This window comes from Siphateles boraxobius, unplaced genomic scaffold, assembly GCF_051911475.1.
Source record: "Siphateles boraxobius isolate OS27281-9 unplaced genomic scaffold, OSU_SipBor_1 22, whole genome shotgun sequence".
Taxonomy (NCBI): domain Eukaryota; kingdom Metazoa; phylum Chordata; class Actinopteri; order Cypriniformes; family Leuciscidae; genus Siphateles; species Siphateles boraxobius.
The window spans coordinates 38,951,879-39,240,236 of record NW_027508833.1 but is presented as its reverse complement, the minus strand read 5'-3'; the positions used below and the strand labels follow the sequence as shown (position 1 = coordinate 39,240,236).

The 288,358-nt window shown below is 38.5% G+C and overlaps 7 protein-coding genes across 9 annotated transcripts in view; 2 read left to right on the top strand and 5 right to left on the bottom strand.

Annotated features, from left to right (window-relative positions):
* The window catches only part of dglucy (D-glutamate cyclase), a 38,315-nt gene extending 35,154 nt beyond the window's left edge, over window positions 1–3,161 (top strand). For all 3 annotated transcript variants that reach the window (XM_077240136.1, XM_077240135.1, XM_077240134.1), the window contains exon 13: window positions 1,225–3,161. In XM_077240136.1, the coding sequence (XP_077096251.1) occupies window positions 1,225–1,368 (144 nt within the window). In that variant the 3' untranslated portion in view covers window positions 1,369–3,161. The remainder of the gene's footprint in view (window positions 1–1,224) is intronic.
* gpr68 (G protein-coupled receptor 68) lies at window positions 2,798–10,467 on the bottom strand. The gene is made up of 2 exons (XM_077240149.1): window positions 10,186–10,467; window positions 2,798–6,528 (listed from the first exon to the last, which is right to left on the bottom strand). Exon 2 carries the CDS (start codon window positions 6,521–6,523, stop codon window positions 5,414–5,416), a length of 1,110 nt encoding a protein of 369 aa, XP_077096264.1. The 5' UTR covers window positions 6,524–6,528; window positions 10,186–10,467; the 3' UTR covers window positions 2,798–5,413.
* Window positions 10,468–12,170: 1,703 nt separating this feature from the next.
* On the bottom strand, window positions 12,171–86,896 carry ccdc88c (coiled-coil domain containing 88C). The gene is made up of 30 exons (XM_077240126.1): window positions 86,436–86,896; window positions 84,675–84,775; window positions 78,441–78,549; window positions 58,606–58,675; window positions 54,512–54,570; window positions 51,833–51,916; window positions 51,611–51,751; window positions 51,293–51,480; window positions 51,007–51,088; window positions 50,306–50,464; window positions 49,809–49,955; window positions 48,512–48,656; window positions 47,152–47,333; window positions 46,939–47,076; window positions 45,769–46,839; window positions 44,666–44,793; window positions 41,595–41,736; window positions 41,288–41,473; window positions 41,036–41,197; window positions 38,628–38,905; window positions 32,992–33,135; window positions 32,069–32,255; window positions 31,742–31,887; window positions 30,270–30,359; window positions 29,890–30,176; window positions 23,753–23,959; window positions 20,323–20,397; window positions 20,168–20,236; window positions 18,033–18,280; window positions 12,171–14,401 (listed from the first exon to the last, which is right to left on the bottom strand). The coding sequence occupies exons 1-30, from the start codon at window positions 86,514–86,516 to the stop codon at window positions 13,535–13,537; spliced, it is 5,973 nt and encodes a 1,990-aa protein (XP_077096241.1). The 5' UTR covers window positions 86,517–86,896; the 3' UTR covers window positions 12,171–13,534.
* Window positions 86,897–90,752: 3,856 nt separating this feature from the next.
* On the bottom strand, window positions 90,753–122,590 carry sptb (spectrin, beta, erythrocytic). The gene is made up of 37 exons (XM_077240125.1): window positions 122,352–122,590; window positions 116,290–116,528; window positions 106,402–106,553; window positions 106,138–106,311; window positions 105,411–105,517; window positions 105,244–105,324; window positions 104,742–104,857; window positions 104,537–104,649; window positions 104,262–104,449; window positions 104,055–104,172; window positions 103,524–103,682; window positions 103,068–103,370; window positions 102,795–102,945; window positions 101,806–102,676; window positions 101,556–101,693; window positions 100,708–101,467; window positions 100,299–100,501; window positions 99,508–99,598; window positions 99,250–99,396; window positions 98,648–98,917; window positions 98,287–98,511; window positions 98,104–98,193; window positions 97,644–97,928; window positions 97,325–97,455; window positions 96,921–97,125; window positions 96,557–96,780; window positions 96,197–96,347; window positions 95,810–96,054; window positions 95,584–95,722; window positions 95,422–95,506; window positions 95,140–95,336; window positions 94,902–94,975; window positions 94,762–94,825; window positions 93,486–93,742; window positions 92,886–93,059; window positions 92,715–92,757; window positions 90,753–92,600 (listed from the first exon to the last, which is right to left on the bottom strand). The coding sequence occupies exons 2-37, from the start codon at window positions 116,444–116,446 to the stop codon at window positions 92,415–92,417; spliced, it is 7,074 nt and encodes a 2,357-aa protein (XP_077096240.1). The 5' UTR covers window positions 116,447–116,528; window positions 122,352–122,590; the 3' UTR covers window positions 90,753–92,414.
* A 2,501-nt stretch (window positions 122,591–125,091) lies between these two features.
* stard9 (StAR-related lipid transfer (START) domain containing 9) lies at window positions 125,092–196,026 on the bottom strand. Its single transcript, XM_077240121.1, has 32 exons — window positions 195,725–196,026; window positions 191,347–191,416; window positions 182,741–182,869; window positions 166,684–166,800; window positions 165,492–165,524; window positions 164,714–164,772; window positions 164,476–164,588; window positions 161,102–161,244; window positions 160,084–160,151; window positions 157,856–157,953; window positions 157,578–157,778; window positions 156,519–156,616; window positions 156,348–156,425; window positions 155,876–155,953; window positions 153,956–154,135; window positions 152,514–152,568; window positions 151,196–151,321; window positions 151,030–151,112; window positions 149,644–149,705; window positions 149,171–149,343; window positions 147,618–148,089; window positions 138,965–146,017; window positions 137,760–137,960; window positions 137,503–137,686; window positions 136,463–136,603; window positions 136,287–136,380; window positions 136,046–136,212; window positions 135,359–135,423; window positions 134,063–134,265; window positions 129,551–129,630; window positions 129,311–129,469; window positions 125,092–126,427 (listed from the first exon to the last, which is right to left on the bottom strand). The coding sequence occupies exons 1-32, from the start codon at window positions 195,769–195,771 to the stop codon at window positions 126,326–126,328; spliced, it is 10,932 nt and encodes a 3,643-aa protein (XP_077096236.1). The 5' UTR covers window positions 195,772–196,026; the 3' UTR covers window positions 125,092–126,325.
* Window positions 196,027–196,984: 958 nt separating this feature from the next.
* Window positions 196,985–221,079, bottom strand: cdan1 (codanin 1). Its single transcript, XM_077240120.1, has 28 exons — window positions 220,951–221,079; window positions 219,474–220,114; window positions 218,307–218,489; window positions 218,033–218,223; window positions 214,401–214,520; window positions 210,904–210,982; window positions 210,706–210,826; window positions 209,748–209,857; window positions 209,550–209,639; window positions 209,328–209,403; window positions 206,577–206,782; window positions 205,799–205,931; window positions 205,571–205,714; window positions 205,324–205,490; window positions 205,164–205,245; window positions 203,914–204,003; window positions 203,732–203,786; window positions 201,116–201,249; window positions 200,920–201,023; window positions 200,666–200,815; window positions 200,522–200,585; window positions 200,241–200,319; window positions 199,633–199,841; window positions 198,851–198,958; window positions 198,659–198,722; window positions 198,401–198,561; window positions 197,733–197,840; window positions 196,985–197,616 (listed from the first exon to the last, which is right to left on the bottom strand). The coding sequence occupies exons 1-28, from the start codon at window positions 221,026–221,028 to the stop codon at window positions 197,521–197,523; spliced, it is 3,843 nt and encodes a 1,280-aa protein (XP_077096235.1). The 5' UTR covers window positions 221,029–221,079; the 3' UTR covers window positions 196,985–197,520.
* Window positions 221,080–224,835: 3,756 nt separating this feature from the next.
* On the top strand, window positions 224,836–271,947 carry rps6ka5 (ribosomal protein S6 kinase, polypeptide 5). The gene is made up of 17 exons (XM_077240122.1): window positions 224,836–225,159; window positions 230,219–230,290; window positions 230,379–230,597; window positions 233,586–233,701; window positions 234,266–234,367; window positions 243,908–243,991; window positions 244,963–245,066; window positions 248,877–249,027; window positions 249,163–249,324; window positions 251,634–251,759; window positions 259,624–259,757; window positions 259,867–259,960; window positions 264,045–264,215; window positions 265,219–265,410; window positions 268,028–268,187; window positions 268,957–269,120; window positions 270,489–271,947. The coding sequence occupies exons 1-17, from the start codon at window positions 225,102–225,104 to the stop codon at window positions 270,762–270,764; spliced, it is 2,385 nt and encodes a 794-aa protein (XP_077096237.1). The 5' UTR covers window positions 224,836–225,101; the 3' UTR covers window positions 270,765–271,947.
* Window positions 271,948–288,358: the final 16,411 nt, after the last annotated feature.

Below are 288,358 nucleotides of genomic sequence, written 5' to 3'. Positions count from 1 at the left end.
AAAATTATCCCACCATGCGCTGGTTCTTCCCGGCTTAACCCAAAACCGACGCTCCATGTACGGTCGATACCGCCGCTGCACACGGGAATGGTCACAGATCGCTCGAATAATAGCTTGCCTCCAGCGCGTGTACAGTTATAGCATTGTAAAATGCAGAATTTGCTTGCACTAACGTAACTGGTAGTCCAGGCTGTTGTTGTATGTTTTCTTCCGTTGTATGACACCCAATCAGAGAGCCGAGCGTGAGCCTCTGCGTCATCGTTTCTGAACTCCTGTGTTTTGACCCGTGTTCACTAAAACGCCCTCCGGAGATTCAAAACGCAAAACGGGGTCGGCAGTGTTTCTAAACTTCTACGTTTTAGGTCTTCTTTTTTTCCGTTTTAGTCTGGACGGGAGGTGCAAACGTAGCAGAAGGTCTCCGTTTCTAAACTAAAATGTAGTAGTGTGGATGGGGCCTACCTTAGCGAGCCCCGTACATTGTTCGGTTCCGGTTGCAGAGCCCCCGCTGCAGGGCGAGTCTGGGCGACTATTCTGGTCCAGATATTTTGTTGTATGAATATCTAAACATGCAATAAATAAAAAAAATAAAAAACAGAGCCTCTGTTTTAAACATGTGATTGTGACCCCTACCGTATAACAGTGAAAAACGGGAAATTCCGTCAATGGCGGAAAGCGTTGTTTCATAAATGAAGGAAATTTCTTTCATTGGTGGGAAAGAGTTAAAAACATCTGTTCTCCTCAAAAAGAGTTCAGTTGCAGGACGAGTGTCTGCACTGCAAGGGTTTTTGCATGTCTCACCTTATTATATCACCTCATACTGTTCATTTTTGTATCCCATTTTGTTTTAAATGGAAATCCATTGGTATAAAACTTGCAGGCATGTCGCAGTGCGGCTTCCTGTCAACACTGGCCATTTTTACATTTGCGGTGAACTGCAGACCACTTCAGAACCTCTGCCAATATACTGTATAATTATCACGGCCACAACTCCTAGATCCAGCCCGTTAACCCTGTATTCACATTCCTTCCTGTTAGCCTGAAAATTTTCTGTGTCTATCATGTTGTTTCTTCTTAGTGGCTGCTAGGGATTGACATTTTAATAATACTTTTCCTGTTTTAAAATTCCCACTCCCACATGTAGCTTAAAATAAAAAACCATTACCACTGAATGCATTACTAAAAACTGAACACATGCCTTGACGTGGTTCTTCTATTTGAATACAGGAGGAAGACATGCTCCACATTTTGGTGAAATATGGCGTCCGCAGTGGTAAAACGGCAAACCTGGGACTGGAGGTGGACGGATTGACCTTTCATCCACACCATTCTGACATCATACAGCGTCTTAGACATCTCACTCTTGCCTAATGTCAATGTGTAATCACAGCCACAGGAGTTTAGATACAGATCCGAGGCCAATGTTTTACTATTCTCACGTCACCTTCATTTATATAGCGCTTTTAACAATACAGATTCAGGAATATACAATACAGGAAAATAATGCAGCAAGGTTTGTTTCTAGAAGAAAATACCATCATAGTCCAGCTTAAGTAAATTCAGTGATGATTAATTTTTTGTTGTACAAAAGTTATTAATTTAGTTAATTTATCTATACAGCAGCTCTGGAGAAAACAGTTATGTCATTGTCCAGTTCGGTTCTCATTTAATGCGGTCAATGCAGCCAGATCAATAATATTGTTGAATATTAAATGTCCCCAACTAAGCAAGCCAAAAGCCAAAGGCGACACACATTCTCACAGATGAAAACAAAAATGTGAATGTAATAGAAATAGCTGCCATGGTAACATGTTGTTGTTTCTTTATTTCATGTTTTTGTTGATATTTCACATGTATTATTGCCCTATCCCGATCCACTATCGTAAGCCTATGATAAAATGTTGAGCTGCGGGGTCGGGGTCTATCAGTATTATCAGTATCACTCCCAGATAGCAATCACAGGGAGTAATTAGCGATTTCTCAAACCATTTGATTCATCCAATACGTGCGATTTTATTTTCAAACACAGATGGCGATAGAGAGGCCAAAGTGACATAGTGCAGCTTTAATTAGGCTATTAAATCGAATTAATAGGCATATTTGATTTCATTTATGTGTGGTAATGTGATGGTAGGTATTCAATGCATATACATTGGAATAATAAATGCATATACCTAATAAATAATAAATTATACAATAATATTCAAGTTGTGGTCCAAGGGACTTAAATTTTTTTTTTAAATAAATACCATAGTGTTACACAACTTCTCTCATGCATGGTAGAGTACAGGCAGCTGTTTTAGTTCAGATCCGTGTTACATAACACCTTCAGGTTATTTGGAAATTTGTATATTATCGCAGAACTTTTTAGAGATAAGTGTCTTTCCCTCTTCCAAGGTTCAACCAAAATCAACACTGGAGAAGATCATCCCAAATCCCTTAATCATAAAGTAAAATAAATGGCAGACTTTTCATTAGTCTGGCTCTGAAAATAAAATAAATAGGCCAATCCATCATTTTCTTTAAAGACGGTGCTGGATGCGTTTTTAGTGGGAATATGACTTTATACTAATTAATCACGGCTGTATTTAAGCTTCTGTTTATGCACCTTTGTTTAATGTCATAATTCTGCTTCCAACAAGTAAAATAATCAAAACCAAACAAAGACAGCCAAACAAAGGGCCATAACTAAACAAACAGGACAAGTTTCTGATGAAAGCGTTTCTCTGAACCAAAGAAGAGCCATTTTTAATGGAGCGTTAATTTCTGTCTTCTGTTTGAGTTATTGAGATTGAGATGGTTCATCATCATTTATTCCTTTATTTAGTATTGTTTTTTATACTTAACCATTGAGGAGAAATTACATGGGTACATATACAAAGTCCATATTTTATAAATTTTACTGAGGCTTACATGCCAAACAAAAACAAAATTCATTGATCAGACACCCAAAGAGAACATTTTATCTTCACAAAAGGTAACTAGTCAGATTTTTGTAAGAGTACCCATAATTAAATATATAATCTCTGTACTTTTTATAGCTCTGCAGTACAGCATCATTTCTGTCTCCATGTACTGTGTAACAATACAATCATTGCCAGTGATTTGTGCATCACAAACAATAAACAGAGTATAAAAATCAACAATAAAAATCTCAAATGAAACTGAACAGCAGTCACTTTGTGAAATCATGAAATAACCTTTTTTTGGTTACATACAAACTGCATGCATGCTGAGTATGCATTGTAAACATAGTTTGAATGAGCAGGAATCGGAGAACACTTCCACGTCTGTTGTTTCAGTTCAGGTCACTCACTATTAACTGTGGTCACGTCCATCTTAAAAATGTAAACACTGCACCAAACACTCATCACCGTTATTTAAGTCAGTGGTTTGAGCAAACTAAAGATCTATGATTTCTGGAAGCAACCATCCCTTCTTCCTCACAGTGGGAAGCTGTCCAGATTAAAATGGTCAGTTTTGGGGTGGCTGACCCTTCACACCCGTAAACCTTCTTGTGCTTGTTAACTCTCTGTGTGCTCCATGCCTTACTATTAAATAAAAGCTGAGCAGAAGACTAAGATAAGGCTTCATTGCTTTTCTTTTCTTAAAGGAAAGGTTCAAACCAAAATGAAAATTTTGTCATAATTTACTCACTCTCATGATGTTCTAAACCTGTAAGTCTGTCATTCTATTGTGGAACACAGAATTTCATGACACTCTTTTCCATAATATAAAAGCATGCAGTGACTGTTAAATGGTTAGTTCTCCCAAAAATATAAATTCTGTTATTAATTACTCACCCTCAAATCGTTCCAAACCCGTAAGACTTTCGTTCATCTTCGGAACACAATTCTGTCCCTCCATTGACAGCTACGCAACTACCATGTTGACTCTTCAAAAAGTTCATAAAGAGATCGTAAAAATGCTCCATATGAATTAAGTGGTTTAGTCCAAATTTTGAAGAAACGGAAGCTCAAGCATGTTCGCTTGACGTGCGACAACCAATGAGGTTCATTCTCGTGTGTTTGAGCTTCCGCAAGAACCAATGACCAATGTGTTTTTGGGTGAACTTAACCCTTTAAGCTCCAATAAATCTCTAAAAATATTGCCACATTAGTCCACGAAACTTATATTCCAAGACTTCTGAAGCCTTACCAGCACAATTTTAATCATAATTACTGATACATTTTCTCTCCCTATCTCTCAAATAACAATAATTAAGCATACATTTGCATCAAGGTGCAGATTGGCAAATAAATGCTATTGGTTCTCAAGCCTCGTAACTAAATCTGACACGCAAAGTTGACATGACAAGAGATTTTCAGTGTATAATGACCAGTATACAGCATACTGTAAGTTGACTAGTTTTACAGACCGTTGACCACTTTTAAAGCCCCTTGTCACTGTTCATTTTCACTGTATGGGAAGAGCGGTGTAAACAAAAAACTGAAGAAAAATGTCTTTACAATTCACGGAAGAAAGACAGCTGTACAGGTTTGGGATAGTATTAGGGTGAGCAAATGATGACAAAATATTAATTATTTAAGACGATGAAGGCCTTTTCCTGTCATGCTAACAGTCTAACTATCACTGGGAGCCTCATTAATAAATGTGGGTATGCACAGATTTGATTTTAGAATGTGCGTACGCTAAAATTCACGCCAACGTTCATATTTATAAAAACAGTCTTTGATGTAGAAAAGTGCTAAGCGCTTCATCAGGTCTAAGCAGACGTTTTTTTATGCAGAATTATAAGCAATTCTTGCTGCTCGCATTCTCAAGTAAAGCATTTGGACGTTGATTAATCTTCTATATGTTAATGAAATTACAGGGCTGAGATCTGAAACCATTCAGTCGCGCACAATTTCAAGATAATTTGCAATTCATGGATTTCACATGTAGAAGAGAGACGTACAGACGTTTTTTGTGCTTACGTTCATTCTCTGAATCACATGTATGCATATTTGAGAAATGATCGAAAGATCAAATGTAGGACGGTTTCTATGCAACATTTTATAAATAAGGCCCAGGTACTGAAACCTATGAGGTATGAAAGCAGAAATGGCTTTAGTCTTGGACACAATGTTTAACCGCTACATGCAAATGTAGCTAAAGGGACTTTAAAATATATTAAAATAGTATATTTTTAGATCATTGGATATTGAAACCTCAAATGTCAACCACAGATGATTATCAAGGTAGCAATCCCTGAGAATTACACAACATAACAATAGAATGTTAGCTTACCAAAACCATGAAATATTGCAATATGAATCTAAAAATGCAAAGTTTTAACCAATGTAAAACAATTGTATGTTGACTTTATGTGACTATACATCTAGGATGCTTCCATATGTTTGTCCATCAAAGAGCCTGTAGCTAAACTGTCTGGGTATTGTATAGATAAAAAAGTTCAAACATCAGTTTTGATCTGCTGCGAGAAAGTCACCACTGACGTGCCTGTAACATTATCATGGGTAACTGCCAGCTCAGTGGAGTGCGTGCTGAACCTTCCATGACTTTTTGAGCAGCAGCAGAAGACCCGAGTACAAGCATCCTGAGCCTTCTGGATGCCCTTTTGTGCATTTTCACTGATAAAACAGTAGAGCGCTGGGTCCGCCACGCAGTTAAAGCTAGTAAGCAACAAAGAGAAATGATAGTAATTGAAAATGTTCTCAATGAAAGCGCAGTCCCGCTCAAATACAGTGCGCACCAGCAGGAAGACGTGGTACGGCGAGAAGCACACCAGGAAGATGACGATGGTGCTGGTCACCAGGTACTTGATGCGTGTTTTCTGGGCGGTCTGCGTGCCTGCACTCTTGCCCACTGCTCGGAGGACTCGAAAGTACGACACTGAGAGTATTCCTAACGGGAACAGGAAGCCTATGTAAAAACGGTAGTAGTTTATTGGGTACTCCCATGTCTTCATGGGATAGTGCTCAAAGCACACGGATTGGTTATGGTTGTCCTTGCTGAGCTCCTTATGCCGGAAAAACACCACTCCTACGGCAAGCTCTTTGAGCCAGACCACCGTACTAACCATTGCTGCTGCTCGTACCGTCCTGAAAGCGGAGAAGCGGAAGGGGTAGACCACTGCAAGGTAGCGGTCAATGGAGATGCAACACAGAAAACCAATGCTGACATAGATGTTCTCGTAGAGAAGGAAACCAGACAGCTGACAGAGCCACTCCGAGCCGCTCCAGTCGTCCCCCTGGAAAATATACTGGAGCCAGAGGGGCAAAGAGGCCAGGTACAGCAGATCCGATATGGTCAGGTTTAACAAGTAGACCCCCAGCTCATTGCGGGCTTTTAGTTGCAGCCAGGCATGGTAGAGCGAGTAAGCATTGGCGGGAAGACCAACTAGCAGGACTAGGATGTACGCACCTGAAAACAGGTACTGGTGAATCTCGTGGCTTATAGTGCAGTTGATTTGCTCCTCAGACATGTTCATTTTTCCAACCTCATGTTTCTCAGTGAGTGTAGGACGTTCGTAACCAACAGAGGTCTCCGAAACACATTCCATCAATTCTAAAGGAAGCAAACACAATATTGCCAAATGATTAGTATATCCAAATACCACCACAGGATTCATAAACCTGGACTACAGCTTTCAGAGATTTTGATGTACGTATCGGACACCGTGGGAAAGGAGTGATAATGTTCATAAACGGCAGAAAACTGTGACATAGCATAAGTTGTTACATTACAAAGCCAACATGGCAGATTTAGTATGTCCAGTTTGTATTCCCTTGCAAAGTATACTCCGAGTTCCCTTTATTAAGTATACTTAAGTAAAGTTCAAATATATTTTGAAGTATACTTTGTTTACCATTATTAATGTAGTGGTAGTTTACTTGTACTGGGAGTGTACTATTTCAATACTACTTGGGACTAAATTGGCCCACTTTTTAGTGTATAAAAGTATACTTTCTAAGTACACAACTAGTTTACAACTAAGTTTTTTTGTTTGTATTGCAACTAGAAGGTTGAGATATTAAACAAATGCAGTACATACTCTGACAGTACTAGATTTTAAATGCACTGTGGGTCTTTCACATACATTTCCGTCATAATTCATTTATGATAGTGTGATGCATCACGATGTATTGAATCGTGGCTCAAGTACGGCAGTGTGTATTGTATCGTGATGCAGTTGGTGATAACTAGTCCAAGTATGAGGATGAGGAAACACCCAAGAAAAAATGAATGGTAAAAATCACAACACTTCAAATGACAACTATAGAGTCCTGCAGGAGCCTTAAAACGAAGTGTTTTTATATTTAATGACTAACTTAACTTAATCTCCTGACTAATGCACATTTACAGTCTCCTTGAGTTTATACTCACGCTCTTGCAAACTATTCTAAGTCAAACTTGTAGATTTTAAAGAAAGTAATCGAGGGAACTAGGGTGATGCTTACTTCTGGGTTGGACTAGAAAATTACATTTTCCTTCAGCTCTCTATATGAGTTACCATAAAACTACAACACATTATTACTATTTTTTGGGGGGTCAATTTCAGCTAAAGAAGCACATTTAATGACCATTGTTGTAAGATTTGATTGCTTGCAGTACTTGACATAATTGTCAAAATGATTTGGGTTTCTCTCAATTTAAGCTGACAGAAGTTGTTCTTGCATTCTTAGAAAATAGCAGCCTGAGGATGTTATCAAGATGGCAGCTGAATGACAAATGGTTTGTGTGTGGATCTGTGCGTGGGCTGCGTCCTTCAGACTCTAAACTATTCTAAACATACAGAAAGAGATATTAACTTGAAGGAAGTGTGAAAAGTGCTCTTGAAACTAAACTATTGAATTCAGAAAGAATTCAACTGTACAATGTCTTTTGCACTTGGCTTCGACGTCAGCATAGGTATTTTCTTCATTGATCAGTGTGAAATAATCTGATTTACTCAAATCCATAATGTGAATTGGGATTAAATACAATACATAGCTCTTTTCAAAATGACCGTGACCTGTTACACGAAAAGTCGAGCTGATGAAAGGATATCTGATATATTGGGAGCGAGGCCTTGGCTGTGACTGCTGTGGAACACAACAAATTACAGATAAATGAACCAGCATGAACAACACGTTTCATCACCAATCCATTAAATGCTTAAGAATGTTTCCCTGCATCTGAGTCATACACGACACCTTCAGTAATACTGTGACGCACGACATCTGTGCGAGTACAACATTATTACCCAGAACAGTGTCTCGATATGGGAAAGCTTTTTTTTTTTTTTTAGCAGAATTGTTTTTCTGTTCTTGGAGGTTACTTCGGATTTTGTATTTGATATATCGAGCCAGCTTCAATATCAACCTAAGGGACTTAGAGATTTGACATTTGACAAGTAGGTCTTGCCCAGTGAATGCACAATTACATTCCTCTATTACATTTCAATGAAGTCATATATATGATAATAACAGAAACAAGCATTTCATTTTCCAGCAGTACAAGAGAAGCAACGTTAAAATGGGTGTGTTCTTAGGCACAACACCGTGGTTCAATAGTCCAATAAATGCATTAATCATTACTAATTAGAGCAGACATTTTTTTCAGCCAAACTGTAGTATAATGAAGGTTGCTTTGCAACATAGAAACAGAATTCAATTAAAGTCTGGTCACAGATGTGCATCTATCTCCAGCGGTTTCAAACATGACATCCAATTAGAATTCAATTACCCCATTTTAGGAAACACTTTATTTTGATGGTCCCCTTTATACATTATTTTGACTACAAGTAACATTGAGCCTACATGTCAACTAACTCTCGTTAGAGTATTAGTAGATTGCCTGCTAAATATCTGCTTAATTATGATGGTCCCCAAACAGAAATTGGACTGATGATGAGTAACTTTGCAATGTCAACTTTACTAACACTCTACGAATACTCTAATGAGAGTTAGTTGACATGTAGGTGGAATGTTTGTCAACGGAATGTCTAAAGGGGACCATCAAAATAAAGTGTAAACATATTTTATTAATAAATCCGTACAGGGGACTCCTGGAGCAGCTGCCACATGAAGGTCTTTGAATCAAAAATCCAATTGCACAAATATGGTTTTGTTTTGTTTTTCTTCTTTTTTTAAACAGCTAGTAATTATTTTAAATAAATTTTTAAAAAAAATTAATTGTGCCCTGCAAACTAACATCCAGTATGTTTGTAAGAGGATGTACATTTTCTGCCATTTAAATATGAAACCAAAACAAAACTGAGAACGTTTAGCCTAATTAAGGTTAAATATTAGGGACAGACTGTCTAACATAAACTCAATAATAACCCTATTCCTGCTCAGACTCGGGGAACCGTGTGTTTGAACATCTCTATACTGACACGCTTACTTTTGACATGAAATGTTCAACCTAAAGCCATGTAATCCCACCGGTAGCATTAGTGTCCAATGTCTGCCAAATAAAACGTCATAAGAAACAAACTGCAATATATTTGGTAGGCGAGTAATAGAGTTTATTATTAATGTAGTAAGCCATTGCTCTGTTTGCGCCGTCTCATTGAAACACTTTAGGTAGCCTATGGCTTAGCCTATTCACTTTATAAAATTGCACATTTCAAAGTAGCCTACTGCTTCAACAAAAGAAAAAACAAATATAAAGAAGGCATTTATTCACAATTATCTTACCATTCTGTGAGGAATACAACATTTTCACTTGAAACCTTCACGCGGGTTAAACTTAATGTTCATTTCTCATTCGTAGCGCAGTGTTAGGCTACTATATGTGTTTGAATAATTTCACAAACCTGTTGGTCAGTGATGCATTTGCGATCGTCGCAACATAAACTAGCCTACTTGAGAAACGATCAGGCTGATAGGCTATATATAATTTTCAATTATTGTAAAAAAGCGTTAACAGCTTGTGGAAATCTGTGAAATATAAAACATCAGCATTTATTTGACTAGATTACTAGCCTACGTGATAAATCGCATGATATTCTCAAGCAGAAATACCACAGAGATTATTATTGTTAGGCTATAACTTTATCTTTTTTTTTTTTTTTTTTTGGGGGGGTCTTAAAAGTCAAAGAAATTTTCATTTTTCACCTTTTCCTTTATGGTACCAAAGTGCTCAGTTTTAGCCAAATACAATAATTACCATAGTAGCCAACATAGTATTTTTTCTTAGTGTGAGTGAGCATCAGATAATCAAAGTGTAGGCTATTACCTTCAGATTGCCGCTTTTAAATCCACGCCACTTAATCGAGCCATTTCTGAAGTGTGATGAACATATCCTCACGTTCAACAGCTCCTCAGACTCTGTGATAGAGAGGAGTCTGATGTTATTCGCGTACAAGCAGAAGTGAACATTTTTTGCAGAGATAAGATCACACGCGTGTTCCGAGGTTATCACGTCAGAAAAGGAGAAATACACAAGCGTCAACCATTTTACGCGATGATGCGCGCAATTACTCAGTCAACATTCAAGGGTCTTCCACAGAAACAGGACGTGTCTCATATCGTGAACCTGCCTATACAGAATGCGTGTTTAGGTCATTACCATAGACTGTAAAAAATACACCCAGATGCGTTCCGAGTAGCTGCTGAACAGTTGGCCATTTAAGTTTGATTACACTCAATGGGTTTACACTTTAAGTGCATGGCAACTGTCTTTAATTAAAGAGACACTATTTTTTTAAATTATGAAATTTTCTTAGTTTTCTTGTAAGGTGTTTAAATATTAAATAAAGTGGGCCAGTGGGGTTCAGGTAAAGTGGGTGACCTTTCAGCTTCAGTAATTATACTCAAATTCATTAAACAAATTGACATTCACTGGCTATTTAGTAGGATAGTTCACATGTATAATCTACTTTTTTTTAGAAAGCAGAAATAAGTGTGCTATTAGGAAATTCAAGTCAGAGATTTAAGAAAGGAAAAGAGAACACAAGACAAGCCATTAAGTTCAATCTGTGGAGTGAAGAAAGGATGAGAGAAGCAAGATGTAGAATATAAAGCTTTAAAATATGGGAAGAATTGTAGAGAATACAGACAGTAAAGAAGTTTTACAATATGGATTTGTAACCATTTAAAAAAAATTCCACTTATTAATTTTTTGTTAGCCTATTTGTTGTTGCATATGTTATAGTCCCATTGTTTATGTTGTAAAGTTCAGTTTCATCCATATTCTGATTTTCAGATTTCATCAAATTTAATGTCAACACAACATGTTTCATCAGTTGTTTTGAAATTCACACATTTAGTGAAATCTAAGGTTCCCTCAATGGTATTGTTCACAATGGCAAAGGAAAAGATGGTTGGTTCATTCCTCGAATACGCACACTTTGGTGTCCTATATACCCAGTGGTGGAAATGGCTGAGAGTCACTAAGGGGAACCCTATAGTTGGGGACATTTTATATTTTTAAACCATAGATGCACAAATCCCTTCTAGATTGATGTATAGCGTTTGGAGGTTATTACATGGATAAAAGCTGGAAATTCTCTTAATTTTGAAATGGAACTTCGTTATCCCTCTGAAATGGTCTACGGAAGTGAATTTCAAGATCAACATTTTGCGTGCAATCCTGTTACTGCATGATTTCCTCAATTGCAAACATTTTTTTTTCCATCCCTTATAATTGGAAACGAGGTTTGAACACTTTTTATGTCAGGATATAAAAATTCTCCAATTTTAATTGTATTCATCAACTTTAAACTCTTATATTGAAGTTACTGAAAAAGAGCAAACCAATATTTTGGATGGTAAATGGACTGCATTTATATAGCGCTTTCACAGACCCAATGGCACCAAAGCGCATTACATATTTGCCTCACATTCACCCATTCACTCACTCATTCATACACCGACGGAGGTGTCAGCCATGCAAGGCGCCATCCAGCTCGTCGGGAGCAGCGGGGTTAGGTGTCTTGCTCATGGGCACTTCGACACTTGGTCAGGTGGAACCGGGGATCGAACCACCAACCTTTCAGTTTGTAAACAACCTACATGAGCCACTGCCGCCCCACATTTTGTCTAATTTTGGGAAATAGAAGTTTATCAATAACTACAAACCAACATTTGATCCTGAATTAGATCAAATGACATCTTAAGTTATGCTAATCTGTTGCTAAAATAATTTTTTAATAAACTGATTTAAACATCCTAGAAACTAAAACAGCAAATATACAGTATAATTTACTGAAACTTTAGAGATTGTTTAAAAAAAAAAAAGCTTTATTACAAATAGTTTAGGTTTTGGACAACAGCTTTCTCTACACAGGCTTCTATCATTCACAAAAAATGTTACATTAAGTGTAAAAGGATGTTATGGTATCTACTCACACCATATCTTACAGTTAATGATCTATGTTCATGTGCAGTAGTGTATAAAACAGTTGTATATCTAAAATCATTTAACCAGTAGTCGTGCACACTCAAACAAGAGATTCTTTATATTTACACATCCAGTGTGAATGCTTGCTCCAAATATATTTCTATGAAGATCCACCATCTCTTTCAGTGACCAGCTCTTCCAGAGAAGTTGGAGATGGTGAAATGAGATGGCAGAAAAGCACCACTGACAGGGAAGAAATGGTGACATGATTGAGGGATCCTGGGAATCCATGGGCTTTTTCACCGGCATGCTTCAAGAACATTTTTACAATCAGACTAGTCCATTCTTCCAGTATACAACATCATCAGACTTAACCATCAACCACGCAAAACAAAAAATCTTGGAAAATTAGGCATACACGCACATTAAAACAACCACACAAACAAGTGTCATTTAATTGTCTCAAAGACATTAATAAATAAACCAATTAAAGAACTTCTGGTCATTAGAACAGATGTGCAGTGTTATAAAATGAGTGTGTCGGAAAAACAAAACACCACACTTCAGATTCTCTTTAGTACAACCCTAAATGCTTTCAATGTGTCCAGTACTCTAGATTTCAACTTAAAAACCATTCCCTAAACAGTGTTCCACCTTATGTGCTTTCTTTGTCCTATTGCCTGTCTCTCTCTTTCTGGCTCTGTGTTGTCCTCTTGCCTCTGAACAGAGTCTGAGCCAAACCCAGGTCCTACAGCAAATACATGGTCACCCACAAGAAGCAGAAAAGAGCAGATTGTTTGGTCTGTCAGCAGGGAGCGAGTGAGAGAGAGGCCGCTTCCCGTAACGGGTCCCTGTGAGGCTGTCTTGGTGATGGACCTGCAACTGTCCTGCGCCTCCTAAAGATGGATGGAGTTGCTACTCCGTAATTAAGCTGGGAGTGGCTCCGAGCACACAGCCCAACGTTTTGTTTTCCACATTCAGAATAGAACGAGAACTGGCCTGCCATGGAGCTGCGGAAATCAAAGGCGTTTGATTTGATACGAAGGGGAAAAATACATTCAAGTGCCCCGTACATTAGTTTCCAGGTCAGAGTGAATGTGTGCAAGACTCTCAAATGCACCTGGTGCCTTTGAAGCACCTGGAGAAATGGAGACCGGAAGGACGTGACCAACTGTCTGAGGCTTTTCTTTGTTTACAGTGCAGTTTCATTCGTCAAACATGTTTCTTCACCAAGTCCGAGGCTCTACACACAGCCGTACTCATACCACACAGTCTGAGGGTCATTGTTGGGGTCAGGAGAAGCCGGTTTGCTGATGGCCTCCTCCTTGGCGGCGCAGCTTAAGTCCGCAGTGTCTGTTTTCTTCAGTAGAGGCGACTCTGCCTGCCTTTGTTCCTGGGGTTCCTCTTCCAAATCCTTCAGCCTCAATGCTGACACAGCTCGCACCGGAGTCACCATGGCCACCTCACCACGGTGGGGCGCTGCTCGGGTTTGAGCAGTTGCCCGGCTACTAGCACTCCTAACGTATTCCCGTTCAGCCAGCAGCGATGTAGACAAAGAGTGCATTGGGGGCGGACAAGCCAGGGACAACTCATCTCTCGGTGGAGCAAGAGAGAGGCGACGGGGGTCCACGGACAGGTGCCCTGGATCTCCAGGTAGAGGTGAGGATCCAGCCAGCCTAGCGGACATGGGTCTCTCTCTGGCGACTGCACCAGATTTCCTCAACACCACGTCGGTTTGGCTGGGAGAACTGGCCTCGGTGCGGTAGCTGTCCGGTCCGTTGGAGCGGAGGAGGTCTGCTGAGGCCAGGCTGAAGGTTCGGCTCAGGCCGGCGCGGGGATTGGACTGCTGCACAGGTGAGGGCCGCAGTCCTGCTCCTCGGTTGGGAAGGGTTTGCGACTGAGATGGAGGTTGGGAGGTTTCTGTGAGACGAATGCTTGGTTTGACACTGTGTCCAGGTTTATTGGCCCGGCCATCTAGCTCTGGTGGGGTATTCTTGATAATTGGAGTGACATAATTGGTGGGAGTTTTAGCGCCCTCTCGCAGAGGGACAGGTCGAGTAGATCTGGTGAAAAAATCAGTCATCAGATCCTCTCGACTTCCTGTCTGCACCTAGAAAAAAAAAGACATAATCATCAATTAAAGGTCCGTATTGTCAAAACAGAAATTTCCTGGCTTTTTCATGATAAAGGGGGCTTTAAACTATCTCAGAGTCTGAGCCAAACCCAGAGGGTCTAGGGGCTTTGAAACTATCATATAAGTTTCAAAACAGTCGATCCACAGGCAAATGCACACAGCCTGCATAAAGTAGCTGTGCCTTTTCACGAGCTGTTGTGACTTCCGTATATTTGTGATGTCAGAACTACTCAGTCACTAATGGTGGGTCACTCAGAAAACAACAGGCCAATCAGAAGAGAGGCTCTTAAATATTAAGTAGACAGGCCAAAATCCACCTGTTCTTGGCAGAGCTCCTGAGAAAGGAGGCCCACAGAGAAGGACATGAATAGTTGAAATAAAGTCGTTATTTTTGTTTGTTTTTGCGCACAAAAAGTATTCTCGTCGCTTGATAAACTTAAGATTGAGCCACTGTAGTCACTTGGACTATTTTAACGATGTCTTTAATAACTTTTCGGGGGTTTCAATCCCTCAGAAGCCTATGGAGGAGTGATCCAGCTCTCAGATTTAATCAAAAATATCTTAATTCGTGTTCTGAAGACGAACGAAGGTCTTACGGGGTTGAACAACATGAGGGAGAGTAATTACTGACAGAATTTACATTTTTGAGTGAACTATCCCTTTAAATTAACCTAAATCACCATAAAGCTTTTTGCAAAAAGAAAAAAACTTTGTATCCCATTGTGCCCCAAATTTTCAAGATTACAATGGTAATTACATGCAGGGTTCCCAGAGCTTTTAGATGAGCTTTTACTACAATAAGGCAGCTATATGTTTCCATGTATATTTTAATTTGTGTAAGAACAATATTGACTGCAATATTTATGCTTCTTTATCCATTGTTATACTAAAATAAAATATTAAAATGTTAGGGAAAACTACAAAAAAATTTGTTTAATTAAAATATAACAAATATTTATTATTAAAAAAATACTTTATGATGAAACATTGTTAGATATACATCTATATAAACATAAAAAACAGATTTAGTTTTTACTCTCTCTGTTGAAGGGCTCAACAAGGATTAACTGAATACATTAATTGCTAATTTAATAAAATGATGACTTCAATTAATCTCATGATTTTTGACAAACAATAATTGTGTACACAAAAATAAAAAGTTGTTACAAATATTTAACTAATTTAAATAACACCTAATCCCAGGGCTGCCAACTTCAATGTTCAGCTTGGAGACTTTGTTCATATCATAAGTAACCTGCTGTCTTGTCGTCAGCTTATTGTCTGTTCTGTTTGCGGTTTATTCACTGTGTGAGAAAATAGACGTGTGGCATGAGAGTGTGAGAACAGAGCCAATTGTGTGAGTCTCAAGCTGAATGCGTGAGAGTTGGCAGCCCTGTTGAATCCTAAATGATAAAATTCAACGAGTCTAAGAAATACTATTTTTTGGGGGGGAGGGGGACCCCATCACTGGAAATCATCGTTGATATAATGATATTAATTGTTTATGACCATGGGAATCCTGTTGCATGCATTTCTCAAAATGTGCATGCAGAAAACATATACATATCTGTTATCATAAAGGAATATAATATCAAATATGAATATTATGGCCACTAGCTGAAATGGTTAAGATCCATCACGGTCAACATCTCTATTAAAAACATCTCAAACAACACTCAATATACATTATTTTAATCCACAATTAATAAGCAACAATCCATGGTGCAGATCAACTATCAGGCTTAATTTATTTAGAAGCATAAATGTCTCTACTGACCATGAGTTACATTTAAAAAGATCCCTTTTGCTATTCTCACTGCAGAAATACACACCCACAACTTTCACATTGACTATGGTGTATGATTCACCACACATTATAGAATAATTATCAGGTGATTGTGGGGGATGTGTCACTATTTCCCCACAAGGATCATCTTATACCTGGATTAAAAGGCCAAACCACCAAACAAATACATTTGCTAAGAAGTGTTAAAGGTGCAATGCGTAATATTTCTGAGGATCTATTGACAGAAATACAATATAAAATCAATAACTATGTTTTCAGTGGTGTATAAAGACCTTGCATAATGAACCGTTATGTTTTTATTAGCTTAGAATGAGACATTTATATCTCCATAACCGCGGGCGCCCCCTTCTATGGAGGTCGACGTATTGTGTGGTCATGTTTCTAGCGTAGCCGACAGCGAACACACAGCGCTACAGAGCGCGTTTCCTCACTACCTTGAAAAAGAAGTTTTCAGTGGTGTATAAAGACCTTACTTAATGAACCGTTATATTTGTATTACCTCAGAATGAGCAGTTTCTGTCTACACACACCGCGGTTTCCCTTACATTGAAATGCGCCAAGATGTTTCTACGGTGGCCCTAAATGGACAAACGCGTTTTGTTACTATGTTGCTCTTCGTGCAAGGAAGCAAGCTTAGTTCAGCGAATAAAGAACTCACACAATGAACAAGTAACAATAATATTCGCAATAGCACATTGTTTTACTGAATAATTAAAGGGTTAGTTCACCCAAAAATGAAAATTATGTCATTAATGACTCACCCTCATGTCGCTCCAAGCCCGTAAGACCTCCGTTCATCTACAGAACACAGTTTAAGATATTTTAGATTTAGTCCGAGAGCTTTCTGTTCCTACATTGAAAATGTATGTACGGTATACTGTCCTTGTCCAGAAACGAAGTAAAGACATCATCAAAGTAGTCCATGTGACCTCAGTGGGTTAGTTAGAATGTTTTGAAGCATTGGAAATACATTTTGGTCCAAAAATAAACAAAACTACGACTTTATTCAGCATTGTATTCTCTTCCGGTTCTGTTGTCAATCCGCGTTCACGAGTCCGCAGTGATGCTGATGACGTAAGACGCTGCTGACGTGTATCTGGTGCGTCCGTGTATTCGGGTTCAAATAAATATGGCTGGGCAAAAAAATGCAAGTCTTCCCCTGTGTGGAAATCCTTAGACATGTTTGCGAAGATTGTTTTGTTTCCAGCGTGCGTCTCCCTCAGACTGTAAACGAAGCTCGGGCGCACCAGACACACGTCAGCAGCGTCACTGAACGCGGATCCCGAACAGAACCGGAAGACAATACAATGCTGAATAAAGTCCTAGTTTTTGTTATTTTTAGACCAAAATGTATTTCCGATGCTTCAAAACATTCTAACTAACCCACTGATGTTGCATGGACTACTTTGATGATGTCTTTATTTCCTTTCTGGACAAGGACAGTATACCGTACATAGATTTTCAATGGAGGGACAAAAAGCTCTCGGACTGAATCTAAAATATCTTAAACTGTGTTCTGAAGATGAACGGAGGTCTTACGGGCTTGGAGCGACATGAGGGTGAGTCATTAATGACATCATTTTTGGGTGAACTAACCCTTTAAGTAAACATAATCTCTTAATTTATCCTTGTTTAGAAACCTCATTGCTGAACTGCTACTCTCTGCTGTCTCAGACGATGACATATTTTCCTGTCGGCCACCGTAACTTTTGTTTGTTGCAATTCGTAGCCTCACCACTAGATGCCGCTTAAAATCACACACTGCACCTTTAAAATGTTATTAGTGTTAAAACAACTCACAGTGGGCGGGGACAGGGCATTGCTCTCCTGCAAGAACTGCTCCAGAGTAACCATCTCGCTGCCAGGAGAGGACGGGCGCCGAGAAGTGGGCCGCTGGGAAGAGCGTGACGCAGGTGTGACATCACAGGGAAGGGTGGAGCTACGAGGAATCAGAGACAACTGACTGAGACGTGAACCCTCATAACCCAGTCCAACGACATCATCGCTTGACAGACTGGCAGATCGACCCTGAAGACAGTCCAGAGAACCTGGAGAAAGACAGAAAATTAAAAGATGAACTGTACAATTTAAGAGTGTGAGAGGCCGTAAAAATGTGCACATTAAAATGTAGCTAATGTGGGTCAGTGTGTGTCAATACTATTCTTCACACAGTAAGTATAATTAGTTTCAGCATTTACATGCTTTCATTTTTTTGTGCAATCTGAATCAATATTTTACTGTTTTTGACATTCTTTACGTTGTAGAGCAAAATGACACCTCAAACTGTCTCATCTAGTCACTTATTAGAAACCTACGTTTTCGAAAATAAAGCTTTCAATATAAATAACATCAAAGTGTTTTAGTTAATCATAAAAGCTATTCAGTGCAGTAAATTTACTTAAGTCCTACTTAATTGGGTCAAAATGTACTTTAAAAGCTATTGCATTTAATATAAATTTAAATACATTTTCTTTTAATTGCAATTAACATGCAATTAAGTGCCAGGAAACATAACGTATATTGTCTTAAATATTATTTCCATAATAAGTACTCTTTTTAAAAGTATGGTAAAGTGTACTTCTTTGTCACCAGGGTAATGATGCTTGCTTTATCAAATACCACAAATTAAATAAACAAATCACCAAAAAAAGCACTAAAACACATTGAAAAGCTTCCCTGACCAACTCATTTTTGAGTTCATAAAACAACACATGGCGCTAATAGGCTAGCGCTGATCATTAGGAAGTCTTCTCTCATCAATAATGGCAAAAAATGCAAGATACTTTATTATCAAAAGCACATTATCATTTTTATCTTCTCTTAGCAAGCACCACAAACTACTTTGCCACACCACAGTGATTGAGAGTCTCCAAATGAATACACTGGGTAGCACTTTATTTTAAAGTCCTGTTCCCCATGTACATACTATGTACTTATTATAGTAATTAAAATACTACGTATTAAAATAAAGAGCAACCGTACACTGTGTAAATAAATCATTATAATAGTTCTCTCAAATAGCTGGACATTTGACTAAATGGCAAAATGACTGGTCCAGCGGACTGACGCGTAAAAAGACAAAACTGTTTTTATGGGCTGTTTAGTGATGGGTTAATCTGAAATATACACTGGAGTTTGGGGTAAACAAGATGTTTTTGAAAGAAGTCTCTTATGCTCATCAGGACTGTATTTATTTGATAAAAAAAACTGTTTTTCTAATTTAACAAATTTTAAAATGAAATTTATTTCTGTGATGGCAAAGCTGTATTTTCAGCATCATTACTCCAGTCTTCAGTGTCACATGATCCTTCAGAAATCATTATAATATGCTGATTTGATGCTCAAGAAACATTGTTTATTATTAAACAATTATTATTAATGTTGAAAACGTTGTGCTACTTAATATTCTTGTGGAAATAGTGCTTTTTCATGATTCGTTGATTTATTTGACAAATAGCATTTATTTGAAAAATATATGTAACATGTAACATCCTACCTGAATTAAAGTATTCATTTCTTTAAAAAAAAAATCTTACTGAACCCAAACTTTTGAACGCTAGTGTATTATACCACAATAATACACCAATATATATAAAAATGTAATACATTTAATTAATAAAATAACCATTTGATTAACTTAAATAATTGAATTGTTTATTTATAATTAAATAATGCTTTCTCGACAACAGAGCTGCCTCTGCAAATTAATAATGTCTGGGAGTCGTGCTAATGTTCGTTTCAACCTGAGAGTCTAAGGAACAATTACGGTACCAATAGTTCTTGAAAGAGAGAGTGTGCGTGGGTGGCATTTCCCATAGCAGCTAATGAAGTGACTATGCATGCATATATAACAGACCGCACACACACACACACACACACACACACACACACACACACACACACACACACACACACACACACACACACACACACACCTTTGGAACTGATGGGGGAATTGCTGCTTGAGGTGTTGCGGCTGAATTCGGCAGAACTGGGCCGGTGGCCTGTGGGTACACATCACATACTGAATAAGCACAGGAAGTAAACAGGCTGTACAGGCAACATGTATTGATTTAGTTAATTCTCTTACCTGTGTTTCCATGGACACCGCTGCCAAAGCCAGCATCTGGGGAATGATGGCGCAAGTCTTCCTCCGAGACCAACCCTAAAAGTAAGAGTGTAGCCCAACAATGTGGCAGTGAAAATATTAGTATATGTAGTAGTGGTGTAAAGATAACCTCATGTCACGATTGGATACATATCGCCAGTGTTGGGAAGTAACGCGTTACTAGTAACGCATTACTGTAACGCAGTTACTTTTGACAGTTACTAATACTGTAACTCCGTTACCGTTACCATATGGTGCGTTGTCCGTTACTTTTTTAAATGAATTAATTGTGGCTGAAGTGTAGCCTACAGCCTAACCTGTTTGCAGCAGCGACGCATTGTAGGATTGGTGGTAGGATTGCTTGCCACCCGTCCCTTAAAATACGGAATCGTCCCGTATTTACAAGTAAAATGCGTATCAAATCAATAAGGGAAGCGATTTGTCCCGTATTTTACATAAGGCCCACACATAGTTGGATAAAAACAGAAGGATTTACTATACTAATAGCAAATAGCCTATAAAGAAATCAATTTCATAATAATGTTACATTTTGACCTGTGTTTGACATCTGACCTAATGTTACATAAGCTTAGAAAATGCACATTTATACGGGCTGAATTTATAGGCCTAAAATATTGTTTAGTAATTCTGTGAATTACACTGCGCAAACCAAAGTAGGCTATTACTACCCACCGGATGAAGAAGGGTTGGCTCTCAGTCTCCTCAGAACAAAATATTTATTTTATTTTTAGTGTTCACAATGTTACAGACGTGACTGTTCTCCATACGTGAGCGCTCTGAAAGCGGCACTAAGATATGCTTTAAAACTTTCACAGAGACATCAAACAGAAAGCACAAAACCTTTCTTTAAAGTGAATTGCGTTTTGTATTAATTGTATCTTAATTTTAATCAATGTTTTATCAACCAATTGCCTAGATTTAATAAATAAGAAGTAAATATAGCAGACGATAGTTAATCACGAAACGGAGGCGCCAGCGCGTGAACTGGAGCTCGTCTCATAAATGAACCGAAACTCGGCGTATGAGGTAACCTACTTGCCTCACAGACATGTCTACTTTTAAACAGAACAATTCAAAACGAAAGAATACAGACTACAGACTGCTCTCTGCTTATGCAATCCGTATGAAATGTGCATTTCTCTCTGCCGCGTCTACTGTGAAGATCGCGAGTCAGCATAGCGAGTCACATCAGAAATCCTTGTGATATATTCAGTTTGTGCTGGTCTGACTTAAATAAAATAGTGTTTAAAACTTACTTTCTGTTTAAGTCAGTTTTGTGTTTGTGTAGACCATAACGCATAAAAGAATATTAATGGGAACATTAAAGAATGTTTTTTGTAAAGTAACTAAAAAGTTACTTTTAACAGTAATGCATTATTTTTTGGTGTAAGTAATCAACAAAGTAATTGAGTTACTTTTTGAATGAAGTAACTAGTAACTGTAACTAGTTACTATATCTTAGTAACTAGCACAACACTGCATATCACGATACTGAACTCACGATACGATATTATTGCGATATTCCTAGACATATGATAAAAGGTTAACAAAAAAAAAATGCTACATTTGTGTTACATTATGTGTTTAAATGAATAGTCTTGGATTTGGGCATGGAAACCCAATGAACAGGACAATAAAGACACCAGAATAAAAATAGTCATGATTCTGAAGCTGAAAATACAGAATTATTTTAGACGAATATGCTTGTACTCACTGGCTAGATATATTTAAAATAATCTAGGCCACATTTTACTGGTAACGCAAGACATTTGGTATTATCAGGACCCACAAATATTGCCCCACTGCATTATTATACATTATATTCAACATTATATATAGGAGTTTAATGTAGTAATAATTACACTGAAACTCTGTAAACTAGAATTTCACGCACTGTAATTTTCATTTTGGGTTAACTATACACAATACATATTGTCACTATCCACGAGTATATTGTTACATTTTTGTATTGCGATATATTGTGACACGATATATTGTCACACCCATAATATGTAGCATACATTTTTTAATACATCATTTTTTCCTGCACAATTTAGTTCTCCTTTTAAAGATGCTCTTCTAAGAACAGTGTCATTATTGAACATGATATGCTTCCGGCTACTGCAGTCTTCCTGTGTGCGTTTGTACGAGCATGACTGCTTGTTTACGCAGTGCAGTGGATGTCTGAGAAAGCTTCAAGCGCTTGAAAATAAACATTGGTTTAGAGTGAGCGCTTCGCTATTACGCTGACAGTAAATTGATGAAATGAGCTTCAGGCTTTTTGGCTGGGAGGTGAGAGTCACTGAGAGGGTCAGTGGTGTTTAAAAATGAAGCCCCCATGTGTACATCGTGGCACATTACACAATGTAAACTTGCTAATGGCTAAATAAACAAATGCGGTATGAAAAACAACAAACTCTCTTAACGGAAACTTCAACAACTGAACTTAAATATGGAAAAAAATTGAGAAGCTGACAGAGTAGGTAGAGCCATTAACCGTGAACACCCATCAGTAATTTAGCCTGGAAATCAGTTTAAAAATGTAGGTAGCGTGACGCTGTATGCAATGCATCCATGGTGTGCAACTGGTTACCACAGAAAATTATTTCCACTCATCCTTCAAATTGAAAAATGGATGAAGCATAACTAAAGTAATTACTAAAGCAGACATGCAACCACCTAGAAAAGTAGTTTCATTTCAAAAGGATGATTTGCCGTAGTCAGGACACCCCTATGTTAAATTCCCATAGAGACAGCTGATTTTTATTTTTAAAGGCCAGTTATTTCATAGATCCAGGATAATATGCATCCTGATAAAGTTCCTTCGGCCTTTGGATTTAAAATATCCCACATCATCACATTCCCTTCACCATATCTAGAGATCGCATCACATTCCCTTCACCATATCTAGAGATCGGCATGGTGTTATTTCAGTTAGGCTAATAGCTGGTATGATTTGCATTGAGAGATGATCTTATGGAAAGTTCTCCATGCCAATCTCTAGATATGGTGAAGGGAATGTGATGATGTGGGATACTTTAATCCCAAAGGCCGAAGGAACTTTATCAGGATGCATATTATCCTGGATCCATGAAATAACTGGCCTTTAAAAATACAAATCTGCTGCCTCTATGGGAATTTAACATGGGGTGTCCAGACTTATGCACCCTGTATTTTAAAGAAGAACATTTATTTATTTACGATACATTATTCATTCACAAAGAAAACTGGTGTCCTTAAAGGTTGGAATTTTCCATATTTTTTAAATTCAGGCATTAAGATCAATTTCTATAAGAAGATTTTTTTATTCCTCCTTTTTAGTCAACTTTAGCATGGGTGTGTTCACTTATGCTAGGCACTGTATGTACTAATCTGCATAATTTAGGGTTACCCTTTGGCCTGCGTCCCGGCCGCAAGCTAGAAGAGGACGTGAAGACTGGTGCATTGTGGGAGTTGCGGCTCAGTGGAGTTGAACAGGTGGCTCCTGGCTCCCTGCCCCTCCATCGGACCAGTTCCTCATACCCGTTCATGCCCTCAATACTTCCCCCTACTGAGTGATAGCCCTCTCTGCCTCTGGATCCTCCACTGTCGTTCAACACTTCAAAAGAAAAAAAAATATTCAAGAGAAAAGGTCGGTATCTGTGAGGTATACAGAGTATGTGCAGTGCAAGCGCTGCTGCTGGGCTCCAGTGACGCTGCAGGAAGCTGTAGGAGTCGTCAGGGGCAAAAGCATAAGCATGTGTTAGTAAAATGCACATGAACTCAAAAAACACTCAAACAGAGACTTCCATAGACTTTAAATAAGGTTAAGGGAATGTTCCGGGTTCAAAACAAGTCAAGTTCTCTATCAGTAGCATCTGTGAAATACTGATGGATTCCACAGAAAATAATTTTAGTAAAAACATACCAGTCAGTGTCTGTCTTAAGTGATTAATTATTTGAGCAGTGAAGTTGTCCATTTTTATGTGCAATTATATTCCAAATCCAAACTGGCTTTACATGATCATGTAATAGTTGAAATAATCTACTATATCTTGTTAAAGGTACAATATGCAGGATTTTTCGCCACCAGGGGTCGCTAACCTCTTACAATAACAAAGGCGTATACTGATGACGTATATTCCACATTAAGCTGAATTATGGATCTTGTCGTCAAGCTGATGGATCTTTTATGGATGAGTGAATACATTAATGTTTTTAACATGACTGTGGTGTGAAGCAGGACGCGATTGCAAGACGTATACCAGCGCCACACACACACACACACACGAGTCCAGCGGATATAAAAGAATAAGGACATTTGATTCTACCGAACTACACGCAAGTGCTGGATTAATACGCACACAGGTCAGTTTATTAGACGAATCAAACTTGAGGTAATGCAGCGCTGTTTCACTTGCTCTAACAATTACACTATCACACTAAACAGCATTTGAGTGTGTTGAATGTTGTTAGTTAGGTTGTGTGTTGGCTGTATGAGACTAAGTACGTTAAGCTAGATCAACATTAGAATAACATACAGATCATATTCTAACATTTCATCATGTTGAACTAAATAACATTGATTTACATTGATAACATTTGTTTTATGTACATTTGCTCACCTGTCTAAAAGTACATGCAACACTCGCGTCTCTGTCAAGTCGAAGTTAGTCGCGGACGTGGAGCTCTCAGCATCTCGGAAGATGTTGATCTTCATTTTAGTCCTCTTTTTGTCTCAAAGTCTGCTTGCCATGGTCCAAAATGTTTAAACAAAACAACAACAGCGTGAGCGTCCTGCTAGGCATAACGGGCCAGTTGTCAACGTCTGTTGCCATGGTTACTATGGCAGTGCGAGGTCAAACCTGGCGGAAACCGAGGGTAACGCGGATATGACGTCATTGACTGGCGACTCCTCACCCCGGCTCACACGCCCCGTTTCCTTGGCTAAAATCGCAATTTTCTCACGATTTACAAATTGTTTTAAACATTTGGGATAATGTAAGTAATCAACTAAACAAAATATATATCATTGGCCTAGTGGTTTTTGGATATTATACTGCAAAAATCCTACACATTGTACCTTTAAGTCTTGTGGCTACACAGTATAGCCAGAAGTGCACATTTAAACTTGCATTCTGGTGCGATGTCTTGACCCACAGACTTCCAAGCTAAGTGGATTACTGTAAACATCATTTTTGTTTGCTTTTACACATTGACGAACAAGTCAAATACATTTTTTTTGTGATAAATTGACAGCATGCCACTGTTGCCACAGATGCTGTGGATAGAGCTTTGTATTTAACCCAAAAATTCCTTTAAGCTTCACTGCTGTGTCCAAACTAAAACACCAGCTGGAAAACTCTGGTGCTCCATGAGATTATATTAGAGCCATTGTGCAAATGATCCCTCACATGGTTTTTAAAACGAGGAGACATTAGTTTCCATAACTGCCTAGAACATTATAACAGAAGTTCTACATATTGGCTTTTAATGACAAATGCAAAGAGGAAATGTTGCAAGCAAGACTCAAATATGTTTTATCTGTATGAGCACCATGGCTGTATTTTCCAGACTGCATGTGTTAAGCGATCATTTAAAGTTCCAGGTAATTCTGCATAATGTTTTTGGCCTTTTTATCACTTTAAATTACATAAATGAGACAGGAAATGTGTCATCTATCATCTATATGAACACCATGGCTCAATTGTGTCAAAGTGCATGTGCTAAGCACTAAGCTACAGAGCCAAGTATTTCTAGATCATTTTTTTGCCTTTTTTTTAATCACTTTTAATGTCAAAAATGAGTTTTGAAATATTGCAAGCCAGACTCAAACGTGCATTGTGTGTATGAGCGGCATGGCTCAGTGTAAAAGTGCACGTGCCAACCGATAACTACGGCTGTGGATATTTTTTGCATAATATTTAGATGCAAAAATAGAGACAAAATAAGCACAGAAGCAGAAACCATCCGTTTTACAACTAAAAATAAACACAGAATGGTGTTTGAGGTTAGTGTTTCCTGCTGTACGGTGCACATAACTTATCACACATCTCATCACATTACCTTCAGACTTTCTTATTTGCTTAATACACAAACCATGCAACATGTAAATCTAATTATTTTAATCCTAATGAAGCTGTTGTACAATTAAGATACCTCTTGCTGTCCTAAGAGTGGTGGTTATGGGACATACCGACACATCCCCACCCCCAACAATGGTCTTTATAAGTGATGTGCGCTGAAAAGGCTAAGGTAAAAATCAATGCATCTCATCTGATTTGCATGTCAATCCTCCACACATAAATGGGACCGTCGCATGCACATGTACATGACCTACAGTGGACGTACAAAGGAAGATGCAAAAAAAGGGTGACACACTTGGACACTAGTTGCTGGATATAATCTAAATAATGCAGGCCATTCTTGAGCAAAACTTAAGCAATGCAAGTTCACATGCCACACATCAAAGCACACAGCATAAATCCTCCAATCAGCTAGGAGTATCTGATGAAGCTGTCGCCTCCGTCTACCTTTCATCATCTCTCTGTATGCATGCACTTTATTTGATAACTATTGATTTGCAACTGCGGTCACCTAACCCGCATTATTCAGTGCTAGCACTATCAAACACACATTTCTCACGGCAAGCGCAAAGCGGGCTGCATTTCGCTCCATTTAATTCACATTACTTACTGCAGGGTGGCATTGAGAGTCCCGCAGCCCGGTCCCAGAGCCCCCAGAGCATTTAAATGAGGTGTGGTTAAGGTGTGTGTTGTGCGTATTCATGTGTGTTTCATCGTCTTGATTGAGTACTGTGAGCCTGTGATGGTGAGGGTGATAGGAACATTTAAAAATGCTTATTTATTTAGCGTTTCGGAGGTGTGCATTGGCTGGTTTTAGTGCCTAATGCTTTTTAGCTTGATGCTTTTTTTAAAAAAAGAAAAGAAAAAATTGTGAATAATGGTAGATGGAAAGAGTAATGATGGTGACTGATGTTGATGGAAAGAATAATGAGTTAGAAATGGCCGATATGCGAAAAAGGCTCGCAGGGGGGGCAGGGGACGATGTTATCAGATGAGGACCAGAAGCGTAGGCGTCTGGTAATGGATCGTCGAGATGGCGGCGTCCCCGGAACGCGCATTTTCTCCTGGCTCTTGCTCCTCAGAAAGCGGAAATGCTTCGCTGGAGGGGCTGGAGTGTGTGAGGGTTAATGTACAGACAGATACATAGACAGGGAGAGAGAGAGGGGTCAGTGGAAGAGAAGAAATGATGATTCAGAGATTGAAAAATGGCTACATCTATGATTCATGAAGAATGAAGCCCAGAGGTTTCCTTTGAAGATTATTTTGGCCATGCAATAATATAAATGAAACTTGGGAAAGTATTATTACTTGGAAAGCTGAGAAATGATAGACTGAAAATCGAAATTTACATCAAGGTTGGTTCATTGAGTGGTTGTCAAGAAGAAAAAGAGGTTGTTTAATACCAATAACCCAGAGAAAAAGTCGCATGGCGCCCCCTAGTGGACAACACAGAGAGCACACTAAATGCTGGTTTACTGCAGTTTCAATGAAAGTCTCCCAACTTTTTTTTTGGACAAATTTGAGCTTTTAGTGCAAACCTGAGTATGTTTAGTTTAGTTTTCTGAACTCGTATGGGCGTCAAGACTCCCAAATCGCTTGAAAAGGAGCATCATGAGTATGATTCAATCGACTCTAGTGTTATTCATGATTAATATGAAAGCAATTTTCTAATTTGTAATCGTTTTCACTATTGATGCTGCCACTTGTTCCTTATATTGTATAATTTAAGTCCAAGTAAAAATAGTGCTGGGCAACGATTAATCGCATTCGAAATAAAGGTTTGTTTTTACATAATGTATGTGTGTGTGCTGTGTATAATTATTTTGTATATATAACTACACACATATGCATGTATACATTTAAGAAATATTTGCATGTATATATACACACACATACACACAATTTATACTATACATAAATATACATATTTTATATATAAATAACAGATTTTTCTTAAATGTATACATGCATGTTGTGTATTTATATACAGAATAATTATACGCAGTACACACAGATATATTATGTAAACACAAACTTTTATTTTGGATGTGATTAATCGTTGCCCAGCACAACGATTGTGTATTGTATTGTCTTGCAAAACGGTTTGATTTTCTTTCTTCTGTGGAACATAAAAGAAGATAATATATATTTTTAAACTGTGTAAGTTACAATGACTACATTATTCTACGCACCCTTCAACCATTGAACATTAAAAGGACCTTTAAAAGTGTAAAAGCATCAACAAGTACTTTCAACAGACCATGAATAACCTCAAAAGCGTGAATGTTTACATGGCAAAATCGGACGTTTAAAAATCACTGTGGTAAATCTGTATTATGTAACATATGTTGCCTTAATAATTTTTATTATTTAGCTACTTCAGCATTGCGTGATACTATTTCAAAGTGATTTCAGTCATTTTGACAGATAATAAATTGTGTTTACCTGTGAAAACAAACCTGGAAAGAGACGTGAGGATTTGGGCAGAAAAAAAGAGATTTGTTCATTCCAGTGAATTATTAATAACATATCGAAAATTAAATTGGGAGAACAGACCACAAATGTGCACTATAAGTCGACCTTTTTCATACTATTACAGTGGAATGCAAAAGGAAAAAATAAAATAATCACGAGGACAAGAACGCAGAGCTCTTGCCATAGATATTCTTGTTATAACACGTCACGTTAAAATACCAACGCTAGCAGTTCAAAGCTAGCCTAAAAGCACATCTCTTTGACCTAGCATACACGTAACGCATTATCGACTTCTATAATTCAATATCAGAACACTTCCCTTAAATCCTGATGTACTCGTTACATCATAAGAAGAATGGCATCTACGCAAATTTTAGTGTCTTTGTTTATCCCGAGGTTTTCCCGCAGCCTGCCCGATCCAGGCCGTATCCAAATCTGACGAAGGACCTTCGCCTGGACCCGATGACAATGCAGTGCTGAAGTGCCAACTAGCCTCTCCGTATGGAGGATCCCTATACCACTCTACAGATAAAGCGTTGTGGAATTTTTCAGTTCGCGTACCTACCCAAAGTGATAAAATAAAATAAAATTCTGCATCAAAATTTATAGCCAAGACAAGTAGTTTGTTTAGGCATGGTTTGTAACTGCGCACATATATTCAAACGCACATAACTATAGAATCAATTCTTAATGCGCATGTGAACGCCATCAGCGTCTATCACAGGTTCGCGTTTAAAGTCTGTTTAGAGAGAACGGTGTCGTCTTAGCGGCCCCTAATTTAATAACAAACTATCATTTAGACGGAAGTGAATCAATCAAAACTAACTTTAGCTGGAAAAAACATTATTCAAGAACCACTATAAAACCAAACCAATCTCTGTTACCTTAAATTATATGTTTATCTCTGTAAAGCTGCTTTGAAACAATCTACATTGTTAAACGCGCTATATAAATGAGGATGACTTGACTCTGTGACGGCAGAACTCACCTCGGCCGTTGAGCGCAGGAGAGAGCGTGGGAGACTGTATATGATTCTCCTCCGCGGAGTGACCGTTCGTGGCGTCCACACTGAGACGTGACTGTCGGGGGGGCAGTGGTGGAGGGGGGAGGGGGGGCATGCTCTCAGGACCGTCTGTGGATGTGGGGATCTCGGGGAGAGGGATGTCTGGAGCGCTTCGGATCCTCTCACGGGGACCGTCAGCCCGTTCTCGTGAACTTTCTTTCCTAGGTTTCATGAATTTTGCTATTGCTTTGGCTCCAGCCCAGTGACGGCTCCTGTGTTATGAGAAAAAAAAAGGTTTGTAGTATAATAACTTGATAAATTGCCTTAAGAGTAAAGTCTATTCAGTCTTAATCAGTTGGACTCACTTTTTAGGAGTCGGGTCATAGAACTTATACTGGTCCATGATCTTCTCCTCCAATTTCTCCTTATGTCGTCGTAATGAATTCAGCTTATCACTGCAAGGGGAAACCATGACTATTAAGAAAATGGCATTAAGCTATTTTTACCACAAGTTTCTTGATTAAAATCAATAGCTAGTTTACATGGACCCTTATAATTGGATTGACGGCTCAATCGGACTAAAACACCTTCATGTAAACACCTTAATCGATCTGATTGAGCTCGATCCGATTGGGATTTCGATCGGATTGAAAGGGGCGGTTTATTCCTTTTGTAATCCGATCGAGAGAACATGTAAACACTTGATCGGATTGAAAACCGAAACTGAAAGGATTGCGCATGTGTAATGACGTTGAAATAGCGTAATGACGTATGACGCACTGAACGAGTTGTTCTTCCTGTTGAATAAAGTGTTGTATAAATAAGTGTATAACTCTCATTTCACTGCGTCTGAGAAGTGGAGCAGGACGACGTCCACCAGTGCTTGTTTCAGACTCTCATCCACACACGACTGGTTTTTGGCGCTGGGTTTTACTGCGTGATCAATATAAGCAGCGGCAAAACAGTTTATATGCTCATTGTCTCCAAATCATGACCAGAGACGGATAAATATTAAGTCTGCTGTTTAAAACAAATAAAGAACCAATAGAGGAGAATAGTTATGCGTGAACAGCAGAAAAAATCAATTCCGAATTGAAATTTGTGACGCATAAACGCACACATCAACTCGATTACTTTATTTATCGTTCATGTAAACACCGTGTTCGGATTCATCAATCGGATTGATTTCATTCCGATTGAACCAAAAGGTATCCATGTAAACGTAGCTATTGTTTCTCATTATTTTAAGTACGCCAAATAATAAATATATTTGTTTGAAATCAAAAAATTAATGCAGGGACTTGTCATTTCCAATAATGACATTTTGATTATAAATACAAGGTTAATTTTTTTTTTCATATACAGGTGAAACTCGAAAAATTAGAATATCGTGCAAAAGATATAATTTTGATGATTATTGTTTACAGCTTATGAAATCCCCAAATTCAAAATCTCAGAAAATTTGAATATTACATGACATCAACAAAAAAAGGATTTTAAATACAGAAATGTCAACCCTGTGAAAAGTATAATCATGCACATGTATATAGTTATATAAATATATTAGTTTCACCTTTTACTTTGAATAACTGAAATTCACGAACTTTCGCACGATATTCTAATTTTTCGAGTTTCCCCTGTACATAGATGAATCGTTCACAATAACATCATTACATGCATTTAGAAAATAAATTTTCAACAAGTATGACATAGAAATCAGCACAATGAGCTATTTAAATCAACTAATTTCTATTTTATAGCTTTAACAATGCAAAATCATAATCATTCCTAGTACCCAGGATGGGAATCATTGATGTATGATGGGAAGATGACTCACATGTATTGCTTCTGTTCTTCATGGTAAAGTTCTTTGCTCTCCATGGTTCTCTCCAGTAGGGTCTGGTTTTGTTGGCTAAGCATCTGGATCTGACTGAGAAGATGATGGTTTTCCTCCTCCAAGTTCCCCTTCAAACGGGTTAGCAGCTAAATTAAGAGAGAAAGAAAGATACATTAGCGCTGGAAGCTGAAAAGTAATCAATTTCAAGCCTTGGAATCAATATCTGGCCCGGCTTGTGATGGTACGGTACAGTCTTGGGCTCTCTGCAGAAGCTGCGCGTATAAAGACGCTTCAGTTCTTTCATCCTGTAAGATCTCAAATGCTAACCTCACAATGGTTGTCCAGTTTGGTCATTGAGATGTCCAGGCCCTGGTGCTGTTCCTTCAGTTGGTCATAACGTGCCTGCCAGCGGTTCAGTTCCAGCTGAGACTCATTCAGAGAAGTCTTTAGTTCTTTGGTCTGCAGTTGCAGGCTGTCATACTCCTGCCTCAGCTGTGTGTGATTCTGTGACAGTCTGCAGGGACATCAACAGAGGTATTATTTTATACATTATAATGCATTTTTAAAAAATTATACATATTATATTTCATACATACACATTATAACATATACTAATAATAAATAGGGTTGTAACGATACCCTCATGTCACGATTCGATACATATCGTGATACTGAACTCACAATACGATATTATTGCGATACTATAATAGGCTTGGTGCTGGGAACCAATGCACAGGACAATAGTGACACCAGAATAAAAATATTCATGATTCTGAAGCTGAAAACAGAATTATTTTAGACGAATATGCTTGCACTCTGTCACTGACTCGATATTTTTAAAATAATACAGATCACTGATAACATAATACATTTGGCATTATCAGGACCCATAAATATTCCCACATTGTATTATTATACATTACATTCAACATTATGTAGTACTGACACTAAAACTCTGTAAACTCTGTAATTTTTATTTTGAGTGAAATATCCACGATACATATTGTTGCATTTTTGTATTGCGATATATTGTGACACGATATATTGTTACACCCCTAATAATAAATAATAAAGGTCGCTGTAATATTGTGCATGCATACATTCAAGTTGTTACTACTGCTGAATTTCTGAAGTCTATTCCAGCCAGAAGAGGGCAGTAAATATTTACAATGAATTAGCTCAGCCTGTTGTGTGTTTTTAACTGAAAGCCACCTACTGAGTGTGTTTTGTTGTTAAAAAGTCTCTCTAACCTGTCTACTTCTTCCCTTAAACTGCGGTTCTCCCCCAGGATAAGAGTGTTCTTGTGAATTTCTTCTCCCAGACTCTCTCTATCCCTGTGTTGTGACGCTTCCAGCGCCTCCATAGCGTCCTTCTGCTTCAGGAGAACCATGTACCTGTTCAACACAAACATACAAACAGTGACTTTAACTAAACCATTTCTCTAATACACAATCAAGTCATATGATTCTGGATTAAGTAAATTTGGATTATCACTAATGCAGGTTTTCCCCATGGGTCTTAGTTGCCCATTTTCCACAAATTGGTGTGATTCTTTAGGCTTCTCTTCTCTTCGAGTCAAAATCTATTACTAGAGGGCGTGGCTATCAGCCATACACTGGCATTCAAATCTGCCTCCATTTTGTTAGCAACGCCCAACCTCCAACGATCCAATCAATTCCCGAAGTAGTCCAGTCATTTTAAGCCAAAATGGGGGTCAACCTTGAACAAATTGCAACAGAAGCAAACTCAACTGATTTTGTATCCTCAATATGTCCTGAGTAAGGAAAAAAAAAGGCTCAGAAGAATCCCATTAGGGGAAAGTTTCGAAAAAGACCCAAATATATCCCATTCATACGCCTATTCATTCTTTTTCTCACGTGAAAAGGGTAAAAATTTGAACCTTTAGATATCACCATGAAAATTACTGAGTTGATTACTTGCATCAAGACAAACAAAAAATGTATTACAAGTTTTTTGAAATTGTTTGTTAACATGGACAAACGGTGCATAATATAATTACGTATTAGCTAATTTGCATAATTACCCAAACAGTTCTAAACATTAGGTATAGCCAGGTGAAAATGTCTTGTTGAATGTTGTTGACATATAACAGTAAACTATTTAATATTAAGGTCTGAATGGAACCCATTAAGGCTACCCATGAACATTAATACAGGAAGAAGTACTTTAGAAAGCAGCCGTTATTAATTATAATGGCAGAGATGGGGTTTGGGGCTGGGTCAGTGGGACTGTTTCTGGGGGATGAGTCTGAGGGAAGAACAGGAGACACGGGTAAGGAGAATGCAGAAGACAAAAGGTAGGTGAAATAAAAAGTGTCTGGATCAAAAAATCTAATTACGTACACAATGCACTCAATGCCCAAACCCCATCTCTGCAATAATAATCAAGTACTGTCCTACATTTTTTTCTAATTTCGGAAGCCGTTTCACTCGGATATATGTCACAATAAGGAAAAAAGGACAATCTCAACTTCCAGTCGTTTCATGACGACTTTAAATGATAATAAGCAACTGCTCTCTTCCATGGGGAGTGTCACAACAGACACATAAAGTGCGTTTAAGTCCTCCTGGGAAGTTCGTACGTACGAGCTGGGAAGTCGTGTTTACAATGTGAGGTGCATTCAAGTCAGTTAATTAATTAATTACACGAAAATACAGCAAGGTTTGTTAACTCTGCTTATAGAAAATGAAGAACAAAGAATGCGCATCAGGTGTGTTTTTCTTTTTATGTTTTTAATAAACTTATAAAGCCAATGTAAATGTAAACTGTTAGCATTTTTTGTTGTAATTCATTAACTTGCTGCTTTTAACAAGATTAATGATGATCATGATAAATGACAGTTTCTAGGACAAGTAAACATTGAAATTCAATTAAAATTTACCGTCAACTACAGACGTTGCATCCATTGATTCCGCCGTGTTTCTCACTGACACGCCCCCAACTCGTACAGATCGGGGCTTAAAGAAAATCCCGAGCTCCCCACTGGTATTTACGACATTGTGGTGGCGTTCAAGTGCATTCAACTCGTAATTACGATCTATACGAGATGACTTGAACGCACCGATAAAGTGCTGCCTTGGGAACCAGCCTTGGTGGACAGTATACAAATGGGTGAGGACAGAAATATGCTAATACGGGACAGTCCGTCAGTGGTCGTGGGCGGAGCATTAGCAATATGACATCATATATTGCTCAGAAAATCCAAACAGCTTGATTATTGAGAGTGTTTAGACTCTGAGGATTAAAAAAAATGGATTTTTTTCATTGTATGATGGTTGTGTCCACACACTGCCAAGACATTTATATGCAAACACCATGTAAAAGTGAATTTTGCATCCGATGACCCCTTTAAGGGAGATGCTATATTTATTATTTGTTTTTATTTGATGTCAATAAAAATAAGTTTAACCAGTAGTACAGTCTTTTCAATGTGTTTGTAAGTGTTGTATTCCTTTATGGCATCCATTTAGCCTACGAAACAAAGAAAATGTCTTTCATAAATCAATTCCAGTGGACTAAAAACACATCTGATTGTTAATTCTTTTAACACTTAGACAAACTAGGAGGACCTTAGGACAGCATGACCTACTGAAGAGACTGTACATCTATCACAGACTTGTTTTCATTTGTGTCAGATTGAAGACAGGGTCTAATCTGACTAAGGCCCACACGGTTAGGGTTAGGGCTTCAGAAAGCAAGAGGGTTGTGATGGAAACTGTTAAATTAAAAATGTATTTTTTTTATACATGCATTAATATTTTGTAATTAAATGTATTACAATTAATTCATTTTTAAATCAATTAAAATTAAGTAAATAAAAAAAAATTAAATGAATGTGTACATAAAACCCAACACTTTGATCAAATAAAATAAAAACATTTCTTTTCACGGTGCACACACAAAAAGACATTTATCTTTATACATCCAAAATACATTTATAATTATTATTATTATTATAACTACAACTATTATTATTATTATACTTTGCCGAACTTGTGATAAGCCATGTTTGTAAGTGCCTTGGACTTTTTCATAGTCATGAAGGAATATATTTTGGAGAAATAATGTTTTAAATAATGTCCAAATAATGTGTATGACTATGAGTAACGCATGTTACGTAAACAGATTACCTTGTTCAAGTAACTAGTAAAGTAATACATTACTTTTAAATTTACATCAAAATATGTTACTTTTTCAAGTAATTAACAAGTATTTTTCCCACACCTCAGTCTCCATGCTGAGAAATCAGGAGTAAGTGCAGAGGCGTTGTGTGCGCTGTGTGAACATGATGATAATTGTAGTTTTAGACTAAATGCGAGCGTTTATTTACGCAAAAACTGATTCAGTATTCCTCAAAAATAAATAACAACCGTGAAATGCAAACTCAGATTATGCAAACATGCAATAATTATTATATACAAATATACTTTATGTATTTAAACTCGCTTTATTAAGCGATCTTCCCTGCTGACCTTTGATGATCCAATCAACCATACTAATAAGCAAAAATTACTTTAGATAAACATCACATTTGGGTTTTTTATTTTATTTATTACTGAAGTAAGTGTTGAACTTTCTTCTCGTGCGTCTTATTCTTCTGCAGGGTTTGTTTGAGCTGCGTCCTATACTGTTCAGGTGTGAATTTGCATTTTCTTTTAGTTTCCAATAGTTTTTAGAGAGTAACTGAATATTGTATTGAAATACTTTAAAAAGTAACTTTCCTCAACACTGAATCTTGGGAACCAGCTTCATATGCCAACAGTCCCCCCAAAAAAACCCAGTACTGTTCTAAACTGATGATGCTAGTTTAAATAAATAATAGTAATTAGGAGATTGAGTGTGTGTGTGTGTCAGGTGGCATGTTGGACGTAGATGCTGTGGCCGGTGGACATTACAGCTGATTGGGCCCCTGACAGCCATCTGGTGAACCCCTCAGCTGAGGCCCCCAGAGACACGATACTGCATCATTCATGAGACCGAGCGGTAAAAGAGACAAGGGGAGACTACAAAACTACAGGCAAACAGAACCGTGTTTTTCCTGTCTCTAACAAAGGAAACAACTTTCCACATAGCACCATGGAAAAATGAGTGTGACGTGAGTGGATTAGTGTGTATTGAGCAGGTTGTGTTTGTGCTAATTAAATGTCTAATGTGTGCGTATAAAAATAAATGCTATTTTTCCACTGTGACCCACCTCTAAGAAAAACAATTCAGATTCCCATTGGGGCTGTTTCATTAGCAACAGCATAGACTTTATTGCAGGACAAGTCACGCCTTAAAACCTACAATTGTTATCTAACAAATTTGCGTATAGTAGAAATAAATGCTATTTTTACAAGCACTTCCTTGTTCCTTACTATTAAAGGGACAGTCCACCAACAAATGAAAATTCTGTCATCATTTACTCGCCCTCATGTCGTACCAAACATGTGTAAGTGACTTTCTTCTGCGGGACATAAAACAAGATATTTTAAAGAATGTTGGTAACCAAACAGTTTCAGTTCCCATTGATTTCCATTGTAATTGTTGTCCGTACAGTGAAATGTCAGTGGGAGCTGAAACCATTTGGTTACCAACATTCTTCAAAATATTATGTATTATGTATTATATTATTCGTTTCTTTAAAGCTTTTAAGTTTCGCAGAAGAAAGAGAGTCGCCATTTTGGAACGACATGAGAGTGAGTACATGACAGAATTTTGATTTTATGGTGTACTGTCCCTTTAAGGGCCCTCCATCTCTCAACGTCTCTGTCAGCAGTCCTAATGGTATGGGGTCATTGTGGCGTCTCCACTCAGACCAGACGCAGCTCATTACTCTATTGTTACACAGCCTCCTCAGGCAGACAGAAAGATGCATAAGCTGCCACCTATGGAAAGGGTCAATAACTCAACAAAGGTCACCAACTGTGTTCTTAAAGGGATAGTTCACCCAAAAATGAAGATTCTGTCAGTAATTACTCTCCCTCATGTTGTTCAACCCCGTAAGACCTTCGTTCATCTTTGGAACACGAATTAAGATATTTGTGATTAAATCTGAGAGCTGGATCACTCCTCCATAGGCTTCTAAGGGATTGAAACTTGCAAGCCACGAAAAGTTATTAAAGACATCGTTAAAATAGTCCAAGTGACTACAGTGGCTCAATGTTAAGTTTATCAAGCGACGAAAATAGTTTTTGTGCGCAAAAAACAAACAAAAATAACGACTTTATTTCAACTATTGATTTCCTTCTCTGTGGGCCTCGAGTGAGTTCACTAGTGTAACAGCGCAGCGCTTCTGTGTTGTACGTCACACGCATCACACACGACCAATAGTCATGCCTACGTGTGACGTAGCTCTACGCTATCACACTACGCTAACTGACTCGAGGCCCACAGAGAAGGAAATGAATAGTTGAAATAAAGTCGTTATTTTTGTCTGTTTTTGCGCACAAAAAGTATTCTCGTCGCTTGATAAACTTAAGATTGAGCCACTGTACTCACTTGGACTATTTTAACGATGTTTTTAATAACTTTTCGGGGAACAAGTGTCAATCCCTTAGAAGCCTATGGAGGAGTGATCCAGCTCTCAGATTTAATCAAAAATATCTTAATTCGTGTCCCGAAGATGAACGAAGGTCTTGCGGGGTTGAACAACATGAGGGAGAGTAATTACTGACAGAGTTTCATTTTACAGCTTAATTATTTTTGCAATTCCAATTGATCATGACAATTCTTCGTGTGATATTCTGTATACCACCTAATATTTTTAAGAACTATGCTAGTTTCCCATTGCGCATCTAGACCTAACGCCATCACGTTTGATGAAGAGCTGGACGGTAGATGAATGCATTTCTGAAAGACTGATTGAGTTGTGAAAGGGACTGACTTGCTCTCCAGCGTGCGGTGTTCTTGCTCCAGAGCTCTCAGGCTGCCTTTCAGCGCTGCGTGTTGGGTGATGAACTGCTCGTACTCGGTCGCCTGCCTGTCGTGTACGCTGAGCAGGCGCTCGTGGTCCTGCGTGACTCGGTCACGGGCCGCACACACCTCCTCGCGCTGTTTCTGAAGAGACTCAGCCTCCGACTCCAGAGTTTGCAGCTGGGCCTGTAAAGCTCCATATTGAGTCATGAGAGAGGAGCTCTGGGAGATTAGGGTTGAATTTTCCACCTGAACAGGAGAAGGGAAATAAATAACGGTGAGAATTTGACATCTAAGGATTCAGTTTTGTATATTTTAAGCAGACAGATAGACAGATTTTATTCTTGGCTGAACAAAGCAACTGTCTTTCTTGCCATACGTGTCAGAGAGAAACAGGTGAGCATTCTGTTCTCATTCTGGAAATGTTAATCCTACAGTCTGTTGTATCACACCTGCCATCTCTTTGGTCACAAAATTGCTTTCTCATGTCACTAATGACCCTTACACAACAAAAAAAAAAAAAAAAACAGAAGGTGGCCGGCATCCTCACCTGTTCTTTCTTATGGTATTTGCTGGACCTAGTAAGCATTGGTAATGTCAACCATTTCTATGTGCCTGAAAATGTCAGATATTTTTGGAGATCAAAAAGGAAGGACTGATTAGCTGCACAATTCTTAAAGGGGTCATGACATGAGAAATCAAATTTGCCTTGATCTTTTGACATATAAGAGGTCTTTGTACCATTAGAACATCCTGCAAGTTTCAGATCTTAAAAAGTCCTCCCCGTAATAACGAAAGCATTTATTTAATCAAAATAAAAAAACGACTCATTTGGATATTGTGGGATCTGTGACGTCACACGGGCAAATACTTTTGCGTATACTTTCTGCATATGCCAAATCGAAGAATAGTTATACATCATCGCATCATAGGCCGCGCACAAGCGTTCAGTCACTTAATGGCTGACATTTGCCTACACTGGATGCGAGTGTCGTGTTAAAAGCAAATAAAACCCATTATAATCACTGCCACTGTCTACACTGGATTCAGTATACAGAGGCACGCTCAGTTTCTGTTGCACTTCACACGACAACAGGACAAATAGAAGAGTAAATGGAAAAGTAAAGGAACGTTTACTTTGATGCGTCCTGTATAACAGCTCATGTACTCATTTCTGTAGAGACTTCAGAAGGATACAAGGCGTCAGGAACAAGTGGTTTATTTTAACGTTGTAAGCAAACCAATAGATGTCAAAAATTATGTCCAGTAGTTTTCAACCTGGGGGCCACAAGGGGCGCTACGGGGTCCGCAAAAAAAATTCAATGGAGAAAAAAAAGTGAGAAAAGTAACAATACAAAATTTGACATGGTTACAAAGGTTTATTATCAGCCTTATGTTTTTTATAAGAAAAGAAATGTGAAAATGTAAAAATGTTTTTTATTAAAATATAATTTTCAGTTCAGTAGTGCAGTGGTTCCCAACCTTTTTTTGTCTGACCCCCTTTTGTACCTAGAAAATATTTTAGGGCCCCCTTCACATTTAATGCTATTGTCGCTCTTGTAAGCTTGCAGCAAGGATGACAAAAAGTTTTGTTTTTAAACAAACAGTATGTTTATTACTATAACCAGATATGTTCATGCACATAAATAATATAATATTGAAAATACTATAACGAAAACATCAGTAGGCCATTTGTAATTTAAAAACATAAGCCTAGGAGTAGCCTATTAACTGGTCCTATTTGAAATGCAATAACAAAATTATCAGTATTCACACTGGTGTGTAGGAAAAAATAATTAATATAGGCTATTACAAAATGACTGGTGTCTGGGACCTCGTTGAAAACCCATTTTTTGGTCAGCCAGGGCATCGTGAATAAAATTAGCTAATGTAATATGATCGTTTGGCGCTCTAGCGATTAATAAACATGCGTTTATTAACAGAATAATGCGTCTTGCGGAAGAACATTGTAGCCGGAACTACTTCTCTGTTTATGTCTATGAAGAGTCACTGGGTTACACCGCAGCGGTGCGACCCGAACCAGTGTAAAATAGTCCCAATGTAAACACTTATTACAGGTGTACCATAGTGACTCAGGATAAGACAAAAACACGGTTTGGAAAATAGATTCATGATGTACTCGCTCATTATATAAATTTAGTACATTTTGAACACAAAAAAAGTTACAGACTTTAGTTACGTTGCTTTAATGCTCACTGTTTAACGCTTTTCAAAATATGACGCAACCCCCTCGTTGGGCCGAGACCCCCTATTGGGAACCGATGCAGTTGTGAACACAATTAAGACCTACTGCATTTAAATGTTAGAACAGAAGCCTGACAGTAATGATTAATGTTTAATTTTTGCTGTACACTGTACCTGCAGTTTGGCAGTTTCTTTATGAAGAGAGGTGTTTTGCTCTTGTAAGGACGCTGCCTGTTTCTGCAGAGCTAGTGTTTGTGCGTTGAGCTGTGCATTCTGGGAATCTAACTGCTTCAGCTGCTCCTTCAGAAGATGTTTCTCCGTCTGCAGGGTAGCGTTCTGGGGAGTTCACAAAAGCACGTTACAATACTGAAGGCGATACTGTGTAAGAAGTTGAGCAGCTGGGTTGATATAAATATGTCATCTTACATTCTTCTCAACATCGATTAGTCTGTCTTTCAGCTTGAGGAGTTCAGCTGTGGCCTCCCTCTGTTCAGTCTCCCACTTCTCTTTATCAGGGACCGATCTAGCCTGCCCCAAAGCCTGCTGGGAGATCTCAGAGTGAGCCGCTTCTTCCTCTTGCCGTTGCTTGAGGGCCTCCAGGCTCTTTTTCACCTGGAAAGGAGAGAACAGAAGAGAAAATCAGGCCAACATATCAGAGACTTCCTTTCACCATTTCCCAACTTTCTCTGTTTGGAATTGTACATATTTGTAGATTGAGAAGGCCTGAACATACAGCGGTGAGTTCGGTGCGAAGTTGCTGGTTTAAGCTGCTGCTCTCCTCCAGGCGAGACTCCAGGCTCTGGATCTTCTCTTCTCTCAGCTCTAAAGTTTTCTTCAGTGCCGACTCAATCTTTGTCTCCAGGATCTTATATTTACTGAAGAATGAAAATGAAATGTTGGTATATTAGAATGTTATATCTGTGTTAGCATCAGAATCTGACCAGTCACATAGAATCGCTTAGATCTCATTACATCAGCCTTAGCAATAGGGCTGTCACTTTTGTGAAAAAATCCTGTTCGATTTTTGAGACATATGTGTTCATTGAATCGATTGTAAAATCGATTTTTCCATGTCTAACGACGTTTCCATTTTCAACACCAAATATTGGCAAATCCACGGACAACTAACAGGCATTAGGACGAACGTAAAGAGGGCGCTTGAGACGCGCACAAGTCGGCAATATTTCTGATGATTTATTGGCGTGAAGTTTTTTGCACAATGACAAACAGGAGTGCAGCATTCAAGGATTGAAATTAACACCCGCCAAATTCGGATAAAATGAACCTTGGCGGGTAACGCTGTCATATCACGAGCCAATTTGGCATGTTTCTATGTTTACCCACTTTGCTGGGGAAGTTCGTGTAAGCCAAATCTGCGTGGATTTAGCGCAAATACGCAACTCGTGAGTCCTCGTGATATATTAAATACAGCGTATTGCGCGAATCTGCGCATTTCTGGCTTGCTTGAACACACACGTCACTAAGCAACAAATAACGGCGCCCTTGTTCACTTGCACTGAAGTAATAGCGAATATTAAAAAGCATTTGGTTAACAGAAAAGACATTGTTATTTTCCAACATCCTACATGTTCTGTGTACTGTATTGATCTGTCTATCTAAAAAACATTTTTGGTTAAAAAAAAAGGCAGTTAAAATCGATTCTCTATTTTCGTTTTCGAAACTTGTGTTGGTTGGTCCGATCGATTGTGCAATCGATTTTCGAACGTAAAGTGACAGCCCTACTTAGCAATGAATAGATTCTCTTGGCAAGATACGAAAAATATTTTGTGCAAAAATATTTAATTGTGTTTATTTAGGAAACACAAACTAGCTTTAAATAAGACAAAAAGTCGGTAATTTAAAAAAATAGAAAGTCATTTCTGAATGAGATGAGGTTGAAATGACATTTGTTTGAAATAAACAAAGTGCAGTTTCTTTGTTTGACATAGCTAGTAGAATAATTAACAAGAGAGTACTAAAAAGCTTAAGAGCTAAAATCCACAGGACTGAACGCCTCCCTAGTACACTGTTATTTTAGTATTATTTATATACTTAATAGTATTTATTACAATTGTTACTAGCTTTTACTTTTAGAGTTTGATTTTAAGGATTTTAGTTTTAAGTTTTAGTAATTTTATGAGCTTTTGTAATTTTTATTAGTTTTTTAATATATTCCTATTTAGCTTTTATTTCAGATTTAGTTTTAGTCATATTAGATTTAGTACTATTTCAGTTAGTTGCCAAATCGACATTAGAACATTTCAAATTTTCATTTAAGTTGTCTAATTTTAACCTTTTATGTAAATTTTTATATTTTATTTTAGCTTTACTTCAATTAAAAACAATTTGAACAGTTTTAGTTAACAACAAAACTAGCAAAAGAAACATTTACAAAATATATAACACACACAAAAATATATATTATATATATATATATATATAATAAAATATAACGGGTTCCCAAAAATATGGTAGTAAGTAGGTACACGTACGCGAACACACACACACACACACACACACACACACACACACACACACACACACACACACACACACACACACACACACACACACACACACACACACACCCTCTCTTGGAGGGATTACAAAGCACAGTGGAATGTGACTGTTAGTAGTAAATTTCTTCAAACACGAAGCGATTAGAAACAACTAGCGTTTTATGACACTATTAGCTGGTGAGAAATGTTGCAGTTTCCATTCAGCCACGTTCATTTCTTTTGATCTAACTTATAAATACATGTCAGATGTCACACTCAGCGTAATAATGGGGTTAAAGGTCGGAGAGAGAGAGAATGAGTACAGAAAGTAGAATCATTCACTACTGATCCTTCTACAGGGAACATTCCAGTGAAAACTAATCAACCCGGAGTATATACCAAGAATCAGTTCTGTAATTTCTTCATACTAGGGCTTCAATATGAAAGAAACAATTATAAACACACCACTATACAGCAAAGCTCCTGAAAACAACAACCATGGAAAGACAGTAAAGTTAACATGCACTTTGAATCGGATTACATTTAAGGCAATGAACAGTGTTGGGAAACACTACTTTTAAAAAATAAAATAATTTAGTACCATGTAGCATGCAAGTAGCATGTTAGTTAATTTTGCATTATTTCTTGTATGGTGTAAATTAAAAAAATAATGTGTTACTTGTAAAAAATGTGGGTAACACTATTTCGATAGTCCACTTTAGACATTCTACTAACTATAAGTAACTTTGCAACTACATGTCAACTAACTATCATTAGAGTATTAGTAGACTGTCTAATTAATATCTGCCAACACTTTATTTTGTTGGTCCCCACATAGACATTCTACTGACTATAAGTAACTTGGCAACTACAAGTCAACTTGCTCTCTTAACCCTAAACCTAACAGTCTACTACAGTCTACTAATACTCTAATGATAGTTAGTTGACATGTAGTTGCAAAGTTACTTATAGTTAGTAGAATGTCTAAAGTGACTATCGAAATAAAGTGTAACCAAAATGTGTAGGGCACATTACTTATAACACTTTAACCTCAACACAGGCAGAGAGAGGAAAAAAAAGACAGAGTCAAGACAAGTGGTGATGGTGTGTACAAGAGAGAAAAACAAGCATGTCGCATTGCAAGTCTACAACTTTAGCAGCACCTCACCTGCTACACCTTTCAGAGGGCAGCGTCCACATAAAACAAACAAGACACTTTAAAGCATCTTGCAACACCTTGTAATTACAAACTCTAAACCCGAGAAACGATATGACTGATCATATTCTTATTACTCGTATTACTCACTTGTCTTCACAGCTGTGTTCTTCCTGTAGGAGTCTCTCTCGATTCAAGCCGATCTTCTCCAGCTCGTGACTCAGCTTCTCCAGTTCATTACACTGTTGCTGCACTCTCAACTTCTCATTCACCAGCTCCTGTTTGAAAGAATATGCAAAGCCAACACTGAACTCCAGTGATATCATACAGAGCACCACCGCAGACCCTCATAACTGTGTGTCAAGGTAAATAAGTCTCTTAAAGTCCCTGTAAAGTCAAAATTAGGTATTTGTTCTGAGTTTGTCACACCAGAGAAAAATATGTTATTAGCCACCCAGCCAAATTTGAATGATGAAAAAGCCGGCAAGTACATAAAATAAGCTATTAAAATCATCACTTTGGAAAGGTCACACTGGACGTCGGCAGAAGTACCGCCGCGTTGTTTTAAACATCCAGAATACGCACACGAAAGGACCATTTTAAACAATAAACTGACACAAAGACATAAATATGTCATTCAACATACAGTAAAATTTGAACGATCCTCCTTCTCCACGCTTGTAAACAATGGGGCGGTACTTCCACTTGACCTTTCCAACGTGATGACATAATACCTGGCGCGTCGCAGACCAGCACAAGACGAACAATTGTGGTTAAAAAGTATATCAATTATTATTATTTTTTTAGAAAATGGCCGATCGTTTCGCTAGATAAGAACCTATTCCTCAGCTGGGATCGCGCAGAGCCTTTTGAAGCACTTTTTAAAGCCCTTTGAACCTGCATTGAGTCCATTATTCGAAGAAAAATCCAGAAATGTTTTCCTCAAAAAACTTATTTTCTCTTCCACTGAGCAAAGAAAGACATGGATATCTTGGATGGCATTGGGGTCAGTAAGTTATCAGGAAATTTTGAGGTGAACTGAGTCAAAATATAGAAGAAATGTCTTTACTTCGGTTACATTTTACGTGATGGTTACTTGGAAGTCATTAAATTTAACAATTTTATGAAAAGGGTATCAATGTTTTTCAAAACCTCATGAAACCAACATGAATACAAAGAGTACATTTATAAGATTTAGATTTTTTCTTTATAGTGGAAACTCTTATGTCATTGATGTACTAAACGTGTCATACCTCTCTTAGTGTGGCCAGAGTCTTCTTATCCATGGTGGCCTGTTTCTGCAGGTCTTTGTACTCTCTCTCCAGCTCTTTGAGTCTCCCTGCAGCCTCTTTAAGGCGGCCTAACTCTTTATTGACAGCCGTGCTTTCTTTCTCCATGCTGGCCAGCCTGAGGCAGTTCTCCTCCAGCGCTGCCTCCTTCGTCTCCAACTGCTGCTTCAACCTACGCGTCTCCTTCTCCAGCTGCTTCTTCTCCTTCTCTGCCTGGCCCAATTCCTGCTCCATTCCTCTCTTCTCCTTCTCAACTGCTTCCGCCCAGGTTAAAGTCTGCCTCAAGCTCTCTAACTCTCGGCGCAGATCCTTCTTCTCCGCCTCATTCTGCCTCAGCTCGCCCTCAAGACTTTGGATCTTGGTGGCGCTGTTGTCCAGAGTCTGTTGGAGCCGTTGGTTTTCCTGGCTCAGACTGCCGTAGCTCATCTCTAATCTTTCGCTTCTCTTGGCCTGGGAGCGGAGCTCCTCCAAAGTGCGGCACATCTCCTCATGTTCCCGCTCTAGTCCGGCATGTTCTTGCTGTAGTTGTGCCAGGCGAGCAGCTGTTGGCCGCAGGGTCTCCAACGCACGCCGCTGCTCCAGGTTCTCCTCCTCAAGTTGCTGGTGATCTTTCTCCAGAACAGCCAAGCGCATGCTAGCATTCTGTGCCGTGTCAGCCAGCTTCTTCAGCCGGCGATTGTCTTGTTCCAGAGTAGCGTTCTCACACTCCAGGGCCTCGACACGCTCACTCCCAATCTTTAAGGAGGCGGCTTCCCGCTGTAGCTGCTCTCGGACTCGCTCCAGACGCACTACCTCCTTTTCCATCTCCTCACAACGCTCTCCTCGTTCCCGGAGAGAGTCTAGCTCTTTAGTTGCCTGCCGTTTCTCAGACTCCAGGCGAGCAAGTTTACCACCCGTTTCAGAGATGGTCTGGTGGAGGACGCGGTTTTCTGTCTCCACCTCTCTCACACGAGCCTCACTGTTCACCTGAGCTCGCTTCCGGAGGGAGCTCACTGCCTGGGTCAGGTGCTCCTTCTCCTGCTCCAACTCTGAGATCTAATACCCGCCCACACACAAACAAATTAAGTTTATGAATGAATAATTCATATGATCATCATGTTACATAACAAGAGTTTTCTTTCTTTAGATGTTCACCTGTCTGTCTTTATCAGCCTGAATTGTCTCTAGAGTTTTCTCCAGTCTCTGTTTCTCCGTCAGTAGCTCATCTCCAAGGTTCTCCATGTCCTGAGTTGTCTGTTTTTCCTCGTCCAATTGGGACTGCAGACGCTCCAACTAAAACACACAACAGAAGTCATCTCATCAGTATTCAATATTCTGTCTGTCAGTAAATGTGGAAAAGATATGTACCTTCTTGCTAAGACTCTGGTTCTCTCTTTCCAGCTCCAATGCATGCAGCTGGCCTTCTTCCAGGTTGATGGAGGCTTCTCTTAACTCCTGGATTGTGCTTTGAAGGCATTGGTTCTCCTTCTCCAGCTTCAACAGTTGGCTGGATGTGGACTCATTCATCTCAAACACAAATGACTTACGGGCTGTAGTAGGGGAAGACAAAATTTAGCTGCATTGTTTTGTCTTCCCCTACTACTACCAACATATTTTGGAGATTATGAGCATCAGTTAAAAATGATGCATTCTTAATAGAAGACATACTGATTAATCTTTATAATTGATAATCAAAAAATAATGCTTTAATAAATTAGACCAAACATTGGACCCACATTGGCAACTACTATTTTTTTGTATTTAAATTGTTTCTTATATATCTTGTTGTTTCTTGTATGTGTATACATTGTATTTATTTATTAGATGTGTGTTTATAATATTTATTATGCAGCCTGAGTAACAAACATTAAGTAGGCAGATGCTTAGTCAGCCGTGTATTACCTTTGAAAATGTATACACACCTAACGGCTTACAAACAGCCTCGGGGTAGAGATATTTCAGTTACCAGTTCTCTCAAGATAACATTGACTTATTATAACATTGACTTGCTTCATTAATAACAAATAAGCGTTTGTTCACTTTGCATGAAAAAAACGGCAAGATTCTCTGTTGACAGAATATTTGCATTGGGATGGGTTCTTAAAACAAACAATTGACAAACAGAAAATAGGTCATGACCAAAATTTGACTCTTTGTGCTGTATTCTATCTAGTATAAGAGTTCTATGTTGGGTTAGTATTACAAACATAGAATCTAATATTCAAGTCCAAGAGTAGTGTCTCAGAGGGTCCCGACTAAGGCCCTGTTGTGTTTACACCTGGTATTAAGATGCATTTTGGTCAATTAGATCACTAGTAGACGAGGGAGACACATGACCGTTTACACCTGGTGTTTTAATCAGTCTCTTTTGTCTACTTTCAACCAATTCTGTCCTTATTTCTTTCAAGGGCAGGGCTTTTTCACATTTCCCATAATGTTTATGCATTAGGTCAGTACGCAGAGAGTAGGTGGTCTTTTGTGGCTGTTTGAAACCATTTGACCACATGAGCATCTACACTACGAAAGCAATCCGGATGAATGCGTTTTCGACTACCTCTGGAAGTAGTCGAAAGTTGACTAGCTCAAAACGTTTTAGACCCCATTTACACCTAGCGTCATTCACTTATGATCCGCTCAACCAAAACGCATCTTAATACCAGGTGTAAAAAGGGCATAAGACATTGTTTTCAAACTGAACTTTTATGTGAGAGCACTGTTTTGGACTCACCCTCATTGACTTCATTGTTCTTGGCCAGTTGCTCCAATTCCCAGCCAAGGTGAGCCGACTCATTCATGCTTTGTTTCTGAGAGATCTCCAGCAACATGTTCTCTTCCAGCAATTCCTCCAGGCGTTTCTTATCACTGTCCCTGTCCTAATTCACATACAAAAGAGGAAAAATCATATACCTAGGGCTCGGGGAAAAAAGGATCAACAAATCCATTGCGAAGATGTTTTCTCAAATCTTCACATTTTTAAACTAGGTATACAGTTGCTACGGTGTCCCTAGTGTGTTTCTTGGTAGTTTTTATGTGCTTGCCAAGGTATTCTAGGTTGTGACTAGGGTGCCTGAGTGCATGCTGGGACGTTACTTGCCAGGTACTTTGGTAACAATTATTGCTAGTTGGCTTCCAGCATGCTGCTAGGGTATTCTGAGGTTCCTATGGCAAAAATTAAGCAAAAATGTACTTTCATTTATTAAATCATGATGCTTTGACGAGTTTCTCTCTGTGTAAACAGGCCTTAAGCTAAAATAGGTCAGGAACATGGCATTCGTTACATAATGCATGTTTCCACCCAGAGCTGAAGGAACAATGGCATTCTTGCGGTCACTTCCAGAGGACCCTCAAGTATCAAGTATCAAAGCTTTCATATACTTTGGAAAGGTATAAATGAATCAGCTAGGTCTACAGCATGTTTTATCGCCCCCTCTACGCTACAAAACAAAAAGATGACTCAAGGATTGTCACATTGTGAACAGAACCAAATTGAACTGTAAGGTGTGTAAAGATTAAAGGGATAGTTCACCCAAAAATGAAAATTCTGTCAGTATCTTCCCTCATGTTGTTCAAACCCGTAAGACCTTCGTTCATCTTTTGAACAAGAATTAAGATATTTTTGATTAAATCTGAGAGCTTGATCACTCCGCCATAAAGTCGATATTTTTGGGTTTTTTTGCGCACAAAAAGTATTCTCGTCGCTTGATAAACTTAAGATTGAGCCACTGTAGTCACTCAGACTATTTTAACGAAGTCTTTAATGACTTTTTGGGGAACAAGTTTCAATCCCTTAGAAGCCTATGGAGGAGTGATACAGCTCTCAGATATTCTAATATCTGAAAATATATCTCAAAAATATATCTCAGATATCTCAAAAATATTTTAATTTGTGTTCCGAAGATGAACGAAGTTCTTACGGGGTTGAACAACATGAGGGAGAGTAATTACTGACAGAATTTTCATTTTTGGGTGAACTATCCCTTTAACATGTATAAACACCAAAAAAAATTATTTCCCATAACACTCACAATTTCCATATCGTGCAATTTGGAGCGCAGCTGAAGGTTCTCTTTCTCCAGCTCGTGTAGTTTGTCACAGCGCCCCCTAGCCCCAGTAAGCTGCTCCTCTAGCATTGACTTTGTCTCCAACAGAGTCATATTGTCCTCTCTTAGTTCCTGTGCACAAAAGAGAGAAAAAAAAAAGAGATGGGCAAAAAGGAAAGATCAAAAGTGATAGAGAGCATGACGAGAGCAGACAGAGAGGGCTGTTAGTGACAGCTCAGGGCCTCAGCCGACACCTGAGGCATTATATCTGAGATATAAAAGCAGCAGGGGCTCTCAGTAGGCAGCTGTACATCAGTCACCTCACAAAGAAAACAATTTCTCCCCTTCTGATTACAGTGGTGTGTGGCTAGTTTATAATTCATGCTTTTCCAGACAATGTCAAAGTCTAAGGCTGTCTTTTTATACAATGCTAAAAGCAAGTTCTTAAAATGGAAATGTAATATAGGTTGGTGTGTGGTTACCTCTATGCGTGTCTTGTAGAAATGGACATCGTTTAGCTTCTCTTTGCAGCGAACCAGTTCCGTTTCCAGACGATCCACTTTTCCAGCACGTTCCCTTAGAGCATCCACCTCATCACGGTACACCCGCACCGAACGTGCCTCCGTCAGCAACTGCATGTTCTACTCGCACATGAATACAACAGATGATCAATACAGTAGTGTTGTCCAGTTTGATTAAGCCATGTAGAGTGTGAATTTTTCTTGAGGCCAGATTTACTAACAGCTTGCGCCAGCGCAAACCCTCTTTTGGTGTTTAGAAACAACTGTCAGGATTTACTAAAGACACGCAGTGAAAAATTAGCGCTGAAAAGGCGTGGACAGGGTTATATTTGCGGCTGACCTTATTGCATATGCATTTGTAGGAGATTCCCATTCCGACGCAAAATGTATGGGAGGAGAATACGAATGAATCATGCAAGGTGATTCACTAAGGTGTGCGCTAGTCAATTTACTGGTATTTGCGCCATTATTAAACGCCAACATTTGCGTTCTTGGTAGATTGAGTTGTCATTATAGAAACTATATGGCTTTTTCAGTGTTCTTTAATTTGCGCGTCATCAGTAGATCACACGCAGAACTTTCCACTCCTACCTGTGCTTTTATGGGATTGTGCTTTCACGCTAATTTGCCATGTTTAGTAAATCTGGCCTTTGACGTGATACCTCCTGCTTGAGTTTCTGAATCTCTGCATCCAGGCGCTCAATCTCATTCTTGGTATCAATCAAATGCTCTGTCTTCTCCTCTCTGAAGAGAGCACATACACAAGAGTAAGTGTTTACAATACTGATATGTTTACAAAATCTGACATAAAATTAATGATAAACATCAGCTGATATGGTTTTCTGCTTTCTGTGTCAGAAGCAGGACTTTTATTTTAACAGTGCTGCGGCTGTCAGTGAAGTTAGTTTGAATAAAAAGTAAAAAGTAACTTGTACAAAAGACACTTACAACTCTTGGCGGGAGCGCCGCAGTTTGGCCTTTGTGTCAGCCAGCTCCACAGCTAAATGCTGACGATCTTCTTTAGACAGTAGTGTGACGGGGGATAGAGAGGTGTGCTCAGGGCTAGAAAAGCCAAAGAGACCGGAAGGCTGTTGAGACTGAAGATAGTCCCTTTCCTGTGTCAGCTCTATGATCAGCTAAGGACACAAAACAGACCTATCAGCATCTAATCAGTGATGATCAATCTCTTCAGAAGTTTAATGCAACTTCCGAAAAAAAAGATTTTTTTTTGTGCTTTTTTTTTTGGTACTGCTTAGATCTGCATACCTCAGCAGAATCATCTCGCTCGTCTATGAGTTTGCGTAGGTGAAAGGCCATGGTCCGAGACAGAGGGTCCAACTGGTCAGCGGGAATCTCCTCAATCTCCATCCACTGCAGGTCCAGAACATTCTCCTGGTTGTGAGTTACCTGTAATCAAAAAGCCCTCTAATTCATGCTCCATGTATGATATTTATTATGAAGTTATTGGCTGACATCAGGGAAGCTCACTTCTTGAATATGAGTCACGATGGTAGCCTGTGTCTCTATGTCAAGCAGCTTGATCTTCTCAATGATTTCTTCTTTACGATCACACTGTTGGAAGAGAGGAAGAGAATTAGGAAAGAGGTAATGGATGGAAAGGAAAGATGAAAGGTATGAGGAGAGAGTGGGAAAGGGGAAAAGAAAAGGAAAAAGGATGAGAATGGGAAGGAGAAGGGAGAGGAAAAAGAAAAGGGAAAGAATCGTAAAAGGAAGAGGAAGGAATGTGTAAAGGGAAGAGAAAGGAGGAAGGAAAGGAAAAAGGAAAGGAAAGAGGAATGGAAAGAGGAAAGGATGGGAAAGAGGAAAGGAAAGAAAAGAGCAAAGGAGAGGAAAGAGGAAAGGAAAGAGGAAAGGAAAGAGGAAAGGAAAGAGGAAAGGAAAGGAAAGAGGAAAGGAAAGAAGAAAGGAAAGGAAGGAGGAATTGAAAGAAAAGAGCAAAGGAGAGGATAGAGGAAAGGAAAGAGGAAAGGAAAGAGGAAAGGAAAGGAAAGAGGAAAGGAAAGAAGAAAGGAAAGGGAAGCAAATAGAAAAAAGTTAAGAGAGCATGAGGAAGGGAAAGGATCCAGAAATGGAAAAGATAAGAGTGAAAAAGAGAGGAGGGAGGAAGGAAAGGAAAGGGAAAGAGGATGGAGAAGGAACAGAAAAGCGAGAAAGGGAAAGGGATTAAAAGAAGGGAAATTAAAAGGGGAGGGAAAATGAATGGTTAAGGGAACATGGAAGATAATGAGAAGAGAAAGGAATGATGAAAGGATGAGAACGGGGACAGGAAGGAAGGGAAAGGTAACGGAAGGGGAAGAGGAAGGGAAGAGGAAGGGATGAAAAAGGGAAAGAGAATAAATACGAGGAATGGAAAGGAAAGGAAAGAGGAATGGAAAGAGGAAAGGATGGGAAAGATGAAAGGAAAGAAAAGAGCAAAGGAGAGGAAAGAGGAAAGGAAAGAGGAAAGGAAAGAGGAAAGGAAAGAGGAAAGGAAAGGAAAGAGGAAAGGAAAGAAGAAAGGAAAGGGAAGCGAATAGAAAAAAGTTAAGAGAGCATGAGGAAGGGAAAGGATCCGGAAATGGAAAAGATAAGAGTGAAAAAGAGAGGAGGGAGGAAGGAAAGGAAAGGGAAAGAGGATGGAGAAGGAACAGAAAAGCGAGAAAGGGAAAGGGATTAAAAGAAGAAGGGAAATTAAAAGGGGAGGGAAAATGAATGGTTAAGGGAACATGGAAGATAATGAGAAGAGAAAGGAATGATGAATAGATGAGAACGGGAACAGGAAAGAAGGGAAAGGTACCGGAAGGGGAAGAGGAAGGAATGGGAAGGGAACAGGAAAGGGAAGAGGAAGGGATGAAAAAAGGGAAAGAGGATGAATACGAGGAATGAAAATGAAAGAGGAAATTATGGGAAATGTGAAGGAACAAAAAGGGAAAAAAGGAATGAGGATGGGAATGGGAATGGGAGAGGAAAGGATTTAAAAGGAAACAAAGATTAACGATAAAAGGAAAGGGAAGAGAAAGGGGAAGAGATGAGCAAAGAAGGAAATAACTATCCTGTGTATTAATGAAATCAGCACTGCCAAAGAATTTAGAAGTATGACTTAATGATGGTGACTAGTCTAATAAACTGCTGGCACAGATGAAACAGTGGCAATCACAAAAGAGATCGAACACAACTTCGAAATGGGACAAAGACTAAACTGTGCATCCCGTGACTGGAATACAGAGAGAGGAAGATATGGTGGAGGATTAGACAAGCTCAAAGAAACTGAACAGAAAGAAAATCAGCAGGCAAATACTACGCTGTGAAGTTTAAGGCACTAAATCAATGCGAGCGGTTTATTATCCATTCATAGAACAGGAAAAACCAGCTAGAGAGGGGGCTAACAGTGTGGGGACAAATAGGCCTGCACAGAACAGACATGTGAGGAACAATCCTCAGGAAAAGGAGACAAAAACTTTAGCATATCTAACCCAATTATATTTGCTATCTCCTCTGGGACAAATCTGAATAGATCAGGGCCAGCGCTGTGGTGGGGCATCCGAGGGCATAACAAGCACTTAGATCACTTGATTTCAAAAACAACACATTTCAGCGTTAGATCGTCTCTTATTTAACAAACAAACGAAATGAATGCTCTGCTAGTTAACTGGAGATGTTTTATTTATTTGTATTAGCTACATCCGTGCCGCGAGATGTTTCAAAGTGGTGGGGACAATATCGACCCTGGCAAAAAGTGGTGGGGAAAATCGCAAATAATATTTAATAATAATAATAATAATAATAATAATAATAAAAAAGGTGTTTCATTTTTTATAGCATTTCTGCTGTGTTGGACTATGATGTCGCCACTGCGTCAAAATATTTCTCAAATGGCAGTGCCTCCCCGCCGATGACCCAATGCCCACCTGCCGATCACACAATGCCCACCTGCCGATGACACAATGCCCACCCGCCGATGACCCAATGCCCACCCGCCGATGACCCAATGCCCCTCCAGTAGATCTGCTCTGGATGCTGACTCTGGAATAGATGCTTGATTTTGCAGCATAATAAGCATGTGTTCGTTTTACACTGGAACAGCAGAGGCATGCCCAGACATGGTGATATGGATATGATTTCCTGAACTGGTCTCAAAATGTCACTGTTGAAGTTGAAGCAGTTTACCTGAACAGCACAGCCCAGTATTAGCAACAGCAGTCTCTTCATCTCCTCCATGCTTTTAGCTGAGGAAAAAACAAATATTGAGAATAACGGTACTATAAACATAAGAAATTAATGCATCAACTCTTTTACAATCACACAAACCCTTTGAGATCAAGTTTTTTAATACAGTTTTTCTAAGCTTGTTTCTGTGTGTTGGTGATTTTGTTTGTCTGGCAGTCTTAAGACTAATAAATACTCTGGAGAGAATGGAGTGGGTGTGGGGGTGCTGTCACCGTGGCGACCATTTGTTGCTAAACGCCACCCCACCCCACATCGTACCCCCCTTTACACACACAGCAGAGGAGGAGCTCTTTACCAGCCGTGGGGGAAATGACTCTATTGTCCACTACAAGTGAAGCTTACTAAAAAAACACAAACATCAGAGTGTTGCACATGTAACAAGATAAGAAACAAATCGACCAGCACATAAAAACCCTTAAACATAAGGCCTTCTGTGAAATTACTGTGCCCTGAATTACACATATGATGTTTGTCAATTTAAAAGATAATTATGAAAGTCAAGAAAGTCACAGTTTGTCATAAAACAGAAGAGTAACATTTAGTTTTATGTGAAAATCGCTCCATGAACTACATCTCTCGTCTCGCACTATGTACGTCACCGAGCTCGTGTGTGTGCAGTCTGGTACAAAACACACAGGCATGACGGCATAACGTTACGATTATAACGTTAGACTGTAGAAGAAATGACAGATGTTAGCTTCAGTAAAGTTAGCTTTATTCAAGAGAGAAAAGGTATGACGTCACATGCGCGCCATGGTGGACCACGGGACCTTATTTCAGAAAAACATTGTATGGTAGTCAATGGCGAGAGACAACAAATATTTGGATCATGTGCCCTGAATTACACATATGATGTTTTTCAATTTAAAAGATACATTTTAAAGTCAAGAAAGTCGCAGTTTGATGTAAAACTGTTGAGGTATAAGACTGAAAATACGTAATTACAAAGACTACAAACCCAAAAGGCGCGCATGTGACGTCATACTTTTTCTCTCAATGAATGAAGCTAACTTTACTGAAGCTAACGTCTGTCATTTCTTCTACAGTCTAACGTTATAATCGTAACGTTACGCCGTCACGCCTGTGTGTTTTGTACTAGACTGCACACACACGAGCTCGGTGACGTACATAGTGCGAGACGAGAGATGTAGTTCATGGAGCGATTTTCACATAAAACTTAATGTTACTCCTCTGTTCTATGACAAACTGTGACTTTCTTGACTTTCATAATTATCTTTTAAATTGACAAACATCATATGTGTAGTTCAGGGCACAGTTCAGACGGAATAAAAAGATAAGTTGTCTCTCGCCATTGACCAATATACATATTTTTTCCGAAATAAGGTCCCATGAGCCGGAAGCGGAGAGGAGGGACTTAGGCTCTCTATACATTCATATTAGTCATTTTCTGGGAAAACATTACTTCCTTAAATCTTTTCATGACTAGAATGACTAGAATGTGGTCCGCGGGAGCCAACTGAACAACGTGTACAGAAATAAGCTCCAATACAGCATCCAGGGAAAAAAAAAAAATCTCAGACTGTTTTGATAACCCATGACAAGTAGAAAATGACGGCATAACCATGATAAGGGATTATTTTATATGCAAAATCATTGTACAGCATCCTGTAGGTAGCAAGCATGAGCAGAGAAGGAAATTAGTCTACGCACATACGCATAAAGGTCAATCTGCAGATCAGATGCACACCTCGTTATAACAAAGGCCTGTTATATGTGTCTGTTGTCAACAGTCTACTGTAACATTACCATATGTATTGGAGTATAACAGCAGACCTGCAGAAGTGATCAGGTGTCATGGTGCAAACCTTACAATATTCGCAGAAGTTTAGTTGGTTTTATGTAGTGATATTTGAACATTATTAGCTAATAAACAATTTACCAGCTAATAATCTTTTGTCAGTCAAATACTGCCTTGCTTTAGTAGGAAATACTTTGCAAGTTGACATCATTATAACTAAAGGTTTGCTTTGTTACAGGGAGCAAGAATTACGCGATGGAAAATCGGTGAGTTTGTAGTCAACATTTCCAACTGGATGACCACGAACACAGTGTTTTAGGCCGAACGAAGGGGGAAAAGTGAAAGAAACGGCCATTCTGGCCATCTTGCGCCAGCGCAAACCCTCTTTTGGTGTTAAAAAACAACTGTCAGGATATACCAAAGACACGCAGTGACAAATTAGCGCTGAAAAGGCGTGGACAGGGTTATTTTGGCGGCTGACCTTATTGTATATGCATTTTTGCATATGCAATAATGCATTGTTAGTTTTCCCAAAGCATTTTCCCGAAACAAAATGCTGTTGCGTACAGGTAAGAAAGCGGTTGCCATATTGTTCTAGGGATACAAAAGGGATACAAAAATGCAGAAGTATAATCTATAGTTTTACAAAAGTCCTGGAGCTTTTGCTGAGGAATAAACGTGCATACACTACCGACACTACTGAAAAATCTGCAAAGTTACTTTAATTGAGGCATTTTTTTTTACTCTATACCATTCGCTAACAGTTAATTTTATATCTATACTATTTTTACATATTTTATTACACAGCTCTCTTGATTCAATTGCAAGCATTGCAGCATTGTTCAGTCAAATATTTTAGTTTAATGACAGATTAAAGCTTTATAATTGGCTATAGTCCCAGACTCTAGCAGCTCTACTGGCAACAGCCAGATCCCCAGTCAGCACTTAGGGCTGGGCTTGATCCCAACAAGTTTCCTCTGGCCTTTCTCCTTTCCTCCTGCCATTACAAGGTCCCCAACATGAGTTTCCTTCCCCAGAGAGCCAGAACCTTGTCCGCACACATCCCATATCAGAAGGTGAAAGGGTGTTTATGAAGGCTGAGGTGATAAATGAGGAGGTTTGTTCAGGGTGTACTGTACGTTTTGTTTTGGGGCATGATGGAAAGTGGTAGTAGGTGATTTATAGTGACGATATAGCAACTGATCCAGATAAAAGTAAGAAAATAAAAGTATGCTGATTCTACCAAACGTGTGCTATATTGTCATAAATGTGCATAAAAAGACATTAGCAATGAATTGCAGATAACTTTTTCTGTTAATATAAGCATTCTCTTTAAAAAAAAAGAATGCCTAATTTTGCGTTTTAAATTTCATCTTGCAAGTGTTGCAGAAAACAAAATATATGATAATAGAATTGTTGCACTATTTTCCCTTGAAATTCTGTCCACAGATTATGCATCAGCCCTGGCTGTTACCATCATATCATGTTTCACAGACAGAGCTTCGATTAAGCCAGAATTAGGCCTTAGTTCAATTTATGCATTTGAGTAACTTTTATAAACATGCATTAGAAAAAAAAACATTACTGGTGTACATCTAGAGACAAAACAATGACATATTTTAAGATTAAAGTAACATATTAAGCAGAGAGTTTAAGTTGTCCTTGTGTTTTATGTCAACCCATCATGATTTTGTATAGTAAACAATTAAAAAGTAGATATTGGAAAAAAGATCAACATTAAATTCTCTTTCTAAAAGACACCTTAGGTAACACTTTAATTTAAGGTAGTTACACGTTACTACATGTACTTACTATAATAATAGCAACAGTAAATTACGCATAATTACAAGTAACTAATCCTAAACCAAACAATAACCATAACTTTAGAGCAACTGCATGTATTTAATTAATATTACTCAGTCAGTACTTATCTGAGTAAGTACAATGTAACTACGTCACCTTAAAATAAAGTGACCTTAACCACACCTTATTGTTTTACAACCTTGATAATCATTTAAAATTAAATAATAAAACCATAATCTTGGCACCATCAAACCACTTAGCTTTCTGAAGATATAAATACATGTATTACACACATATTCAAATGTGTGTAAATGTGTATAAAAAAGCTTAATTTATCTTAAGAACAATGCAGTTTAATAACACATTATAGAACGTTTTAAAATGTTAATTTAAAAATGTACTTAAACCAGAAAGACGCCCATTTTGTACCACAATCTAGTGGCTTATTTAAAATGATATGAATGAGCAATACCTGATAATGGGTCCTTGGCGATGGCCAGAACATTGGGCAGGTTCATGACGATGAGCTGCTGAAGACTCTCCTGAGAGAAAAAAGAAAACATGCCTATTGTAAACGGGTAGACATGGAAACATTCAGTGCACTGTGATGGGACCTTAAACATTTCATCTATGTAAAAGGACAACAGTAAAGGGTCAAAATAGGCATTAATCAAGATGGCAGCCAGATTGAGAGACGGACGGGTGTCAATATTTGGGGCGAGTACCTAAAACAGGGTCAGTGGTTACGTGGGAACAGGAAACTCCTACTTACAAACAGACAGGCAGGATATCAAAATGGAAATGGGAAGCATTAGCAGCCCCAGACGAGGCATGTCTTGGGTGGAGAACATCAAATTCCAGCATACAGCCAAAATATGAGCGAAGCAATATTTATTAAAAAAATGTTTAAAAAAAGGACGACAAAGGGAACAAGATTTAACGGCATAAATATGCAGGAGTACACGTGTGCCCATGTAATAATGGACTTGCCTTCAGGCACAATGGCCCCCAGGGCAACAAAGCTCAACAAAGCACACAAAGAACAAGACCAAACCCTTCATTACGAAACACACTTAGATAAGAGCACTGACATCAGTGACAGAATTACATTCCAGATTTATTGTTTCTGTGCAACCGTCAATAAATTATATTCGAGAATCATTTCTGAAAGCTGAACCATTCTTTATCACAGATCTTGTGGGGTTTATTAATTTTATATATAAATGTGTGTGTGTGTGTGTGTGCGTGTGTGTGTGTGTGTACGCGTGCGCATGTATGTGTATATTTATATAATATATAAAACGATATATAATACATTATAAATTATATATAAAATATGTTTTATGTGAAAATATAAATATGTATATGTATATATATATATATATATATATATATATATATATATGTGTGTGTGTATATTTATATTTTCACATAAAACATATTTTGTATATAATGTATTATATATCGTTTTTCAGTTCCATTCTGTTGTGCTTTGTTTTACCATTTTTGAATGGAAGAACATCACGTGAACCAGCCTGATTATACAGGACATCCTTACGACCAATTAGACGTACAGGCAACCCACTGACTAGTCAGTTTTCAAAATATGTGGTTCAGTACATTCCTACTTTCAACAAACTGAAGTCATGTTGTAGGCAGAAGGATCTCTCACCCGAGTGCATGGCTACACAGTAGGGCTACACGATATTGAAGAAAAGTGCGATATGCGATAACTCATTAAATAATGCGATATTCGATATGTGATACGACAACGCTTAAAGTGTGTAAAATAAACTTAAATTATCTTTAAAATAGTTAAATTATATAACTTTCACATTCTTTTTTGACAAGAAAACATCCCTGCAACTTCTTAAAGTGAAAATCAGTGTTTTACAGTAGCATAAGAAGTGTTATCTTAACATCATTGTAAACCACTGGGTTTAGGGTTTCAGGTTATCCTACATTAGGTTTATTTAACAACAGAAACGGAATAATCAAATGTAAAAATAAAGCAATGCTTAGTTTTCACTGTATGAATGAAATATATACTGATTCTTATCAAAGCTACAAAAGTTATTCAGCCAAGAGCAGTGAGTGATTTTCTCTTTGTCTTCTGTTCATGACCCTAGTTATTGCAAGCTGTTGCGATATGCATATCGCCATATATACATTTGCGATATTTCGATAATTTCGATATATTGTGCAGCCCTACTACACAGCTAATGAGAAAGAGTGCTATCGCATTTGACATCATCGAGCCCGGACCTCCTACTGACGACTCCATCTTCAGCTCAGAGGAGTGACTCCCAGGAGAGGTCTTTGTGTGCAGAGACCAAAAGAGACACGACCCTCATCCAGTATAATAGAGCTGAGGCCGAGGACACAACACACTGCCTTTTTCAAAACATAGGCCTGCAAGAATTCCTTTCTTTACTACTATCCTTACAAACACTGAGAATACAGAAGTAATGAACTAAAGACTCTTTGTTATCTACTTTTCCGATAAATATGTGCAGCCGAAAGAGTTTCAATATATCAACACATGTGAATAGAGTAGCGATGCATGAATCGTTATGTTGGTCAGTGCAGCGAATCCATATAACCAACTTGAACCCATTGTGAAATCTGCATGAGGAAATCTTTTGCCCTTATGTGAAATTCCCTATCGCCTGGATTCCAGCTGAAATGACTTGAAATTAGAGATGCACCGATTACAATTTTCTAGGCCGATTCCGATTTCCGATTTTTCAAACCACTTTACAGCACACACACATTTATTTTCTCTCTTTTCTTTAGTAGAACATTTTTTGAACAGTAATCGCTATAAAGTAGAACTATATAAATAACTCCTGGTGTGGGAAATACACACACATCTAAAGTGCAGTGTTATGGAAGAACAACTTCCTTCTTTTCACAAAAATTTGTTCATTTCAAAATAGGGCTGCAACAACTAATCGATAAAATCGATTATAATCGATTATGAAAATCGTTGTCAACGAATGTCATTATCGATTAGTTGGTCTGCTTACGTCACGGGGAGCGTTTACTGGTACGCACACACACGCAAGGTCTCTCTCCCTCAGGCGCTCTGCCGAGCGCGCGCGCTACACGGTTTGGAGCAGTCTCTTCTGTCTCGCATGCGCGCTCTTGCTTGCGCGCTCTAGATTTCGGGAGTTTGAACTAATTCGCGGGCATCAGGGAGCCGCAATCAATATGCGGGAGACTCCCGGGACTTCCGGGATGTCTGTATTTTGTCTCGAGCATCAGGTTGCGCAATCAGTTCGCTCGCAACGTAAGTGATGGATTAAAATAGCGCTACCGCAGAAATAGGTTAAATTAAAACGGTCTTTACAAAGCGAAGCACTAAATATAAAGGCAGTTAATAACAGCAGCAGTAAAATATAGTTTTTTAGTCACTGTACTCAGTGGTTTTCAGCGAATGCTTGTGCACTAATGCATAATTTCTCCTGTCCTTTACTCAAGCCTGTTAGCTTGCTGGGTAACGTTACCTCCATTCCGTTCTCTTTTTATAGCATTTGTCTACTAAGTTTTAATTGTTTTTCAAACGCGATCTACTGCGGCTCTACATTCACACAATTGTTTTCAGTCTTTCTATATTTATTTAATCAATTTATCCTTATATTATTCTTTTATATATTATGTATAATATATATTATATTCTTTATCCTTATATTCCTTATATATAATTAATTTTAAATAAAAATTAAATGAATTATATATTTTAGATGTTTTAGTTTGTTTTTAGTTCAGATATTCACATCTGAACAACATGTCTGTGTAAATTTGTTTTAACAAAAATTGTGTTAAAACATAATATGTTGGATATCATTTTTTTAACAATAATCATGTTTGTCAACTTGCCATCAGCAATTATCATTAAAAACAATGCAAATATTGATATTAGTAACTCAATGTGTGGCTTTTGCACTTTTTAAAGTACACTTTTACACATAAATACCCTGATTTACGGTTTTATTTAGTTATAATAAAAAAAAATCTAATTTAATTTCTATCCGATTAATCGATTAATCGAAAAAATAATCGTCCGATTAATCGATTATCAAAATAATCGTTAGTTGCAGCCCTATTTCAAAAAGAAAATTAATTTTCTTTTCTGACACATCCTACTCCAGTTCTTGTTAAAACACACCAGACATGCAAATTCTGTGCATTTTGGGCACTTTTTGTGTGAAATCATATTTATTTTGTCCATCAAAAGTGTGCTTTCCCTTTAATTGAGCGCGAGCAGCAGCAAAAATAGACTCTGCGCAGAAACCCGCGCTTTCACGCGCTGCTCCTGCTCCCGGTGTGAACGCACTCAATTATTAACATGCACGGCAAAATAAAATGAGCTGCTGCTCGCGCTTGCGGTGTGAAATGTCATGCGGCGCCAGAGTGCATTTGACCGGCATAAAATCGGCATATGTCAGACTGACCGGCCGGTCATGGCCGATCACGTGACAATCGGTCAATTCCAGTCACGAGCAGATCAATTAGTGCATCTCTACTTGAAATGATTATTATAATTTGGTATTTATGTTTTTTGAAAAGTTTGACAGCCATGGTCACTAGAGGTCTGCTACCCGACCCGATATTTCATGAATTTATTTCATTGCAACTTGTTTTGCTCATGTGCTCTTGCTCACTATGTCACAATTCGGCAGACGGCAAAACACACTATGAGGGAGAACTTATTACTGTAGCAAATGATGCACTGAAAGCTGTACTGTGGAAGAATTATGAACTTGTCAGTACAACCAACAAAGAGCTCAGCAGTTACATGCAGGACTTGCAGAGATGTTTTGGCTTACGAAAGCAAGACGACAGGTAGGCTTCTCTACAGCAGAGGCCGCTGTGCCTTGATGAAACGGTGTTGATTTACATGTTACTAAAGTGACTGCTGCACACAATCCTGAAATACAGCATATTATAAAAAGTTACTTTTTGAAAGAAAGCAATTTCGGGTTCGGGCTTCAAAACATAACATTATCGGTCGGATCGGGTCAAATGATCGCACAGAAAAAACAGTCATACAGGTTTGGAACGACATTAGGGTGATAATTTTCATATTTTTTATTAACTAGGCCTACTCCTTTAATTTCAGAAATTCAGTTTAGTCCAAGTCTAATTTGCATCATTACATTGTATTTATACACATCAGACACTTTCTAAATACCATCAAAACTAATGTTTCTTTACACTATACACAAGACGAACCTTAAAAACCACTTGAGTAATCTTGTCGTTCCTGTATTTTCTGGACCACTGATGTAAGACCACTTCTGAGATACCTATGCACAATGGAACAAGCAAGGCACTCTGGGAAGAAACTTACCGGTAAGTGGTTTTGACTGACGGCCAGTCTGGTGTGTATAATTACATAAAGGTACACGTTTCAACTTGAGAGGGGAAGAAAGCTCTTTATGGTGTTTTATTCGACCATGATGGGGTGTGTACAGTTGTGTCACGTTAAGCATTTTCTCCATAAACACCTCATTCTTCAGTTGCCAGTAAAACCTGATCATTTCTAGCGCTGCTTAGATCAAGCATGCTAATTACTAGATTTGGTTCATATGCAAGACGAGGAGGCTTTCATGCCAGCGTCAGTATCTCGTTTCAACAAACAGCAGAGGATGGAAAAAATGATAAAGGTTCAGTTAACATTCCTTCCTTAAGGTGCCTACACCATTTCAGATACATTACGATAGAAATTACTGCAAATAAACAACACATCAGAGAAAAACTCTAAGTGTAATGTCACCACAAAGATTACCTTCAATCATAGCAGATAATAATAATAATAATACGATACAGGACCTGCAATTGCATCATTACTGAAAATTACCTGCCTGAAGTAAATTATTCATGGACATGCATCCATATCACAATGCCGGCGAGGTGTTGGTTGAAAGACTAACCTCCTATTTTCTAGCCAAAGCCCTTTGAAAACAAAATGACCATTAAAGAAGACAAATATTCTATAAAATGGAGGAAAAACAAAGCGAAAAGAAAGGCGAAAGATTTCACACTGATGATATATGGGAGTGTTGGTTTTGCTGGCCTCCTAAACTTCACCCAACATTCAAACGGCATTTTCCACTGTAAAATCAGGACAACAAAGATAACCTCCACACCTTCATACTTTGTTACCCCACTGGAAACTAAAAATCCACTAAAAATGTCATGATGCAACTGGTCGGGATAGTTGGAAAGTTTCATAGAAACTTTCCTGAGCTCATTTCCTCTGTTGCCGTGCGGAACAATGCCTGAATGGTAAAGTATGACCTTTGACCCTGGGGTTGTCCACCCCCTGCTGGCTTCAGCATTACGAGCCAGTGCGACACATGGTCCTTATCTATATATTGGGAGTGGACGTTGGCATTCAGATTGGTTTTGACACAAATCATCTAAACTAATCTTAAAATATATTAATATAGAAAACATTTAATATTTTTCAATATTACTGTTTTTACTGTATTTTTTATCAAATAAATGGAGCCTTAGTAAGAATAAGACATTATATAAACTTTCCAACCCTAAACTTTTAAATGGTAGTGTACATTTTTTGGTAATTTAAAAATATTTGAAGTTTAGTGTTCTTATTAAATGGACTTTAATCCAGGAGGAAGAATAGGAGAAATCTGGGATTGTATTGACAAAAAAAGAGAGAAAAATATAAAGGTAGCCTAGCGCTCTTCATCTGAGATGAAAGGATGCATGGAGAAACGGGCTGTGGGGGGAATGGGAGCCGTCTTCAGTAGTAATAAATCAATAACACAGCAGTGATGGACCTCTTGGATCAACACACGAATCCCATTTCTCCCACTGATTTCTGTGGGAACATCAGCAGCTTCTCTTCTGCCCAGTGAGACAAATGGTCACAGAAAAGATATCACCGTATTAAACGATCCAGGGTCACCGGGTATGTACTTGCTCCCTGTGAGGATGTTATTTTGGATTCCAAATTCAAGTAAATATTTGGATTCGATGGGTAGAAAGTCAAAGCAAAACGACCATTCGTGTTTATCACAATACAAACACGGCTAGAATTGGCCAGGCTCATTGAAGTGAATAGAAGTGAGAAAGAGGAGTATTCAGTGCCATTGTGTTCCACTCTAAAACTGCAGTCATCACAGATACAGGAATGAGGAAACGCAAAAATACTTCACACAAGAAACCGGAGAATCTTAGAGACGGTACAGCTACTGCACAATAAAACAAATTCATACATAAGCCTTATTTCACTTAACTATGGTTGCAAATCTGTTTATTTTATTAATTCATTCTGTAAATCTGAACAGAGCCCCAAGATGGGTTCTTTGGAAGGGGTGTAATATGTTTTTAAATGGTTTACATTCTGATTTTTTTTTTTTTTTTTTTTACATTTGAATTATGTGCATGTTTATAATTATCATGTTTATACTACACAATAATATTGTAAATAATCTGTTGGATTTTTCTGATAATTTTTTTAAATTACATAGAAATAATATCATTACTGTAAATCCTTTTGGCCACGACAACGTAGTGAAAATCTGACAGTGACATCCCTACTGCAAACACACATGTACGTTTACCAAAAGCTGCTTATTTCTCAAACAGCAGAACATAGGCCTACACACACACACACACACACAAAAAACGAGCACCTAAAATGTACAAAATGCAAAGTTAATCTGAAAAGCTTAATTAAACTCATTAAAACTTACAAATTAATTTTAGTAAATTAATCATCATTGTTTTAAATAAAGTGTATTGGGAGTTTTTAAATGTCAGCTATCTGAATATTTTATGGCCTCAAAATGACTTAGTCTTTAAAGTCTGCATAGATGTGTTATGGTTTTGTATTAATTAATAGTTTTGAGAAATGTGTTTTCAGTAAATGCATCTTTGCAACTAGGAGAATCTGTGAGTTTAATTTATTTTACATTGGAGAAGAGTGAAGCAAATGTGCCCATTTTCATGATTGACACGTATGCTGGTGGCAAAAAATGGGCTGATCAATGGTCATCCTCTCCTCTGTTACAGTGACCCATATTGCAGGTTTGCCTAAGGGTTCTTCACTGAAAATACAATGGAGAAACCCACAAATGATCAATATTATCTAATTCACCAGACAAGATCGTGCCACATGTTCAGCCTGAGCTGTGGTTATGATTTAGACTTTGGCTTGATTTAGATTGCTCATATAAAGTGTCTATGTATGCCCTTTTGTGTTATCGAACGTGAAGGTCAATTTTACCAAATTTGTGGCCCCATTGCTGTCTATACTCAGTGACCCAGTGTTCTACATTCACTCTCCTGTGGAGTAAACCACAAGCTGACTACCCACATGGTAGATAGATTAAAAATAAGCCCAATCCACAGAGTTCCTGTCCAAACATGGCAGGCAAAATTACAGCCTAAACAGTTCTTTATATTGTACGAATGGCATGTTTTCAAAAACTCCAAATATACCGCATGTAGTCATTATTTTGCTGTTTAAGTGTATTGATGTAAGAGAAAGGGATACACAATACAGTATGGTACAGGTTATCAGCTGATATTAGAGTGTAACGGATTATCGCAAAAGAAAAGGACTTTTTATTCATCGGTTGTTTATTTTATTGATTTTGAGATGAGAGATGTGGGTGTTGCACTCAAAAGCGAATGCAGTCAATTGTGGAGATGCAGGGTTTAAGTGGACTAAATGTTTAAAGAAATCTGGCAAACGTCACCAGAGAGAAGTCTCTCATTATCAATGGAAGAACGAGCTATGACATTATTATTATATATTACAAGGTCAAAAAATACAAATAAATGAAACATACATGGATGGGTCATATTTTCAATATGTTGTGTAACTCTCTGAAGAATTCTGTGGTCCTTCGTGTTCAGAACTGAACCTTTTTTTTTTTTTTACACCCAATATAGCAGTTGTCATTCACATATATTCTGTTTTGTGATGTGTAATTTGAGACCCTATTCAAGGATATATTGGCAGAATGTGGGGAGACATAAAAGATGGAAACCACATAAAGACTAAGACGTCACAGTGTCCAAACATAAGAGCATAAACATCAGCCGCTAACAAGTGAAAAAACTGTAGAGTACACAAAGGGCCCAGGTGAGCAGCACCATCACATGTGATGTGCCCACTTCCTGTTACCAAAAATCATATTGCCTTTGTGATATCTCCACAAAGCACAATAACATCAAAGCGTAGTAATGCATACATGAAGTATTTAGGTTTCAGTTGTTGAGGTAACTTTTAAAAAACAAGAAAACTCAGAATTAAAAGGTCCAACCCCAAATCCCTGAACAAAACAAAAACAAATGGCTTAGAAAGGGAAACCTAATTCCTACAGGCTCTGTATGTGCGTGGACACACCAGCTTTCACTTCTCATTGACTCCGACGGCAACAGCAGGGACAGAAAGAGAGGCATTCCAGACTCCCTGGCAACTTCAACTGACCTAGAGAGCCATACCACCTCCCTCTTTACCCCAATTCTTCATTAAATAAAATCAGCCAAGTGGAACCTCCTCCACTTCTGTCCCATTGCAGAGGTAGAGTGACCGGCACCTCGGGACCAAAAATACACCGCAGTTGAGAAGAATAAGACTTCTCGTCTTCAATCATTACCTTTTAAAGACAGCTTGATCTTTGACCAGTGGTCCACAGGGGACATGTTTGCTTCATGTGTCACATTCAGAAGCAACAGATGTCCATCAAAGACAGGAGGAAGGCTAGAGTTACTCCATATGGCAGCTACCCCGTAATAAATAGAGAAACCTTCAGTCTGGAGTTATCCGGAGCAAAAACAAGGGGCGACATTCACTGACAATAGACGCACAGAAAAACAAAACTCCCTTAAAACAATACAGGCTCAGCCATGACCTGATTTATGCAAACAGGCGTAATATAAAATGAGCTCTATTTTATTAAACAGCAATAGGATGAAGATTCATAATGTAATGTGTAATGGCAACAGTTTAAAAAAAACATAGGATACAAAACTTTGGGTTGTCTTGTTAGAATGATTAACTTTGTACTGTTGAATGAATAGCCAGAATTGCAAAAAATGAAGCCGGTAATAAAATCCAAGGTACACGTTTTATGCTGTGCAAAGCGTTGTGAGTATAAACAAGTGTACAAACACAGTTCTGATTGGCAGTGAATTGTGATTGTCACACCCTCTGCATTCAGTGTAGACATACAAATTGTTGTTGCATCGCACCTGGTCAGGCCACAGTGTCGTGCATCCTTTGGTCTTAATTTGGTTTCACTAGCAAGTGACAAAGTGAGAAAGAATTTTCTTATTGCATGATAATAACAACAAGTCATAAGTAGAAACCTCTCAGGCAGCATAATCATTACTATTTGCCTAATCACCTTGTTAGGTCTCCATTCTTTTGCACAGTGAGTGAACTTGTGATCTCACCAAACACATGAATACATACTGTGCCAAAGTCTGCAGAAGGAAATGTTACGGTCTATCTGCTTTGAAATCCATGGACAAGAAACTGTCACTTTTGTGTAGAGAAAATATTTGTATCTTATAATCGTTAACTGCTGGCAGAGATGAGAAAGAGAGAGGCAGAGAAAATCCAAGAGATGGGGAGGGTTAAAGAATAGGGGGAAAAGGCTAGCTTTAAAGCAGTCCATAGTTGCGTTTCCACTGTCACTTCCAGGGCTTGATTGGGCCTCGTCAGGGCTTCTTGGGGCCAACTGCCAGGGTTTTCTGGCCCGCCGAATACCTCGGTCCAAAGCGGGCCAGCTCGGGCTAGAGGAGTGGTTACGAACCGAGGCGGAGCTTACCTGAGTCTGGGACAAACACACAGGCCTTTTAAAGGCAGTGAAAAGAAGCATGTGCATGTACATGTCTAAGCAACATTGAGTATTAAAATAATCAGGCATTACAAGACAGCCAAAAGAAGTGTCACATCTACATCCTGAAATGAAGCAGATCATGCAGAAATGAAATGTCAGACCAAGATGAGTGTTCAAGTAGAGCTCCTCTAAGGCGGTTCAGGTACATGCAGAAGGGAAACTGAACACCTCTGGGAACAGCCATGTCATCTCCACTGTACGCGAGCAAACAGTAGAACAAAGAGCTAGCAAGCTAACCCAAAGAGACACCTCCCTTCATTTAGAGCTACAGTGAAGCAGAACCTGTAAAAACCCGCCAAGGAACGGCAATTCAACACATGATTGTCCTCGTTTACAGGGCTTGCGTGGGGGTAATTCACAAGTTCTACGAATGAGTCTTAACCACATCCTTTAAGACAGCTATTGAACTCAAACCGAATTGTGTGGCGACAGTGAAGAGGGGTTTTTACTTTTACAATAGTGCATGTGGAACTATAGCCCTATTCGCACGGGTTAAGTATTACCTGCTGACCTCTAGTCATTTGTAAAAATTGCAGAGTTTGTCTGTGATCTTAATCCCTTGCGAATCGGCCATGTCCGTAATTTGCAAAGTAAAAATTCCCCCGCAAATGACCAACCATATTTCCTGAACATCGAGGTCCTGTGATAATATCAGTCCCGTGCAAATCGGCATCTCTGTGATTTGGCTGGGTCGTTTATAATTTTTTCAAGGTTTTTGTTTCCTGTGCGCTTTTTTATCCATCTTTCACGAAGAATGGAGGCTGCGTTGGAGTGTTTTGATAGTATTTTAGGTGCTGGGTCATATCGCTATACACCATACAACTATACAATTTGCAGAAAGAGAAAAATGAAAACCATCAGAAGAGCAAAAACAAAAAGAATGGTTAGATGGAGATGGATGACATGTATATAAGCATGCGGTAAGGAACATTCTTCCGTTTATAACGACAATAAATATACAATAACGACAAGCCATTTCCAAGCCTATTGACATCATATCCGGGAGATAAGTCAGTAAATTCAAGTAAAATCACAGGCTTCACTTATCCCGTGCGAATGCGCCACACGAAATTCAGATGCGGGGGGGTAATTTCTCATTCACACGAGGTCCCCATATAATACTAATCCCATGCGAATAGGGCTTAAGCTGAAGTCAGCCAATCACAGACTGAAAGGGAATGCTAAGACTGTTCGGGCTAGCTGGGCGGGTGGTAGAAGGGCAACCCTCGAACCCAACCAATAAACAAAAACAGTTGGCACGTCATTGTCGCAGACAAACTTTCAGCCAAAGCTGTGCGACACATTTTCGAATTAACCATTTTGAGTGCAATCTAAAACAAAACAACTTCGGCTAGATGTCCTAACATAATGTTAAAGGCACACTATGCAGAAATTCTGTTTTTGTCAAACAGCGACCCCTAGAGTCGATAAATAGCCTATAGCCTAGGCCTACTGTATAATTAATTTCATTTGTGTTTTTTGAGTGTAATGTAAACATTACAAAATGCCAGATAACATCAAATAAAGTTACATGTGCGTCGCATTATTTCATAACATTGTCCGTTATGAAGTCGTTAGACATGATTATTGCAATTTATCATAATAGTTTTGAAATTACGCTCGTTTACACCATTTATAACGTGTATGGTGTCGCAGGAATCAACTTTAACAGTGAAAGCCTGAGCGAGTGGGACTCTTGTCTGGTTCCTCACGCTGTCAGATTCTTGTTTCCTTTTCCTAGACTCTTCCGACCGCACTTTCTTCGTTTTTTCCTTCGTCGAGTCTGCCATCACGTCTGAAATGCGCGCCAGTGTAGTGTCTTACATAGAGGGTGCTTCATATGTATGTGCTTATTGGTATGTGTGCAGTGCCGTAAAGCAAGAATGATCTTACATTAAAGGTACATAAAGGTGCTGAGGTCTGACTTTGTGGTGCTCTGAAATTAAGTTATTTTAATATTAATATGTGATGAAGGACTTTGAAAGAAGTTTGACAATTAGTTTACGGTTAGACTAGGCTTGCTATCGATAACGTTACACTGACACAACTTAAGTTAATGCTCTGAATTCGCAGCTAATATCAAATCCATAACTTTTTGATCAAGTTAAAATTTCCAGGTCAACCACAAATAATCCCATTACCTTTTAATATCATCCGATAACTAATTCAATGCCGATTTGTTGCTTTTCCCACTTACCACTTCAAGACCATCTGTAAAACATTGCCAGCTAAATGTGCGAGACGAGTGAGTTGCTTGAACATACACAGCAAAGATTCTAGAGCGACACGCGCATAGCGCTCTAGATTTGATATACACAGACACCATATTAGGAAAAAGGGGCGGGCTGATGCTGACCAATTTATTACACATCCAGAAGAATACATTTGAGTCGTTATAGGCTCTGGTAATTATGGAGCATAATAGGAATAAAGTTGTGACAAAAAAATTATCAGGGAGGAAAAATCTGAGGGGGCACGTGCCCTTTGAATGGGCATGACGCCACTGAAGACGACCATCATTCTACCCAAAAAAAGTCAAATAACCATTCCAATGACTCAGAAGCTGTTGAGTTAAGCTAAAAAAAAACTGCATAGTTCCCCTTTAAGTGTGTTGCGGTCCACGTAGTTCATTATGCATGGGCCCTGGGCATATCAGGGGCCCGGCAAGGCCACATATCTCATGTTCAAGCTCTGAAAGGAGTCAGCTTACAGGACCTCATGTTCACAACGACATGCTATTCAGACAATAGGCAGGGAGGAACCAACATACAACCCCTCCCCTCCCCCAGAGGTCCATTGTTCCCACTGTCTGTAGCACTGATCCCTGCAGTGGGATGCTTTCTGGTGAGCAAGCACAGAGTCATTTTAAAGCTAATGAGGGGAGAACAGAAAGTGTGGGCAGACATTGAGAGATGACACTGGGACAGTGAAATGGACTGAGGTGAGACCCCAACCCACAGTCCCAATGGATTACTATACATTCCCAATTCCTTGATGAAACTGGGGCAAATCTGGTCGGTGTAGATTAAATCAGCCAATGTGAGGGTTTAGGCTTAAACCTAAATCTAGGCTAAGCTGGGAGATGGCATTATTTTGGCATTAGATATTGAAGGTGTGTAATCTTTCATAACCTGCCGTGAGAGACATTTGCTTTATGTGCAAATATTTATAGAGTTCAGGTCACAAGTCCTTAGAAACCATGCAGTTCCCATCAATTATCTGCGGGATCTAAACTTGAGATGTTGTTTTTGATCTACCCAGGCTGCAGTAGTACATACGGCAGAAATAGTGATCACAAATCCATATGTTTGTCCAAAGAAAACCAATTAACACCACCTTTAATCATTCCCACAAACCCGGTTCAAAATACAGTTTCTCAAGTAAATGTGAGTGAGTACACAAGTACGACCATATTAGCCCGGTTCTGTCAACACTGCATTGGCTCCCTATTAAACATCGTATAAATTTTAAAATATTGCTGATAACTTACAAAGCACTAAATGGTTTAGCTCCCCAGTACTTGAGCGAGCTCTTAACCCATTATAGTCCTTCACGTCTATTGCGATCTCAAAGTTCTGGCCAGTTGATAATACCTAGAATATCTAAATCGACTACTGGCGGTAGATCCATTTCCTATTTAGCACCAAAATTTTGAAACAATCTTCCTAACATTGTCCGGGAAGCAGACACAGTCTGTCAGTTCATAGCTAGACTAAAAACACATCTCTTTGACCTAGCATTCACATAACACTCTATAGACTTCTATAATTCAATATTAGGCTGCTTAGTTTAGATCAGCCGGAACTGGGAACACCTCCCTTAAATCCTGATGTACTCGTTACATCATAAGATGAATGGCATCTACGCTAATTTTAGTGTCTTTGTTTATCCCGAGGTTTTCCCGCAGCCTGCCGGATCCAGGCCGTTTCCAGATCTGACGAAGGACTTTAGCCTGGACCCGATGACAATGCAGTGCTGAAGTGCCAACTAGCCTCTCCCTATGGAGGATCCCTATACCAGTCTACAGATAAAGCGTTGTGGATTTTTTTTTTTTGGTTCGCGTACCTACCCGAAGTGATAAGATAAAATAAAATTCTGCATCACAATTTATAGACAAGAAGTTTGTTTAGGCATGGTTTGTAACTGCGCACATATATTCAAACGCACATAACTATAGAATCAATTCTTAATGCGCATGTGAACGCCATCAGCGTCTATCACAGGTTCGCGTTTAAAGTCTGTTAGAGAGAACGGTGTCGTCTTAGCGGCCCCTAATTTAATAACAAACTATCATTTAGACGGAAGTGAATCAATCAAAACTAACTTTAGCTGGAAAAACATTTTTCAAGAACCACTATAAAACTAAACCAATCTCTGTTACCTTAAATTATAGGTTTATCTCTGTAAAGCTGCTTTGAAACAATCTACATTGTTAAAAGCGCTATATAAATGAGGATGACTTGACTTGACACCAGCTTGTGCAAAACTTAGCATCACAATGCCCAGATGTTGTGGGTAGTAGTTGCCAGAATGGTATTGGTACCAGAGCCAGTTCCTGGTTAGGGTTCGTGGAAGTGAACCCTGACTTGAGAACCAAACGGTAATGTAACAGATTAATTACTTTGTACTTCATGTAGCTACATAAATAGTCTAGAAGATATTTTTAATCTGAACAAATTTGAATAAAACAATTTTCCACTCTCCACCTCCTAATACATTTGGTTCACGGTTCCGACATGGCTCAGTTCTCAACCAAGTGAAGTCCAAGGGATTTTATTTTTCGTAAAAATTACGTTTTACGGCTAAAAAGTAAGCACGCCTCTCCTTATTAAGCCTCAGTATTCTAGCCATCATTTATTTCTGTAGCGCAAACAAGGTGGAACAAAAAATACACAAATGTTTAATACTTAAGCTTTGTGGTTTTGAAATAGAATGAGCAAAAGTAATAGCGAGACTTGCCTTAGCAAACACAACTAATTAATCACTAAAATCATCTTCCTTTATCACTCTCACTTCCTGTGTTGCTGCTGCATGAACATGCTCAAACAACGTGCGCTATTTTACCCTTCATGTCAACAAGCATGATCCAGTTTATGGATCTTTTTAGAAATGAATGCCATTGTTCAACTCACTCACATGAGCATAAAAGACCAGTCTACAGGCGTCTGCTTATCTCACTGGCCTTCTGGGTCATTTCTGTACACAGTGGCTGAGACTCCTGTTGACACTCAGATACAATGTAGTTTATGGCTGAGAGAGAAAGCACTTCACAAATAGAAATAACAACAGTTCTTCTCAGATTTCCGTCTTGTGGGGATCTCAAATAGAACGCTCTAGTTATTTCTGCAAATCAATCCAAATTAATAGAATGAGGAAGACAACAAATTGATTAGCTCCATTTGTGAATGGTATATTGTCACTAATATTGATTGTTATCATGTAACAGTATAGATATTTGGCATTGACTATTGATATTCAATAGTGTGGTTGGTTATGGTATCTATCTCTCTGATGACTCTACAAAATGATTTTAACAATGCCGTCAAATCACATTTAAAACAATTTATGAAAAAGCCACAGAGTAATCACAAATCCTGTGGATATCGCGTTTGGGAAAACAATGGAAAACATTCCATTATTTTTCCCACTTCATTTGGTGCCAGAAAAGTATACACTTTGTTTGCAAGTGTTACTAAATGTCGTTTTTGATCGTCAGCCAAACATGGTACTTCAATCCACTGATGTATCACATAGGGCAACACATTTGCATAGCAGATGCGTAAGCAATGCACTGATGCGTTTTAATGCAAATTTGTTGATAAAAAGATGCATGCATTGCATATTACTTATGGACATAGTTACTGCTAGCAAAAAAACTCAACCATTGCTAAATTCATTGCCCTGCACAGTTAAATTGTACATTTAACAATATTATTACAACATTATTTTCCTGTTATCTCTGTAAAGCTGATTTGAAACAATCTGGATTGTAAAAAGCTCTATGTAAATAAAGGTGACTTGACTCATACATAGTCATTTGAACATTATATAAATATCTATAGCAACGGATATAATATATCCAGGTGATAAATTAATACATTACAGATTAATAGATTGTAAACTGGAGCTAACCGTAAAATTGAGTCACCCGATCCAGTGTCCACCTCATTTCTTATCAATATGCAGCAACAGCACAGAAGTGTGAAGTGTGTTATGTACTAATTAGGTCCCTGGGTGTTTGTGAGGGACCACCATAGTGTATCACAGCTTAGTAAGACATAAGAGAGAAGATACGGGGAAAAAAAGAGTGAATGACCCAACTCCTGAATCACTAGAAGAAAATAAGAAGCCTACTTTGCATTGAGAGAGCTAATATGTTATAAAGCATATCCTTTGGCCATTAGCCGAATGTCTTAAGGACAGAATTTCAGAGGGTCTTTCAGTTCTCACATTACAGTGACCCTTCCCCCTCATCAAATCCCCATAGTTGGGTCTCCGGGGGTGCGATTAACACGGGATAAAACAACACATCTGGTTCTGTTCAGCAGAGCGTTGATCCAAATCAGATGCTCAAATGTTGCTTTTCTGAAGTCCATTTCCGAGATCATATAGTACAGTTTGCCTCAGGTTGAGAATGAGCACTTTGTGTGTGTTTTAGACAAGCCACATGAAGAAAATTGAGACAGTTGACAACACACACAACCCAGAGTGTGTATTTACCCCTCAGTGTAAAGAATTTTAATGAATAACCTGAGTTTTACCTAGCCTGGCTCCATCCTCCTACGTACTTCAGCTCAATTTTAATTTTCCTTCCGTACTAGGTCTGGGATTGTGCTGTAGTCTTTGGTTTTCTCCGGTCAATTTTTTACCGGGCCAATCAGCGAACAGAGGGAGTGGGTAAGATCGATGACGTTGTGCGTTATTTTGAGTTGTACTTCAGTTACGGCAGCGGAGAAAGATGCGTTGTGGCAACGCTGCCAAATATCAAGAAGTTAAAGCCGGAGCAAGAACAATCTTTGCTTAGTTTTGTTGATGGCCATGATGTTGTGGCCCTCCTCCCCACGGGGTTCGGCATGACAGACGTCACGACCAAATGCTAGCGATTGGTTATGGCAAATCCAGAGTGACTATAGGCAGATCCAATAGTTTTAGACTTCAATAGAGTACCCGCCTACAAGGAAGTTAACGCTTGTCAATGGCACGGTGCCAGACTCTGTACAAATGAAATGTACGAGAGTCTGGTGGGACCAGGCTATGTTTCACCATGGTTGACCCAAAATATCTGACAGATAGCACCTCTTTTACAGTGCTTGGTTAAAGCGGTACTTACGCCAAGGTGAGAGCACTTCTGTATGAACACAAACCTCTCAGTTACTTATTACTGAGCCCATTGGGTGACTTATAAAAAAACACTAAGATGAGCTCCACCCAAGACAAATATGTGGTTATGGGGGCCTTCCATCACTGAAGGAGTGTGATTACTACATCCTGAAGCTCTGCCAAAAATCTTGCATAATACATAATAAGAGGTTATTTTAATATCTCAGCTGCTTACTGCAGAGTGTTCTTTTAAACAAAACAAAGAAGGGAACTGATGGAGGGCAAAAGTATACGATGGGACAAACCTGCAGGACCATTATAGATGTGGTCATAGATCGAAAAGTGGAGAATATAGTTTTTTCATTGACCACGTATAGCAATGTCCTAATCATATTCAACACGACAAAGTGATAAGAGATAAAAGAAAAGCCACAGACCATTTTGTCAATTACTTGGTTTTCGATTTAGGCAGCCCAAACCCAATGTGAAATCTCATTGGTCCAAATCCTTAAAACAGTAAATTAAACATCAAATGTATTTTGATTTAGTCATTTTCCCATGCAAAGCTGCTGTTTGGCATCATGCTTGATTGGGACACAATGTTAAACTTTACCCTCCGATACCAAATATTTTATAATATCCTTGCTTGAATGTGTGTGTTGGTTAGTGTGTGTGTGTGCGTGTGTGTGTGTGTGTGTGGGGGGGGGGGGGGGTATCACACAAATATCACACAAAAAACAGATATTTGGCCCCCAATATGGGGGGAAACAGACATTTCTCAGCGACTGACACACATCAGTCTTCTTTCACTAAGTTGTGATGGAAAGCAGTGAGATCTGAGCAGGAATGTGTCTGAGACACTCTGCCAAGGGAAAAGGGGGTCAGATGTGGCAAACGCTTACTCAGATGGTGGGACGCTGCCCAGAACAGACCAAACCAAATCAAAAGATTTCAACTCCCAAAACCAACAACATAAAATACCCCTTCCAGCAGAAATTGTGAGTGAGAACTGTTTTCTGTGAGACCAGAAACTGAGTCAATGATGTCTAATATAGTGTTGGGAAAGGCTGTCCTTTCATGTATCCCTGTTTTCTTCACAATAATTACTATCATTATTATGACTAGTCTCTCATAAAAAGTTTTAGTTTCTTATAGACCACCTTCAACTCCGTGAGGTCTTGAAAAGCACTCTCACTCTGATATTACCCCAATGAACAACATCCATATAAAAAATGTTTTAAAAGCGTGTTCAAAAAACATGGCAGCATGGTATATATTAGGATTTTAAAATATGATATTAAAGTCTGGCCAATACCAATAATTATTTTCATGTAATGGTCCACACAAAAAAATGGCGAATGTTAAAATTCTTTAGTCTTTGTCTAAATAAATTCAAAATAAAACTCTAAAATGAAATGCTTTAATTCCACAATTGAATTTAGACAATATTATAATCTACAGTATGAAAAGAGATTTTCTAAATATAACATACATTTTTTTATTATATTACTTTTGCCATAACTCAAAGCTAAATTTTAAATCTTTAAAAACTCTAAATAATATTTTACAAAAAGGAATTTAATAATTTAGGGAGGTCAACTAGTATATGTTTCTTTATTTTTAAAGTTTTTTTTTTTTTTTTCAAATATCAATAAAAAACATGTCTGATTGGTGGCTGGCAGACGTGACTCTTAACCATCAAATTATGCATGCCGTTCATAAGTGACAACTCATTCAGAAAACCGAACCGCCACCAACTAGCTGATTTTTGAAAATGTATATTTCTGCACATCTTTACTGGTTGCCTTCACATAATAACTACTAAGATCTGAGGTTTCAGGGTTGACATAACAGAAACACGTCTATGGGATCAAAAATAAGGCGCCCAGCTACCCACAAAACACAGTCACATCTGCAAACATGTTTAATCCTCATGACACCAGAATCACCACCCTGTGTCTGCAGAGACCAGCCGCTGTCTGCCATCTAATACTACTACACACACACACAATGCCATCTTTAAAAAAGCTTAAGCTCTTGTGAACACCAGAAAGTACTTTCCAGTTGCGACACGACATGGAGGAATAGATCTTACCTGGTAGTAGTTTTTGATATGTCGGATGACAGTGTTGAGGTTCTGTATTCTAAGGTTGACATCATTGTTGACTTGTTTGTTCACTCGCTGATTCATGGGGCTTGGGTCTCTGTGGACCAAAAGCAACAAGAGCACATATGAAAATCTTCACATAAGCACAAATTGAATAGGACTGGGGAGAATGTTCAACTAGTCATCCAACCTAATTAACTAGTGAGAACGATTAGTTATATCTAACTACATCCATCCATTCTTATTTTTTTTAAAGCAACACCAAGGAACTTTTCCTCTGTGGTCGCCCTACAGGTTGGAAGCGGAATTATCCATTACCGCTGTTGCAAATAAGTTAGCCTACCGCAGCCTACTATCGCACACGCACGCTCGCTGTTTATCAGCACCGGTTTTGGAGTCAACAATGGCCACAGACAAGGTAGGGTATGATGCATGATTTTATGAAAGACATCACAAACGAAGAAAAACTATGTATGCCGCAAAGCAGTCGAATTTTGTAGTTCTTTTTGTGCTCCGGTTACTACCCTAAACCCGAAGTTACATAGTGCCAGTAAAAGCGATACAGACCACGTCAGGCTATGGCAGACGTGTCATTTAACCTATTGTAAGTCGGTGTACCATCACAAGGGTCTTGGAAATATATTATGAAGGTTGAAAAACTACATAGTGTTACTTTAACGGTTTGCTGGACCTAATTATACACGACTTGCTCAAGACCAGTTGACTAACCGTCTAGACAACCCACCTAGAGGTGGCTTTTTACATTACATTTATTCATTTAGCTGACGCTTTTATCCAAAGCGACTTACAATTGTTATATGTCAGAGGTCGCACGCCTCTGGAGCAACTAGGGGTTGCTCCAGAGGCGTGCGACCTCTGACATATAACAATTTTTTTCACCAACAATTTGGTGTCTCACAGTGGATTCGAACCCGGGTCTCTCACACCAAAGGCATGTGTCTTATCCACTGCGCCATCACCACCCCTATATTTTTGTATTTTTATACATTTTTCCTTAACTCTTTAAAGTAATACAGGTGTAATTTTGCAAAAATTTGTGTGGGGAGAAATATTATAATATTACTAAGCGTTATGTTGCAGTTGGCAAATTGATAAAGAATCAAAGAAAAAGAAAAACCCATGAATTATTCCACTTGAATTCACTTGGAATCTCTCATTTCTGTTCCCAGATCCTTCATCTCTCTTTCGGTCCATTTCCTGACCTTTTATTCACTTCTAATCCATCCTTTACCGTGGGAAAGTTTCTAAAGTTTAGAAATACATTGTCTTGTTTTTATCTGTCAAAATTTGTTTAATAAAATGGGGAAAAAACCCACTCAACTCACTGGCATCTTTGTATCCAATGATCCAGTCCAGCGATATGAAAGTCTAACTAATATGAAAGTGTGTTATGCCAGAATAATTTAGACAAATGTTTTTTGGTTTCAAGGGGTTATGACATGAGCAATCAAATTTGCCTTGATCTTCTGGCATATAAGAGGTAAGTTTAATAGCTTAAAATGTCCTCCTCATTATAAACAAAGCATTTATTAAATGAAGCTTCAAAAATGGCAATCACAAGGGCAATTACATTTGCATATGCCTGCCTTCAGAGCAAGACATCGACGAATAGTTATACATCACATTATAGGCCCTGCCCACTGGCATTCACACTTGCCTACACCGGATATACGAGTGTCACATTGTGTCAACAGCAAATTGAATCCATTATAATCACCGAGGCTTTCTACACTGGATACAGTATACAGATGCGCGCTCAGTTTCTGACACACTCCATGTGCTCGAGTCTGCCGACAACAGGACAAATGGAAAAGAGAAAAAACATTCGCTTTTTATTGCGTGCCGTGCAGTTTACACAGGTTTGCATCTCTGTTCAGACTTCAGAAGGATACAGCATCGGAAACAAGTGGATGGTTAATTTTAATGGTGTACCGGATCAAGTCGGTGGATTATATGTTTGTTCGGAGCATTTTGTTTTGTAAACGAGGTGCAGTGCAATGGAGATTTTGCAAAGAAACTCTTGTTGAAAGATGAAGCAGCCAACTGTATGATTTCGTAATACATTGTTTTAAAATTATGGTTTGTATGGATGTTTTCAAAACACTTACTCGCGTGGAACGGATCGCAGTTGTTTCGTGCGGACCAGGCCCCACATTTCGGCACGCATGTGATTCGCGGATTAACTGCTAAATTTAACCATCATAGAGTGAAAGTTTATAATTTTGATGTGTTATGTCTTGCCAATTTACACATTCAAACAATTTTAAACGTAGAAGCGTTGAAAAATCGACAGTGCTCGAACACCGAATTGATTCCTCTTTCGCGTTTCCTTGCCCTTGAACGGACACATAAACACAAAATGATGTAAAAATACCCGTCTCCGCAGGTATTCTCTCGTTTATGTCATAAGTGAAACAGACTTGAGAAAGAAACTGATTTTTGTCTCTTTTTTAGACAGCACACACCTAATATTTCTACTGTTGTCTGTATCATTAATATTAATAAAACAACAAAATACAGCTTTAACAAATATGAAACTATATTTAATTTCTACTGTGAACAAATGTTATTTTACATTTAGGCCTAATTATAAATTTCTGTACCTGAATACTATAGACTTTGTACAGTAACTTTCTTATTTAGTATTCATCTCTGCTTATAATTTGTGTATTTGTTCTTATTTTATTACTGACTGTTCACTTGTTTTAAATAATGAACTTAGTTATTTTTTCAAATTTATTCTGACATAAGTAATTAGGCTTTCATGTGACTGGACTGGATGAGTGAGTGATGCTCAGAGGAGGGTCCTCGTCTTGGCCCGGACAGTTCTGAGGTCCTACATAGACTCTGTTTGTGCGATGCTCATTTACATTTGTTTTGTGAGAATGGCATGCAAATCCTGCCAGCTTGGCCCACAAATTCCCACTTGCTAGTGAAAGAACCTTAAAAGATCAGGGTCAGTTTTTTCCTCTGCTGTCTGGCTCAACTGTTTTCTATTGCCTGAAGCCAAGAACACTGCATTGAGTTTCACTTTTTGTGCCGTTTTTACGACCATAGATATGGCACGGTGGAAAAAACAATGATTGTTTGGTAAAAGTCGAGGGAAGACTGATAGGGTGCACACAGAGGACATCTGCCAGATGGGATGCATTAGCATATGAGCTCATTTGCTAACAGCGATGGTGTTTACCACATACCTGGTGCATGAAAACACTAGCAAAGGTATCGGTTTGCTGCAGGCATACAAGTGTGGGCACATTATAAATGGATGTGGGTGACGAGAAAGAAGCAGCGTGTACATTGCCCTTAGCATTCCACATCTCCACTCATTTGTAATGGTTCAGTGGAAACACACTGGACACCTGAGTAAGTGAATCTGCATACTAACAATATACAAGAACTCATTCTGTTCTAAAGCTCACATACATATACATATGTATATATATATACACCGCCGTTCAAAAGTTTGGGGTAGGTAAGATTTTTAAAGTTTTTAAAAGAAGTCTCTTCTGCTCACCAAGGCTGCATTTATTTGATTAAAAATACAAAACAAATCCAGTAATATTGTCAAATATAATTTCAATGTAAAACAGCTGTTTTCTATGTGAATATATAGTAAAGTGTAATTTATTCCTGTGATCAAAGCTGTATTTTCAGCATCATTACTCCAGTCTTCAGTGTCACATGATCCTTCAGAAATCAGTAAAATATGATGATTTGATGCTCAAGAAACATTTCTCATTATTATCAATTTTGAAAACAGTTATTTACATTTTTATTTCAGGATTCTTTGATGAATAGAAAATTTAAAAGAACAGCATTTATCTGAAATAGAATCTTTTGTGACATTAAACACTACCGTTCAAAACTTTGGGGTCAGTAAGAATTTTTTTTATTTTTTAGGGGAAATAAATAAAAGAAATCAATACTTTTATTCATCAAGGAGGAATTAAATTGATCAAAAGTGACAGTAAAGACATTTATAATGTTACAAAAGATTCTATTTCAAATAAATGCTGTTGTTTTTAACTTTCTGTTCATCAAAGAATCCTAAAAAAGGGCACACAACTGTTTTCAGCATTGATAATAATCATAAATGTTTCTTGAGCATCAAATCATCATATTATAGTGATTTCTGAAGGATCATGTGACACTAAAGACTGGAGTAATGATGCTGAAAATTCAGCTTTGATCAGAGGAATAAATTACACTTTAATATATATATATATACACATAGAAAACCGCTGTTTTACATTGAAATAATATTTTCACAATTTGTTTTGTATTTTTAATCAAATAAATGCAGGCTTGGTGAGCAGAAGAGACTTCTTTTAAAAACATTAAAAATCTTAGCGACCCCAAACTTTAGAACGGAAGTGTACTGTATATATATTAGGCTTTGTTCACACTGCAAGCCTTAGTGTACAATTCAGATTCCAGTGCGAACAGATCACTGTCCATAACAAGACTTCACGCAGCACGCTGTCTTACGGAAGTAAACACAGAGGACATTAAAGGAAGTGATTACACGTTTATTTATAGTGTGATCTGCCACTAAAGCCAGCGAAATTAAGCGCAGGCAATATAACAAAACAGAGTGGAGGATGCGAAAATATGAGCCCTCATGTTTTTCTTGTATGTAGAGCTGTCACTATAATACTAATGAGTTCTGACACATCACTGTCCTTCCACAACGGTCTTGATAACGTCGGGTTGCTCTAGATTGACGTAAAAGTCGCATGCATTCTGATATGACTGTTCAGACTGACGTCGCGTTGCAAAAAAATCTGACCTGTATCGGATTTAGTCCCGCATATGGAAGTGGCACAAATCGGAATTGAAAAGATCAGACTCTATGTGGTTTGTGCTGTTCACACTGTCATGACAAAAACATGTCACATGTGAGCAGATTTAGGCCACGTTTACCTGCAGTCTGAATGAAGACTTAGTTCATTTCTGGGGCACAACTATAATTGACTATAATTAGACTGGTTTCAGGTTTACTTGACGCTGATCAGATGCTTCTTTATATTATTTCCATTCTTCTTATCTAATTATTGTTTTTTTTTATATTAGGGAGCTTATATAAAATGAGTTATTGCATTAAAAAACAGGCTCTTGGGGAGAAGGAATTATTGCCCAGTCCTTGCGCCAATGTGCAGTACATATCATATAAAAAAGGGGATGCTAATGTTACATTAAGGATTATGAGCTCACATGAATAAAAAAAATGTGCATGGACAAATAATTCATAATAAACACTGCAATTTTCCATAAAAAAAAAAAATTCAGTTTTGATTTCATGGTGGCTTTTTTAATTCCGCAAGAAATGTCACATAAGAAAAGCAAAATGGATTGCAAAGCTGTTTTGTGTTGACTTTAAAACAACTCTTGGAATGAAACTGATGCAGTTCGTCTTCCAAGTAACATGATACGCAGAGAACATGACACCAGGCTACAATCATTTATCAGGGACAGTGACAACAAGCGTGTCTAAGGACGGCTCATACAGTAGATGTGCCGTCTTCCCATTACACATGAAAGATCCCCCCCACCCCCCCATTTATAGAGAAAATATTTCCTTTGTCTGAGGTCGTCTAGTGTTTAAGCCCCTGATTAAGGCAGAGATGGCGTCTGAGTAAAGTCTGCCTGAGTTAAAGTAGGTTAAAGGACAAAGCTGATGCAGCGGATTTAAGAACTCAGTAACAGTGGTTTTATAAAGCTCAATCTAGATGCACAAACTTCAGCCGTCAGAAGTCTAATGAGCTGAGTTGCATGATGCAAATACACTCAAAGAAGGGATTTCCTTGTTCATCAGTAACACACACAAGCATGCTGCCTAGTCACCTGTTCAGCTGAGGTTACAGCTTGAGCTAACCAAAACTTCCGTGACCTAACGTTCAGTCAAACGCGGCTAAAATATATACTGCATGCTTGCTAACTGATGTTACACGTGACCTTACAACTCTGGGCAAAGTAGGCTACAACCCCAAATCAGCCCCTTTATTAACACACTAATTATACAAGAGGAATAAAACTGATGGAGCGTGAAGATTCGGATTGAGTGTCTGCACAGTTGGATGGCAGGCAGGAAAGGATAGGATGTGGTTTCTAATGAAAAAAGAAAGGTCCACAACAGCTGCTAGATCACAGCTTACATACAGTCGCACACATACACAGTTCACACTCTCTGTCACTCACATGTGTGTCATTATCTTGTGGAGGAAGACACCATCCACTAAGTCCATGAACATAGAGAGCTTGTCTTCTGAACTGGACCCAAGGGGTCCAAAAGTCTTGACCTGTATAAAAAATAAAAAATAAGAAGACAAGTAGTAAGTAGTAGTAATATCACGACAGGATACATGCACAGCTGCACAATAAATCAACCATGCTTTCTGTTTCAGAACAGAACTGCCGAGACATTTGTAAAGAGAAACTTTGTCTGTGTAAAGAGTAAATATTGCTAGTCAACAGTTTACTCCAAAATCTAAATACAACTGTCTTCCCCTTACTATATATGTGTTTGTTTTCCTTTTAGTGTTATAAATAATCAGGGAACAGACAATCATCAGCATGGGATTGCTGATGATTGTCTAATAAAGGATAGTTCACCCAAAAATGGAAATTCTGTCATTAATGACTCACCTTCCTGTCGTTCCAAACTCATAAGAGATTCATTCATCTTTGGAAAACAAATGAAGATATTTTTGATGAAACCTGAGAGCTTTCTGTCCCTCCATTGAAAGTATACGCAACTACAGTACCATTTTCAAGTCCCAGAAAGATAATAAAGACATCATTAGTAATCCATGTGACTCCATGTGACAAAAAAATAAAATAATTTACCACTTTATTTACAAAATATTAATCTCCGACGAGCGTTGCAACAACGTCTGCTCTGCAACAACAACAAGCATGCGTCCTAGTGCTCTCGTGAATGTGCGTTGGAGATTAATATTTTGTAAATAAAGAGGTAAATTATACTTTCTGCACAAACAAAGCCCTCATGTCGTTTCATAAAATTGAGGTTAAACCACTTGGGTCACATGGATTACTTTTATGATGTCTTTACCTTTCTGGGGTTTTGAAAGTGGTAGTTGCGGAGGCAGTCAATGGAGGGACAGAAAACTCAGAGATTTCATTAAAAATATATTCATTTGTGTTCTGAAGATAAACGAAAAGGTGAGTAATTAATGTCAAAATGTAATTGTTGGGTGAACCACCCTTTAGGAAGACATACGAGTTGGAAACACACTGGCCAGAGAAAGCACAGCCAAACAGGACACATGGGTCAAGGTAAGGGGTCATGGGAAGTTCTGTCATTAAACTCTTCATGCATGTACTGTGCACATAAAAAAACTTATGTTATGCTGTTGTGTGAACAGGTTAAACACATCTAACTTATGTTTAACATTTCATGGGACTTATTTAGAAAAAATAAATAATAGTATTTGTTACATTACATTTATAGAAAAATATTTTAGTGCAATATATACTTATAGGCTATATTAAAAATAACTATTAGGAGTAAAACGTAATTGCAAAATAAAGTAATTGCGAAATAAAAAAAAGTTTGCGTAAAATATATATAGAAATAAAAAAATAAAATGAATAAATACAACTTATATCACAATTTAATATAAGTTTATTTAAGTATATAAGTATATACACAATTTAATTAATTTAAATTAATTTAAATAAATACAGATAAAAAGAAATAAAAAAACAAAACTAATTAAATGTTGCAATAAAGTAAAGGCACAATATTAATATGTTCATAGACATTTGCTAAATGGAAAGCATGTTAGCCTCTTTCCAGTAGAGATGATAAAAACATAAAACATCCAGCACACATTAGTATTGATCAGTTTTGCACTGTCACTGACCGCTGCTAGACAAACTAGACAACGCAAACACAAACACAAACACAGCAGGTGCCATCATGTCTTTGTGACTTACCCAAACCACAAGCGGAGAATCCATGAAGTTAGACATCAGTTCAGACACTGTAATATCCATTTTGGGGAGAGGAAACAGCATACAAAATACCCGCGCAAGAGCTAAAACTGTTTGCAACTTAAAGTGCGTCTAAAGAAATAAATAAAAAACAAAGTGCGTCGGATTCCTCTAAGGCTTCATGTACTCCACGTTACTGCCCGTCGCAGAACAATGCAGGGGACGCGAATCAACTCCATTAGCGAAATAAAAAGACATTCCTTGATTTTAAAAAAGCTTTTAAATGATCTGCAGTCCCAAAAGTGAAAGGTTACAAGCACATAAGTGAAGCGCTAGAGTCTACGCGGACTTGCACCATTAAAGTTCAACTTCTCGCCATTTACTCTCAGATATTGCTAGAGTTACTTTGTCGCCGCGTATTCAACCTGTACCCGCAGTCCCGCACACGAAGAGCACAGGAGAGTGACATATTCATGATCCAATCAGCTGTGCGTTTCCAAAGGCGGGTGGAAGTAAATCGACCAATAGCGGACTCGTAGGTACAGGGTTTCATTCAAAATGACGTAACCGCCAGACCAAACTGTTGTCGGGACAACCAAGCTCAACTGTACAGCTCGTTGGCACCCTCAGCAGGTAACACGTATATTTTTGGACATTTCGAAAACTTGCCTTTGTTTACCACGTTTCCGTGCTTTATAGGTAGGCTAAACATTTAACTTAGACACTGGAAATAAAGGACATGAATCAGTAGCATTTTTTTTGGAGTCAAGTAGCAACGTTAGGCTAACTTACACGGGTTTTAAATACATTTTTCTTAAAAAGAAGGAAAAATAAACTTTATCTTTGGTTTCAGAATTATTGTATGCATATTTCGAATACAAAATATGTAATTTACGTTAATTAGCCTACGTATGATTTGTGCACAAAACCGAACCTTAAGTTTCAGTTGTTGCCTGACTAAATTTGACCCAAAAAAAGACCACCGAGAAGTTTTGGCATTAAAAAGATATTACATAAACATTAAAATGTAAGCCTTATGTGAAAATGTCAATGCTTGAACACAGCGCAGAGGAACTTACAGTCGTAATGAAATTTAGTTATTAAAGGTTTGTGTAGAGGAATGTGTCATTCAAATATTGGGCATGGAGGTAGGGCTGGGAATCGATTCCGAGGCGTTGGGAATTGAGAGTGGAATCGATTCCATTAAGGGGAATCGACTGCTGTTTAAGATTTTTTTTTAACACAAACTGTAGCCTGCAGCCTGTAGCCGATTTAATTTGTCAACACAATCACGTCACCTGTAAAGAAATAAAGTTCAGACTAAATAAATGGATCCAGTCGTGACACAGAGTATGGTTTAGGGTAGGATGATTATTACAGCATTCATTGTGTAGGCCAGGGACGATTCTAGGATCTAGGATAGAGAAGAAAGTAAACAGGGTCTCAGACACGTCAATTTACTGAAGGCCACCAGGAAAGGTAGGTAACTAAGTTTATTAAATTAATTCACAATATGTAAACCTTCATTATTGATCTTATGCCTAATACAGGGCCGTAGGCAGGGCTTTATAATCACTGAGGTCCTAAATTTGAGGTTGTTAGGGTTAAAATGTTCTGATCTACATATGTGCATTTCAAGACGTTTGAAAGGATAAGAAAAAAGGATAAGAAATGACTTTAAAACCATACCAGTGGGCAGAAGATTATGTGTCACTACATGCTCTCTCCACATCTCCATCACTCTTTCTTTTTCTCTCAGTATCCTTATCTTGCCCTGTCTTTTCCTTTCCTAAAGCTGGTGTTTTATTAATTTACTGAAGGGTAACGTTACACATTATATTATAATATTAATTCTCAATATGTAGGCTACACATTCATATTAACCTTGCGCCTGATATGATGAAAACGGCTTCGTTAAAAACCCTCTGGGGTCCTTCGGCCCAAATGGACCCGAAACATTTAAATATTTATTTTTTAAAAATCATAGCTGCATCGGAATGGTCTGAAATTTGGTATATGAACACCCAAAAAAATTGGGGACAGGTATTGAATAATCAAAGTGGTTGTAAAAAAAATTGTCACACTCAGGACCTTCGGGTCCAAATGGACCCGGCATAGGAAATGAATGGGATATTGGCAAAAATGTGAAAATACCGAGTTTTTTTGTGCGTACAATCAACAAATCAGCCACGATCCAGAAAAAAAGCACACAACAGTGAAGGGGTGAATCTATAAAACATCAAGAGTGCAAAACAGACACATCCACACACACACACACACACACACACAAACACACTTTTATACATAAACAAACTAAAAAATTCTGATTTCATATGTGTTTTGCATTTTTAAAATGCTCAGTTTGTCCACCAGATGGCATCCATCTCATTTCAAAAATTGCTTTCATGAGGTCTAGGCTTGACTGTAAAATCAAATACAGCTTTAAAAAAAATTTAAATATTTTTTATTTTTTTTAAATAATTTTCTATTATATTCAATGGGGGGGAAATTGGGGGAAAATGGGTCATATTTATTGCATAAATATTAATTATAAATCATAAAATTATCTCAAAACACCAAAAAAGAAAAGAAAAAATATTATAAAAAACAAGTAAAAAAAAAATGATGATTTTCTTTTAATAAATATGAATCCCACCCCTCCGGCCCATTTGGACCCGAAGGTCCTGAGGGTGACTCTGAAACGAAGGACCCCAGAGGGTTAATGGTTTTTGTTTTTTGTTTTTGTTTCTCGCTGTGTGGCACGGTAAGACGCGAAAATGTTAGACACGGTGTTGGTATTTAAAAATAAAAAGAATCGCAAATAACAGGGAGGAATCGACTCTTGGAATCGATTCCAGAAACAGGAATTCAAAAAAATCCGGAATGAACAGCAGTACCTTGAGGTGAGTCGTAGTAGAAGTTCAGTGGGCCCATAGTGCAGTTCTGCATCTGGGCTGTGTGTTTTAGTCCATGTTGCAACCTGATTACTGTGATTTAATGAATTTCATCATCATTGACATAATACTTTTCTTGCTTTTTAAACATTCAAAGAAAATCCTTAACACAAAACATTAATATAAATTAATTTATTCATCTTATTATTAAGTGGTGTAGTCTATTAATAGTGTAGTATAAATATTTTATTACAAAATTATTTATATTTTTATTTCTCACACTTCTTTACTCAGCAGTTCTACTACAGGAAAAGAGTGGTATATTTTAACAATGATTGTTCCCTTGGTTATAATAATTCCACCTCACCTGATTATACTGGTTTTATACTCAACCAATAGAAATGTAAGCCAATAAAAACTATTAAAGGTGCTGTATGTAACTTTTTCACTCTACTAAAGCATAAAAATACCATAATATGTTTGCATATATTTAGGAAACATGTTAGTTCTCATACTTGTTCCTTTGAAAAACACTTCTACAGCCAGTTATTTCACAGTGAAATGTGCGTTTCCAGGCTGGAATGTGTGTTATTGTTTTGGTCTGTGACACTGTATGTGGCCAATTTGTCAATTTTCATTGTCCATTCAACATGACATCATGACTTTGCGTAAACATACACGCCACTTTCAAGTCAAGTGGCGTGTTATCTATACGCATTTTTAGCTATCCGCGTGTATGTCCACGCCGAAACTAACCGTCATCTTCCGCGTGTATGTCTACGCCATTAAATGTCCGAGTGATTCCGCGTGTATGTGTACGCCGTTAAATGTCCGAGCGAAACGAAGCAAAATGTATATCTACATCTGGGGAGCGATATTTTTTTTCCTATGATGGTAGGGGAAGACTCATAAATGGTATTAACCCCAGTGACGGGTAGGTTTAGGGACGGGGTTGGGGTAGGTCATATATTTATATATACAGTGATGTAACGTTAAGTCAACGGCGTTGATAAACACGCTGAAAAGTGATTATGCGTGTTGATAGCACGCCAAAAATGGAAATATGAATTGGCGTGTCATACATGCACCATTTCATGAGATCAGTCTGGTCTATTGCGCTCCTTTCTGTTGTTTGTGCTCAAACTGGCAACCCGTGTGAGCGAGTCCAGTCTCCGATATTTTGAATTGGACTGCAGTACCTATCTCGACCACTAGTGGTCATTCTTACATACTGCACCTTTAAGCATGAGAGGATTTAGGACACTAGTACTAATGTCTGATTAATTAAACAATAATTATATATATATATATATATATAATTATTGTTTAACTAATCAGACATTATATGCATTTATTATTTTAATGGGGAAAAACAGGTTGACTTCTGTAAACTACAAGGCTTTAAAAATACAACAGAGGTCAAAGGTTACTGCAAACAGACTTTATTGATTTTCATACTCCCAAAATGAGTCATACCTACGTATTATATGTGATTTTGCATTGAACATACAGATATAAAAGGAGAAAAGAGAATGGAGGCATATTAGTTGAAAGGGTTCATTCTAAAGTTGACTGCAGTGTGTTTAAAGCAATAAAACTGAAATATCTGGAGGTCCGGGATGTAGTGTGCCAACAAAAAACACCACGTTAATAAAGCACCACGCTGACCCTCATAACACATGACTCTGTAAACGTTTTCCTATTCAACACCAAACAGTGAGATGAAATGTATCTACTGTTAAAAAAATGTTTCTGCATTTTATTTTAAAACATTACTTGTTTTAGCTTGCAGTGCCTGGCAGAAACAGTACATGTAAATACTTCATGGTTAATATATAATACTGAAAGAAACTAAGACTTTGGAAACAGGGCACTTTAATTCTAATCAGAAGATTAGACAATGTACTAAAGAGAACTTACTCTTTTGATACAACTTTACAGAAACTTGTGTGACAAATGATTAGTATAATTATACTATAATTATACCAATTTATGATTAGTATAATTATTATTATTATTTGTTACAGGTAAAATTTCCCTCTACCATTACTTCTAGGCTATATTCATATTTGTATTATACATATTTTCCCTGTTTTTAAACATTATTGGCTACCAAGTTTTATTTATACTGCATTATTTAAGCTGTACACATCTCTTTCAATTTTTTTATTATTGTTATGATGATTTAAGAGATATGTTTTACTACTTATAATGATTTTGCTGCCCTAGTGTCAGGGTATTTATAAGGTGATTAGGCCAGTGACAGCCATACTGGGAAACCTGAGTTATGAGAGATATTAAACATTTAGCACCATATTAAATAAATATGTCAGTTCATGCTTTGAAAAAGTCATATTTAACATAGATGATGTTTTTTTTTAAAAACTGCCCTCATCTTTGTATTTTCTTTAGTACCATGACTGCATTAATATGTTCACATTTTAATATAATATTATTATAATATTAATATTCATATGTTCGTCGGAATAGTGGAAAATAGCTTTAACAACACTTAGGACAGTCTAAAAGCACACTAAACACTGTGCTTATTGCATATAGAGCATGTTAATGCCATGCACCTTCATACCACACCTCCTGCTAGCTGAGCGCCATTTACAAAAGCAAACGCTTCTCCCGTGTCTCTATGAAAATTCTATAAGTTCCAATGCAAAGAACACAGTATTACATTTGCAACCATTTTTAAAGAAAGAAGGCAGATTAACAAAACTATGCATGTTATTTATAGTCAAAATACATACTGAAGCATGCCTTGAAGAAACTCAATACATTCAAAACATCAAAACAAAAAGAAAACATTTTTTCCAACAAATATTTTTGGTTAAATTTGATCAGGTTCCTGTGCTTTTATTTGTATACAGAGTGAATGTGGTATGTGACTCCAGTATAGGAAAACATAATAAACATAAAGAGCAATACATGTGGACATTAGCAACGCCTTATTAGCTTAGATACAGGCAACAGTGTAATCTACATTTCATATAGCTAAATTCTTACAAATTAATGTAATGTAAAAAAAATTGGTGTTATAAATCTGTTCCATTTCACCTGTCACATTCTGTCCAGGAGTTTATTTCTTCTTTGCGAACAGACTAAACCTCTTCTCCTTGTCCTTCTTGGTTGAGGGGACCTCTGGAGAAGTGGAAGAAGGTGGAGGTAGGCTTTGTGCCTTCACTCCTGATGGTCCTGCAACTGGCTCTTCTGTCAGAGCTTGTGCTGCCTGCTCTATAGCCTGAGTCCAGTTCTGGAGCTCCTCCTGTGGACAGAGAGACAAAACACACATGTACCATCATTAAAGTTGTTCACTTGCTTATTTCAAAGATTACGCTATATATTAGGGATTAATTGGAAGAAGCATTCAATAGCTCACCTCATCTTTACACTGGAACAGATATTCACTTCCATCTTCATGTCTAAGAAACCAGGAAATGGAACAAGGATAAAACGGGTAAGCAAGGCCTATATGTAATATACCTCAAAAATGAGGTACATTACATTTTATTTTTAACTTATTGTAAAGATTGATAACAAAGAGCCTTACCGGAGTTTGAACACATGCTTCCTTTTTTTATAGTTGGTCAAGATCTCGCATGAAGCATTGGTGAGCGTCAGGGGTTCCTCGCCATGGTAGGTGACACTGTGACTAAAGCTCTTGGCATCCTTGTAGGCAGAGAGCTGTCCAGAACTGAGCACACAGTAAAGGTTGTTCCAGGACCTGAGAAAAAAAAGTTAATCGGTAAAATGATGGCTACTTACTGCGATTGAAACTGTATCTTGAAGCATTATACTTAAGACAAATAGATTTCTTCTGAAAACGTAAATGCAACAATGAGGGTGTTCTGAGTGGTTCAAAAGAGCCCAGTCGCTGTGATATTCTGGTCTCTAGATATTGCTTGGGTCCTTCAATATATAATGTAGTATTTTTATCTGTTTTATTGTCTGCCAGGAGAAAATTACAAGATTGTTTACTTATAGAAGTAACAATTATCTTATCTTCAACTTACAGCATGATTTGATGTATTATTAATGTGCTGAAGTTGAATACTTAGGGCTAGGAATTTGTTTCAAAGTTTCACCAATGATACCTCAGCAAACACCAATAATTACATAATTTTGCTGATCAACAAAAACAACTGCTAACCTGTTGGATGCCTTTTTATTATGTCCTTCCATCTCATGTTTGCGGGCTAGAGTTCCCTCCATCAAGACTGATTGAACTTGTGAAGATTCAGTGGGAAGTGTGGCAGCTTTTTCTGTCTCTTTGGAAACCTGAATGGATGTGGAAGGGTCCAGCTCTATTGAGCCACTTTCCTGCATCTCTGAGATTAAAGGCACAGTGGAGTCCCCTGCGGTGCCATCAACTCCACCGGAACTAGGCTCTATTACTCCTAAACCAGACTGAACACCACATGAGTCCAAAGTTCAGGTACAAATTAAGAAGTATTACATTTAAAGGGATAGTTCACCCAAAAATGAAAATTCCGTCAGTAATTACTCTCCCTCATGTTGTTCAACCCCCTAAGACATTCGTTCATCTTTGGAAAACAAATTAAGATATTTTTGATTAAATCTGAGAGCTGGATCACCACTCCATGGGCTTCTTAAGTGATTGAAACTTGCCGGCCCCGAAAAGATATTAAAGACATCGTTAAAATAGTCCAAGTGACTATAGTGGCTCAATCTTAAGTTTATCAAGCGACGAGAATACTTTTTGTGTGCAAAAACAAACAAAAATAACGACTTTATTTCAACTATTCATTTCCTTCTCTGTGGGCCTCGAGTCAGTTAACGTAGTGTAATAGCGTAGTGCTGTGTCACACGTAGGCTCACTATTGGCCGACGCTGGTCATGTGTGTTGTGCGTGTGACGTACGACACAGAAGTTTATGCTATTACACTAGTGAACTAACTCGATGCCCACAGAGAAGGAAATTAATAGTTTAAATAAAGTCGTTATTTTTGTGTTTTTTTGCGCACAAAAAGTATTCTCGTCTCTTGATAAACTTAAGATTGAGCCACTGTAGTCACTTGGACTATTTTAACGATGTCTTTAATAACTTTTCAGGGAACAAGTTTCAATCCCTTAGAAGCCTATGGAGGAGTGATCCAGCTCTCAGATTTAATAAAAAATATCTTAATTTGTGTTCCGAAGATGAACGAAGGTAAACACCTTACGGGGTTGGAACAACATGAGGGTGAGTAATTACTGACAGAATTTTTTTAATTTTTGGGTGAACTATCCCTTTAATATTTTAAAAAATATTTTGCAGTACAAAAAGGAGTAAAATAATATTATAGGCTGTGTTTACATTAAGAGATGACAATATGAAATGTGAAAGTATATCTGACACGAAGAATGTTGTTAGTAGTATAATGAAGAGAAAGATGGCAAGATTCTAATACAAAACGTAAACTCACCAGAGACTGTTCTTCTGTGGGGTAGAGTTGTGAGGACGCCTCTGCAAAACCTGTGTCTTCTCTCCTGGAGGTCAAATGTCAGCATTTAATATGGAATACGGAGGAAGGGAAGTACAGTGTTCCCCAGATCTTATGTTTACCTGCTATCTTTCTCTTCCTCTTGTCTGTACTGTTGTATGTCCAGTTGTTGTTTCCGAATTTCCAACAGCTCCAACTACAACAGATTATAAATAGTCAATAACTTTTTTGCATTTTCTGAAGTACTGTAAATGTGAGTGGTACCTGCCATTGCAAACAATTCACATGATTTGAATTATTATTGTCTGGAGCACAAATTGTGTAGGATGAGTTTAAAACATGTCAAAGTTAAAAACATACTGTTGTAAGACGTTCCAGTGCTGAGAAACGTTCTTCCCATGTAGCAGTGGACTTCTCAAAGGCTTCATGCCTCTTGAGCAGTTTTTCGACCTCATCCACTGTTTGGCCTAGATCCCTGCTCGCCACGTATGGCTCCTGAGCAATCAGCCAAGCCTCTGCCACAGATGCATCCCGAGCAAACTGACATACCTCCAACACTAGAAGGAGATATAATTATAAGCAGCTGTGAGTACTATTCGGGTGTGTCTTTTCATGTGTGTATCCTGACATTTGTGGACTTACAAAGTCTAAGCCAATCCCATCTATCGTCCCATTTGAGCATCATTTCTTTCCTCTTCTCAACCAGATGCATCAGCTTCTCCTTAATCTGTGAGTACAAGTATAAATGAAAATGAATGTCTCCTGCCAGACACTTTGTTATGGCAGCCTTGTGTGTCTGGTTACCTCTGCAGAGTCCTTGTGCTTGCGTTCCAGGAGGCCCCGGCCTAGCTCTACACACTGATTAAACTTTGCTTCACGGGTCTCAATCTCAGCACGGATTCCTTGGTGATACTTCATTAGGAGCTCCACTGAGGAGACATCTCTTCAGTGGACAACAAGAAACAAACCTCATTAAAAAGGGGAACATGGACACCACTACTGTGATGGCCACAATGATGCATTTTCTTACCGTGGCTTTTCCTGTGTTTCTATCTGCTGAATGATGCTTTCTATCCAGGCCAGCAGGTCTCTCACCATGGTGAAGAAGCGGAATTTGTCTGCTGTATCCTCCAGTCGCCTCCTCCTACCCTCGCAAGCATCCAATAGGCCCTTCCAGGCCTCCACAACTTCTTTTTCAGTTGCTTGAATAGCAGTAGCCTGATCTCCAGCATACTGGGCACGCAGTCTATTTGCAGTCTCCTGGAACTGTTTCACCTGCAAGGAGAGAAATATGGAACATCCTTAACTTTTCAATATATAAGATTTGACATTTTCTATACAAGCCACTGACTTATATGTACAAGGCACAGAGATTTCTTGAGATGAATACATTTAACTATTTATGACCACCACTTGCCTGTTTGCCCAGGGAGCTTATATCCCTCTCAAATGCAGCATGCATTCGGTGGAAGGACTCTGCTTTGCTAAAGTCTTCACCCAGATCATCAGGAAGCTCATTCTTCTTTTCCTCAATGTGAGCGACCAACTCCTTCCCATCATAAAAATACCTGACCAAAATTTACAGTACATTATATTTTCCAGTCAATTTCTGTACCCCATACAACATCTTACATAATTGAAAATATCGTAGAATAATTATAATCTTGTTCCATAGGCTTGTTTTGGAGTGAGATACATTGTGTCAGTTGTAATAATATAATCTGATGAAAGCACTGCACTCTTTAGTGACATTTAATCCATTTACTTCTATACTTACTTAAGCAGGTCATAGGAGGCTGTGAGGAGCTGGGCACGAGTGTCAATGAGTTCCAGCAGATCTGCCCAACTCTCATTGACTCCATCCTTCCACTCCGCCATGGTTGCTGCCTCACTGTGGCCTGCTTCGATCATATCATCTATGATCTGGTTTACAGTGTCTACACGTTCTTGACCCACTGTCCCTGTCTCCCGTGCAAACTCCCTGAACTTATCTCGCAGGATCTAAAATATTGATAAGTATGACTTTAACAACCAAATATACTAGTGCTGAATATACCAATTCTTGCATTGTAGATGACAAGACATTCTTTTGTGTGAGAGGTAGTAAATGTGCTTATTTTTGTGGGTAAGTTCTGCTTTACCGTCACATGGTCAAGGTCTTGGCCCATCTCTTGTGAAGAGGCCACCACATCACGCTCTGCAATCCACTGCTCAAGATCCTCCACTTCACGGCTCAGCAAGAAATGATGATATGTATGGTCCAGCTTCTTTTTTCGGTCCTCTGCTTGCTCCTTCAGCCCAGCATACTGCTTATCAACTTGTCCTTGTCTCCGGATGATGGCCTCACTTTACATACAGACAAATAGAGATTAATCTTTGTTATGGAGTGTTTTAACTTGCATTGGACTGCCCCAGGGTTCAGTTAAGCTTGACCCCCTCATCTCAATATGCAATAAATTCATATATATATATATATACATATATATATATATATATACGGTTGTCTGCTACATTGCTATTCTGACATGCAATCAGTCAAAAATACCCATCTGGGTGCTCTTCAGCCAACATCTTCTGAGCACGATCCGCCAACTGCTGGATGGAGTATGCATAGTCATCCACTGCCTGCTTCAGAAGCAGGTGTCGCTTCAGCATGATCAAAGCACACTGTTCATCCTACAATCCAGAGAGAATAATTGTCACATTGTGACAGTTTATTTTAGTATGGCTTTTATGGCAGCACTGCACAAAGAATTTGGAACCGGCACTGAGTTGACATAACTTGGCATTTCGAAATATTTTTTTTAAGACATAAAGCAACAATACTGTTATTCATTGGCTCTTGCAGTCTGTCATAGTCTTACTTTGGCCTTTTCATCAGCAATCATGTAGAGTTCTTGTTCCCCTATCCAGGCCTCAGCCTCATCTGCATCATTGTAATACTGCTGGGCCTCATTAGAGCCATAGAGCCGTGCTCTACGTTTGTCCATCTCATCCTGCAGCTTTGCCCACACCTCCTGAAGCTTCTTCATCTCCTCAGACATGTGTTCTTCCTCTGGACTGCCCTCTGCTGCTGCCACCATTCGCCGGCCACGATCTAACACTTCATCAATGCGTGGCTGGTGACCGTCAATCTCCTTTTGTAGAGACTGTACAGGATATGAATGGTGAATATGAAAGGGGTGGGTGGGGTATATGAAGGGGGCATAATACATATACTATAAATGATTTCCGATATTAAGTTATAGAAATAGACCATGTTGTCAAGTAATTGATGATCAGGAATGATTTGTGGGGGTAACTGGAAAAAAATGGAAAACTCACTTGGTTCTTCTTGAGCAGAAGTTGGACAGTCTGAAGATTGTTGCCATGATCCTCTGACATCGCCATTGGTAACCTCTCGTTCACCCAGAGCTGAGGAGCACAAATGAAAACCTCTATGTAAGAGTTCTTTAGAAAAAAAACTAATGAAAAGCTGTAGTTTGGGTATGCTGTGTATGTACATACTATCTCATCTGCAAGATCTCTGAAGAACTGGTGCACTGCCTTAGCAGCCTCCAGCTTGCCCCTGCGTTGGGCGAGAGGTGTGAGAAGCTTCTGGAAGTCCCTCTGAAGAGTTTGCTGCTCAACCTCAAACTCGGGTTGGTCCTCTCTAAGTGAAGCATGCTGTTGTACAGCTTCCTGAAGCTCTTCAAGCTCCCGTGCACGATCCCGAACTTGATTCTCTGTCATCTAGGAGAGAAAAAGGCAATGTTATGCTGCTAACATTTAAGCTAACATCAGATATAGAAGAACAATGCACCATAATAGTACCTTAAGTGAGGTAATCTACAGTAGAAATGTAGCACACACAAATGTAATGTCACACCTGATGTTTCTTCAGTTGGATGTTGGCACTGGTAAGATCCTTGACCTCTTCGTCCACATCACCCTGAAGCTGCTGCTGCAATTTGGCCAACCATTTCTTTACGTCAGCCAGGCTCTGATCAAACAACTCAGACCGGTTTGCGTCGAACAGCAGCCGAGCCTTCTCCTGTGTGGTGCTCTCCAGCTTATCCCATAGTTCATGAAGCTTAGCAAGACGATCCATAACAATGGGCTCATACTCAGGCTTGGATTCCATCAGTTCCTGTCCCTCCTAAATATGTGAGCATGGTTCAATTTACACATTATTGTTTCCATTTATTTGAACACATTGATAGTAAGGTATTAGTAGATACTAGATATTACGGTACACAGGAGAAGGGGCCAGTCCACCTATGCATAGGTTATTCAATATGATTTTAAAATAATGTGAACCAAAGGCTTCATCAGAATCCTATATCATCATTTAATAACAATTAATCAGAGCTCAAGGTAGGTCTGTCTATGAAAGATATTGTTAAATCGTTACTGCGAGACATTTTTTACTTCCGACACCAAACTGCTGTGCTCTATTAAAGACATGGTACAAATACAATTGCTATATACCTTATCAATGTTATGAAGCCAATCCTTGTTCGATGCTAGCTCTGCCATGAAGGCTTGGTGTTTTTGCCACTTGCTATGGAGGTTTCGAGCCTCATCATATGATGTATCCTGTGCAGTCAGCATTTTCTCATTTATCCACAGTGTAAGCTAAAAGAGAGAAGTAAATGTTTATTGAATGAGAGAAAATATCACAAAGGACATTTTGTTAGAACCAAAGCTGTGATCTTGCCAATGAAAACTGAGTAAAGTATTGCTCACATCCTGGGTGTTTTGAAGGAAGTGCTGAAGTTCCCTGTTGTCTTTGAGTTTCCCTGAGACTTCCTTGGCTTTGTCTTTGTTTTTGATGTACCTGAAGTCATATACACAAAAATACTTGGGTTATTTACTGGAATGTCTCTATTGCAAAGTGGTGTAAAAAGTGTATGTGGTTAAATTAACACTAGCAGACATTTACATGGCTTTTCTTTACTCCTCCATTTCCACTTTAGAGAGAACACTTTAAAAGGGCAACATAACCCCATGGATTAGGTGTACTTTCAAAAAGAGATCAATATCCATCAGGGCAGGCACCCATCTTAAGGAGTCGCATACTGCCTGGGCAAATGCAGGCTACTCCTTTACAGAATATGCTTATCTCACTCACTGCTGAGTCAGCACAAGTAAACAAAGATAGCACAAATGTATGGGTGCATTAAAATTAACTTCAAAAAGAAACCTATGATTGTTTTCTGAATTACACTGACACTGATTGATTACAACAGTCAAGTATTCGATGTTCTTATCATGCCAATTTATATATAATATTTAAATACAGTTCTGGTCATGCCAGTTTATATATAGTTCTAAATCCCTTATGTAATTGTTTTGTTGTCACGGTAATCCACCTATTGATCCATTTTTCAAACCACTTGTCCTATAATATCTTATGAGGTATTTAGAATAAAATGGCAAGTTCATTTTTGTGGATAGCTCATATGCTAGATCACAGAAAAATGTTTTATGTCTGACCTTGGATGTAAAATAGACCAAATAATATTAAAAAAACAGACCTATCCTCAATGGAGCCCATCTTGTCTTTCACCCTTCCTGAGTAAAGGTTTTCACTGTCCACCAGCCTCTGACCATTTTCCAGTGTGCTGAGTATCTTCTCTTCATTAGCATCCATGGTGGTAACAAAGTCCTCATGTTTTTTCAGGGCCTTTTCTGCTCCATCCAGGGTGTCAGGCTTGTCTACATGGGCTAGAGTATATTCCTTTCAAAAAGTACAGAAAAAAATGGGAGGAAATTAAAAGGGAGGAACAATGTTATGGACTGGCAATTGAAGGTAATTTACAAAGAATATTTAGCAGTTCGCAAGAATTGGTTTCCCCCGAAATTACACTTCTCTATGATAAGAAGCACAACCGCATAACAAATTGACATTTATTTTGAGTATAGATGAAAACTCTATATGTATACCTGGTTATTTAATATGGCGTCAGCCTGCTTGGCATCCCTCATGAATTGCTGGAAGCCAAGACCCTGATCAAGGAAGTTCTTGCGGCTGTCCCACATTTTGTGCAGTTCATCCCAGCCCTTATCAAGACCCTCAAGCCTCTGCTCCAGCTGCTGGTACTGAGGATCATCTTCTTGGCCCTGAATGACTGCTACTCCCGTGTCCCTCACACGATGGTAGTCTTCTTCGTGGCCATCCATATCATCCCTCACAGCATCATGGAGACTCAGAAACTGCTCAGTCTCTGGTAAACCATCAGGCATATCTTCAGATGCAACAGCTTTCTGTGTCTTGAACAGCCAGGCTTGAAAATCATCCATGTCCTGTAGGAAGGTCTGCAGCTTGCTGACTTCCCCAAGAGAGTCTTCGCGGTCTTTCAGGGTATGTTTCAAGGAGTTCCATGCTGCGTCCAACTCTTCCTGTCTGACAAGTATATCAGAAGAATTTTCTGGGTGTTCCTTCACAAGCTTCTGGGCCTCATCATGCAGGAAATCCAACTTATCTTGGATGGCAGCGAGGTCTCTTTCCATGCCAAAGAGCTTCCTCTGAATGGTAATGACTGCAGCCAGGTCATTTCCAAGGTCCTGTGTAGACTCAATCACTCGTGTCTTCTCTTTTATCCATGACTCTGTTTCATCACATTCAAGATCATAGTTATGTAGGCTGAGGGCTGAATCCACTTTACGTTTCTTATCCTCCACCATTGCTTTAAAAGCTTCCCACCTATGAGAAGAGAAAAAAGGAACATTACAAACCAATTCTAAAGTATTTTGAATTAAATGGCATTCATATCCAGGATTATAACTCTTACCTCTTATTGAGACGAATTTGACAGTCTTTCACTTGTTTTGTTTGTGGATGTCTGCTGTCTTCGAGTTGCTTGGCTGCTTTATTGACGTTATCGACCCGAGCCTGCATATTACCCATTTCTTGAGCAAGAATGCTTAGCCTACCAACAAACAGAACATAATTTTATAAAGTGGCATAAATTGGAATAGTTTCCCAGTTTAGGAAACACAATTACAGTAATGTCCCTGGGTTCATAAAACCAATAGCCATACCTGTTTTGTACAACTTCTAGATCTTCCAAACTCTCAGGTGTCTCTAGCCCAACCAGCCAGGTCTCCTTCTGGCCCATCCAGAGTTCGCAAGCATCCGTCTCACTGAAGATAGTGTAAAGAGCCATGGTGTCATCCAGTTTTTTCTGCCTCAAGTCTGAGAGGGTCAGAAGCTCAATATACATCTCCCGGATATCATTCAAACGCCCCTGGATGTCTGGTGTGTTCCTTAATTCCTCAGGAAGTGCATTGGCCTGTTTGGATAGAGCATCAATGGTGGCACCATTCTTAGCGGCTTCATCTCTTAAGTCACGATGTTTCTTAAGAAGTCGCTTGGTAGTGTATTCATCATGCCCAATGTCGTCACTGCTCATCTGCCGCATAGCATCAACCAGCCAGGCCTTGAGGTCATCAGCATCACCCTGAAACTGGAAGAAGCGTTGGGTGTCTTGCAGATTCTGTTTACGGAAGGTGGCCAGGTCCTCCAGCTGCTGCCACTGTCTTTGCACATCATCCATGCGCTGCTGTACTTTGGGGGAACCTAAGTGCTTGGCCTGAATCATGCTCTCTCCCTCGTCCATCACCTGCTTCAAGCTGTCCCGCCTGGCAGCAAGCTCATCCTCAAAGACGCTGTGTTTGCTCTGCAGTACCAGCACACTGGTCAGGTCCTTACCATAGTCAAGAGAGGAGAAAATGTGCTCCTTTTCCCGAATCCAGCTCTCCAGCTCTGCAATTTCCCATAAAAAGTTCCAAAGCCGTCGTGACTGCTCAAGACGGGCTTTCCTTTGAGCTGCCAGAGCACACAATTCCTGGTAGCACAGGTCCAAGTGCTGTACCCGATCACGGATCACTTGTGGGTCACATGGTTTATAACCTTGACAATTAAGAGCAGAAAAGTAAAATAACAATGAATCGTGTGTAAAGATTACAGAGACTACTTCACACCTACATCACCAAAACAGCTAAGTATATAAGAGTTTAACGGTACTTACTATCTCCATTGGCAAATTTAAGAGCAGCAGCATTGGCTGATCGTACTCTTCCTGCCTGCACCGCTATATCAGCCTCTACCAACGCATGTTTCTGCAACAAGTCTTCCACTTCCAATAACTGTTTTCCAAAGTCTGGGGACAAGAGTCGGTTCTGAAGAACAATAGTTAAAATTATTCTTTTTTGCTTCAATTACACGACTTGCAATGCAAACATAATATCAGCATAATATAAATAAATTTGTATAAATCAAGCACATAATTCACTATTCCTACCTTCATTTCATCCATCCAGCTGATGATGTAAAGCATCTCCTGGAATATACTTTGAAGGGTGAGATTCTTGTCTAGACGACTTCTGCGAGCTTTCAAGAGCTCCTGCAGGTAGTCCCACAGCCTCAAGATATTGTCTTTTCTAGCATCAATGCGTTTAGCATCATGGTATCGTTCTGCTTCCAGCTCTTTAGACAGGGCCACCAGCGCCTGAACGCGTTCTTCATATGCAGCAATGTCTGTCTCAATGGCATCATGTTTCTTCTTAGCTGCCTCCACTGCTGTTAAGTCATAGCCAAAGTTGTCCTTCACAGTAGAAAGCAAGCAAAATAATGACCATTAATTTTAATTGTAATTTAATTTTAATTGGTGTTGCAACCATGAAAAGATGGGTATCTATATAAAGGCTCTCTTCACATTTCATCTTACAGATGACAGAAGCTGTGGAAAGCTAGTTACCTGTGAAACTAGTCTCTGATTTTCTAGAAGCCAGGTCTCTCTCATGGCTGCCTTCCTGTCAAAGCGACGAGCCATCTGCTCCAGTTTCTCCTGCCTAACGAGTTCATCTCTCAGGACCCGCTCACGGTCGTGTTCTGCCTTTTCCAACCGCTCCCATGCCTGAGAACAAAGGCACACACACACACACACACACACACACACACACACACACACACACACACACAGACACACACACACACACACACGCACACACACACACACAGATGTGGTTTTGCATATGTACATTTACCAATTGAAAATCAAATAGGTTCCATTGTAAAGTAATATAGGAACATTGACTCATTGATCTATTTTAGTTACAGGGTCCAACCATATTTGCAGGATGTCACCTTTATCACAATAAAATCACAGTTGTAGATTTCTGTTTCCAAGTTCAAAGTCTGACTTTAAGTGGCATTAGATTGCACTTTCCCTAATTGGAGGTTGGAAGTTCATACTTTATGAGTTGCAGCATTAATCTTAGTGTCTCACCTTGTTGATATCTGACACCAGTGCACCCTCTTTGGGTGTGTAGACTCTCTGATTGTTGGCCCTCATTCTGCTCTGGATGGTAAACAGCAGTACTTCCAAGTTACCTTTCTCCTGAAACCTGAAGAGTAAGAGTTAAAAAGAAATTAAAGTTGGATGCTTAACAGTCCTACAAAAAAGAGACATTTGTTCATAAATATCCTGAATTACTTAGGTGGTTTCTCCACGGTACGGTAAGAGTTGAAAGCCTGCAGTTGCTGTTGGACACCTGTAAGGGAGTTAGCAAGCTTGCGGTTGTTCAGCACAATGATGGTTTGCTCAATCCATATTAGCAGGTCTGATGACAATGTCTCATACTTCTCAATCAGCTTCTCTGTTTCAATGGCCTGGTCCAGCACCTGGAGAATATGTGTATAAATTAATACAAATGTACTCTTGAATTAAACACATATTCACATGGGAATGGACTGGCTCATATTTTGCACCTTCCCGACTCGCTTGCCCTCAACTGCCAGAGCTTTCATCTTAGAGAAGTAGTGGTAAAATGCAACAACGTATGTGATTATGGACTTCTCATCTGGGTTCTCAGTGAACACATCTGCAAACAATACAATATAAAATGTTATCTATCTCCATAATGGGAGGGTAATTATTATAAGTTTGACTTAATAGTCAAAAGGTGTTACTTGCCTTCTGGGTCCAGGAGCTTGGTGACACCAAGTTTTTGTTCAGCTACGTTAAAAGCCTGCTGAAGGTTGTGAGTGGGGTTTGACCTCTGTAGATTGCCATATTCCACCAGATCTGGCCTGATGGAGGGAAATAAGAATACAAAAGTATGGAGAGGAGAGATTATTTGGTTTATATTTATATATTTTTTTATTGATAGAATAGTATAAAGAAGGCAAGGCAAGAGGGGAGAACAGGGTAAGTTTAATTTCTCAGTGGTTATTAATTTATTGCTCAGGTGGTTTAATTGAGTTTTTAGTTATGTTTCATTTAAGTGTCAACTTTTTGTTACCTGTAAAACTGGTCTTTGAGGAACTTGTTCAATGAATAAAAGAAACAGTTGACATCCATATGATTGTGTCATTGCATCTCTCCTAACGACTAAGCAATGTCTCCATAAGCTATTTTTAGTCTCAATATTTATATTTTGTCTTTGAATTTGATCTTTTCTCTTGACATTTATCACCTGTGTTTGTGAATGAGAGCATTGAAAGCCATGCCGTCTTTCCAGCTTGTGGTGAAATTAGTGATGTTTACATTGGGATACCTGCAGATACAAAATAGTATCAGACAAATCCATCTACAAACACATAATACAAATAGAGTATTTGCTGTCAAATTCATTACTACTACCCTGCAGTCTTCATCTGGCACCAGAGGAGCAGTGCATCTTTGGCAGAGCGGGTCTCTAGCCGGCCTGTCTGGTCAGCTTGTCCTGTCTCTACTATAATGTCTTGAATCTGTATGCACACGAGGAAAGATAAAACAAAACCAAAAATCTCACTTAAACTATTGTCAAACCATATTCCTGTCAACTAGACATACCTTCTGTTTTAAAGCTTTTAAAAGCATTAATAATAAAACTGTAAATTCTCATATTATTTAATGTACTCTAAATCTGGATCTTGGATATGCAGAGGCATTGTTACTTTATTTAGATCAGGACTTTTTATTTCTCAATAGTTTGTACTTGCTGTGGGAACCAGGCAGAATAAAGAGCAGTCAACAATTCCCATTCCGGTCTGTTTCTTTTCATTTTTGAAGATCTGAATTATGTAGCAGACTACATGTTTGAAGTGGCTGGGTTAAAAATATCCTGCTATCAAACTAAGAGATTAAAAATAAATATAACCTTTTCCAATCAGCCAAATAAATGTAAGCTTTTTCCATCAGCATAAGACACAATACAAAAACTCTGCTGTAGGTCTACTTTAAATATCAGAAAGTTTGGATTGTTCTGTATGTTTTATGGCCAGTGCAATGTTATATGATTGTTTCAATATCTTTATTCCTTGTTATTCCGTTTAAACCATACTTAGATGCACAGAATGAATAAAGCAGATCAGAATGATGGTCTGACCTGGAAACGAAGAATGATGGTCCAGATGAGGCCCAGGATGAGCCGGTGATTCCCATCTACAATATCATGTGATCCCATGTTCTCTAAGTGCACTCGCTGCTCCTTTAGAAACTGTAGAGCTTTATCCACATTCTCCAGACAGTGGATGCGCATTCGGCCCTTGGTCGGCTTGGGCTGAATGGTGGAAAGATAGGGAATCAAAGACGTTACTGGAATGACATCAGTGGTGTTGTCAATTCAAGGTTACACACTAAACATACTCACCAGTCTCTCCCCTGAAAGAACTTCCAGTAGTCTGATGAGCATTCTTCCATCCCGCAGGTCTAAATAGAGATCTGAGATTCGGCAGCTGACTCTGGCTAATATGGAATTCACCCATTTTGTAAAAGTCTTCTTCTGGACAGCCTCGCGCTCATCTGGTTTTGACAGCAAGAGAAGAACATTCAGCTATTCTGATGTGGTCTGGTACTTTCACTTCTGATGTTTTATTTGCATGGAAAATAAACCTAATGGAACCTTAATGATAACGTTTACATGAATCTTGAAAAAAAATCAAAAATAAATATGAAATAATATTTGGTCCCACTTTATATTAAGTGGCTTTAAGTACATTGTACTTATTTTTAGATGGAAGTACATAGTACTCATAGTACTCGATGTAAGTGCATAGTACTTATAGTACTCGATGTAAGTACTTGATGTAAGTACATAATACTTATTGTGTTGATGTTGTATTGTAAAACACTTGTGCTGCTGTTGAAGTGTGATATGGGTAAGGTTTGGGTCAGGTGTGTGTGATACGGGTAAGGTTAGGGTCAGGTGTGTGTGATACGGGTAAGGTTAGGGTCAGGTGTGTGTGTGATATGGGTAAGGTTAGGGTCAGGTGTGTGTGATACGGGTAAGGTTAGGGTCAGGTGTGTGTGTGATATGGGTAAGGCTAGGGTCAGGTGTGTGTGATATGGGGTAAAGTTAGGGTCAGGTGTGTGTGATACGGGTAAGGTTATGGTCAGGTGTGTGTGATACGGGTAAGGTTAGGGTCAGGTGTGTGTGATACGGGTAAGGTTAGGGTCAGGTGTGTGTGTGATATGGGTAAGGTTAGGGTCAGGTGTGTGTGATACGGGTAAGGTTAGGGTCAGGTGTGTGTGATACGGGTAAGGTTAGGGTCAGGTGTGTGTGATACGGGTAAGGTTAGGATCAGGTGTGTGTGATACGGGTAAGGTTAGGGTCAGGTGTGTGTGATATGGGGTAAAGTTAGGGTCAGGTGTGTGTGATACGGGTAAGGTTAGGGTCAGGTGTGTGTGATACGGGTAAGGTTAGGGTCAGGTGTGTGTGATACGGGTAAGGTTAGGGTCAGGTGTGTGTGATACGGGTAAGGTTAGGGTCAGGTGTGTGTGATATGGGGTAAAGTTAGGGTCAGGTGTGTGTGATACGGGTAAGGTTAGGGTCAGGTGTGTGTGATATGGGTAAGGTTAGGGTCAGGTGTGTGTGATACGGGTAAGGTTAGGGTCAGGTGTGTGTGATACGGGTAAGGTTAGGGTCAGGTGTGTGTGATACGGGTAAGGTTAGGATCAGGTGTGTGTGATACGGGTAAGGTTAGGGTCAGGTGTGTGTGATACGGGTAAGGTTAGGGTCAGGTGTGTGTGATACGGGTAAGGTTAGGGTCAGGGGTGTGTGATACGGGTAAGGTTAGGGTCAGGTGTGTGTGATACGGGTAAGGTTAGGGTCAGGTGTGTGTGATACTGGTAAGGTTAGGGTCAGGTGTGTGTGATATATAAGTACAATGTAAAAACATGTATGTACACAATAAGTCCATTGTATCAAATTATTAATTTCAATGTAAGTACATAGTACTTAAAGCCACTTAATATAAAGTGGGACCGAATATTTTTTTATAAGTGAAGAGGTCTACTTTTAGGACCAATACGAATTTTCACTGTGATGGCAATTAAGCATATCTCACCAATTTATTACAATAAAAGTCATCCTATTCAGACACAGTATTTAATTTCTTAATATCAGCTTAAATTCAGTACAATAAATATCATGATGTATGCTTACAAATGTAATTTACAAATGCTAAAATAAAAACAATCCCGTCACTGTAAATGCTTTACTTGTTAGTGTGCTAATTAGCTTAAATTCAGTACAATAAATATCATGATGTATGCTTACAAATGTAATTTACAAATGCTAAAATAAAAACAATCCCGTCACTGTAAGTGCTCTTACTTGTTAGTGTGCTAATTAGTACTGAAAATAATGTAAACAATCTTAATGGTCCTAAAAAATAGGCTTCATTTTCATGCTTTTGGAGTGAAATTAGACCTTTCTTGACAGTTTTCATGAGATTCACCCTTTTAGATTGGGAATGGATATACAATATAAGGAAAATGTAGAGTAAAATAGTTACAAAGTAAAAAGACAGCTCATATTGTCACAATCATACAGATACTTCCTTAAATACAGTACAATCTATGTATATGTATTCTTCATAGTGTATAGGCCTATATCCATGTGTTTTCCCTGAGCAAATTTCTGCAGTGCCACGTTTATTTAAGATTCTACCACAAAAAGAACAAAAATGTGCATTCTTAATGATGTGTTTTTATAAATGATTCAGATCCTATGGCTGCAGAAAACTGGAAGGATGGAGGGATGTAAATGACAAAAAGAGAGAGGTAGAAAAAATAGAGTGAGTGGAAGGGAGAAAAAGACGAAAGGAAAAACATTAGGATTTGAATTGGGTGGAGAGTGGAAAGGATGGATTATTTTAAGCCTATCTAGAAACATTAACTTTCCATTTATGCTTAAACTACAGATAAACAGTTCAGTATCAAAGTCGGGGATTATTTGTCACATATGGCCTTGTTCTGCCAACATATATTTCGGTTTCGCACTATCATAAAAACATACAATTAAAAGACACAAAACAGTAATTTAATTACAATGTTAGTTTAATACAGTGTAGTACTTGAGACCAGGCTCGAGTCCAAGACCATATTTTCAATATCTTATTCTTGTCGTGGACTTGTCGTGACTTGAACTTGAGACGATTCAAGTACTACAACACTGGATACATTTGTGGTCTGTGCCGACTTGTCTATATGATCTGCTCTATGCTATTGTGTCTCTGGACCAGTGTGTGTGTGTGCTGCGGAGATTCGTGTGGCACTGACACAAAACTAGGCTTCATTCACCCCAAAGGAAAGAATATTTACACTGTCTGAATCATTCAGACCTTCCAATGGTCCCTGTGTTGACTCAGGGTGCTTTCACATCTGTAGTTCGGTTCATTTGGTCCGGACTAAGGGTGAAAAATTATACTTTGTATCATTTTCAGGCGTTTTGGTTCCTTTTCACACCACACTGATTGCTCTGATCGGAATCAGATGATGAGTTGATGAAACGAACCAAAATGCAGTCACGTGACAACATCCACATCACTTGTTGGACAGAGGTAACTGCACTTCGATTAGTCAGAATTAACGTGCGAGAAAATTCCAGAGCTCCCGGAAGTTAACAAAGAGGAAAATCCGGCAGACAGCTTTTTACTATGGAGAGACGACTGCTTGGGCTGATTGTATCCCTGGTCATAGTGTATTATATAGTTTGTCTACACCACTTTAGGCAAATTTCTATGATGCTCCGCACCTCCTCAGAACTCCATGTTTGTCCGCGAGCTGCCATGCTAGTGCAAACTGTCAACAAACGTTAGTCCTCATCCCATAATGCACAGCGCAGCTGATTACGGCAGGTGGTTTAGTCCAAAAACGCGCAGTTCTTTGGCAGTTCGGGGGTCTGTTCGAGGTCGGATCACGTTCTCACCACAAACGAACTGCTCCAGAGTTCGATTGAAAGCGTACCGAGACCACGTCTTCGAGGAGGTCTCGGTACGCTAGTTTGGTCCGCTTTTGGTGCGCACCTGAGTGTGATTGCTGCTTTCACATCTGCCCAAACGAACCGCACCAAGGGGGAAAACGAACTCTAGTGCGATTCAACCGAACTAAATGAGGCAGGTGTGAAAGCACCCTCAGACTCGGCCCTCTTCTGGTCTCGGCCTCAAGTCAGATTCAACCTACTCGGGTCTTGGCCTGGACTTGGACTTAATGAACTGGTCTCGACTACACCTTGAAGTTTTTCCATATCCTCTGAATGGAAAAACTACAATGTTGAAACATGTTTCCTCCATCTGGATCACAAAGCAATGAAAAAATAATAATCCTTCAAATGTGTGTCAAGATGGTGTAAATACAGCATCTACTAGCCAGGGCTAACAGGCTATGTTAAGCGGGGACGGAGTGGCAATTGGGGGAGTCGGGACTTTTCCCTGTGGGCCGGTAGTGTTTCGAGGCCGCGAGGGCCGGTCTGATAATAGTTACATTGCAAGTTCTTAGCAACACCATCCGGCGGCCTGGTGTCAAACTGTGCAGCCTCTCTCAACCTGTAAATAAATGCATCGATCCGCATGTTTCATTTGAGTTCTTAATTGGTCTAGTGGTAGATCTTTTGCCAAGCGTGTCAGAGGTTACGGGTTCTAATCCGCACTCGTTTAGGTTTTTTTTCTCTCTCATTAAAAATGAATATGTTCACCAGTGGTTCCAGTCTATATCAAGCAGGGACACGTTTGTGTGCATTTTATTTTGTGATTTCACCGGATCCATGACACTGATCGCTACGGCAATGAGCGTTCAGCTTGTGTTAAAAAACAACACATTTTAGCGCTAGATCTCTTATTTAATAGCAAACTAAATGAATGCTCTGCTAGTTAACTGGAGATGTTTTATTTATTTGTATTAGGTATATCCATGCCTCAATGTTTCAAAAAGTGGTGGGGGATAATATCGATCCTGAGAAAAAGTGGTGGGACACGACTTCACTGGATCTGAACAAATCAATCTAACCACAGATGTATCCAGTAGTGGTGGCTTTCTTAATCTATTTAAAGTAGGTTTGCAAGAATTTTTTTTTAACCAAAAAATACCCCCTGGCCAGTGGTCTACGAAATTTCCCAGTGGATTTTTAGGTCCCACTCCGCCCCTGATGTTAACCAGCCAAAGCTTGACTTTAGGGGTTACACAGAAAAAAAAGCAATTATTAAGGGTCAGGTCGGGTAGGAAAAGCTCTCTAAAGTACCAGCTGTACAGTTTCACTTTTTAAAGTGCAATTTACCATGTTCCAGAGTTAGTAAAGCTCCAGATGTGCTAAAGCATAATAAGAGAGCTAAGCCCGGCAACACTACATATTTCATGACCAAACTGCTGCCAAATCATTCCTCTTCCTGTTCACACTTTGTACAGCAGGACCTGCAATCTAACCTCTACTAAATGATTCTCTCTTCCTCTCCATTAGAACAGCAGTGAGTCTAAATAGAGTTTCCTTGGGTCCTGCTGATCTCTGAAATTCTCTTTAGCTTACACGAAAGGTCTGTGAAATATTTATATTGATGGATTTTCCCTGTACACAACAAGCTAGTGTGATGGAAGGACACATAGAAGCAATAGATTTAAGCAATGTAAGTGGTGCTTGTCCGTGTAAAACCTGCAGCCATGATGTAATCATTTTGAGTGGTCTTTATGATGTTCTTGTCTTTAGATATGGCTCAAATCCCTCCTTCAATCTAAATAAGATTTTCCCACCCATTTTATCGTCCATCAGGCAAAAAGCCGCTCAATTTTAGGGTGCTTTATTTCTAATAATTGCAATTTTATATTCAGTTGTGACTATATTTCACAATTACTACTTTATATCTCACAGTGCAAGTTCTTTATTTAACTTTGTGTCTTATTTTAAACTTTATCTCACGGTTACTTTATTTTTTTACTCTAAAATGGTTTTCCATAAAACACTGTGACCCTAAGTATGAGCAAAAATATGAGAATAGTATTCAAATTATAGTGCATGTTTTTTTTTAAATCCATCCCTATGCATTCATATGATGCATCTAAATATTAGGGATAGATAAGGAAAAAAATACAATCTCTCTGAACTACGCTCTTTCTGTTTCACAGCATTAAAGAACTCTCTCATCAGAGAGAAACAGTAAGCTCAGTTTTACACAAATTAACAGTGACAGTCAACTTCTTCTAAAAATAAACAGCGCTGAATAAGTGAAGTAAGAGACCTCGATGATGAAAACCCCAAATCACAGAAAGGGATAGACAAAGTAAACATATTCCTGTGAGGCAAGAATAGCAGAAGACCAGAAGTAGATGGTGGTTAGTCTGCCAATGTACCAATCACTTTGTCATTCTGCAAGAATTCAAAAGATTGATGGGGGGGACAAGTAGTATTTTTTAAGAGTTTGTCAAATACATATTTAGAGGTAACACTGTGAGCAATTGGGCATATATACAGCATAAATAATGAAATTAATAAATACTGCACATAAAAAAACAAAACCAGGTTTCAGTTCCCACAGCGGCCAATAGAAAACAATCTAGCATACCGCCTTAAAGCCCTTCCCATACTCTTCTCCGGATCTCTACCTAATCCAACAATTCCCCAGTGGCGTAGTAAAGGGGTTTGTCGGGAATGCTCCCTCTTTGAGGGGGGAGGAAAACCCTCCACCAGGACACTACCTTGCAGTTGTCTGAAGCGCCCATCCAGGATAGAGTTGTTAAAGCAAATGTTGGAAGCACTGTAGCTCAGCCAGCGTGCTCGTCTCATACTCCGGGACGGGGACAGCGGGCAAGATGGTGAGGCCCGTGGAGGTGAGGGCCGATGACCCTTCGGGGTGCAGGAGGAAGAGGATGAGGTTGAGGAGACTGGAGTGAAAGTCATGGGCGCTACTTTAGGTGTGATGCCCAGTAAAGATCCATTCCTCTCTGGCAGGTGCTCCGGTTCACGATTGTGGGGACTGTTGGTTTTGGCCCCTCTCCTGCTCTGGGCCCTATAAACTGGTGGGGTGCTCCTGCTCCGGCTGCCTGGTGCATTGGTCCGGGTTGAGACTTCTTTCACCGTGGTATAATGCCGGCTGCTGACCTCCCGGACGACTGGGGTAGGGCGGATCGGTATGGTCTCTCGGCTGGTCTTCAAGCTGAGTTTGACCTCCCTCAGCCGGGTCTGGCTCACGGGCACCGCGCGACACAAACAGGGGCTGCTCATCCTCTTCACGTTAAATCAACACGCACAGCCGGGAAAGAACGAGACAAACAGGACACTCTTCTTCCCTCCTTCTGTCTCGAGTTCTGTTATCTTCTCCCTTCCTATTGCCCGCCCTCCCTCCCTCTCTCTCTTTCTCCTTCCCTCCCTTACTCACTCTTCACTTAGCAATGATGCTGTTATGCCTCTCCCCAGTAGCCCAGCACCCCAGCCATGCATATAATATGCCCCCGTTCCTGACTTCCCCGTAACGCACACTCAAACACACTCATCTAAAATGTCTTCTAATGGGCGTATGCGTGTTTTGATTTGTGTTACAAATACAATGTGATGTCAGACTGCAAGTGCGTGCATAAGCAGTTTTGGCCCTGATGTAAATACCAACTACAAATGTATTAATGACTGTGTACTCAAAGTGTACTTAGTATACTCAGAGGGATGCGTGTCTGTTCAAAGGCTGTAAATCAAAGGTGAAGAATGGGAACCACTCCTCTCTCTCTCTCTCTCTCTCTCTCTCTCTCTCTCGCTCGCCCCCACTTTTTAACTCTCTCTAATTGCATTACACAAAGAGCAGAGCACAGACGCACCAACAGAACACATCACACCAACCCTGGCTCAGCAACATACACTTGACTTAAAGAAGCAGGCCTGAATTCAAGTTCACCATCACTGATGCATTTCAAACAAAAAGACTCGTAGCCTTAAACAACTGTGCATAATCCATTCTCACAAAACTCTCTCACTAATTGAAAATATGTACTTACATATTAAATAAAAGGCCATTTAAGTGTACTTGAAGAGAGTACACTTTTATGACTGTTTCTTTACACACTCAAGTGCACTTCGTAATAATGTTAAATTTAAAGTTTTACTTTAAAGGTTCCATGTGTAAGAATTGAGTTAAAAATATCCAAAAAATGAGCTACACGCATCAAAAGAATGAGAAGAAATAAGGGCGATGATGTCATTAAAAAAATGACAATTATAGTGCTGCAGAGATATCAACGTGAATTACCATGCTAAATTGCTAGCCACGGCCCGACAGGTGTCATAATACCAGTTTCGGCCATGGGAGGCGGTATGCGGGCAACACCAGCCAAACTGCAATACACAAATAACTCGCACGGCTTGTGGGCGTACTTGAACTTGATGTGTTTGATAGTTAGCGCTACCCACAGATCCGATCCGGTTTTCACCTGTTATCTACCAGAGCCCGTCTCTACCAAGCTGATGATAAAATGTTACATTAGCTAATTATATTATGTTTATTAAATTGCTTTCCCTCCAGCTATTTTATTGACCTCTGCACGCTGATTTAAAAAAATGATTGGTCGATATTATGTATGAGGAATACATTTTGGTAAGTTGTAGCCTACTGTATCTTTCAACAGTGTTCGTGTTTTTTTACTATTAGCTAGTAGAGATGATCGGTTCACGTGCGCTAGGGATCTGTCGTGTAACATTTACAAGCGCCAAAACGGTATTTATTGTTTGAATTGCGTAATAAAATTGACAGAATCTGAGAGCTGAGATTTTTTTTATATCGTAACTAGCCTGCTCTGTCTAGTCTGTCGGTCTCCGTGTCCTCTTTGCTTTGCGATTTTTCTGTGCGTGACAAAATTGATGTGTGGCGTGGGAGCGTGTGAAAAGTGTCAATTGAGTGTGTCTCACGGTGAATTCTTGAGAGTTGGCAACTCTGAATGGCGTTAGCTTGGTCAACATCAGCGAATGCTGTCTGACAAATGAATGTAATTCAAACTAACAATAAAAATGTAATATGAACAAAACAAATATGAACATATTCAGTGGTAAAGGTGAAGGGGAGTAGCTTGAAGATGCCATATTTAAAAATCACTTGACATCAACCAACTTTCCTCTGGAGTCAAAACGTCCTCTATTAGGAGTTGGCTCGGCTTCGGCTATGGCTCTAGGGTCGTTGTGAAGGTAGGGGCGGAGCATAGAGACTATGCCGTTTCTCATTTGTTACTATAGAGTAGGCCAACTCACTTTCTGGAGGTATACTGCCCCCATCTGGTATGGAATGTGGAGTATGAATTGATTTTTTGGCGGACATGACACAAGGCACCTTTAAAGTACATTTTAACTCATTATGTTTTAACAATATTTTGCAATGTCTTAAAGTACACTTTTTGATGTTTTGGTTAATACAGTGAAGCACATGTAAGGTACTGGATTATAATTTTAACTGCAATGTGTTTTTAATATATTTAAAATGTGCTAAATTGCAACTTCCTCATTACAAAACACAAGACTTACAAGCTTCAATAGAAAATTGATTTTATTACATTAAAATTGATTTTAGCTTACCAAAAATATTTGCACATTCACCTTTGCTGTACATGCTCCGTAATGTAAAATGCAACTCTTTGACATCTCATTCCTCAAGAAAAGTATTCTGTTACAGTAGATATTAAGTGTCCCAAATTGGATGCAAAACATTACATTGGACATGTGTTCTTGCTATTTAGATGCATGTAACAAAATCTGGTCTGCACTAAATGAACTGGTTTAAAGTGTTAATGCAGCCATAGAGGTCTTTGTGGAAGGCTCTTTTGACTTAACAACCTCCCAACAATGTCCCAGAAACCACTCACAAGCAACCACATAGCAACACCCTGGCATTAAAAAGCATTTTCCTCAGGAAAAAAATATATAATAGTGTACTGTCACTCAAACAGTTTTCATATGTCATGTGTGGATTACCTAGTCCCTGGAAAGGAGCTTGTAAGTGTGGTCGTGAAATCACTATTTAAAACGTGCTGTTTCTGAGAGCAACAGACCCCACAGGTGTGCCAAAAATGACAAGCTCCTGCAGTTATTACAGAGATCTAAGCTATGGGCACAGACGGGCAGGGCAGCTGTCCAGCTCAGTCATACAGAGGCATGCTGGGTATGTCTAAATGATCCTGGCTGGTCAGGGGGGCAGGAGAGGATAGGGTTCAGCTGCTTGTACGTCTGTAAATGCATTTGCACATTTGTGTGCCTCTGTATATCTAAACCACACGTGTTCTGTCACCTGAGACGACTCACCTGCAAGAGCTTTAATGCGCGAGCGCTCAAAGAGTCTAGCCGAGCTGTTATCGTTGTCAAGCTCTTCATCAGACAGTTCGAAGCGGGTGTTGATGCGGCTGTACTGTTGAGTGATTTCAGCATTGTCAAAGTCTGTCGTGGAGGTCATAGTTGCCATCGAGATGCAGAGGAATGAGAGGGACCAAACACCTCAGCGTGCCACACGAACACAAGACAGTGGAATGCCAGAGATGGATGATCTGAAAGGAAAAAGAGATGGAGGAGGAGTTAAACTGGACATTTCACTTCAAAAAAGACATTGCACTGATAACTGGTATATTTTTGCATCTCACTATATTATTTAGACATGCAATACTCGTTCCTAAGGGGCCATTCACACAGAAAGCACATTCTGAGAAATTGTAAAAGCGCATTCTGTGTGCACAGCCCCTCGATGTGTCCCACAAATTCACATATACACTCTAGTCAGCACATATTATGATTATAAAAGCCTATTCATATACAGTGAGGTCCAAAAGTCAGAGAACCCTCAGTAATTGTAAATGAAAGTATAGAGTGCAACAGTGCCTGTCCACTTTTTCAAAGATGTTGTTTTTTCTATTAATTTCTCCCGTAGGGATTTTATTTTTTTTAATCTTCATTAAAGCATTTTAAGCCATGAACCACACCAACCAGCTTCGAGGTGAATCATAACATTGCAAACTTTTGATTTGAAGCAAAAGTATCTGAAAATCAGACAAAAATACAAAGGTACAAGACACTGTGTACTTAACGGCTTTAGTGAGGGAAAGAATCCCTTGAAGCATTGGAAATAGCATTACCAAATTAAAAATGATGTAGAAATATAAAACTACTTGTTTTTTTTAATTTTTATTATATCTAAAACCTTATATTTTGAGATATACATGCAAATATTTATTTGCGGTGCTTCATGGGAGTGGGCGGGGCTAAAGAGCACTTTATGCGCGGTTTGCTTGTTTAGACTCTGATTGGAGGAATTTTCTGTACAGCATCATGGGTAATGTAGTTTTTCACCACAAATTCCACTGTTAAACACGGTAATTTAAAAAATAAGTTGGAATAAGGCAGGCTCATGGCTTCAACAGAAGCAAATACCATCGATTAACAACCTCGTAGCTCACAGTATAGCTGTCTAAAAAGATTTCTTATAAGTTATCATTTCTTTATGGAGAAAATGAATGGAGTTTTTACTTCCAGAACCTGATGAGCTCTATTTTGAAAGTTAGAAATTTTTCAAACTTAGACATATTAAACATTGCGTGCTATTTTTAGGTCACTCTTCAATTTAGCAAATTAGTGACACTCATCGTGCAAACTCCTTTGAAAAAATTTTTTTTGTTCATGTCAGCTTGAGCGCAGCTGTCATTAAAACAAAAGGGAGACAAACCAAATACAAAGAAATTTTTAAATTGATTGAAAATTAAACTTTTGGTTACACTTTATTAAATAAGTACTGAGTAATATTAATTAACTACATGTACATGTACTTACTATAGAGTTACTTTTAGGGTTTGGTTTACTGTAGGGTTAGTTGTAATTTACTGTTATCCAATCCAATCCAATCCTCTTTATTTATATAGCACAATTAAATAAACACAGGGTTTCCAAAGTGCTTTACATCATAACAATAAAAACACAATAGGACAATAATAAAATACGATACGCACAATACGATACGATACGTTATCACTATAGTAAGTACATGTAGAAACGTGTAACTATGTTACCTTAATTAAAGTGTTACCCAACTTCTTACTTAAATTGTTATATTAATACAATTTGTAATGGAAAAAATATTTTAATTAGAAAGATACAAAATATCTCAATTCTCAAACATCATGTTCGTTGTTTTCAACAATACTTTTGCAATAATCAGATAGAAGATTTATGAAGTCAGATTATATGGTACATGCATGTAAGAGATACCCCCAATGCACGTATGAGCAAATTTGTGGTTGTACTTTTTCGAGCAAACCAGTTTGAAACTGACTCATTGTCAATCCTCTTATATCCTTTCCTGAATCTCTGCTGGTCCCCATCTATAAATTGACTAAATAATAAAACTAATAAATGTATTCCTGTTTCCCTTATAGATTGTTTCTCTATACCTTCAGGATTCCAAAGGGCGCCATTTTCAGCACGTGTCCTCTAACCGTCAATCGTAATGAGGGTGTGTATTTGCGCGTGCTACTGTGGAATGGCGGGTGAAGGTTAGCCGCTAAGATAGTTCTATCTTTGTGAGGCATGTTGCTCGTGTGTAGTCTTATCGGTCTGAACGCGGGGCTGGGCAACCCCTCTGAGCAAGAGAATGTGAAGAGCACCCTTCACAAATTTTCCTACTTCGTCATACACTACGTGATCAGATATTTGCGTTTTTTCCTTGCAAAAACATTTTCTCTCTTTTCTTTTCTTTTCTTTTAGATTTTTTGGCCTAATGACATATGGCAAATGTTGATTAATGTACAATGTCCTTTTTTTTAAATAATAATTGTTAAAAAATGCTTATCTAAACATTAGCAGTGATCTGCTTCAGACAGTCCAAAGCTTCTGCTCTAGTTGGCTCAAAATCTAGGCCATTAAAATGCACTGTACCAAATGAAATGCGCATACTGTAATGTTACTGTTTCTATCAGGGTTAGTGTCACAGTGTTAGGAGTGGAGATGCCAATTCTAAATATATAATCAAAAATCTATGACAATCACCAGACAGATAAAGACACCGAGTAAAGAGGAGAATCTAACAGGTCTCAGAAAGAGGGATGATGCTGGTTATCTCTCTGTATCAGACCAGCGCAGGGGGGGGTGTTATCAAAGAACGATTCTCCACCCACCAGCGGGAAACCCGTTATCACAAGAGACACAACTTTGCTGCTCTCTCTGCGTACGGTGTCTCTGCAATATGCTCACATGCACACACACAGTTTATGACAAAGTTTCCACTATCTTAACTGAAAGAGAGAGACAGAAGGGACAGCTTTACAGGACAGCTTCACCTAAAAAAGAAAATCAAGTCGATGGCATTCCAAACCTGTTTGACTTTCTTCCTTCAATAGAATACAAAAGCAGAAATTCTAAACTATATAAATGCTGCTCTTTTTCTATATGATGTACACATATAGTGACCCGGCACTTTCAAGCACCAAATATGTCAGAAAGCACCGTAAAAGTAGCCTATGATTTGCTTTCTGAAGCCATACGATAGCATTGTGTGAGTAACAGACCAAAGTTTAAGTTGTTGTCCACTTAAAAACGTACAAACCTCCCTGCAGAACCTCATAAAGGGATAGTTCACTTTTTGATTACCAACATTCTTTAAAATATCTTCGTTTGTGTTCATACACTCATACAGGTTTGGAACAACTTGAGGGCGAGTAAGTGATGACATTTTTGGGTAAACTATCCTAAATCTCATTTGCATTTGCACATACTTTACTTTTTTAATTTCCGGGTGAACTTTAAATGGTTACACATCTATATGCTATTGAATCATAAAGAATAATGTAGAGCGAGGCGGTTGTTATAGCGAATACAACCCCGACAGGCTGATCAGGACTTGAATCAGTCTGAACGGGTTGTATTCGCTATAATAACAACCGCCTCGCTCTATATTATCCCGTTTATTATGGCTACCTACCAAATAAATCAATAATTTGACACAAAATATTGATTTAAAAAGGAGTTTATAGATTTAAAAACGATTGTATTGCTCCAGACTGAACAGAACTGTGTCCATGGCAACGCTCTGTTTTTCATGGCAACGGTGTGTTATACTTAACAGCGGTCTGTTATCAAGAATTATTACATGGCGTGGTTGAATTCTAATGTAGAATGCGGTGTGTTATTTCTTGATAACAGACCGCTGCTAAGTATAACACACCGTTGCCATGAAAAACAGAGCGTTTCCATGGATTCTAACCGTATAGAGACGGAACGGACTATTTTCTTTAGCGGAAGCAATACAATCGTTTTTAAATCAATAAACTCCTTTTTAAATCAATATTTTGTCAAATTATTGATTTATTTGGTAGGTAGCCATGTAATAAGCGGGATAATGTAGAGCGAGGCGGTTGTTATAGCGAATACAACCCCTTCAGGCTCATTCAAGACCCTTCCGCCACTGTTGCCAACTAATTTTCAGGGGAAGTTGCTAAAGGCAGATCGATTTGTTGCTAAAAGCTGCTAAATGAGGTTGTGACGTCATTGCGCTATGACGTCATTACGTAATCGCAACGCAAAACTTTACCATCATTATACATAGATATTATTTGAAATGCTAAGTTAGATTTGTTTGTAAAAAATAATAATATATATATATATATATATATACACATATACACAGCATTTGTAAATGTAATACAAACAACACTTTTTCATGATCAGATTTTTTTTTTTTTTAATACAGCTTTGAAATTGAACAGGTAAACACTTTTGAACAATTACATTTTATGTAGGCTATTTTCTTAACCAGTGAAACTACAAAATTATCCCATACATAACAGACGGCATTCTACATTAGAATTCAACCAAGCCATGTAATAAATTTTAATATTAGGTCATTAAAATGCCAGTATATGGCAATAACTGTTAAACAAAAAAATGTATTTTAATTTCTAGCTAATGATATGATATCCATCACTGACATGATAATGTCACAGTGTGTTTTCGCTCGAATTCTGCATCCAAAGCTGAAAGGGTGGCAGGAAGCCAACACAGCGGGCCGGGGTATTTCATGCATGTGTGAGGGAGAGGCCGAAAGGTGTGGTACGAGGCATGACGCACACTGTGTACCATGTTACTTCAGGGACAGCTGAACCCATGGTGCTATGCCACCAGAGTAGTATTTGTTTTAATTAGATTAAGGAAAGTAAAAGTGTGGGTACATACATACACCAACTTAAAGAAATAAGTTTCCAACAACTAATATTCTGTCATGTATTCACACTCATTCCAAACCCGTATGACCTTCTTTCTACTGTAAAACACAGAGATGTTTTAAAGAATGTTCACTCTGCTCTTTTCCATATCACAATGACACGAAAACAAATCCTGACGAGTGACGATTTTAGTTTATGAATGAACTATTCTGGTGCAGTAATATCAGCACAACAGTGATCTTCAGGCAAGCAGATCAGACAGTATAATACAAAACTATTCCTGAAATTAACTTTATGGTCATATTGTGAAGTTATGGGCAGTAAGTAATGGTGTTTAGCCTACATCACAGCAGTTCTCCCTATATAGGCCTAGTGAAGTTGAAACAAAGACGTAGTGACAGCTGTTTTTCTTTCGCTAATATTATGAAACTGCTTTCTTTTGTTTATTCAATGAGAAACAAAGAGCAGGCAAATGCTGGAAAATCCAGCTTAAACTGATAGCTTGAAAAATGGTAGCTGGTTTTAGCTGCCCAAACTGGTCATTCACAGGTTGACCAGTCATTATGTTTCCAAATCTATCTTGACTAGTACTTTAAACTTATATGACAAGCTGGGTTGTTCCTGGTCCAATGTGGTCTACCAAGCTAAATACCAGCTTGGACCGAGGACAAAAGAGTTGCTCACAGTATGAGAGATGAATGTTGTAATAGAATTGAACTTACATAAGACAAACAGTTCTGACATTTTTGCATTGTTTTGTTTTCAGTAGCCTAAAAAATACTGGGTTGTTTAACCTAATTCTGGGTCAAATATGAACAAACCCAGCCATTGGGTTAAAATTTTAAATTACATTTTTAACTCAATGTTTGAGTTTGTCCATATTTTACCCAAAAAATATTGTTCAGTGTTCAACAGGTTGCTACTCTTCCCATAAGACTCCCATACTTTCACAAACAATAATCAGACCTGTCAGAAGGATATTAAACATGCTTTTGCAATTCACAGATAAACATATTATACAAAATGAGATTAAAACAAAGCAAAAACTAAACAAAAAGCGAAATACACTTAATAGGCTATTGGATGACATTGGGAATCCTAACCTGAAGACAGAACCTCTAGTATAGACTAGGCTTTAATACACAATTTGACATGTAACAAACTTACCTATACAAATGACAAACAATCCGGGAGAATGACACGCTTCTTTATCGATGTCTTTGTAAGAAAAGTCCGTTATTTGAAGGGCAATAATAATCCCATGAGAGGTCACGGTGGGGAGCTGCTGAAGGGGCAGGGAGCGCGCGCAGGGTCGCTCATTCTCCTCAGCGCTGTTTGACCCACCCAAAGAGTTAAAAATAAAGTGGAGCCGCGGAGCACTCGCTGCCTGAGCGCCGGGGACGCGCATTCCTGTCAAGAGTCGCTGACTTTAAATGGCGTTCCCCTCCCTCACACTGCCCGCCTCTACATCACAAACCCTGCAGAAATATAAAACCGACAAACTTTACTAGGCTACTAATCAATAGCGACTAGTGACGATAAGGACATATGCTAATTAAAATCACTTTCTTTAAGGCTACATTTAAGATTAGGCTACATAAAGGTTGAAGTAGGGTAGAATGAGTACAGTTGAGACACTTCGTTTTGGTTTTTCACACAAAAATAGATAGGCTACTGAAAAGAAGTGAATTTCCACATGACATTTCATTAGCTTGTAGACTAAGATATTATCAATCAATAAGACCCATAAGTAGTTTATATTTTCCACAATTAGCTCATAAAAATAAGGTGCTTTGTCTCATCTTTGTCTCAACTGTAGGCTACATGGTACAGTTGAGACACCCATTTTTAATGATGTAAAGGTAACTAACCGTTCATTGCAAATATAATAAATAAAGACAAATAAAGAAAAATAACAATTGGGCAACATGTTTGTTTATTTGTCCATTTAAATTCCTTCGTTTTATTTAATTTGGCACTGGTTAAAATGTTTAAAACAGGAACAATATATTTAATAGGCTATATTCATTAATAAAACACAGTTAAAATATCACAAATATCAAATTTTATTTTCATTTCCGTCCTATGATGGCTAATTACAACGTCTAACCTGTTATCATAACACTGAACAACTAAACAGTGTTTCCTAGAATTCTATCGCGGGGACAGATACACGTGTGTCTCAATTTACCCCGCTGGCCACTTCGCACATTTCTCGAGATTTTGCAATGACCTTGCATGACACAATACCATGAAACATGCCAGTTTTTAGGGCACAGCACAGAATAACGTTTGTGATGATACCAGTTACGTTTATCAGTCGCATAAGGATAATAAGCTCTTCATTGTGGAGTGTGCATGGTTCTTATCTTAGAAAAAAACTTCTGCCGATATATTCGTATCGGACATGTGTCCGTTCAAATTTCCCACGATCAAAGAAGACACTAATACGCATGCGCACAGCAAACATCACAATTTGTGCTATGTTATTTAAGGTGTCTCAACTGTACACAGTCTATCCTACAATTTAAAAAAAAATCTAAAATTAAAATGGATATCACATATTGTGTCAAAATCATTATGCAAATATAAAGTCTTTCTGGGTGTCTTCTTCAGTTAATCACGGCACTTGTCTACATTTTTTTGGCCTTATTTTTGGGAAAGGACAGCAGAAACAGACCGGAAAGCGGGGGAATGTGATCGGTGAATGACGCAGGCCAGATCCGAACCGCAGTCACCATGTTGCGCTGAATTCTGTGACCCACCAAATTATGTCACCCTAGTCGGCGCTGTATCGAGCCAATCCAACCTAATCCCATTCCCAATCCCATCCCAACCATTACTACAGCACCTACTATAGACACAGAATTCGGCACTACTGATATGAATAGGCAACCTGTAGGCTACTAAATAACTAACAGACATTTTATTGAAAAAGATTAAATTATACTTACCTGATCTCTTAATTTATGTTATGTCAGACCACCACCAGAGGTCCTCTTCCCCCCACTAATAGCTTATGAAATCATCTTCTGCGTTTACTGCTTCATTCAAGTAAGAAGCGTGCACAGTAACTCCAGTAGCCACTAAAAATCCAGAAAGATCTGAACAATTTAACTTACAGTTATAAATGTAGTGTCGTGATTTCGTACCAGCAAATATCCCGAGGTCAGCCTCTTAACTCGGGATCATACAATAAAATAAGGAATATATAGAATTACTGATAAATGAACTGTAAACTAATAAACATTTAAACTCTAAATAACTGTCTGTTTACTGCAGAAAAAAAACTTCAATCTCAAAGTGAACATTTATGCAGAATTTATTTAATATGTATATATATATATATACGTTTGAAAACATTTCAAAACAATATTGATGCTTAGTTAGAAAAAGAATGTGGGTTTCTTACATTTGGATTGTTTTTGAGCAGTCATGAGTTAAAATCAAATCAAATAATCCTCAGATTGCATGTTCTAATAAATGTAGTAATAACATGGTAGAAACACAGTAACATTGAAAACGTTAACATGTTTCCACATTCACTCATTAATGGTAATTTATTGATTAGATACAATATCGTTTTAGTTGAAATTTTTCTTAAGCTTATGTTCCAACATGTTCAGATAGACCAGAGTGTAAAAATCTGATTTTGACTGCATTATGAAGGTTTATAATAATGATTTCCAAAACCATTAAAGCTTAATTAATATTTTACATATATATATATATTTTTTTAAATAAAAACATTTTATAGTTAATGTTAACTACATAAAGTAATATAAACAAAAATGTTTTTTTTTTGTTCTCTGATGTGGTTTTGGTCAGTACATGTTCACTGATTTATCTCTTATTATGAAAGTTAGATCCTTTTAAATACTAAAATAAAGACTGAAAACAAGAAAAGTGTATACAAAAATGCCAAATGTATTTAATAAAAATATTTTCTGGTTCATAAATTAAGACATTTTGGAAGATCTTGTAAAGAAACAAGTCATAATGAAGAGACCTTTTTAAAACATAAAAACACAATAATAACATATAATAACATCAAATGATACATTAGATATAGTAGATTACATATTATAGAAGGGCTTTACAGTATATTAAAACAGTGTGATTATAATAAAAAATATCCTTCATTTATACGTTATAGGGTATACTTTTTGAATATTTGAGTGGCAACAAAAGTCTTCAGATCCGCCGTCTATGTTACAAATAAAACCACTGGTTCTGTGACATTACAGTGCTCGAGCAAAGGCTCTCTTGATTAACATGTCAAATTGTAATGGCTTGCAAATCCAGATGTGTGTATAATTTATATAGCTGAAGCCACTGTAGAACATAACTCATATTAAAAATTATTAACATTTGATTGCATTTCATTAAACAGAGAAACTTAAAAGAACATTCTGCATACACATTAAAAAAAAAAAGACAATACTGAAAGTATCAATATCAACAATTGCTTTGCAGTCAATAAGTTTTATGACAGTCAATCTATCTCAGCTGATATAGATCTTGTCATTAATTCTGTGTTAGCAATTACACAGAAATTTTGCACAAAGAGAAAAACAAAATTATGCTAACCCACAACAAATACTCCACAAAAATGATGTGTATGGAAGGCACTGTACTGCATATTACAGAAACAATAATAAAAAAACGTCTCTACAGCTGATGTCAGTTTCAAGTTTTATACTAGTTATTTCTGAAAGAAAGCTTAAGACAATGCAATGCATTTAAGGAATACTGTAATACAGTGGATTGTTTAGATATGAATATCAATTCAGTAAGCCAAGCTATGTATAGTGTAATCAATATAAAATGATCGTGATAAAGTGATAAATATGCACATAAATAAAAACAAAAATAGCTTTGGGTCTGTCAAAAGTTACAACCTTTTTTTAGCATAAACAATACTTTGGCACATGGGGGCACCCCAAACAGATTCATAATAACAAAAATAATAAAGAACTTTTTTTTAAGTGGCAAGATAAATTTGTTACACAAAAAATTCATACCATCAGTGCTATGTGAAAAAGAATCAAGTAAAGAGCAAGAACATGAGGTGCAAATCTTAGCAAAAACCTTCAGGCTTTTAGTGTAAGTGCTTATTGCTACATGTGTAACCTGATATGTCACAAAGAAAAGAAAGAATCAAGGTCTGCGATGACAGCGGCTTGCTTCCTAGAGACTGTATTCAGCAGTCTAGCAGCCAAGGACGGGCTTCCCAAATCTACCTATAGGGAACCATTGACAATTGATTATTTACCACCTCAGGTGTCATAAATACTCACTCTTTAAAGGATTAGTTCACCTCAAAATGAAAATTTCCCAATAATTTACTCACCCCAATGCCATCCAAGATATCCATGTCTTTCTTTCTTCAGTGGAAGAGAAATTAAGTTTTTTGAGGAAAGCATTTCTTGGTTTTTCTTCGAATAAGGGACTTCATTGACTACGTTTACATGCAGCCAATAACCCGTTCAAAACCGGGATATTAGCAATAACCCGGTTTTGAACGGCCATGTAAACACCGGCAAAAACCCGAATATGCTCATATCCCGGATTTTAAAAACCAGGATATGATCCCTGGGGTACCCCTTTTCTAACCCGAATTTTTGGTCATGTAAACGCGCATCGGCATATCCCCATAGTGATCTGTGTTCTGCGCATGTTCTATTCGCAAGGAATCTTGGTCTTTTGAGTAGAGGAACTTCTCGGCGCATACAGAAACCCGCGTGCAGTATACCGGAAGTAATCAGAATCAGAATCAGAAAGAGCTTTATTGCCAAGTGTGCTTGCACACACAAGGAATTTGTTTTGGTACTGAGGCTTCCAGTGGACATATACAAATACAACATGAAACATAATACTACAAATTATAAGAATAAAAAATAAAAATATAAATATATGAGAATAAAACTATCACAGTTGGGTTTAGTCAGAATAGGCATTTTCAGATTTACAGATTATGAACCTATTTACAGTGTTTTGAATATTATAAATAAATAAATCTACATATAAGTATCACCTGAGTTGTGGGATATTGCACTAAACAGTGGGAGTATTGCACTTACAGGCATATGCCTTGGGAGGAGTGTTAACTGTTCAGGAGGGAAATGGCCTGTGGGAAGAAACTGTTCCTGTGCCGAGATGTTCTTGTGGCCAGTGATCTGAGTCTCCGTCTTGACGGTAACAGTTCAAACAGGTGGTGTCCAGGGTGAGTGGAGTCTGTGATGATTTTACCTGCTCTCTTCCTCACTCTGGAAGAGTACAGGTCCTGGAGGTTTGGCAGGGGGGCACCAATGATCCTCTCCGCAGTCCGGACTGTCCATTGTAGTCTCCTGATGTCTGATTTGGTAGCTGAACCAAACCAGACAGTGATGGAAGCGCACAAGACAGACTCAATGACGGCTGAGTAGAACTGAATCAGCAGATCCTGTGGCAGGTTGAACTTCCTCAGCTGGCGAAGGAAGTACAGTCTCTGCTGGGCCTTTTTCACAGTGGAGTCAATGTGATTGTCCCACTTCAGGTCCTGAGAGATGATAGTGCCCAGGAACCTGAATGACTCCACTGCTTCCACAGTGCTGTTCATGATGGTGAGATGGTGAGTGAGCTGTTCCTCCTGAAGTCCACGATCATCTCCACTGTTTTGAGCGTGTTCAGCTCAAGGTTGTTATAACTGCACCAGGCAGCCAGCTGTTCAACCTCCAGTCTGTAAGCAGACTCGTCACCGTTTCGGATGAGACCGATGACAGTGGTGTCGTCTGCAAATTTCAGGATTTGAAATTTGCCAAATCTGCTAAACATGGCGAGACGCAGCACAGCATACATTTGGAGCGAGGTCAGTAACGTTACCAGCACCAAAGCGCAAACAAAGGCGATCGCTATCTGCCCCGAACTATTCATTATCCGCGTGCTGCTGCTGTTATTGTCTTTGGATACAGGAAGAAGAATCGGAAATGACGCATATTGCGTCTTAAGGTTCTCCGTACGTCCAGACGCTAACCGCGCGTCGCATTTACATCGGGATATTGCAATTCAATGTATACAGGAGAAACTCTCTCTGCTCACGCATGTAAACGGGTTATCCCTAATGTTTCAGAAACCCGAATAGTGACCTTAACCCGACCATAACCCGAAATTTGGCTGCATGTAAACGTAGTCAATGACAACCAGTCCAAATCAATGCAGTTTCAAAGGTCTTTGAAGAGCTTCAACAGTCTGTGCACGATCACAGCTGAGGAGGAGGGGCTTATCTAGCGAAACGATAGGTCATTTAAAAAAACAAAAAACAAAAAAAAAACACTTTAACTACAATTGTTCGGATTGAGCTGATCTGCAACGCGCCGGGAACTACGTCATCACGTTGAAATGTCACTGTGCGAAGGAGGATAGTTCAAATTGTATTGTATGTTGAATGACATGTCTATGTGTCGTATGTATTATTGTTTTAAATGGTCCTTACATGTGCTTACATTCAACGTGATGACGTAGTTCCCGGCGTGTTGCAGATCAGCTCAATCCGCACAATTGTAGTTAAAAGTTTTTTTTATTGATCTATCCCTCCTCCTCAGCTGCGATCGTGCACAGCCGCTGAAGCTCTTCAAAGATCTTTGAAACTGCATTGATTTAGACTTCAAAACGCTGGTTGTCATTGAAGTCCATTATTCGAAGAAAAACCAAGAAATGCTTTCCTCAAAAAACGTATTTTCTCTTCCACTGAGGAAAGAAAGACATGGATATCTTGGATGGCATTGGGGTGAGTGAATTATTAGGAAATTTTAATTTTGAGGTGAACTAATCCTATAAGTTGTTCCATACCAGATGAGTTTCTTTCTTCTGCTGAATACAAAAAAATATATTTTGAAGAATGTCGTGTAATCAAACAGTTCCTATTGACTTCCATTGTATAGGAAAAAAAGACTATGGAAGTCAATGAGGTCCATCAACTGTTTGGTTACTGACATTCTTCAAAATCTCTTATTTGTGTTCAGCAGAAGAAACAAACTCATACAGGGTCGGAACAACTTGAGGGTGAATAAATGATTACAGAATTTTAGTTTCATTTTCAACTATTTCTTCAAGCAAGCATAATGCCAAAGGGTAAACAAGCTTACTTGTAACAAGTAGATGACCGTGACAACCTCTCGACCATTACGCTGGCTGGGTTGAAGGATCCACGCGCTGGGTAGCATCTCACCACGGATAGTATCCGCACTGGGACGCGGCAGTGTCTCCTCAAATACAGACTGCATGGCCAGCACCCACATATCATCCTAAAGAAAAGAAGATGGATCAAAATGAATGCGTGATTAAGGTAAGGTGCTTTTGGATAAAGCCGTTCACAGAAAGAGTACCTGTTTAGATTCAGTACTGAGGCAGCAGAAGTCCCGCGGCTGTTTAAGCTGGCAGTTCGATGTGTCCATCAACAAATAGACTGATTGAAGAGAAAGACAGAGACAAAGAAATACAATCAGTAAAAGTACATTTTTGCTTTTGCCTGCATTTGAAGGCAAGTTATAATTGTTACCTCTCTTACACAGTGTTGGGAAAGTTCACTTTCTACATGAACTAGTTCAAAGTTCAGTTCACAAATTTTAAAATGAACTAGTTCATACTTACAAATTTTGAACTAGTTCACAGTTCTTTTTTTCCATATGTTGCTGCGAGCTATTATTTTTCAAAATTATTGCCACAGCCCATATAGAACCACACACAGCAATTATTTTATCGGCGGGCAAAGTTTGCACAGAAATGTAAGATTTTTCCCATCCTCACCGACCTGGTCATAAACTCGTTTAAATGATCATACGATGCCTCTTGCTGCTTTGTGTGTTGATGACGCATTGCTGTCACGCATTGCTAATTTGCTGTCTGTGGTTTTATATGCGGTGCGACACTGGTGCTGGTGTTGCCAGATTGGGTGTTTATCCGCTACATATTAAGGCCTGTTTACGGTGTGTTTTATCCGGGTTTTCGGCTGGAAGGCTCTATAGAAATCTGGCACTCTATTGAACGAAGTTAAACTGAGAGAGCGTGTCGTTCACAGACACCAGAATGAACCAGTTCACAGTAACGTTCATCAGGCAGTAACACAGTACGTTCAGTTCACGTGTTTACTCCAGTCCTTTCAACCATTGGATAGGATTTTAAAAACGGCTGTTGTATTTTGTATTTCTGACGAAGCGCTGTTAAATATAGGAGAAAAACTACGCAGCAAAAAGAATAAATAAAATTCTTTCTTAAAAAGGCAAAAGAACGCATGCACGTTTTCTTAATATAACAATTAAAAACCAACAGACTGATGAAAATGCGGGATATTTCCTCAATATGTGACGTGCGGGACGAGGGGTGAAAATGTGCGGTAACGCAAAGCGGGACAAGCCAATCTGTACTTGTGTTCTCAAGCTGAATTTTTACCAATATTATGAAAAGTAAATATTTCTCCCAACTGGATATGAATATAAATAGGTGAGCTCAGATGTTTTATCAGGCTATTATTATTATTTTATATTTATTTATTCATTTTTTACATTTAGACAGCTATGTGTATGGCACATAGAAAGCCTTTGTACTGAGAAAATATACTGGGGTCCAGGGTTTACCTCTTAAGGAAAGTATGGACCATTTTTATACATTTATCTTAAAGTAATAAACTTCGGAAAACAAACAATGTACATAATCTAATAATCAAATCTCTCATCATGAGCACAAAACTAGTAATTTCATAGTTTTTTGTCTTCCCTTGCCATCTCTAAATAATTTTCCAAATTATAACACTGTTAATTATGAAATACTCTTAATATGCAAATTAATCATTCTAAATGTATGGGAAAAAAAACATCTAAAGGTGCCACACGTTAACAGTTAAAGCTCCAGTAGGTCACTTTTGTAAACAAATATTTGTTAAAACTGTCATTATGTCCTGACAGTAGAATATGAGACAGATAATCTGTGGAAAAAATCAAGCTCCTCTGGCTCCTCCCTGTGGTCCTACTGCCATTTGCAGAAATACACCGCTCCCGGTCAGAAACAACCAATCAGAGCCAGGAGGAATGTCTTAGCAGTGTCAATCACGCTCGTGTACGCGCTGATCACCCCTCTCTTGCACAGCGCGAGCGCATACCGTCGTTCGTGACTCTCCTGTTCGAACAAATCTTTTATTGAGTCATTTCGTTCATTCAACGAACGAAATGACTCGAAAAAAGATTTGTTCATTTTGATGAACGAGTTCGAACAGGATTACGAACGTGCATCACAGAACAGAGCAAGGCGAGCATTTGTGCTTATAAAACTTAAAGTTTTTTATTTATTTTTGAAATGACCGATCGTTTCGCTAGATAAGACCTTTATTCATCGCCTGGTATCGTTTAAAACCCTTTGAAGCTGCACTGAAACTGTCATTTGGTCCTTGAAACGTTTGTGTCCTATTGAAGTCCATTATATGGAGAAAAAGCCTGGAATGTTTTCATCAAAAACCTTAATTTCTTTTCGACTGAAGAAAGAAAGACATGGACATCTTGGATGACATGGGGGTGAGTAAATTATCAGCAAAATTTTTTTTAAAAGTGAACTAATCCTTTAACGTTATCTTACTAGCTATTTATAACTTATAGAAAGAGTGCAACGTTATAAAGTTACATGTATTGCAAAATACATAATGATTTGAGGACCAAGTTTGTAGTCAAAGTATGGGCAGGCCATAGTCAATGTAAAGCATATTGTTGATGTTTCGTCCCTATTAGTGAATGTTCCAAAACTGTTTATAATCCGCCGTCATCGGTGGTCCTGTTTACTAGCCTGCGCGTTCTCGGCAGGCTCCGCTGTGGGGGGAGGAGCTGTGGGGGAGGAGCTGTGGGGGAGGAGCTGTGGAGGGAGGAGCTGTGGGGGAGGAGCTGTGGGGGAGGAGCTGCTGTGGGGGAGGAGCTGTGGAGGGAGGAGCTGTGGAGGGAGGAGCTGTGGAGGGAGGAGCTGTGGGGGAGGAGCTGTGGAGGGAGGAGCTGTGGAGGGAGGAGCTGTGGAGGGAGGAGCTGTGGAGGGAGGAGCTGTGGGGGAGGAGCTGCTGTGGGGGAGGAGCTGTGGAGGGAGGAGCTGTGGGGGAGGAGCTGTGGGGGAGGAGCTGTGGAGGGAGGAGCTGTGGAGGGAGGAGCTGTGGAGGGAGGAGCTGTGGAGGGAGGAGCTGTGGAGGGAGGAGCTGTGGGGGGAGGAGCTCTGGGGGGAGGAGCTGTGGAGGGAGGAGCTGTGGGGGAGGAGCTGTGGAGGGAGGAGCTGTGGAGGGAGGAGCTGTGGAGAGAGGAGCTGTGGAGGGAGGAGCTGTGGAGGGAGGAGCTGTGGGGGGAGGAGCTGTGGGGGGAGGAGCTGTGGAGGGAGGAGCTGTGGGGGGAGGAGCTGTGGAGGGAGGAGCTGTAGCGCAGCAGAGAGCAAGGGGGTTGGACCTGTAAGTTGTGCTTGTTCAAATTTTCAGGCTAAGTCAACATTTTCTCCAAACTCCCTACTGCAACTTTAAATGGTTGAAAATCATCAGTATGACAGATAAAAATAATTTATACATCTCATTTCATGCTTCTTTTAGCAAAAGTATCTATTTTGCTGCGCACCATGTTCCTGCTACTGTTAAAATATCAGTGTCATCTGCAGCTCTTAATGTGGTCTTTATGTCTTTAGCGGGAGAGAGAAGCAACACGCACAGAGTGGAAAGGGCTTGAATGAAGCGTGTTTGGCTCTAGATAAAAATATTAGAGGATGTAGCACCAAAAGGTCATCACATTAAACGACCCTGAGCACTTGTGGTGTGTACCGCTCCGTTGTTATCACACACTGTTTACTTTAAGTCGAGACACTACAGGTGAATAGGGTAAATGTTTTAACTAGCAGATATCACCATGAAACTTTCCCAGTTGAATACCTACATTAAGATGAGAAAAAAAATTTATTACAAGTTTTCTGTAATTTAACGTTTAAATATGCAAATTAGGCATGATCTAATTAAATATGCACTAATTTGCATATATATAAGAAAAACTGAAATCTGAGTATTGGATAAAGCCAGGTTCAAAATTATTTTTTCATTGTGTTCACATTTTAGATGGGGAAAGAATTACTGAGGGATTTATGGATATCTACTTTTGTTATCCTGTAAATCAGAATATACTGCCAATAGCCTTGAAAAAAATATTTTCGCCATGTTTTTGGAATAAAATGTTATATAAATCAGGCTAGGAATAATATATTTACAAATCCCTCTGTAAATGTCTTCATAATATAACTAGGTACAAGACTGGAAAGTTTGGTGTATATAGGTGCTACTGAAGTGGAGATTTTGGACTTGAGTATGAGAGAAAAGCCATTTTGAGAAAAAGGGCTTTAAAGATTTATATTGTAAAATGAGATTGCGCATTTAGAGTTAAATCCGCCCCTTTACTTTCACGATTGGTTGCTGATAAAAAGGAAATTACAATATTTGGATCCGACAGCATTGTACAGGAGAGAGAGAGCTTTCTAACGGTGTGTGTGATGACGGGGTGCAGATCGCGGATCAGGATATTGATTTAAAACACCAACTTTTGATAAATTTATGACAAATCTACAGACTCAAACAGACAAAGTGTAGTAAAATAAAGACCTAAATGTGTATTTCGTACTTTTTTTCACCACAAGTCTGAAAGAAGACATGTTATTGAAGACAAATATCCCAAAATTGACCATTGAAAAAAAAAAAAAAATGTTTTTGTCTGCCGTGTCTCGCCTTAAACTTGTAAAATGCCACATGCGGTCTGAATGAAAACTTTACCCTAAGACAACAGAAATCTTTTACAATCCTAGTAATTTGTCTCAGATTGCTAAATCATACAGTGTACATTGGGATTTACCTAGTTGTGTGCATTCGTCCAGTGGTCGTGTCCAGGCAGATTTAATAGACTCGTGGTAGAGGTGAGTCTTTGAATGATCTCGAACTATACACCACAGACTGGCCAAAGGTCTCTCCAGCTCTACTGCTCCAAGAAACCCATGAGCTGAGGGTCTGGAAGAAGCCTTGTGAAAGACTTGAACACCTCTCTCCACGCCTTGATGCCTGGAGACAAATGGAACTTGAGGACATGTAAAAGATTTATGTGACAACCATTTTTTGGTCAAGCTCTTTTTTACAGCCACCAGTAGAATATTCATTAAATATTTATCTCTTTTTAACCATTCTTGAGGTATATATCCAAAATATAAGGTTTTACTGTCAAATGATATTTTACATTTAAAGTAACACTATGTAGTTTTTCAACCCTCATTATATATTTGGACCCTTGTGATGGTACATCGACTTACAATCAGACATGGGCAGTATTTCAATTAAATGTATTTTAAATACGTATTTAATTACTTTAGTGTATTTTGTAATTTGTATTTTGCAGGTGTGAAAAAATTGAAATGTATTTTGTAACAAAATATTTTGAGGGAGTGTATTTGGAGTATTTCAAATACTTAAATACTTAAGAAAAATCACCATAGTAAATGATTTTGCCATATTTTCGGTCTGATGTTGGCAATGGCAATGTCCAGGTTAGATGCACGAAAATCACGTGACACCCTGTAGACCGGGCTCCCTCCAAGAAGTGAATGAGTTTTGAACTCTTAAAAACGGCATTAATGTAAAGTGTTTTGTGACAAATAGGTAATAGGACAAATAGGACATGGTAATGGTTTGCATTTTGGTTTCCACAGCTCATAGGAGCATTATTACCATAATATGATTTCTGAGAGGGTGTAATAAAATATCTTATCAGATTTTTCCAACAAAACTCCCTCCATTTCTGTGACCTGGTGCATGTCCATTGATACCTCCATATTATTGTCTATTCTTCCTCAGATATAATTATTCCTCCTTCCTTCTCCCATTTTGTTTTAATATAGTCGAGTGCGTTTTAAGATTTAACAGACATTTATATACGCATGAAATAATTCTACCAAACAAATCGGATGCTTTTCTGAACAATTCCATTATAACTTTCCCTGTTTTAGCCGCATTCTTCATCTTCATATTAACAAACTGTCGCATCTGTAGATATCGGTAGAACTCTTGTGTTTCTAATGAGTATTTCTCTTTGAGTGTTTCAAAGACTTGTTATTGTGTCATGTATAAGATTTATACATGCACAATATGCATATTAGTGTACCTCCAGCCAGAAGCTGCTTTCCCAGCCAGCAAATTCCTCGCATTACCTCCAGAGGCCAAATATACCTAAAAAAGACAAGTAAGTCCATGAAGTATTTCACATTTGGTGCTTTTCCACTACACAGTACCAACTCGACTCGACTCGCCTTTGTTTGGTTTTCCACTGTGTAAAAGTTGTACCTGTACCTGCTTTCGGTACTTTTTTTCGTATCACCTGCGGCGAGGTTCTGAGCGAGCTGAGGCGATACTAAAATGTGGCGTGAAAACACTGCAGACTGCTGATTGGTCAGAGAGAATCGTCACTATTCACTGCATCATTATTGCACGCGCTGTTTTTTTCAGCAGTGTTTAGTTTTGCTGCCCTCAGCCTCTCCTGAAACAATGTTTGTCTTCTTTCTGTGAGAAACAGCCACATCCCGAGGATCAAAAACAGCATATACTCAATTTCCTCCATTGTCCTGTGTGTGTGTGTGTCGCGAAGATGATTACATCACAGCAGTTTCCTGTGGCGTCGCTATGACGACCAGATACTATTGTGGAGGTACTATCTGTAATGGAAAACGGAGCGAAAAGCGAGCCGAGTCGAGCTGGTACTTGTAATGGAAAAGCGCCAATTGACATGCTCTTGCATATTTTGAAACTTATGTGGTTGCATATTTTGAAACTTCATTAAGTTAGAGTAGCATACTTCGGAGATAGCACTGGCAAGAGTGCAGTCTGCGATATCCTGATATGAAGTTGATATAGACGAGGGAGAGCCAAAGGAGAGAGTGCGTTGCTGAGCACAGGGAGGAGGTGATGGAGTGGAGGAAGACTCAGGCTCATATCCAGTGACAGATGTCTCCAGGCTGACATCTAGAGATAATAGTGGATCTGATTAATTAAGTGAATTCGAAGCATAGCCCTTGGGTTTACGGGTTATTGCTCACCCTGGACTGACAGCCATCTACGCTGAGCTTTTGAAGTCTGCAACGGGATAATAGGAGGTCGAGTCCTTGCTTTGAATTCTGAGGCTCCATTTACCTGAGGAATGAGGTGAAGAGCTTGAAAAATATCTGTCTAATTTAAAATAACCCTTAACACACTTTTTAGTGTGGTGCCTTACCTGTATCAATGGTGAGGTAATGTCTTTCATTATGGCAGCATTGCTGCTGTTATACCCCGAAGTGGGCCCTGAGGAAAGACTCAGGTTTGAACCACTACATAAAGTACTGTTACTAATGCGTGTGCGAAACAGCAGGTCATCCTACATGAGACACAGGGAGAGAAGGAAAGAAAATATGAAACGATTTCTAAATAAGAAAAGGGCAGCAATACTTTATAAGAATTAAAGGGATAGTTCACCCAAAAATGAAAATTCAGTCAGTAATTACTCTCCCTCATGTTGTTCAACCCCGTAAGACCTTCGTTCATCTTCGGAACACGAATTAAGATATTCTGTATTAAATCTGAGAGCTGGATCACTCCTCCATAGGCTTCTAAGGGATTGAAACTTGTTCCCCGAAAAGTTATTAAAGACATCGTTAAAATAGTCCAAGTGACTACAGTTGCTCAATCTTAAGTCTATCAAGCGACGAGAATACTTTTTGTGCGCAAAAACAAACAAAAATAACGACTTTATTTCAACTATGGATTTCCTTCTCTGTGGGCCTCGAGTCAGTTCACTAGTGTAACAGCGCAGCGCTTCTGTGTTGTACGTCACACGCAGGCTCACTATTGGCCGACGCTGGTCATGTGTGTGATGGGTGTGATGTACAACACAGAAGCGCTGCGCTGTTACACTAGTGAACTCACTCGAGGCCCACAGAGAAGGAAATGAATAGTTGAAATAAAGTCGTTATTTTTGTTTGTTTTTGCGCACAAAAAGTATTCTCAACGCTTGATAAACTTAAGATTGAGACACTGTAGTCACTTGGACTATTTTAACGATGTCTTTAATAACTTTTCGGGGCTGGCAAGTGTCAATCCCTTAGAAGCCTATGGAGGAGTGATCCAGCTCTCAGATTTAATACAGAATATCTTAATTCGTGTTCCGAAGATGAACGAAGGTCTTACGGGGTTGAACAACATGAGGGAGAGTAATTACTGACAGAATTTTCACTTTTGGGTGAACTATCCCTTTAGGAATGATCAAGTGCCACTAACCTTGACTGCCTGAGAGAGAGCTTGCTGCTGTATTCGTCTCTTCTCCTGTTCGGCCCTCTCACGGAGTCGATCTCGTGCACGGGCAATCTCTACTCTTGCCTCCTCGCGGGCTCGGCTGTAGTCACGCAATAGAAGCTCAATATCAGATGGACACTGATCCTCCCGCCTTGGTGGATCAGGAACTCTAGAGAAGAACATCTGGTTTAGTATATAGAATTATAGAATATTATCTTTTGTTTAATGCATCTCCAAATCACCTGCTGGTTTCGACAATCTCTTTTCTGAGCTGCTGCAGATATTCCTGACGTCTGCTAGGCAGGTCTGAAATTCGTTGAGATCGCTCCTCCTCATAATTTATAGGGATCCGATGCTTACTGGGACTGAGACTCCGAGCACGGCGACACATCTGGAGACGGGCTTCTCTCTCTTTTCTCAAACTTTCAATGCTCTTCCTATGCCTTATGACAGAATAGAATTACATTCATAACAAGCTCTGTAAACTAAGGGTGCTTTCACACTAGGTTCAGTTGCGTAGTTGGTCCAAACCAGAGTTTGATTATTCCACTCTCCCCCAGCCCCCACTGGATTGTGTTCACACTGTATTGTTTTTGTTTTGTCGTGTTGGTAATTAGGAGGAGATGGCAAAATGCATAGCTTTTTCTCATCTCAGTTTTATACTTTGATTTTTAGGAAACAATCGGGTCTATTGCAGATTTCAAATCGATTTCTTAGGCGCGCAAAAATAATTGCTAAAAAAGTTTAGAATTTTGATTCTAAACTGAACTCAGGTGGCACTGAGAATTGGGTAAGAGTTTGACGTGCAATTAAACTCGAGGTTCTGTTGGGTGCAGACTGGTTTGACTCCATTCATAGAGGGAAAAATCTGGGTCTACTGGAGACGTCCAATAGATTCCTTAGGCGCGCCGAAAGAACACCAGAGACAGTGTAATCACCATGGGAAAATCTCAGAGTAAAACTGGGAGCTGTGAAAAATATGATGCATCGTTGTTTTGCCAGATGAGAAGTTTATCTATGTATCATATTTAATTCCTTTTACAACTGTATCATCTTTATATCTCTTTTAATTCCTTTTATAACTGTTCTAATTGTCCTTGCTTTTATTTTGTGATTATTTATTTTAATCCTTTCTGTGTAAAGCACTTTGAATTACCATAGTGTATGAAATGTGCTATATAAATAAACTTGTCTTGCCTTGCCTTTTGAACCTTTGATTTTGTTTTTCAAAGCATCAACACAGAAAGGTTCTTACATCTATCTGGTGCAAATGTATTGCAGAAGTTGTTAAAGAAAATCACATTCTGCTGGAGTCATTCACATCATCCAAACAAACCAAAAGTGCTAGTGTGAAAGCACCCTAATCAACTGTCAAATATTATAAAAAAACTAAAGAAAGCAAAACTTTCACTATACCTAAAATAAGTAAATCACAGATTATACAGACCTGTTAAGGAGCTCCTGTTGGTTACAGGCTGAAGATACTTCTTTGGAACCAGACTTGAGCATTTTAAGCAGAGTGTCTGTTTCCCCTTGGCCATAGTGCAGCCTGGCCTCTGTGAGCTCAACAGTCAGCTGATGAGGGCTCAGATCCAGATGTACAGATGCTAAAACCTGTTCACGTTCTTTCCTCAGCTTCTCAATTTCTTGTGTCCTCCTATCCACTTTCTCGGATGACTCTGGTCTATAGACAGAACTAGGGCTTTGTGACTCCATTGGCTGCCGGTAACTGGGACTGAGCCTTGTGAAGTGATGTCCAGTTGGTCTGTTTATTTTACTAAGCGTTGATGGTGCCTGCTGACTGATGCCAGACCAGTTAGTAAATTTGTTGTGCATGGGCAGATCATCAGGGATCCATTGATATTCTCTAAGCACGCTGGTCTCTGCCAGAGGATTGATGTTGACCAGAACATCTGTGTTGCAATCGCTTGGCACCAGAGACATCAAATCATCTTCCTGCTGTTGCATTGTACTTTGTTTTGAATGATCCCAACACTTTATTATATACTCAGATGATCTGTGACTCAACTGGCTTTTCACAGGTGACAAATGAGGCCTTTCTGAAGTTTCCAATTTAGATGGTCTAACTTGAACTGAGGATGATGCATGTTGTACACCAATGGTGCTGTTTGAAGGAGAGAGGGAGATTCTTTGTAGGTGAGATGGAGAACAGTTAATAGTGGGTTGACTTATTATCCTGTCCTCAACTTCACGAGAGCATTCATTTGTCTCATTTTGCATACATTTGCTTTGTGGAAAGACGCTATTTGAGTAGTCAGATCCATTCAGATTTGGACAACTAAGGTCACTCAGGTTTTCAAAGTTCACAGATGATACTGATGTAGATATTGTTTTTGCATTTTTACTGTGAAGGTTCTCCTGAGCTAGTACAATATTCTCATGTTTAGACATTTTATGACCTTTAAATTGCATGTTGTATACTTTTGAACATTGTTTCTCTGCAATATGTTGTCCCTCAGTTGTCTTATTGTTTATTAAACCATGGGTTGTTTTTATTTGTCTTTGCTGGGTGTATCTTGCAGCCTTCACAGTAAGTATAGGGGAGCATGCACGATCCATGAGCATAATGTGTTTATTAAAGCATGTCCTCTTGTCTACATTTCTGTGATAAGTCTGATTATCCTTTTGCTTTAAATGTGAGTTTTTCTTATAAGAATGATCCACAGTGTCACCTTCAAATGCTTCCAAAGTGGAGGAATCCAGATTCGGCACAATAGTCTCTAATGAAAGAACCTTTTGGGGAGGAATCTGAACATTTTGACTGTCAGTGCCCTTTGAGCCTTTGGGACGTAAATCGGGCAGGCTTTTAATTCTTTCAAAGGCTTGTTCACTTTCTGCATCACCATCTATCTGGGACACATTGCAAATATCTGAGCCAATCACTTTGACAATAACATTGACTTCATGGGATGTAGCATTCTTTGACACTGGAGCATTCTCTGTCTGGACCCCAATATCCAATGAAGTTTGTGTACAACTGCCCATCTTGTGGTTACTGCCAGAATGCACAGTAGAAACCTGGAAACAGTGTTTAGGACAGTCATATTTGGGTGGCCTTTCCCCTGTTCGCATACACTGTATGTTCCCCAGAAGATCAGAGGTGTTGAGTATCAGGTCAGATAAATGTTCAGACATGTTCTGTAGACTTGCCCATGTGGTTGGGGCACTATTCCCCGGTTTGGACACTGGTGTCTGGGTGCTGCTTCTTCGGTGACGGCTCTTTTTTTTAAGGTCCTTATTAACCTCAATGGTCTGTGTGCCATGATCACACCTGCTTGGACTCGGATGTTCCTGAGATTCATACTCAGAGGAGTAGACCAGGACTATTTCGTCAACTTGACCTGAACTGTGGCCTAACTCCTCTGAGGCACCACTGTAAGAGTCACATTTCAAAGCAGTTAGGGTCTGCTTATTTGAACAACTAGAGGAATAAGAATCTTTCAGCAGAGGCTCAGGAGAAATTGGATCTCTAGAATATCCATTACCACTCAATGTGCTAGAGAGCCCTTTATGATTTACATAAGTGCTCAAATGGGAACTGAAAGGTGGGTCCTGAGTATTTAGGCCATTGTCTACACTACAGCACCTGGTCATATTCTTGTTGGAACTACTGAGTGGAGAGTGTTGGCAGGATATACTAGCAGCACTTCCAAAGACCTGCTTTTTAGGGACTGCTGTTTTCACCCCTATAGTAGTTCTTGTATGAATAAATGGGTTAATATCACTTGAAGCAAAATGCATTGCAGAATCCCTTGTCTGTGTTTGTGTCTTCTCAAATGGATGTGCGTGGTCTTTCACACAAACATCTAAAACATCTTCTGAAGAACCATTCATCCTGAAAGTAATGTCTTTATCGCCCTTTGAATTAACCATCTCAGTCTTTTGCATTTCTTCAGAGGGACCAAACTCTTGTTGACATGCAGTTGTCTCAATCTCTGCTTCTCCACGTAAGGAAACTGCTGGCTGCTGGGTATATCTCTCTTTTGGTTGTGCTTCTAATGATCTTGGACTAATTCTTGAAGGAAAAGGAATGCTTTCATCATGTGGAGGCTTTTCGTGTTTGCCAAGGACATTTTGTCTGCTAGCAAGCAGGTTTGCCCGTGAAGAAGGTTTGGTAGGAGAAACATGTCTTTTAGATGTGGTACTCTCATCTGAGGATAAATCAGTGGATGAACTTGGAGGTGCCATAAAGTGGGCCCTTCTGCATCGCTTTTGTTTTCCTTTCCGTCTATCATCATTGCCATTGCCAACTAAATGTTTTGTAGAATCTTCTGTTGTGCAATATTCTCCTCTACCTCTGTCTGTAGATTTACATCTGTTATGCCATTCCTTTGTATTTTGACTGCAAGGAGTTGGTTTTGAGCTGTGACATACCTCAACAGTTGATGAGGGATTGGCCACAGATTTATCAGGTTTACAAGTTGACTGGTGACTTGACTGGTGATTTTTAGGCATATATGGATCTTGATCTTGATTATGGATCTTGATCCCTTTGATATAACTATTGCTATACTGAGATTTAATCACAAATTTCACATCATTACTTTTGCAGATGGCCTGATCCTCTGATTGTAGATCCTTGTCAACTTTTTCAATATCACCGTTTTTAAGCACATTGCGCATTTGGGGTTTTTGTGATGCCTGATGGCGTAAATCTGAAATTGTAGCATCTTTTCTGAAATCTTCAGAGTAACTGTTAGGTATGTGCTCCATGGATCTTACTCTGTCTTTATCACTACTACTGCTGATAGTAGTGGTAATGATTTCCAAGGAATGTTTAGAACAATCTTTATCTTGGCTTACAAAACCAGAATATTTTCCAAGGTTTCCAGGACCAAATTCATAAAACGTTAGCTTGCTCAAAGGCCAGGCTTCAGGAGCAGGGTAATTCTCGTCCACTGCTGAATGGTGATGTTCCAAATTTGATGTTGTAAAATGATATGGATGTGTTTTTTTATTTTTTACCTCTGAATTAGGTAACGTTATAGCACTGTCTTCCACGGTTTGCTGACATGTGTTAGCCATATCACTATCTGTCTCTTCAGAGAGTAAACCTGAGACTGTATGTTTTACTGTTGCTTCGGTAGGTAATGACACCTGAAGAATATTGCATTGGTTGGACATTACAGGAGTTGAGATCTTCACAAAACAGTTTTCACTCAGTGAACATTTGGTTTCATTCAAAAGTCTTGAATGTCCATGTGTTAGTGGTTTATCATCAAATTTGTGCATTTCCATTGAGGTCGGCACACTTTGATTTTGTTTTGTTTCATTGTTGACAATCTGTGCATTCAGGTATGTGGACTGATGATCTTTCTGGACTTTATCTAACCCATTTGTAAGCTTAAGAGATGGAGTAGCTTGTCCATACATGCAGGGTTGCTTTTGAACAGGGGTTGAAGCATCAATGTACTTTCTTAGTTGGGTGCATACAATAATGTTCTCTCTTGATGTATTCAACCCAATAATTGTTTCCTTTAGACAAGGCAACACTGATTCAATTGAATTTACTCTATCTGGGCTCTGTGCCTCTATAGCACAATATGGTACTGACTCCACATTTTCATTAATATATCCACATTTTGGACTTTCTTGTTCTGCTTTTCTCTCCGTCTTCCTCACAATAAACTCTTCTGTGCCATTAGAGTTCCCACTCATAGTCAGAGAATGTCTTGATTCTGTTCCATTCTCCAAATGCACAGTAGTGTTGTCCGTATAATTCTCTGATTTTGCCATATGTGAGAAATGATGGGAATTACTATTTTCATCCTGAGTACTTTTGTAATCAAATTCATAGTTGTTTGTCTTGGACTTGAAATCATCCAGTTCAACCAAAGAAGTGTTTTCTTTCTTTGTGTCCAACTCGTGATCTTCACCACAGCCTTCTCTCAGAGACAAATTAAAGTGTTCTTTCACCACCTCTGATATTTTATCATTAATTGCAGAGTTGCTCATTTGAAAATATCTGTTATTGAATGTCTTTCTCTCCAAAATCTGAATTGCATCTTTTGTATCCTCTTTACAGTAGTCATTAATGTTTTTAATCTCAGGACTCCTAGAGGATTTCAGGCTATCACAATTTGTTGGTGTCAATCCACAATCGAATGTACTGCTGTCATTTCTAAAAATATTGATGTGATCTTTGCTGATTAAATCCTTGTGAGCATCAATGGTTGGTGATGCACTTTCCATTCCCTTCTCTTTAAGCTCTTGATCAGAGTTTTCCATCTTAGTGAGCAAATTTTCCAAATCAGATGCATTTTTTACTGATTCTCGGTTGATAGTTGAACAAATAGACTGTTCCTGATCCATATTTAAGAGTGTTGTATCAGTGTCTGAAACATCATCATTTTTCTTTGATAGCTTCATATTTCCCACAAAGCCTTTCATTTTACATGTTCCAGTGACTGACTCATTCTTCAACTGGACACAAAAGCATTTAACATCTCTGCCAAAACTATTAACTTCATCATGCTTTTCTGATTGTTCGATTGTCAAGGCATAAATTTTGGTATCTTTTATGCAAGCCCTTTCAGTGCACTGTTTTGTGTAGAAACAATTATTTTCTACATCATCCGTGGTTTTGCCATGGTCATTGCTTGCATTGATGAGTGCTTCATTTAGAATCGGTGTTGCTTTTGAGTTATTTACTTCTGGATCTCCTGGATTGATGTATGTTGAAACCTGATAACCAATTGTTAGGCTTAATTTTGACTTCATAGAAGATTCCTCAGGGTACATTGGATATGATGATGGGTTCTCCTCACTGATATGTGAATCTTTCCTACTCAAGTTAACTGGGAAGCACTTTAAAAGTCTAGTATCTGTTGAGATGTCACCATCTTTGGAACCAGAGTTAGTCACCAATGCTTCAGTCACAATGGGATTCAGTGGTTCATATTCAGTGGTTAGTTTATTTGTGTATGCCACCCCATCTGGATTGATATCTGTGGAATCACACACTGTGTGAGCTATACATGGTTCTGCATTGGTAATCAGCTCCTCAAAATCCATCTCCTGCCCTAAAACTATAAAACTAGAATCACCCTCATTGCTATCAAACAACAAGGTATTCTCAAAAGACGTGTCATTTTGTTCTTCAAGTGTTGCTTTTTCATCCTGAGTGGAGTCAGAGTGAGGTGAGCTCTGGCTTTCTGAGACATTCATGTCTGACAGATCCAGACTAGTAGAGCCATGGCATATACTGCTCTGTGTGTGTGGATCCTGTTTGAGTAAGTGTCCTGAAGCCCTGATGGTTCTGGGACTGTCTGCTGCGTCAGTGGATGACCAAGCATCAGTAAGAGCAAGTGGATTCTCGATTTCTCTGATACTGGCACCACTACAGGGTCTAGATTCAGACGCTTGACAAGACCCTTGGCCATTCGTCGGTTTCAACTTTTGACTACCATTTAGGCTCCAGAAAAGCTCTGCAGGAACATCTTTGGATATTTTCATCTCGTCTTTATTGCCGACTGACGGAGAGATGAATGACGCAGATAACGGATGGGAGGTTAAGTGGCTTGGAACTTTTTTAAACCTGAGCACTGGTCTGGCAGTGACATGCTTTCCACTTCTCTCCATAACAAGAGAATCTTGAGACATCCGACTGTCTTCACTCTCAGCTTCACTGGAATCATATTCCTCTTGGTGAAGCTGCTCAGACAGAGCTGTAGCGTAAGCTGACGACAGTGAATCCAATGAGAAAATACTATCACAATCTGAAGAACCATTGGGATCCTCCCCACCACCTTGTTTCATCCACCCAGCTGCTTCTTTTTGCACTGCAACACATTGCTTGGTGCTCGTCAGAGCTTCTGCACTATGCCAGTGCCTTGGTTGCTTATTTTTTAGTGAGCTAAGCTGCTCCAAACTTTCATAAGATATTGATGATTTGATAGGGCACTGTTCCTGTAGGTCTCTCACAGACTTATTTTTGTTTGACTTCTCGTTAAATTGACATATCACTTGGTTAACAGATTTCAAACTTCTATGTCCCCTTAAGCCTGATGGTGGCTTGCGGACAACTTTAGCCAAGGCGGTCCTGAACCTAGAACCAACAGAGTGTGAAAACACCTTACGGATAGTCTCTAAACTTTTATTTCCACCTTGAGATAGACTCTTTGTTCCCTTAATAGTAGTTTTCTGTTTTATTATAGGTAATACTTTTCTAGTGCCTTTGGTGTTTGAATCCAGAAAATTGTTGTCTTGGTCACTTGTGCTTTTCTTGATTAACAACCTTGAGGACACAGTTTTTGCCTTTTTCGCTTCAGGTGATTTTGCATCTTTTAAAGGGCTTTTGAAGCTGTTTGAGAAACTGGCCCAACTTGAGGATACTTGGTCATATCTTGAGGGCATTGTGTTTGAACGCCTTCTGATCTTCTGATCTTGGAGACATTCATCAGATTCCCATTTAGTGGGACAAGCTAAGCCAGCTTGAGATGCTGTACACTCAGAAGATCTATTCCTTTTAAGGAACTGGCTGTTTGGAGAAAAAGGTAAATAAATGTTTTGAGTAAAAACAAAATATACTGTTCTAGGTGTAATGATAGTGCTTATTATATTTAATCAAGTGTTATCTTCACATGATTAAAACTTTGCTCATTAAAATTTACTACTTCCTTCTTTAGACCAGGTGAACTTAAAAAAAACAGGCACAGGGGTCTTATTCACAAAAAAAACATCAATTTTTTTGTGCCTAATTCACAACATGTGCATACACACATGAATTTGTTTTTCATCTCATTCTAATATTAATACATTTATTACATAAACGAAGTGAGGTATTATAAGCAATCGCATGCACAAGGTTAGTAATTTGCATAAAACATGCTCAAACTTTCCATAAGTACTTTAAACTTTATAAGTACTTTCCACACAAGCTAATTCTCAGCACACATAAGATGCTCTTAAAGATGCACTCTGGCCTGAGAGCATTGGCAGCAAGATCCTAAAGAAATGCTGATCCTCACAACCAGTTCAAACACAATAAAACCTTTTATACAGACCCAGGTTACGGACCTCTTATTAACCATCTCTAGATGCGCGTATCTGAGATTGTATTCAGAGGAACCTCGCAGGTTGGGCTATAATGCCCCTGAGAGTACATGGCTTTTGTGTAAATGTGGTTTCTGATGTTCCAAAAAAAATTCATGAATTTGTATGAAAGTTATACATAAATCATGTTTGTTTTGTGAAAACATTTGTATGCAGATTTCACGTATGCACGGTATCCACCGTATGCACGGTTAGTGAATGAGACCCAGGCCCAGTCCCAATTCGCCTACTTATACTACGACCTAGAAGTATGTACTCTTTTTGTGAAGAAAAAGTACATACTTTTGAGTGTGTAGCAAAAGAGTATGCAAGCTTTGGGACATACTATCACGTCATCTTTAACGGACAGATTTGTCGCGTGCGTCACCGTAAACTGCCCTGTCAATCATCCTGTCACTGTAAACTGCCCTGTCAATCATCTTGTCACGGTTAAAATTCTCTATTCAATCTAATTTGATTTCCTAGCGTTTCGAGAGAAATGTAGTCGCACGTTCTTCTGCAGTCGTGGGTCTTTCATGCGGAGACTCTCCTCATGTGTTTGTAATATAATGAATATAATGATGCATTTTAAAAGGTAATGGCTCAACATATCTTTACAAAAGTTCACAATGCTGCTGCAGATGCAATATAATGTAGACAACTAGAATAAATACATTTTCGTCAGATTAGATACTGATAATGAATCACTCAAACACCTTTATCTAAACCTCTCTACATAACCGCCGGACTCGCGCGTCCTCCATGTCTGTAGTTTTTTAACACTTTTCAGTCGTGTTTGTAGTTCTAACCAAATCCTCGTCTAACGCGCGATGGGTTGTGGGCAATATTAGCCGTTAGCGTGCGCATCGATCTGCACTTCGGATTCTGACCGGGAATAGTAGATCATCCGGGTCTCTTTGCAACACTCATTTCAACATACTACGATTTGGGACGTAGTAATTCTATTTTCGAATACTATTTAGGACGGATAGTATGCGAATTGGGACTGGGCCCCAATGTTAGTTATTCACCTGGTTTACGCCTACCTAAAAATGGGAGTGTGTTGGGGATACAATCGGGACAGCAGATCAGCAGAAAAGGAATGCCTTCGTAAAGTCATTGGACGTCCCCTGAACTTTGAGGAGCACCCCAGTTCTGGAGACAAGGCTTCATCGCCTCCTTGTAGAAGTTCATTTTCCATCCTCTGCAGCTCTCGCTTAGCCTCCAACAGATGCCGCTTTCGCGCAATCTTCTCCAGTTGGTAATGTAACCTTTTGCGGCGCACACGGTTCTCAGCTCTGCGCAATGCATGATGTTTCAGCAGTTCCTCCTGCACCACCCTTTTCCTGTCACCCATTAAGAGTGACGGCGGGACTGTTTCAGCACTGCCTTCTTTCTCAGTCCCCTGACTTGATGAACGAATAGGAAGCATGAGATCTGTCTGAACCCCTGACTCAAGTGTTCCCTGTTCACTGTGGGCTGCAAGCCGTTGCTTTTCTTGCAAGATCCACCGCTTGACTTTAGATGCAAAAGAAACCAGAGTTTAGAGAAGCACAAGGCTTTACAATTGAAACAACAATTTGAAAGGACAATTTCTTACTGTCAGGTATTCAAGGTTCATTTGCTTTATTATTTGACTAGGGTGAAAGACTTTAATCCATTACTTAAAGGGATAGTTCACCCAAAAATGTAAACTCTGTCAGTAATTACTCTCCCTCATGTTGTTCAACCCCGTAAGACCTTCGTTCATCTTCGGAACACGAATTAAGATATTTTTGATTAAATCTGAGAGCTGGATCACTCCTCCATAGGCTTCTAAGGGATTGAAACTTGTTCCCCGAAAAAATATTAAAGACATCGTTAAAATAGTCCAAGTGACTACAGTGGCACAATCTTAAGTTTATCAAGCGACGAGAATACTTTTTGTGCGCAAAAAAGAACAAAAATAACGACTTTATTTCAACTATTTATTTCTTTCTCTGTGGGCCTCGAGTCAGTTAGCGTAGTGTAATTGCGCAGTGCTACGTCACACGTAGGCTCACTATTGGCCGACGCTGGTCATGTGTGTGTGATGCATGTGACGTACAACACAGAAGCGCTGCGCTGTTACACTAGTGAACTCACGTGAGGTCCACAGAGAAGGAAATCAATAGTTGAAATAAAGTCAATATTTTTGCGAACAAAAAGTATTCTCGTCGCTTTACAAACTTAAGATTGACCCACTGTAGTCACTTGGACTATTTTAATGATGTCTTTATTAACTTTTCGGGGAACAAGTTTCAATCCCTTAGAAGCCTATGGAGAAGTGATCCAGCTCTCAGATTTAATCAAAAATATCTTAATTCGTGTTCCGAAGATGAACGAAGGTCTTACGGGGTTGAACAACATGAGGGAGGGTAACTACTGACTGAATTTTATTTTTGGGTGAACTATCCATTTAAAAGCCTGTTTTAAGTTCTTTGCTGAATAACACAATATAGTATTTCAGTTCAACCTTTCTGAATGCTATAAAATTAGCAGTAAACTCTCTAATAACACAAGTGCAATTCAGCATTGAATCCCGCAGTTAAGCACAACTCTGTGTGTTTTTTGTACTCACTCTCAGTATACTGCTGTCGGAGACATGCCTGCTCTCTTTCCAGATCTCTTTCCGCTCTTTTCTGTTCCATCTGAATCTCCTCTCCTAGACACTCGATGTACCACTGCTGCTCCTCGAGTCGATGTCTGGGTGCGGTCCCATCATCGCTCTCATGAACACTTGCTCCAGCAACCCTGAGCACACAACAAACGCAAACTCTACGGATGATGCCCTCGTCAACCAGAAAATGACAGATAGTGCTGAAAAATTGCAGACCTTTTAACACAAGTCTAATTTATTTCCATTGTTCATTTCTTTTGTTTTCTACATACTCCCTGTAGTAACCAAGCAACACCATGACAACTCTATAAACAAATTATTCTCCAGAGGGCTTATTACGAGAGGAACATCATGAACTGTACAATATATATATATATATATATATATATATAGTTAGAAACTTTACTGCTTTTAAATGAACAAATCATATTTACCTGGTGTCAGAACTGGGTAGGCTGATCTCTGTAGAGCTGTAGACCAAACCTCCTTCACTAGTCTGCAAAGACCAACATTTTACATTATATCCATTCAATGCATTACATAAAAAATAATGGCATTAGACATTTAATTAACCTCATGAGTTAATTAATGAATCGATTGTATGTTAACTTTAAAAGCCCTAAAAATTACATTAAATACCTCAATAAATCAGATTTTTCTCAACAGATTTGGATCAAAGATATTATTTTTCAGAAGTTTTCTACCTTGGCTAGGCATTCAGGTTTAAGAAATACGTTTATTACAAAAACAGTGCACTAGCATAAATCAAACTAATATCTCTAGGAGTGTAACTTAAAGTTCTTAAAGTCTCCTCTTAAAATTGCCCGCTATTTAAGTAAATTAGGCTGACTGGGTAATACATTAAAAGATGACCTACAAAATATGCTAATAAACTGAAAATAAAATAAGCCAAGACCACTGACTAAAAACCTAAAGGTATAGTTCACCCAAAATTGAAAATTCTGTCATCATTTACTCACCATCATGTCATCCCAAACCCAAAAGTAGATATTAAATAGATTTAGTTTTTTTAGACTATAGTAAGAAGATTTTTCTACATAATATTTCACATAAAAAAAAGTACAAAAGACATTGTTAAAATATTCCAGTTGAATAGAGTGGTTTAATCCAAATCTTCTGAAAAGACATGATCACTTTCTATGATGAAAAGATTTATTTTAACCTTTTGTTCACGCCGGCCAGCATACACAGAGATATTAGGGACTTTAAGCAACGGCCTCTGGTGGAACGGCAACGGCGTTCTGGCGCTCTATTGCGCATGCGCGACTTAACTGCTACTTCACGACGTTCTACTGTAACCGTCTACTACGGGAGAGCAGCTGATTTGCCGTAGTCGCTACTACGTGAAAGATTAAGAAAGTTAATGTTATGTTTTATGGTATGTGGCATTGTAATTGTTTATGAATATCATTAAATGGCCAAAGCAACCCTCTCCTGCTTTTTAAAATCACTTTCTTTATTTGTATTTTGTCAAATTATTAAATTATCCCCTACGCCGTACTCTTCGCTGTTGCTTAGTGATTGTTGCGTTCTTTAACTACGGCAGTTAACCGTTTACTTCCGGCTGCCGTTGCCGTTCCATCAGCAGCTGTTGCTTAAAGTCCCTATTAAAACATGTTTGCTTGACATGCAAGAACAAATCTCATTGGTTCTTGTGAAAGCTCAAATATGATTGCATCACACGCAAGAACAAATCTCATTGGTTCTTGTATGTCAAGCAAGTGCTGCATGTAGTTTTAGCCCTCGTATCTCAAGGTCATTTTTTAGTGGATATATGCATTACAAAGCATGGACCGTACCCGTCTCCTCTCCCTCAGAACAGCCGCCTCTGCAGGATGGTTGAACCTAAACTTATGGAGTCCTGCTAAGGTAATCACTGCACCTTAAGGGAAATAGAGATACACAATAATACACATTATTTTGTTTGTACATGAGATAGGGTTGTTTTCTGCACATTGCATTTACCTTGTGCAAGTCTGCAGGGCTCCGTGATTTCTCTGTCATTGACCATGCAGATGTTCCCTGAGACTGGCTTCAGAGTCACCACCCCGCTCTTATTTCCGATCTCACAGGAGGAACCTTCTGGCAAGACTGAGGGTTTGAGGTGCAAGTTAATCACTGCTGTCCACTTCAAACAATTATATTGCCATACAGGTCTTCAGACTGGTTTCAACACATGTCAAATCTTAACACATTACACTAAAATTGCGATGTGGAAAATATGCGTCTCTGACCAACTCCGAAGGAGATTTGAGTGACCGGATCACAAGACGCAAGCCTAAACACGGCAAAAAATGCTTTTCTAACTTAGTATTTTTGTCTTGTTTACAGACCAAATATCAAAAAATTCCTAAATCAAGAGGCATTTATTAGATGAGTAAAGTGACATGAGATATTATGTCCTGTTTTCCGGGGCAATTAATCAAAATTAAGTCAGTTGATGCTTAAAAAAGGCAAAATTATCTGCCAATGGGGTAAGAAAAATAATGTTAATTCAAACAGAAACAAGATTATTTTTCTTACCCTTTTGGCAGATAATTTAGCTTGTTTTAAGCAAAAACTCACAAATCTTTTTATTTATTTCCCCAGAAAACAAGGCTCAATATCTTATGTCATTTTACTACTTTAGTAAATGGTTCTTGATTTAAGAAATGTTTGATATTTGGACTGGAAACAAGACAAAAATACTAAGTTAGAAAAGCATTTTTTGCAGCGAATAGTCGCCACAGGAAAAAAGCTAAACGCAGGATATAGACAAGCAACACCAGTTTCATGACTTCAACATAACCATTACGATGCTTCTGACCACTTTTTGTTCCCTGAAAGTTTAAGATAGAATAATTGCAAGAGCATGATTATAAACAATGAGGCTGTGAAAGTGGACTCGTCAGTAGATGAGTTTTTATAATGTTTGTTCATAATGACGTTTAATGCCCCCGACAACCTACGATTTAGCCACTTGTTAGCAACCACCTTTTAAAGATAAGTCAAAACTTTTTTAAAAAAATCACAATATTACTGATGCATTTTATGTCTTAGAATAAAACATTATTTTTTATTTTATTTGTGTTAACCACACCTGATTTCAGGCATTTAACCAAAAACCCCATTCAAAAAACCTGTTGATTTCAGGACAATGAAACCCGAAGTTATAAAATGTCTGATCCTTGAACATTTTCCTGATCCAAAATTGCATCATCCCTGCAGAACTCTATTCAGCACTGTTAGTGCCAGATGTAAACGGTCCATAGTACTTCAAGATGTTGATATGAATATGAGATACCTATGTGAGGCTCTTCCAGATTGTCGCCCTGAGGCCCAATTCTCGTCACCCCTTCCTATAGCACCAAATGAAACAAACATTAAAATGAGTCAATGTAAGCATTTAGTGAGAAAGCTTTTCTTTCACACCTCAAAGCATAGCACAGGATTTGTCTACTGTTTAAAAAGCCTGCTTATATAAACCTGGTTCCAAAGGCGCACAATCATTCCCAGGTGGTTTTAACTTTTAAAGCAGGGAAACTGCTGAAATTGCAGTCTTGAGTTTTTTTACAGGCTTTCAGCATAGTTCGAATTACAGGGGGTATTGGGGGGGTCCGACCCCCCTAGATGAGACTTGGACCCTCCCAAAAGGGATGAAAATAATAATTTGGGGGGTACTGATTTTATTTTTTATAAAATATTATGTTAGCCTATCCAAAATTGTGTGTATTTAAATGCAGTATTACCATCACATAACAACAATTCAGGAAATAATCTAATGAAATACAATTTTCAAACCCTCACTCCATTTCTCTGGTACGTTCAGACTGTTCTTTGCTATGGTTCTTTGATATCACTTCACTAGCTGTCAAAACATATGTACCTGGTGTGTCAGCGAAAAATTAAGAGTAAGTGGCTAAATCAACTTTAATCTCTGCCTATAGTTTTGACTGCTATGTATATCATCATGCGTTGCGCTTTGTGGTAAATGTTATGAGCAGCTCGTCATCTAAACAGGTTTTCAAAACTGTCTTTATTTGGTTGTTCATAGTGTTTTTCTCATCTATAATGAAGTCATAGTCTAGCTAGCTAGCTAGATAAAAGTTCACACAGCTCCTGAAGCTCTCGGTATCAAGCAAATATTGTCCGTATCTTGGTGAAACTAAGCCAAGAATGGTTGCATTTATGCAAGCAGTTGTTTATTATCTCACGGACAAGGTTGTCGGATGGAAACGTTCTCAAATGTGTGTGTTTGAATTGCTGCAGAATTTCGCATATAGATTAGTGGTTCTAGTGTGTAAGCCTATATAAATGGAGAGTGACGTCACCAGTCGAAATAGCTGTACCCCCCGAAGCTCATGGTATAATTCGAACACTGGCTTTCATGACTAACCTCTTCCTACAGATTTACATACACCACTGAGTAACTCACTATAATCTTCCAGCACAAATCACACAAAAGTACGAAAGAAGGAAAGTGAAAAGGAAAGGGGCGAATATCTGGACCACATGACCATAGCTCTGGGCTGTTTTACCTTCCCGTGAGAAGAGTTTTGCACACAGAACAAGAAAAGAAAAGACAGAAGAGAAATAAAGGTGAAGGGAGAATCTATTGGAGGGAAAAGAGAAAGAATCATTGGTTAATGACCCGAAAGAGCAAAGGATTTTGTAGAGCAAAGACTAGCTGAAGGCAATATGGATGTGACAGAAAAAAGAAATGTATAACTAGCTGAATAATTGTACCCGAAGGTGATAGATAGTGACGCCTGTGCTGAGGACATCTGGCTCTAGAGCGATGAGGTGGGGCAGAAGCGAGCGGATGAGAACTCCTGCCCTGTCCTGGTTAATGTCCACACTGTATCGCTCCAACAGAGCTCGCTTATCACGCCAACTGTCCGACCAGTCTTTAGTCAGCTGCTCCACCTGCAGAGAAACAGGAGCGACTGTGAAAACAGCGAGTGAAAAGACAACTGGAAAACACACACACACACACACACACACGCACACGCGTGCACACACAAAAAAGACAAAAGTGAATCATCCTAAGACAGTAACATGAGAAGTGTTACATGAGAATTCCTTATAAAAGTACAATACTGTTCAAAAGTCTGGGGTCAGATTTTAATTTTTTGTTTAGAAATATATACCTTTATATAAAAATATTTTTATAATCTTACTCTTTCAAATAAATACTGTTCTTTTGAAAAAAATTTTCATCATAGAATCCTAAAAATATATAATATCACAGTTTCCTCAAAAATATTAAGCAGCACAACTGTTTTCAACATTGATAATTATAAGATACAGTATATATACATATATAGAAACTAATCGTTCTTTCTTTCTAACTATTCTTTATTTTTTCCTAACATTTCTAACCATACTTTCTATTTTACTTTTCTTTCTTTTTTCAAACTAATCTTTCTTTATTTCTAACTAATCTATCTCTTTCTTTCTTTCTAACTAATCCATCTTTCTTTCTTTCTTTCTTTGTCTTTCTTTCTAACTATATATATATAACATATATAGATATATAGTTTTTTGAGCTGCAAATCAGCATATTATAATGATTTATGAAGGTCGGATAATGTGACACTGAAGACTGGAGTAATGATGCAGAAAAATGTCACATGAATAAATTATGGTACATTTTAAAATACAGTTATTTTAATTTTAATAATATTTCACAATACTATTCTTTTTACTCTATTTTCGGTTATAGTAATTATGTGGAAACTGTTACATTGCAAGATATAAAGTTGCAATTACATGAAGTAAAGTCACGATAAAATGCAGCCTTGGTGAACATAAGAAACTTCGGTTACACTTTATTTTAAGGTGTCATTGTTACAGTGTAATTATATATTTAAGTACTGAGTAATAGTAAGCAACTACATGTACTTACTATAGGGTTAGGGTAGGATTAGGATTTGGTTGAGGGTTAGTTGCATGTAATTATGCATAATATACTGTTATTACTTTGGTAAGTACATGTAACATATGTACAGGGTTCCCACACCTCGGTTAACTTCAAATTCATAGACCTTTCAAGGACTTTCCAGGTCCAATTTCCTCAAATTCAAGCACTTAATGTGGGGACACATTTCAAGTGAGAGCAAGGTTACATCATGTTACCTTGTAAGATACATTGTTACAGTTTTGCGTGTGTGAACGTCATGGCAACGTACAACACAAAGTAGGCTACCTCACGCGGAAAACACTTAACGTAACGTGTAAATGAGTGTAACTAACGTAAATCAAGCAAGCTAGTATGCATATTGCATAGGGCACGAAGTGTTGACGAAATAACACATTAGCTGACCGGAGGGAATAATATTAAATTTTTTACAGAAAACTTGTTGCACAAAATAAATTCAAGTACTTTCAAGGACCTGTATCTATGTATGTTTATTTTCAAAAACTTTCCAAGGCCTTGAAATCTTTTTTTTCATATTCACAAACTTTCAAGGATTTCAAGGACCCGTGGGAACCCTGAATGTAACAAGGACACTGTAAAATAAAGTGTAACCGAAACTTCTTTCAAAAACATTTTAAAATCGTATCGTCCCCAAACTTTTGAATAGTAGTGCACATAAAAAACAGCTCCTACAGAGCGAGCTCAGAATGAACACAGACTCCAGCGTTTCAAGGACGTGAACTAACCTTCAGTTCATTCTGTAGGACTATATCAGACAAGCTACCTTCTCTCTCATCACTGAGAGATGGACTGGGGTTCCTCTGCTGTGGATGGAAAAACAATTAGCAGTCAAACAAATGTCCACTCCTAAGCAGCAGCAAAGAGCACAGGACAAGAAGACTGGTTTCTGTTGACTGAAATCTCATATGTCCAAATTCTCACTCCATATAGTAAACCTCAAATATGTTCTAAATGGCTTGACAGGTTGGTCTGTTTTTTTAAAGAAGACACTACTTAATAATTTGGACTGAAAAAATCAAAGCTGTACCATATGTCTAACCAAGTTGTATTCCAAAATGTAAGTTGATGTCACACAAATTGAGTTTAAATTTCCATTAAAATGTAATGTCCAATTTTAAAACAGGATGAATTTTCAGTGTTTATGCATTAAAAAGATATACTAAATGAAAAAGTCAGGACACTGACACGTTCTAATACCATTTCAAAGTTGAGCAGCATGCTCTTCAGACGATCAATTTCCTCTCGCAGTTCTCTGATCAACCTCACATTGGCGTCCTGAGGTAAAACAAGTTTTTTTTTTAGTTTCCTCAACTTCCAACTCACAAGAAAAACATGTTCTGCAGACATTTTGAATGCATTTGGACGAACCTCATTGACTCTTGGCTTGTTGACGATGTTCCTGGCATGAGCTGCGTAGCGGAGGGTGCTCAGAGTCTCATTGTAGCTGCTGCTGGATGGCGAGACAGCTGGCGAAAAACAAATCTAAGAATCAATTCTTCTGGCACTGCAACAAACACCAACAATTGACCCTTCGCTAAGCCCCGCCCTCCCTAGTTACCGTTGCTAGTCGCTTGTTGCTTGCCTGGCACATCTATTACAGTGTGTATGCAGCGGTGTCAGACATTCTCAACGAGAAAATTAGCCATTTTTGGCGAACATGTGAAATATCTGAGAGAGCAAGACTAAAGGGACTGCATTATGCATTCGAGGGATATATCCACGACATAATATGCAACCAATTAGCGAATAATTTCATAAAAATTGAAGCTAAAGCCTATAGTCCCAGCCCAAGTAGCGCCTCATACGCTGACCATTCAAATGGGAAACACACAAATTGAGGAACAGCTGTGTTCGTGCACAGCAGGGTAAGTGAAATGTGAAAATAATCGAATAATTATAAATCAAACAGTTTATCCATAAATCTTGTGGAATAACACTAACACCGGGAGAGCCGCGATCGGATTGGGTTAAAGTTACTCAGTCAGGGGTAGTAAGCCCTCGATTAACAATAATGCTGAAATATATTTTAAAGTATGTCAGTGAGCCTCCGTCTTTTCTTTAATCGTCTTATTTTATGTTAAAATATATGCATTATGAACAAAGAACCGTCATTATTTCCAAGCAATAGGTGTTTTTGTTAATCCTGTCACATTTAGTTGTGAATGGGGTCTCACACACTGCTGATCCACGCACATCATTTCTCCCCGTGGCTTTTAGATTTTCAGGAGTGAAAAAATTTCCACTCCCCCGTCCAAACTTTTAGATTAGATTAGCACAATCCATACGCACAACGCTTCGGCATGTTTCCCTCGCTCGAAAGCTTGCCAGACCTCCCGCGCCTAGTTACGGTTGCTAAGACACGATTGGCAAGTGGCGGTTTTCGGCGTGGCTTAACGAAGGGTAAATTCACCACTCTGAATGACTTACTTGCAACCATGATGGTTTTGGAGTTGCCGCCCAGACTGTCTTTGAGAAGCCATGTGAGGACAGAGTCCCTGTAGGGAATGAAGCAGTGCCTGCGCCCGCTGCCCGACAGAGAGCTGGACTGGCTGCCCACGGTGCTCCCTTCACCCTCACTGAGCACACTGTTAATGCTCTGACTGCTGCTGAACATCTGAGAGTTTTGGGCTAGAAAAACAAAGTTAAATGAGATGACAAAGAAGATAAGAAAAGGATGATAAGAGTTAAGAAAGGCCAGTGCCTACCAAGAGCGGAGATGACAATGCCAAGGGTGACAAGAGATTTGTTGATGTTGGCTCCTTCTGTTATTCTGTCTCTGCAGTATTGAGGGTCTGCTCGTTCACTGACACAGCACAAAGAGGGTCAGAGTCAGTAGCTACGTTTACATGGATACCTTTTGGTTCAATCGGAATGAAATCAATCCGATTGATGAATCCGAACACGGTGTTTACATGAACGATAAATAAAGTAATCGATTTGATGTGCGCGTTTATGCGTCACAAATTTCAAATCGGAATTGATTTTTTTGCCGCTGTTCACGCATAACTATTCTCCTCTATTGGTTCTTTATTTGTTTTAAACAGCAGACTTAATATTTATCCGTCTCTGGTCATGATTTGGAGACAATGAGCATATTAACTACTTTGCCGCTGCTTATATTGATCACGCAGTAAAACCCCGCGGCCAAAACCAGTCGTCTGTGGATGAGAGTCTGAAACAAGCACTGGTGGACGTCGTCCTGCTCCACTTGACAGATGCAGTGAAATGAGAGTTTTAGAATAACAGGACACTCATTTATACGACACTTAATTCAACAGGAAGAACATTTTGTTCCGTGCATCATACGTACGGTGTACATTTTAGGACATCCTCAGCATCGGCATCGGACGAAACGGCATCAGACGAAACGGCATCAGACGAAACAGCATCAGACGAAACGGCATCAGACAAAAAGGCATCGGACAAAAAGGCATCGGACAAAAAGGCATCGGAACAAACGGCATCAGACGAAACAGCCTCAGACAAAAAGGCATCAGACATAAAGGCATCGGACGAAACGGCATCAGACAAAAAGGCATCGGACAAAAAGGCATCGGAACAAATGGCATCAGACGAAACAGCCTCAGACAAAAAGGCATCAGACATAAAGGCATTGGACGAAACGGCATTAGACAAAACAGCCTCAGACAAAAAGGCATCGGATGAAACGGCATCAGACAAAAAGGCATCAGACAAAAAGGCATCGGACAAAAAGGCATCGGACAAAATGGCATCAGACGAAACAGCCTCAGACAAAAAGGCATCAGACATAAAGGCATATATAACGGGGCGGCAGTGGCTCAGTGGTTCATGTAGGTTGTCTACAAACTGAAAGGTTGGTGGTTCAATCCCCGGTTCCACCTGAACAAGTGTCGATGTGTCCATGAGCAAGACAACTAACCCCGCTGCTCCCGACGAGCTGGCTGGCGCCTTGCATGGCTGACACCGCCGTCGGTGTATGAATGAGTGAGTGAATGGGTGAATGTGAGGCAAATATGTAAAGCTCTTTGGTGGCCATTGGGTCTGTGAAAGCGCTATATAAATGCAGTCCATTTACCATCCAGCTAAAAGGCATCAGCTATAAGGCATCAGGCGAAACGGACTCAGGTGGAGTTTATAGGTTCGCATTGCACCCCCCCCCCCCATGTGACGTCACATGTAGGCTACGCGGTTCAGATCAGATACAACAACAGCCGATGGATGCATTTCATCTGATGCCTAATTGTACGAGACCTGACATTGTTTTTCCTGCGACCTGAAGCTTTTCAGTCTGAGACGCGATGCCGTTTTGTCCAATGTCTGAAGCCTTTTAGTCTGAGGCATGATGCCTTGTCTTCATATGTCTCAGGATGTCCTAAAATGTACACCGTACTGTGGTCATTACGCTATTTCAACATCACTGCACATGTTCTCTCGATCGGATTACAAAAAGAATAAACCACCCCTTTCAATCGGATCGAGCTCAATCAGATCGATTAAGGTGTTTACATGAAGGTTTTTTAGTCCGATTGAGCCGTGAATCCGATTATAAGGGTCCATGTAAACGCAGCTGTCAGAACTTTACTCTTCAACATTGCACTTGCAATCCAGAGATCACCCACCAGGGGGCAACTTGGTCATATATAATGGTTCTCTATCATGTTCAGTAAAAGCTACATTCTAGATTAGGGGTGTCCAATCCTGCTCCGGGTTATTCCACTGTCCTGTAGAGTTTAGCTCCAACCCCACTAAAACACACCTGAACCAGCTAATCAAGGTCTTACTAGGCATACTAGAAACTTCCAGGCTGTTGTGTTGAGGCACGTTTGAGCTAAACTCTGCAGGATAGTGGCCCTCAGGACCGAGTTTGGACATCCTTGATCTAGATGTTGACTTTACAGGATCTATACTGCCTGAAAGGAATGATTGTTTAAAGTTAAACAAAGACACTAACCTGCCAGCCAGGTCCACCAAGTTGATCTTGCTCACTATTTCTGAAGGAAGGTTATTTTCTAGAATAGCCTATAAAAAGAAAACAGCATTCTCACTACAATATACACTACACTGGAAAAGAAAATGGGTGTTGAAACAATTTTCACTCAGAAATTGCTAAATTCCTGTAAATGTCGCAAATAATTACAAAGATACTGCAAGTAATATACATTGAATTAAACATTTTTAAGTAGAAAAACTAAAATAGTATTTTTTTGTGTGTAAAAAAACCATAAACATAAACAAATAATTTTGTGTTTCATTTACAACTTCTAAAAATAATTTTTACAGCACACCATTCAAACGTTTGTGGTCTGTAAGATATTTTATGTTTTTGAAAGGAGTCTCTTGTCCTCAGCAAGGCTGCATTTATTTGATCAAACTACAGGAAAACAGTAATATTGTGAAATATTATTCAAAGTGAAAATAACTATTTTCTATTTGAATGTATTGTAAAATGGGATTTATTTCTGTGATGCAAAGCTGAATTTTCAGCATCATTACTCCAGTCTTCAGTGTCACATGATCCTGAAGAAATCATTATAATATGTTGATTTGGTGCTAAAAAACATTTCTTATTATTATTATTAATGTTGAACAGTTGTACTAAATATTCTTGTGGAAACCATGATACATTTTTCAAGATTCTTTGCAGATGAATAGGACGTTCAACTCTTTTCAATTCTGTTCAATTTCTATTAGGACCAGAAATCTTTTGATCAATGTAATGCGTCCCTTGCTGTATGAAAGTATTAGCGTAATGTCCCGAAACATTTGAATGGTAATGTAGAGGTAATTTAATTCTATTTTTTGACACTTGGATGATGAAGCAAGAAAATATCCAGTGTGACTTGCAGCCATTCAGAGCTTTAAGGTGCTTTAACCAGTCATACAACAACACTAGTTTAATGCAGTTTGCATTTAAAAAAAAGACAAATGGGAGATCTTCAGATGTAATGGACATGATTAGAGATTCAAACCTGTGTGTATTGAATAGTAAAGATGGCATGAGATCGACTGCTAGCGTCATGAACGTGTGTAGCGGCTGTGATGCGGTTAGCGATGCCATCCTCAAGCAGATCCACTGCTTGCTTGTAGTCGGTCACTACATGCTGAGAAAGACCTATAATAAACACATAATAGCATCATCATCATCATCATCCTTTCCACAATTTGAGTCACAGATACTTTTTCCTGCCTGAGAATGACACTCAGATTACTGTAAAAGGAACAAAATCAGGAAGAGAATGATGCTAAATCCTCTTTTAATATAAAGTGGACTGCGGTGCTAAAACATTTACTAATTGGTCTTTTATGGTGTAATTGGGTCTCAGTTTATATGAGCATGTGCATACAGTGACCACAACTTTTCAAGCAAAACATTTACATTATACTTTTTAAATGGTAATATATGTGTGATATAGTTCTGATTGTCCAACTGGTTGTTAAATAGATTGAAAAAATCAAAATAATTGAAAAAACAGAACAGTTATGAGAAAAGATATGTATTTTGTTATTTAATGCTAGGAAAATTCAACCTTTTCAAGTATCCATTATGGCCAAATACTTTTTGGAGTTACTGTGTTTACATGTTTGAGAAAGACATCTGGTCAACACACAATGCCTTTCCACTCAGCTCCTAGCAGCCACATGGAAGTGAGGTCACTTCCTTTGCTGCACTGGGCTTTCTCCTAATACACACAATGACTGGATGTTGGACAAGAAGGAAGAGAGAGAGAGCAAAAAAAGAGGAGAAGCAGAAACAGTCCTACATGTTGGCTACTCTCAACACAAGCTGTTTTGGGACCTGAGGGTGTGTTCACACTTGTGGTTCGGTTCTCTTCGTTTTTTTGGTCCCGACTAAAAAAAGAAAACTTTACATTTAGTCCTGGTTCGCTTAGCGTTCACACTGTCATTTTAAGACTGAACCTAATGAAACAAACACATTTTTTATGTGACGGAACTTGACTTGAACATCCAAAACAATGCTGTGTTCTAGGCTTGTATGTGCGTACGAATGATGGTATTTTGACCAGCTGACAACTCGTGAAAAGTTTATAATTGTGTAAAGGAGTCAAAACAGCTGCATGAATTCCTCCGTAGCACACAAATAAAGATCTGCAGCAAGGAGACGGTGTTTCTGACGCCTGTACCGAACTGTGACAGGCAACATCGTGACTATGATGAGAAAAAACAGGTATGCTTCAGCCAGGCTGAAATGACTGGGCCCCTGAAAAGGTCCAGTGAATGGGCCCTCCACAAATCTGCTATAGGCTACTCATATCGTGCGTGTGCTCTCTCTCTCTCTCCTACATTAACACATAAGTTACATTTAACTGAGAGAGACTTACTCAGTGATGGGGGCTACATAGGTACATACACACACACACACCAAGGTTAACAAATTATCTGCTACACTTAGACATTTCTCAGAAGGAAATGCAGAAATGCAGTTTCTTACCTTATTACATTAGCCTCCTGGCTATTGTTAGCCTGACTGGGAGCAGCTTTCTGAGCTGACTGAAAAAAGTTGGTCAATACATTATTATTTGGGTCTAAAGCCTTTGCCAGCTCCCTCTTTTTCTTCTCCTTTCTTTTCTGGCACCCTAATTTAAGTGCAGGCCCTGGCATAGCAAGGAAATTTACTCCAACAACATTAGCAAGTAGTTTTTTCAGGTCACTTGCGCTGCTGACCGCGAACTGGCGCGAAGCACTGGCGTTTTTACGTTGCGTTACGTACAACAAAAAATAGCCTACTCAGACCATTTTCAGGAGAGGAGTGTTTCATTATGACACAGGCTACATTTTCCACAAGCAACATTAAATAAAATGCATTTTTTCCTCACTTTCAACAATTAATGGTGCTATTTTGGTTCAGAATAAAATATGGTATAACCTTTGCTTATATTTAGGATGAACATAATTATTGCTGGACTGCATGGGCCCCCCCTAGTGGCTGGGCCCCAGAAAACGTTCCCCTTTCAGCATTCTGTCCATTTAAGGCCCCCATCTTGTGACATTATGTCCTGTTTTTGGTTAGTTTAGATGTCTTTGGTCTGTGTTGCATTCATATTTCGGTTGTACCGCACCAGCAATTTTTTGGACCCATCTTTCCAGCATTACTTATTTACAAGAACCGCCATGACAGAGCAATCGCACCACAGTGCGTTTTAATCGAACCAAACCTGCCAAGTGTGAACACACCCTGAGTTACAAATGCAAACAGTCAGGAACGAATAACTTGTGTACACAATTACTTCTTTAATAAAAATATACAACCATTCCAGTGGCGGCTGCTGGTCTTTCAAAGAGGGGAAGCTCATTTTCGGCCTACATCATAAAAAATTTTCATTTATATATATATATATATATATATATATATATATATATATATATATATGGTAAATGGACTGCATTTATATAGCGTTTTAACAGACCCATGGCCATCAAAGCGCTTTACATATTGCCTCACATTCACCCATTCATACACCGACGGACTATGAATAAATTAATATATATATATATATATATACACACATACACACACACACACACACACACACACACACACTGAATGAATGAATGAATGAATGAATGAAAAAACGATCTAAAAAAAAGATAATAAACTCGACGGAGGAAATGTGGGAATTAGGTTAAACTGAAACAAGGAATGTTGTGTATAATTGTGTGAAATGTATGATTAAACTTGCCTAGCAATTTCGCCAAGCAAATACCAAGAAATATGTTGCAGTAGTTTGTCTTTCGACTACACTTGTAAAATCCGCGATGGGACTGTGCTCGAACAGCTTCAGCGTCAGCTTTTTATATTACAAAATCGCTGTCAATCAAAAGGAGATTTCGACAGACCCTCCAATCATCACGCAGAAGCCCGGCGTCCAGCCCAGCATTTATCCAATGACCGTCTAGTTTCGAAGCACTGAAAAAAACTGTTCAAAGCAGCGCCACTGGAGTCACCGGACGCTCGGCTTCAACAGGGAAATGCACTGTGACGCTCCGGGAATGAATGAGGAGGAAATCGAGTTAGCCGATCTGATATATGAAGCTGATTCTGAACGAACTCGTCTTCGAGATGAACATGTTCTAATGCATTTTTTAGTCATTAAAATGTTAACACAATAGTACATATTTGACCATTAATTTTTTGACATTATAGGGGAAGCCGAGCTCTTGCAGTCTTAAAGAAATCCCCACTGAACCATTCATTAAACGTTATAACACAGTGAGCTCTTTCCTCGTGTTTTCATAAGTGTAGCTTACAAGAGATATTTTGACTTTGTTTGAGGGGATTCACCAGACTTTACCAGTTCAGAACAAATCAGCTTGAAACACTCACCCTGCACGTAGGGCCCCTTCTCTGGGTGTTCCCGAACCCTCAGGGGTGCTGGCTTCTTCTGCTCCGCACCTCTCAGCAGATCACGGACACGCTCATTATAAATCTCTAAAAAACTGAGAGGGAACACATAAGGTTTTGATTTGCTTACACTTATGCTTTCAGGCATTTTTCTTGCCTCATTCTCAGCATAAATTTGTTGGTACTGTTGCGAAAGTGTCAAAGGAAAAGTTCCTCTCACCTTATTTCAACTCTACAGCTCTGTCCATCAGTAGATTCAACTTCAGACCTAAAAAGACCCTTAATAAACGATAAATAGGGCTTTTTTTGTAAGAAAGCATTCAAAGATAACTCCATGGATAATGTAAAGTGGCAGTACTGGTAAATATATGTCATTATTAAAGGGATAGTTCACCTAATATAAATGAAAATGCTGTCCTCAAACTCAGAAGATTTTCGTTCATCTTCAGAACACAAATGCTGATATATTTATTTAAAACTGAGAATTTTTTCATCCCTCCACACTGAAAGTTCACAAAAGAAAAAATTGAGGCCTCAAAAAGTTCAAAAAGACATCATAAAAGTTAATCCATCTGAATTAAGTGGTTTAATCCAAGTCTTCTGTATACAATTGTTTTTTTAAGATAATTGTCAAACACACAGAGCACATCAAATATGGTTAACAGAAACTCAACTGTACTTGCTTGATGCATGTGTGTCAAACAAGCTCATTTGATCTTCCATTTTCTATTTAAATAGTCCATTACTTCAAAGGACATGCTTAAAACAGGTTGATTTAGATGGATTACTTTTCCAATGTCTTTATCAACTTTGGTTGTGTAGACTTTCAATGGAGGGACAGAAATATATTCAACTGTATTTTGAAGATGAAAGAAATTATGGCCTTGTTTCACAGACAGGACTTAGATTAAGCCAGGATTAGGCCTTAGTTAAATTAGGACATTAATTAACTTTTAAAAAATTTCCCTTAGAAAAAACGTTACTGGTGTGCATCTTACTTGACAGATCCTTGGTGTCAGCCCAATTGAGTCCTGCAAAGATGAAGATAACATAATATTTAGGTTGAAATAAAGCTTCATCGATGACTTTGGCTCAATCCCAATTCACCCCTTGGTGATACTTGTTGTGATAGAGGGGTAGGGCGAAGGGGTAGGGCTACATAGCCCTCGAAACAGAGATTTTTCAGAGGCACACTCCAAACGGAGGGCTACGAGAAAGTTCCCACAATGCATCGCGAATCACCGGCGAGATGGCTTCGCAAACGGTTAAACATTCAAAATTAGCCCCAGATGACACCACCATGCACTTTATTTACTCTTATAATAAAAATATAGTCATTTAAATTAAGAAATTGTATAATAAATGACCTTTCCGAAACAGAGAAGACATACATTTCGAGTTAGGAACGTTATAATCATCATGTTTCCTCAGAGGTAAGAGCAGCGCCGCTCATTGTTAGTCGTTGTCATGGAGAAATCGTGTAAAAACTCGTCGCTTCAGTAACGTCAGAGCCATCGTCGACGACTGATGACGTATCGGGTTCATGAAGTTTTCTTCCATTTCGTAGGGGAATATTTCAACCCCTTGGCCCTTGTAACTTTGTTTTAAAGGGGCATTCGGCAACTCTAGCTATTTCTTCGCTGATTTTCACTTTTTTGTCGCATGTTTTCTCAGAGAGCTCCCCCTACAGCTGTGAGGCGTATATTTCACAACACTGTCGTAAAAAAACTCACTTGCGGACCCTCCTCCCCCTTTCTACCGCTGCTCATGTGCATTTGTTATTATCGGAGCCGGACAGCTTTATCATGTGGAGTATGTCTACCGAGGTGTGTAATACATCACACACAGTATCATACGGCGTGTGTGTTAATGTCGAATTGCCGTAAAGCAGTTCGTTTTTCTCGCTCGTTCTCGCTTCTCACGAGATTTCCTATTTCCAACTTACCGGGACGTTAGTCCTCATGTTGCAAGGTTGGTTTCCCGCCTGGGAACATTGGGGGGAGCGGGGAAAGTCACCATTCTCACCAGAACAGGTTATTAAACCATCCAAATGATTTCTAAACGGTTTTATTAAGTTGAAATAGTTGCCGAATGCCCCTGAAGGGATAAGGGGAACACTCGAAAACAAGGGGTAGGGGCAAGGGGTGAAAAGGGATTGAGCCTTTTTCTCATTCTAGTCTTGTTACTCACCGGAGTACCCATCATGGTGTACGTTTTCCCTGAGCCCGTCTGTCCGTACGCAAACAGACACACGTTATACCCCTCTGAAGCCCCAGACAGGACACACACACCCAGGTCCTGAAACACCTAGAGGAGACGGCACAATTTTTTTGACAATTTTTGTTAGGTTATTGCAAAACCTGCCTGGATCTCAAGGTGTTGAAATTCTTGTTCTGTATACTTTGAATGAGTTTGTTGAGAGAGCGTTATTCTTGATCCGTGTTTGTTTGAGAGAGAGAGCGCCAACCTGGTCTTTGAAGGTTACCTGCGTATGTTTATGTATGTTTAGAGCGAAGAGAATGTGTATGGAGCGTATGGAGATCAAGCTTTTGCCTTTTTAACTGTAAGCAGAGGAGAAATGAAAACAGGGAGACCTACTCCTCTATCACCAGCCCCACTGGGACTTCTCTATTTTCCTATTTCACTTCCTTCAGATGTTTTTTCTTCAGAATTCATTGAACTCCTCGGACCAGTTTCACAAAGAAAGACTTTGACTATGGCTTAGATATAGTAGATAGTCAGACTTCAGATCGACATCTAAATCAGACCGTTGCACAAAGCACTTAAGACTCTGACTATCTTAAGTAGGACTACACTGCAATGCATTCTGGGTAAAATAAGACACTTTTCAGAACAAAAAACATGGCGGATGGAGTAAGCGCATTCAACCGCTCAGTGCAGTTTACCCCAGCGGAAAACATGTGTTTGTTGGAGGAGTATAACAGTTACAAGGACATTTTACTTGGGGAATTTAGCGAAGAATGTAGTAACAAAAAGAAATTTTTAATTTGGAAAAAGATTGCTACGACAATTAACAGTGTTAATCCGACCGTTGAGCGGAGCGTTAAAGACGCACAGAAAAAATACAAAAACATGTTACAAGATGCCAAAAAATAAATATTTAAGAGGAAATATCCAAAAACCCTTTCCCTTCTCATAGCTCTCTCCATAACGCCGTCAGAAAACCACAAATTATGAGTCATCTTCCCTTTTCTTTTGGCTGTTTGTACTGTAACTGATTGTTGCTGCCGGCTGCCAATGTAACAGAGTCTTAGACCTGAGTTAGCCTGGGTTAAGGTGTCTAATTATTTTGGTCTAAATTAAGTCAGTCTTTATTTTTGTGAAACAGTCTAACTTGCATTAGACTAGTCTATGAGCAAATTTTAGACTTGTCTAACACCATAGACTGGTGTAAAATAGCTTTGTGAAACCGGCCCCAGTGTCTAAACGAAATCTCCTTGACAGCATGTTGTCCAACATCAGGGCTACGCTGAACATTTACCCTGTGTTTATGTTACACTTCATAAGACACTGACACATGCCAGTCTGACATGTTAGAAAAACACACCATATCAACAACCACCATTATGTATAGTAGAGTAACTGTGTAGATGAGTAATTTAAGTGATATTGTACAGTGTAAAACTGCCATTTTTACAGAAAAAAACTAGCAGCTGTGGTTGCCAGAATAATTCTCTAAAAAAAATTCTTCTGCTACTAAAATCTGTTTTGTACCTTTAAACACTGCAAAAAATGCTTTTCTTACTTAGTATTTTTGTCTTTTTTCCAGTCCAAATATCAAAAAATTCTTGAATCAAGATGCATTTACTAGATGAGTAAAATGACATGAGATATTATGTCCTGTTTTCCGGGGGAATTAATTAAAATTAAGTGAGTTGATGCTTAAAAAAAGCTAAATTATCTGCCAATGGAGTAAGAAAACTAATGTTAATTCAAACAGAAACAAGATTTTTCTTCTTACCCTATTGGCAGATAATTTAGTTTGTTTTAAGTAAAAACTCTCTTAATTTTTATTTATTTCCCCAAAAAAGTCATTTTTCTACTTTAGTAAATGCATCTTGATTTAAGAAATGTTTGATATTTGGACTGGAAACGAGACAAAATACTAAGTTAGAAAAGCATTTGTTGATGCAGTGAACATATACTGACATCCACCATCCACACAGTAGCTATATTTCCATCCGAAGTTGTGAATTTAACTTGTGCGCAGAATTGGAATATCTCACAAAACATTTGCCAATAAAGCACCATAGTGAGCCGAAAAGAATAAAATCACCACTTCCTGATAAACTGGCGCTAAATATCACTAAGAAAAGTAGGAGAAGCCACTGTATAATCTTTTAGTATTTAATAAACGACTTGCGTCTCAGAGCGCGCAGATGAAACGCGATAAACGTGTTATCTATCTCGCTTTCGGAGGCAGATGCTGCTGTTTGGGAACATAGTCGTGTAAGAGAGTTGTGGGAGGGAATAATACCGAACCACTTTTTGACGACAGACTTTGCTCAGTTATTTCGAAACAACCAAAACACATTTTAGACGCTGCAACGAGATCGGTCCGCTAGTTAGTCCAGTTATGTCATCCCATCATGCAAAGTCACATCATTTTTTTGATGCGCATCGAGGAATTTATTCTGTAAATATGTTTCCATCATAGTTCATGCTCATGTTTTCTGATTGGATAAAACATTTATGCGCATCTTGGTGTTTCCATCCAGCAGTTTTTGATGCGGTATCCCAAAGTGCGCATAAAAATAGTGGATGGAAACAGAGCTAGTGTCATACACAAATACAAAACATCATCATGGTAACAGAAATGACAGTAAAATAATACTAATAATATTAATTTAACAACATAAGATGTATCATAAAACCCTAAAGTATATAACTGATAAATAAATGAATAAAAACCATAAAATGTGAAGTGTGACACCGGACGTTTACGGGGTTTCACTGTAAATAAGTGGATTTGCAAAGATTTGAAAAATATATTATGTTTCATGGTTATATGTACCATTTGAAAAAAAATGGTACATGTAACTTTATTTTATTGCTAAATTATTTGAAATGTAATTTATTACAGTTTTTCCCATTTATAATAAGGGAACTTACTGTTAACCAAGTAACAGGTTTTAATTGTTGCATTTTTAGTAATTTACAGTTAAAATTACAATTTGTTTTACACTGTAGGCCTAAAAGTGAAAGCACGTACACACTGTAATAATGTTATCAGCTAACACATGAGAAACAAAGCTAAATCTGAAGCTATTTGGCAGTCCAGTATTTACTCAGTAATAGCAATGTAATGTGTTCGTTACACATCCAACAAACAAAGGAGGTGTATTAATTGCAAACAACAAAGATAATGCCTAAACGTTTGTTTTTCATACACCCTTGTCTATCTTCATGAACTTTCAAAGGAATTACAAAACTAAACATATAAAATACATCTTTCTTTGTGTACTACAGGTGTGGGAGAGAAAGTAATGTGACCTTAATGTCCACTGAAAACCCAGTGAGTCAGCAAAACAAGAGACTCTCTCAGGGTATTGTAACCCAGGTATGTATTTGGCAGAGATGAGAAGAGTCCTGGGGCCAGGCCGGTCTCTGTGTAGGGTGTGAATGAAGGCTAATTGGGATGCAGTCTGCAGGGAGAGTGGATCCGCATCTAGCAGCCGCTTCTGTCTGACTTACTCTAATTATCCTTATTTCCATTCTTCAGCTTGAAAGAATCAGTGAGGGACCTTGTTAGACAAGCGCATCTTAACCCACTCCACTGAACCCAGCTCATGTTAGATGCTTTTCAATGTCACAGCCCTCTCTTTTTAATTTGCTCTCCCTGTCACTTCTGGACTTTACCCAAAAGCACTCCCAAGTCTCAAACAAGTTCTTAAACAGCATTATATTAGTGTTTATGGCTTAAAGTAGTGAACTGACACATGAGTGTTACTCAAAAAAATTATCCACTACAAATTACTAATTACTACTTTAAAATTGTAAATTGATTACATTACTGATTACTGCATGTAAAAAGTAATCAGATTACTAATTACTTTACTTTTAAGTTACTTTGAAAACCTATTAAAACTACAAGAATACACTACAAAGTGAAACTCAGTTCTTTTCGTAATTTAATATTGCAGACATCCCAAGTCTCCCGGGAGTCTCGCGCATATTGATAGCGGCGGCTCCCTGATGCGCAAATTAGTTAAAATCTCCCGAAATCTAGAGCGAGCGAGCAAGAGCGCGCATGCGAGACAGAAGAGACTGTGATCCAAACCGTGTAGCACGCACACGGCGGAGAGGGAGAGAGCGAGAGACCTTGCGTGTGTGTGTGTGTGTGTGTGTGCCTCATGAACCACGTTCTCCGATAATTCATTAAAGCGCATGTTCATTAACTGACGCAGCCGGCCAAACGTGATTAGAAATAGTTAAAATCTCCCGAAATCTAGAGCGAGCGAGCGAGACAGATGCAAATTCATTTTACTAAATATTTTTTTCTTAACAATACATTTGTAACACAAGTAACTTAATTTTATAGACATCAGTAACTGTAATCAAATTACATACATTTTAAATGTAATGAGTTACATTACTGCGTTATCACGAAAAGTAATTAGAATACAGTAACTTTGTAACGCGTTACACCCAACTCTGCACATGACATGGGCCGTGTTCGAAATCACCCAAACATTATTCCACTAATATAGTCCACTTGAAGGAGTAAGTGAATTCGGACACTGAGTGCGACGTAAGGACTACCGCTTTTTCATCGTTTGTGCTTGTTTTTTAATAAATATTTATACTTTGCAAACTGGTGATTCCAGTATAATGAAAAGATTTATCGGTAACACATTATTTAAGGTTACATAGATACACGTTACTACATAGTAATAACAGCATGTTATGCATAATTACAAGTAGGCCTATACAACTAACCCTAAACCCAAACCTAACCCTAACCATTAATCTAAAGGAACATTACATGTAAGTTCAGTTTATTGGATAGACTGCAAAAAAGGCAGCTCATATTAACCAGTTTCACTGTGTAAACATTAATACACAAAAAACACAATAATTAATATTATTAATACTATCAATAATAATAATGCATTATAAAAAAACTGTTAAAATAGAGTAAATAAAACTACTTTTATTAATAATAATAATACTTAAAAACTTTAGCCAAAATGGAATTAAATCCCCTTCTAGGATTATGTGTGTGCATGCAATTATGAATACAGACATAGGAAACCTTGGACAAAAGCATCTGATGTTTGCTTTCCTCCTCATACCACAAAAAAACAAAACAAATGTACTTCTGGTCACAATGCTAGAGGAAAGCTGAATATAGAGTTGAATCTGGACAGGAAGTTGTCCAGAAGGTCAGTGCTTTAGGCAACATGTGATCCCAAAGACCCCTTTGAGGAGATGCTCAATCTGGGAGAGGCAAACCCAAAAGCTGGGAAGTGGAAAGGAAGAGTCAGGCGGTCTTAATTATGGGAGATGACGTCTTTCAATGACAAACAACATCATCATGGGTTAAGTCTTGGCTTCTCAGTAAAAGACTTGGTCATAGGAGGCTTAAGCAGGATGCTTTAAGACGAATAATACACGCAGAAAAGGAGGATAGATATGATAGGTTGAAGGGAAACTCCACTCCGTTAAAAAGCTGTTAGTTCGTAATACACCCAGTTTTAAATCCTAAGGCCTGTAATCAAAGTGTGGAGCGCTACAGCGAGGAGAGGCTCTTTAATGTGGCTTTCTTAATAGCCACCACTCAAAAACTCCTTGTTTCTTGTGATATCTCATGGGAGTGCCAGCTGAAGCCCATCCAAGGCAAGGGCCGTCCCAGACCACAGACCAATACGTCAGTCCTGCTTTTATACAGAGCACTGGGACAGAAATACTGAAACACATGGTTTACATTGAAGGGACTTCTCAGCTTTGCCATCACATGAATAAATTCGATTTTAAAATATATTCGGATAGAAAACAATTATAATATTTCACAATATTACTGGGTTACACTTTATTTTATGGTGTCATTGTTACAGTGTAATTATATATTTAAGTACTGAGTAAATACTAATTAACTACATGTACTTACTATAGAGTTAGGGTAGGATTAGGATTTGGTTGAGGGTTAGTTGCATGTAATTAGGCATAATTTACTGTTATTACTATGGTAAGTACATGTAACATATGTAACAAGGACACTGTAAAATAAAGTGTTACCTATTACTGTTTTACTGTATTTTTGATCAAATAAATGCAGCCTTGGTGAGATTAAGAGTATTCTTTTAAAAAAAACTTTTAAAAAATGTACTTAACTTTTGAACGTTTATATATAAGTAATAAATATTACAAGTGTCAAATACAAAATCATCACTGCAAAAAAACAAATGCAAGATGAAAGAGAGTGTTGACCACTCCTGTAAATGATTGACTGTATATAAAATGGAAAAAGAACAGCATGGACATTGTGCTAATCATCTTTTTTTGTGTGTTGAATGCAAAAGAGAAAGTAATTTTTGTCACTTATGTTATTGTTGCTGACATAGAAAATCCAAATGTTGCATTCACAAACCTGGGAATAACAACAGCTAGGCTTGTTCTCACTGGGATATTTTCATGTAATGACTCTGAGATCCTGTTTATATCTGCATGCGACTGTAGGGAAAGCTGGTTTAAATGGGTGGTGGAGGGGACTGAGACAGAGAGAGAGAATGAGAGACACGGAGCTGATTGGCAGGGATTCAACTCGCTACACGATTGTCATACTTTCACAGACATTATGTGGGTCAAATTTGCAATGAGAGGGAAGGAGGTCAGGGGAGAGAGAGAGAGAGAGAGAGAGAGAGAGAGAGAGAGAGAGAGAGAGAGAGAGAGAGAGAGAGAGAGAGAGAGAAAGAAAGAGAGAGAGAGAGAGAGAGACTGAGACTGAGAGACTGGACTTGAGTTTCAAACATGAACGCCAAGACACCAACTGTTGATGCAATTAGCCGATGGAGCAAAAACTAAACTAAAGGATTGAAGAAAAAGACCCAAAACCAGTTTTTCTACTCCCATTCAAATACAGTTTCTTCCTATCGCAGCTGTTTTTATGAGGGTAAATGACTTCCACAGCCAGCAGCGTGATTTAAAGTCCATGCTAAGTTATGGAGAGGTACATACACTACTGTTCAAAAGCTTGGGGTCGTTTTAGGTTTTTAAAACGAATTATCTTGTGCTCACCAAGGCTGCATTTATTTGATCAAAATCACAGTCAAAAATAGTAATATTGTGAAATATTATTATAATAATTTAAATTGTTTTCTATCCAAATATATTTTAAAATGGGATTGCAAACACAATTTATTTGAAAGAAATCTTTGTCAGAAAATTGTCGATTTTAAATCAATTTAATGCGTCCTAGCTGAATAAAAGTATAATCAAAGAGTTTCTTTGTAAAGAAACATGATCATTTGTGCGTCACTGAAAGAATTTGATGGTAGACGTACGTGGTAAGTCTGTGTGTAAAGATGTTTTGTGCAAATTTTGTCCATGCCACTCACACAGAAACCCAGAAATACCAAGAGCATAATAAAGTCGTGCACTGTATCGAAAAGGAAAAGAGGGAGGGGAGAGAGAGAGAGAGAGAGAGAGAGAGTGATAAAAAGGAGGGTAAAAAAACAACACAAAGCTGACTTCACTTGGAAAAGAAAACCAGCATTGTGCTCCAGCTCTGGACCGATGACGTCTTCCTACTGCAATCTGTGTGTGTAAAATCATTTACTAAAGCAGCTGCGCTGTTGGCGAGAGACTTCTTCTACTTTACACTCTCATAATTAGTTTTTTGTCTGTCATCTCAATTCTCTCCAATAAAATCATTATTTGAAGCTTTAAAAATTTACCTGAGAAAATCAAATAAATTGAAACCAAAATAGAATAGAATAAAGGGCACATATTATGGAAAACATCATTTTCTTTAGGCTGTGTGTCCACCAAAGCGTTTTTAGTCAGCTGAAAACACCTAGCTATGGGCGCTTGAGAGCGTTTTGGCAGCGCTGCGTATTTTTTTTGTTCAGTTGAGACACTTTGCTTGTTATGATACGGAATATCCGCGAAAGTGTTACTAGTATCTCATTTCATACATATTTTGTTTCGGTGTTGATTCTATATTAAAATGTCGATACAATGTAACGTATTTTCTCTGGCTCTTGTTTTAAATGATTGTGTTCCGTTATTATGCTTCTTGTTGTCGTCTGTTGACGTTGACCAAGCAGAATGTGACGGTTGGTCGGTGTGATATTAGTCCCGCCCCTCCTCCACTGTGATTGGACGGCTGTGTAAAAAGTGATAGTGATGAGCGCTGCGTTTTACCTAAAGTTGAACATTCTTCAACTATCACCGACCAGTAAAAAAAAATGCCGAACGCTCAGCGCTTCAGCGTTAAATACACGCTCAGCGCCTCGTCACGCTCATGGCGTTCTAAAAACACGGCGCTCCCATTGAAAACAATTGAAAGAATACGCCAGCTGCGTGAAAAAACGCTTTGGTGGACACACGGCCTTACTCTTTACTTTTAGTCTGGACACATGATGGAAGTCTGCATGAAACAGAAATTTACCCTGTGTATTATCTAAATGCATCTTATTGTGAACAATTCATCCATGCATTTTTTTTTTCATGCCGGTGTTGTGCCGAATTTCGACCCCTGCCAAATTACTACCCCCCAAGCATTGGTAGGTTTAGGATTAGTTGTGGGGGAGGGGTTTGGATTAGGCAATCAGGTACTGACTTCAACGAGGGAGGGTAATACTTTGGCAGGGGCTCGAAATTCAGCACAACACCGGACTTCTACGATCCTTTTGTCCGTACAAACCCTGCCCCTTTCCTACAATCGACTGCAAGTTTAGATTCAGATCTGTCTCCATCCAATCAACAACTGAACCAAGTCCCCTATATTTTCCCCCGATAATCACAATATGGAAGAAATGATCTGTCGTTACTTCCGTTTCATAATGGATGAATTTTCATGAACTTTCCAGTCATTTGTGATTACTGGATTTTTAAAACCGTTTTAAGAGTGATTAATAAATGAATAATTTAGACTGATTTTTGAATCTGTTCAACTGACTCATTAAAAAGAACCAACTCAAAAGAATGATTCACTCACAAATGATTATGTTTATGATGTTACTAAAAGTGTGGGTTATACTCCAAAGCTTTAAAGGGGTGGTTCAGGATGTTGGACATCGGACCTCATTTCCAAGTTAGCCTGGGTGTTATTTATCAGTGTTCAAAAATTTTCATCCAGTACTTCCAGTTGCATAGTTCGCTGGTGCTAGGCTAGCGCGAGTCAACGGTATCTGCTAGCTTGCCATTAAAAACTGTTTTACCCACTCCACAGTTCACCAAAAGCAAATAAATGATAACGCCAGACTATCGATGTAAATGTCTGTTGAGAGAATAATGTTAGAAATCAAACTACCCTTTCATCGCATTGCAATAGTTACACTTTGTTCCCTGTATTTATTAGCACAGTCTACAGCAGCGGCGGAGTGATATTAAGTTACCTAGGCAACCGAGAGAGCCGGTCCACATGACAATCACGCGAGTGTATTTCACTGCCGCTGACACTCATCACTACAGAAGCAGAGTATATCACCACGTGCCAAATCCTTCGTTTACAATCGAATGTTTCAATATCGTTGTTCAAGGCTACTACTAGCTAGCTAGACGTCCCGACTGTAGTGCGCTTCTGTTCTGTGTTTTCCTTTCGGCGCAGTACTACCAACCGGAGCAAAGTAAACTTCCGCCGCTGCTGAGAAACTAGTTCCTGTAAATGTAATGCGATCATTGAGATGCAAGAGCAGTTTGATTTCTAACATTATTCTCTCAACAGACATTTACATCGATAGTCTGGCGTTATCATTTATTTGCGTTTGGTGAACTGTGGAGTGAGTAAAACTGTTTTTAATGGCGCGCAGGCTAGCAGATACCATTGACTCACGCTAGCCTAGCACCGGCGAACTATGACACTGGAAGGACTGGATGAAAATATTTGAACACTGGTAAATAACACCCAGGCTAACTTGGAAATGAGGTCCGATGTCCAAAACCCTGAACCACCCCTTTAAAGATGGTTAAGATGCTATTTAATCCAGCACCCAGTAATGGTTTCAAGATGTGATGCAACCTTGCCCTCACAACAGCTGGCTTCCATTTCTCATCTTTATCTATTCTGCTCCGAGGCCTGATCCTCATCTCTGTCCTCCCTCTATGCTCCATTTTCTCTTTACACATGGAAATATACAGATAAACATGCTCCGCCAAAGACAACCACCAATCTTTTAGCCACTAAAAAAACACATTGGCTAGTATCTTCCCCCATGCACAGATAGAAGGGAGCAGGGAGGGGCAGCTGGATCCTTAAGGGAAGAAATGGGGGAGAAGTCGGAGAGAAGGAGCAGGGCTGGTTTCCCCTCCACTGACGCGTCTCTGGAGATCCCACAGGAAGGACAGACTTCAGGCTTCTTTTGCTGCTTGCAGCCTTAGAGAACTAGCCTGGTCCCACCAGACTCTAGTGTTTTTCATTTGTACATAGAGGGTGTTTCTCAAAACCAAGAATGCAAAGAACGGACTTGTGTTCTCGGGGAGAACGCTCTTGCTAGTTGTTCTTGGAAGAATGAACTTACAAGGTGACGAGCACACAGAAGCAGCTGACCGTTTGAGACGATGAGTCTGTGGGCCGGTTGGCTCGCTAGCTAACGTTACACCCGCTGGCGCTTATGGAGATTCTCACTTCCGAAAACGTTTGAGCACATTTTCGATTCGCCATACATTTTCGTAAAAATGCCAATATTTGAAATCTACACAGTTGATTTCTCGCATCAAATGTTCTCAGAAGTGAATTTAGTGCTGAAGTAGCGTACGAAATTGTAGAAAAACGACTTACAATCGCTAACGTTTGGTCGTGACGTATGTCATGTCGAACCCCGTGGGGAGGAGGGCCACAACATCATGGCCACCAACAAAACTAAGCAAAGATTGTTCTTGCTCCGGCTTTTACTTCTTGATATTTGGCAGCGTTGCGACAACGGACCGAATGGCTTCGCTCGCATCTTTCTCCGCTGCCATTACTGAACTACAACTCAAAATAACGCACGACATCAACGTCATCGTTCTCAGCCACTCCCTCTGTTCGCTTATTGGCCCGGTGAAAAATTGATTGGAGAAAACCAAAGACTACAGCACAATCCCAGACGTAGTACTGAAGGAAAATGAAAATTGAGTGGAAGGACGTAGGAGGGCGGAGCCAGGCTATTAGAGAACAACACTTCACCGAAAAATCCAATTAAAGAGCAACGTGAGACTTCATGAGACACTTTTAAACTAAATTAGACTGAACAATTCAGATGTCAGCAATGTGTGCAATTTGAAATGAAGATGGCATTTACTGACTTTATTAAAGGGATAGTTCACCCAGAAATGAAACTCTGTCAGTAATTACTCCCCTCATGTTGTTCAACCCCGTAAGACCTTCGTTCATCTTCGGAACACGAATTAAGATATTTTTGATTAAATCTGAGAGCTGGATCACTCCTCCATAGGCTTCTAAGGGATTGAAACTTGTTCCCCGAAAAGTTATTACAGACATTGTTAAAATCGTCCAAGTGACTACAGTGGCTGAATCTTAAGCTTATCAAGAGACGAGAATACTTTTTGTGCGCCAAAAAAAACTAAATAACGACTTTATTTCAACTATTAATTTCCTTCTCTGTGGGCCTCGAGTGAGTTCACTAGTGTAACAGCGCAGCGCTTCTGTGTTGTACGTCACACACATGACCAGCGTCGGCCAATAGTGAGCCTGCGTGTGACGTACAACACAGAAGCGCTGCGCTGTTACACTAGTGAACTGACATAAGGTCAACAGAGAAGGAAATGAATAGTTGAAATAAAGTCGTTATTTAATTTATTTTTGCGCACAAAAAGTATTCTCATCGCTTGATAAACTTAAGATTGAGCCACTGTAGTCACTTGGACTATTTTAACGATGTCTTTAATAACTTTTCGGGGAACAAGTTTCAATCCCTTAGAAGCCTATGGAGGAGTGATCCAGCTCTCAGATTTAATCAAAAATATCTTAATTCGTTTTCTGAAGATGAACAAAGGTCTTACGGGGTTGAACAACATGAGGGAGGGTAATTACTGACAGAATTTTCATTTATACTGGCTGTGATGTGGTCAAACTTACCCTCGGAATGATTTACATGCAAACCAAATTTTCATTCAAAATCCCACAGTGACTTCAGTAATTGTTACTATAGTAAAACTGTGGTAACTTGGCATAAGCTCTTAACTTGATTAAGAAATGAAAGTCTGCTTGAAATGAAAGTTGACTGACTTTTGCTCGTAGTAAACCGGTGGTTGGAGGAAAATGGTTTAAGGATGTTTGTCAAACTGACGTCACCAGAGAAGAAACATAATTCCAGAGGGGAAGTAAATTTTCAGATTTGATTAAAGATTACAAAGACAAACCTTTTTATTAACAGAGAGAGAGTTAAAATTAACTTGCATGGATAAATTGTTCACTACAAGGCTAGAAATGTGCTCTAAAGCCCAAACTAAACTTCAGTTTTGACACTTACTTACAGCTGAACGTGCAGTCTTTCGAAGTATACTGTGTCTTTGTCCAGTGTCGGTGTCTTTCCAAAAGTTATGAGCAATAAAAATGTATTTGTACTTATTTAAACTAGACTTACGTGTATTTTGTTGTTCTGTCTGTTTCTTTTTTGACTGTGTCAATGTGACAATGACTTTGGCCAGTGTTGCCACCTTGTCGACAAACTGATTAGTTTAAGCCGTATATGAGAGCTGAGTGTACAGAGCATGCACAAGCAATCACAGCAATAGCAAACCACAACAATCCAGAGATCCAATACATTTTCGATGGACAAATCGAGTCTCACCCTACAGTTTCACTTGGGATATACAACACACACTGCAAAAAATGCTTTTCCAACTTAGTATTTTTGTCTTGTTTCCAGTCCAAATATCAAAAAATTCTTAAATCAAGAGGCATTTAGTAGATGAGTAAAATGACATGAGATATTATGTCCTGTTTTCTGGGGGAATGAATCAAAATTAAGTGAGTTGATGCTTAAAAAAAGCAAAATGATCTGCCAATGGGGTGAGAAAAATAATGTTAATTCAAACAGAAACCAGATCATTTTTCTTACCCTATTGGCGGATAATTTTGCTTGTTTTGTGCAAAAACAGAAAATTGTCTACCCTACCTTTATAAAAATACCACTTTCATTTCTTAAAAGGCGTTAAATTATATTTATACATGTATATATACACATGATGGGATGAAAGATATAGATTGTACTGCATGATAGCTTGCTTATTTTGCTCAATTATATATTTAACTCCACGTTATGTGCTTTGAAGGAGACACTCTGAAGGGAGGGTGGGATCATATGCTTTCAAAGCTAGCTCGGTATTGCTAGCCTATACCCTACCTTTAAGCAGCGGTGAAGGAAGTACTGAATCTCAGTACTTAAGTAAAAGTACAAATAACCAGAGACAAATTTAATTTAGTAAAAGTAAAATTACCACAATGACAACCCAACCTAAGTAAAAAGTACCTGATTTCAAATGTACTTCAAGTATTAAAAGTAAAAGTACTTGCATAACATGCTCAGCTCATCAGCTCATCAGGTTTTATGTCGAACACATCCGAATTAAACAGTTCTCGGTTCTGTACTGGTGATCCAAGAACTCATGTATCTGTGTGCGCATGCTCAGTGTCAGCTACTCGTGCTCATCACTTCTCTCAGCACATCATGTCAAAGTTCAGTGAACTTTTGGATATACTGGGGTAAAATATACGGTAACACTTTATTTCGAAAGTCCACTTTAGACATTCTACTAACTATAAGTAACTTTGCAGCTACATGTCAACTAACTCTCATTAGAGTATTAGTAGACTGTATGCATAATATCTGCTAACACTTTATTTTGTTGGTCCTCCAACAGATATTCTACTGACTATAAGTAACTTAGCAACTACAAGTCAACTTATTCTCCTAATCCGAACCCTAACCTAACTGTCTACTGACAGTCTACTACAGTCTACTAATACTCTAATGAGAGTTAGTTGACATGTAGTTGAAAAGTTACTTATAGTTAGTAGAATGTCTAAAGTGACTTGAAATAAAGTGTAACCAAATATACTCCGGGATATTGGTTTATTTCGAGTCAGAGGGACTGTAAGGCATGTCTAAAAATGAGTAACTTTAGTAACTTTTGGATCAGCGCTGACGCAAGACGCGAACTGTTTTCGAACGATTCAGTCCGATTCAGTCCGTGCTGGTTCGACCGGTTCACTAAACAGAACCGGTTCAAAAGAATGATTCGTTCACGAACCGGACATCAATAATAATCTATTTTTTTATTGAAAAACATGAAATATAACAAGAACATTCCCAAAAAAACAAACATTTTATATATATATTTTAACTATCTCCCCACCCCCACCCCCACCCACCCCCAGCATCCAAGAAATCCTGATCAGAAAATTTAACGAAAATGTAACGGAACGTTGTAGAAAAAGTGGAGCAGAAAGTATAATAATTGATGTAAAATTTAACAAAGTAAAAGTCAAAAGTATGCACTATTGATTCTACTTAAGGAAAGTACAGATACGTGAAAAATTTACTTAAGTAAAGTAACAAAGTATTTGTATTTCGTTACATTCCACCACTGCCTTTAAGTGGTCATGGCACGACACAAGCTCACAGACTGTGAGCCGATCACTGAGCACACATGATGATGAGATTGTCTGGATTTATTTATTTTTTGCTTCAGAGGGACACCCTCCCACAGGACTCCAAAAAGAGGTCAGTTTCTCTTCCGGAGCAGAAGGCCTCTGCCGTAAAGCTCTGACTGGGCAAAATTGAAAGAGAGGAAGCGAGTGAAGAGAAAGAAAAGTGTTGTGCAGACATCCTCTGTACGTGGGCCATCACAGCTCATTCTTTCATACAGTGCGGACAAAGACACTCTGTAGGGAACACCAGGGCGGGACTGAGGAGATGATTCACTGCCGCCTATCTCTCAAAAGGACAAAGCAAAGATATAGTTCACTTGTTCGACAGTAAACTTGGTTAAATGTGAGTACTGCATATATGAGATCCATGCTTTTTGTTGGTCTGAAGTTTGTGAGAACGTGTGATTTTTTGCAGCAGTGTTCAATTTTTGTTGAATCAATGATATCTCATTGTTTCAATATCCCACACAGCTGTATATCAAACATCAAATATGTTCTGATTGGCTGTCAGTTTGTCCCTTCCACTTGTGAATCAAATAAAAGGTTTATTGAGTTAAGGCCTGTTCACACAAAGAACAATAACTATAAAGTTTTAATAGTTGTTCTAATTCTATGAGAATAGGGAAGTCCACACCACAACTATAATGATAACGACAGAGAGGAATGATATCAATGAAATCACTTTTAGAACGATAATTTTTTAGCTGATGAATAGAAAAAAATTGACATGGAGCCAATCAGAATCCACCCGACTTTAAAGAGCTTGCGTATTTAAAGCAACTGACGACAAAACTGTAGTGTGCAATATCATCCATTAGGTTAGACGCTAATAGTTATCATTATAATTAACTGTGTAGGTATTATTCTTGGTATGAATAAGCCTTTAAATTAAGCAAAGTAAGCATGTGAACACAAAGACCCCAGATACGCAAGGTCTATTTCACACTCACACACAAATGTTTTCAAAAATACTTCATAACGCAATGTACAAAGTACAAATACTCAATGTATTAAAATCACCTCAATTCATATGAGGTATTGATTAGGTCTTCACAACATGTGCGTACTTGTATAGAGTATGTTTCTCTATCTGTCCAGCCAACAGCACACCCACATACAAGTTAAAATGAACTAAATCTTAGATTAAGTAAGGAGGTGAAGACTCCCTTCACAGAGATGGCGTAACATCTTCTAAGCAGTGTTTTGATTGTGCAGAAGGATATTATATTCTCAGATCTTTTCCCTGTGGGTCAAATTTTTTGATTATGTTTGTGCTTTTTTTTTTATTAGTCCTCTGGTTCTCATGCACTAGCCTAAGACCTAAGACACAGGACATACACAATCTCATCAGCGTGTCATCAACATCAGCACAGATGCAGTAAACAGTCGTGAGAGTGGAAGGCCCACCTCCTCTTGTGACGCATAGTTGGGAGCCGCTGGATCCACAGACCAGTAGCAGTAATCAAACCCAAACTCCATCAACTTCTCCCTGGAGTCAGCCAGTCCCTCCGATCGCCCGTCCAAACGCCCCTCCAACTATATAAAGGGGGGGAAAAGAGAGTGATAAACAGGAGGTCGTTAGCAGAATAAACTAGATTTGTATATTCTCTGAAGAGCGGTGCTTCCTCCCGGCCACAATGCTGTTCTGGAGTGCGTTTTCCGTAGGCTGATGTAACTCGCTGCTTAACCACCATATTACGTTGCGTCATTGGAGAAATGAACAAGCTAGAAACGACCCATAGTCTATGAGTGTATATATCTATTGGCCATAGATATATACACTAGATGTCGCCTTGGGGTTCTAAGCATGCGTCAAAACCGCCGCCATCTTGGAACAGGGGTCTCGTCATAGGATGTAGCTAGGTAACGCTGAATTCATGGATGAAGCCGGACTTTTGTGCTGCGTATGGATGTTCACACGAACGAAATCTAAAAACCAGACAGCAAGGGATTACATTTCACAAGAATGTGAAATTTGGTAAATTTTTTCAAATTTCTCTGGACTCAATGATAAATACATGTCTGACCGTTGGAACGAACCAAAAAAGCTAGAAAATCGAATTCATGACGATTTATGGTGATTTTATTTCCGTTAGACCTTTTCCTACATTGACGCTGATGCATTAAAGAGGAGGGGCTTACTGTTCCATGATGGCGGCTCTATTGACGCATTCGTTCCAATGAACTGCCGTAGCCAAGGCCACATATAGTGTATATCTATGGTAACGACCAAGCGTGCCGCACAAGCCCTGAAAAGTGAAGCCAAAGCGTCTCGATCGCCCCCCGGTGACCGGTCCTGGTATAGGTCATAAACCCCGCCTCCTCATGTTATTCAACGGGACGTGGGACCAACTAAACAAATAAATTACACTTCTAATATATTTTTTCCGAAAGTAGTTTCTGTCATTTGCTGTCGTTTTTATCACACTGATGTAAGTTCAAGTGTCTGTTTTTAAAATACGTTTATTTTTAGTTAGTTACGTGATGCTATAAAAACGGTGGTGTGACGTCATGATTGACAGGTTCTCTGAGCGAAGTAGTCATTGAAGCACCAACGGACTTCGGGATCTTCGGAGGTCTGAGGAGATTGCATTTACTTTATTTTAACAAGCCTCTTGTCGTACTGCAAACAGACATCAAAATTGGAGCAGAACAGAGGAACGGAGCAGGCATAGGCCATTTAAAAAAAGGGCGGGGCGTTGATTCACGGCGTTACTTCCTGCTCATTACTCATATATCTATGCTCACTACTGCGCAGGTCTGGTCCCGAGATCGCAACTGCACAGCACAGACTTAAGTCCCAAGATGTCAGCGCCATATCGGGACACTGGCGGCTTCACTTGGTTCACTTCACCAATGGAAGAGGGCGTCGTCCATTTTCTTTACAGTCTTTGGTAACGACTGTTTCGCAAAACTGTAGTAATTTTGTCGCACATCCACCGTTCAAACCATGTTGGTTCAACATATATGATGTTGATGCCATGCAGATGGTGGAGTAAAAACTGCTAATTATTTGGTTAGAGATTGAATTCATGTCAGATTATTGTTGTAAATAATGACTACTTCTCTATTTCTGTTTTTTGGCTTTTTTTTCAACCGATTGATTCAGTGGCAACACTTGCAGTCAGGTGGTAGAGGTCAGTGCTCTTTAAGTTGTTTATGTTCATTATTATTGTAATGTAATGTGCTTTGAGACATGAGGTAGTTAAATGCCATCTCTATTGACGCTTTTGTTTGCTGTAGTTCAGTACACAACTGTGATGCTGTTTGACAATGTTTGTTGGAACTAGTTTCGGGAAACAATGTTTCTATCAATCAATGTAAATTATGAACATAGCTGGCTAACGATGGTTCTGAGAAAATGCACCCCTGGGTGGTTGCCGGGGAGGTGTTATGCAGTTGCTAGGGTTTTAAGAGTGTTTTTATGGCATTGCTAGCCTAACTCTCCTCAACAAGCCATGCAATTTAACGTACATGGTAATGTGTAATACTCTGGGATAATGGTTTATTGAAATCCCCAAGTACGCGCAGTAGTGATATTTAACAACTTCACTAAAACTCAAATCATATTACATCACATATAGTCACTGGCGTCAGTGATATCATGTTTTCTGTTAAAATGATTGAAGAGGTTTCCCACACTGTTCGTTATCCAGCCAGTCAAATTTTCTATTATAGCGCTTTCGAATACAACAACACTTCTAACAGCTGATAACCCTTCATTATGATTGCTTCTGATTAAGTGCTGCCACAAACTACATTACACGCCATTGAGAAAAGTGATTTTTCCATTGAAAGTCTGTTTAGTCCATTTAATCGGTTACTGGGAGACAAGCCCTTCATGTGATTAATTTTTCTACTAATAATATTACAGCACACTGATGCCAAGAAGCAAGGTTGTGTGCCTGTAGCCTACGCCTGGAATACTCTTCAGTGCACTCAAAGACAACAATTAGGAAGTAGTTAGGCTGGGGGACAAATTACTTAAGCATCTGAGCATGACTTGACTGTCAGCATCAAGTTATTACCCAGATCTCAGCAAACAGAGATCACATAAACCTCAGCAGTTTATACGCCCAGTCAAACAGAACCTCACTGCACAGCGTGCAGAAACATGCCCAGGCATTGCCAGCCTTTTATCACCACGACAACGTTACTTTTGGCTCTGGTGTGTAATTATTCACAAAATGGCAATCCCGCAGCTGACTTAATGACCTCACAATATGGCCCACAGCTACACTAATGAGTCCTAACATTGCACTCAGCACTGTTATATTTAGGCTCAATAATAATACACAAAATCAGATCTGATTATATGGCCATGCTCCAATAGGCCTGGTATCCTGAAACAATATGAAACATAAGTTTACTCCATGATAACTAGCATTTTCTTCCCACAACGGCACTGGGAGACCGGCTGAACCACCGTGAGACAGGCGGAAGAGTCGTCGCGATAAAGAAGACATTTTCCTTTAAAGGTGCATTGTGTAATATTTCTGAGGATCTATCGACAGAAATGCAATATAAGATCCATAACTATGTTTTCAGTGGTGTATAAAGACCTTGCATAATAATGAACCGTTATGTTTTTATTAGCTTAGAATGAGACACTTATATCTCCATAACCGCGGGCGCCCCCTTCTATGGAGGTCGACATATTGTGTGGTCATGTTTCTAGCGTAGCTGACAGCGAACACACAGCGCTACAGAGCGCGTTTCCTCACTACCTTGAAAAATAAGTTTTCAGTGGTGTATAAAGACCTTACTTAATGAACCGTTACATTTGTATTACCTTAGAATGAGCAGTTTCTGTCTACACACACCGCGGGTTCCCTTACATTGAAATGCACCGACATTGTCAACAGTGACAACAACAATAACGGAACACAATAATTTAAAACAAGAGCTACAGAAAATATGTTACATTGTATCGACATTTTAATATAGAATCAACACGGAAACAAAATGTGTGTGAAATAAGATACTAGGAACACTTTCGTGGATATTCCGTATCATAACAAGCAAAGTGTCTCAACTGGAAAAAAAAAAATGCTGCGCTGCCAAAACGCTCTCAAGCGCCCATAGCTAGGCGTTTTCAACTGACTAAAAACGCTTTGGTGGACACACGGCCTTAGGTTGACGTTGAACGAGCAGAATGTGGCGGTTGGTCGGTGTGATATTAGTCCTCCACTGTGATTGGACGGTTGGGTAAATAGTGACAGTGATGAGCGCTGCGTTTTACCCATAGACTGTAAAAAAAAGATCTTCTTGGGACTTGAGTCTGCGCAGTTGCGATTTCGGGACCAGACATGCGCAGTAGTGAGCAGGAAGTAAAGCCGCGAAATCAACGTCCCGCCTGCGATTTTTTTTTTGTAGGGTGGTAGGGGAAGACTCATTATTATTCATTGGGGAACTCGTCCCTGATTGGCTCGCCGTGACGCATCTCTAATGAGATGTGATAGAGAAAACAGACATCGTCTCCTTTGTGACAACAGACACTTTCACGAAGATAAGGCATACCTGTCAACATTTGGTTATCCAAATCCGGGAGATTTGTGCGGAGACTGCTCACGAACTTCGCGAACTTCTGTATCTTTGCGGGGACACCGTCTTGACCTGCCATGTCAATCTGAGTGACGTGTGACAGCGAACCAATTGCGGATGAGTTCCCCAATGAATATTAATGATTCTTCCCCTACCACCCTGCAAAAAAAAATTTCTGTACCGCCCTCACTCTCGCTGAATCAATCGCAAGCACGCGCCTCTGCTGCAGAACAACCCATTATGTCGGTGTGAAATAATTAATTATAGAAATTTAGATATTAAATTTAAAGCTCCAATCTCCTCAGTCCTCCAAAGATCCCGAAAAAAGTCCGTTGTTGCTTCAGTGACTACTTTGCTCAGAGAACCTGTAAATCACAGCTGACAATCATGTACGCCACAGCACCGTTTTATATAATCAAATAACTAACTAAAAACAAACTTATTTTAAAAACAAACACTTGAAATTAAATCAGCGTGATGAAAACTACAGTAAATGACAGAAACTATCTTTGGAAAAAAGATATGTGAAGTGTAATTTAATTGTTTAGTTGGTCTCACGTCCCATTGAATAACATGGGGAGGCGGGGTTTATGAGCTATACTAGGACCGGCCACCGGGGGGCGATCGAGACGCATTCAGGGCTTGTGCGGCACGCTTGGTTTTACCAGAGAATGTCTAATAAGGGGAGAATTGGCACTGTCTGGTTACTTCCGGTTTCTGGACTGGCTGCAGTAACACGTCTCTGTCCATGCGGGGGCGCTCGCAGGCGAGTGCAGAATGAATGGGAGTCTATGGGGTTTCACCCCCAGAAATCCACTTTTCTCAGGATGTAATTTTTTGTCAAGTAATTTGAAAGTTGCATTCAAAAGGGGGGGCTAAGATAATAAACTCAGCTGAAAATTGCATTTTTAAGTTCACTTATCTATTCTAAAAATCCGTTTAAAAATGTGATGACGTCACATAATAGCAGAATGCTAGCGTGTTCCGGCCAACAACGACCTAACCTGTAAGAAATCGAAAGGACATAAGTACTCGTTCATTCGACTTTTGCACTATAATCTATATTGAACTTGCGGAATCAACAATAAAATCTACGTTCATTCAACGACAAACAGGAGAAAGGGATACATTTAGCCGTCTAGCTCCATAGACTCCCATTCATTCTGCACTCGCCCCGCGAACACCTCCGGTGGAATTCTAATGGAACTGCAACCAATATTATTTACAATGGGGTTAATAGGAAGTGCCAAGGCTCTCTGTTAGACGGGCTCTGGTTTTACCCCAAAGTTCAACATTCTTCAACTCTCGGCGACCAGAAAAAACGCCGGGCGCTCAACGCTTCAGCGTGAAAAAAACGCTCAGCGCCTCGTTACGCTCATGGCGTTTAAAAAACGCGGCGCTCCCATTGAAAACAATTGGAAAAATACGCCAGCTGCGTGAAAAAACACTTTGGTGGATACACAGCCTTAATTTCTGTATGTAGTCTTCCTGTCAGCTTTCCACGCCTGCTTTTGTTCGTTTATGTCAGCCCATCTTTTCCCTTGAAAACTGTCCTACTTTCTTTAAATAACTAGTGGAAAGCAAGTCTTTGTCTTGCTCTCGTGCTCACAGCAGCTGACCAGATGTGGCTCCTGCCGTTTCATTAATCCATTAATCAAGGACTGAATGCAAGGGAGTATTGCTTCATAAGTAAGAATGTAGGCTAAACATTAGTCTTAATAATTAGACACACATACTTATTTAAATAAATTTAAATAAAATGTCTATTTTTTCTTATTACATACACTACCATTCAAAAGTTTGTGGTCAGTAAGACTGTTTTTAATGTCATTGAAAGAAGTCTCTTATGCTCAGCAAGATCATTTATTTGATCACAAATACAATAAAACAGTATTATTGTGAAATTTTCTATTTACATTGATTTTTAAAAATATATTTTAAAATATTTTAAAAGTGTATTCCTGTGATGCAAGGCTGAAATTTCAGCATCATTACGCCAGTCTTCAGGGTCACATGATCCTTCACAAATCATTATAATATACTGATTTGTTGCTCAAGAAACATTTCTTATTATCAGTGTTGAAAACAGTTGCGCTGCTTAATATTTTTGTAGAAACCATCATACATTTTTTCAGGATTCTTTGAGGAGTAGAAAATAAAAAAGAAATAAAAAAGCATTATTTAATTTGAATGCACCCTTGCTGAATAAAAGTGTTTATTTCTTTAGAAAAAATTATTATTTATCTTACTGAATGCAAACTTTTGAACAATAGTGTAGGCTACAATTATTTTTGTATATGTTGGCCTGTAGTTATGATGTGTGGAATGACATTAGAAAGTGTAAGGCAAGAGTTCTGCTTGTTTAGCCATTTGGGGTTTCCAAGAAGAAAGCGGTAATTGCATGTTGCTGCTATTCGAATATGTTTATTCAGTTCATACATGTAAAAATAAACAACTGAGTAATCCAGCAGGAAGAGAATATTTTTCACTATAAACTTCCTGTCACTGAGATACAGCAAATAGCTGTCTAATCCTGACACTGACTCCTCTTACAACAAATTCTTCTGTGCTTTCACTATTCATTAATCCCTCCATGTTCTAGCTTGTACTATTCTACACTTCTCATCATAGATATGTATACGTAGATCCACATTCGACCGCTCCAGACACAGGGGCGCCCGACATCTTGGAACGGCCAAAGTGTCGTCACTCACAGTACATGGATATACACTATATGTGGCCTTGGCTACGGCAGTTCATTGGAACGAATGCGTCAATAGAGCCGCCATCATGGAACAGTAAGCCCCTCCTCTTTAATGCATCAGCGTCAATGTAGGAAAAGGGCTAACGGAAATAAAATCACCATAAATCGTTATGAATGCGATTTTCTAGCTTTTTTGGTTCGTTCCAACGGTCAGACATGTATTTATCATTGAGTCCAGAGAAATTTTAAAAAAATTTACAAAATTTCACATTCTTGTGAAATGTAATCCCTTGCTGTCTGGTTTTTAGATTTCGTTCATGTGAACATCCATACGCAGCACAAAAGTCCGGCATCATCCATGAATTCAGCGTTACCTAGCTACATCCTATGACGAGACCCCTGTTCCAAGATGGCGGCGGTTTTGACGCATGCTTAGAACCCCAAGGCGACATCTAGTGTATATATCTATGCTCACAGTAAGAACATTTAGCTTCTGGTTGTAAAACTGCCCTGAAGAAATGGGATAAACTTTCACAGGTGAGAATGTGTTGGTTTGTGTTTTTATATGAACTCATTACAGTTTTTTTAACTACAGTAACTTTTTAATGTTATGTTAGCTAATGCATTTGTCTTGTTGTATTGTGTTAAAGGGATAGTTCACCCAAAAATGAAAATTCTGTCAGTAATTACTCTCCCTCATGTTGTTCAAACCCCGTAAGACCTTCGTTCATCTTCGGAACACAAATTAAGATATTTTTGATTAAATCTGAGAGCTGGATCACTCCTCCATAGGCTTCTAAGGGATTGAAACTTGTTCCCCAAAAAGTTATTAAAGACATCGTTAAAATAGCCCAAGTGACTACAGTGGCTCAATCTTAAGTTTATCAAGCGACGAGAATACTTTTTGTGCGCAAAAAACAAGCAAAAATAACGACGTACAACACAGAAGCGCTGCGCTGTTACACTACTTTAACTCACTAGAGGCCCACAGAGAAGGAAATGAATAGTTGAAATAAAGTCGTTATTTTGGGGGTTTTTTGCGCACAAAAAGTATTCTTGTCGCTTGATAAACTTAAGATTGAGCCACTGTAGTCACTTGGACTATTTTAGCGATGTCTTTAATAACTTTTCGGGGAACAAGTTTCAATCCCTTAGAAGCCTATGGAGGAGTGATCCAGCTCTCAGATTTAATCAAAAATATCTTAATTCGTGTTGCGAAGATGAACGAAGGTCTTACGGCGTTGAACAACATGAGGGAGAGTAATTACTGACAGAATTTAAATTTTTTGGGTGAACTATCCCTTTAAGGCCTCGATATACTCACAACGAAGTTCTTCTTGGTTCTTAGCTTGGTGTAAAAAGAAGTTTGAAATTCGTGAGCAGCGATATACTGTATGAGATATAGATAATCATACACACGGTTGCAGACTCACAGTCAACTCGCTCTCGGCTTTGACCATTCCAAGACGGCAGATCGCTTGCGTATTGCGGTCTAAATAAACACCCGCAAATGAGGCATCTATGTATACAATCTATGATTCTCACGTGTATTGCCTCGTTAAGATCGCTTCATGTATTCCATATTTGGATTAAAGGATCAGCTAAATTAATAAATGTTAATGTAAATGAATGTCAACAACTGTGGTATTTCTGTGTTTAATAAAAGCAGGTACTTTTAAACTGAAGGATTTCTCTAAATCGTTCATAAATAAGACCCAATAATTATGGGGAAAAATTTTTATTAAAAAAACAAACATGAATTTACCTTCACATTTCGGACCCTCACCACTTTGTCCTTCACTTGTACAGCTAACCGTCCTCCATCCAGACTCTCCCTGCAGAACAAAAACAAACAGACTGATATTCAAGTCACTTTTACATTAGCATTTACAATACAAGCATATTCATTTTTTTTTATAGACTAGTTCCTTATTAATAAATGATCCCTGTTAAAACACGCTAAAAGATAAAGGTGACATCATATCCCAACAAGACGCAATGCGATGAGATCCCAGTGACCAGACGCAACTATGAGACATGACAAAACCAATCAAAATCACAGCCAATCAGAAGAGCCTGTGGGCGGAGTCTCTCTGCAAACACACTGCCGTTGCAATGAAATAGATAATCAAATTCATAACTATTACACCATTCTAACAACATACTGAGTGACTGAAACAATCTTTGTCATAGAATACACTTACATTGAGTTGACAGTTTGAATGTTCTTGTTTCCTTTTATCTATTTTCAAGATCTGAGGTGAATTATCCATTGTTGTTTTCAGTATGGCTACACAGGGCACGGAAAATGATATTCAAACTAACATTAGATGCTTTTAACATTAAATAAAGCGTATGGGTCATTCCTGCTATTCGGTGCCTTTTGGCCATCATAAAATGTAGAAAATCAAACTTAGTTAAAAAAATTTTTTAAATAAATTGTGTAGTCATGATAGGGTGATTTAAAACATTTGAAAAATGATTTCGGTCAAACTCGGGTAAATAAATTTTACCATTTATTAAACAAAATAAATGAAGTGGAAGATCAAATGAACAACTTTATCAAATACTTATGATTATAATGTATGGGTATTAAACAACTCGTGTAGCTTTGTCCATTTAAAAGCACATCAGTTAATAAATTATCAGAAAATATAAATATTGTGTATGAATTGTACTTTCTCACTAACACACCATTTCACATTTGTCTTTCAGATACAAATATTTAAAAGGCGTTTTTGTTTACTTTTTGAAGTAATGCAGCATTATTGATACTCGAGTAAATTTTCTTTGTCACTGAATTATTAGTATGTTTTTTTGCTGATTTTATGAAACGACAAATTGACGACAAACTAATAACAGGGTGGACAAGTGGTATAAAGATTGGATGGATTATTACTCTTTATTATGGATAATGGACATATTATTATGGATCTCTTACATACAACCAGGTACATTACTTTAGTTCTAACTGGATTTAGATGGGAAAAAATATGTAAAACATTGCCAAAGAACTTGAAATACACAACTATGTTCAAACATAAACCACAATAACTATGTCCACTCTGACATTCTGACCTAAAATCATCCACTGCACCGTGTCTGAGCAAAAAGAAGCTAACAGAGAAGGTTTATCTACTAACTTGTTTCATTATTTCCCGTAAGAGGGTGGACATACTAAGGTTGATCACATAAAACTTTTAAATTAAACTTTTAACATTTAAATAATAGAGGATCAACTCAATTTCCAAAGAAGTGATGACAGCTTTATGATATGTTGTTTAATTTTCCAAACTTTCATTTTGAGGGACAAGCTAACATTGATTATAATTGCTTAAATAAATGTAATAATTGAAAATTACCCCCCCTCCCCCTCCCCCCCCCCCCCGTAATTTTTTACTGATTACTAATAATACTAATTTTTACATTTTAACTAATATTTGATATTTGGGATATGAAGGCAAAAAAAAAAAGCCCACATAGAATTCTTCTGTTTTTTACACTATTATTCAAAAGTTTGCTTTGTGTAACACTTTTATTCACACAAATAACACTTTTATTTACCATGGACTGATTAAATTGATCAAGTGACAGTAAAGACATTAAACAATGTTACAAAAATATTTATATTTAAAAAAAATGCTGTTCTTTTAAACTTTCTACTCAAAGGATCCTGACAAAAAATATTAATCATGTGCCATATGGCAAGACTCGTTTCTGCACATTATTTTTTTTTCTCCAAGATAACAGACTTATATTTATATGTAACTTTTCAGTTTTTATATGGAATGTTTTCAATGACTCCAGGTTTAACATTGAGCTTTTTAAACCCCGCGTTTATTGTTTATTTGGCTGTGGGTCTGCAGGATTCGTCAGCACAGAGAGAGTCAGTTTTAAATGAAAACTCCTCCATGAGCGCACAGCTGAAGCATGTGTGTGTGTGTGTGTGATATGTGTGTCAGTGTGTGAGAGAGCAGCGAGGACAGCTGTTCAATCTCTCCAGTATCGGGTTCCAGATAAACTGATGCAAGACAATGAAATCCAGTGTAGGAGCATGGCTGTGTGCAAACCTGAAGTCTGACGATGTGAGCAGGCCTGGTCATCTACACTGCATCTTAAAGCTAAACGGTGTCATTTTTCAATATAAATGTTTTTTTCCCCATATCCAGCTCAATGTGCAAACACAAACACACACACTAAGCAAGTCACTTGTAAGTGGACCTTGACACTGTGACTCTGACACTTTCAATACAGTAAACATCACTTTCTGGCTCAGTTTGGGGTGCAACTACTTTGTTATTGATGTTTTTATGGAACCGCAAAAACATGAAAAGGGCTGTATAAATTGAGATCATCAAACATTAATAAGAAACGAGATATTCTAAACATAAAATAATGAATAATGGCTCAAACAGTTGAGCGTGACGCTAGAAACTCCATCATGTTCATCATGGGTTTGCTTCCCAGGGAACTGAAATTAAATGCACACCCATCGACACACCGCTTTGGATAAAAGCATCTTCTGAATGCATAACATTTTTTTTGTTTTTATTAACCTTACACATGATACAAAACCCTGGGTTTTGCATAACATTTTTTAAATCATTATTTAAAATTATTCTTAGGGATGCACCGATATGCAAATTTGGCCGATACCGATAACCGATGATTTTTTATGTTTGAAAGCCGATAACCGATATATTGGCCGATAAATCCAAATCCAAATTTTGAAATACTTTGCGGGCCTGATTACAAAAACAAAAGGCTCACCATTAAAAGCCGTGTCCCAACCACTTCAACATAAATCATACAAGGGGAAAATTACTATGAAAGTCATTGGCTACCGTCAACTGTCTGGTTAACAACATTCTTTAAAACATCTCCTAATAAATAAACTCATACAGGTTTGGAACAACATGAGGGCGAGACGATGACAATTTTTATTTTTGGGAGAACTGTCCCTTTAAGCAATGGACTCATCCACGAAGGCTGGGAGCTTGTTATGAAGTTCTTAGCTTGTGTAGTATATCGGGTCTGTTTCACTTTGCCAATGATGAATGAAGGCCCTGCCCACAACCACAACAACCTGCCTCGCCTGTCAGTGTGTGTGCACATACTTCTGCCTAGAAAAAATGGTGCATTTTATAACATAATCAGTGGAAAGTAAAAATAACTCTCCTTTTGAGGAAAGCAGGAATTTCTGTGCCATTCCCACACAATTCCTCCTGACATCTCCAGGAATAAGTATTAGTTTGTTTCCAGCTGAATATCTAAACTCAAAAAGGCGGCTAAAATAAGTTGTATTTCAAGCATTTGACAAAAGCAAGCGCATGCTCATAAAAACCAACAGCTGCCTATTAAAAGGCCATCTTCATTAGCACAATAGTGTTGGAAAGCCCGTCCTCCTTTGTGATGCATGCTTCAGGGAGACTCCTTAAATGTCAAGGCTAGCAGAAACGGCCAAACAAACACACTCACACATCTTTGTGTCTAAATCTGGGAGGAGTATCTTTACCCCCCTGTCCAGCACCCACATACTGAAGTAATGTGGCTAATGCTGGAGGGTGGGGCAGTGGGCTCTCATGGGGCAAACTCTGTTTGAATACCCCCCTTTTTAAATATTAAATCAAAACACATGCTTTTAATTTTTACTAACACGGCATGCATAACATTTGTAATGCAATTTTGTGAAACTGATAAAAACAAGATATTAAAATCATACAGTAGATAAACTTTTGGGGGAGGAGTTTTAAGGGGATTTAATGAGATTTTGGAGATTATAGAAAATGTATTAAACACAAAAAGCAAAACACAACACTGATACATTATCTCCATGTATGCACTGCTTATAGGCTACATGGTTTTGAATAGGCTGTGATTTAGTTTTTTTAATCTCTAATTTGATGCATGTTAAAACTAGTCACCTATACATTTCATTATATACATAAGATGTAGCTACATGCAAAGATCAAGCAATATTTTTATTGAATGGCAGCTTATGTTTCAGTTGGTCTATTCCCAGACATAGCAACAGTACAACAACTCAAGGCTGTTTATATACTTCTTAGGACATTATTCAGCAGTTCTTGTCATGCACATTTACAATCAGTTTCTCATAAAAGATCCATGAAAGCTGGTCGTACCTGGAGTTCGGCGGACGGACTCGAATCGCGACTTTCACGTTTGCCATTCGCTTGACACCGGGCGGAGGAGGGAAACGATGAATTGAAGTTCAGCTGTCCGTTAGAGTCCATTTATTACATGCCTCCACAGCATAGAATTATCCCGAGCAGAGTAATGAAACCGAATACACGTTTTTCGGGTCATGTTATTGATATCGTCTAGAGTCTAGACAATCACAGAGCACATTATGAAGCCGTGGCCGCAGTTGAACTGCGCTAAAACTTCCTGCAATCTCTTCAGGAAAAGGGAGATTACGAATCCTACTATAGCGAAGGCTCTGCTCATGAATATTAAGCGTGCAGCGTGACGTCAGTTTAATAGTACTTTCTGATTTGCTGAACGAGTAAGCTTACTTTGCATAAGGCGTGGCTTCTAAACATTCATTATGATTTGTTTCTAGACACTCGTTCAGTAGGTCTTTAACATTAATGAACTCATCCATCGCCATAGTGGGAAACTAGGGCAAGAGAAACAAAGGCGAAGTGCTCGCCTGAAGAATTACAAAATATTTCCATTTCAAATAAATGCTTTTCTTTTAAATGCTGTTCAAAATTAAGCGGCACAACTCTTAAATATGAAATGTTTGAGCACCAAATAAGCATGTTAGAATGATTTCTGAAGTAATAGCTGCATTTGACCAATAATTTTCCATGACTTTCTGTTATTAGGACTACTGATTAAGGGAAAAGAGATATTGCACTCACATAGAACAATATCTACCTGATGACATATTTTAAAGCTGAGAGTAAATAAGCATGAATATCCACTATAGACATTTTCCAGACTTCTCCTTGACTTAAAGGGATAGTTCAACCAAAAAAGAAAATTCTGTCATTACTTATTCACCCACAAGTTGTTCCAAACCTGCTGAACACAAAATATACAGTATTTTGAAGAATGTAGATATTAGTTTTTGAACCCCATTGACTTGATTTTCGATACTATTGAAGTCAATGGAGACCAGCAACTGTTTGTTTACCCATATCCTTCCAAATATATTCCTTTATTTTCAACAGAATAAAGAATTTCATGCAGGTTTGGATCAACTTGAGGGTGAGTAAAAGACAAAGTTTTCATTTTTGGGTGAACTGTACCTTTAATGTATTAATTTCCGTGACTTTTCCCTTTTTTAAAGTTCCATGTATTATGTAGGGGCAGCCCTCTAAATGGACTTTGCTATAAACCGTATGAGAAATGTGAACAAAAGGTACTCGTGCATGTTCACAATATCACATTTTATTACTTTAGATAGGTTTAGAATTAAACAAATAATAAAATTGTCCAACATGAACAAAGTGCAAATTTTTCACAAATATAGACTAAGAAATGCATACAAACCAACGAGCAGAAAAACATTTACAAACACTTAAAATAAATAAATAGAATTTCATGACAAAGAAGCACAGTGAATGGTCTTTATGTTCTACTGTGAGGCTGTATGAGTGGCCAACCCCTGTTAACATTTCCCAAAAAATGTTTTGAAGATTTATAATCAATGACTGGTCTATCAACTCCACATTTTTTGAGCAGCAAATATTATCCATGCAACTAACAATAAATCGGACTTTAAAATATTTTTAAAATCACACACACATATATACATATATATATATATATATATATATATATATATAGTGTAGGTTTAAACATGCTTTCTTTTGTTCAAATACGCATTACTCATTGCCTATTCATCCAATAGTGTTGGGCTGGGATGCATGTGTAGAGTTGGTAATGTGGACACGTGTCCCCCTAGGGGTCATTGAGAGACCTGCAGTGTGTCCCTGTGGTTTGGCAGTGAAGGCACTGGGGACTGGGTGGTCAGGGAGAGCTGTTGAAACTTCTCTACAGACTCCTACAACAGCAAATGAGAAAAGCCATCAGAGAGCAATTTGTGAGAATTCCAGCCTCAGAAAATCACGTTTTGTTGTCTGAATGAATGAACGAACAGTATATGTAAGAAGCAATTACCTCTGGCCAAGATAACGCTGATAACTTTGGCCAGTTGGTGGCCACTTCCTCCTCTCCTAAAAGACCTCTCTCTACTAGCCGTCCTATCAGGAACAGGTAGTCATTCCTCTGTAGTATTAAAGTATAAACCCATGTTTAATCAACACTGTTGTTGTCGTCACCTAAAACTAAACCTATAAAACATGGTTTTCAGTAATCAAAATATAAATGGGAGTATAAATATTAAAAATACAAACATGTCAGTGCTAAGTGACCAATACTAAAATTAGTTTTATACAAAAAAAAAAGACAAAGGCACACTACAAGTACAAGTTTTAGTACAAGTTAAACTAGGAATTAAAATAAAAACTGAAAAAATAAAAAAGCCAATTGAAAATATGGATTAAATATAGCAGTGTTAAATCAACAACAAAAAAAGAATGTAACAGGTTAAGAATGTAACAGCTGCATCAACAGGAATACTGTTAAATCTGTTAAATCAACATAAAACTAGAATTAAAATAAAACTGAAAATATAAAAATAAAAGCCAATTGAAAATATAATTAAATATTCGCATAGTATATAAATAATATTAAAATAACACTGTTAAATCAACAACAACAAAATGCACGCAGGTTAAGAATGTAACAACTGCATCAACAACACAAGGTTTGATCAGCGGTTTTACCTCACTATCTGTGGCACCAGCGATGGCAGTCAGGGTGGGCTCACTGTAGAGAAGGTGCAGAGGTGGAGAGGGAGCCCGAGTCCACAGAATTAAAAACCTTTCCAGAAGAGCAGGTCTCTTGTTCCCCTCGGCTGAAAACACCAGAGGAAGCTCCCCAGATACTGCACATGGAAACAAACCCAAACAGACACATTAGGGTATTCATCACTTTCAGAATTGACTTCATGTACCGTTCTGTTTTGCATTAATTGTTCTCACCAAGTTTGCAGGCCATCTGAACAGTGCAACGCAACAGCATCTGTTCGACCACAGGAGCGAGGTGCTAGAAAAAGACAGGACACAGGAGAGAATTTGTAAGAAAGGTAAACCGTTCTAAATAAAAGATTAAAAACTACTAAACATTGAATGATGTTAGTACACTGTAGTAGTATTAGGGGGGGGTCTGATTACTTTTCGGCATCCAAGTGTTTGTCCCACTCTGTCCAGCAGAGACTCAATCTGATGAACAGTGTAAACCTCCTCCTCAGACCTGGGTCCGACAGACACACTCAGAACCTCCTGGAACATGAGACAAGATTATTTGAGATCTGACCCACTTATATTTGAAAATGACTGTAAATGACCTTAGGTTTGCTTATTGCTGTCTAGTCCAGGTTAATTAATTGGACAAATTTCATGATACTGCTGATCATTAATTCCAATGATTTCCAATTGATTAATTCCAAATTCTAGTGTCATTGTTAAACAGTACTATTTATATATTATTATAGTATTTAATCATATTTTGAATTATCCTTTATATATTTTTAGTTTTCAATTTAATTTTAGTGTAAGGCAGCATTTATGTGCATTTTAATTTTTACTTAGTTTAACTAGTTTAGGTTTTTGTTAATTCAGTTTGTCACTTTAGTGCTTCACCTTAAAATTTCTAAACTTAATTTTAAAAAAAATTGTAATTTATATTTTAACTTCATTACAATTAACAAAAACACAATTTTTATTAGCTTAAGTTTAATTAACAATTACAACACTTCTAATGGCCTTGTCCAAGAATAAAACATTTGATTGTTTAGACTAGAGAGTTTTGTGAATTATGCATTTGATTTCAGCATGTCTCATTTCTCACTCAGATTCTCTCACAAATTTTATCATCAACCACCTCCTTAATTAATCTATTTTAATAATTTTTTACAACTTTTCTGGATTACCAATAACCAATTGCCAATAATTACCTTAACTTCAATTATGACTTCTGATCCAAGTGGAACCTTATGGTTGCAGTCTGAAACGCATGAGGACCCAGCACTGAGCCCTGAGGCACTCTTCTGGACCGGCTGACTCTTGCTTGATCCCTCACCCTCTTCAGCATCCAAATTGAAGGCTGAGGGCACTTTCTTAATCACCCTCTCAAACGCACTCTTCCACTCTCTCTTTAGCAGTGCTAAGGGAGACATTTAAACAGGAATTTTTAAAATCTCTATATTTAAAGGGTAACTAAACACTAAAACAACTTTTTTTAGTTAATGATCTGTAAGAATGGAGCTTCATAAATGCTGTTCATTGATTCAAGCAAATTTTTTGACATTTGGGTTTAAAGTGTTTTAATTCTACAATATATGGTGTAAAAACGTCTGAGTGCTGCCCTCTTCAGGGTGAACGGTGGCTACTGCAGTTGTATTTTTCTATTGGAAGTTGCGGTACCCTGTTGTGGTTTTCAAATATTGCCAGTGGGTGGAGTCAGTCTCTGACCAGGGGTTTAGTTACCCTTTAAAAAAATATGCAATAAGTCTAAATGGAGAATTTGTCATTTTAAAATGTGAATAAAATTAGGCTTCACTACTTGTAATGTTGGAGGACAGCCAGCTGCAAGCCTTTTCTGTAGCCAAACGAGTGGTGATGCTCTCAGCTGTGGTCAGGACCTAAAAACACAACAACAAAAAATAATAAAATAAGTAAATAAATGATGATCTTGAAGTCTTTTTTCTAAAAATAACCACAAAATGATATGACAAACAAGAGTATCACTGTACAGCAAATTTCCACCCAAGACAAAAACTGTTATTGAGCATCTCTATTTTTCTACAGGTTATTAAGTGGATTGAATTAATGACGAGTACTCACAGAAGGAGAGGTCTCCAGAGGAAGAAGAACTCGGACAGCTCCAGGGGCATTCTCAACGCAGAACCTATCATGGGAGATTGACTAGTCCAAAACATGTCCTCCTACAACATGATGTATATGTATTGAGAAAAGAGAGCTGCTGACCTGGTGGCTCTCTCCAGAGTCTGCATGCCTGCGTCACACAGCTTAGCACAGATAGAATCGTTTAGTTTGGCCGTGTTGACACCCTCCAAACCCAAACTATCTCTGAGAGTTTTCTCTCCACCCTTCACAAGCTCCAACACAAGAGTAGCCCTGCCACACAGAGTTAGGAAAATATGAAATGATGAAACGCGAATTCAAATTGATTTACATGGACTAAAGAGCCAAAAAGACTGACAAAATGGTGGGAGACTGACTTGATGTGTTTGACGCAGTTGGAACCGACTCTTTCCGCAACAAACTCTACAGTGCGTCTGAGAGATGGGGGCTGGTTGTGAAAAAAGGCCTGCTCCAAATCGACCTGTTCAAACACATGGAAAAACATGGATGTCTACACATGGATGACATGATCTCAATTCCTCAACAGATGGAAGGCATTTGCTTGCAGCGTACCTGAAGTTTCTGTTGTGAACGGGTGGTGGAGGGTCCCCTCAATTCAGCAGATGTGGGGGTGATCTTGCGAATCAAGCCTCCACTCTTGGACGTGCTACCAGCCACAAAAGCAGCAAGAAGTTTACGAAACTCCCCTGCAAAATGAATGGTGTAAAGCATCGGTTACCAACAGGGGGGTCTCGGCTCACAAGGGGGCGTCAGCGAGCTCTTTGAGGGGGTCGCGTCATATTTTGAAAAGTGTTGAACAGTGACCATTAAACCAACGTAACTAAAGTCCGTAACTTTTTTTGTGTTCAAAATGTACTAAATTTATATAACGAGCGAGTAAATCATGAATCCATTTTCCAAACCGTGTTTTTGTCTTATCCTGAGTCACTATGGTACACCTATAATAAGTGTTTATATTGGGACTATTTTACACTGGTTCGGGTCGCACCGCTGCGGTGTAACCCAGTGACTCGTCATAGACATAAACAGAGAAGTAGCTCCGGCTACAACGTTCTTCCGCAAGACGCATTATTCTGTTAATATACGCATGTTTATTAATCACAAGAGCGCCAAACGATCATATTACAGTAGCTAATTTTATTCACGATCCCCTGGCTGACCAAAAAATGAGTTTTCAACGAGGTCCCAGACACCAGTCATTTTGTAATAGCCTATATTAATTATTTTTTCCTACACACCAGTGTGAATACTGATATTTTTGTTATTGCATTTCAAATAGGGCCAATTAAGGGATAGTTCACCCAAAAATGAAAATTCTGTCCGTAATTACTCTCCCTCATGTTGTTCAACCCCGTCAGACCTTCGTTCATCTTCGCAACACGAATTAAGATATTTTTGATTAAATCTGAGAGCTGGATCACTCCTCCATAGGCTTCAAAAGGATTGAAACTTGCCGGCCTCGAAAAGTTATTAAAGACATCGTTAAAATAGTCCAAGTGACTACAGTGGCTCAATCTTAAGTTTATCAAGCGACGAGAATACTTTTTGTGCGCAAAAACAAACAAAAATAACGACTTTATTTCAACTATTTATTTCCTTCTCTGTGGGCCTCGAGTCAGTTAGCGTAGTGTGATAGCGTAGTGCTACGTCACACGTAGGCTCACTATTGGCCGACGCTGGTCATGTGTGTGATGTGTGTGACGTACAACCATAGACAGTATAAGAAGTGGACAGAGCCATCTCATTGGAACTCAGTTGAGACAGTTGAAGCCCATTTTTAGCGATTTTTGAGCACTTCCGTTCCTGACGCGCAGACTCAAACCGACTCAAACTAAGCTTGATGACGTGAGCAACCTGTCTGACAGACGTAAATCTTCTAGTAGCTGTGCGTGAAAATTGCCAACGTTAATCACTTCATATGTATTCACTTACCACATACCGAATTATTTCCAATTCCCCAAAAATGTTGTTGAAATATTTTGTCCCATTGCTTTTATGGACTCATTATCTATGGGCTTCTCCCTTGACGGGACGTCCCCCCGATTGCCTGCGAGCTTCTCCTCTTGTCTATACGGTAATGTCTCTATTGTGCGACATAAAGTCGGGTGGTTATGACGCAATCGTTAGCCTGTTTTTAACAAAAACGGCTTCTACTGGGCCATAACGTAAGATACGAAGTAATGGAGCCTTTTATACATTGTCGTGTTTATTTAGAAATAAATAATGGACAAATGAAGTCTTTGGACGCCTCAGATGTAAAGTTATTCGCCCTTGCGTACAACACAGAAGCGCTGCGCTGTTACACTAGTGAACTCACTCGAGGCCCATAGAGAAGGAAATGAATAGTTGAAATAAAGTCGGTATTTTTGCTTTTTTTGCGCACAAAAAGTATTCTCGTCGCTTGATAAACTTAAAATTGCAAAACCCCCAAAATAATGACTTTATTTCAACTATTCATTTCCTTCTCTGTGGGCCGCGAGTGAGTTAAAGTAGTGTAACAGCGCAGCGCTTCTGTGTTGTACGTCGTTATTTTTGTTTGTTTTTTGCGCACAAAAAGTATTCTCGGTGCTTGATAAACTTAAGATTGAGTCACTGTAGTCACTTGGACTATTTTAACAATGTCTTTAATAACTTTTCGGGGAACAAGTTTCAATCCCTTAGAAGCCTATGGAGGAGTGATCCAGCTCTCAGATTTAATCAAAAATATCTTAATTCGTGTTCCGAAGATGAACGAAGGTCTTACGGGGTTGAACAACATGAGGGAGAGTAATTACTGACAGAATTTACATTTTTGGGTGAACTATCCCTCTAATAGGCTACTCCTAGGCTTATGTTTTTAAATTACAAATGGCCTACTGATATTTTTTTTTATAGTATTTTCAATATTATACGCTATTATTTGTGCATAAACATATCTGGTTATAGTAATAAACATACTGTTTGTTTAAAAACATTGTCATCTTTGCTGCAATCTTACAAGAGCGACAATATCATTAAATGTGAAGGGGGCCCTCAAATCTTTTCTTGGGGAAAAGGGGGTCTCAGACAAAAAAAGGCTGGGAACCACTGGTGTAAAGGCACCAAAATCACCCTCAACTGGAATTTATTCCAAACCAAACTTAGTAAGACACATAGTTAAGAAATGTTTTCCAAAAAGTCCAGTCTCACCTAAATATGGACAGCAAGTTAAGAGAAGCTGTTGGTCCACTAACGGGAGGGTGTCCTTAAAAGAAAATATACAGTATTATACACATTGTGAAGGAAATTGAAAAGATAAATAAAAATGTCTTTCCCTCCTTAAAAGGAAACAGCTTAATGTATCCAGAGCAGAAGATCAGCGTTGCACTAACCAGCCCCTGACAGCTGGTATTATTCTCCAGTTCCTTGATTTCTTCCTTTAGATCTGTGCTGAAGAAGAGATCTTCTGGGAAGATCGGTATCTAAAATAGGGACAGCAACAGAAAGATTTGACAGGCTCATAACCCACCTCTTTGTCCAGGCTGTATGATCGTCAATTTCAATTTGATAATTGTTCATCATCTCTTCTAAAAAATGTATTTATAACAACAACAAAAAAACTCACATTGAAACAGCACTTATTTTCAATGCATGTAGAAACAAACCATCAAATGATACAAGTCCCTTTTACCCCATTTTCTGCAGTTCTTTACCAAACCCTGCAATCTCTTTGCATTCACACTGGCCCTGACCATAAAACTGGATCCAGATCACTATTTGGGTGCGTTTTGATTACATTTTTTACTTCTATTTGTCCCAACTATTTATATTATTGTAATATATCAATGTGGAATTATTATTATTTTAAATAATGCAACTTTATTATGCAATATAATACATTATGGCATGGTGTCATGTCGGAAGTACATTTGTCCAATTGCAAACAAAGCAGGTCACATTTGAGGTGCCCATGTGCAACAGTTTTTACAGTTTTCCGCTTGGGGGCCGGTTTCACAAAGCTATTTTACACCGGTCAATAGTGTTAGACAAGTCTAAAATCTGCTCATAGACTAGTAGACTAATGCAAGTTAGACTGTTTCACAAAAATAAAGACTGACTTAATTTGGACAAAAATAATTAGACACATAACCCAGGCTAACTCAGGTCTAAGACTCCGTTACCTTGGCAACCAGCAGTAACAATCAGTTACAGTACAAACAGCCAAAAGAAAAGGGAAAATGGCTCATAATTTGTTGTTTGCTAACAACGTTATGGAGAGAGCTATGAGAAGGGAAAGGGTTTAATATTAAATATAAAATATTTCTTTTTTGGCATCTTGTACCATGTTTTTGTATCTTTTCTGTACGTCTTTAACGTTTTTTTCCGCTGGGGTAAACTGCACTGAGCGGTTGAATGCGCTTACTCGATCCGCCATGTTTTTTGTGTTGAAAAGTGTCTTATTATACCCAGAATGCATTGCAGTGTAGTCCTACTTAAGATAGTCAGAGTCTTAAGTGCTTTGTGCAACGGTCTGATTAAAATGTCTACCTGAAGTCTGACTATCTACTATATCTAAGCCATAGTCAAAGTCTTTCTTTGTGAAACCGGCCCCTGGAGTTTGACTGAAAATGAGACATCTCACCTGGAAGAGCCAGCCCAAAACTGCCACCATGAGCAGCTGATTCATGTAACACAGCTCCCCTTCTCGACCCAATACCAGTCTCCTGAAACACACACATAAGCATAATTAACAGCACAATCGCACAAAAAAATCATCGTTGACGTATATGTGATAAACTCACTTGTAGATCTGGAGCAAAAGACACAGAGCAGTCCTGTAACAAGGCAGAAATGGGCCAATATAATCCAGCATGGACAGGAACTCCACCATCCAAGGCACTGTCAGAATGGTGCGTCTCCGATACACTGAATTTCTCAACACAGCACACACATCCAGCACTGGAGAACTCTGACAATACACACAAGAAAAAAGTTAGGTCCTAAAGAATACATAGCTTGCTGGCAAAATAAAAATCGTGGCCTGTGTACCTTGCTCCGCAGAGTGACTGCAGCGTCCTGTATGTCTCTTGATGGCAGCTCAGAGGTCTGGTAAGGCAGAAAAGAGATGAAGCCCAAAAACTTGGCCAGAAGTCGTGCCGTGAGAAGCACAGAGGAGAAACGTTGCTTCTCATCCTGAAACAAAGAGCCCAAAAATGTGTTTTAAACCCATTCAAAGCCTTACTTTGGAGTGGTTGAATATTTTCTTTCTGATCTAACCTGTTGCTCTATGTCTCCATCACCGGTCTCCTCTCCCCGGGCAGGGCTGGCGTCTGGACCGAGGATCGACACCTCGTCTAACTTGAGCAGCTGCTGACACAGACCATCTTTCAGGTGCTGGTTCAGCTGACAGCTAGAACAAAGATGACTGTAATTAGAGCCAAGCATCAAAAACCACTAAAATCCTTAAAGACTTTTGTGACTTTAAGTCTATTAAAATCAGCTTAGATACTGTCCATGCTACTGTACTCATAATAGCTGACAAAATTTACTTTAAGCAGGTATACACTAGCCTAGCATTTAAAAGTTTAGGGTCAGTAAAACATTTCTTTTTTAAAGAAATTTAAAACTTTTCAGAAAGGATATATTATATAAAAATGAAGCTTTGCCATCACAGAAATAAATTACATCTGAAAATATATTCAAATAGAAAACAGTTCAAATGTATTAATATTTCACAATAATAATGTTACTGTATTTTTTTGATTAAATAAATGCAGCTTGGTGAGTATTTTGAAAGCATCCTTCATACGAGCTGTGATTTTGCCGTGCTAAAATGTAAACAAATATCTATTTGCCATTTAAACAAATGGAAAAGCACTTCGATACGCAGTACGCACTGTCCTTTTCAGCAGAAAATGTCGACACAGGAAAGTAAACAGCACTCAAAATAATTCATACAGCTGGAGCAAAACTTGCAAAGCTTAAATTATGACATCATGAAAGCATCAATTGCACATCTAAAAGTCTCAATGAGTCCGGAGGATACATCATTTACCAGCTGGCTGTCTGAAGGAAGCCCCTGAAGAACTCCTGATGGCCAGGAAAGGAAGGTGGAGGGCAGGGACCAATGAGTCCCTGAGGCTGGACCAGACGCTGCTGCAGGCGCTTCAGACGACCCAGGCTGTCTGCCCCCAGCATGCCCAGCAGATCAGCGTCAGGAGCATCACTGGAGGAGCCCAGCACACAAGGGCTCTTACACATCTAGAAAAAGAGACAGAGGCCTCGTTTACACTGCAGGTCTTGATGCCCAATTCTGATTTGTTAGCTATATCCGATTTTTTTTTTACCGTCTGTTAACAAGTTCTTTCAATTGTGACCCATTTCCGATTCATGCGTTTACACTTGACATAGGCCTACTATCTGAAACAACGCGCATGCTTAAAGTTTTTTTTTTTTTTGCACATATGGACGAACGCAAAATATGTTTGATGCTAGCTTTGAGATGTATGCGAAGTTCGCCAAACATCAGCAGGATTTTGAAGTGGATGAGGACTAAAAGCAGGGCCGGATTAAGAGTTCAGAGGCCCCTGGGTCCAATGTCTTGTAGGCCCCCCTTAGACAGGCCAAATGTATATTTGTCCAAGGACATTTTAATATGGCATTTACAGTTTTACTGACTTAAAAAGGAACCTTGTTGTACACACCTATGCTGGAATAAAGTTCATAAATGGTCGTTCTTTCCCATAGGAATTTGTAAAACTATGTTGGGTGGACCTCTGTGCCTCTAGGGGGGTTCGGGGGCGTGCTCCCCCGCAAGAACATTTTGTAGATTTTAAGGTTAAATGCATCAATCTCGTGCTCTTTGAGAGATCAAAATTAAGAGCTTCAACTCATGAACTGCTCGTTGAACAAAGAAAAAGCATTGATTTGTACCAGGAAAATAAAGAGGGCTCAAACATATTTTTAGTTATGAGTCTCATTCTACATTACATTATCAATGGTGTTTTAGGATGCCAAACAATTATTATAATAATGTAATAATGATTTCTTTATTATTCCTATGACGTAAAATCCATATAGCCTATAAATGTACTATATAAATGAAAATGAATATTTCAAAAAGTATATTTTTGTCTACATTACACTATAATACAGGAAAATTAAAATACTTTTGTCCTAATTTCTTCACTTGCAAGAAATAAACCCTTGAGCTTGTATTTAGGAGAAAACACTAGATAACCATGCTGATCGCGTGAGCAAAGAGCGCACTTTTCTTTAAATCACGCAGCACAAACAGGATGCCTATTCTTAAAGTCTTGTGCTGTTTTATAAAGGCACAAAGCCATATCATGGTTTCGATTTTAGTTCGTTGGCAAAATATAATGCTAGAGACCTTTATGTTAGGTAAGGTTATACATTTTACATCTCATATGTGTTGGGAAAAGGGAGAAGAGAGAGTTCGGCAAAAGGCGGATTCGAACTCGGGTCGAGCACATCAAAAGCTGCTTTCTAGCACTTCACGGGCTACGACCTGCGCCACTGTAGCTATTCCGTGAAAGGCGTCTTTTTGCTAAAAAGACAGGCACTTATTGCAAATATACGCTCCGTTATCTAAAATATTTGTTTTCTTCCCCTCACTTGGGCCACAAGTGCGCATGGCGAACTTGCAATGAATACATTTTATCAGACCGGCCCTCGTGGCCTCGAAACACTACCGGCCCACCGGGGAAACTCCCGACTCTCCCGATTGCCACTCCGCCCCTGGTGCCCATGGCCCCTTAGATGTCGTGGGCCCCGGGGCAAGTGCCCAGTTGCCCTAATGGTTAACCCGGCCCTGACTAAAAGGGCCATCATTGCAGCCAGCACATGTGCTTCAGTTATTGTGTGCGAGAGAGATCTCAGGACTGCTGGGAACATACAACACGATCTCATGAAAGTGCGTATCTGTACTATATTAGGGGTGTGGAGTGCGTGCGTATTACACGCCATAAACTGCGTATCAAATGCACGCAAAAACTATTTTTTTGCCGTAAATGGCACGAGAAATAAAATTTGTGCTGTGGGTCTGTGGCATAATGAGCAAGCCAACCTTTGATATATTGTGTCGACGTGTCCCCACACTCCTCTCCTACGACGACACGACGTTTCATAGACGCGCGTCGGGGTTTCTCTCGTCATTAAAGGCCCCATATTATGCATGCTGTTTGGACATAAATGTGTGTTGGAAGTGTGTGTACACAACCACCCAATAGTGATAAAAATCCACTCACTCCTTTTTTATTAATCCCCATAAATCATCAGCAGTGTCTCCCAACGACCTGTTTTCAGAATGCTGTTTTAGTGACGTCACTAAGTACAGGCCCCACCCACGAGTGTTGACAGACACTGCCGTTCTAACATAGACCCGCCCTGGCGAGAATATCTCCCAGCGTTGTAGGTGTTGTGTGGCTGGATGTAGTAATCCACATAGCTCTCTCTATTTACTCCCGAAATCTGAGCCAGCCGCTGAAGACGAGGTGGAATTATTTTGTTTTTAAAGAAAATGCTCCCTCAACTCTACCGAAATTCGTTTATGTACTTGCGCACTTCTTATATCTTACTGTTTACTCAGCTCTTATGGTGAGTTTCTGAAGTAAAACTGACGCTTCATCTTTTGTTTTATGTACAATAAACTTTATTAAACTCATCAGTATATGTTTGATCATCATTCATCATCAATCAGAATCGGCCTAGAAAATTGTAATCGGTGCGTCTCTAAAAGAGAATAATATGAAATGTGAAAAAATAATCAGCCATTTTGGCTCACCTGGATCAGCTGCTTCTGGAGGAGTCTGGCAAAGTGAGAATGACTTCCTGCTGCTGTCAGCTGACTGACCATTATCCTGTGGGTATAAATTATAACATTTTAATTTGAAATCACAATCAAAATGATTGAGGAAGGAAATGAATATCATTCATATAAAAAGAGCAATATATACTATTAGTTTTTACAATACAATGTCCCTTTTAACACTACCAACAACATCACCTGACTCTATGGCCTAATGCTGCCTCAAAATCCCAGCCAGGCTCATTATGAGAGTCCTCCCATTCTCTGATCAGCCCGTAAAACACATCCCTAAAACAAAAGCAGAAAAAAATAACATGTACCATATATATCCAGGCAAAACTGATAAATGACATGAAACATCACATTTTTGAAACACATTTATGGTGTTCAGTGTACCTCTGCTTTTTAAATGTGTGGAAGCCCCTATCACTGCAAAAATTGAAACGGTTATCAGTGGCGGCCTGGAACGGCACTGAATGAACGAACAAGGGTGGACTGGGGAGCACCTGAGGAAGTGAGGACATTATTCAGCATGAGCTTTCAAAGGTTACTTATTGGTTGCTTTTAAACGGATAGTTCACCCAAAAATGTAAATTCTGTCAGTAATTACTCGCCCTCATGTTGTTCAAGCCCGTAAGACCTTCGTTCATCTTCGGAACACGAATTAAGATATTTTTGATTAAATCTGAGAGCTGGATCACTCCTCCATAGGCTTCTAAGGGATTGAAACTTGTTCCCCGAAAAGTTATTAAAGACATTGTTAAAATAGTCCAAGTGACTACAGTGGCACAATCTTAAGTCTATCAAGCGACGAGAATACTTTTTGTGCGCAAAAACAAACAAAAATAACGACTTTATTTCAACTATTTATTTCCTTCTCTGTGGGCCTCGAGTCAGTGTAATAGCGTAGAGCTACGTCACACGTAGGCTCACTATTGGCCGACGCTGGTCATGTGTGTGTGTGATGCGTGTGACGTACAACACAGAAGCGCTGCGCTGTTACACTAGTGAACTGACTCGAGGCCCACAGAGAAGGAAATCCATAGTTGAAATAAAGTTATTTTTGTTTGTTTTTGCGCACAAAAAGTATTCTCGACGCTTGATAGACTTAAGATTGAGCCACTGTAGTCACTTGGACTATTTTAACGATGTCTTTAATAACTTTTCGGGGAACAAGTTTCAATCCCTTAGAAGCCTATGGAGGAGTGATCGAGCTCTCAGATTTAATCAAAAATATCTTAATTCGTGTTCCGAAGATGAACGAAGGTCTTACGGGGTTGAACAACATGAGGGAGAGTAATTACTGACAGAATTGACATTTTTGGGTGAACTATCCCTTTAAACTAATGCTTACTTTAGCTGTGCAGTTGTCCTGAGCTTGTGCCAGGCGATCTCTGAGGGATGAGGAGAAAGTCACCACTCTCTCATTCTCAGACAGAAGCCGCAGAGTGCATTTGTCCAGGTGGGACACCAACCTGACCAACAGAAGAGACAGAAAGTCAGGCACACAGAATCCGATCTGAAGCAGTAATGAAACTGTAATCAGACTTACTCAAACTGATTCTCCAACACTCTCACGGAAAAATACACACAGTTGTGGACATTTCCCAGGTAAGCTTTCTCCAGCACCTCTTCAAGACCATAAATGAACAGGACACAATCAGGACATGATCAAATTAATCATTTTTAGATTGACTCATCCTTAAAACCAGAATTAATTTCTAACTGGTGTGTTCAACAGAATCCTTCTGCATGAAAATCACATTGTTTTGTTCTATTCCACTATGGAGCCGTGTCAATATGACGACAACAACAATACAATAATAATATTATTGTAATTATTATTACTAATACAAGTAAGGATTAATGCCCGACGAGGTGTCCATTGTCAGGTATTAATGGACACCTCGAAAAGCATTAACCTGCTTATACCATGGTCACTTGCCAAATAACACATTTTTAAAACATTAGTTTATAGTTTAATTAGTTTTACAATCGAAATCTAAAGTTTTTACAAACTATAACTTGGATTCCCTGGTTACGCCTGACGATTTATTTAGCAACCGGAGATATTTATAGTCCGCTCAGCGGTGTTATCTCCTTGTGTCGTTTCTCTCCGTTTTATTTACAATTTTTCTTTCTTCAGCAGCATCCCAGTCATCAAAGTTGTCAATAGGGCTGTCACTTTTTATTCGATATTCGAATATGCATTCGAACATGACGTGAAATATCCGTATTCGAACTATAAATAAACTATCCGGTTTTTAAAGTGCCATGTTTAGCGCATTTTTTACAGTATATGATTAGACCGTTTTTTGTTTTTTATTATTGTTTGCCATCTCATCCAGGAGCGGGCGCTCTAAACGTATTGTAGCGTAAGCCCATGACCAAATCAAGCGAAAAATAGCCTCCCTGTTTTGAAAATGGAAGATAACACACAGAACGGCAGCCCGAGCGGAGAATTACGACCTCAACTCATCTAAAAAGTCGAGTCTGGAAATATTTTGGGTTCTACAGCTACACCGTATACCACTTCTCTCAACATTGACGCGCAAATCTGTGTGTGCCAGGCACGTGTGCGCGCACTGAGCGTGTGTTCTCCACCGCGGGGAACATCGCCAATAAAAAGAGAGCCGCACTTGACCCAGATCAAGTTGATAAATTGGTGTTTCTAGCAAACAATATTAAGAAATGAATTGAAATAAGAAATGAGGGTAGGCTATATAGGCCTTACTCCTGCTGTTTAAGCCGTCACGTTATTGTTTGTGCCGTGCTGTTCCGATGCAGTTTTATTCCATGTAGCTTAGTGGCACTTTATATAGATTAAATTGATAACCTGCTGTTTAAAACATTAAGTCAAAAAAAATGTTTTCAGACAGGCCTGAGTCCTGTTTATGACTGTCAGACTGTTAATAAATTTGTGATTGAATCTCTGTTATGGTGTTTTTTTTTGGGGGGGGGGGGGGGGGGTTGGGGGTCTCGTAGAAATTCGAATATATTCGAATACATTACTTGTTGTATTAGTAGGCTATTTATAACGGCTAACTGTTTGTTTTGATACAATAAATCGTAAACGGATACTTTGACTGTCTGTTGCTATGGTTACTCACAGCGGATGTAGCCAGCGCATTTATTTATACGCTTATTTCACGCAGCCGTTATTTTGAAATCCAAAGCGAGGCTCCGGTGGGAAAGAAAACCGGAAGTGTCGCCTTTAATCATAGGAGAGTCGCGAATGCGATGGCGTATTGTTGTGTTTAATGTAGAAATTAGTTATTCTAAAAATGTACATACATTTCTTTCATACTTTAGACTATATACACAGTGAAAATCCTTTACCGGTATATATATATTTTTCTTTTTTCTTCAGAAAGTAAAAAAAAGCAGGAACGAACTATATACATATCCTATATTGGATATTAACATCCAGTAGTGTAACTCGCGGCAGCAGCTTCAGGTTGGTAGTCCAAGGCATTGTTGTTTATCTTTACTTACGGGGTTCTTCCCACCGGAGCCTCGCTTTCGATTTCAAAATAACGGCTGCGTGAAATAAGCGTATTAATTTCAAACGGTAACCAGTCAGTTTACTCCTTTACTAGGTGTCCTCTATCACTTTTTAATGGACACCCTGCAGCCAATCAGAATCGAGTATTCACCCAGACCATGGTATAAATATATTTATTTTATTAATTTATAAAAAATGCAAACAATAATTATTTAAATATTATTATTACAATAATACTAATTAGACCCCGAAGCCGCCGCCAGGCGCCGCCATTTGCGCCATTTAGAATTTCAGCCGCCGCCAGCCAATAATTTCGTAAGCCAAATTGAGCCGCCATCTGATAAAGTTTGGCTGAGCTGGCTAGAATTATTTGCATCAAATAATAATTCTATCACATAGAGACATACACACACGACACGAATATATAAACAATACACGAGATCTATTTTCCCACTGGATTCATAACAGCACAGTCTTGTGCTCGTTGCTACGATACACAGACTCACAGTGAATTGACGACCAATTAAAATTGCTCGTTTTCCGTACAGAAGAAGCGATGCATTTTTTTCTCGCACTGAGGTGAAATGGCGGAAAGAAGCAAGCAAGGTAATTTTGATCTCACTTCTCACATACTTTGCTAATTCCTACTTACTTTTTTTTTTAACTTAGGCCTAGCCAGACTTTTGTTAAATATTCAGGGCACGGTTGCACAAACACCTGAATCAAAGATATGATGTTATGAACCAAATATTCTGGAACGGAGAGATTTACTGGTCAATTTTGAGATTTTTGGATATTTGTCTTCCATGTCTTCTTACAGACTTGTGGTGAAAAAAAGTCCGAAATACACATTTAGGTATTTATTTTACTACACTTCGTCTGTTTGCGTCTGTAGATTTCTCATAAATTCAACAAAAGTTTGCGTTCTTAATCAACATAACGTTACTTCTCCGCGATCAGACTACAAAATAAATATGTACATACGTTGTGAAAGTAAAATCTGGTGTTTTCTTTATTACATTGTATTGCATTTTGTAGAAATATAGTGTAAGCCATGCATTGCTTGGAAATATTGAGATCTAGTAAATCAGTATAACATAGACATCTGTAGACATGAAGTGGCAGCTTCAGCCATTTGCAGCTATGAAAAGTTTGGCGGCTGCAGCAGCCATTTAGGTTTTGGCTGAGCCGGCTAGCCAGCCAATAACTTCATCAGCCAGCCATTATTCTCAAAACAAATGGCTTCGGGCTCTAATACTAATGTACTGTTAAATAAAGTATTTAAGAATTTTATTTTACAATAAATTTAAAAAGGCAAAAAAAATAATACAAAAAGTGAATATAAATGTTTTAGCTAATTTAGCTTCAAGTGCAGAATAATGCACGAGTAATGCATTTTTAAAGCTGAACTCTACTAGCTTCGTGTCGACAGCAGGATTATGAAACGACTCATCTTTATGACATCTCTTCAGCATGATTTAACATGTAAAAGTGTAGTCAAAAGCCTTAAATAATTATTAATAAGCTTTTAAATATTGACATACCTGGACTGTCTTCACACACACTGATTCCTGCCTCTGTAGATTTACAGACAGTCATACCACGAGATGTCAGGAGCTGCATCATGAAGAACAGCTCCAGGAAAACACACGGAACCAGATTCTCTACAAGCAAAATGCATTAAAACTTAAAACAGATGTAGCATGCTTATGAATATGTATGCTTCCATCATTCAAAAGTTTAGGGTTGGCAAGAGTCTTAAGACACATTAACACTATAAACATAACTATAACTACATTAGCATCCACACCAACGAACGATAACACTGTATATTATAAACGTGCACTGCAATTTTGTCGTCAGCTGTTTTGCTCAAGCTCTTTAAAGCTGGATGGACGATGGATCCTGATTGGCTGACAATGTTTTTATTGTTCACCAGCTGGAAAAATTTATTCTGAAAGTGATTTCGACGATATCGTTTCTCTGTGCTCGTTATAGTTGTAGTCTGTGGTGCTATACTTTATATTTAGAATAATTCAGGGCTCTCAAGTTTTGAAGACAGGCAAGAGTGACATCCGCCTCAATGGGGTACAGGATGATCGGGTCGCGGGAATGGCTGTGTTTCAATTATAATATTATTATTAGTGTTTTTGTTGTTATTTATAATTGCTCAGACTTGCTGAAGAAACGATTTTTTCCACCGTCTCTTCCTCTTCCACCAACACTGTCTCCTCCTCTCATGGGCCTACCCTGCACCTTCTGTGGGCCAGCATCCTCTAAGGCAGTGGTTTTCAAACTTTTTCAAGAGGGATCCTTTTTTTTTTTTTTTTTTTTTTGAAGCGACCCATAGGCTTGTGCGCAGAAAAAAAATCAGCTCAGCACTTTTTTTTTAAACACTTTTGATGATGCACTTGCACTTGCTGATTCTTGACGCGATTGCAACACAAAGACGATTCTGAATAATTTGATCAAGCTATAGGCCTACATACAGGAATTTTAACCAATTAATAGCCTATAGTTTGCTGCATGCTTAAAAAAATACACAAAACATATTCCACAACAAACTCTTTAAATGTAATATTCAGAACAGAACAAGATTTTTAAAAAATAATAACTATAAACAAGCCAAAAAGAAATCATTTAAAGCGGAAGTAAAAGTAAGGGGCATTATGCTCACGTAACTCTCACATTAGAATCAAAATGTTTCAACGTTCGCAATGTATTTGATGGTAAACTATTCTTTATTATAGACTTTGTAGCAACTTCACTCACGTTGCAATATCGACAGGAAAAAAAGTCATCCTTTTCACATACGCAAAAATGTGCCTGGAAACATCACAGTTGAGCGGTGCTTGCGCTGAATGGTACAATTGTACTACTGCTATTTAAACAGAGCAGTGTGATTTTATATTAGGTTGACTATTTTATTATCAGATTTTATTTCGTCAGCCTGGAATGGTGTATTTGTGTGTGTGTGTGAGGCGCGCCACTGGAAACAAAAGCATACTGCGTCACTTTGTTCATACAGGACATCATTCAAACTGCAAAGTGTTTATTTATATTTGTGTACACTCGCAATAAAACACAACATTGTGCTTTTGTGAAACTGTAAACTCTTGTCAAACTTAACCTACACCTGTCACCCAACCAAAATCACCCAGTTTAAAAGCAAACATATTTATAATTCAAATGAGAGTAAAGTTATAGTGTTAATTACAATTTTAACGAAAACAAATATATTGATCTAAAATGTGTGTGTTGCTGCCAATGGAGCGAACGAGAGTGTGTTGCGGAAGGAACGAAAGGAACGACAAGTGTTGGTGTTGCTGCCGATGGAGCGAACGTGTGTGTGTTGCGGATGGAGCGAACGAGTGCGTGTGTATATATATGTATATATATATATATATATATTAATGAGAAGGGTGGGCCTGCTTATTCTGCATAATCTGGTCCCAAGCCGGTTCGCAGGACGAGAGGGCAACACGCATGTCAGGAGAAGCATTCAGTTCAGTTTCGTTTCGTCAAGGTTTTTTGTTTTGCCTATGGCTACGAGTAGGTCAGTCAGCCGGTCAGGTGACACGTGGATTATTTATTTTGCATGAATTTGAATGTTTTTTTAGTGTACTTCTAATCAAAGCTATTATTATTAATATTAATATTATTAGAAAACAGATTTTTTTTTTTTTTATAAATCACTGGCGACCCATTTTTTTATTCTCTCGACCCAGGGTTTGAAAACCACTGCTCTAAGGGCCTTTTTAGGGGCTTAGCTATCAGGGCGAATGAGAGGATGCTTAATTGCTTTTTATCTGACATCTTTGAAAGACAGATGCAATGATTAATGCATCCATGGCCAGGATATAATTATAAAATATGACGTGATTTTAAAAGTGACGTATAACATTGACTATGCAATACACTTTAATGTATTTAGTGCTAATAAAATTATTAAGCCTATTTGGAGAGAGAGATGTTTATAATTTTTTTTTTACATTTTTATTCGTTTAGCTGACGCTTTTATCCAAAGCGACTTACAATGGCTATGTATGTCAGAGGTCGCACGCCTCTGGAGCAATTAGGGGTTAAGTGTCTTGCTGAGGGACACATTGGTGTCACACAGTGGATTCGAACCCGGGTCTCTCACACCAAAGGCATGTGTCTTATCCACTACAACACCACCACCACCACTTATAATGTGACATATGTCCGTCATCATGTGATAACGAAGATATGGCTAGGCTGTAAAACTGTTGAACAGGCTGTAAAACGGAACTTTCGAAGATGTTGTAGCAGAATCACGTGAACAATTCCAGGATATGCTTTTTTTTCATTGGTTGCTGCGTTAAATCTTACCCAGATACAATAGTGCTATTTTCTGACTGGCTATTGTGTAGCCCCTTTATTTTTTTTTTATCGGGCTCGACTAAGAACTCCAGGGGAGACTCGCTTGATTCCTGTCGGTTCCACAGTGAGAGCGGCGCGGCCAGAGAAATTTTGTGCGCTGCGGCATATTAAATATATTATAAATAGTTTTTCCGTGTGAGAAATACAATGTGTGGCGTATAGACCGAAATGAGTGACTGTCACGCTCAATGCGTGACACTTGAGAGCCCTGATCATTTTTAGAACTACATCTTTATCGTCCTTTGAGAACGGGCCTTTATGCTCCTTTTTTATTTCAATATATTTTAAACTGTAATTTATTGTGATGGAATATAAAGTTCAAAAGAAAACTGATTTGTACTTGTACTTCTGTAAATGTACAAGTCTTTACTGTCGCTTCTTTACTGGCTGAGCTGTGAATCATAACAATGCCAAATATACTTTTCCCATCGCTGATTTTTTTGATCAGCTGTAAAATAATAATAATAATACATTTATTTTATATAGCACCTTTAAAAGTTGCTTTCTCAAAGCACTTTACAGGCAAACATAAGAACAGAGAAAACTACACACTTTAAATAAACATATAAACAGGTAAAATGAATTATCAACTAATGCAGTTCTAAAATAAAATGTTTTGAGAAGAGATTTAAAAGTCACAAATGTATTTGCTTCCCTGATGTCGTATAGAATCATCACAATGCCAAATATACTTTTCCCATCGCTGATTTTTTGGATGAACTGTATTATAAATTAATAGAGCCGTATAGAGCTCCCTCTGCAGGCCACTTACCTGAAATGCAGGTACAATACAGCTCTGCTAAGAGATCCAACTCTGATTTCTGTGTAACTTTGTCAGGGTCAGGGCAAGGTGACTGGGGGTCAGGGGTCACTTTTGATCCCTGCCTGTGCACCGTTTTGCTTGGGGTACAAATGACGGGGGTGGTTGTCAGTGGGGAGCTGGTCTGCTGGGCAAGTTTAGACCTAGAGAAGAAGAGGCGGCAAATGATGACAGAGAACCACAGAGATATCATTTAAACTGAATCTCACAACATAACCCAACATACCTTTCTTTCCTGAGCAACTCTCTCTCTTCCTGCAGACTGGCAGCGGGCAGTTTGGCCCCAGTGCTCTCTGGGACGCTCTCGGGCAGGCTGAGCGGGGTGGACGTGAAGCAGCTCTTGGGTTTACAGTTGGGCCGCTCTGCACTTACAGGAGTTGGGTTAATTCTCCGTGAAGGTTTGGTTGCTCTGGAAAAACAGCAGAAAGGTTTCATTTGATCTTTCATATTACAATTATCATAAAATTGCAATGAATACACATTTGCATCACTAACTAAAACACTCGAAAAATGCAAAATTAAAATGCAGAGAGGATCTGAATTGTTTTAGTGGCAGGGTCAATGTCATGACGTAAAAAAGAAATTGACATTAAAATCTGCGTGAAATGAAAATTGCCTTTATCGTTCCTTCCCTATTGTGAAGTATATTCAATTAAAACATTTCTGAGAGGCACAACGTAAAAATGTCAGGTTGAAACAACTGTCCTGAAAAAATTCTCTTTAAAAAAAATTAACAAAACCGCTTCATAATAACAAAACTGAGAAGTATACAATAGCAGACTGTGTGTAAGGAATGGGACAACAAGACTCCTTAAACAATCAGATAATTTCACCTATTTTATAACCAAACAAAGTTAATTCATAAATCAAATATGAATTTATAAAATATTTTATTATAATTATATAAATATAAAATATCAATATTATTTATATATATATATATATATATATATATACACATACATATTTTTATTATATATTCTATTTTAATTAATACAATATAAATATACTTGCATACATAAACATACATAAATACACTTATTTTACTATTTTTTCATTATTTTATTTATTGTCAATAAATGAGCTTGAAATTTTTAAAAACCTATATGAACCTAATATGAATTAAATTCTAAGAATTTTAGACTTTTTTATTTATTTAATGTGGACGCTATTATGTTGTCTAATATTAGTAAATTTAAACTGAAACCAGTTGATTTACTCGCTCTCTTGCGTGCATAGTTTTATATATTTAGATATAAAGAGTAAAGAGTTTTTAGACTGCTCAACGCGACAACCTCTCAGTCCTCCGCTGTCCGGCTCCGTTCGAGACCGGCACGTTTTCAGGGCCGGAGTTACTGATCTTTCTGGAAAAGAGGTATGATTCATCACTTACACTGGTGAAGACTGGGCGGCACCCACTGGAGGAAAGTCTTCCAAATTATTGAAGTTGAGCTGCACCTGTGTCGGAGGTGACACTGGTTCAAACCTCGCTACACCTTTACACCTCCTGCCACCTCCTTCCTCAGACACAGCCACGCGAGCGCCCGTCTGTCGGCCAGACGCGCACCCCCCACTCCTCCGGCGGCCTTTGTGCTGCTGTGTGGAGGAGCCGGGCTGAACCTCTGGGGGTGACGTCATGAAGTCGCCAAGACTGAGACGCTGGGCGGAGCGGCGCTCGGAGGGGGAGTTGTGTGGAGCAGGGCTCCAGACAGAGCTGAAGGAAGGGCTGCTGAAGGCGCTGACACCACTCAAACAATGAGAGCTGGTAAATGGGCTCTCCCCACCCACTGGGGACGTAGATGGGGCAGGAGAGAAGAGCTGGACTCGGCTGGCGCTGCGCAGACCCTGGACTGGAGTGGATTTGTTGCCTCTCCGCTCAGACGTCCTGACAGGTTTGGAGGTGCTGGGGGTCTTGGCAGGTGTGGTTGGGCCATGGGTCAAAGTCTGACTGCTCTGCTCTCGCAAAAAATTCAAAAGGAAAGGCACAAACTCCTCTCTGCTAACCTTGAATAGCAAGTCTTGGGATTCACAAACCTGCCAAAAACAAAAAGAAACATCTAGTTAAGTCATGAAAAGACTTATGAACGAACAAACGAATGAAACCTTAGTTTGACTTTTTATTTTTTTACTTTAAATTATCTGGTAAAACAAGTAATTTCTCAGTAAAATACATTTTTAACATTATATTATTAGTGTTGTCATAATTAACTGAAACTATTATCATCTTCAGTAATTGAAATAAAGCTGAAATAATAAAATAAATAATAAAAATATTGCCTTGGCAATGGCATCTAACTAACTGAATTTAATCAGTTTAAGATTAAGTACTAAAATGACTAAGGCTGCTAATTCAAAATTAAAAGTGTATTAAAATTAATACCATAACTGTACTTAAATAATTCTAAAATAACACTATTATACCTCGTTTTTTCTACAATTTTGTGTTAAGACTAACGTACAATGATGCAATAATGTAAAAGATATTGAAAATGTTCCAACTATCACAAACAAAACATCATGGAAGGTCACGTTATAGCTAATCTATGAAATATCTACATTCCCCAAACCATGTAAGATATGCAATTTCCCATAATTCCCACCAAAAAGAAACTTGATGATGACAACGTTCTCTTTTATTGCTCGAAAATGTTTTGTGGCGTTAACAGTTACCATCCAAATGTAAAACTTAAATTTACCTTAAAAACAAAACTGTAAATACGCACATATAAAATAATGCGACTCTTTAATGGTTGTTTGCTAACGTAGCTTATTAGCTGACTGAATCTCAGGAAACCAATGACTCATACACTCCGCTACGCAGTGACAGTGAAAAAACACCGCATTAGAGAGAGCGCGGTGTAAACGCTTACGTGTTGTCCTTTGAGCCAGAGCACTGTCTCGCTTAACTCCACTTTACTGTGCAGTAACGATTCCAAAAGAGCCGCCATTCTTCTCGAATATCATGAGAGTGACGTGTCTCTTGTCAGGGGCGGGATTGGCTGAGCGGTACAACGCGCGCAAACCTCAACAACACCGAAGACATTAGCAGTACTTCAAAATAAAAGTTCAGAGAACACTTGCGTTGGTTTGTACCCTAGACTGTAAAAAAGGTTTGTACCTTCCATTTGTTTACTGAGTAAAACTTTTTCAGAGAGGGTCTTAAAAAAAATTAAAAATTAAATCGTTAAGTTAAATGTTTCTGCTGGCCTTTATTTTTTTTTTTTTTTTATCTGTGTGTATAGCCTATATATATATATACAGTGTATATATACATACAAAAATCAATTATTCTCTAAACAAATAGGCCTACATAAACATTTAAACACATTTTGTGTTTTTTTTGTTGGTAAAACTTGGTAACTCTTCTAACCCCTGTGCGTTCTTATGGGTTTGTTTTGTTTTTCAGTTTTTTTTAATCAATTTGCCTGCGAAGATAAAATAATGAAATAAATTACTGTAAATAATAAAAATAATATAGCATTATAACACTTAATCTCACCTAGTTATTTATCATATAAATGGTTAATGTTTAAGCTATTTGACTTGTGATACAGGGAATGCCAACTGCATAAAATTTGGCACAAGTGTGTATTTTTATTGACATTTTACTATTTCACCCCCATTTCCTTTTAATAAATTAAAAATTTGAATCCCTGGTCCATTTAACTATAAAAGGCAGTCTTTGTTGGGCTTTCATTCTGTTGGCAATTAAGGCTTCAAAATGTAAATGGTGTCGTTTTCTCAGGTTTGGCCTATAAAGCAAATACTCGCTTTATTCGTTGTTTTTTTTCTTTGTTTTTTGCATCTGCATTTTATAGAGCCAATTGGATAAATTATGCAGCTATATTGTGTGGGTGTGTTGGTATGGATGTCAGGTTTGTATGTGTGTAATAAAAACAATTCTGTGTGTGTACGTGCATATAATAGCCTATTTGAGAGTTAAAAACTCTCTGTACTGCAATGCAAATCACAAATCCAACCATGTATCAGGCGAGCTTTGTTGGCATCTAATGAGGAAAAAGGCTTTGTGTTTTTTGAAAATTTTCTTTTTGTTAGGCAACATGGTGTGCCCTTGACCTTCAGGGCCATATTTAATTATTCCACACACCTGTTTTACCTGGATGTCTATCATTATGACAAACAGATGTTTTATAGCAACCTTGATCAACCTGTACATCTTGATTATATTGTTTACCCTTTAACTGAGATGTTAAGTTATTCGTATAAGACAAACCATAAGAGTAATTCATCATGGATTTCTTAATTAAACTCAGATCTGAGGTTAACAGTACAGCTTAAGATAGTAAATTATCTAATACAAACTGTAGCATATTTAGCAAGTTGTTAGAATTGTAGAAAACCTGACCGTCTCGTCAAATAATGGTAACCTTTTCTTCAAGTTCATGTTATTTTACTCAAAAATGCTGCTCTAAAAACCTATAAACAGTAAATTTGTAAGTGTTAATTCTTTTGGAGATAAATTTAACTCAGTGTTTATTCTCTTCTTTTATGACTATAAACAACAGTTCTGTGCTGGAATAAATACAACAGAAAAATGCTGTTACCTATTTATTGGTCCATGTTTAGAATGTTATGAAGACAATATATTGTAGCCAAAAGGAACATCTTGTGTAGTAAACACAACTGGAGAAAATGATTGCCATATGGAAAACTGGAAACCCATTAATAGATACATTATCCCCGATGTATAGACCGTGGACAAACATTAAGAATAGTCAAGAATACACAAGCTCTGCTTGTTTGCACTGCATGCACAGGTGTGTCTCCCACATATGTGTCTGTTTGGTTACAACTTCTTATCCGTACATTTTAAGCATCTAAGTCAATATGTTTAGGGAATATTTACATTGTAAACTATCTGTGTGTGGGCAGTTTACAACAAATACTGAAAGTACACTGGGTGTTTCCCATAGGATTGCACTAGTAATTAACTTAAAGGTCCACATAATAATGCTGTACAGGTCTTTGCTTGTCAAAATGAGGACACAGTCTTCCCTTCCCCCTGAGAAATTATAAACCTGCACTTTTCTCTCAGTACAGCCTGAGCCTCAGGCGCCCTTTACCAATCACAGTGTATGCACAAAAAATTAACAAATAAAATACTTCAAACTCACGCTCACACAACACAGTAGAAATAGTCAATTTAAGTGCTCATTATATCACAGCATTCTGCCTGGGAAAAAATTTTTTTATTAAAAAATATATTATTTAATAATACACTGTAAAAGGGAAAAGATACTTAAAGGGATAGTTCACCCAAAAATGAAAATTCTGTCAGTAATTACTCCCCGTAAGACCTTCGTTCATCTTCGGGACACGAATTAAGATATTTTTGATTAAATCTGAGAGCTGGATCACTCCTCCATAGGCTTCTAAGAGATTGAAACTTGTTCCCCGAAAAATTATTAAAGACATCGTTAAAATAGTCCAAGTGACTACAGTGGCTCAATCTCAAACGCAAAAACAAACAAAAATAACGACTTTATTTCAACTTTTCATTTCTTTCTGGGCCTCGAATCAGTTCACGTAGTGTGATAGCGTAGAGCTACGTCACACGTAGGCTCACTATTGGCCGACGCTGGTCATGTGTGTGATGCGTGTGACGTACAACACAGGTGCGCTGCGCTGTTACACTAGTGAACTCACTCGAGGAAATGAATAGTTGAAATAAAGTTGTTATTTTTGTTTTTTTTGCGCACAAAAAGTATTCTCGTCGCTTGATAAACTTAAGATTGAGTCACTGTAGTCACTTGGACTATTTTAACGATGTCTTTAATAACTTTTTGGGGAACAAGTTTCAATCCCTTAGAAGCCTATGGAGGAGTGATCCAGCTCTCAGATTTAATCAAAAATATCTTAATTCGTGTTCCGAAGATGAACGAAGGTCTTACGGGGTTGAACAACATGAGGGAGAGTAATTACTGACAGAATTTACATTTTTGGATGAACTATCCCTTTAAGGCACCATTTTAGCACCCTTTCAAAATGAACTAAAGATAAATAAGCATAAATTCCTGCAAGAACTCTAAAGACTGCTAACAGTTCTCCCAGTAACTTCTACCAACAGGGTAATGGTTTTGATAATATTCACTATATATTCCCAGACGCAGACTATATATAGGCTAAGGCTACACCTACAGATATATTTCACAGACAAGGTTTAAGCAGTCCAAACAAAAATACATGTTTGAGCTGTTTTAACTGAAAGCAACTTGCACTGACATATCTTAAACCATGTCAGTGCCATTGTTTTGTCTCAAGATGCACACCAGTAATGTTTTTTTTCTTCTAAGTCATGTTTATAAAAGCTTCTTAATTGAATTAAGGCCTAATGCTTTGTTTGAGCTAGCTTTAGCTCAAACAATAGAGCGTTGGTGCTTGTAACACCAAGGTCATGGGTTCGTTTCCCAGGGAAAGGAAGAATGTAAAAATGTGTACCTTAGAATGCAATGTAAATCGCTTTGGATAAAAGCGTCTGATAAATGTAAATGTAATCCTGGCTTAATCTAAGCCCTGTCTGTGAAATTAGGCCTATTATATTAATAATAATTATTAATTTAATTAGTTTGACTATATCTAAGATCTTTTTGTATATTTATTTATTAATATTTATTCTTAAACAATAATAAAATGTAATGTATCTGTTACATTGTTGTAATAAATATTAAGTAGAACTGTACGATGGGCGGTGAGTGACAGTCGGGCGGTCCAATAGAGCAGACGTATTTCTAGTGGGCGTGTCTAATAGTGCTCGGCGTGTATGTGTGTGTGTGTGTATCTCTGTTAGTGTAGCTGTAGTATTTACAGCCCTGTCCTTTCCACGAGAATGCAGTTATTGTCATTTGCATTATTTTCCCAAAGGTTGCTTTACTGCAACAACTCCGTTTATGTAATCCTGCTGTGATAGTCTCTGCTGTAGTATTTTGCATTAGTGTCGCGCACCGAACAGAGGAAAGAGTGTGCGCTCCGTTCACGCGAGTAAGTCCGTCTGCCGTCTACGATGGAGGGCTCGTCGGAGGAAGGTGACCTGTTTACCGTCAAACACGAACTCAGAAACGGTAAATGAACGCCGGGCAGTCCGTCCTACACTTGTTTTTAAGAAACAGCGCTTATATATCTTGGACTGGTAGTGTTTTCGTTATATAATGGAAGAGACAGCTTTAATGTTAGCTGGTCGGCTAGTGTAAATGCATTAAGTGCTATTAGCAGCCTATATTATATATTGATATTTGTATCATCACAAATGTGGTGCTTTGAGGTTGGAGGATGTTCTACATGTGCAATATTTCACATTCATAACAGCTGAAGTGCACTTGCATTTCCAGTGCGTGTCGTATTTGAAGATGAGAAACATTAGTAAGAAATTTGATTGACATTAGAAGGGAAGTATTGTATTGTTTGGAATGAATTGCATTTATTATGTGTCAGCGCTTTAATTAGTGTCAGTCATGACATGGATTTGAGTCCAAAGCAACCCAATTACTGGAGCTAATTTAATCTCTAGGGCCCTGATGATGTCTTTGTATAGTTAATGAAGTGACCAGGTGTGTGTCCTCACTTGTCTGTTAGTAAACTTGGTACAAATGCTTTGTAGGCACATAATATCAGTATGGTATGGTACAGTACGCTGTTGTCTCGTTACTGTTTACAGGCACTGTAATATCAATCCATCTTACAATTTTTTTGACTGCATTCATTAACCTAAACAATTCAACCCAAGTTATTGTAAGAAAAAATGAGCAACCAAATATTTGTTTAACTGTATTTTAACATGTTCCAATATTTTTTTTAAGCATCTTCGAAAACAAAAAGTTATACTTTTTAATAACTGTATGTATAGACTGCCTGGCCAAAAACATAAAATAAATTAAAACAAAATTCGCTGTTTGAATTTAAATAGGCAAATGCTTTAGAGACTGTGACTGGTTCATTATTGCAGTGATTATTATGTTTCTAGCATTTTATATGTTTGGCAACAGTTTGGTTTCACTTTATTTTGATGGTCCGTTTAACACATTCTGTTTTCTATAAGTAACATCACACCTTCATGTCTACTAACTCTCATTAGAGTGTTAGTAGAGTATTAGTAGTAGACTGGTTAGTAGGTTAGGGTTAGAATAAGTTGACGAGGTTGCAAAGTTACTTAAAGTCAGTATAGTGTCTGTTGGAGGACCATCACAATAAAGACTTAGCAGATATGAAGCAGATAGTCCACTAATACTCTAATGAGAGTTAGTTGACATGTAAGTTACTTATAGTTAGTAGAATGTTCAAAAGGGACCATCAAAATAAAGTGTTACCAACAGTTCTTCTTACCCTAATTGATGGAGTGTGTAGCCTTTCATAGGAAGACACATCATGGCCATATTCCAGGATGACAATGTCAAGATTCATCAGGCTCAAATTGTGAAAGAATTGTTGTTAGGTTATTTAACTAATTAATTTAAATGGCAAAAAAACTAAGATTTATCTTCGGTCCACATTTTCAGCATAAGCCTGTTATCGCAGTTTCAAAAAATACAACATGTCTTAAAGTTGACCCCAATGTTTTTATTTTTTTGTCTTTTACTGCAGTATGACAAAAGTTTAGTTAATCCTTGGCGATCAGTTTTTCTGAAGGTTAACAACTTCCTTTCACTGACCATTTTTTAAAGAGTTTCAGGCCCAATTTTGCATCCTATCCTTAGAAATCGTTTTTCTAAATCATTTACTGTGCAAACCCTAACACTGAAGATCTCCTGTCTAAAGGTCTGTTTTGACTTCTGTATTATATCATAAAAATGGGTTTTTCAACTACTGATGTATCAGGCTGACCGAAAGATCAGTCAGTGTTTTCAGATTGTTGTTGGTCCGTAACTGTGCAGATTTACAGTAATTTTAATGCACTAATCAAGATCCAGATCTTAGATTTTACAGTGCAATACTGTATCAGCACTGTATAATGCAGATGATCAGTTTATAGGCACTTAATTGTTTCTGATTCATTATGGTTAACAAACTGTAAAAGAAGAGCTAAAGACAAGAAGTCAGTCAGTCATCAATTCTCAATTCTCTCCATTAAAGCCTTCGGATCCTGAGTGGAGAAAGTCAGGGTCTGGAAGCTTATTAATAAACATTGTGGTTCCCATGAGCCTCTAGGATGGGGGCTACACACACTTTAAACATGCTGCTTGATATCAAGTCAGAGGATGTGGTATTGGTATATGTTTTTTTAAAATCTTTTTATCTTAAATTAGATCGCATTTGTGCGTGAGATGCAGTGCTGTGAGGATAACAGCAGGAATACGTTCACCTCGCTGAGCAATCTACTGCATAAAACAAGCGAGTTCACTTCAGCCCCAGCTAACGTGTAAACATATCCCACGCACATGCTCACGTTCTTCCATGCTCATTCATGAAGGGGGTTTTGTTTCCTCTGAATCATCAAGCTCTTCTTTATTTATGAGCAGGTCTAAGAATCAGTGCCTGCAAAACTCAGATTTCTGCAGAATTCAAGTGCGTTAATTTATAGTTCTGGCTCTTGTTTATTTACATTACCATTGGTGTCGGTCTCTTATGCTCAGTAAAGCTGAATTTATTTGATTAAAATACAGTGATATTGTGAAATATTATTACAGTTTAAAGTAAATGTGTTCAATTTTAATATATTTAAAAATGTGATTTATTCCTGTGATGCAAAGCTGAATTTTCAGCATCTTCAGTGTCACATGATCCTTCAGAAATCATTCTAATATTCTGATTTGCTGCTTAAGAAACATTTCTTCTTCTTCTTATTATTATTATCAATGTTGATAATCGTTGTGCTGCTAAATTGTTTTTTTTTGGAAACTGTGATGGATGTTCCAGGATTTCTTGATGAATGGAAAGTTGAAAAAAATCTTTACCGTTTGATACATTTAATGGACCCTTGCAGAATAAAAAAAAAAAAAAACGGTAACACTTTATTTTACAGTGTCCTTGTTGCTCGTGTTACATAACTTTAAATTATGCATAATTACATGCAACTTACCCTAAACCGAACCCTAATGCTAACCCCAACCCTATAGTAAGTACATGAAGTTAATTATTATTACTCAGTAAAGGGATACTCCACTTTTTTTGGAAATAGGCTAATTTTACAACTCCCCCGGAGTTAAACTGTTGAGTTTTTGAATATGGCTAGAAATAGGCCTGTCACGATAACACATTTTGCTGGACGATAAATTGTCCGAGAAATTATTGCGATAAACAACAATATTGATAATAAACGATAATATTGTCGTTCTGAGACCATTTTCATCTAAAATAATGATAATGGCATAATAATGCAGGAACACCTTTTCAAAGATCAATAAACTTTTATTTCTAAAGACTATTTAAATGATCAAAACAACCAAAAACAATAAAAGAAATGGACTCTGTCTCTGTTAACAAAAAATGCACTTACCAAGTGTGACTTCCGTTCACACAGAATCATATGCATCATGTAGCCTACTGTGTGAGCATGCGTCTCATGAGTATGTGCACTAGTTTGTGTGTGTGTGTCTGTGTGTGTGTGCTCGCGTCTCATATGAGTATGTGCGCGGACAGTTTGTGTGTGTGTGCTCCGTCTCATTGAGTTTGTGCGCGAGTTTGTGTGTGTGTGTGCCCTCGCGTCTCATATGAGTGTGCGCGAGTTTGTGTGTGTGCGCGCGTCTCATATGTGCGTGGAGAGTTTGTGTGTGCGCGCATCTCGTTCTCGTGTGTGTAGAGTTTGCGTGTATGTGAGTGAGCGACTTTGGGCGTGTCGTTGTGCATTTCATATGTATTTGTTTGAGCATTCAGCAGTATACATGTATGTTTGTGTATGCAAGCATGCGTGAATGAAGTTTGATTTAAGCCCTAGACGGCGGTATGGCGCCTCGTATGAGGGCGAAAGAGAGAGGGACGCGCTACGGCGCTCTGCAATCAAATACGATTGTAAATAGGCTCAGTAAAAACCCCCAATAATAATTTAAAAAAAAACATTCGAAAATCAATCTGTGGCGGTCAGCTTTGATATTGTCATCCAGTCTCTTTGGTAGAGAGAGAGAGAGAGAGAGAGAGAGAGAGAGACGAGGAAAACAAAACAAGCATGCAAATGAAAATTATTGCGGCCGGAAAAATTATCGAGCTCATTTTTTTTTTATCGTGCGATTAATTGATTTATTGATTATCGCGACAGGCCTAGCTAGAAACTATACTCTCATTCCTGCGTAATAATCAAGAAACTTTACTGCCGTACCATGAGTGCAAAAGGCGCAATGATATGATTCAGCGCCTGAAAATAGGCTACCTTCCGTCAACTGCGCTGTGTCATATCATTACGCCTGTTGCACTCATGGTACGGCAGTAAAGTTTATTGATTATTACGCAGGAATGAGAGTATAGTTCCTAGCCATATCAGCCGAGAAAATCGCAACTTTACATTTTCCGCCGGTCTTAGTGCACGATGTAACTACGGAAGAGTCACGTTTTAAATAGGAAAAATATCGAAACACTTTGGTCATTGTTTTCTGAGAAATGCTAATGGTCTTGTCCACTTCAATGATGTATGCTAAGCTATGCTAAAAGTGGTACCGCCAGAACCGGAGATCGGCTGAATGGATTCAAAAACGGTAAAACTCTACAGTTTAACTCTGGGGGAGTTGTAAAATGAGCCTATTTCACAAAAGAGTGGAGTATCCCTTTAAATGTATAATTACACTGTAACATGGACACCTTAAAATAAAGTGTAACTACAAAATCTTATTGAGCCCAAACAGCTGAAAAGTAGTGTATTACATTATGTTTGCCTAATTTTATAATGCTTTGAGCTGCTACGTCATATTTTACCATGTTTAAATATTTAAAGTCAGTGCAGAAAATGCATAATAAAGTCTGCGGATTCCATCTGGACCTGTTTATAAGCAACATACTGTATTTACAAACAGCTCCAGGCTTGTCCCAAGAGTTGGCCATTTTTAACATATTTTCTTTTCTCACTGTTGTGAGAAAGTGGCAAGGGTTCAAGTAACTGAAGTGGTGAAGGTTTACGGGAGGTTTTCTTGTATGATATCCAACAGAAAACAGGATTTCTTGGCTGCGTGACCTAATGGATGTGTTTAAATCTTTCCCCAGCCAATCTGACGGGTCACGTTGAGCGTGTGGGCATTGAGAACTTCGAGCTGCTGAAAGTGCTGGGAACAGGAGGTCAGTGCTAGTTCAAGTATTGAACCCTGTGTTCTCCTCTTATCTCTGTTCCTACTCCACTAACACATCGTTCTCCTCCTCCGGGCAGCTTACGGCAAGGTGTTCTTGGTTCGCAAGGTGAGCGGACATGATTTGTGTAAGCTGTATGCCATGAAGGTGCTGAAAAAGGCCACTATTGTGCAGAAGGCGAAGACGGCAGAACACACACGCTCGGAGAGACAGGTCCTCGAGCATATCAGACAGTCTCCTTTCCTGGTTACACTCCATTATGCCTTCCAGACAGACACCAAACTGCATCTCATTCTGGGTACGTTGACGCTCTCTCCTCTCTCCCGTGAGGATTTTTAAAAATGTGAATTGCATGTTATGCTTCGATTTTTCTTTTGCATTTAAAGGGATAGTTCACCCAAAAATTTAAATTCTGTCAGTAATTACTCGCCCTCATGTTGTTCAACCCCGTAAGACCTTCGTTCATCTTCGGAACACAAATTAAGATATTTTTGGTTAAATCTGAGAGCTGGATCACTCCTCCATAGGCTTCTAAGGGATTGAAACTTGTTCCCCGAAAAGTTATTAAAGACATCGTTAAAATAGTCCAAGTGACTACAGTGGCTCAATCTTAAGTTTATCAAGCGACGAGAATACTTTTTGTGCGCGTAAAACAGGCTTCAGTTCACTAGGCTAACAGCGCAGCGCTTCTGTGTTGTACGTCACACGCATGACCAGTGTCGGCCAATAGTGAGCTAACTGACTAGAGGCCCACAGAGAAAGAAATGAATAGTTGAAATAAAGTCATTATTTTTCTTTGTTTTTGCGCACAAAAAGTATTCTCGTCGTTTGATAAACTTAAAGGTATAGCGGAGGATTTTCTTTTTTCGGGTGGGTAGCCTATACTATTGGTCCACCTAAGTGTCAATCATTCTGGTGGTATGTTTACGTAATGCCGTCGTACGTGCTCGTCCCTATGTAGTTTTCGCTTTCTGCGCATGCGCACTATCAGGTGTATTATGTGTGATGAGTTACGGTTTCAGCCATTCCTTTGAAAATGGCTGAGGGTCGAAAGAGAAAAAATGTATACGAAGTGTATGATAAGAAGAGAAAGGCCGCAGAATATAGAAACAAGACCAGAGTGATTTTGGGTGAATATTTCACACGCTGGCGTGCGCTAAAAGCACAGGTTGGGCTTCCCACTGATGCCGCAGTCGCGAAGATTCTACTAGACAGGTAAAGTTTGTCATGCTATTTGGAGAAATCCATTTAAAATCACTGCTAGTAAAAGTTAATGTAAGCTATGATTAGCGATGCTAGCCCCGGCAGAAGTCATGCACCGCGTAGACACGGTAAACATCTCAATTTGTCTAAAGTAGCCTTATGACCAAATGGTAAATGGTATCACGCTGAAATATTCTAAAACCTTGTTTGTTCATTTTCGATAATTATAATGTGTTCACCATAGTATTTATTACACAAATGCAACAAGCTACTTCTCCATTGCATATCATGTCTTGAGTCCTCGGTCACTCAATCGATCAGTATAATAAGTAAATAAAACACGGAAGGGCATTTGACATTTTGTCTTGCATGAATGTTTTTGAGTTAGTTTATAATTTGCAACATAATTGTGCCACCAAAACGTGACTACCCAAATTTGGATGCCCTTCCAAACAATCTACTTTGATGCATATCTGTGCCGTAAAATATAAAATATGTCTTATGCTTGTACTATTAGACATTCTCTGGTCTGACATAGTGGAAACGACGTGGACGAGGTGAACTAGGCTCGTGCACGCTCTCTCGTGCACACGTTTAATAGGCGTTCCCTCTCGGGAGCAAATAGAGTGTTGCGCATGTGGCGGGTCTTCTCTAAAATTCGGAAAGATCCTCCGCTATACCTTTAAGATTGAGCCACTGTAGTCACTTGGACTATTTTAACGATGTCTTTTCGGGGAACAAGTTTCAATCCCTTAGAAGCCTATGGAGGAGTGATCCAGCTCTCAGATTTAATCAAAAATATCTTAATTTGTGGAAGATGAACGAAGGTCTTACGGGGTTGAACAACATGAGGGCGAGTAATTACTGACAGAATTTACATTTTTGGGTGAACTATCCCTTTAAAAGTGCAATCTGTTCAGCAGAACTTTTGCTCTGCATTGCTCACCAGTATTGTTACAGTGAACTATGAGTGTCTAATATTTAGGGTATTTGGCCATCAAGTGTGATTCAGTCATTAGAAGCATTTAGTCAGTCTGACTGCAAATAGCTTAGTGAGCAAGTGTATACTGATATCTCACTTCACAGGAAGTGGGCTGGGAAATTTACCCATCAGTCATTGTGCACGACCTCAGGCATTTTTATTCAGCTTAATTAACCTCAGAAGTGGTTTACTGAGCAATACGAGGGAGGATGTAAAGTGCACCAGATATATGACCGTTTGAAAACCATTATTACAATGTCCACCTGTTATAACAGTTAAGAATATATATGTATTATAAATATTATTAACATTGTAGCAGTATTTTATTAATTAAATAATTAGTTTATTTTACAAAATTCAGGGATTCAATTTTGTCATTTTTTAAAATAAATATATAATAGTATATTTATATTTTTATATAAATACACATACACTACTGTACAGAAATTTGAAACCAGTGAAATAAGTGTCTGTTCACCAAAGCTACATTTATTTGATCAAAAATAGCTAAAAACAATAATATTGTGAAATGTCATTACAATTTAAAATAACTTTTTTTTTAAAATTTTTTAAATGTAATTTATGCCTGTGATGCAAAGCTGAATTTTCAGCATCATTACTCCAGTCTTCAATGTCAGATGATCCTCAATCCATCAATTTAATACATCCTTATTGAATAAAATAATGCATTTCTTTAAAAAAAAAAAAAAAAATCTTACTGACCCCCCATTTAAACGGTACCATTTAATTTATTTACATCTATTTGAAATAATTATTTGAGTGAAAAAAACAATTTCATCAAACTTGAAACCCCATATCTGTGTGACTCAAGTGTTGTTTTGGCGTTCCAATAAACTGAACGTCTATCTATTCTGAGTGTGTGTAGATAACAGTGAACACCCTGTGAATTGTAACACAGTGTATTTGCTATAATAATGAAAAGCAGAAGCCTGTATACCACTACAGAAACTCTTAGCTTTTGTGGTATCGCATGTCTGCATGAAAGCAGGATTTTGCAGTAACTGCACAATACCAGGTGCATTTGAATATAAAACTATCATTAACCAGTTGCAATTTTGTTTTCTATATCTTAAATCATAGACTATGTGAATGGAGGTGAGCTCTTCACACACTTGGTCCAACGGGTTCGCTTTAAAGAGCAAGAGGTTACCTTGTACAGTGGGGAGATTGTACTAGCACTGGAGCACTTGCACAAGGTAAAATTGCACACTTATTCATTTCCTTTGCAATCTGACTGAACGGTGCCTCATTTTGAGAGAAGAAGTTCCTTCCTTTACTCAGGAGGAGGTACTTCTCTCTCCTGCCTACTCAGATCAATTCCTCACTCAGATAGCCATTTATCTGCACTCTGCAGTCTTCAAAATTTCTCTAATGCTGTGTTTACATAAAAAGAGGAAGAGAAGTATTTTTAATGCATGCTTGTTCTGTGCACAGCAACCATTATTCAGAGAGGAGAGAGTTGCCCGGGGGCGTTTACAGAGTTTGTAGAAAGGACCATGACAGTGAGATTAACTTTGTTTTGGTTCAGTCTCATTTTTTGTCATTTCCTATTATGTTGCCATTTATTATTTATTAAAGTAGCAGTGCATTTTCCAGGTGAATGGCTGTATTTTATGACCCCAGAGAAGGTTGTAAACTCAGCAGATGAACAAGTAATTTTTGCAAGGATGAAAAAAGAAGGGATGAATGATGACATGAATTTGAAGTATTTGGTCTCACATCTAAACATAAGACCTTATTCGGTTCTGTTTGTTTTTCAGCTAGGAATCGTCTACAGAGATCTAAAACTTGAGAATATACTTCTTGATTCAAACGGTCACATTGTGCTGACGGATTTTGGCCTTAGTAAGGAATTTCATGAGGTGAGTTTGTATTTATATATTTTTCTCTTTTCAGAAACTCATTTTGCATTTTGGATTCTTGCCAGTTCTCTAAATCTTATCAAAAAATAAATGATCAAAATCACTGTGTTTGTTCACAAACATTATGCATTTTAAAATTGTGTCAGGTACTGATAAGCTGATAATGATTGTCACGTTATGGCCAATAACCAATAAATGGCAAATATTATAAATCTATACTATTTTGTCTTAAAATTAAAACATTAATAATAAAAAAAAAAAAGTAATCAATTGTTTCAATGCTACAGGTGAATTTAGGCAAAACAGCTTTATAATGTTCTGTAACCTGTTAAAAATTACATTTAGTAGCGTCGTTAAAATAAATTATGTTAAAGTGTTTTTAAAGAATACATTTAAATGGCCATTAGGTAATGGCAAAGGTAGAAATAAAAAATAAAAATATACACACACACACACACACACACACACACACACACACACACACACACACACACACACACACACACACACACACACACACACACACACACACACACACACACACACACACCAATAAACTGTGTACCAATATATTGTGCATCTCTAAAGTACAATGTTCCCTCTAAACTTCACTTGAAGGAAGATTAAAACATTTTCATCGTTTCTAGAGTCTGTCTGTATGCACTGATTTTCAGTATGGAAGTGAAACTAATGTGCAGAAATACACAGTGCTGATTAATTCATGAGATAAAGACTGCATCCTAGCACAGTCTTCCTAGTTCATAGTAACTGGATTAGGATTATTTTTCATACAATTCTGGATCAAATAATTTATAATTCTGGTTATTGAAAAGCATGCTCGGAGTCAGGGCAGAACATCACAGATAAGTGCCGTGCAGTGTGCAAAACTGCTTGCTAAGCGGATATATCACAAAACCATGTGCTCACCCTGTGCAAACAAACATACGTGGGAGCCATCAGATAAGTTGCTGTCCAGACAAGGACAAAAATACCAAATAAGCTTCGAAAGTAAAAGTGTATCACACACTTGTAAGGTTGTGCACAGCACAGTCAGAGAAAAAAAAGACAAGCACTGATTTCACCCACTGGTTCAAGAACTACCATCCTGACACAGCCTAAATATTATAAATATATATTGTGAAATATTACTTCTATTTAAAATAACTATTTTCTATTTTAATAAATGTGATGACAAAGCAGAATTTTCAGCATCATTTCTCCAGTCTTCAGTGTCACATGACCTATTCTAACATGCTGATTTGGTGCTCGAAATAGTTATAAAATGTTTTGCTGCTTAATATTTATTTTGGAAACTGTGATGCATTTTTTTCAGGATTCTTTAAATAGAAAGTTGAATAGAATAGCATTTATTTGAAACCGAAATCTTCAGAAAAAGAAAAATCTTACTGACCCCAAATTTTTTAAACAGTAATGTATATTTAAATTAGGGCTGTGAAATGATTAATCACGATTAAAAGTTTGTGTTTACATAATACATGTGTGTACTGTGTATAATTATTTTGTATATAAATACACACACATGCATGTATATATTTAAGAAATATTTGCTTATATATATATATATATATAATTTGTATTACATATATAAATATTTTATATATAAATAACACATTTTACTTAAATATATAAATGTATGTGTGTGTATTTATATATACAAAATAATTATACACAGTACACACATGTATTATGTAAACACAAACTTTTAATCGTGATTAATCGTTTCACAGCCCTAATTTAAATATATTTGTAAATATTATTATATTGTTTTTTTTTGTTACTGTAAAAATGTAATGCGTCAAACCTCTAAAACTGAAATGGCGTAATGAAGAAATTGTGTTTCTTTATTGTGAAAAAGTTTCTTTGTTATGAATGACCCAGTGTACTTGTGGGAACAGATGGTTGGCTCCTGGGTTTGTACAAAATAAAGTTTTTTTACTGGAACATTGTGTTAGATTGAAATGCCAGTTTGAGAACTACTGGGAGGGTAAAACAAGTTATTTAACTAGACAGGCCAGCACGCGTTTATTATTTCACAGCTGTTGTTGTCATGACATTGGGAACATCTCAGTACTCAAACTTTCATGGCTTTCATGTATGCTTGATAAGAGTGAATTTATATTAAAACATTAAAGGTACACTGTAACTATGCATGCATTTTGTGAAAAAATATATTGCTTTGGTTGTGCTTTGGCTCTGCGTTACTTAGGCGGATGAATATGGTTCTTTCTCATAACTAAAAAAAGAGAGAGATTATACTACTACTCATACAAAATTCACTAGGCTTAAGAAATATTACCAGTTTAGATGGAAAGGATCTCAAACTGACTAGCTGAGACCAGTGGTTCCCAACCTTTTTTTGTCTGAGACCCCCTTTTTCCCAAGAAAATATGTTTAGGGCCCCCTTCACATTTAATGATATTGTCGCTCTTGTAAGCTTACAGCAAGGATGACAAAATGTTTTGTTTTTAAACATACAGTATGTTTATTACTATAACCAGATATTTTTATGCACAAATAATAGCGTATAATATTGTAAATACTATAACAAAAACAAATTAATTAAAAAATGTAAGCCTATTAATTGGCCCTATTTGAAATGCAATAACAAAATTATCAGTATTCACACTGGTGTGTAGGGAAAAATAATTAATATAGGCTATTACAAAATGACTGGTGTCTGGGACCTCGTTGAAAACCCATTTTTTGGTCAGCCAGGGGATCGTGAATAAAACTAGCTAATGTAATATGATCGTTTGGCGCTCTAGCGATTAATAAACATGCGTTTATTAACAGAATAATGCGTCTTGCGGAAGAACATTGTAGCCGGAACTACTTCTCTGTTTACGTCTATGGCGAGTCACTGGGTTACACCGCAGCGGTGCGACCCGAACCAGTGTAAAATAGTCCCAATGTAAACACTTATTATAGGCAGTGTTGGGGGTAACTTATTACAAGTAACTTGAGTTACGTAATCAGATTACTTTTTCAAGTAACTAGTAAAGTAACGTATTACTTTTTCAATTTACAACAAAATATCTGAGTTACTTTTTCAAATAAGTAACGCTAGTTACTTTTTCACATTTATTGACTGACAGCTCTTCTGTCCCCATGTTGAGAGAAATAAAGTGAGGTGTTATGTGCATTTGCATTGAACATGCATTTACTCATCTCACTTGCACAAAAACATTCAGAATTCCTCAAAATGAATAAAAACAGTCAAATGCAATCTCAGAATTTTGTGCAAAAGTTTTATAATTAACTATGTTAAATTACACTAAATATACTTTATGTATTTAATCTCACTTTATTAACCAATGTCTTTGCTGCTGACCTACAATGATCTAATTCAACCATACTAATAAGCAAAAATGACTTTAGATTAGGTTTAGAAATAAGAGTGTTGAACTTCCTTCTCCTGTATCCTATTGTTATTTAATCAAGAACAGCAGCAGCTGAAAGGTTTGTTTGAGCGGCGCCCTCTACTGTACAGTAGTAAATATGCATTTCCTTCAGCCTTGTTTCCTTCAGCCTTGTTTCCTGCAGCTTATTCATTTAACTTTTGATGTGAAAGGGCCTTAACAATTGGCAAAAATAGATTGTTTTAGCTGTTAAAAAACAAACAAACAAGCCCATGCAGGTGAGAAAAAGTAACGCAAAAGTAATGTAATGCATTACTTTCCATAAAAAGTAACTAAGTAACGTACTTAGTTACTTTTTTGGGGAGTAACGCAATATTGTAATGCATTACTTTTAAAAGTAACTTTCCCCAACACTGATTATAGGTGTACCATAGTGACTCAGGATAAGACAAAAACACAGTTTTGGAAAATGGATTCATGATGTACTCGATCATTATATAATTTTAGTAAATTTTTAACACAAAAAAAGTTACGGACTGCTGCTTTAATGCTCACTGTTCAACACTTTTCAAAATATGACGCAACCCCCCCAAAGAGCTCGCTGACGCCCCCTTGTGGGCCGAGACCCCCCTGTTGGTAACCGGTGCTGTAATAGACATGGTACTTCCTTAAAAATAAAATTCCAGCACAGCGTTGCAAAAACCACAATGAAATGACCCTTCACAATAGATAACGATTTATAATTAACTCTGTTATGGCCATTTATCTATTCAATAAAATACCTTACTCACCTGTTGAGTAATAAAAACACCATCTCCACTTTTACAACATTTTAAATCCGTCAGTTCTAAAAAATCCAAGCAAATATTGATTCTTGTTTTATGAGCTCTGTCGCATTCTCCTTTGGCCAGCAGACTCTCCTCTGTTCAGCGTTTTTATTTTTAGGTTTAGGTTTAGCTGCTTCATGTCAACCTTCCTCGCTCATTGTGACAACTAGCCTATGCCACACCATGTCAGAGGAGCAACTTTTCTCTATTTACGGATATGACGAGACACACACGGGCGAGTGATGCATGCACGCAATTTCCAGGTCTAAAATACAAACACTTATAACAGGCTTAACATAGTGAATCAGAGTAACACAAAAACATGTTTTGGAAGAAGGACTGATGCTATTGATATTTAAATACATTGTCTACCTTTAAACTGTTCCTTATTAAAAACGCCCAGACTTTTGTGTAATGGGTGTATGAGGCAAATGTTGAAAGATCTGTATTCAGAGAGTTCTTGTTGCATCGTTGTCTGGGGTTTTGACATTCATCCATGAGAAAAGTTAACAAATATCTTAGCTAACAAATGATTGTTTATTCCCGGGGACCACCCAATATCCCACACATGCATGTCCTGCTCTGTTAGAGATGTTCTGTTGGATGTAATAGCTCACGATGAACCTTCTGCCGTCCCATGGATGCAATTATAACGCACGGCTGTCATGCATGTTTTGATCGTGCTCTTTAAGATTATATTAACTTTTTGTTTTTCTCAGTTTTGACCTTTGTGGTACCAAATAACAACCCATTTCAGCCAGAATTTATTTTATGAGTGTGGTTTGAAAATACGCCTGCGACTATTAAGACTTTATAGCATAGATTTGAACCAGCACACATAAAACGAGTAAATTCTTCCGGCAGAAATATGCTGATTATGAGATGCATAAAAATAAAATCAGTTGATAAATGTACTCAGGAACTTTTAATTATAAAAGCCATGTGCTTGTATTGGTATTCAAATATGGCAAGATTGTTAAATGCTCATAGGATATTAAAGAAGATTGTTCCAGATGTTTTCATGCATTTCATTCCATAATACCGCATAATTCAGAAAGCAGTTTTGCCCAATTTAGAAAGCACAGATGGTGCGTTTAGTCTTAGACACAACGCCATCTAAGTGCAGTAATTAATCATTCTAGACTGAAGAATCTTGTTTCGATGTCTAGGTTTACATTTAATTGTATTTTTAACTTTTGAAAGACTATGTTGCGATCGAAGTGTGCTAGGAAACAGACTAATATGAAATTATACTCAAAAGTTTGGGGTCCGTAACATTTTCTTTTTGTAAGAAATTAATATTTTTATTTAGCAAGGACAGATTTAATTGATCAAATGTGACAGTAAAGACATTTATAATGTTACTGTTTTAAAGGAATGCTGTTCGTTATAAGCATCTAGTCATTAAAGAATCCTAAAAAAAGTTTCCACAGAAATATTAAACAGAACTGTTTTCAACATTGATATTAATAACTTTTTCTTGAGCATTAAATTAGCATAATTTAGCATGATTTCTGAAGGATCATGTGACACTGAAGACTGGAGTAATGATGCTGAAAATTCAGCTTTGCCGTTACAGAAATAAATTACATTTTAAAGTATATTCAAATAGAAAACAATTCTTTTAAATTATATTATTGTTTCACAACACTTCTGTTTTTACTGTATTTCTGATCAAATAAATGCCACCTTGGTGAGCATTAGAGACATTTAAAAATCTTGCCAACCCTAAACTTTGGAACGGTAGTGTAAATATTTAAATTACTTCTGAACGTTACTGTCAGCAGTGTTTGCACAGACAGAAGACAAAACTGATGAATAAAGTTCCACATGATACTTTAAAAATAATCCACAGGAAAATAGTCCAAAAGATAGCAGCAAATATACTCAACTCCAACGTGACCAGACATGGATGAATGAATTACCATGACAACAAAAGAGTGGCGGGAAAATAGAACAAAGGACAACAGGAACTAATGAATTCAAACTAAAAGTCTGTGAAAACAGGAACTAACTGAACACAATTGTGTCAGTTACAGCAATGCCAGCTCATAATAATAATAATAATAATTTGTTACATTTATATAGCGCTTTTCTGGGTACTCAAAGCACTTCACATGGATGGAAGAATCTCCTCAACCACCACCAATGTGCAGCATCACCTGGATGATGCGACGGTGGCCATATTGTGCCAGAACGCCCATCACACACACACCAGCTTACTGGTGGAGAGGAGACCAATGAGTGATGAAGCAAATCAGTGTATATGGATGATTAGGAGGCCTTGATGGAGGCAAATTGGGCCAGGACACCGGGTTTACACCTCTACTCTTTTTCGAAGGACATCCTGGGATTTTTAATGACCACAGAGAGTCAGGACCTCGGTTTAACGTCTCATCCGAAGAACGGGACCAAACTCGTGAAAAAATAGTTTATACTAGTACGTTTTTTCTGGTTACACTTTATATTAGGTGTCTTTAACTACTTGCATAACAATGTGTACAGTGTATTTATTGTGTCCATGTTGTATTGCAGAATCTGTGCTGCTATTGAGGTGTGATACGGGTAAGATTAGGGACAGGTTTGGTAGTATGGGTCGGTTTAAGGCTGGGTTAAGGGGTAAGGGAAGGGTCAACAGTGTAATTATAGATGCAATTACAAAATATGCAGGTGTTCTTTAAATAAAGTACAATGTAAAAACATGTACTCAATAAGTGCATTGTATCAAATTATTAATTTAAATGTTAGTTTATAGTAGTTAAAGACACCTAATATAAAGTGATGCCAGTTTTTTTTTTTATTCTTTATTTTCAGTCATTACAGAATAAAAGTAGTTATAGTATCAGTCCATTTGCTGTTTTTTTAATTTTTTTAAAAACAAGACATATACATACTTTGAACAATTAGGGAGAGAAAAAAATGTGCATTATAAAATATACAAATAACTACATTGTTTACGACATAAAAGGAGAGGATAGGGAGGAAGACGGAAAAATAAAGCACAGGATCATTAATTCAGCACCTCTACGAAGTCTGGTTTTAAGGGCCTTACATATTTAACCCATTTGTCCCACAGACTAATAAATATACTTTTCTTAAGACGAATGGAAAAGGTAATTGCTTCCATTACGTATATCTCATTTACATTATCAATAATAGAGACTGTGGGAGGGTCGGGAAGCAGCCAACGTCTTGTAAATGCTTTTTTGCAGGCAGATGTAAGAATGGCATATACACGCACCTAAGGGATTATTAGGAACACCTGTTCAATTTCTCATTAATGCAATTATCTAATCAACCAATTACATGGCAGTTGCTTCAATGCATTTAGGGGTGTGGTCCTGGTCAAGACAATCTCCTGAACTCCAAACTGAATGTCAGAATGGGAAATTAAGGTGATTTAAGCAATTTTGAGCGTGGCATGGTTGTTTGTGCCAGACGGGCCGGTCTGAGTATTTCACAATCTGCTCAGTTACTGGGATTTTCACGCACAACCATTTCTAGGGTTTACAAAGAATGGTGTGAAAAGGGAAAAGCATCCAGTATGCGGCAGTCCTGTGGGCGAAAATGCCTTGTTGATGCTAGAGCTCAGAGGAGAATGGGCCGACTGATTCAAGCTGATAGAAGAGCAACTTTGACTTAAATAACCACTAGTTACAACCGAGGTATGCAGCAAAGCATTTGTGAAGCCACAACACGCACAACTTTGAGGCGGATGGGCTACAACAGCAGAAGACCCCACCGGGTACCACTCATCTCCACTACAAATAGAAAAAAGAGGCTACAATTTGCAAGAGCTCACCAAAATTGGACAGTTGAAGACTGGAAAAATGTTGCCTGGTCTGATGAGTCTCGATTTCTGTTGAGACATTCGGATGTTAGAGTCAGAGTTTGGCGTAAACAGAATGAGAACATGGATCCATCATGCCTTGTTACCACTGTGCAGGCTGGTGGTGGTGGTGTAATGGTGTGGGGGATGTTTTCTTGGCACACTTTAGGCCCCTTAGTGCCATCGTTTAAATGCCACTGCCTACCTGAGCATTGGTTCTGACCATGTCCATCCCTTTATGGCCACCATGTACCCATCCTCTGATGGCTACTTCCAGCAGGATAATGTCACAAGGCACGAATCATTTCAAATTGGTTTCTTGAACATGACAATGAGTTCCCTGTTCTAAAATGGCCCCCACAGTCATCAGATCTCAACTCAATAGAGCATCTTTGGGACGTGGTGGAACGGGAGCTTCGTGCCCTGGATGTGCATCCCACAAATCTCCATCAACTGCAAGATGCTATTCTATCAATATGGGCCAACATTTCTAAAGAATGCTTTCAGCACCTTGTTGAATCAATGCCACGTAGAATTAAGGCAGTTCTGAAGGCGAAAGGGGTTCAAACACAGTATTAGTATGGTGTTCCTAATAATCCTTTAGGTGAGTGTAAGTATTTATCAGCAGTTCTGGACAAGAACTCACAATTCCCCAAAAACAGAGAGGAAAACTGTAAAGGTACTTTATTGTTGAGTATAGTAGTTAAGATCTTGTGAAACTCTGCCCAAAATGGTTTGATCTTTGGGCATTCCCAAAACACATGCCAGTGATCAGCCGCCCGAGCGCCACACAGCCTCCAGCATTTAGCACCACCTGGGTCAAAATGTAATTTTCGCTTCGGTGTCATAAAAAAACGAATACAACATTTCCAATTAAACTCACGCCATGTATGAGAGTTTGTACATTTCCATTGAAACTCGCATATATTTAACCAGTCATCTGTAGATATTGACACATTGCTTTCCTTTTCCCATTTTTCTTTTATGTAGTCTGAGGAGTGGGTATTTTTCACCAAGAAACCTTTGTAATACTTAAAAATAACCCCCTTAACTGTAGCATTTTTATATGCAATCAAAATTGTTTTGGATATTGGGTCATTAAGTGATGCCAGAATTTGAAAAAGTAGTAAACAAAGGAATTCCTACTGTTTCTGTGTGAATTTTGCCTTGAGTTCAAAACTGATTGGTCCATAGTTAGTGAACATTGTGAGATGACGCTTCCACTGTAGTAGATAACTGGCTTATGGTAGATTTATGATAATTTGTGTTTTCAATTGTGTAAACTCCTTCGCATTCATGATGTATTGAATCATGACTTGGTGTAATGGTGTAACATGGTGTAATTGCTGATATCCAGCCCTAAACAGCACATTCATTTATATCTACACTTCCACAAAAAAAAAAAAAAAAAAACTGAAACTTTAGAAGAAACAGTACAGTTTTTAAAAAAAATGTTTTAGGGGTTTTTACAAACAGTAAAATGAACACTTTTTTTCTCTTGTAGGTGGAGAGGACTTATTCCATCTGCGGCACTGTTGAGTACATGGCGCCTGAGATTGTAGCGGGAGGAGAGTCAGGACATGACAAGGTAAAGTGAAGCGCTCATCCATCCATTCACCACATTTTAAAGGACAATTCCGGCCAAAAATGAACCTAGGGCTAAATAACACATGGGTACCGAGTCGACCGTTCTCTGGGATGCGTTTTCATGATAATCGAATGTACCCAGTTTTAACTTTAGTTTTAGTTTAACCACAGATTAGCTTATAATGCTAGTGTATGGGGCATCGAATAAGTAATAATAAAAATTAACACGGTAGCATAATGAGGGTCTCTACCTGCAAACTGAAGCATTGAGAACTTTGTAAGTGTACAGACAGTTTAATAAGAAGATACTTTACAAAGACAGTACACTTCTCGTATACAAGCAGGAGCCATCTTTGGAAAACAGACTCGACCAGTCGAATCATGTACGCCGAGCCAAGTGCGCTGAACTGTGACTATCGACCAGCACGTAGCACGGCGTTCGTGGTTCGACTGGTCGGGACTGTTCTCCAAAGATGGCTCCTGCTTGTATACGAGAAGTGAACTGTCTTCATGAAGTATCTTCTTATTAAACTGTCTGTACACTTACAAAGTTCTCAAAGCTTCAGTTTGCAGGTAGAGACCCTCATTATGCTAGCGTGTTAGTGTGGGGCTATTTTGAGCCTTGTTAGCCTTGTTTTATTTTTACTTATTCTATGCCCCATACACTAGCGTTAAGATAATCTGTGGTTAAACTAAAACTAACGTTAAAACGGGATACATCCGATTATCATGAAAACGCATCCCAGAGAACGGTCGACTCGGTACCCATGTGTTATTTAGCCCTAGGTCCATTTTTGGCCAGAATTGTCTTTTAATTACATGAGTAATTTTTTTTAGTATACACAGCAACTTTAAGTTTGACTTTATTGAACAGTCATTCATTCATTCATTCATTCATTTAAATTATCCAGCATACATTTGAATGTGCTGTTGGGAATATAACCAGTGTGATGTACCAATGTTGTCCTGCAGGCGGTGGACTGGTGGAGCATGGGAGTTCTGATGTACGAGCTGTTGACCGGAGGCTCTCCTTTCACTGTCGATGGCAATGAGAACTCCCATTCTGACATTGCCGAGTAAGACCAGCACATACGTACACCAATACATGATGCAGTGGCGTGCACAGACCTCCTCAGGGGCAGGGGCGGAGGGACCAAAAAGGGCACTAAATAAAAAACATTATTATTTCTTGATTTTTTTTTTGTTTCTATTCTTTCTTTCCTTGGCATTCTAAGAAAATATGTTGATACAATTATTAGAATGCATAACACATCAACTGAAAATAGGGAAATTATGATAATATTACTAAATATTATTTACGGTACCAAACAAAACAGTGAAAATCAAGAAGGTAATTATGGAAAATTAATTTTTATTTTTATTGATGTTGTATTGTATGTATTATATGTATGAAAGACAGTGTTAGCTATCATGAATCAGTAACACTACAATAAGGTTTCATTATTAAAATTATCTAAATGAACTGCACTTCTACAGCATTTATTAATCTTAGTTAATATTAATTTCAGCATTTACTAAAACATTAAAATCAAAGGTTGTATTTGATATCATTAGTTAATGCACTGACTGTGACATAACATGAATAAACAATTAACAGTTGTAGTATTAACTAAGATATAGCCAACAGTAACAATTGTGTTGCTCATGGTTAGTTCATACATGAGTAATGAACAAATGAACCTTATTGTAAAGCGTTACTATGAAATCAAAGATATAAGTTCCTTACAATTTAGAGTTGGACATGGACTTAAGATTTAATTTAACTGACTGTTAGATGTATTTCCTCTTGCACTTTTTTCCTTGGATAAAAACGAATGACATTGTCACTCAGAATGCGTCTGAAATCGAGTTATACTTTTATTGTAAAAATAACTTGCATGCTGCAGCAACTTTTCGAGTAGCATGGTGATGGTAGGATAAATGTAATTTTCCGTATTAGCTTAAACGTTACCTGCTGCTCGTTTGAAGAGAACTGCTGCGTACCAGAACCGTTAAACGCGTATGAGGCGCTGCAAAGGAAACTCCGCCTACCACTTCCCCGCCAAATTTCTTTTTGTTTGCCAAATTTAATATTTGTTTGTATTATTATTGTTAGTAGCAAGGGTGTGTAAGTGTGTTATATATTATAATATTTATAATAATAATTGTTATTATTTACAATTATCAGAAAAGGGCACCATACATTTTACAGTAAAAAAAACTGGCTTTACCTTCACATTGTAGAGCACAGCGTCTTCTCAACATGATGCTGTCCAGTATCATCAGGAATCGGCTGCAGGTTTTGAGGTTCAAGTTTTCCTGTCTGCGCGCGCAATATGCTAATGTTTCGTCTTGACGTCACAACGAAACGGCTTATGACTCGTTTGAAAAATTATTAATTTCATTGACTCAGAGTTGACTCTTACTTTTGAAAGACAATAACTTTATATACGGTGCACTTTCAGATTTAAAACTTTGGAGGATGTTTTCATTCACTTAGAGCTATGTTACACACTACATGAAAGGTCATTTTCAAAAATCCATAAATGTGGCGTCCCACCCCCGTGCACGCCACTGACATGATGGGATGAGAACTTTAAGGAATTTAAAGGGATAGTTCACCCAAAAAGAAAATTTTGTCATCATTTTGTCACCCTCAAGTTGTTGCAAACCTGTATGAATTTTTTTCTTCTGCTGAACACAGAGGAAGATATTTTGAAGAATGTCAGTAACCAATCAATTGATTTTTCAGTGGGGTCCATCAACCTTTTTGGTTACCCATATTCTTTAATGTATTCTTTCATATTCTTACCCATATTCAAAAATCCCTTTTATGGATTTTTGAAAATGACCTTTCATGTAGTGTGTAACATAGCTCTAAGTGAATGAAAACATCCTCCAAAGTTTTAAATCTGAAAGTGCACCGTATATAAAGTTATTGTCTTTCAAAAGTAAGAGTCAACTCTGAGTCAATGAAATTAATAATTTTTCAAACGAGTCATAAGCCGTTTTCGTTGTGACCTCAAGACGAAACATTAGCATATTGCGCGCGCAGACAGGAAAACTTGAACCTCAAAACCTGCAGCCGATTCCTGATGATACTGGACAGCATCATGTTGAGAAGACGCTGTGCTCTACAATGTGAAGGTAAAGCCAGTTTTTTTTACTGCCCAAGGACGAGCATGTGAAGAATCAGTGGTTAAAGTTCATCGTTACCATGATACCACAGCAGTATAATCCTAGACTTTTGCTGTGCTCCCTTTATTTTACTGACGACTGCTTCTCAAATCTCGGAGTTCAATGCAGGTTTCGCAAACCGCTTGCTCTTGAAAGATGGTGTTCAAAATACTTTGTTTTGAGTTTTATATTCTGTTTGGTCTCATGCTAACTGGTTAACACATTATTACTGTCTTACTGAAATACTTCTGCTAATCTGCTAAAACTGTGTCTATTAATGCAGACTATCTGTCGTTCTCACTAGTTTGAGGAAAGATTAAGCATAGAGCAAGATTTGTTTTATCAATGTTTATGTTACAGTCATTTACGCTAGAGCTCGGCTAATGTATAAACTGTTATTGATACAGTTTCCACATGTTTACCGCAATAAATTAGAAAAATACTCTGTAAATATATAAGTACAAGTAAAATAATCGGTTTGTTGATGGACATGCACTTGTTAATGCTTATGTTGAGGAATTACAGTTGCAACATCTCATAATGTGCCTCAAACTGAGTAGCGTATCACTGAGAAACACTGAGTCCTGCTCGAGTCGTCCTTGCGATGGAGGTTCGGGTTGAATAACTAGTTCTTCCAGTGTTTCATCATCGGACTCGCGCTCGGATTGATATGGTCAAATCGATGTCATTGTTCGTTACTGTGTTTAGTTCACGGTGTAGGAAGACTCAGGACACGCACAGCTGACTTTGTTATGGCAATGGGCATTTTTGTTTTCGACACGCGCGCTGTACACGGTAGACCAATCACAACAGACTGAGCTGTATGGCCAATCAGAGCAGAGTAGTTTGCGGAAAGGAGGGATTTGGAGAGAAAATGTGGTGATGTGCAAATATAATATGAGAAAATTAAAAAAAATTGACCTTTGATGCATGTAAACCTGTTGTAGGAGACTCCAAAACAACATGAGGAAACTTTAAAATAGCATAATAGGGGCACTTTAAAATATCTTCTTTTGTGTTCAGCAGAAGAAAAATATTCATACGGGTTTGGAACAACTTGAGGGCGAGTAAATGATGACAGAACTTTCGTTTTTGGGTGAACTATCCCATTAACTATTTTGAATATGATTGTGATTCTTCTTAGCAACTCTGGTTCAATTAATAATTCTTTAAGTTCTTTGTTGAACTAAATTAAAAATGCTTATTTCATTTGTTAATTTTGATAAAATACCACTTACTAAAATAAGAAGTCCGTTAACTACACTGATTTTAGTATCATACCTACATACACATACAAATATTTAGTTTTGTTCATTTTGAATTGGACATGATGAAATTTGATGACAGATAAGAGTAATTTATTCAAGAATCAGACTTAAATGGATCTGAAAGCACATGGATCTTAAACGGATCTGAAAATGAATTTTTTTAAATGGTTACTTTTTTGTGGAACTTGCTCTGAATAAAAAGTTTTTTTTGGTTCTTGTTCTCTGTACGCCTTTATGTGGTTAAGTTTATGTTAGTTTCCTTTTCATTATCTAGAAGTCCATCTTGTTTCGTAATCATGAGGTGAATATTTGGTTGCATCAGCATGTTCACAAAATATCATCAAATTACCTATTTAAAGCTGCAGTATTTTTTAATAAAATTCAAATACGAATCTGCAGGTAGAGTACGGTTTTGGTTAATTATCTCTCTTACCCCAATAGGAGAATTATGAAAAAGGATCCTCCATTCTCCAAAGACATGGGGCCTCTGGCCAAAGACATTATCCAGCGACTGCTAATTAAAGACCCAAAGAAGAGGCTGGGCTCTGGCCCCTCGGGGGCCCAGAATGTGAAAAGCCATCCATTTTACCAGGCAAGACTTACTTTCCACAAAAATTCCTTTTAAAAGAGAAGTACAACTATTTCCCTTGTAATTTCCTTGGCTTGTTAAAGTTCATTCAGGCTTTGAGGGACCAACATCAAAAATGTTTGACTTTTGTTGCTTCAGAAAATGAATTGGGAGGATTTAGCTGCTAAAAAGGTTCCAGCTCCTTTTAAACCTGTAATTCGCGATGAGCTGGATGTGAGCAACTTTGCAGAGGAGTTTACGGAGATGGACCCGACCTACTCTCCAGCGGCACTTCCAAACAACTGTGACCGCATCTTCCAGGTAGTGGAATTAATAACTGTTCTGTAATGGCATATATATATATTATATATATATAGTCTTTGCAGGTTGGGCTGCTCTAACATGATGTGTAAAAGTGAGGAATTTAAGACAGAAATGTATTAATATTGCACAAGATCAGGGGCGGCACTAGGGCTGTGCTAAGGGGGCTTAAGCCCCGAATGTTTTTAGAAAAGCCCCGAATATTTTGTTACCTTGTCTTTCTCATAGAGCAAAACAATTAATCAGAAAAACAAATGTGAATAAGATTACAGCTGCCGCGATTACCTAATCATGAAAAGAGCATATTACAGTTTTATTTATATTTTTCCCTTTGCATTAAAGGTACTAACAACGTGCTTTTGTAGCGTTGAGCATTGTAGCCAAGCACAGACATGTATGTTGAATGCATCGGCCAATCAGAGGCGTTTAAATTAGTTGTTTTTTTTTAAATAAAATTTTGCCTTTTTTAATTGAAAATATGCTATAATTTCCTTGATTCGTGTAGAGAGAAAATATGCATACTTAAAAATAAAATATTATTTGCAAATAGTTTAAATTATTTCACTAATACAATAAGCCTTTCTTTTTCTTTATTCCCTCAAATTAATTTAAATTAATTAATTCCTTTAAATAAAAATAACCAATTTTAGTTTGGGCTGAAGCCCCGGATATCCACTGACCTTAGAACTGCCCCTGCACAAGATTATAATAATTCTCATCAGTTTTTATGTTGACTGGGTTCCAAAAACATCAATGTGAATAATGTGAAAGTGGATGCTAATAAAGATAATTTTAACATTTGTAAATATGATTATTATACATTCTACCCCCTGTGCAATATTTATGGATAATGTTTCAGTTTCTAATAAAGTTACCTTGCAACATTTACACACCAATGCAATTTTTACTTGCATTTGACAAATGTTGATTTTTTTATCGAATGACACCAAATATTATTGCTAAAATTATATGAACATGGACTACTGTTTATAAGTTTGGGGTCTTTGATCACCAAGGCTGCATTTATTTATTAAACAAATATCATTTATTAATTGACAAAGCTGAATTTCCAGCAGTCTTTACTCCAGTCTTCAGTGTCACATGATCTTTCAGAAATCATTCTAATATGCTGATTTGCTGCTCAAGAAACATTTCTAATATAAAAATATTTCAGCGTTTGAGCAAAAATAATCCCAAAATGTCTTGCCAAGCCAATACATCAGAATTCACTAATGTTGGCAAATTTGTGATGATTTACCTAAACCAATGTTGATTCACATTGAGCATTTATTTATGACACTGATAATGAATTTCTGCACACGAGTGGACATTTGATGTTGCGTTAGGATATAATTGTTCAGTTAACCCTTTATTATTAGTAAGCAGGAAGTACTGAAGAGGAAATGGGCAAGTCAGCCTTTATAATGATCACTTATGCAACATGAGCCCGGCTGTCTGTGTTGGTATTCAGATAAATTAGAGAGCTTTTTGGAGATGTAATTATGGTGATATGGAGATGGTTTCAAGCATCAGATGTGAATGACTATTTTTGATGCGGCTTGATCCATAACGTTGCCTATAGCATGATGCCAGCTGAAATGGGAGGCTGCGAAAGAGATGGTGTCTATGATTGCCTTCTGAATCCTTCAGTCTGGCAGATCAATGCCGCCATTAAACGGCTCTGTCATGGAATAAAAGGTTGGCGTCTGCGAGAACAACCATGTCTGGCTCAATTACTCCTTCAACCTTTGATTAGCAACTTCATCTTGGCTTTTCTGAGTGTTCGCCTTTCATGTGCGCTGGAATTTTGATCCTTCATAATTCTCGGGCGGTACAATTGCAGCGACGTCTGCAATGATAACTTTCGAAACGCTCCACCGCGCACACACATGCATAGCCGCTTATAAACCCAGCCACCCCCTCAAACTCCTCACAAACTGAAATTAAGCTGCATTAGAGGACTGTGATAATTTGAAAAGCAGGGCAATCAAATACCTTGGCTTAGCAATTAAAAGCATTTCAACCATTCATCTTCTCATCCTTCCGTCCATCCATCCTCTCATCCAGCCAGCCACTCTTCCGCCCATGTAGCACACAGCTGCAGTCTGGCCGCGTAAGTGGGACATGGGCTGGCGGAGGCTTTATTTAGCTGGGCGCACATGATGCTGTCGTCGCAAACAATGTGACTGGAGTCCCTCAGCATGTAGGATTTGCAGAAATGCAAAAGTTCCTTCAGTGACCCTGATACTTCCTCTGCATTAGTTCCCTCTTCTGTCAGTGAGTGTGTTTATAGATGTTTGTATCTGCAGGGCTATTCCTTCATGGCTCCCTCCATCCTTTTTAAGAGGAATGCGGTGATGGGCGACTCGGCTCTGCTGTGCGGCGGGTCAGAGAGGCCGGGCTCTGCTGCTGTTGCCCGTAGCGCTATGATGAAGGTCAGTCTGCATATGCCGAAGTGTATCATTTTTTTTTCATTTTAAATGACTTCCTCCCATTCCAATTGACCTATGGCTAAGCCACGCCCCTAAACGCGATGAGCCAATCACAGCGCGCAGCATAGCTAACCCAATACACTCGGACATTCTCTGCTTCCTCGTCCATTGAAATGCATTGCAGTTAGTCAGTTTTCATTCGTTTTTATATGTTTTTCTTGTCATTTTAAGTTTAAAATGATCAAACGATGTGCATGGGTTACATGCTACTCCAACACTAGGTATCCCGAGAGGCTGGGCGACGGTGTGTATTTTTTACCCTTTCCCAAGCCACATCTCAACCGAGATAAGTGTCTGGATTAAGTTATGCAGTAGACCACAACACCAAATAAGCGTGGATAAATTAAACAAGGATGTCTACATCTGTTCTAAGATAAGTCAACAACGTATTTGAACGTTATCTTTAACATCTCTAACGTAACGTTAGCCTGACATTAGAAACGTTAACGTTAGCTTCTAGCTGCGTTGTACATCACGTCACTTAGCTTCATTAACGTATCTGTAAATAACCGAGATAACAAATGTTAGCAATGTTATGCTGAATGATTGATGTAAATACTGTAGCACCAAACTAACGGAGAGTTACTCTTGGTAAAGATGGTAAAAATGCTTGTCCTGGAAACGTATGCAACTTAGACCTGTACATATTTAATTTGTTCATGAACCATTAATTACATATTAAAGCACAATATTTTAGACAACTTTCTACCAAAATATATATCTATATAATCTTTCTGTCTCCAAAAATCATCAATTGCCTCCGTTGAAATGTCTCCTACTGTGACAGCTGCCATAGTGAGTGGAGGGGGCGTGGCTTAGCCATACGTCAATTTAATATACTGAGACAACTGTAAGTAAGCCATTCGTTGGTTGATTTCACCAAAAAGTGTAAACATTTATATGCTAGTCCAACGCGACAAAGTTCGACCAATGGAAAATGAGTGAAATGTTTGAGAAACCAGTTTGAAACATTCATTATTTTTACAAAAACACTAGTGGAAAAAACAGCAAATTGGTTTTAGATAGTGATCACTAGCGTTTCTCAAACGGCGGGTGGCTAGACTGTTTTGAGTGGGTCGACGTGTGTGTAGTCAAAGTACAACAATAAAAAATATAATTGTTAATCTGATGCAAGACTTTTATTTTGAAAGGCACACATGAAAACTGTTCACTCTTCTGTCAGACACAGTGCTGGAGAAAAACGCATTGTACTGATTTAGTTGCTACTTTGAGATGAGATGTTGTCTGGCTATATGTCAGTGTCATTATTGTAACATTATTTTCATAACTTATTACTAAATAAAAACTCTCACACTTCAGAAAAACAAACTACACTGTCCTATTATACTCTTCACTTGCTCACGCTGAATATCACTTCACTTTAAACAGCAAATAATATTGTGAGCTTGCAACGTTGTGGTTATGTTCAGGGGCGTCATGCAAGCCAAAATTCTGGGGGGGCACAATCTGAGGCAATTGTTTTCTGACGGTTAGACTAGACTAGCTATCGATAACGTTACACTGACACAACTTAAGTTAATGCTCTGAATTCGCAGCTAATATCAAATCCATAACTATTTGATCAAGTTAAAATTTCCAGGTCAACCACAAATAATCCCACTACCTTTTAATATCATCCGATAACTAATTCAATGCCGATTTGTTGCTTTGCCCACTTACAACTTCAAGACCATAAGTAAAACATTGCCAGCTCAACGTGCGAGACGAGTGAGTTGCTTGAACATACACAGCAAAGATTCTAGAGCGCTGATTTGATATACACAGACACCATATTAGGAAAAAGGGGCGGGCTGATGCTGACCGATTTATTACACATCCAGAAGAATCAGGCATGTGATTGGCTACGGACAAAAAAGCAGGAAAATATACAGATTTTCTTGTTTTATTAACATTAAATAGATAGTTCTTCTAAAAAATGTAATTGTCATCATTTACTCTCTCAAGTTGTTTTAAACCTGAATAAGTTTTTTTCTTCTGTTGAAGTTATTTGGAAGAATGTGGGTAACCAAACAGTTGATGTACCCCAGTGATTTCCATGGTATATTTTTCACAATGGAAGTCAATGGGGACCAGCAACTGTCTGGTTACCCACATTCTTCCAAATATCTTCTTTTGTGTTCAGCACAATAAATAAATTAATATCGGTTTGGAACAACATTACAGTGAATAAATAATGACAGAATTTTTATTTTTGGGTGAACTATCCCTTTAAGGACAAGCGGCTGCATGTTTATTATTAGGGCTACTGTCTCTTTAAGACCCGTACGCAACGCGTCTAATTTGACAAGCAGATTTCTCTCAATTTTCTCGGTTTGCTTTCAGTTTAGACATAACCAACTTTCCTTATGTATTTGTGTGTAGCCTTGTGTGTATTTGAGAGTATTAGCGAAATAAGACTCGAAAGATAACTTAGTCAGTAACCAGGCGCTGTTAGACAGGCTTTTAGTGCATGTGCGCGTCGGGTGTTCGCGCTCAGTAAAGCGCATGTTAGAACAGCGCATCTGCAGTGAATGACATGTTTATATGTTTGACATCTTTAAAGCACATGCAAATAATTAACTTTTGTGAACTCACTGAACTGATGTGGCCGTTCCTCTGCGCTAACATTTGATATGAGTATTTGTCGCGTTGTAGCCTACACTAATGCTGTTGAGACGGAGGCGCCAGAACTGCAACTGATAGAATGCACGATATGTATTTCTACAAAAGCAGTCAGCAGCTTGTTTGGAGCAAGGATCATAGCGCAAATTTGAACTATATCGATATGGTCTAATTCCATATCACATTTAAAAATATATAGATATATTTTTTATATCGATATCGGCCAGTCCTACTGGTGGCCTAACGGCGATGTTTTTGTCAACTGACAATGATACCACTGTAGCGCGAGAGCCACTGAGGTACGAAATTGAGCAGGTGAACAAGCTGAACGCAAATACGTCCTTGTTGATACCTGGAAAGGAAGGAAAAATCTGTACGCACGTCAGCCTCTCATATCTCCTCTCCTTTTCACTCCGGCAAATCGGAAAATCCGGAAAAATCACATTCCTGAGAATAGGCTACATTTGAGTCGTTATAGGCACTGGTAATTATGGAGCATAATAGGAATCAAAAAAAATTATCAGGGAGGAAAAATATGAGGGGGCACGTGCCCCCTCACTTTGAATGGGCATGACGCCACTGGTTATGTTATCAATTAGTAAGTCATGAAATTATCAAAAAGAATGAATAAATTACGTATCTGGTACATCATGTGTTAGCTGGGACGGATTTGCATGCAGGCTTTACCCACTAAACATTGGACGGCGGATAGACGTGCAGATCATGTTTATATTGGGTCCGTCGGTCCATGACTAATTCTGGACCTCTATTTAACGTCCAAACTACGTCCACTATTTGGACGTCAAACCATGACCCAACTTCATTAAATATGTTCATATCTTCATGTTGACATTCCACATTTGACCTTTGAACTGGGTCATTTTTTTGGACCTCATTTGGACGTCTATTACAGGTGCAGGAAATTTACAAATATCAACATTGTTGTTATCAACATGATCAATACATATAAATACAGATTATTTATAATTATTTAAGATAATTTTCCAAAAACTCCATTTGATCGTCTCAGCAGCAGGTGATAACTTGAGACACATATTAAGGTGTAATGCTGTAGCTCAAACATTAGAGCATTGGCGCTTGCAACGCCAAGATCATGGGTTCGATTCCCAGGGAAAGCAAGAACTGATAGGAATGTAAATGTGTAATGCAATGTAAGTCACTGCGGATAAAAGCATCTGCCAAATACATAAATGTAAATACATGGTACAGAAAACATATCCTCCACCCTTTTGAAACATGGGACTACAGTAATAGAAGTTGTATAGAAACGACGTCTAAAATTAGTCTAAATTTTATGTTGAAGAGACGTCCACAAACGATCACATTTGGTCCCGCGGACGTCAACATTAGACGTGCAGTAGACGTCGAATATAGACGTCGACTGGCGTTACTAAACAACCCCTTCAGTGGACCGAAATTGGACGTCCAAAAATTACATAGAAAAGACGTCACTCCGACGACACATTGCTCAGTGTGTAAATTCAAACTATTCATCAGGGTCAGTGTCCATATGTTTTATTAACAGATCATATTAATAAAAGTATATTGCGTGAGCTCATTTCGTCCATTAGATCGAAAGATGTGGGGAAAAAAACACATACAAACATGTACCCACCCATAGACCCTCCCCTCGAAGAAATTAGGACAGAAGAGGTCAAAAGTGGACAAAAGAGACTGATCACAACATGTGTAAACGTGAATGTGTCTCCCTCTTCTACTTGTGACCCGATCGACCAAAAAGCTTAATACCAGATTTAAACAAGGCCCTAGTCCCAGAACATTTATCAAAATAAAGCTGCAAAATGGGTCATTCAGAAATCGTTGTGGTTGTGACATTAGAACCACAAGCACATTAACACATGACCTCCTACGTTTGCAACAGTTATGCATTAACGTTACTTGACTTGAACATTAGTTTGAAATTCACCCGCATATAGTAAGGCTAGCCAATCAAAACAGAGGTAACTTACATATATATATAAATGTTCAAGGTACCCTAACAAAAAAACTAAGGCTGTGAAATGATTAATTGCCATTAATCGCATCCAAAAGTTTGTGTTTACATAATATATGTGTGTGTACTGTGTTATTTAGTATATATAAATACACACACATCCATGTATATATTTAAGAAATATTTGCTTATATATACTGTGTGTATATATATATATATAATATATATATATATATATACCCCCCCGACTGTCATTATTCCCCCGAATTGCTGCACGCAGCTGTGTGGTTTTGCAATACAGCCGAGTGTGAAGTATACATCGCAAATATACTGAAATGTTTGCTTTCACACCCGAAAGTTGCAGAACCATTTATTTTCTGTAAAGAACACGCATTTTTCACAGTACAGCTGGCAACGTTCTCGGACCCGTATCTTTCTCTGTACCGTTTCCATTATGGCATCTATCCACATTATTAGTACTTGCATCCTCTTTGTAAAATGAGAATTGTAAAATGTCCCCTGACTGAAAACCGTTCTTAAAAGAAAACCCACCACTTCAGGTCGACTTTGCACCGGAGCCATCCATTTTTTTTCTTTCCTTTTTGCGAGATCCGATCTGTTATCCAGATACAGAAGCCACTTGATGTGGACAGGTGTAAACGCACCGTGTCCTGATTGGCTTATACGGTGATCGCATGTTAATGCCAAGGTAAACGCAGCCTAACGGTACTGATCCACTTGTCCGTGCGACACTTCAGTCGCGCTGCACTCCGCTTTATTCCTATGGGTGACGTCACGCGACTTTAACGCGCCCGCAAAGCATCCCGGGAAGGCGGTGCTTCATTTGGAAAAATGCTGCGCGTCAAAAAGCTGGCCGATGCCCATCTTTATGCAAATGAATCCGTCAAACACGACGCGTCTATCCAATAGAAGTAGTCTCTCGAGGGGCCTTCGTTCTAGACTGGCCGCTGGGTCAAAACCACGCCCATAGCGGTAAACTTGAGGAACGCCCATCAACTTACAAATGTGGAGAGGCGTCGCGACACCACGCTTCAGTCGTGTCGCAAAAGTGGATCAGTACCGAAAGTCTAAAGCCCCGTTCACACCGCCAGCGACACGCAGCGACAAAGCGACATGATCCCATTCATTTCAATGGAGCGCTGGCGACATCCGGCGACACGAGCGACATTGACCGTTGGCGACAGAATGTGGGCGTGTCAAGCGACAAGAGACAAGCGACAAAAGTTGAGAAATTTCAACTTTATGCAAATGAAAAGCGATTTTCGCGAGCGACAACCAATAGGAAAGAAGCCTTTTCAGTGGAGTTTACGTCACCGTCTCGAGTGCAGGGAAGACAGAAGAGTTCGAGGATGATTTCACGGTTTTATATGACTTGACTGTAACCACATATGGATATAATAAAATGATGCATGGAAAAGAAACTGTCGACAGTCTCTGTGAGTTTAATTCATACATTTATAGTTCGAGTGGTGTAATTTTATGATGCAAGTTTAGTACTCCTGCAGTTCATTTTACAGTTTCCCCTGCATTGTGTTGACTATTAGGGACAAGAAAATTGATTATTTGTCAAATTCGAATGACGTTTTAGTAATTTATGACAGTATGAGTGAGTTTAATTTGTAGATTGATCGATCGTTAATCTAGTAAATTATTTAATCCACTGAACATGGCTGTGGTAATATAAAAACACTCCCCCAACAGCATATACTGTTTCTTTTGACCCTAATTCCTAGTCAAATTAAAATTGTATAGTTGTATATATCACTTGTGATGGTATTTTGTATAGATATGGCCAGACGTGCAGTCTACCAATAACATTAGAGGGACAGCACTACGAACGCCCACAAGCGACTTCACAGTACAGAGCCGAGCGACATACAGCGACAAAGTCGCTGGCGGTGTGAACGTAGCTTAAGGGGCAGACAGAGAGTGACGTGAAAGTATATTATAATTGTTTTGGTGCAAGAAACCCTGATTAACATTATAGGCTGATTTATGGACTAATAAATAAAATGCTACAAAAGTGTAGAACAGGGGTGTCAAACTCTAAACCTGCTAATCAAGGTTTTCAGGATTACTAGAAACTTCTAGGACGTTTTTTTAGAGCTGGTTGGAGCTAAAATCTGCCGGACAGTGACCAGGAGCAGAGTTTAACACATGGTCCCTTTAAGTAAATAATAGGGCTGGGTATTGACCCAAATTTCACAATTCGATTCGATTTCGATTAACAAGCTTGCAATTCAATTCGATTTCGATTCGATTTAATATTGATTATTTTGGATATCAGGTAGGCTACAATACATGGCAAATTTTCTAAAGGAAAACAAATCTCTTAACTAATGCTGTAAACTATGGAAGTCAGTTTTAGCCTACTAGGCTTTCATTAGCCTACTATAACTATAATTAAAAATTAACTGATTTGTAGACAAACACCTAAATTACACTTATTTCTTTTTATAATAATAAAGTTATATGAAAAATAAACATTTAAATGGTGGCTGTCATAAAAACTTGCCAGATTTATTCAAACAAGCATTAAATACTGAAGAACATTAAAAATGATAATGAATATGTTATATGATGCATATATTTAGCAAAATGCTCCTCTCTAGAGTTAATTAATCTTGTAATTTTTTACAAGACATTGTTTGCAAGCTGTTTTACTGACGTCTTTCCACGGTTGAAACACTGATTGAGCGATTCCATGTAACATGACACGGATTTCGATAAGTTGTACTCTATCTTTTAACACACTTTCAGATGCTCATTCATTTATTTCGCGCTGTAACTAGTATTATTAAGGCGGAAGAGAAGATCATGTGCTACTGCTTCTCTTGAGCTGCGCCAGAGCGATCTCACGCCACATAACAGCGCCAAAACGGCATTTATGTTTTTGAATTTCGTAAGAAAATGGACGTAATTTGAAACCTGAGACTTTGTTTCATATCAGTAATAACAAAACAAAGATTACTGCTATTTATTGGAGGGGATGCGCGCTACAATGTTCCATTCATTCATCAACTGAAAACAGGATGACTAGCCTAATCGATTCTTGGGATTTAAGAATCGATAACGATTCATAAAAATGAGAATCGATTAAAATCGAGAAATCAACATTTTTTACCCAGCCCTAGTAATTAATGTCATCGCCTTTCCTTGACCTCTAAACTTCTTACAAACTGATCATAGGACTCGCCGTTCTACATGAACTATGAGATGGACCTGAGGGAGAACGCTCTGGGAGAGGGAAGCTTCTCCATATGCAGACAATGCACTCACAAGAAGACCGGACAAAAATATGCTGTAAAAATTGTCAGTAAAAGGTACCGACTATGCAGCCTGACAAAAGAATACATTTGATGCGTTTAAAGTTCAGTTGTATTATATAATAGTCATCGAAGTGATTTGTTGTGTTCATTTATTGTTCTGCAGAATGGAGGCACAAACGCAGAAAGAGATTGCCGCTCTCAAACTCTGTGACGGACACCCCAACATAGTCAAACTACATGAAATCTACCATGACCAGGTATGACAGTGTTTGAGACTGAAACCTAGAGCTCCTGTGCACATCAAAGCCTCATTCATTCAAAGAACTGGGCTTGTCTGAATAAGTTTGAACCCTCTTTGTCCTCACACCTGCCCCATTTTTAATTCATCCCCTTGCTTTTCATTGTACTTTATCTTAATTACCATCCATTCTTTATCAGATGCAGCACAAAAGAAACTAACTGGGATGGGTTTCTTAAAGCATTGCAAGCCTAAGTAGATCGTAGAAGCATTGGGCACCAATGGTCTCTACAATCATCTTAGCCCACAATGCTTTTGAGAAACGCAGGTCTGTAAACATAACACCATGTTGGATTTCATTACACAACAAAAATTGGTCCTATTTACTTTTTAATATGAGTACTCTGTCTCTTATCCTAAAGAAAAAACAGATTTACATTTCCTAAAGGAAGTACAAGTCCTCACAAGACCGCAAAACAATGGAATCTTTTTTCTCATTGTTGTGACAGCTGTGTTTGGAAGAAAATACAATATGCCAATCTAAGAAAGATAGAAGACAAATCAGAATTAATTATGTAAATATTAATATGACCTCATATTATGAATTATGAATATTATATATATATATATATATATATATATATATATATATATATATATATATATATTACAATTTTTAAAAATGTTTTGTTTTAATATATTTAAAAAATATATATTTTTCTTGTGATGGCAAAGCTGCATTTTTTGCATCATTACTCCATGATCCTTCAGAAATCATTCTAATATGCTTATTTGGTGATCAAGAAACATTTTTATGAATGTTGTAAACAGTTGTGCTGCTTAATGTTTTGTAAAAAGCATGATACATTTTTTCAGGTTTTTTTGGAGAAGAGAAGGTTAAAACGAACAGCATTTATTATATAAAACTCTTTTGAATTTGAAATCTTTTGTAATGTTATCAATGTCACTTATAATCAATTGAATGCATCCTTGCTGAATAAAAGTATTAATTTCTTTAAAAAATATATATTTATTTATATTATTTATCATCACTGTTCCTGGGGGCTAATTAGGCACTTTAGGCATTGTGTGTGTGTGTGTGTGTGTGTGTGTGTGTGTGTGTGTGTGTGTGTGTGTGTGTGTGTGTGTGTGTGTGTGTGTGTGTGTGTGTGTGTGTGTGTGTGTGTGTGTGTGTGTGTGTGTGTGTGTGTGTCTGTCTGTGTGTGTTTCAGTGTGTGTCAGACATCCTGATCCATGGTTCTATTAATTAGTATGATAAGATAAGTCAGTTTGGCTCCTCTTCAGATCTGTGAAAGTGTATATGTGTGTGCGTGCCCATTTGCCAATTGGAGGTTATCAACCCCCACGCTCTGTACCCAGTGCCGTGCCCCAGATGAAAAGCAGAGCCGCCCTGCCCGGTCAGGGTCTTTGTTCCTCTATACCAGAGATAATGAGAGACATTAGCTTGCTCTTTTTCATTTGCCTCTTTTTTTCTTCTGTGCACACACACTTGCACACTCATACACTCTTTTCTATCTCATCCCACCCCCATACAGCACCCAAACACTTGTTCTGCTGTTCACTTATTCACACTCATTCAGTGTATAATGAGACTGAAGCCCATTTTAAAAATCATCCCAAGTCTGAACCTTTGCCAAACTGATTTTTTCCTGTCCTTCAAAAGCATAATTCCCTCTGACTACCTGTCATTAAATGTACATCTGTGCTAGGATAGAAAGCTTTGCACTACATAATATCTTTCTGTCAGTTTTGTGTAATTGCGATCATATACCATTCCATGTGGTTATTCTTGCAAATGGTGTGTTTTCCTGTGCTTGCTATTTTTATATTTGGACTCATGCCTCTAGCAGTCTCTTAGGCAGAATGATAGTAGAAAGCAGGGTCAGAAATTAACTTTTATAATAAGGGGCAATATTTTCCCCCTGCATTTGATTTCAGGTCATTTTTTACCTGTGTAAGGGTAGTTTTTATGATTACTTCATTGAATGTATGTGTTTTGTATGTCAAATACTTATATTTAACCATTATGCCATTTTTTGACCAACATATTTTTTTCAGTTTATACTATAGGCCAGGGGTTCTCAACTCTAATTTTAGCTCCAATCTTATTCAAACTCATCTGCTTATAACTTTCTAGTATTTATGAAGACCTTAGCTGTGTTCGATTTGAAGCGGCGCTGCGAAGTGAATCTCGTTTCCATTCTGCACTTTGTTGTTTATAATTGTTGATTATGATATGAGTGCAGAATTCAGTCAGTGAACGTACTGAACAAAACTCAGGTGTTTTCAGTGGATTTCTTGTTTACTGGTGACTGATCTAAATGCATCTGATTGGCCGTCGCATTCATACGCTCAACCGAAGTGTGTGTGATTGGTTATAATTCTTAACAGTGCAAAAAATGTGTAAATGTTTTAAGCATTGGGTCTCATTCATGAAACACGAGCAGAACAAATTTTTGTGTAAATCGTGTGTAAAGTGGTTCTGGCGTAAATTTTCGGACTCATTAAAATGTTCGTATTTTCCAAATCTTAGTTGGTACGCAAGAAATCTACACCTGCTCCCAGCCACACGTAAATAATGCGCTTAACACCCGAACGTTTTGCTCATTAATAAGGCTGCATTTTAATTCACCTTAATCTGGTACATTTAACGCATCCCTGAAGTGCTAGCCTCATCAACACTGTGAAGGCCTCATGGACACCTCAACAGACTCATCTCCATACCGGCGTGATGACTCCGACCCCTAACCAGATGAACTGTATAAATATTGTGAAAGTTCTGATCCAATCTGACTTCTGACCTATTATGCCGCCTAAATCATAATCATACACTGTTCGTTTGTTGGCCAAAGGAGGACTGGCCCCCCGACTGAGCCTGGGTTCTCCCAAGGTTTTTTTCTCCATTCTGTCACCTGATGGAGTTTTGGTTCCTTGCCACTGTCGCCTTTTTTTTCGCCTTCATTCGCCATTGGCTTTTGGCTTGCTTAGTTGGGGACATTTAACATTTAATTTTGAATTTAACAATACTATTACAACTTTACTTTCCTTTTATCTCTGTAAAGCTGCTTTGAAACAATTTGTATTGTAAAAGCGCTATATAAATAAAGGTGACTTGACTTGACATATTTACACAGCATTTTGAAAAAATATTATATATAGTAATTACATACGGTTTTTCTTATTATGAGAGCCAGTAATAGCATCTGCGATGGTGGTCCTTCTCCAGTTTTAATAAGATTTTTCCGAAGTGAACTAATTCGTTTTTTGCTCTCAAGCTTAATGTCGAACCATTTTCTTCTCACTTCTGGGAATGTTCGATTAACAGATGAAACTCCATTGACTGCATCTGTAATATGCTGCCAAGCTTCCTTCTTTTTAGGACCCGATACGCCACTATGTACGCTTGAAATAAAATGTGGCGTTTTGAATGAACTTCTGATAATAAAACGTCAATTTCTGCATCTGAGAAATTTTTCTTTTTCATTCGCATTCATGTCATAATATGATGCCCATATATAGTTGTCAGTCGGATTTAATGGGCGGGATTTATGGTAATTGAGAATGAACGTGCACGCGCATCCCATTTACGACTGATTGGAATTCATTAACACACACACATTTCACGATCACATCTGACGTTTACGAAGTATTTGTGAATCAGGAGAAGAGTTTTCGGGAAGGTCTCTTTACGCGCAAATCACTCGCATATTTACTCGTATATTTACGAATGTTTCATGAATGAGACCCAATGTGAGCAGATCTGAATGAAATGCTGCAATCAAAACTTTTCATCCATTTTTATACTTGAATTGTGACAGTTGTGATAGATTTAGTTTAATTGTGCAGGGGCAATTTTTGCCAATTATTTTTTGCTAATTTTGGTGGCAAACCCCCCTTAATTTCCAACCCTGGTAGAAAGTGTCAGGAAACTGTTGGAAGGAGAGTAGAAATGTGATCAGGATTGCTTACATGAGCACCAAGGATTAAACTTTCTGGATCACATGGATATAAACCACTGCAGCATGGCTCTGAATTACTTGAGCCCTCTAATATTGTGAGTTTATGTTTGTGTGTTTGTATAGCTACACACATATCTTGTTCTGGAGCTCTTGCGAGGTGGAGAGCTGCTGGAGAGGATCAGAAGGAAGCAGCACTTCAGCGAGACGGAGGCCAGTCGTATCATGCGCAGACTGGTGTCTGCCGTCAGTCACATGCATGATGTTGGCGTAGTGCACAGAGACCTCAAACCAGAGGTACAGCACGCCACAACACATCCACTGTCATTATCTTAGATATACAACCCACATGTCATTGTGCACTCTTATGGAAGCATATGGGTACAGGTCGCATTTCAATTTGAAATGTAATATGCAAAATGACAATGCAATATGTAAAATGGCAATGCATTTCTGTATTTAAATTTACATTTTCCATTACATTTGTGCAACGTTTGGTGCAAAATGGAAATGATAATTAAAATATATAATTTACATTTGCTATTTCATACACTAGTTTTAATATGGAAATTGAATGCATATTTTAATGCTTTATAAGTTGCAAAATTAAAATGTATTACAGAAATGATTAGATATGTTTAACATTTTCAAGCAAAAACTGTAGCAAAATTATCATTTAAAGGCTATGGAAGGTATTTAGAGGTGTTGGAAGGGAACATGGCGGCGGCATAGCAGATACGAGCGTTTCAATTCACTAGCAGAAGAAGTGGAACGTGAACCGAGAAATGGTAGTATAGTATAGTGTTTCCCGAAGATTATTACTCGTCTGCAGATGATAGAACCAGTGCGTTGTTGGAACGTCTGGGATCATTATAATTGATTTTTCATTTTCATTTTGCGCCAACGTTGCACAAATGTAATGGAAAATGTAAATTTAAATACAGAAATGCATTGCCATTTTACATATTGCATTGTCATTTTGCATATTACATTTCAAATTGAATATTGCTACCCAATACCAAATGCTTCCATACACTCTAGGCCAAGGGGCCCCAAAGGGCAGTTTGCATCGTAGTTATGCCTCATAATTGTCAAGTCTTACTTAATTTAAAAGGATATGTTTTCAAGAAACATCTGCATTATGTTTGTGCTCCTCAATATTGCTTGTGTTTCAGTTTGGTGAACAGTGAATTAGTAAATGTTTATATTGGTAAACTAATTATGGGATTATACTGCTTTAGGTTTTATTTTTCTGACGGCGTAATGGAGATGTTCTTCAGTTTCTCTTTTCTCTTTGTAGAATTTGCTCTTCACTGACGACACTGAGAATTCAGAGATAAAAGTTATTGACTTTGGCTTTGCACGGCTCAAACCCCCCGACAATCAGCTCCTGAAGACTCCCTGCTTCACTCTTCAGTACGCCGCACCAGAAATCCTGAAATACGATGGTTACGATGAGTCCTGTGACCTCTGGAGTTTAGGAGTAATTTTGGTAGGGCCAGTATTCACATTGTAATTGTCATGCTGGTATAGTATTTAATGTATGGGCACTAGGAACAGATTTGTAGACAATTGACAGCAAGGAAGCCCACTAGGGAGTGCACTATAGAGTGCTTCTGTGATGACGTATTTTTGTAGGCCAACCCAGTAGGATTTTTCCGTTGGCTTTTAGATTAATGAAGAAAATGAGTTCTGTGACCAACAAACATTTATGATTCTTACACATCTTGTTCATCATGATAATCACTAATGAACACACCTTTTTTTTTTATAATTAAATCCTAAATACAATCCAAATACAAAAGGAACACGCCACCGTTTTTTGAAATAGGTGTTATTCACCGTCTCCCCTACATTTAGATAGGTGGGCAAACGCATTTTTGCACAGGCAGAAAAAAGTGCACTTGTAAGTTGTCTTTTATTGCTCTTCCTTACGTGAATCTGTGTCTTTATTCAGGTGTAAGATAGATGCTGAGATGCCGTGATATCACTGCGCCCAAGTAGCAGTACTTCGCCTGTGCTTCACCCCAATATAGTCCCAAGTCAATCTCTGCCTAGGAAATCGCCTAGTCTTAATCTGCATTGCTATTTGTACTCGTTGTGAATACGCAGGCCACAAGAAGTAATTAGGAGTTTATTTTTATTTTTTTGGTTCACTTTTACTCACGACATGCTATCTGGCAACAAAGGATTCCATTCATCATGCTAAGCTAAGCTAGCGTCGGCACTCCCAAACTAAGACAATGCATGCACTGAGACAAAAATGCTTTTGCCCACCTATCTAAATGTAGGAAAGACGGTGAATAAGCCCTATTTCAAAAAATGGTGGCGTGTTCCTTTAAGCTTCCGACAACTCTTAGTTTTTTATTTACTCAATTAATTTTCCTGAAAAGTTGAGTTTGCAAGAGCATGATTGTAAACACAACACGTCTGTAAAAGTGGACTAGTGAGTAGATGAGTTTACTTGTTCTCAAGTTCAATTTGGCCACTAAAAAAAAACAAGTAAAAAAATCAATGGGTATTACTGATATATTTTATGTTGTAGAAGCTTGTGTTTAAAATACTGTAGACCTTTTTTCAGGTATTTGCTAAAATGCTAACCCGTTTCTTGGTTTTGGCCTACAAAAATATGTCATCCCTGCATCAAGGGCAAGAAATCCCTGGGGCAAGTAATAAATGTGACCCACACCACTCTGCTTTAGCTTATTTGGAAGTATCTCCGTGTTCAGGCTTTTTAAAGAAAAGAAATATCGAATGGGGAAGATATACGAGTGCTTCTGTATACACAAGCTTTTATCCTGCTTCATGTAGATTACTTACTCATTTTGGATGTGAATCCATGTCTTTCTGTTTCTGACACTTATTCAGTTGAACACCAACCAATATAAACAAACTACCAAACCCTTTTCCAAACAGCTTAGCATTGCTGATTTGAGTCAACACAGCTACCCTTAAGCGAAAGATTTCAGCCAGAACTTCATTGAGAGAAAGATGAGAGGAGATAGCGAGATGAGCCTGGGGGAGATGTCCATAGCGGAGTTATTTTTGTGGGTCCATTTCTGCCTCGCTCTGTATTGAGGGGGGAGGGGGGGGGCAGGGTAGTGCAGCAGAGTTTGACATGATGATCTCTGACAGGTTGTGAGCTGAAAGACCCTGGAGCTCTGCGCCGCACGTAGAGAGATGAGAGCTTATTTAGCTGTGTACATGTTCTCTATTTTATTTCACTTTCCTAACAAATAAAATCTTAATAATGTATTTTTTTTAAATCTCCAATATACTTATAGTACACATTGATTAACTTCTGTTGTTTTTAAAAGTGCTGTGCATTAGTCAAATACAGACAAATGGAAGAACGCACATTACATCTGTCCAGCACACAATGACTTTTGCAATGTCTAGCAAAAACCAATAAGTATTAAGACATATTTTAAACATGCTGATGATGGGGGAGGACCCAACAGACTGTGATGGGCTATTTTATGACCGAACATGGAAGGCACATTACCTTTAAACATTAAGTGCCACCAAGTGAGGGGCAGCTGGTTGGCACATTTAAGAGACCTGTATGTGTGATTTCAGATTGGCAATAGCTCTAAACTGGAAGAAGCAACTCTTTGAAACAGCTTTAATATGCTTGCGAAATTTAAGGGCTTAATCAAACAAAACCTTTTGGTTATTTAGATTACGATGATCTGTGCTGTCCAGGAACTACAAATGAAAATGGCTTTTGGCTAATTCTGGCACATTTACAGTAATTGTATGTGCTTTTTTAACCAGCGATAGGTTTTAGCCATTCCTACATTTAAACATCATCCTGCCTATCAAAAAGGATATAAATTGATTGGATAAAGAAAAGTGTTTACAGTCAGTTGTGGAGGACTATTCTCCTCCATATCAACGGTTGGTATTTGGAAAATAAATTAAGTCACTTTTTTCATTTCATGTTTACTTCAAAAGTTAGATACATCTCTGTATCATCAACATAACTGTGAAGTTTTTTTTTTATGAAGCCAAAGAGAGAAGCATATATGAAGAAAATTAAAATTGGTCCTAAGATAGAACCTTGAGGTACCTCGCATTAAGGTGTTCTTGTATGCTTTTTGTTGCAGTACACCATGCTATCTGGCCAGGTCCCATTTCAGTGTCAGGAGAAGAGTCTAACACACACCAGTGCAGAGGAGATCATGAGGAAAATCAAACAAGGAGACTTCTCTTTTGAAGGTGAAGCCTGGAGGAATGTGTCCAACCAGGCCAAGGATCTGATACAAGGTGAGATCAAGGGGGTAATCCATCAACCGGAAACTGAAGCCTCCTGGGGGCCGCCATTGTAGCAGACCATCACCTGCTGTTAGCATTGACATTTTGGCGTCACTTTGACAGCGAATAACTTTACATCTGAGGCGTCCAAAGACTTCATTTGTCCATTATTTATGTCTAAAGAAACACGACAATGTATAAAAGGCTCCAGTTCTTTGTATCTTACGTTATGGCCCCGTAGAAGCCGTTTTTGTAAAAATAGGCTGACGATTGAGTCATAACCACGCGACTCTCTGTCGCACAGTAGAGAAATTTCCACATAGACAGGAGGAGGAGCTCGCAGGCAATCTTTTACTGTCTATGAGGCAATCGGGGAGACATAGAGGCATAAAGTCAAGGGAGAAGCCCATAGATAGAGAGTCCATAAAAGCAACGTAACAAAATATTTCAACAACGTTTTTGAGGAATTGGAAATAATAAGGTGATTCAGATTTGTCTTGGCACAGCTACTAGAAGATTTACAACTGTCAGACAGGTTGCTCACGTCACATCTACATCGTCAAGCTCAGTTTGAGCCTGCGCAGTCGCTCAGCCATCAGGAAGTGAGTGCTTCTAATGGGCTTCACTTTTCTCCGTTGAAATCAAAGGGGTCGCTGTGTCCATTTCTTTTACTGTCTATGGGTGAGATACAGCTAGAGATGTTTAGAGACCATTGGGTAGTGTAAATAGGAATACATTTGTTAAAACTAAAATGTTAATGTGTGGCCTACTCATGGTACAGAGCTGCTGACGGTGGACCCTAACAAGCGGATAAAGATGTGCGGCCTACGCTATAATGCCTGGCTGCAGGACGACAGCCAGCTCTCCTCCAACCCTCTCATGACCCCTGACATCCTGGGATCTTCTACCAGATCAGTGCACTCTTGTTTCAAAGTCACCTTCAATGTAAGAAAAATAGAAAATAAATATTACAACATAATATAAAAGAGTAGATGGGTGTGGATAAATGTTAAAGATTTGTTTAGGCATACAGCAAAAAATATATTTTGGCCGTTTTTTGGGGGAAATAGTGTTCAGAATAAAGCTTGAATCTTTTTTTACATGCAATTTTACATGTTGCCTTTTCACCTTTGTCGCCATTGGCTTTTTGTTTGCTTATTTGGGGACACTTAATTCTGTATTTAACAATACTATTACAACATTATTTTCCTGTTATCTCTGTAAAGCGGCTTTGAAACAATCTGTATTGTAAAAAGCGCTATATAAATGAAGATGACTTGCTTGACTTGACAATTTACAGAACATGCTGACAATGCAGAGTAGGAAATTTGGGAATTGCTTAACTTGTATTTTTTGTTTTTTACTGTTTAATACATTTCCTGTTTTAATTTGAAAAAGTCAAAATAATAATAAATTAATATTATAAATTATACAGTAAGCTTTATGTATTACAGCGGATAGCATAAGTGAACACACCCATGCTAAAGTTGACTAAAAAGAGGACTAAAAAATAATCTTTTGGAAATTGATCTTAATGCCTTAATTTAAAAAATGAGGAAAAATCCAACCTTTAAGGACACCAATTTTCTTTGTGAATGAATAATGTATCGTAAATAAATAATTGTTCTTCCTTAAAATACAGGGTGCATAAGTCAGGACACCCCTATGTTAAAATCCCATAGAGGCAGCAGATTTTTATTTTTAAAGGCCAGTTATTTCATGGATCCAGGATAATATGCATCCTGATAAAGTTCCTTCAGCCTTTGGAATTAAAATATCCCACATCATCACATTCCCTTCACCATATCTAGAGATCGGCATGGTGTTATTTCAGTTAGGCTAATAGCTGGTATGATTTGCATTGAGAGATGATCTTATGGAAAGTTCTCAATGTCAATCTCTAGATATGGTGAAGGGAATGTGATGATGTGGGATATTTTAATCCCAAAGGCCGAAGGAACTTTATCAGGATGCATAGTATCCTGGATCCATGAAATAACTGGCCTTTAAAAATAAAAATCTGCTGCCTCTATGGGAATTTAACATAGGGGTGTCCTGACTTATGCACCCTGTATTTTAAGGAAGAACATTTATTTATTTATGATACATTATTCATTCACAAAGAAAATTGGTGTCCTTAAAGGTTGGATTTTTCCTCATCTTTTAAATGAAGGCATTAAGATCAATTTCCAAAAGATGATTTTTATTCCTCTTTTTAGTCAACTTTAGCATGGGTGTGTTCACTTATGCTAGGCACTGTATAAGAGTAATTTAGGCAGATACTGAAATGGTCATCCATTTTTTCTCCCCCAGGCCTTTAATAAGTGTAAGCGGGAGGGCTTCCGACTTCAGACGGTTGACAAGGCTCCTTTGGCCAAACGCAGGAAGATGAAGAAGACCAGCACCAGCACAGAGACCCGCAGCAGCTCTAGCGAGAGCACACATTCCTCTTCCTCATCCTCCCAGTCTCAGGATAAGACGCCATCGGGCGGAGAGACGCCCATCATTCCCCAGGCCTCCGTGAGCACCCCTCTCACTCTGGACCCTGACGATGAGCCTTCTCAGGGCGAACTCCAGCTTACAGAGTGATAGGACATAACTTACCCACTGTCTCATTCTTTCTCCTCACACTCTGGCATGGCTGTACAACTCCAGAATTTGCATGTGGGGACCAACTCAAATCCATCATTAGCAATAGATGCACACCATGAGCGCTGAGGGCCAAGCTGGAGTGAACTTCTGGCTCAAGTTCTGCATGGCTGAATATCACTGCATCCAGTCCAGTGTCTCAAACAAGAGAGAGAAGTTCACTCTGAGGAGCATCAAGACCTTCCACTGATGGAGAAAGAAGAAAAGCCGGCTTGTGCAGTGTCCTGACGGACCAGGCGCTTTGCTTTAGGCAAAAAAGATAAGGAATGTGTATTTAAAATAAATATATAAATAAAATGTATTTAAAAGGAGATTTATTGTTTAGTTTGGAAATTTGGTATATAATAGATATTTGGTATATTTGACTAACTGGTATATACCAAATATAACAGCTCCATATGTGCTGGGAGCTTTATGGTGTTGATTCAAATATTTAACTTTAACTTTGACTTCTTCCAAAAGATTTTACTGAAGTAGCAACAACTAGGTGTAATAGTTTCTGTGTTCTGTGTAAAACTCTTGTTTATGGGCAAGGTAAAAGAGACTGTTTCACATTTACGTGTTATTTGAATTTTCTGTTGAGATACCTTCCTCAGGTTATTTATTTGTTCTTAAAAACTTGAGCTCATTTCTAAAGAGTTTAAGACAAAGCCACTGGCTGAAGGTTCGGTCACATTTACCCTTGCTCTGTGAAGTTTTGTCGCTGAAATCCAATTTTGTATTTGGTTCAAGCTGTCACAGATTTTCAGCATTGACCAACATGAAACTGCTTGGTTTGAAAGTGACTTCTTTATGAGCATTTCTTCGTGCATCGATACACTATTGACAGTGGACAATGGAACAATGTTTTTTGCTGAAATTTTGCTAATGTGACCGCTCCTTAAAAGAGAAAACTCTAGAGGTGTTGACTTGGACGTTGGATTTCGTTACTCGAGGTTTTATGCTTGAGTATAAGATTAGGCCGAGCATGAATCTACCGATAGATGTTTAAAGTCAACATGAATTCAGAATAGACCCATTTTAAATTATTAATACACCTGGTTCTATTGTGAACGATTCTTTGGTGCATGTTATTACAAAGAAAAAAAAGTTTTCATAGTTTAATAAAAATTTAATAACTCTTGCTTACTCTGCAATGACTTTTCTATTCCAGTAACATCACTTTGGTTATCCAGGCTATTGGACAACTCTAAGCAGTAAATGGCTTTTTAGCCGTAGATTTAGCAAACTCACTTTTGATTTGTCTGTATTCTGGTTTGTATCACTGCCTACTTTTCATGATCCAATCAATTCCTGGTGGATAATCTCATATCTTAAAAAAGCACTATATTAGAGAAAGTACAATGGGTTGCAATTCACGTAGACTTTAAACTATGCGTCTGCTAAGTCTAATGACACGCTTATCTTACATAAGATAACCATGACTGCAGGCCACATTTTAGCCTGAAATGAAGTGATATGCCAGAAGATATCTGTGGCTTCCTGTTTGATGGTGGCACATTGTGTTTTTTGGCCCTGTGTTAGTTGACTGATGCTTCAAAACAGGCTGTGGTAGAGCTTGTGGTGTTTAAAACGATGTGCTTGCGTTTTTTCATCTTTGCATCGCCTGTTTCACAAGCCGTGGAGTTTTTGTGACACTGAGCTGAAATCTTATAGCCTGGACAAGATCAGATATTTTCAGGAGCATTTGAACAGCTTGGACTCGAATGAGCTGGTTTAGACTAGTCATAGTAAATATGGTCTTGGGTTTGAGTGCGAGTCCAGACTCTTAAAAATAAGTTGCCATAGAAGAACCATTTTGGGTTCCCTGGGCCTAAAGAACCTTTCATAGCTCTTTTCCACCAGAATAGTTTGCGTTCTCTAAGCCAGAGCCTTTTCTCGGCCAGGCAAACTGAAGCCTGTTGCAAACTGGCCACGTGTTTCCACAGACCTGAGGAACAAACAGTGATGTAATGCTGCTACTTGTTGTTTACCTGACTATAAACAGTCTAAAATCAAACAGTGTGCATCCTGATGTTTGTACAGGCAGTTCACAGTACCGGTAGTGCTTTTAGTGTATCGGCAGCTTGCATAAATTCCTGGTACTATCATCTGTCGTTTTGGGAGATATATTGAAATGATTCACTCGCTCTCTCGCACGCGTGCACAGTTTTATTTATTTAGATATAAAGACCAATGTAGTGCAACATTATTACAATGCTCAACGAGATTGCCATAGAGAGTGACCGCTATTCTTCGCCACGGCTCCCCGTCTCTGTTCGAGACCAGCAAGTTTTTAGGGCCGGTCTTGATGGAAATGGTCCAAGAATGGACAAAGGCCCGGAACCGTGCCGGTGGAAAAGTATGAAGAACCTTTTTCCACTATAAAGAACTTCTTGTACAATGTAAAGTTTCTAAGGATGTTAAAGGTTCTTCATGGAACCATGGATACCAACAAAGAACCTTTACTTTTAAAGCTGTGTCTCAAATGAGAGGCTGCATCCTTTAAAGGACACTTCTTCGAAGGCCGCAAAGGTCCGACTGAGCGTTGTTAAATGAGACGGTCTAGCCTACGGAGGATTGTTCTTGTCGCCTAACTACTGTGACAGCTGCCGATCAAGGGCGGCAGTAACGTTTGTTAAGACTTTTTTGAAAGTTATATTTAACTGTCTGAAAACAAAGCATCTAAATATTTTCACCTTGGTCCATTTTTGAACATAAGGAGTAAAAACTATATAAAATAGCATCTTAGATGTACCATTTGAACTGCTTTTTATAAATTTCTTGGTATTTTAACATTTGTATTTGAGTATGTTGAAACCCAATACTTGCATTTAACAGTGTAATCCGGCAATTTCTCTCTAAAAAATCCTGTTGTTACCAGCGCGTAATGATTTCTGATGTAGGCTAGGCAGCAAAGGATTGATGTGTTGTATCCTTCATTGCTCTTGAAACGAAGGACTCACAGTCTTCGAACTTTTGCGTCACGCAATCGATCTTCGAATGCGCCGTGTATAACACTGCCGAGCTGATTATATGGTTCTCTGTGTTTGTGTAGATTGTATTTTCTATTCGGTAGTGGCATTCTATAGTTGAAAAGGAATGATTTTATCTTTGGCCCAAAAAGACCATCTGTATTATTCAGAGCATTATTCTATAATTCATTTGCAATCACATCTTGCTAGCACTGCAAAACTATTTGAAAGGCACTTGAACTATACATTGCTATGCAAAGTTATTTTCTTCCTTCCTTATGTTTGTCTCTGTTCATATCCTGAAAGACCTTTATGCATTAAAAAATAATGAATATAAACGGTGCCTCATCATCAGGGTGAACATACCTGCCATCTTTAGGGACAGTCGTAACGCTCCGGTCTCTAAGTAAATCATGCATTCCACTTCTTGTGCACTAACCGAGACAAGACATCATATTGAGCGTTTAAATGGCGAGGGCTGGATCAGGACCCAGCGGCGGGTACGCATACATGCACGCACACACACACAACCTGGTGCTCCTGCCCACTCGAACCCGGGCAAAGGACAAGAGCAATAAGAACAGCAGGAGCTCGGCTCACTTTCATGTGGCTGAAAGCACACATTTGGCCTCTTCCCCATCACTGTTCTCCCTGAAGCTCCCTCATTACTGCCTCCTCTTTTTGTTTGGGTGTATTAATAGAACAAGAATGATGGGAGGCCGAGAGAGTCCTACATTGAACTCTCCTCTGGGAGCTTTATTAGATGATTTGCTGTGCTGCTGTTTGTCCCACCGGCTCTCTGCGTCCAATTGCTCAAACATGGAGCTTGCTTTACGGTCTGATATGCTTGTAGGGGTTTTGTTTTAGCTTGTTTTAACTGTTATGAGATTAAAGGCCAGACATGTGGTTTTTCGTTTAGCGTTTCTAAAAGTGTAGTGAGCATCAGCCCATAAACTGAACTCACTCCTTTGATCTGTGCTCTTCGTGTTAGTGATTCTTAGTGCTCTTGGGTTCTTGTAAATTGTGTTGTATGGTTGTGAATGTAACCGAGGGGGTATGCGCGCTTGTTTCTGTGATAGCGCCGGCTCATTTGCTCGTGGAGGTGGGGTGATTTCACTTTTTAAACTCCTTGTTTTTTTAAGGGGTTGTGGATTTGAAGAGTTGATGCAGGAATGGAAATGGATTTATTTAATTGCATGGAAATTTGTTCCCACTCTGTTTCATAATATCTTTGATTATTACCTTATAACAATTACCTTGTTTTAGAGTTTGCTATGCTTTTGCTGTAAAAAATCTTGAAATGTTATGTGAGCCACCCAAATACAACGTTTTACATTCTATCACACTACCAGTTTGGTTAAATAAGATTTTTTTTTAAAGAAATTAATGCTTTTAACGACCCGAACCAGTCTAAAATAGTCCGAATATAAACGTTTATTATATTTGTACCGTAGTGATTCAGGATAAAACAAAAACACGGTTTGGAAAATGGATTCATGATGTTCTCGCTCATTATATATATTATGTAGATTTTAAAAACAAAAAAGTTACAGACTGCAGCTTTAAAATACAAAAGTTATTTTGAATTGTAAGAATAGACCCCTTTTCAGTTGGTAAACATGGTGACGTTTTTTGTGGGCGGAGCTTGTGTGGTGGCACGTGGCAGAATAATCCCTGTGGCCGCTTTCCTAACGTTAGTATGCAAGTTTTGTTAGGTTGTTTTTTAACAATGACTGGAGAAAATCCGATTTTATCTTAATGTGCAAGGTCATTCACTGTCAAGGACCGCGATTGTTATTTGCAAAAGTTAATTTTAACGGACGGAACCAGATTGGCCGACCCATAGCCGTTACACGCTCACCCAATGAAGGACGATCTGACAGGATTAACGTTAACGCTAGGCTACCTCCGGTTGAGTGACCTGACTTCTACACCTATCCGATAGAGAAACTGAGGGCATATAAATCTTTCTTTAGATGCCTAGAACTATGTGCTGAATGGTCACGTACAAGACTTGTGTGGTACGATCCGCAGTTCTGCCTAGCCAGCGCCAAGAAGACGACAATGTAAAGAGTGACATTACGGTGCAATTTTAACGATGTGAATATTTTCTAGGAATAAAAATTCCAGATACAGCATATTCATTTTTCATAGATTCTTGCACCCAACAACACACCAAGATGACATTTATTAATAATAATAACAATTTAAGCTCCTTATTATGTAGCCGAATCTGTGCTGGTTTGTATTGGCCGCCTGCAGTTTCCCCTTTGTTTTGCCTCCAGCTAGCGCCGTGACGTAACTGTGACGTCGGCTCGAAATTGGTCTATATTTCACATCATTACAGTTTTTTTTTTTTTTTTTTTTTTTGCTGTATTTTTGATCAAGTGCAACTTTGGTGAAGATAAGAGATTTCTTTCTATTAAAAATAAATAAATAATAATAGCCTACTGACCCCAGAATTTTGACCGGTAGTGTGTTTGCAGTATCTGTATGTCTGTAATTGTCTTTTTAGCTAATGTAACCAGACAAACTATTCAATTTGGGATAGTTTGTTGGTCTTGACACAAAGCTTTTATTTAAAACATTGAAGTTAAATCACAGGCATTCAGTTTGGGAAATCCTTTAACAGTTTAACATTGAAAATGGATTATGTGAAAATGAAATGAACACAGACTGTACACTGTTTTGATGTATTGTTTCCAGCCACTCCTGTAGCCTGTATTTTATTTTTTATTTTAAAAGCATCTGTGCATGCCAATGCCTTGTCTCCGCTCCTGAATCTATTGACAAGGGGGTTTATAATTGAATCATTTACATATCGGTTTTATTTTTACCAAAGACATGATTTGTAGCAGTGACATTTTTTCAACATACACTGAGCTTTAATTTTCTTTGTAGTAATGTCTTTAAAAATCTGTTGGTTTGGTTAGGTTCTTGTCCATGCGCTTCCTTCCTCCAGCATTTCCTGCTGTGAAACGCATTTATAAATCATAAATATGTTTGTTATAAGAGTCATATTGTTCTGTCTGACGTAGAAATGGAACAGGCACGCCTACTTTCATTGCACTTTCCACAAAACCACCAAAAAGCACAATCCAACCAAAAAGCATAATACAAATTGTACATCATATACATTCATGTTGTTTACGGGCTTATGTGTTTGATAGTGTTACTGTCGATATACAGCATTACGTGTCGCAGCAAATTCAGATATTGTGATGATCTCAAATGTAATGTTTTGCTAAGATGCTCATTTGTAAAATATGTATTTTTGCTGTTTATTGTCCAGTTGTTGCAGCACAAGCTGCGTTATATCGCGAAGGGAATTTTGAGTAAATCGATTTAAAGAGAGTTTTCACAGGCTGTTTTCCTACTAGTGTACAACCAAACGCTGCCAGCAAACGGCGCTATTTACACAGATTTAGATAGCCTGTTTGCATCGATTGCCGTTTCTAAAGAAAGAAATGTTTTATTATGGGATGTATAGAAGAGCTTTCTTGTCTTTAAACTGTACTAGTCTTCACTGTGCAAGATGTTTAATGTTTAGGCATTAGCCTACATGAAGACAGATTTGAACATGAGATTATCACAAATGCATTTTTTAGCTAACCTTTTACGTTTAGCGTTTTACCCTCATTAATTTATTTAAATTGAATTATTATTGAATTAGAATGCTTAAAAGCACCAAAATAGTCCTATTTATAGTGAGTTGTAATGCTATGTATTGTTTTGTTAGTGATAAGCCATATACTTCATCACACAGATGACACTGAACCCTGTTGATGTGTCCAGTGCTTTGTTTTTAAGATAAGATACTTTTAAAATACACAATATAGCCTACATGAAAAGGTCAAAAGGATTGTGTCGTTATATTCGTCCATTATGTTGATACAAATGCGAGTTGAAGTGTCTTGCATGAGTGTTTTAGTCTCAGATGAGTTGAATCAACTCATGTTTCTGTCTGATCCTTTTATTAACTTGTTAGCAGCTGTTTTTCCATTTGTTTTCTGATTTAAAATATGTTTGAGGTGGTTGTTAAAAAAATAAGGGCTTAAAGTTTTATTGAACAAAGAGTAATATAATTTAAATTGTCACAAAATGTAATAAAACCTCAAAATTCACAAAATGCTTGTGTATTTATTCTGATGTGTTTTTGTAGAAACAAATATTTTCCTATATTTCAGTTTGTAATATGTTCTCAGTGTTGGCTACAATATTCATCCATATATTCTCAGTATTATCCAATGTGTGCAGTTTTTAATTGATAATTTTTTTTTACATATTTTTTTTAGTATTGAATTTATTAAGCCTTTGATTTTAATGTTTGATTAGAGTTGTAGCCTAAGTAAATTAACAATTTTGGGAAATTTTAAGAAATGGCAAAAATAAAATTCATGCTTATATTGTCTGAATAATGTTTTAATGTTGAATAATTATTGTAGTTTTGTGATATGTTAAAATATAATCATGGCATCCCCAAACACTTTGTTTACTCAAATTATTATATGCAATATATATATATATATATATATATATATATATATATATATATATATATATATATATATATATATATATATATATACACACACATATATAAATATATATATTTATAGGCCTATATTAGTTTGTGGGTCAAAATTATGTTTTTAATATACATCTAAAGCACAAAATGATTTATCAAAAGGACAACATGAAATTTACCTGAAATATTTGTTGCTATTTATATATTTTACTATGTACTATTATTATATTTTTTGTATGTCTGAGTAGTAAGAGTTTGCTAGTTGAGATTTTACGTCTAAAATGCTGACTGTAAGTAGACTTATTGCCCCCCACCAAAAGTTATGATCAATTTCATTAAGCCATATCAGAGTGACTTCATTTACACACACACACACACACACACACACACACACACACACACACACACACACACACACACACACACACACACACACACACACACACACACACACACACACACACACACACACACATACTGTATCTTAGTTGCAATCAAAAAGCACAATATCATCAAGGGGAATAAAATGTTCGAGAGCAACTGAGAAAAACCCTCAATTTACTGCCAAAGACCCGCAAGATGACCTGATGAAAGGATGATAGGAGTAAACTATTATAGAAAGTTTATCAATAAACATCATTATCATTGAGTGATTCTGGGAAGGTAAAGTTGATCGAGGGAAAAAAAATTTAATTGGCTCTAAACATTCGTGTTCCTAATTGTTTAACCCCCAGGTTTTGTGCAGGACATTTTCTTTTATCTCCAATGCCTGTAAGAGCTGAGAAGCGTCAGTCATCTCTCTACTGCAATCTCGGCCCATTCCTGGCTTACAAAAGCTTCCAGACGTCCTTCATACAGTCAAGATTTCTGCTTTCTGCAACAGAAAAGCACCGCTATAAGAAGACTGCAGCATGTTTGACCATGAGATGGTGTTCTGCTCACAAGCTTTGTCTTTTTTGGGACCAGACGTGATCCATGGTTCCAAAAAGTTCCAGTTTCGGTCACATCACTACATAAAACATTCTTCCAGAACTCCAGGTCTATCCAAATGAATAGTAGCATATTCAAGTCGGCCTTTTATGTTCTTCTTGGTCAAGAGTGGCATTCGGCAAGATGTCCCAACATGAAGGCCATGCTATAGTGTTATTATACTCTACATTGAAATGTTTTTTCCTCTTTTCATCAGAATATCTTGCAGGTCTTTGGGAGTAAATTGAGGGTTTTCTCAGTTGCTCTGATCAAACATTAATGATATTGTGCTTTTTCTTCATAACCGTCAATGGTTTTCTGGTGCAACAAATGTTTAAACTTATGAATAATGCTTCCAGCTATGATGTGTCTCTAGGAACTTTTAGTGTTTTGGTAATCTTCTATTACCCTGCATAGACTTTCTAATGTAATAAAACAATTTGTTCTCTATAGCTTTTGTGAGATCTCTTTTTACTTGGCCTTATTTGGTTGAATAATTTTGATTGCAACTGTATATATACGCAGGTTAAATAATCAGACCATGCCAATAATATTGTTTCCTCCAACAAGAAACTCTTGAAAAAAAAGTCAAGATCAAATATCACCAAAATGATTTATCATTATTTTGCTAGATTCAAACCACTGAAGCACAGGTCCATCATTTTATGTGTTGTTTTGAGCACAGATTGGTGTATCTTAAAGATCTCCAAAGCGCAATAATCGAAAAAGAGGGCAGAAAGAGTCTAAAGTGGGAGTTGTTGAGGAGTCAGTGGCGGGAAATACGGGATTTCTGCACGGGACCCACGTCTCCTATTGTCCCCCTTAAATTTTGACCAGGCTGCCCTGGCGAGCAGTGATGGGACTTTGTCTTTTCTTCTCCACCTCAGTCCTCCTGTCTCGCCCGGCATTCCTCTGGGCCACCAGAGAAGCTGCTTTAGAGACGGGCCGCTCGCTCCTGGGTGGCCTCTTGTGCAGGGGGCTGCAAAGGGGAGGAGACGATGTCTTATTAATTGACTGGGTGTCTTGGAAGGAGTGTAGGAATTTGGCTGCTGGAGAAAAAGGAGAGGAAGGACTGCCTCGCAGCTTAGCCTGGACCTCCTACTCAATCATAAATGTCAACTAGATATTTACATTTTCTGAGGAAAAAAAAATGGAAGCAGTGCTAGGAAGTCAATGCCACAATACTATAGTGTTGTGGATGGTTGCTAGGGTGTTGCTAAATATATTGCTTTATATCCACCCACTCCAAAAAAAAAAATGCTTTGTTAGGGGAAAATCACATAGAAAAGGGGTTTCCCTTACCGAAAAGTACTGTGACAGTACCGTGGTACAGTGATGGTATCAGATGCTAATGAATGACATAAGAGTGTCCACATTAAAAAAGGTAAAGTTTTTGAAAATCTAGTTTAAAGCACGTGCCAAGTTCTTAGAAATGTACTCTTTTTTCTTTTCTTTTCTTTTTTTACTTTTAACTGGATGAATGAAAATCAAATATACCATTTCTAACAAACGTTTAAGGGTTTCCTGTATTTTTCTGCATGTTGATTGCAAAATTTCTTTATATTTAGCTGACAAATTTGGCTTTTCAAATGGTCATAATATTTTAACAAAACTGCTTCACTGTATGTTTTTTTTATATAATTATGAAAGATAATGCCAAACTACTCAAAAAGGTAGAATTTCATTCTTTTAATGAAACTATTTTCTTCATTATGCTATGTGCATGCACATTGTCGTTCAAAAGTTTGGGGTTAGTAAGATTTAAACTGATCAAAACATTTCAAAATAAGATGCTGTTCTTTTGAGCTTTTAATTCAGCAAATACTCCTGAAACAACTTTCCACAAGAATATTAAGCAGCACAACTGTTTTCAACATTGATAATAATAATAAATGTATTTTGAGCACGAAATCAACATATTAAAACACTGAAGACCACCCCGCCCGAATTTACTTAGAAATTAAGAATCATAGAAGATGTGTGTATTCAAATCATTGAATTGCATTTGTTAATGTATTTTTGAATAAAGTAGTAGATCCGGACCATTAAACTATTTCCATGATTAATCTGTACACTACACTCCATAATGGTATTTTTAATGTTGTTCAAAACCATAATCCTATAGTGAAGCTCGCTTTACAATAGTTTTGGTTTCTACATGCTCTGATTTTGACTATCAACCTTAAATAAATGAGACAGCTGCTGTCATTAGCCTTCCTTGTGTATGGCAAGTGGAATTTGAAAAGAATCAGCAGAGGTTTTGGTGTGTCGGGCTGTGGGAAAGGCCCGTTCAGGTTGGAGTGCTCCTGGAGGCTCTGAATGGGCCTGCTGTGGCTGAGTGTGTCAGTGGGATGTGATTGAGTGGGAACTTCTCAGGGTACGGCAGGACGGGCAGATGAGGGGGAGGTGTGTAGAAGTGTAGTAGCTACCAATGTGGTCTCCCCCCTCCCCAACCTTTACCATCAGTGACCAGAGCCGTAATCCCATTACATGTGTCCCCATTAGCTCCGACGGGAGCCTCTATTGTCTCCTTGTGAGTCGGTCGGAGTCACCGTCCAGGCCTTGCCGTGTTTGCTCTAGCTTCCCACACCCAGCTGTCCCCATGGCAATCCCACACACACAAACGTGGGTCGCAGGGTGAGGAGTGAGGTGAAACGGCGCTCAGCAAGAGTTTGAGGTCATAGAAACTGAGGACTATGCATTTCTGTACCTTTTACCTATATGTAATGGATAATATCAACGATTTGTAAGGCCACTCTATCAGAGATTATGATAATGACCAGCTAATGATCCCATTTCTAACACAGAAAATAAATAAAATATATTAAAATTTTTGTTTTATTACTAATAGAGCTAAATTGAAATTATTCAATCAAGAGCTATGTAGGAAATTCCCTGAAGGGAAATCGTACAGTTCAGTGATCATTATACTTGTATATGGTATCATATTTTTCTGTTTATTCATTTGAGACGTAATAATGCCATGATATTCTTTGAAGATTTGAGTACTATGTAATTACATGTAAGGGACAACTGGATATTTTATTATATTCATGTAAGGGACAACTTGCCATTTTATTATTTATTCGTCCTGAATCCCTTATTTTGTGAGAAAGACCAGCTGACTGTATATTATCCAACTTATTGCATGGCTACTTTCAAAATAAATGAATGAAGGTTCAAAGATTTTTTTTTTATTGTATAAATTATACATACACTACCATTCAAATGTTTGGGGTCAGTATGATTTTTATTTTAAACAAATTAGTTCTTTTATTCAGTCGGGACAAATTAAATTGATAAAAAGTGACACTAAAGACATCTATAATTTTGTTTAATAAATGCTGTGCTTTTCAATTTTATCAGAGAATTCGGAAAAAAAATTGTCATAGTTTCAACAAAACCATTTAAACAGCACAACTTTTTCAACATTGATATTATTAGAAACATTTTCTTGAGCACCAATCAGAATTCTAGAAATAAATTCTGAAGGATCATGTGACACTTCAGTTCTCTTTGGTTCAGTCACTTTGAGTTACGTTAGTGACTGACGAATGGGGTTTCGATTAGAAAGCCTATCACCGTTGAGTATTACAAAACAAGCCAATGGCAAGGAAATGCCATGGGTCTGTGGAATTTGCATAGCGTAACTCTGCCCTACCTCATGGGTATATAAGAAAGTACGCTGGCAATATGCAGTTATGTTTCTGCTTCTGAGGTCCTCTTCACTCCTGCAAGCCTGTTTCTCTCAGCGTCTACTTTGAGTTTCTACGAGACGAGCAGCTCTCCAGTCTGTGTTTGTGTGACGGCGTTTTCCAGCGAGTTTTGCATTCCTGCCTGCTGATCTGTGCCATGGTCTGCAACTGCGTGTGTGTTTCTCCCTGGGCGCTTCAAAACAGCTTTGCACGTGGCACGTCTTTTTAAAGATGTCTCGCCCGTGCACTTCTGGGTGTGGTCATTCCGTGTCGTTATCTATCCCCTCCACGAGAGGTGATACTTTGGCTGGTGGCCAGGGTGACCTGAGGGTTACGGTGTGGACTAATACCCAGATGATGCTTCCTCGGGCCAAGTCCGAGTCCGGCCCGGAATTGACAGCCATGCTTTCCAGGGCCGCTGCGAGCATCGGACTAGAGTGGAACCCTCCTGAGCGCTCCCGGTTGGATGGTTGGTTCTTGGGGGCTGCACGCGCTGATACCCATCAGTGCACCCCCCCAGTTCCTTTCTTCCTGGATGTGCATGAGGAGGTCACAAGATCATGGAAGTCCCCATTGTCTTCCTGTGATCATTCGGCGACCTCTTCCACCTTCTCTACCCTTGACGGGGCAGTGGCTAAAAGGTACGCTGGGATTCCCCCTGTTGAACACTCTGTTGCGATGCAACTGTGTCCTCAGAGTGCTTCAACATGGTGTGGTGATCCTAAGCACCTCTTCAAGGCCTGTAGGTTTTCGTCTGCTGCCTCCTCACTGCATGCCATGGCCATCCTTCAGGTCTACCACGCCAGGATGCTCAGGGACATGCATGAGAGTGGAGCTGACCAAGGGCTCTTGGACGAGCTGTGTGCCGCCACCGATCTTGCTCTCCGGACGACGAAGGTGAGAGTCCGAATTAACCCGTTTCCTCGACTCTCCCATATCCCAGGCTGGCCTTTCCGGAGGCACGGTCGAGGACTTCGCCCAACAGTTCTTGACCGCCCAGAAACAGACTGAGGCTATCATACATATCCTGCCCCGGCGGCCAGCGGCTGCCTCCACCCAGTCGGCGGCACAGTTGCCTAAGCCTGTTCGCCGCCGAGGGCGCCCTACTGTGGCTCCCTCCCCTCCCGCTCGGCCCCAGCAGCAGCCTTCACCCGGGCCGCGCCGTGGAGGTGGTCGCAGGAAGGCGCCACAGTCCGCTCCAGCCCCGCAGCCCGCTAAACGCCAGGCAAAACGGCGCTCCTGAGGCGGATAGCTCAGAGATGGGCTTCAGTTTTGTAGAGGAGGTGGAAGCAAGGGTACTCCTTCCCCCGGTGGAGAATCTTTTGTTCGCACCCTAATGTGGATAAACACAGAACTGACTTCCCCATCTCTGAGACCTCAGAGGTTGTTGACGGCAGTGTGCGCCACATACAAGCCTCGCCACTCAACAGGCATTTTTGTTTGACAAAGCGCACCTGGAATTCGGGCCGGCTAACTCTTACGTGATCCTGAGACCCCGTCCCCGTGCCCAAGGTTCCCACCACTCCTTCAGAGATCAGGAGCTGAACCTGCACGCGCTGCTCTTGGAGGAGCCAGACCCAGCCTTGGCACAACAACAACACCTTTATTTATAAAGCACATTTAACACAGTACAAATTGATCCAAAGTGCTCTACATAGTGCATAGCAGGACTACACTATAAAAACAACAATGACAAGTTTTCAAAAGCTAAAGAATAAAAATGTTTTATTTACTTATTTATGGTGTGAAGGGACACTCCACCCGGAGTGTGGCTTCCTCTTGGGCTCTAGCACATGGAGCCTTGCTGACAGACATCCTCAGAGCTGCAGGCTGGGCGACACCCAACACATTCGCGAGATTCTACAATCTCCGAGTGGAGCCAGTGTCCTCTTATGTACTCGCACCCAGTGGCCGGTAATAGGACCCGCTCTGTCATTGCTTGCTGCGCAATTCCACTCCACGGACTGGATACATGCGCTATTTCACTCAGATGAGTTCTTCCTCCCAAGACCCTGAGTTCCTCCTACACTGATGTCACCAGAGTGCATGTCCGGTTGGTCAGCCCTCGTGATTGGTTAGGTGTTCCATGTGCATGGTTCCCCGTTGGGTGACCCCCACGTGTGTATTTCCACTGTAAGCCTCTCCGAGGGTGTGTCTTTCTCTTGGCAAGCCACTTTTGCCACCCATGGGATTGAAAGATTCCACCCTGCGGGCTGGATACCCCAGTGTTCTCAATATGTTACCGGCTGGCGGGTCATATGTGTATTCTTAAGTCCTCCCTTCGGGCAGGCATTGTGTTGCATATTTCCACTGAGATATGCTTCCCAGTGTACCTTGGTATTCCTGTGTTAAGTTGGAGTCCTTCGTCCATGCTAGTCTCACGACAGGGAGCTCAGAATTACACAGGGCACTGGAAGACAGCCGAGGTGGCGTTATTAGACTAGGAAACCCATTCGTCAGTCACTGATGTAACTCAAAGTGACTGAACGAACGGGAACGTCTCGGTTACGTATGTAACCCTCGTTCGCTGAAGAGGTTACGTCTCCCTGCCACTTACGCTGTACACGGAACAGCCTGAGTTCAGTCTCGGCTCCTCAGCAGGTAATATAACTACATATTGCCAGCGTACTTCCTTATATACCCACGAGGTAGGGCGGAGTTACGCTATGCAAATTCCACAGACCCATGGCATTTCCTTGCCATTGTCTCGTTTTGTAATACTCGAAGGTGATAGGCTTTTTTAAGTGAAACTCCATTCGTCAGTCACTGACTTAACGTCTCCGTTCACATACATAAACGAGACGTTTTGTCATCACAGGGATATTACATTTTAAAATATATTCAAATAGAAAACATTTTAAATTGTAATAAAATTTCAGAATATTACTGTTTTTACTTTATTTTTGATCAAATGAATGCAGCTTTGGTGAGCATAAGAGAATTCTTTCAAAAACACTAAAAAACTTTACTAAAAATAGACCACAAAATTTTGAGACTTATATTTACATTTATGCATTTAGCAGATGCTTTTATCCAAAACGACTTGCAAAAGAGGAACAAAGCATTAATCAAAGAGCCAACAATCGTTGTTGTGCACAATGGTTAATTAGGCAACTATATTAGGAACCAGCTAGAGAGGATTTAAATTTGTATATATATATATATATATATATATATATATATATGGATAATGGGAAAACGTTAATCTTATAGTTCCACATGGATATTGCTCATGAAGAAAGTGAAGTTTGTAGATGTTTTGAGTCCGTCGTCTCTGTCCACCGTACAGATCCATCATGTGGTTGATGGAAAGCTGGACAGACAAAGCTGACCCAGGGCTGGTCACCACAACCCCCCTGTGACTTCAGCACAAAGCCTCCTCTCATCCAGACAAACACAGCAACAGCTCTAAAAGTATCTATAAATTCTGATATTGCTTTCTCTTTCCTTATAGATAAATATCAACAAAATCTTTAATCAAATTTAGCCCATTGCTCTTTGTGTGCATATGTTTGACTTTTCAGAGCAGTGTAAATCTTTTGCTCCTTCACCTTCTCTTTATGTCTCCGTGCATGTGGATTTGAGTGTCTACCCAATTAGAATATATTAGCTGTGTAATTTGGGGTCAACCATTTCACTGATCCATGCCTTGCATTTGAATGAAAGTCATTTGTGTGGACTCGAGTGTTGTTTTAAGGAATCTGGCCCTTTGGAGCACATTGCAGCCAAATCTAAAAAATGTATCATAGATTATTATGTGCATTCAAAGATGGCTTGTGCTTACAGTATTCAATACAACGTTTATGCAACCAATTCGACCATTTGAGAGCCTTAAAGGGATATTCCACCCAAAAATGAAAGTTCTGTTTTCATTTATTCACTCTCATGCTGTTGCAAACCTATAAGGGTTTCTTCTTCTGACGAACACAAATACATTTTGAGAAAGAGTTTTGGTTCCCATTGACTTCTATTGTTTGTTTGTTTTTGTCCATTTAAATCAATGGGAACAAAACTGCTTGGTTACCAATATCCTTCAAAACATCTTCTTTCTTCTTTCACTGAAGTCATACAGAGTTTGGAACAACATGAGGGTGAGTAAATAAGGACATAATTTGTCATTTTAGGTGAACTATCCCTTTAAGTGTAATTAAGAGGAAAAGTTAATCAACATTGATTAGTTAGAGTGTTTGGGGCTCGCCAAACTTAGCTGGAGTTTGTTTATTGTGCATGTGTGTGTGTGTGTGTGTGTGTGTGTGTCCTCTGTGATCTGAAGTACTTTCCGGTTACCATGACAATAGCGCTCGCTCTGAGAACAATCACCTGCGAGCCGCTGTGCTGGTCGCTGAGGTTTGTGCAGCCTTTGAGAACAATTGTGCCACTATACTATATGTATTTTTTCCGAAGCGAAGGAGCCTCGTTACAACAAGCTAATTATTGCACGAATGACCACAGCTACATAAAATCCGTGGGATTGTAAACAGATCATCAAAAAAAATATTATTTGCACAGCACTATTCACAATTCACAAACACTTTCCATAGCATCTTTACATTAGAAAACTAGCAGAAATTAAACACAACACCACTGAAGTCCTCCTCACCGCTTGTTTCTGTTCAGACCTCTTTTTGAGTCATGTAATAAATGCCTTGCATTTTTTGCAAATGACCAATTACTCTCTTGAACAGTCACTCTTCACTTTGACAAAACTGGACGGCGCTCAACGCCTGTCTATGGGGCTTGTTGAGACCCAGTCTCTGGCCCCTAAATGCTGGGCTGAGGGTCTCTCTCTTCTGACCTCATTTGCAATGCTAATGGTCAGGAGACAGCTGCCATCTTACATGGAACATGGCCTCTCAGAATTTCCCAAAGGGGGAAAGAGAAATAAAAAACAAAGGCAGCTGATAAATGGGTTTGCCTATTATTCCCCAGGCCTTGTGTGCACTGGGTCCTTGAAACATGAATTTGAATGACAGTCAGCGAGAGAAACCGAGAACGGCGCGGTAAAAAAAGCAAAGATGTCTGTATGAATGTATAATATCGTAAAAACAAACCACAGAAAAGTATGATTTTTAAAAGCGTGTGAGTTGAGCTCATCAGCAGAATGCTGTTTTAACAATAGCAAATAGAGAGAGCTCTTAATTTAGTCCTCATTCTCTCAGTCACTCAGCCCCGCTCCCATGCAGGCTATAAGTGTCTCCGTGAGTGATTGCTCCAGCTCTTGCCGAGTGGAGAACACTCGTGGATATTGTAGGGAATATGACGCATATGTGCATATCTGTCAGAATGGCTTTGTGATATCAGCAGTGGAAATATCTCCATTTACTTCTGCTCATCAGAATTAGAGACTGCCACGACACTCCACTGGAGGTTAATGGCTCAATGCGCTTC

Excerpts from the sequence above, each read along its gene's own strand:
- gpr68 (XM_077240149.1), bottom strand. The coding sequence starts at position 6,523 with ATGGAATGTGTTTCGGAGACCTCTGTTGGTTACGAACGTCCTACACTC.
- ccdc88c (XM_077240126.1), bottom strand. The coding sequence starts at position 86,516 with ATGCTGTTTCCTCTCCCCAAAATGGATATTACAGTGTCTGAACTGATG. Across the intron at positions 51,752-51,832 it reads TCGTGACTCATATTCAAGAA|GTAACTCACAACCAGGAGAA; the intron begins GTGAGCTTCCCT and ends TTTTGATTACAG. Across the intron at positions 51,481-51,610 it reads AGCGAGATGATTCTGCTGAG|CTGATCATAGAGCTGACACA; the intron begins GTATGCAGATCT and ends TTGTGTCCTTAG.
- sptb (XM_077240125.1), bottom strand. The coding sequence starts at position 116,446 with ATGGCAACTATGACCTCCACGACAGACTTTGACAATGCTGAAATCACT. Across the intron at positions 106,554-116,289 it reads GCGCATTAAAGCTCTTGCAG|ATGAGCGCGAGGCTGTCCAG; the intron begins GTGAGTCGTCTC and ends TGTCAAAACCAG. Across the intron at positions 95,723-95,809 it reads GAAACACAGGAAAAGCCACG|AGATGTCTCCTCAGTGGAGC; the intron begins GTAAGAAAATGC and ends TGTCCACTGAAG.
- stard9 (XM_077240121.1), bottom strand. The coding sequence starts at position 195,771 with ATGGCAAACGTGAAAGTCGCGATTCGAGTCCGTCCGCCGAACTCCAG. Across the intron at positions 146,018-147,617 it reads CAACACACTCCCATTTTTAG|CCAGTTCCTTAAAAGGAATA; the intron begins GTAGGCGTAAAC and ends TTCTCCAAACAG. Across the intron at positions 135,424-136,045 it reads TTGCCAGTGCTATCTCCGAA|GTATATTTGGCCTCTGGAGG; the intron begins GTATGCTACTCT and ends TGTCTTTTTTAG.
- cdan1 (XM_077240120.1), bottom strand. The coding sequence starts at position 221,028 with ATGGCGGCTCTTTTGGAATCGTTACTGCACAGTAAAGTGGAGTTAAGC. Across the intron at positions 218,490-219,473 it reads GCCGCCCAGTCTTCACCAGT|AGCAACCAAACCTTCACGGA; the intron begins GTAAGTGATGAA and ends CTGTTTTTCCAG. Across the intron at positions 201,250-203,731 it reads AACTTGCTGTCCATATTTAG|GGGAGTTTCGTAAACTTCTT; the intron begins GTGAGACTGGAC and ends TTCATTTTGCAG.
- rps6ka5 (XM_077240122.1), top strand. The coding sequence starts at position 225,102 with ATGGAGGGCTCGTCGGAGGAAGGTGACCTGTTTACCGTCAAACACGAA. Across the intron at positions 243,992-244,962 it reads GAGAGTCAGGACATGACAAG|GCGGTGGACTGGTGGAGCAT; the intron begins GTAAAGTGAAGC and ends GTTGTCCTGCAG. Across the intron at positions 269,121-270,488 it reads GTTTCAAAGTCACCTTCAAT|GCCTTTAATAAGTGTAAGCG; the intron begins GTAAGAAAAATA and ends TTTCTCCCCCAG.